Source organism: Bos indicus, chromosome 1 (genome assembly GCF_029378745.1).
Source record: "Bos indicus isolate NIAB-ARS_2022 breed Sahiwal x Tharparkar chromosome 1, NIAB-ARS_B.indTharparkar_mat_pri_1.0, whole genome shotgun sequence".
In the NCBI taxonomy this organism is placed as follows: Eukaryota; Metazoa; Chordata; class Mammalia; order Artiodactyla; family Bovidae; genus Bos; species Bos indicus.
The window spans coordinates 113,965,477-114,253,834 of record NC_091760.1 but is presented as its reverse complement, the minus strand read 5'-3'; the positions used below and the strand labels follow the sequence as shown (position 1 = coordinate 114,253,834).

At 38.5% G+C, this 288,358-nt stretch overlaps 1 long non-coding RNA gene and 2 pseudogenes across 1 annotated transcript; 2 read left to right on the top strand and 1 right to left on the bottom strand.

Annotated features, from left to right (window-relative positions):
• Positions 1 to 45,287: 45,287 nt before the first annotated feature.
• On the top strand, positions 45,288 to 59,731 carry LOC109563073 (14-3-3 protein eta-like; annotated as a pseudogene).
• A 54,821-nt stretch (positions 59,732 to 114,552) lies between these two features.
• On the bottom strand, positions 114,553 to 288,020 carry LOC139184082 (uncharacterized). The gene is made up of 4 exons (XR_011567532.1): positions 287,931 to 288,020; positions 139,355 to 139,494; positions 131,274 to 131,324; positions 114,553 to 126,636 (listed from the first exon to the last, which is right to left on the bottom strand). It is a non-coding gene; the product is annotated as an uncharacterized lncRNA (long non-coding RNA).
• LOC109563059 (gamma-secretase subunit APH-1B-like) lies at positions 172,576 to 186,341 on the top strand (annotated as a pseudogene).
• Positions 288,021 to 288,358: the final 338 nt, after the last annotated feature.

The window sequence follows — 288,358 nt, the reverse complement described above, 5'->3', positions numbered from 1 at the left end:
GGTTGACTATGGAAATTCAAATGCGCACCATAAGAGGCAGGCAGGCCCTGTTCTGTTAAGCATATCCCTCCAACCAAACATTTGTCCAAAAGAAGAAAGCTCCTTCAGTTAAAAAAAAAAAAATTAGTTGTAATTGAAGGATAATTGCTTTACAATATTATGCTGGCTTCTGCTGTACATTGATATGAATCAGCCATAGGTATACACAGGTCCTCTTCATCCTGAACCTCCCTACCATCCCCATCCCATCTCACCCTTCCAAGCCATCACAGAGCCCTGGTTTGAGTTTCCTGAGTCAGACAGCAAATTCCCACCAGCTATACGTATGGTAATGTACATGCTTCCCTGCTACTCTCTCCATTCATCCCACCCTCTCCTTCCCCTCATCTTCACCTTTTAAAATGGCCTTTTGTTATTGACAACTTTAGGGACTACTGCTTGACACAAACTCTTTATAGCAGAGGGAAACTAGAAAATCTAAAGAGGACTCTGTTTTCCAAAATTCACTTCAATCAGTAATAACAAAGAGGCTAGAGTTTAAAGCATCTCACTGGGCCTCCATAAAGACAGAGATATATAGAACTGACTCTTAAAACATAGACGTGATCAAAGGAACAACAGACTATTATGGCATCTTAATATGAATGTTTTAAGCCATGAGACATGTTTTTTACTTCATCACTAAGTTATGAAACACAGTTTTTGTCTGCTTTGAGTAATTAGAAGGGTGTTTTTCCTGTAAGTCTCCATGTGTCGATAGTAAAAACATCTGTCCCACATCTGCCAAGGGTAAGAATGCACACACTGAGGAAAATTGCTTTTGTTCATGAACAACAAAACTTCAATGACATTCAACAGAAAAAAAAAAAAATCTAAGCTTTTATTTTGTGGAAATTACGTTTCTGATTTCTGGCATTGTAAAGGCAGTGTTTAAAAATGTAAATTGATTCACAGTGGTCCTGTTAACTGAGGCCAGCTGTGCAAATGAGGACTACACAGCATTTGGCCTCACGTTACTCTTGTTTCCCTTCCCTGGTTTCCTCCATAGCCACCTTTCTCAGCAAGAAACACACTCTACCAACTGATCATGTTGTTAAAAAGTCAAAGTGAAGTCACTCAGTCATGTCCAACTGCTTGCGACCCCATGGACTGTAGCCTACCAGACTCCTCTGTCCATAGGATTTTCCAGACAAAAGTACTGGAGTGGGTTGCCATTTCCTTTTCCAAGGGATCTTCCCAACCCAGGGATCAAACCCAGGTCTCCCACACTGCAGGCAGAAGCTTTACCATCTGAGCCACCAGGGAAGCACTTTTTTCATGTTGTAAAGGTGCAAGTTTCATAATTTATAGATCCCTGGGAGAAAATGCTTCCAATGTTTCATAGATGAGAGATCCATCTTCTAATCTATTAAAATGAAAACCATCTAAAACCTAGAAAATTTGTTTTTCAATATCTACCTGCATCGATCAACATTTCAACAGAGAAGCAGGACCATTGGTATAGAAATACATGTATTTGGCTTGATCCTGTGCAACTGTGGGAGCTGGCTGCACAGTCAGTACACTGCTACTGTTTATATGTCTGGACCTGGAGCATGAAATCCAAAGGCTGATGGTCAGGAGGGGAAGATGGAAGTGACGTGGGAGAAGGAAGAATGAATTGAAACCTGGGAGGCTGAGGCTGAAGCCACGAGGAAGGATAAGAATCTGCATGAGACGCAGCCCTAACCAACCTCTCAGTTGAGTAATGGGGGTGTCCTACAGGAGGAGCCCATGCATGCCATCACAGAATAAACATGTGCCTTACCCAGGAGGTGGAGAAGCTGAAGGAGAAGGTGCGGCTGGGCTGGCCTAGTGCGGCTCAGTTTCTACCGCAGGGCTGTCATGGGAGCCGGTTGTTGAGTTTTCGGGTGCATGAGCAGAGGCAACACATGGTGCCCAGACCGATTTTTCAAGTATAAAAACAATATGGCTACTGATAACTTCCACCTTCAAATTTCGTGAAAAAATGCTTCTTAGAGATTTAGTATGTAGGAACTATATAAGAGAGGGAGTTCCAGGAAACACAGTTCCAGCTTGCTGCTGCTGCTGCTAACTCGCTTCATTTGTGTCCGACTCTGTGCGACCCCATAGATCGCAGCCCACCAGGCTCCCTGATCCCTGGGATTCTCCAGGCTAGAACACTGGAGTGGGTTGCCATTTCCTTCTCCAGTGAGTGAAAGTGAAAAGTAAAAGTGAAGTCATTCAGTCGTGTCTGACTCTTCACGACCCCATGGACTGAAGCCTACCAAGCTCCTCCGTCCATGGGATTTTCTAGGCAAGAGTACTGGAGTGGGGTGCCATTGCCTTCTCCAAGTTCCAGCTTAGCAAAGGTGAAAAAACACAAATCGGCTTACCCTAAAGAAATACAGTCTCATATGCTCAAGCAATCAGGTACAGAACATGCATGTTACAGTGTCTTTATTAAAAATTGGAAATAATTCAAACGTCCTTTAATTCCTGACCTATATCAGTTGAAAGTGAAAGTCACTCAGTCATGTCCAACTCCTTGCACCCCCATGGAGGTGCCATGCCAGGCTCCTCTGTCCATGGGATTCTCCAGGCAAGAATATTGGAGTGCGTAGCCTTCCCTTCTCCAGGAGATCTTCCCAACTCAGGGATTGAACCCAGGTTTCCTGCATTGCAGGTGGATTCTTTACCAACTAAGCCACCAGGGAAGCTCATATCCATATAAGGCATACTGCAATTCCAACAGATGAGGCTGAGCCACATCCTAATGTGGAAAGAGTTCTATGCCAAATTATTGGATATGAAAAGAAAGTGTATACAGTATGGTAGCATGTTTTCAGCTCAGTTTAGTTTAGTCATTCAGTCATGTCTGACTCTTTGCGACCCCACAGACTGCAGCACACCAGGCCTCCCTACCCATCACCAACTCCCGGAGCTTGCTTGAACTCTCGTCCATCGAGTCAGAAATGCTATCCAACCATCTCATCCTCTGTCATCCCCTTCTCCTCCTGCCTTCAATCTTTCCCAACATCAGGGTCTTTTCAAATGAGTCAGTACTTTGCATCAGGTGAACAAAGTATTGGAGCTTCAACTTTAGCATCAATCCTTCCAATGAATATCCAGGACTGATTTCCTTTAGGATTGACTAGTTTGATCTCTTTGCAGTCCAAGGGACTCTCAAGAGTCTTCTCCAACACTGCAGTTCAAAAGCATCAATTCTTCAGTGCTCAGTTTTCTTTATGGTCCAACTCTCTAACAATCCTGCAAGCTCTACCTTTAAAATGTAAAAAATGTGGCAAGAGTTCTATGCCAAATTGTTGGATGTGAAAAGAAAATGTTATAAAGTATGGCAGCATGTTTTAAAAAATATATAATGCAAAATACGGCTAAACAGCTCCGTGGGTACCTTTGTTCATATATGTCAGATCCTGGAGGAGGAAATGGCAACCCACTTCAGTATTCTTGCCTAAAAAATCCCATGGACAGAGGAGCCTTGTGGGCTACAGTCCACAGAGTCACAAAGAGTCAGACACAACTGAGGGACTGAGTGCGCACGAGACACTCTTGTTATCACAAGAGATGTAGCAATTTTAAAAAGCCGTCTGCCTCAGAGAGCTTATAATGTAGTTGAGGAGATAGACAATAAAGGTATGTATATAAACAAAATAAGTCATGGCTTAGGTGGTGAAAAATGCTACCTGGAAAAGAAAGCTGGGGAAAAGAAGAATGAACATTGCAGGAGATTGCAAGTTTAAATGAGGAGGCCTGGGAAGGCCTCACCAAGAAGATATTTAAGTAAAACTTTGAAGGAGATGAGACAGCCAGCAGTGTGGCTATCCTGGGGGAGGGAGGGATGTTCTTGACAGAGAGAGTAACAAGTACAAAATTCCTGGAACATGGTGTGTCTAGTGTGCTGAAGGATAAATGAACGAGGGGGAGCAAAGTAACCTGAAAATCAGATCAAGTGGAGCCTCATAGGTCATAACACAGACTTCGGACTTTACTTGGGCATTGGAAGTCTTTGGACGGTTTCAAGTAGGGAACCTAAAAATTAGAACAAAGCATCCTGGCTGCTGTGTTGAGGCAAGACTACAGAGGGACCAGAGGGAAAATGGACACTAATTAAGCAGCTACTACAATAATCCAGAGGAGACATGTAGTGACTTGGACCCAGGTGGTGATGAAGTGATTGAGTTCTGAATATGTTTTAAAGGTAGAGCTTGCAGGATTCTCTGAACCCTGGACATGGGCTGTGAGAGAAAAAAGACTCAAAGCTAGTCTAAGTAGAGCTTCTTAGCCTGAGCTGTTGAGGCAGGGGGAGTCTTGATAGGACATGAGTTTGGGGAGATGAGTATGAGACAGCTATTAAACGTCCTAATGGGGATGTCAAGTGGCTTCTTGTCTTTTTGATGCCAAAATCATCTTGCAATCATATCAAAGCTAGGCCTGGTTGCTTGTTGCTGAAACTTATGAAGGACACGGCTGCAGAGTTAACTGGCTTATGTGTAACCCCCGGAATTTCAAAGAGTATTTCTAAGCCACCACATTTATACTCAGAAATATGGCAATATGGCTGACCTTCATTTTCCAGTCATCTTATGCCCTCCACCCTTAGCACACATGCCAAGATTGCTAAGAGAATCCTCTTGCCAATGCGGGGTATGTGAGTTCAGTCCCTGGCCCCAGAGGGTTCCACATGCACCACAGCGACCAAGTCCATGTGCCACAACTACTGAGCCCATGTGTCAACTAACGAAGCCCACGCACCCGAGAGCCCGTTCTCCACAACGAGAGAAGCCATTGCAATGAGAAGCCCAAGCACTATAGCAAAGAATAGCTCCTGCTCACCACAACCAGAGAAAGCCCACAAAAAGCAGTGAAGACCCAGAGCATCCAAAGAAATAAAATAAATAAATAAATAAATTTTCTAAAATCTGGATGGATGCTATGAATAGCAAAAACACTTTAAAAATCAGATTCTTATGTCACTATTTTTAATTTTGTACTGTCAGTTATTTAATTCACAGACAGTTGTTTCTATTAATAAGAGAGAATCAGCTTGTCTTCCTTTTCTTTTCTTGGTTCCCACGTATGAGGGGCTGCAAGACTAAATAAATCATTATATATTCTACATGCAATTCTCCTGTGACAGCCTTTCAAAAAAAGAATGAGGAAGCTTGAATATTAAACGCCACCAATCCATGACTAGGATAAAGTCAGTTTCAAGGATAAAGACATTTTCAACTTGAGTAGTTGTACAAAAACAATTTCAACAATAAGGCTTTGTTATTCTAATTTATGAAGAAAGTATTACTTTCCAATAACTTCACTTAAAAAGAGTGTATATATATATACACACACATATATACATATTCTGCCACACATACACACACACATCACTGAATTGAATGTCAATGGCTTTTTAATTAAGGTAAAATACAAGCTTTTACAGAGAATACAAGGAAAGCTAGCCTGCTGGTAATGTTCTGAAGCCTTCCCTGTGGCTTCTACTTTTGCATTAGTATTGATTTGTCACATTTAAACTGTCATCACCATCAATGGCACAAGTCTTTGTGTGAATATTATTAACTCACACTAAACCCTGTATTTCAAATTATAAGCCAATCTAACTGAACAGCTGTTTTTGTGGGGACTATTAAGATTATGCATATATTTAGAAATGATAGATTATTTTTTGTCCATCAATTTCTGTGCATTTATTAATGAAGCCCCTATAATATGAATGGAGCTTCCCAGGTGGCGCTGGTGGTAAAGAAACTGCCTGCCAATGCAGGAGACTTAAGAGACATGGGTTCAATCCCTGGGTCAAGAAGATCCCCCTGGAGGAGAGCATGGCAACCCACTCCAGTATTCTTGCCTGAAGAATTCTATGGACAGAGGAGCCTGGAGGGCTGCAGTCCATAGTGTCGCAGAGAGTCAGACATGACTGAAATAACTTAGTACATAATGTGAATAGTTTGAAAAGCACACAGAACTATCGCTATTGTTGAGAACACATGAATATTTACTTAGTGTTGTTAGGTGTGATAATGCATTTTAATTATGCAGCAATATACCCATACTTTTAGGGTACACTATGGTGTGTGTGACGTGTGGTGCTTGAAATACTTCACAGAAAGCCATCAATAAAGCACGTATGCAAAAATTTTGATAGTCTGTGATGTGTAAATAAAAGTTCATGAACTATACTCTCTCCTGTGCATGTTTGAAATTTTTTATAATAAAACACAAAGCAGTCCACTTGCTTCTATCAGTCAACTCTCTTTTTTATAAATAATAAAATGAAATTCCAAACACAGAAATATAATTTCTTAATACTGTTTCCTTTACTGATGAAAATATGCTCTGATGTAGGCAGCAAATCTAGGTTGACTGTGTCCACAGAGAGGGTAGGAGAACTAACATCTGGGGAAAGGTACTTTTTTCCAGTTATTTTAGTCGTGATAGCATTTGATCCACAGGACTCTGTGCAGTTTCTCTAATTACTGATGGAAGAACTGAGACTTAGAAAGAGGTTAAGTAACTTGACAAATTCACAACAATAGTAAGTGCTGAAGTTGGGGATGAGAATCTAGAGTGCCTCTAAATATTGCCGTGTTTTAACCAGACTTCTGGGTCTTTTGTGTGAATTTCTGAAAAAATTTATATCACCACCATCAATATTAATAAGAAATTAAAACACAGTTCTGATCATACATCCTTGCTGCTAAAATACTTTTAAATGGTTCCTTATTAGCAAAGAGAGAACAAAAAGCCTTAGAAGGCTCACCACGTAGGCTCTTAAATGGCTCCAGCCCTGCCCATCCAACTTCAATCCCCAGGAGCTATTCCATTCACACTGTGATGATTAATTTTATGTGTCAGATGGTCTGGGTCATGGGGTGCCCAGATATTTGGTTAAACATTATTCTGGGTGTGTCTGTGAGGGTATTCTTAGATGGGATTAACATTTGAATAAGTAGAATAAAGCAGAGTGCTCTTCTTGGTGGTCTGCAGCCAATCCTTGAAGGCTTGCGTAGAAAGGAAAGACAGAATGAGAGAGAGTGTGCTCTCTCTTCCTAAATGTTTTTGAGTTAGGACATTGGTCTTCTTCTGCCATGGATTTGGACTTGAACTGGAATTAAATCATTGGCTGTCTTTGTTCTTAGGTTTGGACTCAGACTACAGCCATACCATTGGTTCTCCTTGGTCTTCAGCTTGCTGATGGCAGATCCTGGGACTTCTCAGCCTTGAAATCTGTGTGAGTCAACTCCTTATAGTAAATCTCTTCATATATTACCGGTTCCCACAGTAAGACAGATCTTGGTACTGAGAAGTGGGGTGCTGCTATAAGAAATGCCTACAAATGGGGTGGTAGATTTGGAACTGGTAATGAGTAGAGTCTGGAAGAGTTTTGAGATGCATACTAGAAGAACCCAACATTGCTATGAAGGGAGTTTTAAAGTTTAATTTTTGAGGACTCATAACAAGAAGAGAAGAGACCTGGAGGGAAAGTTTCCATCTTCTTAGAGAATATACAAATAATTATTAACAGAATGGTATAAAAATATGGACATTAGGGGCCATTTCTGGTGACGTTGTGATAGGAAAGAAACTTTAAAGGGACATTGCCAAAATTATAAGTGTAAATTATACATAATGGCCCATCTCTGGGAACCCTGACTCCCAGGTGATAAACCTTAAGCTAAGATATCTTTGTTTAGCTCACAGAAAAAAAATGTCCTGACCTGGCCTGGAGGCAGGAAGGAAGAAATTAGCACATCGCCTTCTGAGTCTGGTCAGAACCAGGGCTTTACTCTCTCCCTTTTTAGTATTAAAAAAGAAAGGTCTTCCCTGGTGTCTCAGAAGGTAGAGAATCTGCCTACAATGCAGGAGACCCAGGTTTGATCCCTGGGTCAGGAAGATCCCCTGATGTAGGGAATGGCTACCCACTCCAATATTCTTGCCTGGAGAATTCCATGGACAGAGGAGCCTGGCAGGCTACAGTCGGTGGGGTCACAAAGAGTCAGACATGACTGAGCAACTAACACTTTCAATTATTAGTATAAAAGAAGCCTGAATTCTAACTTGGAGAAGACAGTTCTTTGGGACACCAGTTCACCATTTTCTTGGTCTGCTGGCTTTCTAAGTAAAGTCACTAGTCCTTGCTCCAGTAACCTGTCTCTCAATTTACTGTCCTGCGGTGCAGTGAGCAGTACAAACTTGGACTCAGTAACAAGGTCTCAAATGGAAACACATTATTGAAAATTGGAGGGAGGGCAATTCTAAGAATTTGGCTGAACTGTGTTCATATTACAGTTTTGTGCAGAAGGCAGAACTTTCAAATGATGAAATTGGATATTTAGCTAAGGAGATTTCTAAGCAAAGTTTTAAGGTTGATTCCTCCTGAGTGATTGTAAAAATCAGGAAAAGAGAAGAAGTAAGTAATGAACTGTTCATCAAAAATGAACCAAAACTTTAAGATTTAGATAGTATTCATCCTGGCCAAATTGCAAAAAAATAAAATAAAATAAGAAACCATTTCAGAAGAGAACACCAAGGGCTCTCTCACAATAAAGAAATTTCTCACACAATAAAGAAATTATTATAAAACTCATTGGAAAAGACCCTGATGCTGGGAAAGATTGAAGACAGGAGGAGAAGGGGACTACAGAGGATGAGATGGTTGGATGGCATCATTGATTCTATGGGCATGAGTTTGAGCAAGCTCTGGGGAGTTGGTGATGGACAGGGAAGCCTGGCATGCTGCAGTCCATGGGGTCGAAAAGAGTTGGACAAGATTGAGGGACTGAACTGAAAGAGATTATGGGATTATCTGAGAATTGACATTGCCAGGTTTGATTAAAGAGGATAAAGAGAGGGAATTCTAATCAGTGCTATGAGGGTGGGGTCTTCCAGAGCCAAGAGGACAGAGCTACCAGGAGCCTTTGGGATAACATTCCTGCCCAGCAAAGCTTTTAGCGGTGCAACCCTCGGGCAGCAGTGCCATGAGAGCTGGACTCCTGCTCCAATGGATCTGGAAGGTGGGTCATTAAATCAAAGGGGCTTAATCCTGAGTCTTGGGATCTAATGCAATTTACCTTGCTGGGTACTAGATTGCTTGGGACCCATCCCTGTTACTTCTTCCTGATTTCTCCCTTTTGGACTGAAAATGTTTACCCAGTGCTGTCTCACCGTCGTACTTTGGGAACACAAAATCTGTTAGGTTCCACAGTGTGATGTTGTGATTTATACTAGGATATATATATGTATATGAAGAAAGCTGAGTGCTGAAGAATTGATGCTTTTGAACTGTGGTGTTGGAGAAGACTCTTGAGAGTCCCTTGGACTGAAAGGGGATCCAACCAGTCCATTCTAAGGGAGATCAGTCCTGGGTGTTCATTGGAAGGACTGATGCTAAAGCTGAAACTCTAATACTTTGGCCACCTGATGCGAAGAGTTGACTCATTGGAAAAAAAACCCTGATGCTAGGAAGGATTGGGGACAGGAAGAGAAGGGGATGACAGAGGATGAGATGGCTGGATGGCATCACCGACTCGATGGACATGAGTTTGAGTAAACTCTGGGAGTTGGTGATGGACAGGGAGGCCTGTCGTGCTGCGATTCATGGGGTTGCAAAGAGTCAGACATGACTGAGTGACTGAACTGAACTGAAATTATCCCCATTTCTAGCACAGAGCTACTAAAATTCTCAGAATTGTCTGTGTAAAAGTGATAGAGTTATCTCTTGTTACCTTAGTGAGGTGACTTTTAGATCACACTCACACCTAAAGATTGTGGTTGGTTACCAGTGAAACCAATGCCAGGGTACAGGGTAGAACTTTGAGTCTCACCCCATGGTTTTCCAGGGAGAGAAGAGGAGCTGGAGGTTAAATCAATCACCAATGATCAGTCATGCCCATGTAAGTTCAGTTCAGTCGTTCAGTCATGTCCGACTCTTTGTGACCCCATGAACCACAGCATGCCAGGCCTCCCTGTCAATCACCAACTCCCAGAGCTTATCCAAACTCATATCCATTGAGTCGGTGATGCCCTCCAACCATCTCATTCTCTGTTGTCCCCTTCTCCTCCTGCCCTCAATCTTTCCCAGGATCAGGGTCTTTTCAAAAGAGTCAGCTCTTTGTATCAGATGCCCAAAGTATTGGAGTTTCAGCTTCAACATCAGTCCTTCCAATGAAGATCCAGGGCTGATCTCCTTTAGGATGGACTGATTGGATCTCCTTGCAGTCCAAGGGACTCTCAAGAGTCTTCTCCAACACCACAGTTCAAAAGCATCGTTTCTTTCACATTCAGCTTTCTTTATGGTCCAACTCTTACATCCATACATGACTACTGGAAAAACCATAGCCTTGACTAGATGGACCTTTGTTGACAAAGTAACGTCTCTTTGTCATTACATGATGCCCATGTAATGAAGCCATCAAAACCCAAAAGGACAGAGTTCAGAGAGTTCCTGGGTTGGTGATCACATGGAGACTTGGGGAAAATGACACACCTGGAGGCTCTTTCCTTTTCTCATATACTTTGCCCTACACATCTCCCCCATCTGGATGTTCCTAAATTACATCCTTTTATAATAAACTGGGGCTCCCCAAGTGGCGTGAGTGGTAAAGAAACTGTCTGCTAATGCAGGAGACATAAGAGATGGGGTTTAATCCCTGGGTTGGGAAATCCCCTGGAGGAGGGCACGGCAACCCACTCCAGCATTATTGGCTGGAGAATCCCCATGGACAGAGGAACCTGGGGGCTACAGTCCATGGGGTCACACACAGGCACAACTGAAGCAACTTAGCATGCATGCTCGCACCCTTGATATAATAAACTAGCAATCTAGTAAGTAAAATGTTCTTTTTGAGTTTCATAAGCCCCACTAGCAAATTAATTAAACCAAAAGAGAGGGGACTGTGGAAACCTCTGATTTATAGTCAGTCAGTCATAAGTACCCACGTTCAAGTCCTGAGTTGGGAAGATTCCCTGGAGAAGGGAATGGCAACCCACTCCAGTATTCTTGCCTGAAGAATCCCATGGACAGAGGAGACTGGTGAGGGTTCATGGGGTTGCAAAGAGTTGGACATGACTAAGTGACTAACACTTTAGTTGCTTTCACTTTAGTCATAAGTACAGGTGACAACCTGAACTTGTAAACTTCATCTGAAGTCTAGGAAGGGGGTCATGAAACTTCTAGTCTGTAGCCAGTGAGCAGGATAAAATTACAGTTAACAATCTGGGCTTGTCACTAGCATCTGAAGGTGTAGTGGGGGGCAGCCTTGTGGCACTCTACCCTTAAACTACCCAACACACACACACACACACACACACACACACACTGGAAATTGGATTTCAAAACACATTTTGCACAGGTTTACAGCTGGAGAGAATTTTACCTCAGGATGAACTTTGCATTGAGTTTCACCCGTGCCTGCTTTAGATCTTATTTAAATGAGACTTTAGGCCTTAGACTTTAGAGTTGATGATCTAGGACTCTGGGAGCTGTTGGAGTTGAATGAATGCACTTTGCATCCAAGGAAAGACATGAATTTTAGGGGGAGGCAGAGTGTTGTAGACCAAAATGTGTCCCTCCAAGAGTCATGTATTGAAGCCCTAACCCTTGATATGATGATTGGAGATGGGGCTTTGGCGAGATAATTGGGTTTTGATGATGTCATGAGGGTGGTGCCCTCATGATGGAGGTAGTGTTCTAATGAGAAGTAAAGAGCTCTATCTCTCTTTCCACCTAGTGGGGACACAGCAAGAGGGCAGCCATCTGCAAGGCAGGAAAAGAAAACTCACCAGAGTCTGATTCTGCTGGTATCCTGACCTTGGATTCCCATCCCCCAGAACTCTGACAAATAGATTTCTCCTGTTTGAGCCACCCAGTCTGTTGTGGCAGCCCAAGTAGACTAAGACACCCACCTACCTTCTGGCCATGTGCTCTGTTGTTCCTCTTGTACATGCCTTCCTACTACTTCAAATGTCCTGATCCTCTGAGAAAAACCCACTCATTCTTCAAGATTCAGTTCAAATGACACATTCTCTGGGAAGTTTTTTAAACCTCCCAGAAAAGGTTAAATGTTGCTGCTACCATGTTACCATCAGCTCTGTGTCATAGTAGGCAGAATACTTGTCACTTAACTGCTGTAAAGGTAACTCATATATTGTTTTCATTCTACTTGTCACAATTCTTGCTGCTGCTGCTGCTGCTAAGTCGCTTCAGTCATGTCCAACTCTGTGCGACCCCATAGATGGAAGCCCACCAGGCTCCCCTGTTCCTGGGATTCTCTAGGCAAGAACACTGGAGTGGGTTGCCATTTCCTTCTCCAACGCATGAAAGTGGAAAGTGAAAAGTGAAAGTGAAGTCGCTCAGTCATGCCTGACTCTTAGCGACCCCATGGACTGCAGCCTACCAGGCTCCGCCGTCCATGGGATTTTCCAGGCAAGAGTACTGGAGTGGGGTCACAATTCTTCTGTGACCTTCTGTGGTCACAATTCTTATGATTCTTTAAATCACAAGGTCTGTACAGCAAGCAGAGTGGAACTAGCAGACCAGGCAAGAGGCAGTGGAGGCCTGAATTATGCTAATGAAGAAGCAATGAATAGAATGAGCTCATGCCCTGGAGAAGGGAAAGGCTACCCACTCCAGTATTCTGGCCTAGAAATTCCATGGACTATATAGTCTGAGAGATCGCAAAGAGTCCGTCAGAACTCAGTGGCTTTCACTTTCACTTTCATGCAAGGGAGGTTGGGGAAGATACTTACCTTTTAATTTCATCCAGACATCCTTTCTTTTTCTACTAATTTAACTACCACCTGCTCCTTCCCCCACCCCTGCACTGATATAAATGATTCCCTACCTATCTAAAGAATATTTTTAGTTTCCTGGATCTCTCTGCTTCACTTGACACTATTAAACCCAGCCTCCTTCCCTTGATTTCTGGTACACTGCAGGATCTGGCCTTCTTCCCTGGGCATCATTCTAACCTCTTTTTATTTTGACTACTCAAGGGTTTCCCCAGTATTTAAAAGTTCTTTTCTTAGGCCCATTTTTCTCCCTTTATAGTCTCTTTACATATCTACCTTCTTGATTTCAATTACCACTGAATGACGCTCACATCTGTTTCTCCAGCTTCAAACTCGTTTATCTAGCTAGTTATTTGAATGTCCTGCAGACAGCACAGTCTTGCCATGCTCCAAACTAAATTAATTAGTAAAACCTCCAATACAGATGTTGCTCTTATCCCTACATTATTTATCCCTGTTTGTGGCTATGCCATTCAAACAAGATAGAACTCTATATCATCCTTGATGTCTTTTTTTAAAATTGGAATATAGTTGCTTTACAGTGTGTTAGTTTCTGCTATACGACAAAGTGAATCAGCCATGTGTATATATATATATATATATATATATATATATATCCCCTCCCTCATGGACCTCCCTCCCCACTCCATCCCACTCATCTAGGTCACTACGGAGCACTGAGCAGAGCCCCCTGTGCTATACAGCAGGTTCCCACTAGCTATCTGTTTTGCACATGGCGGTGCACATACATCAATCCCAGGCGCCCTAGTCATCCCACTACCCACCGCCCAGTGTCCACACATCCATTCCCTATGCCTTTGTCTCGATTCCTGCCCTGCAAATAGGCTCATCTGTACCATTTTTTCCAGATTCTTGTATGCCTTTCCTAGCATTATTTCCCATATATCTGTCAGAACCTGCAAATTCCTTGATTCCTTCCTTCCCTACACCACCATATCCAATTAACCTCAGATTTTTTCTGATTTAAATTCTTAAACACTTCTCAAATCTACTCCTTTCTCTCCAAATGTAGTAAATCCTTGTTAAAAGAAACTCTCTCTGCTTACCTCTGTTTCAGCCTAGACTTCTAATTTTTCTACTTCTGTCATTCCTCCTTCAAACAGATCTGTCACACAGCCTCCAGCACAATCAGTCTAAAGCTCATACATAAACCTGCCTGAATCTCTTCAATGACACTGCAGACTATTGGGAAAAAATCAAAGCTTTTAGGATACTGTGTGATGCTTTCCATGATCTTGTCCAGTGGCTTTTAAACTTTTTTTTAATAAGGTAAAAGAAACATTCATACTGTGACTCAGTATACACATATGTTTTAATAACTGAAACCATACTTACCTTTACTATGTGTAATATTGTTATCTATTCTATTTTATTTTTAACTGTAAGCCCATACTGAATTGAAAACCATCTAGTGTCCACCTACCTCTAAAGTCTCAACTTGCTACTTCCTAATACATATATGATACTTGAAGAACACCAACGTGAGTATGAATGAATGAACAAATTAATGATCTTTCAGAGGTATATAACACTTAAAGATATTGAAATTATATTGTTTTTAAAAACCTAAAAAAGTTGGAAAGTGGAAAGAATTAAGACTGCCCTGTAGACTAAAAAAAATTGAAATTCACAATCAAGCTGTGCATCAGTTATCTTTAGTCACGTAACAAAATCTTCCCAAAGCTAAGTGACTCAAAACAACATGATTTGTAATTTCTCACTAATCTGTGAGTTGGCGAGGTGGTTCCTCTGCTGGTTTCACCTGCACTCACTCACACAGCTGCCTTCAGTCAAAACAAAAGGTCTGTCTAAGTTGACTTCTCTAATATGCAGAGAGTCAACCAATCACGTGACCTCTCACCTTCCAGTAAACTAGGCTGGCTTCTTACATGGAAGTTTCAGGGCAGCAGCTAGGAGGGCAAAGGCAGAAGTTGTAAGACCTCTTGAACCCTGGACTCTGAATTACACACAGTGTCACTTTCCTCAAAGCAAATCTCAAGACCAGTGCATATTCAAGAAGTGAAAAGTACAATCTGCCCCAGGCTTGTTAGTAATTAACTTTCCAGACCTCCTAGTCCTATTGCTCAATTCCTTTTGTAATCATGTATCCTTCTCTTTTTCCTTTTGTCTTTTCCATTGTGGCATCCATAATCTAAGAATGAAGAGCATGGATTATGTTCCTGAATATGAAGAGGGATACTGGGAGTAGAAAGGCAAGGAAACTTCTTTAAAACAAACAACCAACCATCAGTTGAAATCCTATTTACCTAGGGATTTTGATGTTGGAATTTGACACCTTCAGTTTGAGGAGTGCATATGTGAGTTCAGATACCGCAACCTTCTGCAGCCTGTGTTTGGGTCACATTTGCTTGGAGAAGAGTTACTCCTTGAACATTGAAGCCAAGCTTATTTTTTCTTTGAACTTCAAGTTTTTACTCTTATCATTTCATTTTTAATTTTTATTATAGTATAGTTGATTTACAATGTTGTGTTAGTTTCAGGTGTACAACAAATTTAATCAGTTATACATATACCTATTTTCACTCTTTTTCAGGTTCTTCTCCCGTATAGGTCATTATAGAGTTCTATACGGTAGGTTCTTATTATTAATATCTGTTTTATATATGTTAGTGTGTATATGTCATTCCCAATCTCCCAATTTAGAGGCCAGACTTTGGAAGTATTCATTCTTGATTTCTCCTTCCTCATTAGACCTCCCTCACTCAGACTGGCCCACCTGATACCATTAAGTGTTCACAATACCAGTAATTGAGATCACTCCTTGTCTTACAACCTGTCTTAGGTCGGCCTCCAGTGAATGCTGTACATACAAGTACGGCCAAGGGGAGTTTGTGCACGATCTGACGAAGCCAGCCTCTCAGCATCTGCTAATTTTGCCTACAGCTGTGATAAAAAGAACAGATTTAGCATAAATCTCTGAAAACAGGGCCAAAGCAAAATGTCTGTGCTTGCCAAGTACCTTCTCAGTGATCACAGGTTATTTAACACTCCCTGTTTCAATCAAAATCTATCTAAATTTCTGAAAATGCTAGATTCTCTGTATAGAACCATATCTGAGATGCCCAGTTGTGAATATTTGGTTCAGTATTGATTTTTCCTTTTAAATTAGCTCAACTGCCAACTTAACCAGTTGAAATGCTAAACTCTCAATAAAATCTGCCTTTTCCTTTTACTTACGCAGTGCATAATGAAGCAATATAAGAATCTAATAGAAGTTTGAGTCAGAGAGGCTTTATGAATTTTACTTTTATTTATTCACTAAATATTGTCTATTATTTATTTACAAAATAGTATATAGTGAACACTGTTCCAAGTGTTAAGGAAAAAGAATGAGCAAAACAAAATTCCTGCCCTCTTAGAACAGATATCTTTTGAGAAAGTGCAGAAGATACAAAAATCAATCCGTCTCTTCGATTCCAGTCTTTAGGCACTTTCAGAGACCAGCTAGAAAATGACAAGTGCTATCAGAGCAAACCAAATATGCTTTGGGGCTTTAGAAGAAGCAGTGATTTCTTCCAAGAGGCACAACCAGGAAAAGGTTCCAGCCTCTAGCTGAGCTTGAAGAATAGATAAGACATATACCTGCAAATGAGGTGGGAAAGATGTCCAGAAAAAGAGAAGAGCAAGAGCAAAGATCCAGAGTTAGTGAGCTGACCCATGATTCCGTACGGCCAGCACTTGGTTCCAGGAAGGAAAATGGTAGAAACAATGGTTAGAAGGGAAAGCGGTGGCCCAGGGTTAATCATAACCTGTGAGGCCTTAAAGACCCAAAAGGAAATGATTTCTTGATTTCTTCCAAGAAATAGATCATTTAAAATGATCCAAAGATGAAAATCGACACTCCCAAATTCTGATTTTGCTTTCCCATAATGGCTTTTGTAATAAAGACCCTGGTTCTACTTTTGATGTTTGATCACAGACATCTTTTAAGTTTCACCAATCCTTTATTCCTCTTGTCCCCCACCCCCAATCTGGGCAAGTTAAGAAAGGCCAGGTGTTCTTTCCTTGGGAACCAATGGGAAGATTCAAACCACACAGGAATGAACCCTCATCCTGACCCCACCTCCTAACATCCATTAAGACTCTAAGACTCCTTTCCCTGCTCTCTGAGTCATTTCAGACCTGCCTGGGAGCTTAGTAATAAATCATTTCATAAACTTTGGGTGTGTGTGACATCATCTGTCTTGACATCAAACCAGATGTTGGATGGGGCCCATCCTGCTATCTATGGAGTCTCTACAATAACCATACTGATGCTCTTTTAAAAAGGGTTAAATAGTTTTATTTTATTTTATTTTATTTTATTTTTAAACTTTACATAATTGTATTAGTTTTGCCAAATATCAAAATGAATCCGCCACAGGTATACATGTCTTCCCCATTCTGAACCCTCCTCCCTCCTCCCTCCCCATACCATCCCTCTGGGTCGTCCCAGTGCACTAGCCCCAAGCATCCAGTATCGTGCATCAAACCTGGACTGGCATCTCGTTTCTTACATGATATTTTACATGTTTCAATGTCATTCTCCCAAATCTTCCCACCCTCACCCTCTCCCACAGAGTCCATAAGACTGTTCTGTACATCAGTGTCTCTTTTGCTGTCTCGTACACTGGGTTATTGTTACCATCTTTCTAAATTCCATATATATGCGTTAGTATACTGTATTTGTTTTTCCTTCTGGCTTACTTCACTCTGTGTAATAGGCTCCAGTTTCATCCACCTCATTAGAACTGATTCAAATGTATTCTTTTTAATGGCTGAGTAATACTCCATTGTGTATATGTACCACAGATTGCTTATCCATCCATCTGCTGATGGACATCTAGGTTGCTTCCATGTCCTGGCTATTATAAACAGTGCTACGATAAACATTGGGGTACACGTGTCTCTTTCCCTTCTGGTTTCCTCAGTGTGTATGCCCAGCAGTGGGATTGCTGGATCATAAGGCAGTTCTATTTCCAGTTTTATAAGGAATCTCCACACTGTTCTCCATAGTGGCTGTACTAGTTTGCATTCCCACCAACAGTGTAAGAGGGTTCCCTTTTCTCCACACCCTCTCCAGCATTTATTATTTGTAGACTTTGGGATCACAGCCATTCTGACTGGTGTGAAATGGTACCTCATAGTGGTTTTGATTTGCATTTCTCTGATAATGAGTGATGTTGAGCATCTTTTCATGTGTTTGTTAGCCATCTGTATGTCTTCTTTGGAGAAATGTCTATTTAGTTCTTTGGCCCATTTTTTGATTGGGTCGTTTATTTTTCTGGAGTTGAGCTGTAGGAGTTGCTTGTATATTTTTGAGATTAGTTGTTTGTCAGTTGCTTCATTTCCTATTATTTTCTCCCATTCTGAAGGCTGTCTTTTCACCTTGCTAATAGTTTCCTTTGATGTGCAGAAGCTTTTAAGGTTAATTAGGTCCCATTTGTTTATTTTTGATTTTATTTCCAATATTCTGGGAGGTGGGTCATAGAGGATCCTGCTGTGATGTATGTCAGAGAGTGTTTTGCCTATGTTCTCCTCTAGGAGTTTTATAGTTTCTGGTCTTACATTGAGATCTTTAATCCATTTTGAGTTTATTTTTGTGTATGGTGTTAAAAAGTGGTCTAGTTTCATTCTTTTACAAATGGTTGACCAGATTTCCCAGCACCACTTGTTAAAGAGATTGTCTTTAATCCATTGTATATTCTTGCCTCCTTTGTCAAAAATAAGGTGTCCATATGTGCGTGGATTTATCTCTGGGCTTTCTATTTTATTCCATTGATCTATATTTCTGTCTTTGTGCCAGTACCATACTGTCTTGATAACTGTGGCTTTGTAGTAGAGCCTGAAGTCAGGTAGGTTGATTCCTCCAGTTCCATTCTTCTTTCTCAAGATCGCTTTGGCTATTCGAGGTTTTTTGTATTTCCATACAAATTGTGAAATTATTTGTTCTAGCTCTGTGAAGAACACTGTTGGTAGCTTGATAGGGATTGCGTTGAATCTATAAATTGCTTTGGGTAGTATACTCATTTTCACTATATTGATTCTTCCAATCCATGAACATGGTATATTTCTCCATCTATTAGTGTCCTCTTTGATTTCTTTCACCAGTGTTTTATAGTTTTCTATATATAGGTCTTTAGTTTCTTTAGGTAGATATATTCCTAAGTATTTTATTCTTTTCATTGCAATGGTGAGTGGAATTGTTTCCTTAATTTCTCTGTTTTCTCATTATTAGTGTATAGGAATGCAAGGGATTTCTGTGTGTTGATTTTATATCCTGCAACTTTACTCTAGTCATTGATTATTTCTAGTAATTTTCTGGTGGAATCTTTAGGGTTTTCTATGTAGAGGATCATGTCATCTGCAAATAGTGAGAGTTTTACTTCTTCTTTTCCAATTTGGATTCCTTTTATTTCTTTTTCTGCTCTTATTGCTGTGGCCAAAACTTCCAAAACTGTGTTGAATAGTAATGGTGAAAGTGGGCACCCTTGTCTTGTTCCTGACTTGAGAGGAAATGCTTTCAATTTTTCACCATTGAGGATAATGTTTGCTGTGGGTTTGTCATATATAGCTTTTATTATGTTGAGGTATGTTCCTTCTATTCCTGCTTTCTGGAGAGTTTTTATCATAAATGGATGTTGAATTTTGTCAAAGGCTTTCTCTGCATCTATTGAGATAATCATATGGTTTTTATTTTTCAATTTGTTAATGTGGTGTATTACATTGATTGATTTGCGGATATTGAAGAATCCTTGCATCCCTGGGATAAAGCCCACTTGATCATGGTCTATGATCTTTTTAATGTGTTGTTGGATTTTGATTGCTAGAATTTTGTTAAGGATTTTTGCATCTATGTTCATCAGTGATATTGGCCTGTAGTTTTCTTTTTTTGTGGGATCTTTGTCAGGTTTTGGTATTAGGGTGATGGTGGCCTCATAGAATGAGTTTGGAAGTTTACCTTCCTCTGCAATTTTCTGGAAGAGTTTGAGCAGGATAGGTGTTAGCTCTTCTCTAAATTTTTGGTAGAATTCAGCTGTGAAGCCATCTGGACCTGGGCTTTTGTTTGCTCGAAGATTTTTGATTACAGTTTCAATTTCCGTGCTTGTGATTGGTCTGTTAAGATTTTCTATTTCTTCCTGGTCCAGTTTTGGAAAGTTGTACTTTTCTAAGAATTTGTCCATTTCTTCCACGTTGTCCATTTTATTGGCATATAATTGTTGATAGTAGTCTCTTATGATCCTTTGTATTTCTGTGTTGTCTGTTGTGATCTCTCCATTTTCGTTTCTAATTTTGTTGATTTGATTTTTCTCCCTTTGTTTCTTGATGAGTCTGGCTAATGGTTTGTCAATTTTATTTATCCTTTCAAAGAACCAGCTTTTGGTTTTGTTGATTTTTGCTATGGTCTCTTTTGTTTCTTTTGCATTTATTTCTGCTCTAATTTTTAAAATTTCTTTCCTTCTACTAACCCTGGGGTTCTTCATTTCTTCCTTTTCTAGTTGCTTTAGGTGTAGAGTTAGGTTATTTATTTGACTTTTTTCTTGTTTCTTGAGGTGTGCCTGTATTGCTATCAACTTTCCCCTCAAGACTGCTTTTACCGTGTCCCACAGGTTTTCGGTTGTTGTGTTTTCATTTTCATTCGTTTCTATGCAAATTTTGATTTCTTTTTTGATTTCTTCTGTGATTTGTTGGTTATTCAGCAGCGTGTTGTTCAGCCTCCATATGTTGGAATTTTTAATAGTTTTTCTCCTGTAATTGAGATCTAATCTTACTGCATTGTTGTCAGAAAAAATGCTTGGAATGATTTCTATTTTTTTGAAATTACCAAGGCTAGATTTATGGCCCAGGATGTGATCTATCCTGGAGAAGGTTCCATGTGCGCTTGAGAAAAAGGTGAAATTCATTATTTTGGGGTGAAATGTCCTATAGATATCAATTAGGTCTAACTGGTCTATTGTATCATTTAAAGTTTGTGTTTCCTTGTTAATTTTCTGTTTAGTTGATCTACCCATAGGTGTAAGTGGGGTATTAAAGTCTCCCACTATTATTGTGTTATTGTTAATTTCTCCTTTCATACTTGTTAGCATTTGTCTTACATACTGCGGTGCTCCCGTGTTGGGTGCATATATATTTATAATTGTTATATCTTCTTCTTGGATTGATCCTTTGATCATTATGTAGTGACCTTCTTTGTCTCTTTTCACAGCCTTTGTTTTAAAGTCTATTTTATCTGCTATGAGTATTGCTACTCCTGCTTTCTTTTGGTCCCTATTTGCATGGAAAATCTTTTTCCAGCCCTTCACTTTCAGTCTGTATGTGTCCCCTGTTTTGAGGTGGGTCTCTTGTAGACTACATATGTAGGGGTCTTGTTTTTGTATCCATTCAGCCAGTCTTTGTCTTTTGGTTGGGGCATTCAACCCATTTACGTTTAAGGTAATTACTGATAAGTATGATCCCATTGCCATTTACTTTATTGTTTTGGGTTCGAGTTTATACACCGTTTTTGTGTTTTCTGTCTAGAGAATATCCTTTAGTATTTGTTGGAGAGCTGGTTTGGTGGTGCAGAATTCTCTCAGCTTTTGCTTGTCTGAAAAGCTTTTGATTTCTCCTTCATACTTGAATGAGATCCTTGCTGGGTACAATAATCTGGGCTGTAGGTTATTTTCTTTCATCATTTAAGTATGTCTTGCCATTCCCTCCTGGCTTGAAGAGTTTCTATTGAAAGATCAGCTGTTATCCTTATGGGAATTCCCTTGTGTGTTATTTGTTGTTTTTCCCTTGCTGCTTTTAATATTTGTTCTTTGTGTTTGATCTTTGTTAATTTGATTAATATGTGTCTTGGGGTGTTTCTCCTTGGGTTTATCCTGTTTGGGACTCTCTGGGTTTCTTGGACTTGGGTGATTATTTCCTTCCCCATTTTAGGGAAGTTTTCCACTATTATCTCAAGTATTTTCTCATGGTCTTTCTTTTTGTCTTCTTCTTCTGGGACCCCTATGATTCGAATGTTGTAGCGTTTAATATTGTCCTGGAGGTCTCTGAGATTGTCCTCATTTCTTTTAATTCGTTTTTCTTTTATCCTCTCTGATTCATTTATTTCTACCATTCTATCTTCTAATTCACTAATCCTATCTTCTGCCTCTGTTATTCTACTATTTGTTGCCTCCAGAGTGTTTTTAATTTCATTTATTGCATTATTCATTATATATTGACTCTTTTTTATTTGTTCTAGGTCCTTGTTAAACCTTTCTTGCATCTTCTCAATCCTTGTCTCCAGGCTATTTATCTGTGATTCCATTTTAGTTTCAAGATTTTGGATCAATTTCATTATCATTATTTGGAATTCTTTATCAGGTAGATTCCCTATCTCTTCCTCTTTTGTTTGGTTTGGTGCGCATTTATCCTGTTCCTTTATTTGCTGAGTATTCCTCTGTCTCTTCATCTTGTTTAAATTGCTGAGTTTGGGGTGTCCTTTCTGTATTCTGGCACTTTGTGGAGTTCTCTTTATTGTGGCATTTCCTCACTGTGTGTGGGTTTGTACAGGTGGCTTGTCAAGGTTTCCTGGTTAGGGAAGCTTGTGTCAGTGTTCTGGTGGGTGGAGCTGTATTTCTTCTCTCTGGAGGGCAATGAAATGTCCAGTAATGAATTATGAGATGTCTATAGTTTTGGGGTGACTTTGGGCAGCCTGTATCTTGAAGCTCAGGACTGTGTTCCTTTGTTGCTGGAGAATTTGCTTGGTATGTCTTGCCCTGGAACTTATTGGCCCTTGTGTGGTGCTTGGTTTCAGTGTCGGTATGGAGGCATTTGATGAGCTCCTGTCAATTAATGTTCCTTGGAGTCAGGAGTTCCCTGGAGTCAGGGTTTGGACTTAAGTCTCCTGCTTCCAGTTATCGGTCTTATTTTTACAGTAGTTTCAAAACTTCTCCTTCTATACAGCACCATTGATAAAACATCTACATTAAAGATGAAAAGTTTCTCTACGGTGAGGATCACTCAGAGAGGTTCACAGGGTTACATGGAGAAGAGAAGAGGGAGGAGGGAGTTAGAGGTGACCCAAATGAGATGAGGTGAATCAATAGTGGAGAGTGGGCTAGCCAGTAGTCACTTCCTTATGTGCACTCCACAAATGGACCACTCAGAGATGTTCACGGAGTTATACAGAGAAGAGAAGAAGGAGGAAGGTGACAGAGGTGGCCAGAAGGATAAAAGGGGGGAATGAAAAGGAGGGAGAGAGATCCAGCCAGTAATCAGTTCCCTAAGTGTTCTCCACCGTCTGGAACACACAGAAATTCACAGAGTTGGGTAGAGTAGAGAGGGGTTAGGGAGGAGACACAGGCGACCTGGTGGAGAAAAAGGAGAGTCCAAAGGGAGAGAGAGCAGTCAAGCCAGTAATCTCGCTCCCTAGTGAAAAATGGGTCCTGAAGATTGGGTTCTTAAAGGTACAAAATTGGTAACAAATACATAAAAGCAAAAATTAAAAATCTAGAGTAGAGTTTGGAATTTAACCCTCTTACACTGTTGGTGGGAATGCAAACTAGTACAGCCACTATGGAGAACAGTGTGGAGATTCCTTAAAAAACTGGAAATAGAACTGCCTTATGATACAGCAATCCCACTGCTGGGCATACACACTGAGGAAACCAGAAGGGAAAGAGACACGTGTACCCCAATGTTCATCGCAGCACTGTTTATAATAGCCAGGACATGGAAGCAACCTAGATGTCCATCAGCAGATGGATGGATAAGCAAGCTGTGGTACATATACACAATGGAGTATTACTCAGCCATTAAAAAGAATACATTTGAATCAGTTCTAATGAGGTGGATGAAACTGGAGCCTATTATACAGAGTGAAGTAAGCCAGAAGGAAAAACACCAATACAGTATACTAACGCATATATATGGAATTTAGAAAGATGGTAACGATAACCCTGTATACGAGACAGCAAAAGAGACACTGACGTATAGAACAGTCTTACGGACTCTGTGGGAGAGGGAGAGGGTGGGAAGATTTGGGAGAATGGCATTGAAACATGTAAAATATCATGTAAGAAACGAGATGCCAGTCCAGGTTCAATGCACGATACTGGATGCTTGGGGCTGGTGCACTGGGACGACCCAGAGGGATGGTGTGGGGAGGGAGGAGGGAGGGGGGTTCAGGATAGGGAACACATGTATACCCGTGGTGGATTCATTCTGATGTTTGGCAGAACTAATACAATTATGTAAAGATTGAGAATAGAATAAAATTAATTTAAAAAAAATACAATGTTAAAGAAAAGAAGAAGGAAAAGAAAGAGAGAAAAAACGAACAAACAAAAACAAACAAGGTTGCAAAAATTATAAAGAAAGTACAGGTACAAAATTGATAACTAATACCAAAAAGCAAAAATTAAAAATCTAAAGTAGAGTTTAGAATTTCAAAAATACAATGTTAAAAAAAAAAAAGAAAAATAAAGAGAGAAAACAAACAAACAAAAACAAACAATGTCACAAAAATTATAAAGAAAATACAGGTACAAAATTGATATCAAATACCAAAAAGCATAAATTAAAAATCTAGAGTAGAGTTTGGAATTTCAGATATACAATGTTATATAAAAGAAGAAGAGAAAGAAACAGAGAAGAAGAAAAAAAAAGTCACAGAAATTATATAAAAAAAAAAACTATAGGTACAAAATTGATAACATATACCAAAAAGCAAAAATTAAAAATCTAGAGTAGAGTTTGGAATTTCAAAAATACAATGTTAAAGAAAAGAAGAAAAAAAAAAAAAACAAGATCAAAAAATTATAAAATATATATATATGAAGTTTGCTGAAGAAGAAAAAAATAGGGTCTTTTTTTTTTTTTGCAAAGTAATAGGTTATAAAAGTGAAAATTAAAGGAACAATAGAGGACTTAACATTTTTTTTTAATTAAAAAAAAAAGAAAGAATGATCGTAAAAATAATAAAAATATATCTAGGACTTTCTTGGTTTTGTTGTGGGTGCTGTGGGTTCAGTTCATTTTTGGCTAGTTCCTTGGTCAGACTTATATTTCTCAAGATCTATAGGCCCCTTCCTATGTAGTCCGTAGTAACCACAGGGTTTTGATCTATTGCCTGTAGCTTCCAAGGCGTTTCCCTCTGTTATATCTTCTTCTGTTTGCTGGTCTCTTCAGTATCTGGTTTCTGCCCTGACACAAAGGGGACGGTGGAGGACACTTTTTTTTTTTTTTTTTTTTTTAGGCTTACTTGTTCAGTCGCGCTGTGGGGAGGGAGGGAGGGATGCTGCAAACAAATAACACTGGCGTGGGCTCGCAGTGCCTCAGCCACCCTGGGTCTGCCCCGGCTCACGGCGCGTGTAACCACCCTGCCCACACTGCTCGGGCTCTAGGTTGTTCCGCCGGGAACAATCCGAGGCCGGCCCTGGGCTGCATGTACCTCCCAGGTCCAAGCTGCTCAGGTTCAGGCACTCGGGTAGTCCTCAGAGGCGCAGACTCAGTTGGGCCTGCGTTTTGTGCTCTTCCCAGGTCGGAGCAGCTCAGGTGATGAGGTGTTTGGCGAGCGCCAATGCTGTGACTTATCACCTCCCCACCACTCCGTTATCTGGGTGTAAAACCGGTGCACCTTCTCAGGCAGATGTTGACCGTCCAGACCCCCAAGAAGTTTTAGTTAGCAAAGAAGCCTGCTTACAGTTCTATAGATAATGTCTCTCTGGGGCTGCGATTGCCCCCTTCCGGCTCTGGCTGCCTGTCACTGGAGGGGGAAGGCCTGCAGCCGGCTATCTCTGTTCAGTCCTTTGTTCCGTGCGCGGGCCTGGCAGTCTTAGGTTAGGGCTGGCTTTTCGCGTGGTAGATATCCCACAGTCTGGTTTGCTAGCCCAAATTATTTCGCTCAGATAGCGCTCAGGGTATTCAGGCCAGATTCTTACTCTGAGCGATGCAGCCCGCGCCGCGCCTCCCTGCCCAGCCCCCGCTTGCTAATGGCGGATGCAGGCGTCTGCGCTGCTTCTCCCCTGGGGGAGTTACCATAGGGCTCGCAATCTGCGAGTTTTAATTGTTTATTTATTTTTTCTCCCTGTTATGTTGCCCTCTGTGCTTCCAAAGCTCGGCACAGATTCGGCAGTGAGAAGGTTTCCTGGTGTTTGGAAACTTCTCTCTTTTTAAGATTCCCTTCCCGGGACAGAACTCCGTCCCTCCCTCTTTTGTCTCTTTTTTTTGTCTTTAATATTTTTTCCTACCTCCTTTCGAAGAGTTGGGTTGCTTTTCTGGGTGCCTGATGTCCTCTGCCGGCATTCAGAAGTTGTTTTGTGGAATTTACTCGACGTTTAAATGCTCTTTTGATGAATTTGTGGGGGAGAAAGTGTTCTCCCCGCCCTACTCCTCCGCCATCTTGGCTCCTCTCCCTACATAGTTTTTTAAAACAGTTCAAGGCTCTGTTTTGACCATTAGGAGTCACAGCAGTTTGAGGATAGATCATAGCAAGTCTTAGGCGCTAAAGTCATTGTAATTTTACAACTCCTTTCTCTGTAGCTATAGGTTCCACACTTCTTACAGTTAGATGAGCTATTTGAATACTACACCTACTCTAAATACACATTAGATGCTTAATGGAAGAATATCTCAGCAATAGTTGCTGTAGACCTTTTGATAGCAGAAAAGTAAATGGTAAAATAATACATGGTAGAAATATGCACTTCACTTCAAATTCCACTGAGTAATAGTGGAATTTGAGCAAATTTTAATTTTTTTGGTAACTGTTTATCAAGCACTTATCACTTGCAATGCACTCTACTTGTCCCTGAGGATATAGAAACAGGTTTTGGGGGGGGGGTGGTGTTTGTTTTTTTCTGTAGTTACTTTATATGCAAGCCTAACACATGCATTCAAACAGGTGCACCTCAGGTGGTTAATTTGCCTAACCAAAGTTGAAATGAATCGATGAATGATGAAAATGAATTAATTGTCACTTAGCCCATAATGAGTCACTTATACTCAAGCCATTCAGAGGGAATTAAGCTCTATTCTGAAATGCATTTCATGTACAAGTTATTCCTTGCAGAAAACAAACTGCATTGAAAAAAAATTTTTTTAAGCTGTTGATTCTGGATGAGGAATAGCATTTTTCTAAACTACCAAATAAAAGCTATTATGAGGTTACTAACATGGTTCTTGTAATTAAATATATTTGACAGCCTTACTCAGAGTGTTTTATCACTGATGGTATGTTACATCTTTTTGAGAATTTACTGGTTTTGTGTGATGAGCCCTTTTAAAATATAAAATACTTTAAATTTTATTTTCAATACTGCAATCTGGAAAAGAAAGTGCTATCATTTATAAATATATTGTCAAAGGATGGGTCTCAATTGTTATTAGAAAGAGGGACACAGGCAAACTGGAAAAAGGGACAGAGAGAATTAATTAAGTGCAGGAATTAATCAAGATATCACACATCTTCACATACATGCTCCCGGGACAATTTTAGTAGGTTTGCTCTCTGTGAATCCAAAGTTATTAAATCATTATCAAGAATGAAAATTACTATATGATTATGCTAACTTTAATTCCAAAATAAAATATAAGCATTGAAAGAGAAGCCTACGTAATACCACCAGGATGTGTGGCAATACAAGGATATTTACTTCAGAATTGAGAGTTGAGTTGCTTAACACTAAAAAATTGATATCGTCAAGTCACTTACCAAGTTTCCATCAGAAGTGGCAAAAGCTGTCAAAACTGACTCAAGCCATTTGTTGCACAGACTAAAGTGACATATGGAAAGCATGGAAGTAACATGCCATTCCCACTTCCAATACTAATTCTAAACACAGAATAATTGCCACTCATTTTATGACAGATCTCTCTCAGGTGCACGCATTTCTTAACAAGAAGTGGTAATCCTTTGACAAAAGCTTCCTCAAAGTGCATGTGTTCTTGTCAAAGACGCCTTAAAGCAAAGAAGAAATTGAAAGAGAGCAAGAACTTGGATAAGTGAACAAAACTAGGCTGAAAATGTATGTAATCTTTTCTTATAGATATAAATTGTAGTACAGAATAGGCTACCTTTCTTCACACCATTTCAAATTCCTACAGCCAGAAGTCCCTTTTAAGTCTGCTAAGAACTGTCTTCAACTTGTGTAAAGGGACTCAAGGTCAAATATAAACAAAGACAGAACTCTGTTCCTGTGTTCTGGCCTTTAGGTAATGGTCACCTTGCAACCTCAAATTCATAAAACATTCTTTCAACAAGGTGCAAATTGTGGGCTATGCACCAGTCCCATTCTAGACATTTGAAATACATCTGGAAAACAGAATGACAAAGATTTCTGAACCAACATGCTTTCAAACTTGGATTTCTATGACTGCCTTCCATCTCTGCAATGACTACTTCAGTCTCCACAAACTGGCACGTCTGTCTTCTTTACATTCGGGGCAGGTTACTTCACCTCTTATCCCTCAAAACAACTGGGATCCATGAAATATAAACTTTCAATTTCCTGGGCCCAAATCTGCTCCCTCACCCTTCCACCTGTTATGAATCCCGCCACCTTTAACCTTCCTAGAATCTTAGGCTGGTGATGTCTCTCTTTATCTAAATAACTCTCTCTTCACTGAATCCTTACCATGAGTATTTATGCTTGATCTAAACCAAAACTATCTGTTTAAATAGGTGCACATGTATACACACACAGACACACACACACACCAAGATTCCACTTTACCTTTAGCCACTACCTTCACTTCTCCCAAAGTCAAACTTCTTGAAGTAGGTACAAAATTCTTACTTTTCAGCTTCCTTATTTCACCAGTTCATTCATTCAATACACGCATTGCCCTCTCCACATCACTAAGATTATTTTTGATAAAAGCTTTGATAACTTTTACACTATGAAGTATAATTGCTGCTGCTGCTGCTAAGTCCCTTCAGTCGTGTCTGACTCTGTGCGACCCCATAGACGGCAGCCCACCAGGCTCCCCCATCCCTGGGATTCTCCAGGCAAGAGTACTGGAGTGGGGTGCCATTGCCTTCTCCGAAGTATAATTAACCCTACTCAATTGTCATCTTACTTGAAGTCTTAGACATGTTTACTGCCTTGAAATCCTCTCTTCCCTTGGCTTCTGTCACATTATGGCACATCTTCTAATTTACCTCCTCCTCACTTTTCCAATTTCGTTTTCCTTTCTTACTTGCTCTTTAAGTACTGGAGAGCCTTGGAACCCAGTAAAGCCCTCATCCTCCTCATACGCTTTTCTCTCTACCCATCAAACTCACTCACTTCCACAGTTTAAAATGCTACCACTATAATGGAGACCTCAGAAATCATAGTTCTACTCTCAGATTCAGAGTGTCCAAATCAAAGTCACAATTTTCCCTCCAAAACCTGCTGTCCACCATTCAATGTCCATCATTATTTTCTATTATTGTTGCTACTATTACCATACTTATCTTGCTTTTCAAAGACCTTTTTTTGATTTTCCTAACTACATCAAATCCTCTCAGTATATGCTCTCCTAGCATCCCAAACTTTCCCTTCACTAGATCTAACTCAACTATGATTAACTGAATATTATTTATATTGAATAACTGAATATTATCCAATATACAAAACTCCAAGCTCCATTGTTGTGTTCATCACTGTGTTGGCATGCCCAGTGTGTGTCTGGCAGAGAGGACATTCATAAATTCCTATAATGCTAAATGAGTGATGACTCACACTCCATTAATTTATTTTTTGTCTTAAATATTTTAGAGCACTCATGTGCTCAGTCACTTAGTCGTGTCCGACTCTTTAAAACCCTGTAGACTGCAGCCAGAGAGGTTTCTCAGTCCATGGGATTTCTCAGGCAAGGATACTGGAGTGGGTTGCCATTTCCTTCTCCAGGGGATCTTCCTGACCCAAAACTCAAACCTGTGTCTCCTGCATTGGCAGGTGGGTTTTTTACCTCTGAGCCACCTGGGAAGCCCATAGAGTACTCCTAGCCTATTACTCTAACTGACTTAACTCTCTTGTTTAGAACGTAAAAGTAATCTGTTTCCTAGTCTCCTGTGAATTGAACTGTGTCCCCTAAATATAAATGTTAGATCCTGGTCCCTGAGAATATGAATTTATTTGGAAATATAATCTCGACAGTTATAATCAAATTTAAGATGAGATCATCAGAGTGAGCCTAATCCAACAGGACACAGCTGGTATCCTTACAGAAGGGAAAATTGGACAAACACATAAACACACGCAGGAGAACACTCTGTAAAGACACAGACACAAAGGGAAAATGGCCATGTGAAGACAGAAGCAGCAAGTAGAGTTCCATCACCATGAGCTAAAGTTCACCTGGGGCTACTCAAAGCTGGAAGAGGCGAGGAGGCATCCTCCCCGGAAGACTTCACAGGGAACATAGCCTTTGCAACACTTTGACTTCTCGCTTCCCCAAAACCATGAAAAAATAAACCGAAGTTGTTTTAAGCCACCCAGCGTGTAATACTTTCTTACTGCAGCCCTAGGAAACAGATACATGCTAAGGTGTGAAGTTGCCTCAGTCATGTCCGACTCTTTGTGACCCTATGAACTGTAACCTGCCAGACTCTTCTGTCCATGAGATTCTCTAGGCAAGAATACCAGAGTGAGCTGCCATCCCCTCTTCAGGAAACAAATACAGGCCCTTAAAAAAAAAGTCATTTAGAGGCAGGTAAACTGAGACCTTGGGCACCTGGACAGACAGCAGAATCATCTTTGCCCCTCAGTTTTCTTTCTTGCCTTTTTGCCTCCATTATATTGGGTTGGCCAAAAAGTTCATTTGAGTTTTTGTCCAATCTTAACCCAAAAGAACTTTCTGGCCAACCCAATATATGAGGCTCACTGGTGAGTGATCCAGCTATGGAGCCCTCCAGGTCCTGCCCCCAGCTCACCAAGTGATCAGAACTTTCCAAACAGGGAAACAGTCCTCATGGCTCCTTGGATAATGCCCAATCAATGGAGAAAGTTAGACTGGCTCCAAAAAATGTTGTTTTTAGTAGGATATTTTGTGTATTGTTTGCTCCTTTGCTGAAAAAGAAATGTGTCCTTATAATGCATTCAACACAGCTGATTATGGAATAACTAATTCAATATTAAACAGCATTCTTTCTTTCTGCCAGTCAGCAAATCATGATGAGTCTGAATATGCTTTAAAGTCCAGCTCAGAAAATGGTGTTTTGCCACCTGTGCTTTTTAAAACATGCAGCAATAATATATATTCAGTCAATTGGTAGGAAAGTGCTTGTCCTGTCAGCTTTTGTATGCTTGGTGATTACAGAACTGCCAACATTATTATTCTTGCCAGTTCCCACGACTGCTTGACAACCTCTTATCCATTTGCATTTTTCAGTGATTTTCCAACAGTGTAATTGGGAAGCTTTATGATTACACAAAAGTGGAAAGCTAGAGAAATCTATGGATGCTGTCTGTATTACTCTGAATTATTGTAGCTGCAGTCTTATTACCTCTGATAGGCTTGAATTCAAATATAATCATAGCCATTTGTTAAATATGAATTACACTGTAATATATGTATTTTGATAGGCTTGGCACAGTAGCATCAAAATAAAAAGGTGATCTTGTTATTTCTACCCCCAAAAAGAGCTCTAGAAATACTCTCATGCTACCCTTTGAAATACATTTATAAAATTTTCATGATATTTTCATTGTTAAAGGAGCAAAACATTAACTGAGAGTTAAAAATTCAGTGTTCTTTGGATTGAGCCTTAAATGAACAAAATATCTAACAATAATAATAGAGTGAACTTCAAAATGCAAAAGCTCTTGAAGGATTCTGATAAAAAGACATTTCTACTCTAAGAAATCTACTATATGAGCCACTTTCATCAGTATTTTTTTAATAGATAAAAATATATTGATATTTTCCTCAGAAGAATAAGGTTCTGAAAAACAGAAGTAAAAGTACTGTTCCTCATGAAACATTATACACTCTTAGAAAAATAAATTCAGTTCCGTCCAATTTACCTAAAATTGAGTCTTACTTGAAATTCCATCATCAAGTACAGAAAAGTGCTTAGATGTTTGGATTAGAAAACTGCATTTGTGAATATGCAGTAATAACTCCAGGGACCTGTATCAACTCATTTGTTCACTCATCTCTGCAGGTGATGACTCGTTTGCCTCACTCAACCTTTCACTGCAAAATTATTAGTATAGTGGTTACAAAATTATGAATCTTTGACCCTTAGGAAACAATTAATTTATCAAAACATATCTAAAACCCATATGCATCCCAGCATTTTCTGTAGTAAGAATAAATACAAATAATGTTTCAAATGTAGGTAAGATAAGCCTGCTATATCTATTCACTTTATAATGAAAATATTTTTGCCAAAATTACAGAATTCATAATAGGTATTTTATTTTCTCAATCCTCAGATTAAAAAAGCAGTTACTCTTCTGTAACTGCATTGTAATATCTCAAAACTCCATATAGTCAATAATAGCTACCAACTATTGAATGCTTATTATGTTTCAGGAATTGTATTGAGCACTCAATCATTACCTCATTCAATTTGCACAACAACCCTTTGTAGTATTAATAAATCACAAATTATTGGATACAGCCAGAAAGGTTATTCTCCCAAGGTCATACTTCACAAAAAATGGGGCCAGAATTCTAAACTAAGATCATCACAACCTCTCTTGCACTGTACCATATCATATAGCTATTGGTGTGCTGAAGCTGCCCATAGGTCTTATAAAAGTGTCAGCAAGTTTTAAGCCAGTTGTTAAAATCTGGGAAATATAAACTTGATCATGGTAAGAATATTTGCACCCCCAAAATCAACAAGCACCACAAATAAAGGCTTCCTTTTGCCGTCTCAGACAGTTGGTTTACCAGCTCTGAATATAGCAAGATTTCAACTGTTACTCCACTTTCACTTTGGTTCAAAATAATCAGTCCCCTCAAGAGTTTGTTAAAATGGGGACTTGACAGAGTCATAGACACATTTGAAAGTAAAAAAAAAGTTTGCTCACGGTATGAATTCCAATATTCAACCTCTGCATTCTGCTATGCAGAGGGCTTTGAAAGCACATATTTCCCTTTTCATAGTGTCCACCATTCACCCTCCAAAGCCCATTGAGTAAGACCAACACTTTATTCCTCTAAGCCTTCTAAACTTTAAGTAACTTCAGGCCATAAAACCTACTCTATACATTACATTTATATTTCCAAAACTTACTACTACTCCATATTTTTCCCCAGATTCAAAAAAAGTGTTTTTCTTTTCTTCAGCCTCAATTATAAAACACTTGATCAGAGTCACAGTCTAGAGTAGCTATTTCAAGTCATTCATTTTCTTTGGGTTTCATGGCTATCTTCTGCTCAGTTCTTCATGAGAGGCAACAAAGCTGAAAACAACCTGCTAGTAGAGACAATGTCATTGCAACATTTTGAAATCTTTGCCAAAGATCCTTCCTTAGTCAACTCAAGCTCTTTCTTATAGACATGCTTATTGTCAAAAGACGTTACTAAACTATGACTTCATGCTACTATAAATTTCTGAGAACTGTTTTGGTTTTTAAATGAGACATACCATGTGCTCACTCACCCAGATAAAGGAAGATGCTCATCACAGCTCAGTGGACTAGATGAGTTTAGTAAGATGCATCCTGTCCATCATATACCCTGAATATACCATCTTTGGTAGTATTTTTTTTTTTGCACAAGCTATTTTTTATGAATAATGAGGAATAGCTTTAGCGCAAATAAAATTTGCAGAGAGCCACTGACTCACCATTGAGCAATAGCCTTTGACAGTTTTGTTGTCAAATAATAACACAATCAAAAGAAAGACATCATAGAAGTCAAAATGTTTATTTGGTGAGATTATAGAAAAAATAACTACTGTAGAAGTCCTTTTAAGAATAAGAATAAGAATGAAGTGATCAATATATCCTTTAAATGTGCTTTAAAATGTAATACTTTGATTCTCTATCCTGCCACAAATATCACTGAGCCTATAAAGTTATAACATTAGCAGCTACTTTTTCTAATGTAATCTAATTTTAATGACTCCCAATTTTAGCCATAGTGGAGTTAACTGATCCTGGATTATAGCTCCTGCTATAATAACTACAGAACTGGTTAAAATATGTAATTTTTTCATATACCAGAAAACAGGCATTACAGGATTCTGATCTATGAGAAAAGGGAAACCAATAAGAAGAACCCCACAAATGACCCAGATTGCTTCATGAAGGCACTTCTGGAACAGAAGCGGACAAGGCAGAAATAAAGCAAAGTGGTTCCACTGAGATTAAGAGACAGAGATCAGAGGTGAGAGAGGCACTTGTAGCTGAGGGACAACAAGAGAGACACACAGAGAAAGAGCTCCAGAAATCAACCTGAGCCCTTGTAGATCTTTAGCTTAATTCTAGGTTGCATACATCCAGGATGAGATTATATGAAAATGGCAAAGAAGTGCTAGTAAGAGTGAACAAATACCTGGAGCTCTAACCAGACTCACCACCAAAACTGGCATAGGGCCAGTTGTCTCTCAAATGAGAGACATTTGAATACTGACCAACCAGAGTAAAGAATCTTTTTTAAACACTCAAGAGATTCTGAAGAGACTCCAGAAAGACAACTGCTAAAGAGTAAGGCTAGTTCAGCAAAATTGACTTTCAACTTGTTGGAGAAGAGCTTGAGAAAGCCTCAGCAGAATCAAACTGATCTTCAAAGATGTTAAATGTCTGACATAAAACTCAACACACTTCAAGGAAGGAAAGAACATCTAGACCTTCACAAATACTGCATTTGCAATATCTAGGATCCAGCAAAAACTTTGTAGACATGAAAAGATGCAGAACAACATGACCTATACTCAGGAGAAAAATCAGTAAATAAAAACAGAACCATAGAACCATAACTTACATAGGTGATTCAAATGTGTTAACAGACAAGGACAGTGAAAAATAGTGTTATAACTATGTTCATGTTGAAAGACTGAAAATAAAACATAACTATATGGAGGAATGAGCCAACTCATTGGAAAAAACCCTGATGCTGGGAAAAATTGAGGGCAGGAGGAAAAGGGGGCAACAGAGGATGAGACAGTTGGATGACATCATCGATACAATGAACATGAGTTTGAGCAAACTGTAAAAGATAGTGAAGGACAGGGAAGCCTGGTGTGCTACAGTCCATGGTTGCAGAGTGGGACATGACATAGTAACTGAACAACAGCAATAACATAGGGAGGGAAAGGATAGAGACTGTAAATAAATAAATAGAAACCATATAGAAGAACCAAATGAAATTCTATAGCTAAAAATACAATAAAATAAAAATTCACTGGATGGGCTTAACGAAGATTAGAAACAACACAAGGAAAAAATAGTGAATTTCAAGATCAGGTGATAGAAACAACACAAAAAACACATAAAGAAAAAAGACTTAAAATGAACAGAACCTCAGTGATCAATGAGACAATATCAAACGGTCTAACAAATATGTAATTGGCGTCTAAGAAAAGGTCAAGAGATAGGGTGCGGCACAAAAATATTTGAAGGGACAGTGGCTAAGAATTTTCAAAATTTGATTTGCAATATAAACACAGACCCAAGAAAACTCACAAACTACAAGCAGATGAAACATAACAAAAATCACACTAAGACATATCGTAATTAAATTGCTGACAATGAATAAAAAAGAGAAAATCCTTAAAACAGCCAAGGGGGAAAATGGGTGTTCCATGTTGGATGGGACACTAGTTGATTTGAAAGAGGAATTTAAAAAACTCTTGGGGTTGATTAAAATGTTCTATATTTTGATGGGGTAAGTGCCTGCATTTGTCATCATTCCTTATAACACTTAAGATCTATACAACTCTATGTATGTAAATTATATTATACTTTGATAATCTAATTCTAATCTAATTCTGGAAAGACCATTTGGAAGATATGTGGACAAATAATCTGAAATACATATATTCTCTGACCCTAAGTTTATGGTCATAAGAAGCACAAACACTTGAACGACTCACAGTAATGAAACTCAAATTACTATTATAAAAATTAAAAACAAATGCTTTTGGAGCACAGAAATCTTTGTGTAAGGAATATTTAATTCAACTCAGAAGATAAGAATCATCTTTTATTTCAAAGAAAGAAGCATTTATTGAACACTTACAGTAACTTATATACTAAATATATAAAAATGAATAATATGCATTTGGTTAATAATTAAATTACATTGAGTATATACCATATGTAGACACTGAACTCACTATATCATCATCTTACTATAGAATAATAGTTAAAACTCAAGCAGATCTGGGCTTAAGTTCAGGCTCTGTTACTTGCTAGCTTAGGAAAGTCACTAAACTGTAAACTTCAAATTCTCACAGGTAAAGTGATGATAATAATTAAAACACCTATTTTATTGTATGTTTGTGAAGATTAAATGAATTAGATAGAATCAAAACAAGGTCCAAGTCCTATGAATGCACCAGAATTGGCCTATAAAAAATAATGTCATTGGTGGTGGTTTAGTTGCTAAGTTGTGTCCAACTCTTGCAACCCCATGGACTGTAGTCTGCCAGGCTCCTCTGTCCATGGGATTCTCCAGGCAAGAATACTGGAGTGGGTTGCCATTTCCTTCTCCTGAAATAATGTTATTACGTTATGTTCAATAGTACATCCCTGCTATGAGAATACAAAGAGGAATTCATCTTATCCCAGAAGTCTCCCTTAGAAAGATGCTTAATGGACTTTTAAAGAATAACAGAGTTATTCAGAAGACTTGGGGAATAAATAAACTCCAGGCAAAGGAAACATAAACATAATCTCAAAGGCAAAAAAAAAATCATAAGTGCTGAAATGCAAAACACAAGGCACATGATATAGCACGGATTCAGAGAGACCAGGTTTTATAGAAGGTTTTATGTTGCATGTTGAAGAGGCTTATCTGTACTTTGTAGGCTTTTAAGAGCCACCCATCACTTCATGGGAAATAGATGGTGAAACAATGGAAACAGTGTCAGACTTTATTTTGGGGGGCTCCAAAATCACTGCAGATGGTGACTGCAGCCATGAAATTAAAAGACGCTTACTCCTTGGAAGAAAAGTTATGACCAACCTAGATAGCCTATTGAAAAGCAGAGACATTACTTTGCCAACAAAGGTCCATCTAGTCAAGACTATGGTTTTTCCAGTGGTCATGTATGGATGTGAGAGTTGGACTGTGAAGAAAGCTGAGCGCCGAAGAATTGATGCTTTTGAACTGTGGTGTTGGAGAAGACTCTTGAGAGTCCCTTGGACTGCAAGGAGATCCAACCAGTCCATTCTAAGGGAAATCAGCCCTAGGATTTCTTTGGAAGGAACGATGCTAAAGCTGAAACTGCAGTACTTTGGCCACCTCATGAGAAGAGTTGACTCATTGGAAAAGACTCTGATGCTAGGAGGGATTGGGGGCAAAAGGGAATGACAGAGGATGAGATGGCTGGATGGCATCACCGACTTGATGTACGTGAGTTTGACTGAACGCGGGGAGTTGGTGATGGACAGGGAGTCTTGAGGGGGTCCTGGAGTGCTGCAATTCATGGGGTTGCAAAGAGTCGGACACAACTGAGTGACTGAACTGAACTGAACTGGACTGAAGAGCCACTGAAAACTTTCAAGGGACAGCAATTTTACATTTTAGAAACACAGGTGGCTCAGTGGAAGGCAATGGCACCCCACTCCAGTACTCTTGCCTGGAAAATCCCGTGGACAGAGGAGCCTGTTAGGCTGCAATCCATGGGGTCGCTAAGAGTCGGACACAACTGAGCGACTTCACTTTCACTTTTCACTTTCATGCATTGGAGAAGGAAATGGCAACCCACTCCAGTGTTCTTTGCCTCGAGAATCCCAGGGACGGGGGAGCCTGGTGGGCTGCCGTCTGTGGGGTCGCACAGTCGGACATGACTGAAGCGACTTAGCATAGCATAGCATATGAAAATGACAAGGTATCAGAGAAGCAGTTAGGCAGTCGTCACCAAATCTCAGGCAAGAGTTGTGAGTCATGAACTGGAGCAACTGTAGAGGGACAGAGACGAGCTCCAGGGATGGGAAAGACCTGAAAAACTCTAAGGAAGTAAATTTGGCAAAGCAAGGTCAGTGATGGGATGTGAGAGGTGAGGGAACTAGCACCTAGGTTTGTTCTCTGGGTTATGATACTGTGATAAGAGTTATAGGAGAAAGGATGCATTTGGTCTCAAGCATGTTGAATCTGAGATGCCTGTAGGAATCCCAAGGGGCTGTGAGTAGCACAGTGAATTTGCATCTGGAGCTTAGAAGATAGTTAAGGAAGATTGATGTGGATTGGAGAACCACCAAATATGAGGAGACAGATGCATTAAAATAGCTGAGAGCATTTGAAAAAAAGACAAACAAACTGTGGTGAGGCAAGGACATAACCCTGGGACACTAATCAAATCAGTTGGTAATTAAGGAGACTAGTAGGAAGATAGAGAGCAATAGGAAGGAAACAGAGAGTTGTAACACTGAATAAAGGACCTTTGAGTGGAGAAAAGGGAGAGAGTGTATCAGGTAGGACAAAGCCCTGAAAACTCTATGTTGTGTTAAGGAAACTATTTACACACAAAAAGCATCATATGAAGTGAATTAAGAGGTTGAGACCAGCTCAGGGAGGGTCTTGAAGTCAATGCTATTAAGTTCAGGTTTTATTTTTTAGTATTGGGAAACTTTTTGTCCAGTTTAATTCAGATGCAATTGATTAATGAAACCATCATGTATACATCTATATATACACATAGATGTGTATGGGCTATATATGGACCTCCTAGGTGGCTCAGTGGTAAAGAACCTACCTGCCAATGGAGGAAACGCACAAGACGTGGGTTTGATCCCTGGGTCAGGAAGGTCTCTTGGAGAAGGAAATGACAATCCATTCCAGTATTCTTGCCTGGAAATTCCCATGAATACAGGAACCTGGTGGGCTACAGTCCATAGGGTCACAAAGAGTCATACACGACTGAGCGCACGCACACACACACACACACACACACACACATATATAAAGTATGAAACTATTGTAAATCATTTAGGAGAGAAGTTACACATGCAGTTATTTATTTTAGAAATGTAACTTTAACCTTTGTGTGAAAGAAAGTGTGGAGACAGGAGAGATGCTGGAAGAGCATTTGGTAAACATTTGGGAAGTATGGGAGCTGAGAGTGACAGCCTGCATCAGAGGATGGGGAAGTGAACATGACGTCAAGCTCGTTCCCCGGGAGAGCAGCAGGGTGGTGGGTGTTACCAGTGACTCAGGCAGGAAACATCTGAGAAGGACCTGGTTTAGGGAGGTGAGAACTGAGACCATCTGTGTCCACATGACTTAGACAAGCCTGCAGACCACCTATGTCAACATGATAGAGTTCTTTGTTCCGGGAAAACTTTTCCAGAGAAAGATAAGGCTGTAAAGCAAAAAACAGCTCCATCAATTGTGTTAGGAAATTCCTGCAGATAGATTTATTAAAGATAAAAAGCTGTTCACCTGAGCAGCAGCCCACTTACCAAATAAAAGTTTGCTTATCAAGACTTGACTTATCAAGTTCTTAGGGAGATTTTGTGCAGCCCCAATTAGTTCTGTCTTGGGGGAACCAACTTATGCCACCTAAGCCTAGAAGCCAAAATTCTGTAAATATTCCTCTTCTAAGACACGGTTAAGACTCTATTAGATTCATGGTTTTTTCTTGCTTCAAGAAGCACAAGCTAGGTTTTGCTTTACTAACAGACTCTATTGTGGTAATTTGGGGCATTCAATAGAGGGGCTATGATGAATGCAGTGTGGGGCACATTTGATTTGAAAGATATGTGGGATGTGAGCAGGCACTTGATATTTCCATAGAGAGCTAGAGAGATGATGAAGATGATATTTGATAAGGCTTCCAATAAATCAAAATCATTCATTCAGATGGTTTCAAGTCAAAATGTTGTAATTTAATAATGGATACTTCTTTTGTCACTTCCCACATCAAATTTTCACTACCACCTTTTCCCACTGTGTAAAGGCCTGTCACACCGAGATCATTATCAGTTTCATGCGTTGGCTCATGTTGCTTCCTCTGCCTGAAATTATTTTCCCTTCCTTCCTTCCTTCCTAAGGTTTAAGTCTCTCAGGGTCAACAGCCTCCTTCTAGCCCTTGAAGCCTTCTCAGAGGTGTCTTTAATTCTCAGGGTTTGTTCCTTCACTGTCTCTCTTCCATATTGCATCAGCTGCTCTCCAATCTATTCCCAATGTTTGTTTTGTATCCTTGGGCACACTGAAATCACTTTTAAATGGTGAGATCAGTTATTATATTTTGTTATTGCTTCTAGCCCTTATATTATTCCTGGACGTGTTACAAACCTTCAATGAATATACTTAAATGTACTGATTTAAACTCAGAAACGTTAAGAGGAAACATATCTGACTCTCAAAAAAAAATGTTTAATTGGCAATTAGCTGGTTAATAATCATTAGCTTGATTGTACATTTATTTGCTACAAGCTTAAATTATAAGCAATTAGGAAAGAACCAGAAGGAAATCAGAAATTTTATTCGAGTAAAGATCTAAAAGATGCAACTTTTTCAATTTGTTTCTAAAATGAAGATATTGAATATTTTGCATCAGAAATATATGAATATATGTGGAAACACTGTGTGTGCATGCATGCTCAGTCACTCAGTTATGTGTGTGCTAAGTCCCTTCAGTCGTGTCTGACTCTTTACGACCCTATTGATTGTAGCCTGCCAGGTTCCTCTGTCCATGGTATTCTCCATGCAAGAATACTGGAGTGGGTTGCCATGCCCTTCTCCAGGGGATCTTCCCGACCCATGGACTGAATCCACATCTCTTACGTCTCCTGCATTGGCCCGCAGGTCCTTTACCACACCATTGTATATGTCTGGGAGGACGTGGACCCATATGTTTCGGTGGTTAGCCTAGGTATAATGACAGCAGGAGAAAGGATTAGAGGAAATTTTTTTTCTTTACTTTGATCTTAATTATTTATTTAATTGATTCTAGAGCAAACTTGTATTTTTTGGACACTAAAACAAAGTTGAACAAAATTTTAAAATATCAGTGTGCACGTTTTCATATGAAGTGTTAAAAAGAAACTGGCACAAAAATTCATCCTCGAAAGAATGCAGTGAGAGACATGCACTTACTGTTTTGAACAAGACTGTGTAGTTGGTTCCCTGTTCTAGTATACCAGAATTTTTATAGCTGAAGCTATCAACCCAGATGTTAATTATAACAATGAACTGAACCTACTGACCCTCCTCAAATGTCTGTTCTACTGAAACAAACCAGGAAATCTTTTTTATTGCGGGTTGTGATGATCAAACAAGGACAAGATTTGATTTAAACTTGAAAACTTCGTATTTGCAATTTAATAGTCTTGCTCATTATTTTAATATCCAGTATCATCCAATACCCAAGGTATGTCAGTAAAACAGAATTGTTTGAGGACCTGAGATTAATGTGCACACACTTCTCATTCAGTGCTTGTCTGATTGGCATATCTATCCAAATTTTTATGGGTCAGAAGCCAATATGAACAGCAATTACTAAATATGAACTTGGACACACCATTAAAATATGGACTTTTCCCCCTGAATGTCCCTCTCACCATCTTCCTTCTCCACTCACTTTTTTTTAATTTTATTTTGAGCTCCTTTACAAGCTAATTTTTTTTTTCCTCTGACTAATAGGAAGTGTCTTGGATGAGCCTAACTAATTCCAAAGCGGTATCTCTAATCCTTTAGTCACTTTAAGAGGTAAAAGAATAGAGAGGCATTTTGAAAAAAATTAAAGAAAAAAAGAAAAAAGGTCTGGTGACAGAATGTATTAAGCTAGTGTCCTGCAGTTAGAAAAGCTTTCTACCATCCTCACACCCCAGTGATATGTAAGAGCAAAATCATTATTCTGAAATAGCCATATCAGATGGCACATTGGTTTATCTATTTTTTGACCGACCTGACCATTAATGTCATGTCAATAGGGAAAAGTTCATGTGTACATATAGATGGTGTCATATTGGCTACTGATCCTGTATTTCTTATGATCTATTTCTTTGTTTTTAACAATTTTTAAAAATTTTTTTATTTTAGGAACACAATTGTGTATATTCATAAAGGTCTGTGCCTAAAGTCATAAATAATATAGAAAAGCAACTAACAGAAAATTAGAAATAGATATATATACAACACTGTAAATTTTCATTCTCTGCTTTATGTCAGTCTAGTTTGCCTTATGGTGAAATAATCCACAATTAAACTTTACTGCAATATAAATGTTAGCAAAATGGACTGTCATAGTCAATCAGTGTTTAGAAAAAATTAATCAAATCCAATTCCTTTCTGTAATGAACTTCTTCATGCACTGCTAGCTCATGCATCAACTCTACGTGAGGTTGGGCAGGTAATTTGGAGAAGCCCATGGCTAGTTAGAGGAATCTTCTCACTCTGTGCTGGAAAGATTTGAAGTTAAGAATCAGGTACAATATTAACTAAGGGAGAAATCCATACATTTGGTAATTTCTGGAAAAGTTCATATATGTAGTATCTGATCTGATTTTAATGGCATTACAGCATAAAATACTTGTATGTCAATGAAAATTAGCATACTAAAAATCACCTTTAAGGACCTTTTGAAAGCTCCGTGTAAACATTTTGTACACCAGAACAAGGCTTGGTCAGCCCAATCCCTTCAATTATCCATTGGGAAAGTGTTAAGAAACAAGCTTTATATGCTAAGCCTGAATCTGCTCCTTACAAAGTATGTAACCTTAGGCAAGCCTTTAACATCTCAGTGCCTCAAGTTCCATCATTTCTAAAGTGTGGAGTAACACTGCACACAGTAGGCTTTTTTTGAGAAGATCAAACAACTACTCACACATAGACATACAAATAGGCAAAGTACACATTGACAGATATATACTGCATTCATATAAGAGGTAAAATTCATGTGTTTAATATAAGAAAGCAATGAATTCTAAGTTGTTCTCAAGGAATTCCCTTAGGCCTTCTGTCTATTTACCTTGCTGGACCAATTTTCCAAGTTTCCTTCCTTGTCTGCTGCAGATTCCAGGCTCTGAGCTTGTTTTCCTATCCTTTTTGAAAGCTTTTCTGCTTTGAAGCTGCCACCATTCTGAACTGGAGGACTGACTCTCTTGACAGCCAAGGGTATCAATAAAGTACAAAAATAATCTCCTTCAGTTCGCCCAAGCACCCTTGGGGGGCCTTTACTTTACTGCTTAACAGTTTGGAGGAAACAGACTGAGAATAACAAAGGGAGGTAAAGTCGGAGAAATTGCAAACTGTAAGTCATTTCTCAAAATCCATTTAGATAGCCACCTGTTAAAAGAGGGTAGTTTTTGCATTTCTGAAACCAATTTATGTAGAATTCAGTCTTTGGCCAACATCATCCACTCCCTGGACACATACACACACATTATATCTCAATTTTCACAAACCTTTAAGTGAAATTTAACAAACCCTATATTTAGAAGACAAGAAGCAAATTGCTTCTTGGCAGGAAAGCTATGGCAAACCTGCTGCTACTAAGTCGCTTCAGTCGTGTCCGACTCTGTGCGACCCCATAGACAGCAGCCCACCAGGCTCCTCTGTCCCTGGGATTCTCCAGGCAAGAATACTGGAGTGGGTTGCCATTTCCTTCTCCAATGGCAAACCTAGACAGCATATTAAAAAGTAGAGACATCCCTTTTCTGACAAAGGTCTGTATAGTCAAGGCTATGATTTTTCCAGTAGTCACGTACAGCTGTGAGAACTGGACCATAAAGAAGGGTGAGTGCCAAAGAATTGATGCTTTCAAACTGTGGTGCTGGAGAAGAGTTGAGAGTCCCTTGGACAGCAGGGAGATAAAACCAGTCAGCCTTAAAGGAAATCAACCATGAATACTCATTGGAAGGACTGATGCTGAAGCTGAAGTTCCAATACTTTGACCACCTGATGCAAAGAGACAACACATTGGAAAAGACTCTGATGCTGGGAAAGATTGAGGTCAGAAGGAGATAAGGGTGACAGAGGATGAGATGGTTGAATGGCATCACCAATGTGATGGACAGGAACTTGGGCAAACTCCGGGAGATGCTGAGGGACAGGGAAGCTTGACGTGCTCAGTCGGCAGTCGGACACGACTTGGCGACTGACCAACAGCAATAATTTATTACCATAGTAGTTATAATAGAATTACTTGAGCCTTTGTTACTACTATATAATTGTTGCAGATATTATTTAATGCTTATTGTGTGTGTGTGTGTTCTGTCTCTTGTCTGAGTCTTTACAAACCCACGGACTGTAGCCCATCAGGCTCCTCTGTCCACAGAATTTTCCAGGCAGGAATACTGGAGCTGGCTGCCATTTCCTACTCCAGGGGATCTTCACAACCCAGGAATCGAACTTGCGTCTTTTGTATCTCCTGAATTGGCAAGTGGATTCTTTACCACTGCGCCACGTGGGAAGCCCATTGCTCACTGCTACATAGAAATTAAGGCAACTACTAGACCACTGTAGATTTTACTATTGATGTTCTAATAGAATATATGTGCATTTGTATACCAACTCTGGGTTTTTGATGTCTCTATTACCATGTGGGCTTCGCTAGTGGTGCAGCGTAAAGAATCCACTTGCAATGAGGGAGACCTGGGTTCAGTCCTCGGTTGAGAAGATTCCCTGGAGAAGGGAAAAGTTACCCACTTTAGTATTCTGGCCTGGAGAATTCCATGGACTGTACAGTCCATGGGATCACAAAGAGTTGGACATTACTGAGTGACTTTCACTTTCATATTACCATATAATTGGCCTCCTTTGTAATTCTAAGGATTTTCTTTATGATTATAAAACAGTATATATTTAGTTATTATTTCATCTAAATCCCACATTATTTTGGCTGAAATTCTGACTTTGTTTGCTTCAGATGTGATATGCTGATATGTTAGCTATGATATGATGGTGACAGTAAATTCCACATGTAAAAATGATACTGAACTCCAGTTTAACAATGGGATTTGAAGCTAGGAATTTTAAAAATAAATGATAAAAAGATAACTTCATTAAAACCTCACATTTAATCTTTGGAAACTATTTTCTAGGGAAAAGGAGAGGTATATGCAAATCTGTGAAGTAATGAGCTCTGCTACAATTAATTTCTGGAGTCTAAGAGGCTGAGTACATAATCTATGGCCTGAACACAAAGACACAGCTCGTGGAATTTGCTACCTTAACTTCCCACTTTTGGAGGCATCCTGCTGTACTATTGACAAGAAATATGAGTTTTGTCAGACAGCCATCTGGGCTGGACTTGCCTTACCGTGTGCTTAGGTGTCCTGCTTCCCAAATCCACACAAATAAAGTGATTTCCTTTTGTTTTGAGCCCATAATGACAGCTGTATGTTGTCACCATGCTTTTTAGAAACAAATCTCGAAGCTTTTTAAAGAAATCAGAGGATCCCAAAATGATGATTTCCTATTATGTTGCAAAATTGCTTCAAAGCATTATTAATACTCTTTATGTCCAAACCATGGCTGGTAAGTAAGCTTTAGAAGGAATTTGCTCACAGTTACTGCAACAAGATGAAAATTTACTGTTTCTCTCTTAAAGTGAAAGAAAGAAAGTGAAGTCATTCAGTTGTGTCTGACGCTTTGTGACTCCATGGACTGTAGCCTGCCAGGCGCCTTTGGCCACGAGATTTTCCAGGCAAGAACACTGGAGTGGGTTGCCATTTCCTTCTACAGGGGATCTTCCTGACTCAGGGATCAAACTCAGGTCTCCTGCATCTTAGTCACCAGGGAATTCCCATTTCTCTCGTAAGGAGCTTGCTAATGTAACATCAAAATTATGCATATAAAACAGTATATGCCACTTTGCAGAATACAAAATGTTTGTTTATTCATTTTACTTAGGAAACCTTTCACCTGTAGATCTCAAGGTTCTCATTTAAAAACCAATCTGACTACCTGTAAATTTGGCCCAAATCCAGAAAGTTCTAAGAAGACAAAGCCAACAATATAGTCATCTCAGTGAACAACACGGAGTGCCTCAGATGGCCACAACTCCAGAACTCATGCCAGGTGAAAAACTAAAGGGAAACATAATCTCAGTTCACTGGGATAGTAATTACCTTCCACAGAAAGCATCTTTCAAACCCATACGATTTATAATCACTTAGAAACACTTAGGAAAATCAGATAGAGGAATATACTTCAGCACTGTGTACTGATGAATTAATCCTACACAAATAAAGTCTGTCTTGTGGAAGGTGAGCTCTACCCCCTGGCATGCCCAGCCTGGTATCAATAAAACTATCTGTTTGTTGGGGCCTTTGACCACCAGAGAACCTAACACTGATTTCTTATGGTGGCTCTGAGTCATGCTAATCAGTTTTGACCTCCAGACTAACTAGAAAATAAAGGCATTAGCCTGACATCAGGAAGGTTTGGAGACAAAAGATTAGACCAAAGTGGGCAGTCTGCGGTTGAGCCCCAGTAAAAGCTCTGGACACCAGCAGCTGGAGTGAGCCTCTCTGGTTGGCAGTGCTCCCTGCATGTTGTTACACATCACAGCCAGGAGGAGGCAGTGCTGTGCAGAACTTCACAAGGAGGGGATGACCAGAAGCTCTGTGTGGAGGCCTCCTGTGTGTGTGTGTGCTTAGATGCTCAGTCGCATGCAGCTCCTTGTGACCCCATGGACTATAGCCTGCCAGGTTCCTCTGTCAATGGGGGGTTCTCTAGGCGAGAATACTGGAGTGGGTTGCCATGCCCTCCTCCAGGGGATATTCCCAACCCAGAGATCGAACCTAGGTCTCCCAACATTGCAGGCAGGTTCTTTAACATCTGAGCCACCAGGGAAGCCCTCCTAGACTCTGTTTAATGTAACATTCTTTGGATAATTTTGTCCTGTACACTGTCCCTGTATAATCTTTGTGAGTACAGTGGCTTTCAATGATTCCTGTGACTCCTTGTAGCAAATTATCAAACCTGAGTGTGGCCATGGGAATCCTGGAATTTGCAGCCAGCTGGTCCTAAGTGAAGGTGGCACTGGAGACCCTGAATTTGCAGCTAGTGTCTGAAGTAAAGGTTCTTGTGAGGACTATTTCCTATAACTGTACAGTTTGCTTAACTCTGCATAGTGATTAAGAAAGAATCTGTGAAAATTTAGGATTTTATACAGTTGTTAACATTTAGCTTACTAGAGCCACAGCTTGTAATTCCAATTTAAAAGCAGCACTTGAGTTGACTGTTGACTTACGATAACACCTTACTAAATTTATTAGTTACTGACTCAGTTCAGTTCAGTCACTCAGTCGTGTCCAACTCTTTGCGACCCCATGAACCGCAGCACGCCAGGCCTCCCTGTCCATCACCATCTCCCAGAGTCCACCCAAACCCATGTCCATCGAGTCAGTGATGCCATCCAGCCATCTCATCCTGTGTTGTCCCCTTCGCCTCCTGCCCTCGATCTTTCCCAGTATCAAGGTCTTTTCAAATGAGTCAGCTCTTTGCATCAGGTGGCCAAAATATTGGAGTTTCAGTTTCAACATCAGTCCTTCCAGTGAACACCCAGGACTGATCTCCTTTAGAATGGATTGGTTGTATCTCCTTACACTCCAAGGGACTCTCAAGGGTCTTCTCCAACACCACAGTTCAAAAGCATCAATTCTTTGGCGCTCAGCTTTCTTCACAGTCCAACTCTCACATCCATACATGACCACTGGAAAACCATAGCCTTGACTAGATGGACCTTTGTTGGCAAAGTAATGTCTCTGCTTTTGAATATGCTATCCAGGTTGGTCATAACTTTCCTTCCAAGGAGTAAGCGTCTTTTAATTTCATGGCTGCAGTCACCATCTGTAGTGATTTTGGAGCCCAGAAAAATAAAGTCTGACACTGTTTCCCCATCTATTTGCCATCAAGTGATGGGACCGGATGCCATGATCTTCATTTTCTGAATGTTGAGCTTTAAGCCAACTTTTTCAACTTCCTCTTTCACTTTCATCAAGAGGCTTTTTAGTTCTTCTTCACTTTCTGCCATAAGGGTGGTGTCATCTGCATATCTGAGGTTATTGATATTTCTCCCAGCAATCTTGATTCCAGCTTGTGCTTCTTCCAGCCCAGCGTTTCTCATGATGTACTCTGCATAGAAGTTAAATAAGCAGGGTGGCAATATACAGCCTTGACGTACTCCTTTTCCTATTTGGAACCAGTCTGTTGTTCCATGTCCAGTTCTAACTGTTGCTTCCTGACCTGCATACAGGTTTCTCAAGAAGCAGGTCAGATGGTCTGGTACTTCCATCTCTTGAAGAATTTTCCACAGTTTATTGTGATCCACACAGTCAAAGTCTTTGGCATAGTCAATAAAGCAGAAATAGAGTTTTCTGAAACTCTTGCTTTTTCTATGATCCAGCAGATGTTGGCAATTTGATCTCTGGTTCCTCTGCCTTTTCTAAAACCAGCTTGAAGATCTGGAAGTTCACGGTTCACATATTGCTAAAGCCTGGCTTGGAGAATTTTAAGCATTACTTTACCAGCATGTGAGATGAGTGAAATTGTGAGGTAATTTGAGCATTCTCTGGCATTGCCTTTCTTTGGGATTGGAATGAAAACTGACCTTTTCCAGTCCTGTGGCCACTGCTGAGTTTTCCAAATTTGCTGGCATATTGAGTGCAGCACTTTCACAGCATCATCTTTCAGGATTTGAAATAGCTCAACTGGAATTTCATCACTTCCACTAGCTTTGTTCGTAGTGATGCTTCCTAAGGCCCACTTGACTTCACATTCCAGGATGTCTGGCTCTAGGTGAGTGATCACACCATCATGATTATCTGGGTCATGAAGATCTTTTTTGTACAGTTCTTCTGTGTACTCTTGCCACTTCTTTTAATATCTTCTGCTTCTATTAGGTCCCTAACATTTCTGTCCTATATTGAGCCCATCTTTGCATGAAGTTATTGACTACTTAACATTAAATCTGCCACATTTTTAACTTTAATATATTAGTTATGAAAGTTATTTAAATACTAAGAAGATTTTGTGTGAGTCAGATATTAAAGTACTTAAAAATTACAGAAAATGATTAAGTTTATGAATGCAGTTTAAATTATTTCAGAATATGGGTATACAGTTTGTAAAAGGCACCCAAATTCACTTAAATATGCCTTAAAATTGGCTACAAAAATTTTGCAGAAGTACAATAAATTTCTGAACTGAACTTAAAATCTCAAGGACCTAGGTTTTGAATATGCAAATTTAATAAATTGCTTAGAATGTAAAAAACATTACGAGTATTTTCTGTTCTTTTAAGTCTATTAATGGATATTATAAGGCAATTTCTAAATTTAGAAAGGGACTAGCTAAGTGGTTATTGACTACTAATAAAGTAGGGACAGGACTAATGCAGGAAATATTGAGAAAGTTATACATTCCTAAGTCTAATCTATTGCTATCCTCTTAAATCTTTATCTACATTTGGGAAAACAATATTTGGGGTCCTTTCCTGAAAAAATAGTAACTAAGTTGTGAAAGAAAATTAGATTTCTAGTTGGTTGACTTATCTCTTGGCCTGACTACTGCTCTGTTGAATTATGCAGAACTGGTGAAGCCCAAGAAAGTTAGAAGGGCACAGATTATCAACTAAAATTATTTTGGCTACAAAAAATCCAATCCAACTGGACTAAGCATGAAAGTAATTTAGGGGCTCATGTAACTGAAACTCCCAGGCACAGCTGGAATCAAAGGCTCACACAATGACATCAGGACCCATCTCTCAGTTCTTTTCTCTGGGTCAACTTTACCTATACATTATGAAGGTTGGGCCTGCATCCTTCCATGTTTAAAACCAGCAGAGGATAACGTGCCTCTCCAGGATTATCCAAATGGCATCTCATTGGATCATGTCCCCGTTCCTCCCTCAACCAATCACTCTGCTGCTCTTGCTGCTAAGTTGCTTCAGTCGTGTCCGACTCTGTGAGACCCTATAGACAGCAGCCCACCAGGCTCTGCCGTCCCTGGGATCCTCCAGGCAAGAACGCTGGAGTGGGTTGCCATTGCTTTCTCAAATGTGTGAAAGTGAAAAGTGGAAGTGAAGTCGCTCAGTCGTGTCCAACTCTTCAGGACCCCATGGACTGCAGCCCACCAGGCTCCTCCGTCCATAGGATTTTCCAGACAAGAGTACTGGAGTGGGTTGCTATTGCCTTCTGAACCAATCACTCTACATGGGTATAAATCTTACCCTCATCTTTGGAGCCAGAGGAGAGTGAGATCAGGAACTGTGCAGGAAATAAGTAACTGCCCCCGCCACTAGAGAACATTCACCTAGGAGAAAGATGAGTAGATGCTGGATGCAAGTCACTTGTAACACAGAATGTTTACAAATCCAATAATTCTACTTGCAAAATGTTTCTCTGGTGGAATCTTTTTTTATTATTATTAAGCATGTAAGAAATCAAGGAGCTTGAGCAAGGGTTAGGGGAAAAGTTCATTTCTTTATGGGATTAAATAATGGTGAAGCCAATAGAATCAAAACAAAAATAATGTTAATTTCTACTTCTGTCTCCACCAGGAAGCTCTGTGACAAGACAAGCTACTTAGCCTTGCTGTTTTATGGCTTCCTTACATGTCAGATGAAACTACCACATCCCAGGTTTTAAAGGTGATATGAGAATTGAAAGAGATCATCTGAAAGTCAAGACACAAAAGATGTTATTTTATTTTTATTTTTGGCTACACTGGGTATTTGTTGCTATATGAGGGCTTTCTCTAGTTGTGGCAAGTGGAGGCTACTCTTTGTTGAGGTGCATGGGCTTCTCATTGTGGAGGCTTCTCCTATTGCAGAACACAGGCTCCAGGCACATGAGCTCAGTAGTTGTGGCACAAGGGGTCGGCTGCCCTGTGGCATGTGAGATCTTTCCAAACCAGGGATCAAATCCATGTCCTCTGCATTGGCAGGTGGATTCTTTACCACTGGACCAGCAGGGAAGTCAGATGTTATTTTAAAATTACAAAAGTTCTATACAAATATAAACTATTAGTAGTAGCAATAGTATTGATAGTACCATTGTTTTAGGTACTGTACTAATTGAAGTTGTGAGATGCAGACAAAAGAAGCTCTTCTGAACCATTCAAGTAGAAAAGAAATTTAATAGAGGGGTTCAGATAGCTTACAGACTTCTGAAGAATCAGGCTTAAAGGCTATATAACTAGGAGTGGGACAAAATGACTCTAGAGGACACTAGGCCTGCATGCAGGGCACAGGCTCTGTATCTTGTCTTTCCAACATCAGGTGCTGGAACCTAGGCCACATGCTGCTGCTGCTTCTGAAACTGAGCATCTACCTGCAATCAAATTCATCATCAGACTTGAATCCCCCTTGCACTACCTTCTTCACACCACTCTCTACCAATCAGAGACCTCATATTTTAATGTGTGTCTGGCAGAGTCAAGGTCACACATCTGTACCTTAGCTGCAAGGGAGCCTGGAAAAACATGTTTATGGCCTTCATCTTAGGAAGCAGGATTCATAATGTAAGAAATTCACTATAGGAAAGGGGCTCAGGACATTCCAAAGGCACATAAATATCTACTATATGCATAACATTGTTTTAAGTCTTAAAAAACATTAAAACATTTAATGTCAGTGTGCAGATGCAACCTACAGAACTATAGTCATAGCAGAACATATACATCCTTGAACTACAAGTCTTGTTACATTTAGCTTTCTGCATCTTCTTTATGGAAACTTTGAAGCCAAATTTTTGCCTCATTGTGTTTTTTAAAATCATTTTTTGCTCAAATGAAAATCTCTAGAGTTTATAAATATATCAATCAACTTGAATGTTTTTCAGAAACTCAAACTCAACTGCCAATGAACTGGTAGAAGTTACTCATTCAACTATATCCAAGATAGAGACTCATCTTGCAGACCAAATGTCAGAGATTTTTTTTCCAGGAGTCTCCCAAAACATCACTATATGGAAATCCTGCAGAGATGTTTTGGAGTTTGAACAATATTTGACTTACAGTTCCATGACAAGTAGAATTTATTCCTGCTTTTCCAAACTGTGTTCTTGTAAATCTTATTTTTCTAACTTTTAAAATTCTACTGGAGTAGAGTTGCTTGACAAGGTGTGTCAGTTTCTGTTGTACAGCAAAGCGAATCAGTTATATGTATGCATATGTCCCCTCTGCTTTAGATTTCCTTCCTGTTTATACCACCACAGAGCCTTGAGTAGAGCTCTCTGCTATACAGAAGGTTCTCATCAGTTATCTGTTATATACATAGTAGTTTACATATGTCAGTACCAATCTCTCAGTTCATCCCACCCCTCCCTACCCTCCTTAGGAACCATAAGTTTGTTTTCTTCACAAATCTTTAAACTTTCTACTCACAATAGACACATGAAAAACAGAATGGGAATTCTGAACATCTATTATCTCTTCTGTCGTGACATGTGATACCTTTAGTTGTTGAGGAGTTTTCTTGCACAGCTGACAATGACGACTAAGTTTAAGAGAGCAGTAATTTAACTTTTGTTGTCCATTCCCCTGAAATACTGAGAGAAGATAGGAAAAGAAAAAAATCAAAAATACTTGTGTAGAATGTCTTAGGTGAATTTTTCTTGATCCGGGTGATAGCGTGAGTGTTATAACTCAATTTTGTCTCAGCTATTACGTTCTGATCAAATTTTTGTATGCATAACAAAAATGTAGATACTACATAAAAATTTCAGGTTTTTGCATCTGAGTGTGTATGTATGTGTGTGAGCGCACATGTGTGTGAACAAAGGGAGTGGTAAATGAGAGTTTGCTTAGGCTGAGCTTCAAGGAATGTCTGTGCCTTGCCAGGAAGAGTGCAATGTATAAAATTTTAATTTCAAATCTGTTAATTTATTTTTACTCCCATTTGTTATCATTAATCCCATTTTGGCATTATTAATACCAAAACAGTCTCTTGGAGGAAACATTTAAAGAAAAACTGGCTTATATCTATAAATTATTTATATCTTTGGCCCATTGTTTGATTGGGTCATTTATTTTTCTGGAGTTGAGCTGTAGGAGTTGCTTGTATATTTTTGAGATTAGTTTTAAAACTTTTATATGATAAATATAAAAAGTGAAAATACTAGCAATATATTTCTTTTTAAATAATATGATTTTTAGTAGAGTTTTATATAACATGTCTACATTTCCTGTGTTTCATAATCACTTAATTTTACTAACTGACTAAATGCAAAAACCCTGCCATCCAGCATGCTCTGTTAGCCAGCATTTCCAGCCCAGCCTTGCGGCAGATGTTGCAGGAGAGGTTACTGAAGCAAAAATACGGTTTGGGGGGTTTAGGCGGAAAAAGGTAAAAAGCACAAAGGGATACAATTTTCCCTTTAAGATTGATCATCAGTAAATCAAGAAAAAGATGAACAGTGCTGAATGTGAGAATAAGAGTGACAGGAGTGTGTAAGACTGCAGAGATCCCAGAAGGAGTGTGTAAGACTGCAGAGATCCCAACACAGAGGTGAGAACTAGGAACTAGGGCTAAAGGAGACGAGGACAATGTGAAGGAGGGTGGAATGCAAAAATAGCAATAACAGTTTAAGTTACATTTATTAAGCACTTACTATTGTAAATACTATGTTGAAAAGTGAAAGTGATAGTCACTCAGTTGTGTCCGACTCTTTGTGACCCCATGGACTGTAGCCTGCCGGGGTCCTCTGTCCATGGGATTCTCCAAGTAAGAATACTAAAGTGGGCAGAAGATCTTCCTGACCCAAGGATCAAATTCAGGTCACCTGCATCACAGGCAGATTCTTCACTGTCTGAGCTACCAGGGAAGTACTATTAAATACTATGGATGCTTTAATTTACTCTCAACAACAATGAAAGGATGATAACACTCCTAGAATGACTATTATTCCTAGGAAGACGATATTACTCCCAGAGGAAGAAATTGGGAGGAAGGCAGGAGCACAGGTAACTCTCTCATAAAAAATATCATGAAGAGTGACAGCATCAAGATTTATATTCAGGGCTTTTTATTTATGCTCAAGACCTTTCCATATTTGGCTTCTTTTGACTCAATCACTTTGAAAATTGATTCCTCACTAAGTGTGTTTAATAATTCTTTATTAGCTTGAATATGCACTTAGCAATAATTACCTATAAGTCAAATTTTAATATTCTAGCTCTAAAAGGGGAATAAAAGGATATTAGCAAGCAGGAAGTACAGTACCAGCTCATATTCCATCAATCTTCCTTTTACTTATGATGGTTTTCACATGCAGATGCAATGCCTTGATCAATAACTACAAAAGTTGACTAACTGTTGTTTACTAAATCAAATCCTGCTTTAAGCTAATGTCTAAAACCAAAGCAGGAATTACGTGAGTTGGGTTATATAAAAACTGGTATACATCAGGTTATTTCCAGGAAGAGCTTTCCTGGGCCAAAAGGATGTTTTCCCCTTAGCCAGAAAGTATGACGTATGAGGGCTTCTCTGGTGGCTCAGACGATAAACAATCTGCGTGCAATGCAGGAGATTCAGGTTCAATCCCTGGGTGGGGAAGATCCCCTGGAGAAGAAAATGGCAACCCACTCCAGTATTCTTGCCTGGGAAACCCCACAGACAGAGGAGCCTGTCAGGCTACAGTCCATGGGATCGAAAAGGGTTAGACATGACTTAATGACTAAATGATGATAATACGAACAACTGAATCAATTTTAATATTGTAACCTGTTAAGAAAAAAATGGATACCAGTTCATTGGAGGGGCCCAATGTACACCCTGAACATAAAGTGTTTTAAACTGTCAAGAATATATACCTATGTCTTTGGTTAAAGATGGCTAAGTTGACTAATCTCACATGCTTCTCTTTCCTTCCAAACTCTAATTGAAATAAAAATAAATAGACATTAGGTAGAAACAAGAAGAGATTATTTTGATAGGCAAAAAATTTTTTATGAAATTGTTGGAAATTGGAATCAATAAGAGAGTGAGTGTTTAAAATACATGCATATGTTTGTGCACACACACACACACACGCAAAACCCAAAACAGGTAGAGAGGACTACTACAAAGGTGAAAGCCATGTATTCCAAGAATCTCATGCAAAACCCCAGAGAAGTTCCCCAGTATTCCATAGGAAGTCATCCAACAGCAGGGGCTGTCCAAAGACAAAATAATCAAGGTAATTAATTCAAAGACTACAGAAATGCTGAACCGGTGTGCCCTACTGCCCCTCATTATTGCCCATAAAGCCATATACCTGAGTAATTCACCCCTATCCCCCAAACAGAAGGCCCTTTTTCAAGAAGTGTTGGTGAGATGGGAGAACAGAGCAGAGCCCAAGATAACTCCAGATGTCTGCCATGGAGAAAAATAAAAAGCAGTATCTCTTTCCAAAACTGAAATAAATAAACATGAAATAAGTCCATTTACAGAACAAAATCCAACTGATGAAATCTTAAGTAGCTGTCCTTCCAAGATTCAGTTGAACTAACCCGAGACCAGAACTCAGCCTTTGTTACAGTCCTGAAATGCCTGCTATCTCACAAAGAATTAGTGAGAAACATCAGCTTTTATCAATTATTTTATGGGGAGGTTGAGAAAACATACATTACCTATCACATAGGAAAAATTTATTAAGTATCACACATTATAATCACATACATTTAACTGTTCTTCCTAAAGACATCTACCCTTCATTTCGTTTCTCTCTTTTCTGACTGCAAGAATATCAAATTTTCTCTTCCTCTTCATTATGTCTGTGCCCTCCAGGGCCCTTGCTGATTCCAACACATACTTCCTGCTTTCTGCTGAAGTAATTGTACTGGTGAAATATGTTTTAGTTCAAGCACCAACCACACAAAGTGTTTCCAAGTTTGCATAACCGTATAATTAGTTATATTTCTACCTACCAATCCTTTTCTAATACTTTTTGTCCTATATATTATTTAATTGAATCATTTCCCTTAGGATCACTACTAACTGTCACTCTTATGTAAGTCTTCCCATTATTTATTTAGTTCCCCATAAAATGAGTCCACATTTGCCTTTCCAACATCTGTCTCTTCCCATTACCACATAGGCTAATTTTTTTCAAATGTTCCATGCATTCTTTATCCTATAAGACTCTTGTACAAAAGGAAATGTAATTCAAATCGGGTCCCCATATGGAAAGAATAAAGTGAATCTTTGGGGATCTGTATGATTAAATCTGTAAATCTTCTCTATGGTCCAATTGACATGTACCATCGTAAGATGCCTTCCATCTCACCTATCATGCAGTTGTACATTAAGAAGAAAAGCATTTGAAAGATTTTCCAGAATTTCAAGAAAGTTGCCTATATGACATCCAATGTAACAAATAAGTCAATAATAACAATATAGCTTAATTAGAACTTTTCAGAATGGCAGCTAGAAAAGTTAATTTCCTTGAGAGGTCAAATGGCATATTCAATGGCTTGAAATTTCCAAACCAGCCTCTGCAATTCCTCTATCCTGATAAAGCACGAAACCTAATTTATTTGTCTTGGCTAATTAAATTCTACCTAGAGTGCCACCACTGCTGCTTTTCTGTAAGTTAGAGGTGTTAATTACATGAGAATATTCAGTGTTATCATGGTGCTGCTGCTGCTAAGTCACTTCAGTCGTGTCCAACTCTGTGCAACCCCATAGATGGCAGCCCACCAGGCTCCCCTGTCCCTGGGATTCTCCAGGCAAGAACACTGGAGTGGGTTGCCATTTCCTTCTCCAATGCATGAAAGTGAAAAGTGAAAGTGAAGTAGCTCAGTCGTGTTGGACTCTTAGCGACCTCATGGACTGCAGCCTACCAGGCTCCTCCGTCCATGGAATTTTCCAGGCAAGAGTATTGGAGTGGGTTGCCATTGCCTTCTCCGGTTATCATGCTAGGAAAGTTGATTACCACAGCCATGTTTTTAAAGGCTTGGCCCAAAGTACTTTCTAACTGTTCTGCTGGAATGTCAATGATTCCTGTATATTCAAACACAGAACAGTTACCTAATCACCTTCCATCCCCTAGTTTGTATCTGATAGCTCTAGTTTTCATATACTGTATATCATTTTGAAAAACATGTTAAGTCTAAAACATCAGAATTATACATTTTAAAAAAAGTACAGAAAAACCATGAGCAAGAGGAAAATAAATTTTAATTGATAATGAGATTAAGACATAAAAGTAGAACAAAGGGCCATAAAGTAGAATGGCCATAAAGATACATGTATGGCTTATAAATTTAATCTGTTTTCTATTTTTAAATGAAAAGGAGCCCCTGGAAGGGTTTCGAATAGACACTATGTTTCCTACTCAAGATCTCTTCCTGTCTCTTTCTTATTAAAAAAAAAAAAACACATTTTTATTATGGTAGTTATGTAGATTGGGGGTAAATTACAGTTAACCTAAGCCAGCCATGGTCATTTCATCTCCTCTGCAATAGTTGTTCTGCTAGTATTTGTTGTAGCTCGGCACCTAACCTGGTTCTGGCCAATGAAATTGTAGGAGATAACTGGGGGTTCTCTGGAGATGTTCCTTTGCATTTAGCTAGATTTCTCTGAGAAAATTTGGCATATGTTACTCTTTAGGATGTTACTCTTAAGAGGATTTGACTCCCAGTGCTACTACAAACACCTAACAGCAATGACATAGGCTAGCCTGATAACAAGCTTGACACTGAAAGTGCACAGCTGAAAAAAAGGAAGTTGTAATTGCTGTGAATATCACTAAGTTGCTAAATAATCACTCTTAAACCAAACTGTCTCCTGACATCTTGTAAACTGAGGTTATATATTTATTGATGCTTTAATTTGGAAGAAGCAAATTTTCACTAGCAATTAACAGAAATTTTTCTAAAAAACATTTTCATGTGCAGTGAACATTGGGATGGACAATATTTCCAAATAGCATTCCTGTATCAAATATAAAGGTAGATTTGATAGTACTTTTAAGTGAATATAGCATCAAAAAGAAACTCCATGAGAGTAAATTATCAGATCTATGCAATCTAGACTATGCTATAGTTTTCTCCTAGCCTGATTTTATTTCACAATAAATTCTAACCTATCTAGAGGTCTTCCAAAAGAACACATCAGAGGTTAAAATATAGTATTAATATTAGATATTCTGTCAAAGTAGAAGACGGAGGAAGAGTGATAGGGAAGGGAAGAAGGAGAAAGAAAATGCAAAATGGTCAAATACACATAGAAAATTTTAGGATAACAATGTTAAACAACTTCTCAAAGGTTCTTGATGTGCTAATGGGTGTTAAGAATATCTAAGTGATGCATGTAGCATTTCCGATGTTATTCAGACCCTAGACCTCAGAGCATATAGAGGGAATATTTTCCTGTATTCTTATCATACATAATATAAAGAAAATCACATTCTATATAGTCTTTATATATTCTTCCATGTAGATGAAACAATAGGAAACTGAGTAATGAATATACTAAAAATTGCCAAAAATCACCCCAGGCATCACTCCCTTATGCTAGGTTTTTGACCAGTGCACAACCAGCTGTGGGCTTCACTGGTGGCTCAGGGGTAAGGAATCCGCCTGCCAGGCAAGAGACTCAGAGATCGGGGTTCGATCCCTGGGAGGGGACGATCCCTTGGTGGAAGAAATGGCAACCCACTCCAATAATCTTGCCCAGAAAATTCCATGGACAGAGGAGTCTGGCAGGCTACAGTCCATAGGTCACAAAAGAGTCGCACTTGACTGAGGGACTGAACAACAACAGCCAGCTGTACCAGACTCTAGTTTCCCACACGCTCCCTCACATGCTGTCTCCTATAGTTCAGTCAGACACTATTTAAGTGAATAGTACAGATACTATCCATTTTATGGATCAGCTCATGAAGTGGATAAAAAAGATCTCAATCATGTTAGAAAGGAGGAAAAAGGAATTATAAACTTTTTTCGACACTCCAGACAAATATGAAAATGAAACAACCCAGCCCAGAGGTCTAGGCAGCCGAGAAGGCGAGCAGAGCTGCGGGCCAGCAGAGCTGCCTGCCACCTGCAGCCTGGACCACAAGGCAAGCCACTGTGCGCGTGCGCAGTGGCAGTGGCCTCTGCGGTGGCCAAGAGCGCTCGCGTCTTGGGCGAGCGAGGGAGCCCGGCGCCAGGAGAGGCCCAGCCACAACGACAAGGGGCACCACAAGCAGCTGCGACTGCAGCTGGCCAAAGCCTCTGCGATGAAGGAAGCGACCAGCCTCAATGAACCTGTCTTCACTGAAGACCGAGACCTCTTCTCTGTGGCTTACAAGAACGTGGGCATTGCCTGACTGTCTTCCTGGAGGATCATCAACCAGAAAACCATGGCGGACAGGGAATGAGAAGAAACTAAAGAAGGTTAAGGTTTAGCGAGCGAAGATCAACAAGGAGCTGGAAACGGTGTGCAACGCCATGCTGGCTTTTCTGGACAAGTTCCTCATCAGGAACCACAGTGATTTCCAGTGTGAGAGTAAAGTCTTCTCCCTGGAGATGAAAGGCGACTCCTGTCGCTACCTGGCAGGGGGGCGTTCCGGTGAGAAGAAAAACGATGTAGTCCCAAACTCTTCACTCTGTGGAAAGGAAGCCTCCGCAATCAGCCAAGAGCACTTGCAGCCCACGCACCCCCATCCGGCTAGGCCAGGCCTCAGCTTCCTGATGTCCAGCTTCTCTGGACACAGAGATCCAGAAGGACTACATGCTCGTCATGCTGCTGCTGCAAGACAACCTCACCCTCTGGAGGAGCAACCAACAGGACAAGGAAGCTGGAGAAAACAACGCAGGCACCTCGGTCCTGACCCCACCCTGTCCCGCCAGTCCTTCCTCATCACAATCACTGAGTATCTAGTGCTAAACTCGTCTGTGTGGCAGTATAGCTACTCAGACTACTCACATCTACTCTCTGCTCTCCCAGGAAGCAGTTCTGGACAAATTCACTGTCTGGCATTGCTTTGAGCCTGTGGTAGCTTCCTTTTCCAATTGTGCAGACAGGTGCATTCCCAAGGAGGCCTTTTCAGTACTATGCCTGCTGATCTAAGTGAAATGAAGGTGAAAGCAATGGGGAAGTTAGAAGGGAGAATTAGCGGACACAGGCTATTTAACAGTCAGTTATTTAAATGATTCATTTAAAACAAGCTGGTAATGTTTGTTAAAGCAGTATGTCTGTACATGCAAAAATGAATTCACTGCTCTCGCCTGTTTCTTAAACTGATGGAAAACTGTGCAGGAAGCTGAGACGGAGAGATCCTTTCTTCTTTCCATCTGGTTAATAATAAGCTGCCTCACATGACGATTAAGTTGCACCTTGTTTTCCCTCTTTAAATAATGAGGTGCACAAACCTTCTTTTCAATGCAATACATCTAAAGTTTTGATACCTGTAACTTTTAGGGGTGGGGGGAGGTTATGATTATTTAAGAGTCATGGATTTATTTTTTGTAACTCTTTGGCTGTCGTCCTTATGTGTCAGCCCATGTCAATCGAAATGGATGATTATAAAATACTAGACTTTCAAAGTATATCTTTTGGAGTTCAATGGGTAAATAAATGCTGTTTGGGGGATATTTTTAAAAATAAGAAAAAAATGAGATAATTTTCAGTTCAGTTGCTCAGTCATGTCCGACTCTCTGCGACCCTGTGGACTACAGCACGCCAGGCTTCCCTGTCCATCACCAACTCCCAGAGCTTACTCAAACTCATATCCATGGAGTCAGTGATGCCATCCAACCATCTCATTCTCTGTCAGCCCCTTCACCTCCCGCCTTCAATCTTTCCCAGCACCAGGGTCTTTTCAAATGAGTCAGTTCTTCGCATCAGGTGGCCAAAGTATTGGAGTTTCAGCTTCAGCATCAGTCCTTCCAGTGAATATTCAGGACTGAGATAACCTTAGATGATTCAGTTTAGAATATTAAATAATTCCTTTTGTATCTCATGATCTCACACTCACTGTCTCACATCCCTTGATACAAGTTTATTAAAAAGTATACATTGTTGAAATGAGACTACAGTTGACCCTTAATATGGGTTTGAACTGTGAAGGTCTACTTATATGCAAATTTAGTTTAGTAAATACATGCTATGCTGCTAAGTCGCTTCAGTCGTGTCCGACTCTGTGCGACCCCATAGACTGCAGCCCATTTGGCTCCTCTGTCTCTGGGATTCTCTAGGCAAGAATACTGGAGTGGGTTGCCATTTCCTTCTCCAGTGCATGAAAGTAAAAAGTGAAAGTGAAGTTGCTCCATCGTGTCCGACTCTTAGAGACCCCATGGACTGCAGCCTACCAGGCTCCTCCATCCATGGATTTTCCAGGCAAGAATACATGCTATACTACTACATGATTGGTTGAGTCCACCGATCAGAACCCCCAGATGAAGAGGGCAGACTGAATTTACATGTGGGTTTAGGACTGTTCAGGGGTCAGTGCCCTAAACACTTCCCCACCCTGAATTACTCCGGGGTCAACAACAGTTAGTTAAAGACTAGTCACTCTGAAAATATTGCAAATAGTGTGGCTCACTGGGAGCTGCAATCCTTTGTTTACGTTCTTGGAAGTCTCTTTTGAATTCATCCAAGAAAAAAACTAATCTATTGTTTTCTCCCCAAGCTCCCCGTCTAATCCTAACCCAGGTCCCTAGGTCAGGATTGTTCCATGCAGTAAGCCTTAATAGAGCAGATACTTAGTGCCAGATGTCATGACCAATGCCGGCAGCGCAGAACTGGACAAGACATGATCCCTGACTTCAAGAAGCTCAGTCAGGTAAATCTTAACATTTGTCTGCCAGAAATTGATGAGTACTTAACTGTCTACAATCATAATGAGAACAGAGAGTGGAAAATACATGTCATTAATCAATAGCAAATGCAGTAAAGAGGAGTTAATTCTTTTTTATTGATGTGAGATTATTTACTTTTTGAGTAATGAGGCTAATACTTAGAAATTGCATCTAGTGATCACCAAGACAACTGGCCAGTTTAATCATTTTGTTGTAGGAAGCAGGGCCTGAGAGTGAGCTCTTGTCTAATGCTTGGGAGTGAATTATCTGAGGAGACACAACATGCTGACAAAGCAAGAGTCTTTATTGGAAAGGGGTGCCTTGGTGAAGAGTAGCAGGGTAAGGGAACCCAGGAGAACTGCTGTGCCACGTGGCTGAGTCTTGGGTTTTATGGTGATGGGATTCGTTTCCAGGTTGTCTGTAGTCAATCATTCTGACTCAGGATCCTTCTTGGTGGTATGCACATCACTCAGTGGAGGTAAGATTCCAGCAAGGAGGATCCTGGAAGGTTGATAGACCATATTAACTGGCATCGCCTCTCTCCTTTTGAACTTTCCCAAATTCTTTCAGTTGGTAGTAGCTTATTCGTTTCACATTTTTTACCAAGACCTCTGATTGTAAGAAAGTAAAAAGAATGAACACAAAAGCAAAAGAGAAGTGTCAGGCTCAAGAAATTTACAAAACAGTGGGAGAAATTGACATGTGAATAGTTAATTTTAATAGAAGACCGCACTGAAGGGAAGATAGAACAAAATGGAAAGGAAACTGAATGGAAAATAGGGCTGGTGAGGGGCAATCGGGACGTTTTTATAGGGTAAGTAGCTTTTTGACTAGGCTTTGAAGGAAGAGTATGATTTTTATTACAGGTTAAATAGGAGAAGTTCATCCATCACCACAGACATTCTCTCCACTTTAAGCTTTAATCTTCCATTCTTCTAAAACTCTGCTTTGCCATCATTCTTGGCAGACATCATTCTTGTTCCACTGACTGGGTCTTGAATTTATGACACTTAAGTGCTTATAAGTTTATCGGGAGGAAAGTTGCTTTTAATACCAAATTTTCTGGGTCATAATGGGATTTGGGGAAAATCCACCTGTCATGGGGGTTATTTGACTCTGAATTTATATCAGTTCAAAGATGCTTAGATCACAAACTCATTCTACACAGCTTGAAAAATAAAATCCATATATCAAATGTTATAGCTGAAAGGTACACAGCCAGCATGTAACCCAAACATCTTGATGGGAAAACAGAAACCAAAAGCTGTTAAGGGAATTGCTGAAGGTCACACTGGAATTTCTGTAGAAGAAATGGTGCAAGAAATTGGGACACAGATGACCTCATTGTTTTCTCTCAATCACACCTATCTTCTGTGATTTGCTTGGATTCATCCTGGTTCAAATATCTCAGTTGCCAAGCTCACCGGGCTCCATGGGAAGAGATTTGTGTGGGTGGCTTTACTGACACTCTATATCTAGGAATTATTAGTGATGTGATAAAGCAGGAGATCATGTCTTTAACTGAAAACTTTCCATACAAATCAAAAAATGCTTTTAGCACTACCCTTGTCTTTTTTCAACCACAATGTATATATATTTTCCTGTCAAAAGGAATGTGCTTTATGCACAAATTAGCATCTGTCTTGCTCATGCTGAATCTGTATAATCAGTATAATAACAAGAGAAATGGCTCATAATTTTTGCCTTATGTTTTTTTCAATTTGATAAATTAAAAAGCAGTGCCAAATTGCAGTTGCGAAGATGCAGCTGAGAAGTATGTTTAACTGCTGCAGCCTCATACAGTCTTTATGGGAAGAAAAGCCACATCTGTTTCTTCTGTAAGCTTGAGGGATGATGACACTCATGAGAGAAACACCAATTCAGGAATCTCTGTGATTTTATGAACCAAACCAAAAAGAAAAAACCCGTGTCCTTGAAAAGAAGTGTCCTTGTGAAAAGAAATAAAGAAGTGATTTTTAGTTTCTCTAGGCTTTGTTGTTTTCTCTGGGGGGGAAAAAAAAAGGTGAGCCAGATAATCCTAATTTCAAACCATTTAGAACATTTTCTGATAATTAATATGCTTAAATGTTAACAGTATCTCTATCAAGGGTTTTCTGCAGAGAAGTATTACATCGCAATTGTACCATGTTATTCCTATATTTAGTGTTTATAATTCTTATTTAATGTTACCGTGTAATAAAAAACACTTGTGCCCTAACATGTTAACATATAATGCTGATGTGTGGAAAATCATTGGCAAATGACTTTGTAGCTATGGGTAGAATTACAATCATTTTCAGCAATATTATGTGATCATTTTTATTGCTAAGCATGTATCTACAGTTCAGTGACAGACAGTAGATAAAAATACATTGTCAGTAGAGAGCTTTGAAAAAGTAAAAATTAACTAAGTCAGGATGCTAAAGAAATAGGAATATCCCCTATGAATTACGTAGGACATATCTAATTAATTCTTACACTTTAATGCTCTAATATATGCTGAATTGTTTAAAACTCTAGATGCTCAAATGGAACTGCAATTTGTTCTTTGAGTGACCATTGTGACCCAATTATGAGAAATAATTTACTGCAATCTTAGGCTCCTTTGGTGGGAGTATAATATTCAGAACAAAGGAGATGAAAAGCACACAAAGCACATCAGGAAAGGCAAAGCTCTTCTTTATATTAGAATGCCAGCTAGTAAAGTTTAAAGAGATAAAATTAGAACTGCTGCACCAGCCAGTGTAATAATTGATGAAGGCAAGAGTCATCAATAGATGCTAAAACTGTAGGTATAAATCTTAGAGAACAAGATGCTCATATAGTCTTAAAGTAATATTACCCCCTATATGTGGATTAATTACAAAAGAGAATACTGACCTCTATAAAGGAGAGTCTGGGAACACCATGTTAAATGATGGTGATCAAATGACAAAAATGTTTACCACCAGAAATGGAACCAGCTGACACCATGCTCCACTTAATGCAGTAGAGTGATATGACGCGACTTTACCTATGTAGTATTATTTTGAAAATGTTTAACCTGAATCTAATAATGAAAAAGCAATCAGACCAATTCCAATTGTGGAATATTCTGTAAGACATCAGCCCCAAAGTCTTTTTAAACAGAAAATAATCAAAGAAAAGTGAGAGAATTTGAAGAATATTAAAGAGACACAACTGCCAAATGTAAACCATGATCCTTGATTGGATCCTGGGACAGGGAAAAAAGAAGTACCTATAAATAACAATTGGACAGTTAGGTATATTTGAATGTTGACTGTTTATTGTCATAGCAATGTTACATTCTTGGATGTGTTAATGATACAGTGATAATGTGAGAAAATGTCTTTGTTCTCATAAAATACATGCTATTTTTTAGGGACAAATATATTTAGGGGCAATTTTTTTTTTAATGTCAGCAACTTAGCAAAGCTTCAGGCAAAAAATGTTATATTTTTATATGGACAAAGAAAAACTCAAAGAGAATATTAAATATTTGTTAATACAGGCGAATAATACAATGTTCCTTTAAGTTTTCTCTAGATTTATTATATTTTTAACTGGGATTAAAAAAAGAGTGAATCAGGAGTACTGAGTTCAATTCATGATACCACATATTAAAGGAGATTTCCATGTCCCAGAGAAAGGTGAAAGGATTAAATATCAAGATGATGAGAGTCAAGAAGCAATGTCATAAAAAAATTGGGGATGTGCATGTGCAGAAAGACAACTATTCTTCTGGATCGGAAAATACAGTCATATAGAAGATGGAGTAATTTTTTTCTTTCTTTTAAAAGAATGCCTAAGACAAATGATTGGATGTAGCAAGCAAACTAAAACCAAAAAGAGCAGAAACAAACTGCAGTTTTGCTAAAGTGGGTAAGAGGTTGAAAAGACCTCTTCACTTACCTTCAAATCTAAGAGTCCGTGGTCGAAATCAGAAATAGGTCATAGTCTTCCGGAAGCACAGTGACACTCACTGCATAACAGCACCCTCACAGTCTGCTTCAGTGTTTTCAGACCATCAGGTACTCAGTTCAGTTCAGTTCAGTCACTCAGTCATGTCCGACTCTTTGCGACCCCATGAACCACAGCACGCCAGGCCTCCCTGTCCATCATCAACTTCCAGAGTCCACCCAAACCCACATCCATCGAGTTGGTGATGCCATCCAACCGTCTCATCCTCTGTAGTCCCCTTCTCCTCCTGCCCTCAGTCTTTCCCAGCATCAGGGTCTTTTTAAATGAGTCAGCTCTTCATATCAGGTGGCCAAAGTATTGGAGTTTCAGCTTCAACATCAGTCCTTCCAATGAACACCCAGGACTGATCTCCTTTAGGATCAGTCCTCCTTTAGGATGGACTGGTTGGATCTCCTTGCAGTCCAAGGGACTCTCAAGAGTCTTCTCCAACACCACAGTTCAAAAGAATCAATTCTTTAGCACTCAGCTTTCTTTATAGTCCAACTCTCACATCCATACATAACCACTGGAAAAGCCATAGCCTTGACTAGAAGGACCTTTGTGGACAAAGTAATGTCTCTGCTTTTTAATATGCTATCTAGGTTGGTCATAACTTTCCTTCCAAGGAGTAAGCGTTTTTTAATTTCATGGCTGCAGTCACCATCTGCAGTGATTTTAAAGCCCAGAAAAATAAAGTCAGCCACTGTTTGTACTGTTTCATCTATTTGCCATGAAGTGATGGGACCAGATGCCATGATCTTAGTTTTCTGAACGTTGAGCTTTAAGCCAACTTTTTCACTCTCCTCTTTCACTTTCATCAAGAGGCTCTTTAGTTCTTCTTCACTTTCTGCCATAAGGGTGGTATTATCTGTATATCTGAGGTTATTGATATTCCTCCTGGCAATCTTGATTCCAGCTTGTGCTTCTTCCAGCCCAGCATTTCTCATGATGTACTCTGCATAGAAGTTAAATAAGCAGGGTGACAATATACAGCCTTGACGTACTCCTTTTCCTATTTGGAACCAGTCTGTTGTTCCATGTCCAGTTCTAACTGTTGCTTCCTGACCTGCATACAGGTTTCTCAAGAGGCAGGTCAGGTGGTCTGGTATTCCCATCTCTTTCAGAATTTTCCACAGTTTATTGTGATGCACACAGTCAAAGGCTTTGGCATAGTCAATAAAGGAGAAATGGATGTTTTTCTGGAACTCTCTTGCTTTTTTGATGATCCAGCAGATGTTGGCAATTTGATCTCTGGTTCCTCTGCCTTTTCTAAAACCAGCTTGAACATCTGGAAGTTCACAGTTCACATATTACTCAAAAGCAATACTCAGGGATTTCCTTGGGGGAGCAGTGGATAAGAATCTGCCTGCCAGTGCAGGAGACCCGGGTTCAATCCCTAGTCTGGGAAGATTCCACATGCCACAGAGCAACCTAGCAAGCCACAAATGCTGAGCCCATGCACCTGGAGCCTGTGCTCCACAACAAGAGAAGCCATCCCAAGGAGAAGCCCATGCGCTACAACTAGAGAGTAGCCATCACTCGCCCTACTAGAGAAAGCCTGCGAGCAACAACAAAGACCCAGAACAGCCAAAAATAAATAAATAAAAAATTTATTTTAGAAAAGCAGTACTCAGACTTCTGATTCCAAATATATATATATATATATATTTAAAGAGAAGCACACCCATTATATGTGAGGCATTTTTTTAAGCACTAGAATTTCAGAACAAACAAGAGTGATAGGTTTCTGTTCCTACAGCTTCCAGTCTGGCTCATAGTTTTGGAAAACAGTGAGAATTAAGAAAATAGGGTTTTGTCCATTTTATAGAAATGTTCTCTTGTGCTTAAGAAAGAATTATAAAGCCTATCCTAAAAAGCTAGATCTTCTTTAATAAAAATATTTCTGAGACAGGGTTTTGTCCTGTTAATATCTAAGCACTTTTCTGAAGCATCTGCTCCAATGTACCTATTTTAGGAAAATAAACACCATGACTATTTACTTTTATTATACCTATTTTTTATTATTTGGTACATGTACATATTCTAAATTTATGTCAATATGAATTGATGTGGGTTCAACAATTATACTGTAATACTGATGTCGAGATAACTGAATGTTCTCTGCAAAAGTAAGGTTGATAATTTTTTGCTATTATATGTTCAAAAAACCAAGTACATGTTTCTTGGCTTAGTTACTCAGTCGTGTCCAATTCTTTGTGACCCCATGAACTGTAGCCCACCAGGCTCCTCTGTCCATGAACTTCTCCAGGCAAGAATGCTGGAGTGGGAAGCCATTCCCTTCTCTAGGGGTCTTCTCAACCCAGCGAATTCTTCACCATCTGAATTCTTCACGGATTCTTCACCATCTGAGCCACCAGGGAAGCCTAAGTACATGTTGAATATCAGTAAATTAAAAGAATGGGGCTTTTTTCAAATAACTTGGTCAGTTTTCTATCTCTGTAAGAAGATACTTTGGTGGATCTTGTTTAGAATCTTCATAAAGCTGGAGCAGATCTTGTTCAGAGTGGTCTGTGCCAGAGGAGATGATTCTAGTTGACCAAAAATGGTAGGATGTTTTTTTTGAGGAAGCCCCAGATGTTGATGGAGTGTCAAATTGAGTGTTGGGGAAGAGTGGAGGGAAAAACAGTGAAGAAGCCCTGAGCATATTAGACCAAAGATCATGGTGAAACCATAAACTGAAAATGATTCTCTTGGTGAAACAAAATCAGTACAAGTGGTTCATGATTAAAGCTTTGACGGTTTAAGGGCAGGCTTTTATAGGAGTGAGTCTACTTGGTGAGCCTGCCAACTTAAAGGAACTAAAGTCAGAGAGACCAATCTATTGTTTCCTGCCAGACTCACTTGCTCTATACCCTTCCAGAGATTAGCAAAATTTACCTTTGGCATTCATATTTAGGCTAGGGCATCTTGCATTTTCCCATAGAATCAAACTAGTTTCTTCTTTATTTATTGGTGTCTCAAGCTTGTGAGAGTTGGCCCTGGTGTTTCATCCATAGCCTCAGGGAAATTGCTGCTTTTTCATCCTTAACTACTCAGTTCAGTACAATAAGGATTCCAGAAACATTAGCCAAGCCCTTCATGTAAGTATGAGGATTATGGAACTATGATAATTTATTGTCCCTAAAGCCTTTGTTATTATTTATCCATTAATTCAAAATTACTTATGAAATAAAGTGATTTATTATGAGACACAACAAGAAATCAGAGTTAGTTCCAGTTAGTGGTTCCAGGATTGTTGTTTTTTTGCCCCCCCCCTTTTTTTTTTATCAAATTTGTCTCTTGTGGTGACAAGTGTATCTGTTAGTTTCAAACATCATATCCTGACTTTGCAGCATATAAAAACCAGAAAAGACCACCCCATCCTCACATGAGATGTCCCAGAATCCCCATAAAAAATCATCTCTCAAATCAGTCTCATGGACCAGGATGGAATGAAGTCATCTTTTCTAAACCAACCATGAAAAGGGTAATAGAACTGTTCCTATTGACTTAGACTAACCAAGATTTAATCTCTAAGGCTTACTCAAGCCTTAAGTGATTCATGAGGCTACTAGAAATACAAACAAAGTTGGGATTTCGATGGCAAGGAATAACTGAAGAGGAAATGGTGCTTAAAGGGGCAGCCAGTGGGGTCAGGGACATATTCCCTTTGTTTGAAACCTCTTTCTTGACTTCCTTTAGAAGTCTCACTCTTTTCTTAAGATTTCTCCTTTGGGCAGCTTGCTCAACATCAAACTTAGTTACTCTCCTGTGTGCTCACGCAGCATCTCATACATACCCATCTCCCTATAGAACTTAACACACAGGATCACGTTGATCCAAAAATCTGTCGTCTCCTTGAGTACCTTGAGTACCTTGCTGCTGCTGCTGCTAAGTCGATTCAGTCGTGTCTGACTCTGTGTGACGCCATAGACGGCAGCCCACCAGGCTCCCCCATCCCTGGGATTCTCCAGACAAGAACACTGGAGTGGGTTGCCATTTCCTTCTCAGAGTACTTCTTGAGTACTCCAAGTACTTCCTGAGTACCTTGTAATTCTATTCTGTAAGCCAGCATCTATCAGTACTATAGATATTGTATGTTCTTTGTGAATATTTACAAAAGAGCAGGAAAAAAACAGAGAGCAAGAAGAAATAAAAGATAAAGAAGGGAAGCATTGAAGATTAAAATGATAATCTTTACTGATGATTTACTGATGATTACATAAACAGGAGTATCAATGTTTAGCATGAGCATTGAAGATTATTAGATGGCTTCCCAGGTGGCACAGTGATAAAGAATCTACCTGCCAATGCAGAAAAAGCAAGAACTCAGTTTCAATCCCTGAGTTGGGAAGATCCCCTGGAGAAGGAAATGGCAACCCACTTCAGTATTCTTGCCTGGAAAATTCCATGGACTGAGGAACCTGGTGGGCTACGGTCCATGGGGTCACAAAGAGTCAGACATGACTGATTTAGCACCACCACATTAAAGATTATTAAGCAGACAATTTTATAAATATGTTCAGCAATTGACAAATACATCAATGTTCGATGCTGTTTTTCTGTACTCTGATTTAACCATCCCTTTAATAATGCTCCCTTTAGCAAAGTCACAGCAGTAGTCTCCTCCCTGAAATAGCTCCTCACAGAGCTGTGGCTCAGGTGAGTGTAGGTGACAGGGAGAGTGGTCTCCTCAGCCGAATATATTTTTAAAAGTGGTACTTATGAAAAAACGTTTAAAATACTAAGTTAATACAGTAGTTGTTAGCATTGTGTGATAAAAAAAAAAAATTTTAGGAAAAAAAACAGTATGAAAGCAAGACCATGAGATACTTGGAAAGGGCAACCAAAGCACAAAACCATTCTTATGTTTGCTCTCCCAGGAACCGATAGTGCAGACTTCTGACCCACCTTACTCCCCTCACCCTTCCCCCCCACCCCGGACACAGGGTTAACCCTTGCTATGCTTCCTGTTCCCCAAGAGCAACTTGGCACTAAATATCCACATGCCTCCCATGTACCAGCACTATCCTAGACAGATAGGATGCATCCATGAGTGAAACAGAGGAAGATGGCCTCTTGAAGGATTTTAGTAGGGAGCATCTGAGTTGGGGAAGCAGAGAGAGCTGCAGCACACTCAAACTGCAGTTGTATCTTTGGAGATAGATGACAAAAACAGCATTAATTTCCAAGAAGAGATACACCTATTCTCATTACCTGGGCTCAGGTAAAAGACATTCAGCAGGACATTCAGCAGACCCATCAGCACTCAATCAGTGAAGTCTGCTGGCTAAGAATGTAGGGAACACATATGTTATAAGTGAATTTCCTAAATTCCTATTAGGCTTCCCTGGACATGTATAACAGATGAGATCATGAGCGCTAACAAATTTCCCAGTATACATCTAGGAAAGAAAAGGACAAAGGAAGAAATAATGTAGTTAAAAAAAAATAAAACAAACATATAGAGCAAGCCTGCTTGGTACTGTGGAAGATAGTATTTAGATAAACTTAGTGTGAGATTTAAACTATTATGTGGGTCATCCCAGTGAATCCCAGAGGGATGGTATTAGGAGGGAGGTGGGAGGAGGGTTCAGGATGCGGAACACGTGCACACCCGTGGCGGATGCCTGTAAAAAAAATAAATAAAAAATAAAACCAAAAAAAAAAAAGAATAAACTATTATATGTAGCTACCTGGAGGAATGCCTAAAAAGAGCCTTTTTATTTTATTTTTGGTTGCACTGCATGGTTTGTGGGATCTTAGTTCCCATCCAAGCATCGAATCATGCCCCCTACAGTGGAAGCACGGAGTCCTAACCACTGGACCGCCAGAGAATTCCCAAAAGAGGCTTTAACTAATGGCTTCATGAAGATCATAAAAGGAATCCACTGAAATGGATAACAGCTACTAGTTCTTTACATGATGACTATACATTGAAAGCCATATACTTGATATTTGCACATAACTTCAGCATGGTTATGTATAAAGACATTAGAAATATTGTAAGCTTCACTTTGGACAGTGAATTTCTAAATCCTCCTCACTAGCTCACTAGCTATGTGATTTGGTCTTCTCTGGCCAGAACATATATTTTTTCTTGTTGTGTTCAGGTTCTGCTTCTTGGCTTCCCATTGTCTCACGCTTCCAAGCAACCTGGGGCTACTACATTCACTCCCTTGATCTCACCATCTACAGTTGGACTTGCTTCCAGATTACTTTACAGATGATAATTCTCAACTCTATTGCTAGGAAAGCTCTGCCCAGTGCCCCAGTTCTGGTTGCTTACCCCTAGGGACCAACTTTTCTTTTGATTTCTGTGGCCCTGAAGCTCTCTTTGTCTATATCATGTTCATGACCAGATGCGTTTCATCTGGCTTATGCTCAGCTAGTCTTTTTGACTAGAAGGGTGATTGAGACCAAGCCCAGCCTGAAATCTGTCTCTTCCTTAAAAATAGGTTCCATTACACTCCGTATGTTCCTCTATCATATATCTCTTCTTGCTGCCTCTTCCTTGTTTCGTACGTGTTGTGTGCTATGCTTAGTCACTCAGTCATGTCCTACTCTTTGAGACCCCATGGACTGTATCCCATGAGGTTCTTCTGTCCATGAGAGAGGAGCAGTATTCTCCAGGCAAGAATACTGGAGTGGGTTGCCATGCCCTTCTCCAGGGTATCTTCCCAACCCAGGGATCGAACCCAGGTCTCCCGCATTGCTAGTGGATTCTTTACCATCTGAGCCACCAGGGAAGCCTGGTTTAGCATGACCATTATCATGTAACTAGGTAGATTCTGAGTGGGTTGCCATTCCCTCCTCCAGGGGATCTTTCTGACCCAGGGATATAACCTGTGTCTCTTATGTCTCCTGCGTTGGCAGGTGGGCTCTCTACCACTGGCGCCTCCTGGGAAGCCCCATTAGAAACACAGTAACAGGGAATTTAAATGTGAGAGACCCAAAAGTAAAGAGGTAAGGAAACAAGGCAGAAATAAATCTACATTTGCAAATAATAGAATTTGCAAAATAATAAGGAATTTCATCTCATGTTGCTGGAAAGTCATATAAACTAAAATTTTCATTTTCACTTAATTGATTTAATATTTTGTTCAATTACAGTGTTACAGAATGAACTATTTTAACAAATAGTATATCAATGTAATAATAATTCAGTAGCTTGTTACTATGGGTAAAAGCTATATTTTTATATTCTCCCTAATATTTTGGCTGCAATTTAAAGCAGTAAAGTCTAACAGATTAAAAAGAGAAAAAGAAGTGCCATCCATCGAGGGCTTACAGTGTGCCAAGCACTATGCTAAAATTAATATATTACCTCACTTTTCCTTATAATCATCCAGTATGGTAACAATCATTAATTTTACAGATGCAAAAACTAAGACCTAGAAAGTGAAATGCCCAAGTTGACGAATCTCTTAAGGGAAAGATCTGGGCTTTGCACCTGGCTGTCTTATATAAAGGCCATGTTACTACTAATAACCAGCTATACCAGAGAAGTCTAAAAAGTCAGCTTCCACATGAAGCAAACCTCCACATTCAGACTGTAGCTCATTTGTGACACTAGCACTCTGACATCTGTAGCTGAACTTGAGGTGCTCTCTGTCTGTCATAAATTTTCCTCTGCAGTCAACTTGTCCGTCAGTGGAAACCATCCAATGCGAATGATGTCTTTCCATTGAGTCCAGCATGTTGCCACGCACACAGTGGGAAGCGGACTTAGCTGGAGGAGGCTGAATTATGCATCAAAATGCTCAGCCTGTGGACTTTTAGATAAAGTGTGTCTGCCAGGAGGGCTTTGTGTTCTGTCACGTATCTGTCCATGCGGGAATCAAGGTGGGTGCCCTACGTGGCGGACTGCAAAACAACAGATGATGCTGTATTGGTCACTGTGGAAACCAGACTTCTGAGATGAAAGAATCTCTTGGCATTTCTATGTGAGCATGTTTCCAAAAATGAACTATCTCTTCCTTCTAGAAGTCTAATTCTCTCAAATTACTTAAAGAACTCCAATTTTATTTTATTTTTAAATTAACTTTTATTGGATATAGTTGCTTTACAATGTGTTGGTTTCTACTGTAAAATGAAGTCAGCTATATGTATACATGTATGCCCTCATTTTTGAATTTCCTTCCCATTCAGGTCACCACAGAGCACTTGTAGGGCTCCCTGAGCTGTACAGTAGGTTCTCATTAGTTATCAAAGAACTCCAGTTTTAAAATGTCAGTTTTCCAGTGTGCTAACCTGGATATGTTTAAAGGATGTTAAACCTATTTTTGAACAACTCGTGGTAGACAGAACAATGAACTCTTAAAGATGGCTGTGTCCTACCTCCTGGAACCTGGGAATCTATGTCACCTCACGTGGCAAAGGGGTATTAAGCTCGAAGATGGAAGCAAGATTGCTAATTAACTGACCTCAAAATAGAGAAATTATTCTGGATTATCTGGGTGGGCCCAATGTCATCACAAAGGTCCTTAAATGTGGGAGGAGGAGGAGGCAAAAGAAAAATCAGAGTAATGGGATAGGAGAAGAACTCAACTTGTCTTTTGTCAAGCCTGCAGAAGAAATGCGGCCCTGCCAATACCTTGTCTGAGCCCAGGGAGACCTCTGTCACACTTTTTACCTGTAGAACTGTAAGAGAAGAAATCTGTGCTGTTTCCAGTCACTGACTGTGTGGTCCTACAGCAACAGTAGGTAACCAATATGCTGCTCAAAGATTATATTCGTGAATACTTGAGGACCTGTGATTTTGTGAATTTTAGAAGTTGTGTCTGGGCCAAGACAGCACAATGGATAGAAGCAGACATAAGTGTACCAAGGTGAGGCCAGAACACAGCGCAACCATGGAGCACAGCACAGTCAGCACTTGGAAAGCTGATTGAAGGTAGAAGTGCTCTTACACTTAGGCCTTCCTGATCCATGTTATCAGTCTCAGTTACCTGGGGAAGTTTCTAAAATTCATATGGATGAGTTACATTTGAAGTGTGGAAATAATGGATCTGGGTTCTAGTGGGTTATGAGCTTACAAGAGAAAAAAAAGTGGCAAATCATCAAAGGGAAAATGTAAATTTTAAGTATTTTTGCAAACTTTTATTCTACTTCTGCTATGTGTATGGTATAGAAAGTATTACTGTATTAATTTCCCAGGTTCCTAGTGAGTTCTTTCATAATGTAAAGCCAAGGAGACTCACAGAATTTAGTGTATGCCAAAGTACTAAAATTAAACTAATATTAATTTTTCTCAGTTGATAATTTTTTAGTATCCACTATATTTAAGATACTGACCTATGTGCTATGGAGTATAAATACATATTGCTTCCATTTCTCAGGGAATTAATAATGTAAAATGTATGTGTGTGTGTGTGTGTGTGTGTGTGTGTGTATAGAGAGAGAGAGAGGAATAAAAAGACAGGCAAGCAGTTAAAAAGTGGAAGGTGGGAAAAGAGATTGATATAGATTAAAAAACCATGAGAGGTTACAATACAGTGAGCAACTATATTTGCTGCTGGTGTGCTGTGCTGTGCTTAGTCATGTCCAACTATTTGCAGCATTCAGCCATGTTTTCAAAGACAATCTTTAGCCCTCACTCTGCAGCTGAGTATTACCGTATATATTCCCTGTTTTAAGATTAAGAAAATCAGAATCAGAAAAGTGACTTACTCAAGGCCAAGTGGCTAGGTGGTAACTCTGACAAATTGCTTTTTCTAAAATGTTGGTTTTAATAGTGCCAGTTATGTTTCTGGTGTCTGTATGTGTACCTGGTAATGTTCTCAAAGTTTTACATCCTTACCACAACCTATGAAGTAGGTCCTTCTTATCACTCCTGTTTTACATGTGACAAAACAGATGCACAAAAAGATTGTCTCTTCCCAAAGTCACAGATAGTAAGCAGCAGGGTTTATGACAGAAGCCCAGGCATCCTGGCTCTCCAGTCCTATGGTTCACTACTATCCACACAGACTCTCTGCAGTGATTCTTGCGTAATGAATACTGAGGGTTTCCCTATGAACCTGTTTTAAAGTGGAGCCTAAGGCACTGCCTGATAGGGAACCAAAAAATTTATCGTTTTTATGGGTGCTAATTAATATTATCATATTTTGTTTGAGGAGAGTGTTCAAACAGAAAAGAATCTCTAGCAAAATCATAAAGAGTAATTGCTGTATTTGTGACAAAAGCCTGAGGCTCATTGTGACTCCTGCTGTGACTTCCGTGGAAAGAAGCCAAGGCTCCAGTCATTAATTCTAAAATTCCTAAAGGTTACAGAACCCTCTCGTTAATTTTCTTGGTGTTATATAAATATTACATGAAACTATGGTTGCTTACTTTATTCATAACTTATCAAAACAAAGCACTTTTGCATGAGCTTCCTTCTCCTTTCATTTAGTTCTTAACATTTTCTTTGAATTGCCCTCCAGGTACATCTGTAGATTCTGACAATTGGACAGTTGACTAAACAACAATATATGTGAAAGAAATATTTGAGTGAGAAATTCTCTATATGTCTATTTCTTCACTTCAGACCACATTATTTTCATCTGTTTGCATTCCCCAGCCCGGTGACAAGGTCACAGTGTTTTGGCAAAGTAATAATAGGGTTTTTCTGGAAGAACTAGAGAGAAAGAACTCGTCTGTCTTCATCTGGCAATCTGTGGTTAATTAGCTGTTTTTCAGTGGAGTATGGCAGTCAGGGAGCCCTACATTTTTTAAAAGATTGGTTTTATATTGAACTTTTGGTGTGAGGTTATCTTATAATCATTTCTTTCCTCAGAATTGATAGAAATCCAAATCTTTATTCTCAATTTAACCTTAAGTTTTGATCTACACACTATGAGTTTTATTCTCAGTTCCAATTTACTATGAAATAATATGCACATGGTAAGCACTACAGTTAGGCATGAAGGAAGAAGATAAGTAGTCAGAGGGACCACCTGTTGGTTTGGTTCTTGACACTCATGTTCTCATTTGTTGTTATCATTGATGTTTAGTCACTAAGTTGGAGAAGGCAATGGCACCCCACTCCAGTACTCTTGCCTGGCAAATCCCATGGACGGAGGAGCCTGGTAGGCTGCAGTCCATGGGGTTGCTAGAGTCAGACATGACTGAGCGACTTCCCTTTCACTTTTCACTTTCATGCATTGGAGAAGGAAATGGCAACCCACTCCAGTATGCTTGCCTGGAGAATCCCAGGGAGGGGAGCCTGGTGGGCCGCCGTCTATGGGGTCGCACAGAGTCGGACACGACTGACGTGACTTAGCAGCAGCAGCAGCAGTCACTTAGTTGTATCCAACTCTTCTGCAACCCCATGGACTGTAGCCCACCAGGTACCTCTGTCCATGGGATTCTCCAGGCAAGAATTCTTGGGTGGGTAGCCATTCCCTTCTCTAGGGGATCTTCCCAACCCAGGGAATGAACACGTCTCCTGTCCTGGCAGGCGTATTCTTCACCACTGAGCCACCAGGGAAGCCCATGTTCTCATGTAAGCCTCAAATAGTCACATTTTGTAGGTGAAGAAACTTAAACTCACAGAAATGGAAACATTTGCCTAAGTTCATCTTGGCAGTAATCAAAGTTCTATTCATCTGCCTCCAGATGAATCTTTAAAGTTACTGTATATACTAGGTACTGTTTAACAAAATATTCAGTTAAAACAGAGCAAAAAGTAAAATTGGGGGTTGTATTTTTAACTCTTGAGTTTACTTCTGAATTAAAACTTGGATTCTACTCACTACTTGTAAGATATTCGACTGAACAATCTCAGACTCAATTTCTTTACTTGTAAGGTGGGAACAATAATACGTACTTGCAGTTTCTGTGAAAGTGTTAAAGATAATATATTTGAAATGTCCAAACATAGTGCCTGATATACAACAGCCTGAAAAAGATAATTGCTATTATTATTAATTTATAAACTGCTTTTCATTGTATTTCAAATACACATAAAATATTCAATAAGAAAAATGTTTGCCACCTTTACAAATATATCTGTGCGATGAAGAGCTGTCAGTGTATTACTAAATGCATCAAGTTGCAGACATTCACATAACTGGCAGCATGTCCAGATAATTTTAGGACACTGCAAAAAAAAGAAAGGAATCCTGTGTGCCCTGCCCATGCCCATGGGCCGTGCCAGGATCATACACAGCTAACCTACTGGTCAGGAGAGTCTTCCTGAGTTCATATTGGCTCAGAAATGTGGACAGAAGTAAACCTGTCTGAGAGATTCACGTCTCCTCACAGCATAGTTGGGGACAGTACTGGGGAAATAAGTCTGACTCGTGACCCTGCCATGAAACCCAGCGTGATCTTCTTAGGTTTCCCAAGATGAAAGGGCCATATTCCCACCAAAATGTACCAGTTTATATCCCAAGTAGTAGTCCATGGACTGCCTATTTTGCTAAATTTTAACAAACCTAAAAAAAAAAATTTCTCAAAGAATTAGTTATCATGGTTCTTTATCAAGCTAATGCCAAAGTTAAAAGACAAGAGTGACACTTCCCTCTGGTGAATTAAGAAATTAATTGGTCTGGGACCTCAAAGACTTGAGCTAGCAGGGAAGTAAAAAAATAAGTAAATAATGAGGCACATCTTGATAGCAACCAGATCACTGCAGACAAAAAGTAAAGCTGCAGCTGTTGATACTGCTGTTTGTGCTTTGGAAGGCTTGTGAAAGTAAGAAAGGGGAAAAATCAGGATTCATTATGACAGTTTTTTCTTTTACTGACCTATAGTTGATTTACAATGATTTACAATGTTGACATTATTACAACGTTGATTTACAATGTTGTATCAGTTTTAGGTGTATAGCAAAGTGATTCAGTTATATATATATATTCTTTCCAGATTCTTTTCCATTAAAAGTTATTACTCGATGTTGAATATAGTTTCCTGCGTTACACAGTAGGTCCTTGTTTTTTACTTTATATATTGTAGTGTGTATTCGTTAATCCCAAATTCCTAATCTATTTCTCCCGCTGCTCCCCCCTCCCTGCTTTCTGCTTTGGTAACTATAAGTTTGTCTTCTATGTCTGTGAGTCTATTTCTGTTTTGTAAGAAAGTTCATTTATATGATTTTTCAATTTCACATATAAATGATATATTTGTCTTTCTCTGTGAGACTTAGTTAATTTGATAGAGTCTAGGTCCGTCAATGTTGCTGCAAATGGCATTATTTGATTCATTTTTATGGCTGAGTAATGCTCCATTGTGTATGTGTACCACATCTTCTTTATCCATTCCTCTGTCAAAGGACATTTGCATCCCTGTCCTGGCTATTGTAAATAATGCTGCTATAACATTGGGGTGTATGTATGTTTCTGAATTAAAGTTTTCTCTCTCCATCTCCGTATCTATATCAGTATCTATCTATATATATGGAGAGGAATTGCTGGATCATATGGTAACCATATTTTTAGTTTTTTAAGGAGCCTCCATTCTGCTCTACAAAGTGACTGCACCAATTTACATTCCCACCAAGAGTATTAGCGGTTTCCTTTTTCTCCATACCGTCTCCAGCATTTATTATCTGTAGATGTTTTAATGATGGTTGTTTTGACAGAGGTGAAGTGATAACTCACTGTAGAAAAAAGTCAGGACTCGTTACATTTCTGTTGATACTTAGCCTTGAAGTGATCCTGAGTGCAATTAAGGTGCCCTCTTAAAAACATAGATTTCAAGGCCCAATGCTAAAGATTCTGGCAGGCATTTTTAACAAGATCCTGGGTGGCTCTGAGGCACGTCAATTTTCAGAGGAACTTTGAGAAATGTGGACTCCTGGCCTCAACTGTGGCTTCACACTGAACTAACTAAGACAGGAACTTTTAAAACCTCAGATGGTCTTAAGGACACCAGTGGAAGAACTGGCAGAGCGATGAAAGGATTGTAATTTTTCAACAGACTTTAAAACCTTATGAAATGCTTTAGCGTATTCAGGACCTTGCTGTGAATTTCATGGTATTTATGTTTTTGGTACTCATGGTACTTAACGTTGGAAGGTGTAATTAACATAAAATTGGAGATACCCAAATTTTATGATTTTCTCTACTTTTTATTTTACTAAATCAAGGAATGGAACAGAGTAAACTTCCCAGACTATTTGTGAAAAATCTGATAAATATCAAGTTTTATGGGAAGGTCCTCACTAAAATATCAGAGAAGGCAATGACACCCTACTCCAGTACTCTTGCCTGGAAAATTCCATGGACGGAGGAGCCTGGTAGGCTGCAGTCCATGAGGTCGCTAAGGGTCCAACATGACTGAGCTACTTCACTTTCACTTTTCACTTTCATGCATTGGAGAAGGAAATGGCAACCCACTCCAGTGTTCTTGCCTGGAGAATCCCAGGGACAGAGGAGTCTGGTGGGAGGCCGTCTATGGGGTTGCACAGAATCGGACACGACTGAAGCGACTTAGCAGCAGCAGCACTAAAATATAAATAAATAAGTTTTATTGCTTTTCTGATAGAGTCTCTTTGCACAGTTAGGATAAAATTTTATTGTTATTGTGGAGTTGTGTTCACAATATGTCCCTGAGTTTGGACCCGGGAAAAACTTTTGAATTCTGATAGCATGTATTTAGGGCTTCCCCAGTGGCTCAGAGGTATCTGCCTGCAATGCAGGAGATGCAGGAGATGTGGGTTCAAGCCCTGGGTCAGGAAGATCCCCTGGAGGAGGGCATGGCAACTCACTCCAGTATTCTTCCCTGGAGAATCCCATGGGCAAGAAGCCTAGCAGGTTACAGTCCACAGGGTCACAAACAGTCAGACACAACTGAAGCGACTGAGCACACGCAGGCAGCATATATTTACGCCTCTTTTCTAGTATTAGAATTAGTAATTGTTCACTTAGTTAAACAGCTTACTTATAGAAGTCTTAATGCTTCAAGGTTTGAACTTCCTTCATTAATAGTTAGCTCTTAGATAAATGATCCATAAAACATTGACAAGTAATTTTTATTAATGATAAATTTTGGCTCTGTCGCTGTCATTTGTTCTAAAGGTTAATGGCAGGCTTGTCATTTCTCCCAGTTTCATTAGGCGGATATTGTCAGAAAGGTATTTACCAGCACTGACATGTTTACAGAATCAATAGTGGTGATGAGGAGCTGCTTTCTTCTGGAAGTGGAAGCAAAATATGTGTGTCGTTTTGTTTGTCATATGCCTTGAATCAGTGATCTGGGTCTTCCTGAACTAGCCAGCTGTGTAACTCACAGGCAGGCAGAGACTTCGGTAAATGACAGCAAACAGCGTAGATGAAGGTGACGGACAAGCAGGTAAGACTTTTGGTATATTTCTAGAAAATAATAAAGTCTGTGGCCACAGAATAGGAAAAGGACTAGTTTAAGTAGAGCATGAACAGTGGTAAAAATAAAGTTTGAGGACCACATGTCACCTTATCCTTATTTTCAACGATAAATAAAAAATAGCACGTTTAATTATGTAAGACAGTAACTTCACTAAGAGGATTTGAGATTAGAACTAATTATTCCTATATTTAATTGCTCTGTAAAGCAATTGACTTGGGTTAGATTTGCACTAATTTAGGGCCCTCTAGTTCTGCTCAGTGGCTTTAAGAATGTGACTCATTAAACAAAAACTTGGAAGCTTAAAAGAGATAATAAACCTCAGCTGGATAAACATTTTTACTTACATATTTATGAGCTCAATACAGATAAGCATATATTTTCATATTAGATGATATTAAATTTGTTTCTTTTTAAAAGTAAAAACACAACAAAAAAAGCGCTGCATTTAGAAGCAGTTGTCACCATTGAAGCTTACAATATCTGAGTTCCCCTGGGATGCAAGGTGGGGACATTGTTTTATTCACAGCTTTCTCCCCAGGACATAATACTGTGCCTACCTCTGAGTAGGCACTTAGTAAATATCTCTGGATGATGAACATCTATCCACCGATAAACAGACTATAATACTAAGAATTTACCACGTTAGCAATATGCTACCCTTTAAGTCAAAAGGGAAGAAAATAATAATGCATGTTTGTAAAAATATAGAAAATAGAAAGGCAGGTATTGCAAGCATAAAGAAAAGTACGTGTAAACAGGCTGTGATAGAAAAAATTTTTAAATCTCCAGGGGAAGGAAAAGTTGGGCACAAAAATGAAAACCATTTTGATAATATAGTTGAGCTGTTAATAGTGACAACAATGTAAACACGACATACTAATCTATCCCAAATTATAATATGACAGAAGAGTGGTTAGTGAGAGTGATATCTGCTTATGATATGGGAAGACCCTGATCAAAAATCTTGCTTTATATAATAGGAAATCAAGTGGTAAAGCCTCAAACTGAGTCAGGAAGTAGCAATACAAGCATGAAATTTTAAAGCGTGAAAAGAAATTCCAAAATAATTAGCTAAAAGAAGTGAAAGTGGTTGCCAGTGAGGAAAGGAGAATAGTGGGAATGCTTGTTTTATGTGTATTTGTTTGTTGAATGGTTTTATTATAAAAGATGCAGAAGTTCTTTAGAAAGCCGTAATTATGAGAAATGTCACATTAAAGCTAGTGGATTGGCAACATCATCCTAGGACCATGTTGTTGGTTATCAGGCATTCATATGACTAAGTTTTTTTAATCTCTATTTTACTTATTCATTTTTTCATTTTTATTTTATATTAGTAGTTAATTTTCAGTCTTGTATTAGTTTCAGGTGTACAGCAAAGTGAATCAGTTATACATATATCTATTCTTTTTCAGAGTCTTTTTTTCATATAGGTTTTTACAGAATGTTGAGTAGAGTTCCTTATGCTATACAGTAGGGTCCTTGTTGATTATTTTACATATAGTATTGTGTATCCTGAAGGAGGGCATGGCAACCCACTTCACAATTCTTGCCTGGAGAATCCCATGGACAGGGGAGCCTGGTGGGCCACAGTCCATGGGTTACAGAGTTGGACATGACTGAGTGACTAAGCACAGCACACATTGTGTATATGTTAATTACAACATCCTAATATATGCAGAGTATGTCATGAGAAACACTGGGCTGGAGGAAGCATAAGCTGGAATCAAGATTGCCAGGAGGAATATCAACAACCTCAGATATACAGATGACACCACCCTTATGGCAGAAAGGGAAGAAGAACAAAAGAGCTTCTTGATGAAAGTGAAAGAGGAGAGTGAAAAAATTGGCTTAAAGCTCAACATTCAGAAAACTAAGATCATGGCATTGGTCCCATCACTTCATCGGAAATAGATGGGGAAACAGTGGACACAGTGGCTGACTTTATTTTTCTGGGCTCCAAAATTACTGCAGATGGTGATTGCAGCCATGAAATTAAAAGACACTTACTCCTTAGAAGGAAAGTTATGACCAACCTAGACAGCATATTAAAAAGCAGAGACATTACTTTGCCAACAAAGGTCCATCTAGTCAAGGCTTTGGTTTTTCCAGTGGTCATGTATGGATGTGAGAGTTGGACTATAAAGAAAGCTGAGCGCTGAAGAATTGATGCTTTTGAACTGTGGTGTTGGAGAAGACTCTTAAGAGTCCCTTGGACTGCAAGGAGATCCAACCAGTCCATCCTAAAGGAGATCAGTCCTGGGTGTTCATTGGAAGGACTGATGCTAAAGCTGAAACTCCAATACTTTGCAAAGAGCTGAGTCATTTGAAAAGACCCTGATTCTGGGAAAGATTGAGGGCAGGAGGAGAAGGGGACGATGGAGGATGAGATGGTTGGATGGCATCACCAACTCAATGGACATGGGTTTGGGTGGACTCCACGAGTTGGTGATGGACACGGAGGCCTGGCGTGCTGCAGTTCATGGGGTCACAAAGAGTCGGACACAACTGAGTGACTGAACTGAACTGAACTGAATTTTTCCATTCCCTCCCCCAACTTTTCACTTTTGGTGACCATAAATTTGTTTTCTAAGTCTGTGAGTCTGTTTCTGTTTTGTAAAGAAGTTCACTTGTATCATTTTTCACATTCCATATGTAAGTGACATACAATATTTGTCTTTCTCTGTCTGATTTATTCCACTTAGTATGATAATCTCTAGGTCCATCCATGTTGCTGAAAATGGTGTTTTTTCATTCTAATTTATGAATGACTAATATTCCATTGTATATATGTACCACAGCTTCTTTATCCATTTCTCTGTTGATGGACATTTAGGTTGTGTCCATGTCTTGGCTGTTGTAAACAGTGCTGCGGTGAACATTGAGGTACATGTGTCTTTTTGAATTATGGTGTTCTCCAGATACACTCTCAGAAGTGGGATTAATGAATCATATGGTAACTCTGTTTTCAGTATTTTAAGGAACCTCCCTACTGTTCTCCCTAGTGGTTTACATTCTCACTAACAGTGTAAGAGGGTTCTCTTTTCTCTATAGCCTCTCCAGAATTCATTGTTTGTAGCCTTTTAATTATTAAATTAAATTCTTTAATTAAAAGAACATCTTTTCTTGTGCCTTTTAGCCATCCATACGTCTTCTTTGGAAAAGTGTCTGTTTAGATCATTTTTTGATTGAGTTGTTTGTTTTTCTGACATTGAGCTACATGAGCTATTTTGGAGATTAATCCCTAGTCAGTCATTTCATTTGCAAATATTTTCTCCCATTCTGTGGGTTGTCTTTTCATTTTGTTTACGGTTTCCTTTGCTGTGCAAAAACTTGGTCCTTAATGAGGACCAATTTGTTTATTTTTACTTTCATTAGTCTGGGAGACAGATCCAAAAAGATCTTGCTGTGATTTATGTCAGAGTAATCTACTTCTGTTTTCATCTTAAGAGTTTTATAGTATCCTGTCTTATATTTAGGTCTTTAATCCATTTTAAGTTTATTCTTGTGTACGGTGTTAGGGAATGTTCTAATTTCATTCTTTTACAAGTAGCTGTCCAGTTTTCCCAGCACCACTCATTGAAGAGACTGTCTTTCCTCCATTGGGTTTTCTTGCCTCCTTTGTTGTAGATTCATTGGCCATAAGTGTGCAGGTTTATTTCTGGGCTTTCTATCCTATTCCATTGATCCAGAAGTCTGTCCTTGTGCCAGTACTATACTTTCTTTTTTACCATAGGTTTATAATATAGTCTAAAGTCAGGGAGCCCGATTGACTGTTTTTGTCTTCTCAAGATTGCTTTCAGGATCTTCTGTGTTTCGATATAAATTTTTGTTTTTTGTTCTAGATCTAAAAAAAATGCTATTGGTAATTTGGTAAGGTCTGCATTGAATGTGCAGATTGCCTTGGGTAGTATAGACATTTTGACAATATTTTTCTTCCAATCCAAGAACATGGTATATCATTCTGTCTGTCTGTGTCATCTTCTGTTTCTTTCATCAGCATCTTACAGTGTTCAGAGTACAGGTTTTTGCCTTCTTACATTGGTTAATTCCTGGGTATATTATTCTTTTTGATGTGATGTGATTTGATGTGATGCTAAATGGGATTGTTTCCTTAATTTCTCTTTCTGATCTTTCATTGTTAGTATATAGAAATGCAACATATTTCTGTGTATGAGTTTTGTATCTTGCAACTATACTGAATATATTAATAAGCTCTAGTAGTTTTCTGGTACCATCTTTACATCCATCTTTCAGTGGATAGTATGTCATCTGAATAAATAATGACAGTTTTACTTCTTTTCCAATTTGTGTTCCTTTTATTTCTTTTTCTTCTCAGATTGCTGTGGCTCAGCCATCCAAAACTATGATGAATAATAGTGGTGAGAGTGAACATCTTTGTCTTGTTCCTGATTTTAGAGGAAATGCTTTCAGCTTTTACTACTGAGTATGATATTAGCTATGGGTTTGTCATACATGGCTTTTGTTATGTTGAGGTATGTCCCCTCTGTGCCAATTTTCTGAAGAGCTTTTATCATAAATGAATGTGTGCTGAATTTTTGTCAAAAATTTTTCTTCATCTATTGAGATGATTATATGGTTTTTATTCTTTAATATGTTAATGTGGTATATCACACTGGTTGATTTGCATATATTCAAAAATCCTTGCATCCCTGGGATTAATCTCACTTGATCATGGTATGTAAGATCCTTTTAATGTCTTGTTGGATTTGGTTTCCTAGTATTTTGTTGAGAATTTTTATGTCTATGTTCATCAGCGATATTGGCCCATAATTTTATTTTTTGTGTGTCTTTGTCTGGTTTTGGTATCAGTATGATAGAGAGAGTGAGTTTGGGAGTGTTCCTTTCTCTTCAGTTTTTTTTTGGAACAGTTTCTGAAGGATAGGTATTAACTCATCTCTAGATGTTTGATAGACTTCACCTGTGAAGCCATCTGGTCCCGGACTTTTGCTTGCTGGGAGCTTTTCAGTCACAGTGTCAATTTCAGTACTTGTGACTGGTTTGTTCATATTTTCTGTTTCTTCCTGATTAAGTCTTGAATGATTGTACATTTCTACAAATTAGTCTGTTTCTTCTAGTTAGTCCATTTTATTGACATATAGATGCTTGTGGTAGTCTCTGTGATCCTTTGCATTTTGTAGTGCCTGTTGTAACTTCTCCTTTTTCATTTCTAATCTATTCATCTGAACACTCTCCCTTTTTTTCTTGATGAGTCTGGCTGAAGGTTTATCAATTTTGTTTATCCGTTCAAATAACCTGTTTTTAGTTTTATTTATTTTCTATTGTTTTCTTAGTCTCTGTTTCATTTGTTTCTGTTCTTATCCTTTTTTTTCTTTTTTTTCTTTTTTTTAATTTTATTTTATTTTTAAACTTTACAATATTGTATTGGTTTTGCCAAATATCGAAATGAATCCACCACAGGTATACATGTGTTCCTTTTTTCCTTCTAACTTTGGATTTTGTTTCTTCTTTCTCTAGTTGCTTTAGGTGTAAGGTTAGATTGTTTATTTGAGATTTTTCTTATTTCCTGAGATAAGTTTGTATTGCTATAAATGCTTTTTAGAACTGCTTTTGCTGCATCTCATAGATTTTAGATCATTGTGTTTTCATTTTCATTTGTCTCTAGATTTTTTTTTCTCTTTGATATCTTCAGTGATCCAATGGCTGTTTGTTAGCATATTATTTAGCCTCCAGATGTTTGTGATTTTTGCAGGTTTTTTTGTAGTTGATTTCTTTTTTTTTTAATTTTATTTTATTTTTAAACTTTACAATATTGTATTGGTTTTGCCAAATATTGAAATGAATCCGCCACAGGTATACATGTGTTCCCCATCCGGAACCCTCCTCTGTCCTCCCTCCCCATACCCTCCCTCTGGGTCGTCCCAGTGCACCAGCCCCCAGCATCCAGTATCATGCATCGAACCTGGACTGGCAACTCATTTCATACATGGTATTATACATGTTTCAATGTCATTCTCCCAAATCTTCCCACCCTCTCCCTCTCCCACAGAGTCCATAAGACTGTTCTATACATCAGTGTCTCTTTTGCTGTCTCGTATACAGGGTTATTGTTACCATTTTTCTAAATTCCATATATATGCGTTAGTATACTGTATTGGTGTTTTTCTTTCTGGCTTACTTCACTCTGTATAACAGGCTCCAGTTTCATCCACCTCATTAGAACTGATTCAAATGTATTCTTTTTAATGGCTGAGTAATACTCCATTGTGTATATGTACCACTGCTTTATTATCCATTCATCTGCTGATGGACATCTAGGTTGCTTCCATGTCCTGGCTATTATAAACAGTGCTGTGATGAACATTGGGGTACACGTGTCTCTTTCCCTTCTGGTTTCCTCGGTGTGTATGCCCAGCAGTGGGATTGCTGGGTTATATGCAGTTGTATTTCCAGTTTTATAAGGAATCTCCACACTGTTCTCCATAGTGGCTGTACTAGTTTGAATTCCCACCAACAGTGTAAGAGGATTCCCTTTTCTCCATACCCTCTCCAGCATTTATTGCTTGTAGACTTTTGGATCGCAGCCATTCTGACTGGCGTGAAATGGTACCTCCTAGTGGTTTTGATTTGCATTTCTCTGATAATGAATGATGTTGAGCATCTTTTCATGTGTTTGTTAGCCATCTGTATGTCTTCTTTGGAGAAATGTCTATTGAGTTCTTTGGCCCATTTTTTGATTGGGTCGTTTATTTTTCTGGAGTTGAGCTGTAGGAGTTGCTTGTATATTTTTGAGATTAGTTGTTTGTCAGTTGCTTCATTTGCTATTATTTTCTCCCATTCTGAAGGCTGTCTTTTCACCTTGCTAATAGTTTCCTTTGTTGTGCAGAAGCTTTTAAGTTTAATTAAGTCCCATTTGTTTATTTTTGGTTTTATTTCCAATATTCTGGGAGGTGGGTCACAGAGGATCCTGCTGTGATGTATGTCAGAGTGTTTTGCCTATGTTCTCCTCTAGGAGTTTTATAATTTCTGGTCTTACGTTTAGATCTTTAATCCATTTTGAGTTTATTTTTGTGTATGGTGTTAGAAAGTGGTCTAGTTTCATTCTTTTACAAGTGGTTGACCAGTTTTCCCAGCACCACTTGTTAAAGAGATTGTCTTTAATCCATTGTATATTCTTGCCTCCTTTGTCATGATAAGGTGTCCATATGTGTGTGGGTTTATCTCTGGGCTTTCTATTTTGTTCCATTGATCTATATTTCTGTCTTTGTGCCAGTACCATACTGTCTTGATGACTGTGGCTTTGTAGTAGAGCCTGAAGTCAGGTAGGTTGATTCCTCCAGTTCCATTCTTCTTTCTCAAGATAGCTTTGGCTATTCGAGGTTTTTTTGTATTTCCATACAAATTGTGAAATTATTTGTTCTAGCTCTGTGAAGAATACCGTTGGTAGCTTGATAGGGATTGCATTGAATCTATAAATTGCTTTGGGTAGTATACTCATTTTCACTATATTGATTCTTCCAATCCATGAACATGGTATATTTCTCCATCTATTAGTGTTCTCTTTGATTTCTTTCATGAGTGTTTTATAGTTTTCTATATATAGGTCTTTAGTTTCTTTAGGTAGATATATTCCTAAGTATTTTATTCTTTCCGTTGCAATGGTGAGTGGAATTGTTTCCTTAATTTCTCTTTCTGTTTTCTCATTATTAGTGTATAGGAATGCAAGGGATTTCTGTGTGTTGATTTTATATCCTGCAACTTTACTATAATCATTGATTAGTTCTAGTAATTTTCTGGTGGAGTCTTTAGGGTTTTCTATGTAGAGGATCATGTCATCTGCAAATAGTGAGAGTTTTACTTCTTCTTTTCCAATTTGGATTCCTTTTATTTCTTTTTCTGCTCTGATTGCTGTGGCCAAAACTTCCAAAACTGTGTTGAATAGTAATAGTGAAAGTGGGCACCTTGTCTTGTTCCTGACTTTAGAGGAAATGCTTTCAATGTTTCACCATTGAGGATAATGTTTGCTGTGGGTTTGTCATATATAGCTTTTATTATGTTGAGGTATGTTCCTTCTATTCCTGCTTTCTAGAGAGTTTTTATCATAAATTGATGTTGAATTTTTTCAAAGGCTTTCTCTGCATCTATTGAGATAATCATATGGTTTTTATTTTTCAATTTGTTAATGTGGTGTATTACATTGATTGATTTGCAGATATTGAAGAATCCTTGTATCCCTGGGATAAAGCCCCACTTGGTCATGGTGTATGATCTTTTTAATGTATTGTTGGATTCTGATTGCTAGAATTTTGTTAAGGATTTTTGCATCTATGTTCATCAGTGATATTGGCCTGTAGTTTTCTTTTTTTGTGGCATCTTTGTCAGGTTTTAGTATTAGGGTGATGGTGGCCTCATAGAATGAGTTTGGAAGTTTACCTTCCTCTGCAATTTTCTGGAAGAGTTTGAGCAGGATAGGTGTTAGCTCTTCCCTAAATTTTTGGTAGAATTCAGCTGTGAAGCCGTCTGGACCTGGGCTTTTGTTTGCTGGAAGATTTTTGATTACAGTTTCAATTTCCGTGCTTGTGATTGGTCTGTTAAGATTTTCTATTTCTTCCTGGTCCAGTTTTGGAAAGTTGTACTTTTCTAAGAATTTGTCCATTTCTTCCACGTTGTCCATTTTATTGGCATATAATTGTTGATAGTAGTCTCTTATGATCCTTTGTATTTCTGTGTTGTCTGTTGCGATCTCTCCATTTTCGTTTCTAATTTTATTGATTTGATTTTTCTCCCTTTGTTTCTTGATGAGTCTGGCTAATGGTTTGTCAATTTTATTTATCCTTTCAAAGAACCAGCTTTTGGCTTTGTTGATTTTTGCTATGGTCTCTTTTGTTTCTTTTGCATTTATTTCTGCTCTAATTTTTAAGATTTTTTTCCTTCTACTAACCCTGGGGTTCTTCATTTCTTCCTTTTCTAGTTGCTTTAGGTGTGGAGTTAGGTTATTTATTTGACTGTTTTCTTGTTTATTGAGGTATGCCTGTATTGCTATGAACTTTCCCCTTAGGACTGTTTTACAGTGTCCCACAGGTTTTGGGTTGTTGTGTTTTCATTTTCATTCATTTCTATGAAAATTTTGATTTCTTTTTTGATTTCTTCTGTGATTTGTTGGTTATTCAGCAGGGTGTTGTTCAGCCTCCATATGTTGGAATTTTTAATAGTTTTTCTCCTGTAATTGAGATCTAATCTTACTGCATTGTGGTCAGAGAAGATGCTTGGAATGATTTCTATTTTTTTGAATTTACCAAGGCTAGATTTATGGCCCAGGATGTGATCTATCCTGGAGAAGTTTCTATGTGCACTTGAGAAAAAGGTGAAATTCATTGTTTTGGGATGAAATGGCCTATAGATATCAATTAGGTCTAACTGGTCTATTGTATCATTTAAAGTTTGTGTTTCCTTGTTAATTTTCTGTTTAGTTGATCTATCCATAGGTGTGAGTGGGGTATTAAAGTCTCCCACTATTATTGTGTTATTGTTACTTTCTCCTTTCATACTTGTTAGCATTTGTCTTACATATTGCGGTGCTCCCGTGTTGGGTACATATATATTTATAATTGTTATATCTTCTTCTTGGATTGATCCTTTGATCATTATGTAGTGACCGTCTTTGTCTCTTTTCACAGGCTTTGTTTTAAAGTCTATTTTATCTGATATGAGTATTGCTACTCCTGCTTTCTTTTGGTCCCTATTTGCATGGAAAATCTTTTTCCAGCCCTTCACTTTCAGTCTGTATGTGTCCCCTGTTTTGAGGTGGGTCTCTTGTAGACAACATATGTAGGGGTCTTGTTTTTGTATCCATTCAGCCAGTCTTTGTCTTTTGGTTGGGGCATTCAACCCATTTACGTTTAAGGTAATTACTGATAAGTATGATCCCGTTGCCATTTATTGTTTGGGGTTCGAATTTATACACCGTTTTTGTGTTTCCTGTCTAGAGAATATCCCTTAGTATTTGTTGGAGAGCTGGTTTGGTGGTGCTGAATTCTCTCAGCTTTTCTTGTCTGTAAAGCTTTTGATTTCTCCTTCATACTTGAATGAGATCCTTGCTGGGTACAATAATCTGGGCTATAGGTTATTTTCTTTCATCACTTTAAGTATGTCTTGCCATTCCCTCCTGGCTTGAAGAGTTTCTATTGAAAGATCAGCTGTTATCCTTATGGGAATTCCCTTGTGTGTTATTTGTTGTTTTTCCCTTGCTGCTTTTAATATTTGTTCTTTGTGTTTGATCTTTGTTAATTTGATTAATATGTGTCTTGGGGTGTTTTGCCTTGAGTTTATCCTATTTGGGACTCTCTAGGTTTCTTGGACTTGAGTGATTATTTCCTTCCCCATTTTAAGGAAGTTTTCAACTATTATCTCCTCAAGTATTTTCTCATGGTCTTTCTTTTTGTCTTCTTCTTCTGGGACCCCTATGATTCTAATGTTGTAGCGTTTAATATTGTCCTGGAGGTCTCTGAGATTGTCCTCATTTCTTTTAATTCATTTTTCTTTTATCCTCTCTGATTCATTTATTTCTACCATTCTATCTTCTAATTCACTAATCCTATCTTCTGCCTCTCTTATTCTACTATTTGTTGCCTCCAGAGTGTTTTTAATTTCATTTATTGCATTATTCATTTTATATTGACTCTCTTTTATTTCTTCTAGGTCCTTGTTAAACCTTTCTTGCATCTTCTCAATCCTTGTCTCCAGGCTATTTATCTGTGATTTCCATTTTGATTTCAAGATTTTGGATCAATTTCACTATCCTTATTCGGAATTCTTTATCAGGTAGATTCCCTATCTCTTCCTCTTTTGTTTGGTTTGGTGGGCATTTATCCTGTTCCTTTATCTGCTGGGTATTCCTCTGTCTCTTCATCTTGTTTAAATTGCTGAGTTTGGGGTATCCTTTCTATATTCTGGCAGTTTGTGGAGTTCTCTTTATTGTGGTGTTTCCTCGCTGTGTGTGGGTTTGTACATGTGGCTTGTCAAGGTTTCCTAGTTAGGGAAGCTTGTGTCAGTGTTCTGGTGGGTGGAGCTGGATTTCTTCTCTCTAGAGGACAATGAAGTGTCCAGTAATAAGTTATGAGATGTCTATGGTTTTGGAGTGACTTGATATAGTGTTGTGGTTAGAAAAGATGTTTGATATGCTTTCAGTTGTCTTAAAGTTAATGAGGCTTGTTTGTGGCCCAGCATGTATCTGTCATGGAGACTGTTCCATGTCTACTTGAAAAGAAAGTGTAGTTTGCTTTTGGATGGAATGCTCTATAGGTATAAATTAAAACCTTCCCATGCTGTCACATTGCACTTACAATATGTCCCTAAACTACCATTCTACCTCTTCTCGCATTGTTACTTTCCTCATCAGTCATTACCCTCCAGCCACACAGGTTTCTGTACTACTTCTCCAATAGCAACATGTCTTGTTTGGGGGTACATTGTAAGAAATATCCCTGAAAGTCTCAATAATATATCTAGTACAAGGGTATTGCTGCTGCTGCTGCTGCTAAGTCACTTCAGTTGTGTCCAACTCTGTGTGACCCCATAGATGGCAGCCACCAGGCTCCCCGTCCCTGGGATTCTCCAGGCAAGAACACTGGAGTGGGTTGCCATTTCCTTCTCCAATGCATGAAAGTGAAAAGTGAAAGTGAAGTCACTCAGTCGAGTCCAACTCTTAGCGACCCCATGGACTGCAGCCTACCAGGCTCCTCCATCCATGGGGTTTTCCAGGCAAAGTACTGGAGTGGGGTGCCATTGCCTTCTCTGAGGATATTGTCAAATGCATGAATTTTAGGGGCCAATAAATAACCTTCTTCTTCAAATCCAAAGTCTGACCAATTGCAAGAGAATCAGTGACACCTAATGGAAGAAGGTCACTATTTCAGCTCTTTATTGAGAGGGCTGATGGAGGAGGGTCTGTCTTTGTGGCATAATGGACTCCTTGAATCTTCACCCATGATTGAGAGAGATTTACCAGCTGAGTCACAGGCAAAGGTAAACAGTAGCAATTTACCCCCACCTCTCTGAGGCTGAGCTGCACCCTGAAATTTGCCCTGGAGCTAGAGAGTATTCAGACTCCCAGAAGACAGGCTGGTTTCAAGAATTATTAGGGAGGAAGGAGATTAGCTATACATTCTCTTTCTCTCAAACTTCTCAACCAGCTGTATCATTCCTCCCTATGTAGAGAGGGGGTGAAAGAGAAGCTTCTAGTGTAGGTCTCTGACCTTCCTTCCTGAAGAGGGGAGTGGACATTCCTTTCTCCATGGAAACTTGGAAGAAGGGAGGGAGAATCCCCTCCCACTAAAGTGTAGGATCCTGTTCACTAGGTTCACACAGTGTCTTCTTTGCAGAGACTCAAAAGCAAAAATATCTCTTAGATTTCATGCTGAAAATAGCTGTTTAATAGCTAGTGTGCTCTTAAAGTTTTTTAGACCATGTGGATTTTATTTCAGATTAACTGTCAGAAATCAGGGCTTTTGAGCATCTTTTCTTGTGCCAAATCAATGACCCACCCCCAATAAATCAAACAAGACAATGGGTAGGTATGTTGGATACTAACCATGGCCTAGGATCTATTTTTTCCTACCTTAATTTTCATTTCACCTGACACTCACATACATTTTAAACAGAATCTTATTTTTATAGTAATATATGTATCTTTCTGTGTACCTAAAATTATAGGTGCCTATATTTACCTAAAATTTGTAGGAACAAAGCTTGATTATAAGGAATATCCTTTAAATTATCACCACAATTATGATTTTAGTGGATGCATAATACTCATTTGACTAGGTTCCTAAACCATTTCTGTATTATTTATTTCTTAGGCTGTTTCCACTGTTCACTGTTATATATAAAACTGCAGTCTTCTTTATGCAGATAGCTTTTTTTTCCTCTTTAGCATTATTTCCCTAAGAAGAGTTCCTATATGTTAAGATGACTGGGGTCAAGGGATATAAACAGTTCTCCAACTTTTATATATTTTTCTGCATTACTATCATAAAGAGTTGTGACAAATTATCACTTACAGTAATGGATTGTTTTAGCAGTTTCAACAAAACCTTTCCAGACTTGAGTATAAATGTCAAAATTTTAAACTATTTTAATAAGTATAAAGTGACACTTTTTTGTTGGGTAGGAAGATCGTTACTCTAAAATTTTGCTCATTAATTATATTTCCAGTTATATCATTGCATCTTGTTATCTGAGTTCATTACCTAACATAGTGTGTTAGTCAGGGTTCTCAAAAGAAGCAGAACAAATTGAATATTTGTTTGTCTGTTGGCTTACTTATTAATTTATTGTGAAAAATTGGCTCATGCAGTCAAAGAGGCTGACAAGTCCCAAGATCTGCAGTTGGTAAGTTGGAGACCCTGGAGAGTCAATGGGATGGTTCCCATCCCAAGATTTGTAGACTTGAGATGCAGGAAGAGCCAATGTTTCCGTTCAAGCCCAAAGGCAGAACAAATCTGATGTCCCAGCTTGAAGGCAGTCAGGCAGGAGGAATTCCCTCTTACTTGTGGGAGGATCAGTCTTTTGTCCCTACTTAGACTTTCAGCTGAAAGGATGGGGCTCACCCCCATTAGGGAGAGCAGTCTGCTTTACTCAGTCTACTAACTCAATTGTTAATCTCATCCAGCAAGAACCCCACAAACACCCAGAATAATGTTTAGTCAAATGTCTGGTCACCTCATGATCTGGTCAACTTGACACATAAAGTTAACTTTGACATAGATATTACACTCTTGATTACACTCTTGCCTTTTACACTTGCTAAAAAAGAGAGTGTTTTTAATGAAATTTATTAATTTTTCTCTTCTAATAGTTCTTTCATGTCATATTATATTAAGATTTAATTTCTTATAAGAAGTGGCATTTAATCAATCATTTTTTGGCAGGTTTGCAATTACACACACATTGTATAGCTATTTATATATACATACATATATATATTTATACACATACTTGTGGCTTAGTGGTAAAAACATCTTCCTGCCAATGTAGGTGACCCAGGTTCAATCCCTGTGTCAGGAAGATCCCCTGGAGAAGGAAATGGCAACCCCCTCCAGTATTCTTGCCTGGAAAATCCCATGAACAAAGGAGGCTGGTGGGCCACAGTCCATGGGGTCACAAAAGAGTTAGACACGACTAGTGACTAAAACAAAAAGAGCAACAATAGCATATGACTTCTTATTCTATGAATCTTGTTGGTAGTAGAAACAAATACATTGGAATTAAGTATTTTCTGGATTCTGATTAGAGAAGTGAGAAAGGGCAAGGCAGACAGAAGGATAGGAATGTCCTAAAAGGCTTTTGTAAAGAAACTGGCTCAGCAGTTGTCACATCAAACCATTAGTGTTTAGGGCAGAGAATTGACCCACTTAGTGGGTTTTATGTGCATACAAGCGACAGAATACCTTTTCCTGTGACCTGTCATGTGTGTGAACTCTTGATTAACAGTTTTAAATAATAACTCATACCTGGGAGGCGTTAACATGGCCATGCCACCAGCCTTCACTCACTCACTCACTCACTCAAGAGTAATACTTTTTATACTAGGTGATTAAGAAAACATTGACTATGTATGTTTTGTAGATGTATTTCTATAGGGATACAAAAGCTATTAGTGAATTGGCAGTTTTTTATACTTATTGGAAGATCTTTATTAAAAGAAAGATACCACTGTCTTGTTGAATCTAATTTGGAATTGAGTGCTGTCCATTAACATTCCTTCAGGATTCACATTATCCTTGGGACGGTAAAGCAGAACTGAAGAAAGGGTTTATGAATTAAACGTTTGGGCCCTCTATAGCTCTAACTTTATACTCTGTACAGTTTCAGTATGTACAGTTCATTTGTTATGATGAAGCTTAACTTGCTGAATCTGGGGCACATGGCTATAACATTAATAGCCATATCAGTCTTTCTATGTCATGAAGATCTCACAGGAGAATAATTTATGTGACTTCTCTCACTCATATTGAAATATCACAAGGTTCTTCAATCAATTGCAAAATATTTATTGAATGCCTTTAGCTGTAGTCAGAATTGGCTTCAAAGAGTCTGAGTAACCTGAAGTTTAGTATCATTCCTGATCCTCCCCACCCACCCATTACTGGAATTGGCAGTCTTCACTGGGGCTTACATTCTAAAACTGAGGACTTAGCTATCCAGACACACCAAAGTGGGCTGGAAATGTAATCCTCAACTGGGCAACCATATGCAGCTACAATTCTAAAATTATGTAAGAACTGGGAAACAGATCTTGTTAACAACTGGCAGCTTCAGTGAGATCACCTAACAAAGCCAGACTTCATTTACAAAAACAGGCAGTGGGATAGATTTGGCTTATTGACCATAATTTACCGACCACTATGAAGGTAGACTGTGGTAAGTTAAAGAGCTATACCATAAACCCTAAAGCTACCACTGAAAAAAGTTATAGCTAATAAATAAATTAAAAAGGCAAATATAATTATAAAAAATGCAGTTAATCCTAGATAAGGCAGAAAAGGAAGTAACAAAGAAAACAGGGAAATGGGAGAACACAAGTAACAACAAAATAAGTGTAAATGTAACCATATTAATAATCATATTAATGGAAATGATCTAAACACCCAAGTCAAAAGGCAGAGATTTTCATATTGAACATAAAAGCAAGAACCAAATATGCTCTTATAAGAAATGCACTTTTAATATAAGCTCAAATGGACTGAAAGTAAAAGGATAAAATACAATGCTAAAACTAATATTTAGAAGAGGAAACTACAGCCCAAATAGTCATAAACAGGTGAATGAATACACAGATTGTGCTGCTGCTGCTAAGTCGCTTCTTTCGTGTCTGACCCTGTGCGACCCCATAGACGGCAGCCCACCAGGCTCCCCCGTCCCTGGGATTCTCCAGGCAAGAACACTGGAGTGGATTGCCATTTCCTCTTCCAATGCATGAAAGTGAAAAGTGAAAGTGAAGTCGCTCAGTCGTGTCTGAGTCTTCACGACCCCATGGACTGCAGCCTACCAGGCTCCTCTGTCCATGGGATTTTCCAGGCAAGAGTACTGGAGTGGGGTGCCATTGCCTTCTCCACAGATTGTGCTAGATCCATACAATTAAAAGGAATAAAATATTGACACATGCTGCAACATGAATGAATCTCAATAGTAATTAATACTATGTGAAAAAAATTTAGATGTCTTTTAAAAAGAGTAAATACTTCATGATTCTATTTGAATAAAAATAATCCAGAGAATCTAAAACAAATGCAAACTAATTTAGAGTAACAGAAAGCAGATCAATGATCAGGGACAAGGATGGAGGTAGTATGGTGGGGGGGTGCGGGCAAGAGAGAAAAACTACAACTGGAACAAGGATACTTTTGGGGGTGATCGATATGTTCACTGTTTGATTGTGGTGATTATTTCATGGTTGCATACATATGTCAAAAAACACCAAACTATACAATTTAACTATGTGAAGTATATTGTACTGCAGTTATACCTCAATTAGATTCTTTTTAAAAAATCCACAGAGAGAGTTCACAGCAGGAGTGTAGTTTCCCACCACTGTCAATCTGTCTCACCAGTGTGGTTCATTTCAGCTTTCTTTTTCTTCTCACATCAACCACTGATTTATCTTAAAATATGGCTGAAGTCCAAATTCATCCAAAAAATGTTTTACCACCCACTCATACTCCAAAACTGTGTTCTCAGGAAAATAAATATTCAGAAAAGAAATGCAAAAAAGCAAAATGGCTGTCTGAGGAGACCTTACAAATAGCTGTGAAGAGAAGAGAAGTGAAAAGCAAAGGAGAAAAGAAAAGATATAAGCATCTGAATGCAGAGTTCCAAAGAATAACAAGGAGAGATAAGAAAGCCTTCCTCAGAGATCAATGCAAAGAAATAGAGGGAAACAACAGAATGGGAAAGACTAGAGATCTCTTCAAGAAAATTAGAGATGCCAAAGGAATATTTCATGTAAAGATGGGCTCGATAAAGGACAGAAATGGTATGGACCTAACAAAAACAGAAGATATTAAGAAGAGGTGGCAAGAATACACAGAAGAACTGTACAAAAAAGATCTTCACATCCCATATAATCATGATGGTGTGATCACTCACCTAGAGCCAGACATCCTGGAATGTGAAGTCAAGTGGGCCTTGGAAAGCATTGATTCATGGGGTCGCAAAGAGTCAGACACGACTGAGCGACTGAACTAACTGACTGAAGTTTGCCTTACTTGTCTACAGCTTTGTCTTACTGAGGTCAGTCACCTTGTGTCTATATGCTCAAGGTCAAATCATACGTACATAAAAATATGATCAGTCTTATCGGCCTTCTTTATTAAAATAGCTCATTAAATATGACACTCAGAATATGAAGTACTTGGTTTGACCAAGGCAAGACAAAACAACTAAATTGGACATTAACACATAATTCTCCTAAGGGCACAACTGAACAATTAAAATCACATTAAGTATTATTTTATGGGGTTAAATGGGACCATTTTGTTGGCATTAACTTTATAAAGATAAGAATTATCTAACCTATAGAAACTTTGTTTAACAACCAATATGTTATTGAGATCTAAGAAATAATAATAAAAGGAATCATATGGTAATACTAATTATGGTATACATTTTATAGTTTGATTATTTACAACACACTTTGATAAGTTTTATCACATTAAAAAGCGAATGATGACTCTAAAAATGCTTTGGGCTTTGTGGTAGGGGGCAAGATAATTTGAAACATAATTTATTTCTCTGTCAGATATTCATATAAACTGTCTACATTAAGCAAGTCTTCTATTGCTTAGTTATTCTGAACTTTTTTTGCAAAAAGACTTAAATAGAAACTTCCAGTCAAAGCTTGCCACATACCTTGTGAAAACCTTAAGAGGACAAAATATCAAATTTCTTTGTTTTTAACTAAAATTTTTATTTTAGAATAGTTTTAGATTTACAGAAAAGTTGCAAATATAATATGGATAGTTATTACATATCCCACGCCCAGTTTCCCTGTTGTTAGTATGTTAGTATCATACATTTGTCATAGCTAATAAACCAATACCATTATGTTAGTATTCACTCAACTCCATACCTAGTTTAGATTTCATTCATTCTCTGCATCCTTTTCCTTTTTCTGTTACAGGATCCAATCCAGGGTACATAGTGTATTTAGTTATCATGCTTCTTAGTCGCCTCTGGTTTTAAAAGTTTCTCAGGCTTTTCTTGTTTTTTGTCTTGTTTTGGTAGTTTTAAGGAATACTGGTCATGCATTTTGGAGAAGTTGCTTTAGGTGTGTATCATGTTTTCTTTCAGGCTGAGACTGAGGGTTTGTGGGAAGAAGACCATAGAGGTGACATGCATTTCTTGTCACATCAGGAATGCATGCTATCAGTACATGCTACCATTATCACTGATAAGGTTGACACTGGTCATTTGACTGAGATAGCATTTGCTTCTCACTATAAAGTGTTTTTTTTTTTTTTTGTTTTTTTTGCTGTTGTTGTTTCTCTACCCTTTGGGAGTAAGTTGTTAAGCACAGCTCACATTTAAGGGACAGAGTTAAGATTCACCTTCTTGAGGGATTAGTAGCTACATAAATTATTTGAAATTCTTCTGTGCAAGAAATTCATCTCTTCCTCATTTACTTAATCACTTATTTATATTGGTATATGTTCATGGATGTTTTATACTTTGTGTTATAAGCCAATACTATGTTATTCATTTTGTGGCTCAGATTGATCCAACTCTGCCCACTGGGAATTCTTTCAGTTTGGCTCCTGTATCTTTGCAGTATACCCCACCCATGTGGTTTTCAGTTTTTGAGCTTTTTTTTTCTTTCTAGAACTACAAGATGTTTTAGACTCTCCTTTCTCCAGCCCCAGAATCAGCCATTTTGACAAAACTTGAAGTGGATAATGACTTTCCTAAAATTTAATGATAGATATTTACATAATTACTGACTAGTCTTTAATAATCATTTGTCTTTACCCTTTGAGGTCCTTGAGTAGTTTACAATCAAATCAAAATTGAATAACAGAAACACTCCTTAATAAATCAGTTGTTAGCTTTAAGTTTCTAAGCTCAATTTTTTACTCAGCTTTGTAACTGAAACTTCTGTTAGCCATGACTGTCCCTCTCGCTTTCTTACCTGTCCTCCTGATGCTCTGATATCTGGGATTGGTTTTACTCATGGAGTTTGAATAGGAAAATATAGAGGCAAAAAGTCTAATGCAATCTTGATGAGAACAGTTTAATTTCAAATGCTTTTAAAAATACATTGCACTCACACACACACAAAAAAAGTTTGAAAATTCTGCACAGATGCAAATAGTCTCAATGGCCTCTTATTTCATACACTTAAGTGTGAGTTACAGAAAAACTCCAATGGATAATGGGCCTATCAATAGAAGGTAGAAATTTCTGAACATTTATCTTGAGAATGATGTTCTAAAATATCTAGGTATAATTTGAAGTTATAAAGCTATCTTAAAATAAATAAATAAATAAAGCTATCTTAAACAAAAATATAACTTTAACCAACACTGTAGAGTGATGGCTTTTTTAAATCAGCAAAAGTTAAATTACCTTGAGTGCTTTGATCACAGCTTCAAAAGTCAAGCTTCCCTGTGAACAGGGTACACTACAACCATAATCTGCTGGAGTGGAGAAGGACCTTTTAGACCACAGCAATGCATTTTACAGAAGAGGACATCATCGTCAAAACATACACCATTTTTAATTTGTTTAGAGAAAACAATTGGTGAAATGACTATGAAATTGATACCAAATTTTTTTGATGCATAGAGTGATTAGGGCAACTCACTAATTCAGCTAACAGGTAAAATCATTTTAAAGAGGTATTCAACTTTTTCCTCAAAATATAGATTGTATTTGTTAGAAATATATTGTTTTTAATCATGAAGTCCCGGGTTTGCTTACCTATTGTACACCAAACAGTTTCTCAATCAATCATCATAAATTAATTATTTGAAATCGTATTATCCTTAACTCTATAAACATATAATATACAGATTTTGGAGTAGCACTAGACTGGAAGTCAGTAGGCCTAAATGATAGACTCATTTCTGTCAATAACTCTCATGTGCTCTTGGACGGGTGGTTTAACACAATTCTGCCTCAGTTTCCTTTTCTGTAAAGCAATGGGGTGCATCTGAAGAGCACTGGGATCGCTTCCAGCTTTAACATTCTATGATTACATTATTTTTATCTTTACTTTCAAGAAATCACTTCACATCATATGTGTTTGCCTATATGCATATTTCTAAATAGCTTGTCATCCCTTTTTATGTTTTTCTTCCTGGAACTCTGCTGTTTCTATAGAGAGAGAAGCTGTCATTTAAAGAAGGAAATTGTCCAAAGTAAAGAACTTACATTCCAGGATATGTGATTTTTGTAATCATGCTCTTTGCTTGTTTTCACATTCACATTAAATGGCTGAAGAGCAGCCAGCAACAATGCCACGATGGGAAGAGGAATTTAAAGGAATTAAGGAAATGTGCAATAAATTGCATGTCTTAACCTATCAAACTCTTTTAAATCTTGAGAAAACTGCTATTTTTTTTAAATTTGATGTTGCCTTGTTGCCATATGGTCTGTATCTGGTACTTAGTGATAGCAGGCAGCCCATCTCTTGTCATTATTATTGTGAACAGCAGGATGTAAATGGCATGACCTAAACCACCTAGGCACGAAGGTGTTAACTCCCTCAGTACTTAACTAGAATGCACACCATATGCATGTGTGTAATTAGCCTTATGCTTTTTATGTTCCAACCTTGAGTCTTTTTTTTTTTAAAAAAGTTATTATAATTTAATTTTGTGTTTTTGTAATGATACCATTTTTTTTCAATTAAGAAATGTTAGTTACTTTTTTTCCCCCAATAATCACCCTCTTATCTGCGTTCATCACTAGGAGAGAAAAATTGCTTCACATTATCTTGAGTAACATTTGGATGAGCTATCAGTCATCAGCGGAAATTAACCTGAACATGTCTCCAATGAGATGAAGAACATTTAGGCATGCCAGCTGGAAGACATTTACAGTTTCATTTTTCCAACTTCCTCAGAAAAATCTTTCCCGTGCACATCTGTGAAGGTTTCATAATGATTCGAGTGATGTGAGCTTTGTGTGGCATTCAGGCACTCAGAGACATTTAAACCACCCTGCAGTATCAGAAATGTACCTAAAATTTAAGAGCGAGAAGCTTTTCAGTTCTTACATTGCAGCTCTGCCCTCTGGTTCATGATTGATTAAAGGCTACTGCCAACTTTCTAAAAGGCAGCTCAGAGCACAAAAAACCTCTTCAATATAGTGTTTTTCCCCTCTGATCCCTTCATTCTGAGGATTATTAACCTTAAAACTGGAAGGAACCTGCAGATCATCTGGTCCAACCCAATAAATTTGATAGCTGAAGAGACTGGCTCCAGAGAGACCAAGCCATTACCCAAACCTCTACACCCACCTTGTGACAATATGAGAACAAAGCCCAGGGCTATGTTGTTTCTAATACATTAGGGTGATTCTCTTGTTATTTCAAAATTATAAATATATTCATTATGTGTCTAGATTATAGTCACATGTCAAGGCTTTCATGAATCATGGTTATAAACCAAAGCTGATGTGCAAAGCAGTATAAATATATTTTTAACAACATAGGAAAATTACCCTCGCTCACTATGAAAACTCCATTTATCCTTATGGTAGATAGACTTTATGGTTCACATATAGCGAGATTATTGTAAGCAATGATCCAAGATGTCTAATATCTTATAAAGAAAATAAGAAAATTACCTGATAGCTTTAATTATGTCAATACTCCAAATCAGATCTTTTTTGAAGTTAGCTTCTGTTAAGATAAAGAGAGTTTTGCACCACCTGTTAAAATCAGATTGTGAAGATTTCAAAGAGCCTCAAAGACTTTCCCCTGCTTCTAGAAATTCCCGTGTTTAAACAGTTTCGGATGTATAAAAATCTACTAGTTTTAAAGAATTTACTAAGTAGATTTTTTTTTTTTGAAATCTTTAGAATCTAATGAAGCTTTATTACATGGTGGAACTGTCCCTGGATTCAAATCCAACCGCTTTATTTACTGGCCATGTGATTTTGGGAAAAGCTCTCTAAGCTTCAATTTTCCTTAGAGAATAGGAAAATATAAAGAGCCAGCTCATTGAATCATAACATGAATTAACTGATAACCCCCTAGCTTAGCTCCTCATACAGGAGGCACTCAAAAAATGGTTCCTCACTTTCCAAAAGCTTATGAACCACTCCCATAAACCTTGAAATGTTCAAGGTTCCCATATGTCACCTCTAAGACAGCTCATCACAGGTAGAAGTAAAATCTTTATCAAGTCATAATTACTCACATTTGTTTGGATAATATGGTCACCCTACCTAGAAGAAAAGAGGCTATTGACAGATATTTTTAGAGCCTTTCAAAAGTGATGTTCCCACAAAGTCACTAAGAACAAGAATAAATCAAAAGATGGGCAGTGAAGGTCTCCTAAAGACCTTGACCTTTGACTTACACCAACCTAGCATCTAATTTTATTTTTTTTGGCCTGAGAATTGCCTAACATTTTTTTGTGTGCTAATACTGAAATATATACAGGGCTTCCCTTATGGCTCAGAGGTTAAAGCGTCTGCCTACAATGCGGGAGACTCGGGTTTGATCCCTGGGCTGGGAAGATTCCCCTGGAGAAGGAAATGGCAACCCACTCCCAAGATTCTTGCCTGGAGAATCCCAGGGACAGTGGAGCCTGGTAGGCTACAGTCCACAGGGTTGCAAAGAGTTGGACACGACTGAGCGACTTCACTTTCACTTTCAATACTGAAATAAACTATAAATATCTGTACACTCATGAACTCTTGCCTGGAAAATCCCATGGGTGGAGGAGCCTGGTAGGCTGTGGTCCACGGGGTTGCTAAGAATCAAACATGACTGAGCGACTTCACTTCCACTTTTCACTTTCATGCATTGGAGGAGGAAATGGCAGCCCACTCCAGTGTTCTTACCTGGAGAATCCCAGGGACGGGGGAGCCTGGTGGGCTGCGGTCTATGGGGTTGCACAGAGTCGGACACGACTGAAGCAACTTAGCAGCAGCAGCAGCGGCATAAACTCAGTGAAACAAAATGAAGTACAGTTTTGAGGAAAGTCAAGCATAGAAAACTTGGCAGGCGGGCAGTTTGGGGTGCATCTACAAGTTTAGGGGTTCTGTCACACAAACCGAGAACAAAGAACAAGGGGACCTAAGCCCATGGAAAACCCCTTTCCTTGTTCAAATATAAAGTACTTCTTACCTTCATAATCTAATTGTAGTGTGGTATGTTCGCAAATGAATATATACTTTCAGCCACAAAAGTATAATTCTTTTTCTTTTTTTTTTTTTCCTTCTTAAATTTTCTAATTCTTGTTAATTGTAGTGGTTTTGCCATACATCAACATGAATCCGCCACGGGTGTACATGTGTTCCCAATCCTGAACACCCCTTCCACCTCCCTCCCCATCCCGTTCCTCTGGGTCATCCCAGTGCACCAGCCCTGAGCACCCTGTCTCATGCATCAAACCTGGACTGGCGATTCGTTTCACATATGATAATATACATATTTCAATGCCATTCTCCCAAATCATCCCACCCTCACCCTCTCCCACAGATTCCGAAAGACTGCTATATACATCTGTGTCTCTTTTGCTGTCTTGCATATAGGGTTATCGTTACCATCTTTCTAAATTCCATATATATGCTTTAGTATACTGTATTGGTGTTTTTCTTCCTGGCTTACTTCATTCTGTATAATAGGCTCCAGTTTCATCCACCTCATTAGAACTGATTCAAATGTATTCTTTTTAATGGCTGAGTAATACTCCATTGTGTATATGTACCACTGCTTTCTTATCCATTCGTCTGCTGATGGACATCTAGGTTGCTTCCATGTCCTGGCTATTGTAAACAGTGCTGCGATGAACATTGGGGTACACGTGTCTCTTTCAATTCTGGTTTCCTCGGTGTGTATGCCCAGCAGTGGGATTGCTGGGTTATATGGCAGTTGTATTTCCAGTTTTTTAAGGAATCTCCACACTGTTTTCCATAGTGGCTGTACTAGTTTGCATTCCCACCAACGGTGTAAGAAGGTTCCCTTTTCTCCACACCCTCTCCAGCATTTATTGCTTGTAGACTGTTGGATCGCAGCCATTCTGACTGGCGTGAAATGGTACCTCATTGTGGTTTTGATTTGCATTTCTCTGATAATGAGTGATGTTGAGCATCTTTTCATGTGTTTGTTAGCCATCTGTATGTCTTCTTTGAAGAAATGTCTGTTTAGTTCTTTGGCCCATTTTTTGATTGGGTCATTTATTTTTCTGGAATTGAGCTGCAGGAATTGCTTGTATATTTTTGAGATTAATTCTTTGTCAGTTGCTTCGTTTGCTATTCTTTTCTCCCACAAATGAATATATACTTTCACAGTATATATACAGCCACAAAAGTATAATTTTATATTAGTATTTGTAAGTATAATTACAATGCAGACATTTAATGTGGCATGTGGAATTGAAGGTATGAATCATACCTAAGGACATATGATTATAAAGATACTAGCTCCCAAAAAGTAATATGGTAGAGTTTTTATGTTGTTTTTCTTTGTTTTGTTGTTATTGCATTTATGTGACTCTCAGAATAACAATTTTTGCTTCTGTTGTATGTATGTGTGTGTGTGTATCACATTAAGTAGGCTAACAGTGCCATTAGTATTTATTCATACTTACAAAACTCCTATAGCTTTGTATAGGAGCAAGTATTTTTCCTTACTATAATGGAGGAGATTTCATTGTGACTTCTGGGCACACATTACCCTTCCCAGACCTGGAAAGACCTGCTTTCTATATCAGTCAATATGGAAGATGCAAATAAGTAATTAACACATGCTCTGTACAAACTAGTACTCTGCTTAGCACTTTTCTTGCATTATCTAATTTAATGCCCACAACCCTATAAGTTTTATTCTCAGTACCATTTTATAGATAAGGAAAGTACAGTATAGAAAACTGAGTGTATAAAAGTTAAATAGCATGTTCATGCGGTAATTATCAGAGCCATCCAAGTGTAATCTGATTTCAAAGTCAGTGACAATTAAACTCCTTTATTACACAAAGTATGCTCCACAGATTTTTTTTAAAAAATTCTTTTTTACACATGTTCTTCTAAAACAGGACAAGGTGGGCATAACAGAGTATCTGAAGTGTGATGACTGTATTTTTGGCCATTTTAATAGCATGATAATGGAGAAGGAAGTGGCAACCCACTCCAGTATTCCTGCCAGGATAGTCGAATGGACAGAGGAACCTGGTGGGCTACAGTGCATGAGGTCACAGAGAGTCAGACACAACTTAGCCACTGAACAACATCACAGAGAGCATGATGGTAAAATTCAGAGGCAGGAAAGAACAGATACTACCAAAATTTGTCAGAAGTTTAAAAAAAAATGGAAATGTATATACATCAGTAATAATGAGTGGGCAACGAGAAATAAAAGATCCATCAAGATGCAAGTTGTTAGGATATTTGGGAAGTTCCCATGTAAAATGGTTCTTATTTGGAAAGAAGGTTCATTGTCTTTGAAAATGCATTGTCAGAGAAGGGAGTAGGATGTGTGGGCTGATCTATCAACCCTAAACAGTTTACCATCATTCATAGCTTTTTCAGAGGGAAAATAGAAAAAGCATTTGTTTGCTACCACCTGAGACTCTTAGTGAAGATACGAAGGAGATTTGTCCAGCCTGCTTGAAGATAGGGATGCTCTGTAAGGAAGCCAAAAAGTGCTACTGGCCCAAATACATCTGGAGAGTAATTAGCTTTAGCAAACCACCAACAGTATCAGCTTGATCACAAGCAAGACCCAGTCACAATAATGAAGCTATCTGTGTTTACTCTAGTATGATCATGGCAGGCACGACGTCAGTATGTTTAAAGCATTCTAGCAATTTAACATTCCTATAAATTAACTCAAGAGATCAACACCAAGCATCAACAAAGTGAAAAATGGAATGGACCTGTGACCATGGGTGGGAATTTCTACCACTTACTCTAATGCCTTAGTCAAGGTCTTCATGTCCCAGGGCCTCAATTTTATCAGTAAAGTTAGAATCACTCAGAAAGTCTTTGTGGAACAACTACTAAGCACTTGGTTCTGCATTGTAGGATATTAAAAGTAGAAGAAGACAGAGCCCACCCCTCTCCCAGGATTTAGAATAATATATATTCCTACTCAAGGAAATAGAAACACTGGCTATCAGTAATGTTAGCACTTCACCATTCTTTTCTTTTTTTAGGGCATATATGGAATTCCATATATTTTTAGGGAATATATGGAACATTTAAGAGGTACGCATGCTCAGCTGACTCTGAGACCCCATGGACTGTAGCCTGCCAGGCTCCCAGGTTCAACCGAGGGATAAAACCCCAGTCTCCTGCATCTCCTGTATTGCAAGTGGATTCTTTACTGCTGAGCCACCTGAGAAGCCAGCGGATACGAGATTCCTTTAACAAAAGAGACAAGGTCTCACTGTGTTGCCCAGGTTGAACTGCAGTGGCTCTTCACAGGCATCATCCCACTACTAATCAGCATAGGAATTCTGACCTGCTCTGTTTTTGACATGGACCAGTTCACCCTTCTTTAGGTAACCTGCTGGTCCCCTGTGGCCAGGAGGTCATCATATGAATGCTGAACTTAATTTAGATACCCATCGGCATAGCGCACCACAGCCTGGAACTCCTGGGCTCAATCCATCCTCCTGCCTCTGCCTCCAGAGTAACTGGGGCTCTAGGCACCAGGCACCAAGCCCGGCAGCACTTTACTATTCCCAATCAAGACATCAGACCTCATCAGCTCTGCTCAGGTGAGTGGAAGAATCTCTATCTGTTCCTCTTATATTTGTAAAGTTTTGTAAGAATTCAGTTCACTGGTCACATTGCTGCTGGAAAACCCATGGAAAGGCTCTAGAAATGCAGAATTAGAGTTGTATGGAATAATCTAAGTATCACTCCCATAGTTCCATTTTCAGTGGTTATTAACAACCTCTGGAATCAGACTACTTGTATGTTCATATTCTAGCTCTGCCACTTACTAACTGTTGCTCCGGGGTGAATAAGCCTTGGTTTTGTCATCTCTAAAATGAAATTGTGAACACTTTATTGTGAGAATTAAATAATATCCATACATGTAATACACTTTAGAAGCATGACTGACATAGGAATTCACTATTACTAAAATGATCCTGTCCACACAGATCAATAAGGATGTAGGGCCCAGTAGGTGACAATATAGCTGCAGGAAGCTATGGATTTGTCTTTGCAACAAGTATCTAAACCCAGATTAAATTAAGTATTCAACTTACAATTTATCATTGATGCTAAGCCATAAAAATATATTTCTGACATGAGACAAAATGAAGAACAGAGGCCATTGTTATACATGGTTAAATGTTTATAATTAATAGAAATGCATTATGTGTGTGTGTGTGTCTTCAGGAAAAGACAGATGGCACACGTGCTTAAACCAGATATTAGTGTGTTCCTCTCAACAAAGTGTACAGTCCTTTCCTTCAATAGTTAGTAGTAATAACTTCCAAACTAATGACAAAATAATATCAAACATTAATTAAAAGCAATAATATTCACCTAAAATATATTATATATATTTTATATTATATATATATTTCTAAGGGCACAGAGAGAAACAAGTTGCAGTTCAGGAAGAAAAAGAAGCCAGGATTATTTGACATTTTTGGCAGTTTCTCTTGGAAGCATTAAATTCTATTTAACCTTTAGTTTTAGCTTCTCATTGAACTTGTCCATAGAGCAGGAAGGAGTTCTATTAGTATACTTTATGGGTTCTAAACCCTAACACGTTGTTTTTAATACATGAGCATTCAGAAACTCAACCCTTTACTTCTAAATAAGAAATTTGTCCTCCAGTTAACGTCCTGACCTGAAGATTTGTACATTTGCTGTTACTTTCAAAGAACTGTCTCCAGCGCATAATTAGTTGAATCCATAAAGGATATTAATTCATCCCATTATAAATCATTCCACTATTTCATTCCTTTTTCTTAAGTTTTTAGAATGGAACTTACATCATCCTTAAGGTTTTTACTTCTGTATACAACTAAAATTATGAGTGATGACAAGATGTTACAATGTGTCCAGTATGATTTTTCACCAAAAGAGATTATAAAATCAAAATATGCCACACAACACTTTAAACACCTGGGGCTTTATAATCCCTGTTAACATAATGAAAATCTCTTTAGAGGCAGCTTTAAATTTTTACAGGTTTAACTTTTTACAGGTTCACTGTCTCTCAAACTCCTCAACTATTAAAGTTTTTTTTGAGGCATCTATTAACATTTTTAGAAAACTTGTGTCCAGTAAAACACCTTTTGGAAAGTAATAATGACACAAACACAGAGCAGCCCTTCACATATGCAAAAAAGGTCACCTGTCAGGAACAAAACTAGACCTCGAGGTGCAAGCAGGCCTCTGAAGTAGCTGCAAAAAAATCACAGCTGGCCCATAGCAAATGCATGTGCTGCGTTCTAAATCACTGCAGTCATGTCCAACTCTTCGCGACCCCATGGACTGTAGCCTGTTAGGCTCCTCTATCCATGGGATAATTGCTGGAGTGGGTTGCCATGTGCTCCTCCAGGGGATCTTCCTGACCTAGGGATTGAATCTGAGTCTCCAATGTCTCCTGCATGGGCAGGTGGATTCTTTACCACTAGCCACCTAGAAAGCCCCCTGAGTCTGTAAATGAACTTCCCCTAGGTTCTTCATTCACACACCCATCTCCTGGAGATGGAGAGAGAGGAAAGCAAACAGCATCATGCAACCATAAAAGCACAGCAGAGTGAGACCATTTACAGACAGAAAAACAGTCCTGTATGTGCCTATAGACTGTGGGGTGTATTATTGTATTAAGGACTCAAAGAATTTATGTTAGTAATAATAACACTGATTTTTCCAGAGGAAGTCATGTTCAATAATCACCCCCAAGTAGAGAAAGCAGAGTGAAGTACCCCTCAGAAAAATTTCTAGGGGAAATTAAAATTGAAAAGTTTTGGTGTTTAAGAAAATTCATCTTTCTGGAACCCTTAATCACATGTGATAGGAGGAAAGTTCCTGAAAATTGTTGCAGTGCTTATCTTAGCCTGGAAGAATGAATGGTGGGAATCATACTAAATATGTTTAGATTTAGAGCCTGAATGTAATTAATTTATAATATACAGTTTAAAATAAGAGAATTTTACATCCATCTGTACAGAAAATACTTTTGCTTCTAGTGTTATTAAGCTAATCTACATTCAATAAGATGACTTGCTCAATGAAAAGTGGCTTGCCCCTCCCCTCACTTCTAATGAGTTAGCTATAGAATACAGTTGCCAGCTTTAGCATACAAAAGTACTTGATGCCCAGTTAAACTTGAATTTCTCTGCAAGCCAAACTTAACTGGGTATCAGGTGGTTTTTACCTGGTAACTCTACATATAGAATATAATATGGATTTTAAAAAAAACCATAGGGAAGTGAGTCTCCAAGTTCCATCTGGGAAAGATGGACAACTAAGTGGTTGAACATTTTAACACAGAAATAGAGGAAATAGATTCTAAAATTGCTAAACCCTGGTCACCAGCAAAGGCTAGGCAAAAATCTTTTCAGGTGATACCCTAAAGCCGAAATTCACTCTATCATTTCCTCTGTCGTTTCTTTGCCAGAGATCCAGTATGGCCAAGCTGTGGTCCTGAAGGAATTACTACCCAGCTCCACTTTCCCTTGACAGCCAACTTGGGAGAAGGTATTTAGTTCGGAAAAATCCCTATCCTGGGTCCTCAGGTGGGGACAAGATGCTGTTTTCTTCCTTATTACAATAAATATCCTTCTACTTTGAAAGACTGGGTGTGTGACCACTTAGTTTATCTACATAGGTGCGTGGAGTTGAATTGAAACAGCTAGATATTCCTGTGAGCTTGGGTATTTAAACTGAGTAAAATACCCTAGAGAAACCAAAGCCACAGTGTCTAGAATCGATGTGAGAACAAGTGATGGTGGTAGATCCCTATAACACCCCAAACACCAGAATTCATGCCTAAAACTAGGCACTTGGATAGAATAGTATTCTTGGGCAAATTACCTCTTGTACCTCAGAATCCTTATCTGTAAAATGGGTATAATAATGGCATTTACTTCATAAAGTTGTCATGAAGGTTTAAAGCGGTCATAGAACAGCACAAGTTCATAACTGGCTTTCAGTAAATGCCACTTGTCTTCACAAGCTGATTTTCCTCTTATTCTCTATCCAACCTGGAGATTTCCCTAGTAAGGAGGCCAAAGCCCAAGCTTCTTTCTTAAAGCAACTGAGTTATTTGTAGTATTGTCCCCACTGATATGTTTCTTTATTCTCATGGCCTGAGATATTTAGTAGCTTCAGAAGCATCTTCACAATGATTTAGGTTTTTCAAATATTTGAAAAAACTCCGAGATTTACAATTCAGAGTCCTGAGTCAATGATGATTTGGTCTCACCTTCAAGCTGGAAGGACCCGCAGTCCAGAAGAGAGTTGTCAAATTAGTCAAGTTAGAATCAGGAGAATTGCCTGATGAAAGGTTTCTGGCTTGGACTGCCCTGGACAGTCAGGTGACTGAGATGCACAGGCTGTATAGGAGTCAAAGGTGACTGTCTTTGGGTTGACGGTGGACCTCTACTTCCCACAGTGCCTCACTCTCGGCACACCCACCTCCCCACCCACTGAGGAGCTGAGAAGGCTGAATTAACTCGGCCTGTGTCGTATCCTGAAGAAGACAGGACAGTTTTACATACTGCTGCTTAAAGCGGGGCATTTAGGAAGGGCCATTATGAAGTGTCTGTTCTCACTTTGTATTTAGTTGGCACTCTTTGGGTTGAAGAAATCATACATACACACAGTGACCTTTATTCATTTCTTATTTCTGAAAAGCCTTTCATTAAACACTTCCTAGCATTTTTTACAAACTGAATGAGTTTTTACAAAACTGAATGAGTTAATGGAGATCCCACTCTCTGTTTCTTTCCCTCCCATTTTCTCATTATTCTGTAGTCATAATTCCAAAATTGAGACTTCAGCATTGGAACTCATCTTTGATGTGGAAGGTCAGGCCCTCACCCGTGCAGTTTCCAGTGGTCCATTATTCATTTGGATTGGCAGTTCTCTTAATTAACACCTTGTCTGTATTTACTGCAAAGGTTCAGAGTTTGGAGCTAAAGCCAAGAATGTTTAATGCAAATTTGCCACATTCAAAACAGAAATGATTTCATCTGAGGCATCAGCCCAATAATGTCTTGAAAATGCACTGTAAACTTATATTTTCTGATTATTAATTATTGATCATCCATATTATACTAGGCAGAATGAGTTGATCATTTCTCATTTCTAGTAATTTAGATAGAAAAAAAGGCAAATAAACTAACACACATTCTCTGTTGCTAAAATGAGGAGCTACAAAGGTAAAGTGGATGCTAGTTTTGTTTATAGTTATAAGCTCCCTCAATGAATATTCATCAGAGCAGAAATTGCATTGATGTATTCTTTCAGTTTTAAAGGATACCACTGAGTAATTGTATTATATGCATAGGTGCTTTATCTGAATAACACATTGTTTAAAAGAGATGCAAATAGCAGCCAGGGAGGAAACAATTGGAGAAGCATTTTCTTCTTTGCTACTGGATTCTGCCCTTGGGATAGCCACACTTCAATACAGCCTCTTCAACTCTAGTATTCATGACATGCTGCTGGTCTCACAGGCGTTAGGATATTAATTGCTGTCTGAACCTCCTAACTAGCTTGATTGATTTGTGGGGGCCAGACAACATTAGGAACCTGACAAGGTTACTTGCAAGCTGACATTTTATTTTTTTGTTTATCACCTATTAATTACTGTTAACTACCATGTTACAGCAATCTATTTCAAGAAAGTAGAATTACCAATAGTACACTCTGCCTGTTAACACAATTTTTGTTTTCTTTTGTATTTTTTTATTGACCCATATTTAACAAACATATTTTCAAATCCAATGACAAAAATGTAACATTCGAGGACATTTAAACATTGTAGAAGAGAAGTATTTCTGATTTGCAAAAATACTGGTAATGCTGAGTCAAAACAAAATGATGAAAAGTGTTACAGAATGGGCTTTGCTTGGTTCTATTTATAAGAATAGAAACTTTTTTGTAAGTGATTCAAAGTGTGCTGTGTTTACAAACATTGAAATAGATGAGAGAAAGTGTCATCTTCATTCTTTCTCAAGAATAAGGAAAAGTCTTTTATGATTAAGTCTTTTTACTGATTCATGATTTTACTGAATCAGAAATTGATTTCTACTCTGTAATTACTTGAGATAGTTGTCACGGATCCTCCTTAACTGGAAAAAAAAGGAGCAAATTAACCATGTTTTACTTCACTAATAAGAAGAATAAAAATATGATGATTGAATGATATGATAATCTGAAAAATTAGCCTGATTTTTGAAGTTCTTATGAATTGTTGTTAACTTTTCATATGATGACAGATATTTCTGGTTCCTTGTGGGAAATTAAGTATTTAGACACACAATACCTGGATCAGATATTAAAATATAACTCTGACCCATAACCTTCAGAGGCTAGTCCAGCAAGCCAGACCACAACCTGCTAGCCATCAGCCCCAAATGGTTAGGACTTGTTGAAAAACTGAGAGCTTTCCTAATTTTTACTCCTGATTCTAAAGGGATAAAGTCAATGGAACGGGACCAATGGAATAAAGCCAAATATATGACCCTAACATACCTCATAGGAGGTCCCTCTTCTAGTTTCCTGGCCCCCAGATTCTCCACATCAATTGTCTTCCTTCAGGGCATATCTGGAGCCCTGCTTTTTTCCACTATAAAGCTGTCCCACTTCGTTGCCAGTCTTTGAGTTTCTGTCAAATGCAAATTATGATGGCTGACTCTCTTGCTGTAGCAGGTTCTGAATAAATAACCCTTAATGGTTCTTGCTTGAATGGTCTTCATTTATTTCCATATGTAGGAATAGACTACATTTTTCTAAGCCATATTGTTTAAGTTTATAACTCTTTTTTATCAATATATTCTTATATGACTCTGGACAACCTCCATAAGTCAACTGGACATTCTTAAAAAACATGATCCCATTTTTTCCATAATTTTCCAAATATGAGAGTGATATTTTACCCAAAAGTAATTAAGACTCTTATTTTTTTAAAGAGTACCTCTAATTTACTGGGTAAGATATATAATATAACATTCTAAAATAGAGCCAAGGAGTTATATTACTTATATCTAAAAGAAGAATAGGATTAAAAATAATTTCTCTATCATACCTTATAATAAACCATATTGGAAAAGAATATGAAAAAGAATATATATGTTCTATATAATATATATAAGAATATATATATAAATGAATCACTCTGCTGTATACCAGAAACTAACACAGCATTGTAAATCAACTATACTTCAATAAAAGAATTAATTACATTAAATAAATAATTTTTTCAGAGAAGTTTATCAAAGGTAGAATCCCATTCTGTACAGTGAGACATATTCTGCAGTGAGGCTTTTATGAGCTTCATAGCTTTCTTAATCAGGAAGAGAATAGCAAGATCAATATTAAGTCTAGTTTTAAACCATATGATGTTGTTTGTTGATGTTTTTCAATCACTAAGTCATGTCTTACCCTTTGCAACCCCATGGAGTGTAGCACTCCAGGCTCTTCTGTCTATGGGATTTTCCAGGCAAAAATACTGGAGTGGGTTGCCATTACCTTCTCTGGGGGATCTTCTCAACCAAGGGATCAAACTTGCAACTCCTGTGTCAGTAGGCAGATTCTTTACCGCTGAGCCACTAGGGAAGCCCTTTTTAAACCATGTAGAAAATCCCTAGTGAGAGATAGGTCTAATTTACAGGCACAACTGCTTTGGGGTTTGTTTGGTAATTTACTATTATGCTGAGCAATTACCACAGTAAAGCTGTGATCACATGACACATTTATACCCATGAAAGTGTGAAAGTGTTAGTTGCTTAGTTGTGTCCAACTCTTTGTGACCCCATGGACTGTAACTGGCCAGGCTCCTCTGTCCGTGGAATTTTCCAGGAAGGAATACTGGAGAGGGTAGCCATTCTCTTCTCCACAGGATCTTCCCAACCCAGTGATCAAACCCAGACCTCCTGCATTGAAGGCAGATTCTTTACCATCTGAGCCACCAGGGAAGCAATTACACCCATACTACACCCAAAACTAAAGATCATAAAACTAACATTATGGAAATCTACCAAGGAAGGCCACAAAGGTCAAAGTTGAAGCCATGTATCAGCCTCAGAAATTCTTTGTTTCTACTTGGTCTGTGTTTAAATAAACCATCAAGTATATTAGCATAGAATAGTGGAGTTCAGAAATATACCTAGTTCCTGTCTCACGCATTCATGCTGTGAACATGTTCTGGGAACACCAACATTCTCTTAGCACAATACAAACTAGGATTCATTGCCATCAAATATACTATAAAATTTCCAGTTGATTTTCCAATTGAATTGCCACAGAATTATTTCTTGATTTAATATATTTTAGTTTAATATATTTTTTGTATTTGATTTTCTTATTTGTAGGAAACCAAATGCTTAAAATATATTCAGTACTATATTCGAGAATTAACTCAAAGTGCTGAACAAATTTCAATTTGATAAAGTTATTTCTTTCTTAAAAAAGACCCCAAAGTACATATCCAATCTCATCTGCTCCTGACAAATGTTTGTACAAGGCATCATTGTTAATTCTCTGAAACTTTTTAGTAAAATTATACAATAGACCATTTTGTCCACCATTATAATGGACTCACAATGAAGGTCATTCTGGAACTATCAGAAGGTTAAGGGAAGAATAAATCTCCAGTATGCTACTGGAGAAGAGCAGAGAAATAGCTCCAGAAGGAATAAAGAGATGGAGCCAAAGTAAAAACAATGCCCAGTTGTGGGTGTGACTGGTGATGGAAGTAAAGTCCGATGCTGTAAAGAACAATATTGCATGGGAACCCGGAATGTTAGGTCCATGAATCAAGGTAAATTGGAAAATTCTTAAAGAGATAGGAATACCAGACCACCTTACCTACCTCCTGTGAAATCTGTATGGAGGTCAAGAAGCAACAGTTAAAACTGTACATGGGACAACAGACTGATTCCAAATTGGGAAAGGAGTACGTCAAGGCTATATGTTGTCACCCTGCTTATTTAACTTCTATGCAAAGTACATCATGCAAAATGCCAGCTGGATGAAGCACAAGCTGGAATCAAGACTGCCAGAAGAAATATCAATAACCTCAGATATGCAGATGACATCACCCTTATGGCAGAAAGTGAAGAGGAGGTGAAGAGTCTCTTGATGAAGGTAAAAGAGGAGAGTGAAAAAGCTGGCTTAAAACTCAATGTTCAAAAATTGAAGATCATGGCATCTGGTCCCATCACTTCATGGCAAATAGATGGGGAAACAATGGAAACAGTGACAGACTATTTTCTTGGGCTTCAAAATCACTGCAGAAGGTGACTGCAGCCATGAAATTAAAAGATGCTTGCTTCTTGGAAGAGAAGCTATGACAAACCTAGACAACATATTAAAAAGCAGAGATATTACTTTACCAACAAAGGTCCATCTAGTCAAAGCTATTTTTCCAGTAGTCATGTATGGATATGAGAGTTGACCATAAAGAAAGCTGAGAGCCAAAGAATTGATGCTTTTGAACTGTGGTGTTGAAGAAGACTCTGGAGAGTTCCTTTGACAGCAAGGAGATCAAACCAGTCAATCCTAAAGGAAATCAATCCTGAATATTCATTGGAAGGATTGATGCTGAAGCTGAAGCTCCCAATACTTTGGGCACCTGATGCAAAGAGCCAACTCATTGGAAAAGACCCTGATTCTGGGAAAGATTGAAGGCAGGAGGAGAAGGGGATGACAGAGGACGAGATGGTTTGATGGCACCACCAACTCAATGGACATGAGTTTGAGCAAACTCTGGGAGATGGTGAAGGACAGGGAAGCCTAGCTTGCTGCAGTCCATGGGGTTGCGAAGAGTCGGACACAGCTGAGCGAATGAACAACAGCAATTTAATTCCATTCCAATGTTCTATTATTGAAGTATAGTTCATTTACAGTGTTGTGTTATTAATAGTTTCAGGTGTACAGGATAGTGATTCAGTATATTTGCAGATTATAATTCCATTATAGGTTATTATATGATAATGGGTAGAATTCCATTTGCTATACCGTGTATCCTCTTTGCTTATCTATTTTATCTATAGTAATTTGTACTTCTTAATTCCATACTCCTGATTTCTTCCTCTCCCCTTCCTTCTGTTTGGTAATTACAAGTTTGTTTTCTATATCTGTGAGTCTCTTTCTTTTTGCATATACTTTGATTTGTATAATTTTTAAATTCTACATATAAGTGATATATATAATATAGTACTTTTCTTTGTCTGACATTTCACCAAGCATAATATTCTCTAGGTCCATCCACTTTGCTGCAAATGGCAGTATTTCATTTTTTGTGGCTGAGTACTACCCCATTGTATGCCACGTCTTCCAAACCCAGTTGTCTGTTGATGGACATGTGGATTGCGTCTGTGTCTTGGCTATTGTAAATAATGCTTCTAGAAAATAAGTACATTATCTTTTTTATTTAATTATAGTTTTCATTTTTTTTTTCCCAGAAATATATCCAGGAGTGGAATTGCTGGATCATATGGTATTTCTATTATTAATTTTTTAGGGAACCTTCATGCTGTTTCCACAGTGGCTTCACCAATTTCCATCCCCACCAATGGTGTACAAAGGTTCCCTTTTCTCCATGTCCTCTTCATTATTTGTCATTTGTAAGCTTTTGTATGAGAGCCACTCTCACAGCTGTGAGGTGATACCTCATGTAGCTTAGATTTGTGTTTCTTTAATAATTAGTGATGTTGAGTATCTTTTCATGAGCCTGTTAGCCACCTGTATGTCTTCTTTGGTAAAATATCCAAGTTTTCTACTGAGTTTTGCTTGGATTTTTGGATATCGATTTGTATGAGTTATTGATAAAAGCAAAATCTTTTTAGTTTAATTAGGCTCCATTTGTTTATTTTTGCTTTCATTTCTTTTGCCTTAGGAGACCAATTCAAGAAAATACTTCTAAGATTTAAATCAAGAAGTGTTCTTATATTCTCTTCTAGGAGTTTTATGGTTTCAGGTTTTACATTTGTCTTTAAACCATTTTGAGTTTATTTTTGTATATAGTGTGAGGGAATGCTCTAATTTCATTCTTTTATATTTGGCTATCTGGTTTCCCCAGTACCACTTATTGAACAGATCTTTTCTCCATTATATATTCTTGTCTCCTTTGTAGTAGTAACCATCAGTGGGTGGGTTATGTCTGGACTCTCTATTCTGTTCCATTAATTTACGTGTCTCTTTTTGTACCAGTACCATACTATTTTGATTACTGCGGCTTTGTACTTAAGTCTGGAAGAGTTATACCTCTGGCTGTGTTCTTTTTTTCTCAGAACTGCTTTGGCAATTTGGCATATTTTGTCATTTCATATGAGTTTTAGGATGGTTTGTTCTAGTTCTGTGAAAAACATCATGAGTATTTTAATAGGGATTGCATTAAATCTAAATACTAATTTTGGGATTATGGCCATATGAAATGAAAGGCAAAGGAAGAAAGGAAAGATATACCCATTGGAATGCAGAGTTCCAAAGAATAGCAAGGAGAGATAAGAAAGCCTTTCTCAGTGATCAGTGCAAAGAAATAGAGGAAAACAATAGAATGGGAAAGGCTAGACATCCCTTCAAAGAAATTAGTGAAACCAAGGGAATATTTCATGCAAAGATGGGCACAATAAAGGACAGAAATGGTAAGGACCTAACAGAAGCAGAAGATATTAAGAAGAGGTGGCAAGAATACACAGAAGAACTATACAAAACAGATTTTCATGACCCAGATAATCACGATGGTGTGATCACTCACCTAGAGCCAGACTTCCTGGAATGTGAAGTCAAGTGGGCCTTAGGAAGTATCACTACAAACAAAGCTAGTGGAGGTGATAGAATTCCAGTTGAGCTATTTCAAATCCTGAAAGATGATGCTGTGAAAGTGCTGCACTCAATATGCCAGCAAATTTGGAAAACTCAACAGTGGCCACAGGACTGGAAAAGGTCAGTTTTCATTCCAATCCCAAAGAAAGGCAAAGCCAAAGAATGCTCAAACTACCGCAAAATTGCTCTCATCTCACACACTAATAAAGTAATGCTCAAAATTTTCCAAGCCAGGTTTCACAGTATGTGAACCGTGAACTTCTGGATGTTCAAGCTGGATTTAGAAAGGGCAGAGGAACCAGAGATCAAATTGCCAGCATGCATTGAATCATAGAAAAAGCAAGAGAGTTCCAGAAGGACATCTACTTCTGCATTATTGACTATGCCAAAACCTTTGACTGTATGGATCACAACCAACTGGAAAATTCTTAAAGATGTGGGAATACCAGACCACTTTACCTACCTCCTGAGAAATCTATATGCAGGTCAAGAAGCAACAGTTAGAACTGGACACGCAGCAACAGACTGGTTCCAAATCAGGAAAGGAGTACGTCAAGGCTGTATATTGTCACCTTGCTTATTTAACTTGATGCACAGTACATCATGAGAAACACTGGACTGGACAAAGCACAAGCTGGAACCAAGATTGTCGGGAGAAATATCAATAACCTCAGATATGCACATGAACCCACCTTTATGGCAGAAAGCAAAGAAGAACTAAACAGCATCTTGATGAAAGTGAAAGATGAGAGTGAAAAAGTTGGCTTAAAATTCAACATTCAGAAAATGAAGATCATGGCATCCCTTCATGGGAAATAGATGGGGAAACAATGGAAACAGTGACAGACTTCATTTTGGGGGGCTCCAAAATCACTGCAGATGATGATTGTAGCCATGAAATTAAAAGACACTTGTCCCTTGGAAGAAAAGCTATGACCAACCTTGACAGCATATTAAAAAGCAGAGACATTACTTTGCCAACAAAGGCCCATCTAGTCAAAGCTATGGTTTTTCCAGTAGTCATGTATGGATGTGAGAGTTGGACCACAAAGAAAGCTGAGTGACAAATAATTGATTCTTTTGAACTGTGGTGTTGGAGAAGACTCTTCAGAGTCCCTTGTACTGCAAAGATATCCAACCAGTCCATCCTAAAGGAAATCAGTCCTGAATATTCATTGGAAGGACTGATGCTGAAGCTGAAGCTCCCAATACTTTGGCTACCTGATGCAAAGAATTGACTTATTTGAAAAGACCTTGATTCTGGGAAAGATTGAAGGCAGGAAGAGAAGGGGATGACAGAGGACAAGATGGTTGGATGGCCTCACTGACTCGATGGACATGAGTTTGAGCAAGCTCCGGAAGTTAGTGATGGACAGGGAAGCCTGGCATGCTGCAGTCTATGTGGTCACAAAGACTCAGACATGACTTGGGGACTGGACTGAACTGAATTTTTGGGTTATGGCCATTTTAATAATATTAATTCTTCCAGTCCAAGAACAGAGCATATCCTTCCATTTCTTGGAATCATCTTCAATTTTCTTTCTCAGTGTTTTGTAGCTTTCAGAATATGTGTAAGTCTTTCTCTTTACTGGTTAAGTTTATTTCTAGGTATTTTTTTTATGTGACTTCAAACAGGATTGCTTTTTTACTTTCATAACGATGCCTACTCTTCCTGCTTCTATTTTACATAGTATTGAAAGTCCTAGCCACAGCAATCAGGTAAGAAAATTGAGCCCAAATTGAAAGGGAAGAGATAAAGCTGTCACTATTTGCAGATGATTTGATAAATACTGTGTAGAGAACACTTGGACTTCCTCAGTGGTTCAGCAGGTAAAGAATCTACCTGCAATGCAGGAGACACTGGAGATGAGGGTTCCATCCCTGGGTTGTGATGATCAACTAAGCACACACATAGAGAATCCTGAAGTTTCTACCCAAAAACTATTGGAACTAACAAGTGAATTCAGCAAGGTTGCAGGATCTAAGATTGATATACAGAAATCTGTTGCATTGCATCCCAAATTTTACTCATTGTCTTTCTCACATTCCTTTCTAGCATTTCCTTTCCACCTCCAAGAAGGTTTTACTTGAAGAAGTAACTACAATGTCAGTGGAACATTGTAGTTAACTAGTCTCAGACATTTGTTTAACTCTGTTTCCTGATTTTATCTTAAAGTAAGAAAAATGGAATAAAAGGTTTTACATAAGTTAATTTAGCTTTTATTAGCCTTTTTTAGTCACATTCTGATGGATCCAGTTAAAAGTGTGGCTAAAAGCAAACAAAAGTTTCTCACATCATAGTGAACTCTTGGAACTATGTGTTAAGGAAGAATTTGCATTATCTGCTATGCACCCTTTCTCTAAAAGCTTCTGGAAATGGGTTTTTATTTATGTAAGGAGTTAGCCAAGAAAGATAAAAGTCATGGGATACAAATAACAGGAGATCCAACTAAAGAAAAGAAGCAAAGGAAATCCCCAGAATCATGCTGAAGGAGACACCAGAATGGCATCTGTGATCAGGTGTAGAGAGGAACCTAGGAGTCCCAGTGAGCAACTTTTCTGGAGGGGAAGAAAGAAGATTGATAGAAATCTGAAGCAACTAAAATCTTGAAGTATGGTTTAGACCAGAGGTCAGCAAACTGCAGCGTGAGGGTCAAATCTACAACGACAGTATGGAGTGTTGTGACAGGAGACCACAAAGTCTAAAGCACTAAAAGTCTAAAAGATTTAAGGGTCTTTATAGAAAAACTTTACCAAAAAGGTTTTAGGGTGAATTAGCAATGAATTCATTAGGAAACTAAGAGAAAGAAGATAAAGAGTGACAGTTGACTCCAGAGAAAACAGTTGTATAGAAAAAGGAAATAACAGTTTCCTACGTTTGAATTGCATTTTGTACCTTTAATGATGGTCCGACTTCCTGGTGGCTCAGAGGGTAAAGCGTCTGCCTGCAGTGCAGGAGACCGGAGTTCAATTCCTGGGTCCGGAAGATCCCCTGGAGAAGGAAATGGCAATCCTCTCCAGTACTGTTGCCTGGAAAATCCCATGGACGGAGAAGCCTGGTAGACTACAGTCCATGGGGTTGCAAAGAGTCGGACACGACTGCAAATATAAATATTGAATATTCATCTAAGCAAAAATTACAGTACTTGAGGAGGGTAGCTAGAGCTAGGGGAGAAGGGAGAGCTTAATCCTCGTCATGCATAGTGCAAATTCAATATAAAATGGCTAAATCTGAAAAATCAAGGAGTAACAATTTTAAAAAGCATGTTGTTTAAACACATGACACAAAGAAAGTCAACTAAAGGAGGTAAAAGTGGTTGCTTCTGGGGAAGAGGAAAGAAAAAGAGTTGATACTGTTTTGTAAACAATCTAGTGCAATCCTTGCCTCTTAAATTATGTGCATATATCATTTCAAAAAGTTAAAATTGAAAGTAAAGTAATTTGAGCCTGGCATAATATAAAATCCTCTCATAAAACAACAGTCATTTCAGAAAGTTTTTCGCCCTGGTCGGTGTGCTATCCATGTGCATTCAATTCTCCCACTAATCCCAAGTAAGAACAATTATCCAAAATGACTAATTCACATGATCTTTGCATCCTAATGACAAACTTAGTATTATATAACAATAGTTAAGTCCCACTGATTCTGTGAGACATTCAATATAATAGATATTCTGGGAATCATTTCCCCAAGAAGTCTCAGATAATGCCAGAAGTTATTTGTTTGTGTTGACATTATAAGCTAGTATTTCTGAACTTCTCTTCCCACAAAATGAAAAAATAAAGAAAGCAAAGTCAGAAACACTCTAAGGTTATTATTGGGATAAAAGATAAAATTGTTTCATGCTATGTAACAAGAAATTATAAAATACTGTATAAAAATGATACATACATTATAGACCAAGAAAGTACTTGCTGCAGCTGTTCTTATTCTCTTCTGACATTTAACAGGTTCATACAGTATTCTACACAACTAGACTGAATGCCAAGCTATAACCAAAGCGTTCTTGTTTTTCTGAAAAAATAGTTTGTAAGTTAGAATACTTTTTCCTGTAATTACTGCAGCTATTTTGCTTATACTTAGTACTTTTAGTTTTTACTTTGATAAGTTAATAATATGTACGCTATTAAGACTGCCTTCAAGGAAAAGGGAAGACATTCCTATGTATGAGCATGGATATTGCACAAAATCAAGCTTCTCTTTTGTTTGTGCATGTATAATTCAAACTACCAGTGTGTTTCATGTTCTCCAATTGTTCTAGCAATAATCTGGCCTTTTCATATTGCATCTAAGACTTGATTCATCAACTATGAGATCATTACTATTTGGGTGCCTGCATTCTAGAATGTTAGAGTGATAGAATACAAAGACAATGAGTCTTGTGTTGAGAAACTTTTACAAGCACCAAGGAATGCATATAATATGAAAGAAGAGATGAGCTCATGCATAAAATGTATTAGTGTGAACTGAGGTATTGAAAATTGGTATGCCTTGATGTCAAATAAAGATCTTTATCTCCCTTGACTCTGAATATAAGGACTACAGGATTGAATGATGTGGTTACAGTCATATGAAATCTAAATTTTTCAACTTTCAATACCTTTTGTTCAAAGTGACTACTGTAATCAAAAGAAAACATAGAAGAATCAGTGAGTGCTTGTTAAAGATGTATTTTATATTGTTTTCAGTGGATTTTTTGAACTGCACCTACATAATATCAGAACATCAGGATGAAAATTGAATTCAGTCAACCAGAAATTTTTGATTACATTACCAAAAATACAGATGGAGGGTAGCAAAATTAAATCCTAAAGCTTCACAGAAAACGTCTATGTTTTATTTTTTGTCGCTGCGCTGTCTACCGCCCTAGGATCTCATTTAATAGCACTCCACTGAATCTTTTTAACTTTGTACCCTCTCTTTCTTTGGAACTTCAAAGTTTTGGAGTGAGAGATTGCATTCCCTTTGTATTCCTTGAGAAAGTTGTCAGAATTCTTGGTCTGCTTGTGTTTAGGCTATCTTTCTACTTCCCAAGATTGGTTTCACTTCTGAAATGTCTCCTCATATCTTTCCAGTCATAGGACACACCATTTTCTTCCTCCAACTCTAGATTAAAAAAGGAAAACCACTTAAAATAATATAAGTATTTAAACCAACCAGCACCCTTCTTTCAAACAGGGAGGTTCCATAACATGAGTCACCTAACTTGTCCCTGACTTTGGAATTTCTACAATTTCAACTACTTCAACTGAATCATCTAATGTCGAACTTTATTCTCAATATCCTCCTTTCCTTGTTCCTTTCTCTTGACACCTTTGTTTTTTTGTCCCTTACTTTATTTATTTAATCATTTATTTCTTTAATCCCTGGCTCCTGTGTGGTCCTTGTTTCCTCACTGATCAAAATCTTTTTTTTTTTTTAAGCTTTATTTGAAGTTACAATGCACTTTGTTTCATATGTATGTGTGTGTGTGTATATATATATATATAATTTTATTTAGTTAGTTATTTTTGGCTGTGCTGGGTCTTTGTTGCTGCACCTGGGCCTCCTTTAGTTGCAGCAAGCGGGGGCCACTCTCTAGCTGCAGTGTGAGGTTGTCTCATTGTGGTTGCTTCTCGTGTTGGGGAGCACAGCTCTGGGGCACACAGGCTTCAGTAGTTGTGGCTTACAGGCTTAGTTGCCCTGGGCCATTTGGGATCTTCCAGAACCAGCGGTGGAGCAGGCATCCTCTGTATCAAAAGGAAAAGTCTTAACCACTGGACCATCAAGGAAGCCCTGATCATCAGAATCCTTTGTTCATTAAATTGAATTATTTATTCAATACGTATTGATTGACTTGCTTTGTTGAGTAAGGTACTGTGCCGAGTACAATGAGGAATTTAGAAAATATAAAACATAGCTCCCAGGATCTCACATGTAATAAAGACAAAGCTTATATACATAAGACTAAAACACAGAGTTGAATATAAGAGAGATACAGAAAATGTGAGTTCTGAAGTAAGAGGGATTACTGGGATAGGAGGAAGCTTAGGTCATAGATGAGAAAAAATTTTCCAAGGAGAAAGTGAAGCTGGATAGGTCTTGAAAATCCAAGATACGTGCAAGTTGGAGGTGAGTGGGGGAGCACAGGAAAGGAGAGCATCCCAAGGAGGAGACATGAATTGTATCAGGCACAGAAATCTAATAGGAAATGTTTGTTTGATTAGAGCTTAGTCTGAATGAAAAAAACAGTTTGTTTTTTTTTAAAGAGTAGCTCCTTCCATTTTATTGAAAACCATTTTGTTAAAGCCATTTTACTGGTTTAAAGAGCTAGTAAGAATGTTTATCCATGTAAGATTCAGGGACTTCTGTCATGTGAAATAAATGAATAGCAAGAACAGGTATATGACTAGCACTTGAGGACTTCTGTTTTCTCTGTGAGGAAGGTGACAAGGTCATCTACTAAGAGTGAGGGGATAGGTACACCATTAGGTGTTTGGGGACAAGATCATTATCACTTAATATAATTCTTATAATAATAATGACTCATTAGATGATAGCTATTACTATCATATATACTCTTGACCATTCATAATCAGACCATAGTTCTTAAAAAGCATCTAATTCTTGCTACGGGCTTCCCAGGTGGCATAGTGGTGGTTAAGAATCTGCCTGCCAAGCAGGAGGTATGGGTTTAATCCCTGGGTCAGGAAGATCCCCTGGAGAAGAAAATGGCAACCCATTCCAGTATCCCTGAGAAATCCCATGGACAGAGGAGCCTGACAGGCTATAGTCCATGGGGTTGCAAAGAGTAGGACTCAACTGAGCATACACACAGTTCTTGTTACAAAGTGTGAATTTAGTTTTCTCAACAAATTTTTCAAACAATTTTCTTTAACAAGTCTAGAATTAAGTAACTCTTTCAATTACTATTAAGCATGATTTCCTTAACCAGATTGATCTTATTGGATTGATTATTAGATCTAAGGTTTTTGCACTCAAAATTGCACAATATAAGCCACCTTCCTTTGGAATTTTGTCTAGGCTTGTCTTTGCCCAGGTGTTCTGCCAGTTAACTTTCTCGTATTTTATCTCAGTGACTCTGAGAAAAGTGTGTGTGTGTGTGTGTGTGTGTGTGTATTGTGTGACTTTTTGTTGTTGTCCCCTATCTCTTTGCTTTTAAAATTAGCTTTAAGATCCTTGAAATGAAGGTAATCCTCTGCATTGTACAGAGTGGTAAAAAAAAAAGAAACAGAAAAGAAAGTAAGAAATTTAAGGATTCTGACTTCCTAACAAGCATATTAGGATGGAGGAAAAGCCCCAGGGCAGACTTAAAAAATAATTAAGCTGAAATTTAACCCCTGCGATTTGCAGGTCATTGGAAAGAGCAGAGATGCCACAAGCTAAGAAGTTGTCTGAGGGCTCGGTGAGCAGTAGCCAACGAGTGAAGCCTTCCAACAGCTGTGGTGTGCCTCACCTACGTCAGGCTCTATTCCAGGTCACCAAACATCCACTGGCATCTTTGACTCTCTCTTTGGATTTTACAGGCTCTGAAATAATCATATGAAATATACGACTTGTCAGAAAGAGTGAAAATAAAATGAAAATTTGCTGATCTATTATGTCATCTATCATCACTTTAGAAAAGAGTTCAATGTTTAAGTTATATGTTAGACACATTTGGGTGAAAAATAATTTTTACTTAAGAATAGATACCATTTCTACTAGTTGGAGAGAGAGCAGCAGTGCTTGGGAAAGGAAAATCTTTATAGAGTTCTTAATCCTGTAACATTTTATCAGTGCATTCTGTAATCTTGTAAGCTCTTATTTTTTCCACAAAATAATGGCTTAGTTTTATGAAATCCCATGGACAGAGGAGCCTGGCGGGCTACAGTCCCTGGGGTCACAGAGTCAGACACAACTCAGTGACTAAACCACCACCACCTTTATCTTCATAATTATAATTCAGAGTAAAATTTAACATTAAGCAGCATAAATAAGCCTTGTCCTCATAGAACTGAATTATCCATAATGTCCCCTCCAGTTACACCTGTAGGATAAATCTGAGTGCCTTGTTATTTTTTCAGAAAGTTATTATTCATCTCACACACTAGTGAAGTGATGCTTAAAATTCTCCAAGCCAGGCCTCAGCAATACTTGAACCATGAACTTCCAGATATTCAGGCTGGTTTTAGAAAAGGCAGAGGAACCAGAGATCAAATTGCCAACATCTGCTGGATCATCGAAAAAGCAAGAAAGTTCCAGAAAAACATCTATTTCTGTTATTGATTATGCCAAAGCCCTTGACTGTGTGGGTCACAATAAACTGTGGAAAATTCTGAAAGAGATGGGAATACCAGACCACCTGATCTGCCTCTTGAGAAATCCGTATGCAGGTCAGGAAGCAACAGTTAGAACTGGACATGGAACAACAGACTGGTTCCAAATAGGAAAAGGAGTATGTCAAGGCTGCATATTGTCACCCTGCTTATTTAACTTATATGCAGAGTACATCATGAGAAATGCTGGGCTGGAAGAAGCACAAGCTGGAATCAAGATTGCTGGGAGAAACATCAATAACCTCAGATATGCAGATGACACCACCCTTATGTCAGAAAGTGAAGAGGAACTAAAAAGCCTCTTGATGAAAGTGAAAGAGGAGAGTGAAAAAGTTGGCTTAAAGCTCAACATTCAGAAAACAAAGATCATGTATCCTGTCCCATCACTTCATGGCAAATATATGGGGAAACAGTGGCTGACTTTATTTTGCTGGAGTACAAAATCGCTGTAGATGGTGATTTCTGCCATGAAATTAAAAAAGACGCTTACTCCTTGGAAGGAAAGTTATGACCAACCTAGACAGCATATTCAAAAGCAGAGACATTACTTTGCCAAACAGGTCCGTCTAGTCAAGGTTTTTTCCAGTGGTCATGTATGGATGTGAGAGTTGAACTATAAAGAAAGCTGAGTGCAGAAGAATTGAGGCTTTTGAACTGTGGTGTTGGAGAAGACTCTTGAGAGTCCCTTGGACTGCAAGGAGATCCAACCAGTCCATCCTAAAGGAGATCAGTCCTGGGTGTTCTTTGGAAGGACTGATGCTGAAGCTGAAACTCCAGTACTTTGGCCACCTGATGTGAAGAGCTGACTCATTTGAAAAGACCCTGATTCTGGGAAAGATTGAGGGCAGGAGGAGAAGGGGACAACAGAGGATTAGATGGTTGGATGACAACACCAACTCAATGGACATGGGTTTGGGTGGACTCCGGGAGTTGGTGATGAACAGGGAGGCCTGGCATGCTGCAGTTCATGGGGTCGCAAAGAGTCAGACACAACTGAGCGACTGAACCGAACTGACTGAAGTGGAAGAAAAGCCATGCTTTAATGGTTCTGGTAGCTATTTTTATGGTTTTCTAAATAATTAATCTGATTTACAAATAGAACATATTCTGAAAAGTCAGCTTTCATCCCCATGGTATTACTGCTGCATTTTATAATTGTTCACAATACCAAATTTACAAACATTTGCTGGTGCAATGATGCAGCAGAAGCTAGGGCATAGATTTAGTGGAAAGAAATGTCAAGCATGTAAGAGAAATCAAGAGACGAAGAGAACTCAAAGCAAATAATCCTAACAGGTGAATGATACAAATTTACCTAGACAGCTGATGGGTCAAGCCATTTGTATTACCAAACATTTCATTTTGTCACACTTTACAGTAATTTTTCATGTAGCTACATCTTAATATAATTATATTCTTTCATTCAGTAAGGGTTTATTAGGCCCCTTCCTTGTGGCTGCACAAATGGGAGACTAGTCAGATCAATATATAACTACAAAACAGTGTAGAAGCACAGTGTTCCACCTCAATACCATTCAGCTCTGATCATTGATAGGGCATGAAGTCAAAGAACCTGCCTTGGTGTGTCTCATAATCTCCTCTGGAAATGGGGATAATGACTCAAACATGGCCCCTATAATTCACCTCAAATGCATAACTCATAAGTCTTCAAGCACAATAGTAGGAGGTAGTGTATAGCTTAATGCTATCTATAATATAGCTAAAAAATAAATAGAGAAAGGTGGAATCAACTTGATCTGATGCACCAATGCAGTCCAGAAGAGCAGAGGAGCCACAGCAGAAAGAATCCTGCTCAGGGGCACATGGACAAAGCTGCTGCTGCTAAGTCGCTTCAGTCGTGTCCGACTCTGTGCGACCCCATAGACGGCAGCCCACCAGGATCCCCCGTCCCTGGGATTCTCCAGGCAAGCACACTGGAGTGGGTTGCCATTTCCTTCTCCAGTGCATGAAAGTGAAAAGTGAAAATGAAGTGGCTCAGTTATGTCCAACCCTCAGCGACCCCAAGGACTGCGGCCTTCCAGGCTCCTCCATCCATGGGATTTTCCAGGCAAGAGTACTGGAGTGGGGTGCCATCGCCTACCCCACATGGACAAAGCTAGGAGCACTGAAATGTGTGTGGCTTGTTTGTGGGACCTTTTGATTTGCTGAACCAACTCCTTTCTCCTTCCTACCCCTTCCTCTCTACGTTTCCTGCCCTTCACTCCAGAAACTCATCTGATCTTGTTAAGGCATAGGTGGGATAAACTTGCATCAGCTGACCTGTGTTTAGATTGCTCTCAGCTGATTGTGTAACCTGTCTGATATAAGTTCTCAGGAAAAGAAGCTCAGTTTGCACAACATACAAATGAATCATCCAGCCACTAAGGTTTGGCCTCATGGAGTCTGAGATGTACTAATTTTAACGTTTTAACTTTAATTTTAACTAACTTTTTAACTTTAATTTTAACTAATTTTAACTTTAATCAATCAGTTGGTTCACACAGCTCACAACCTGTTGAAACTCTAGAAGTTCAAGACAATATTTGTGGGCGTGCTTTGTCATTCAGTTGTGTCCGATTTTTTGCCACTGTAGCCCACCAGGCTCCTCTGTCCATGGGATTCTCCAGGCAAGAATACTGGAGTGGGTTGCTATTTCCTTCTCCAGGGAATCTTCCCAACCCAGTGATTAAACCCAGGTCTCCTGCACTGCAGGCACACTCTTGACAATCTGAGCCACCAGCGATACTCTAGTTCAAGACAATATGTCTCTCTTTAACCTTGCCCACACTGAACTTAAAATCTCTTGCCTGAAGTTCCACAGACTTTTCCTCCCTCCCTCCCACAGCTTTCTTATATGTGCCTCCTCCACCCTCAGCTTCCTGCATTCCTACTGCTTCCTTCTCATCTGGACATGCCTTGGGTATTTCTGCATCCCCATGTTTGTTTGAAAATGAAGCATGACTCAGAAAACCTTCCAGATCCTTCCACATCAAGGTAAAGCCCACCTCATCAGGGAACTCTACTGAGGATCCCTACACCTGTTTCTCTCTTCCACAGCTTCCTGGTTAGTGAGAATGGGCTCCACATGGTATCAGATCCGGTCTTGGACTCTATATGACCTTGGGAAGTTTGCCAACCAATCTGTCTCTATTTTTTCATCTGTAAAATAGAGATGTTTTCACTTACCTTATGAGGTCATTGTAAGTACTAATAAGATAAATCAAGTGAAGTGCCAGGAGTCATGCCCAGCATACCTAGTGTATGATAACTGTTCTCTTTCATTAGCAGAAAAAGCAGTGACAACAGTCACGATTAATTAAGCGCTTACTATCTGCCAGATGCTATGCCCTGCATAACCTTGTGAAGCAGATATTATGATCAGTTTACTCGTGAGAAAAATAAAGACCTGAATGGTTAGGAAACATACCTAAGGCCACACACTGAGACACTGAGCTAAGACTTGAAGGCAGTTCAACCTAATTTCAAAGCCGATGTCTTTTGTTTGCTTGTTTTTAATTTCAGCATATTCCCCTCAGTTGTTAAAGTAAAAGAGGAGGAAAATACATTTTCAGAATGTTTTATTGTAAGCAAGCCCTAAACTGGTCTCATTTTTTCCAGTTAATTGTGTACTCCTGCCTAAAATTCTGATGGCAGCTGAGGTTGCTCTACCCTTTGAGAAATAAAATTTTATAAAGCTATGTATTTTGTACTTTACCAAAAGGCTAGTCTTGCTCCAGGACTGTTTTCTCTTCTGGAAAGTTCTAGCTTGGAGCTTCAGTGCCATGACTTGGTTTCAACTTTTGGTTCCTTCTAAAACTTCAGTCTCATTCTTCTCTTTCTATCCTTACCTGTAGGTTCTGTTTCATAGTCGCTCACACATGGGGCTCCTTGGAGTCCTCCTAAACAAGTACAAAAGAAGACTGTACTTCAGATTTGGAGCAGTAAAGGGCATTTAAATTATAGAAGCAGTGAATGTTCAATTTCCTTCATCTCAAAGCAGACTCCCTTCCCTGTGAAGGAAGTGAGAAATCACTCACTTTCCCATTTTCTCCCCAAGGTCCATGATCTTGCCATATGGCTGAACTCCCTTCTTCCCCTCAAAACTCTCAATATCCCCTTTTCTGTGGAATACTCTTTGAATTTTCTGTTTCTTTTTTTAATTCCTAAGAGGTTCTCCAGGTAGCACTAGTGGTAAAGAACCTGCCTACCAATGCAGGAGACATAAGAGATGTGGATTTGATCTCTGGGTTGGGAAGATCCTCTGGATGAAGGTATGGTGACCCACTCCAGCATTCTTGCCTGGAGAATCTCATGGACAGAGGAATGTGGTGGGCTACAGTCCATAGGGTCACAAAAAGTCGGACATGACTGAAGCAACTTAGCATGCGTGCACAATTTAGAGCCAGATTTATTGTCCCACTGATAAAAATTTGCCATGATATTCACTGCCAGTATTATTATGATCAGTTTACATGTGAGGAAAATAAAGACCTGAATGTTTAGTAAATGTAATAAGGGCACATATTGAGTAATAGAGCCAAGGCCTGAATGTAGTTCAGACAAAGCCAGTGCTTTTTTTGTTGTTTGTTTGTTTCTAAATTCAGTATATTTCCCTCAGTTGTTAAAGTAAAAGGGGAGGAAAGTACATTTACAAATGGGAGACATTGCTATAGTCCATATGGATTTCATGTGTTTCAGTATTTTCCCACTATTGATAGATACTTAAATGTACTCTCCGTTCACACTTTTCGTATAGCATTTGCCCACCTCAGTCTTAAACTCTTTGAAAGAGCCTTGTCACACTCCTCTTTCTTTCCCTTACAGTATATAAAGTTTTGCAGTGTAAGGATGACAATGATAATATTGTATTGGCTAATCTATTGGATATGACAAACATATTGTAGAAAGAAATCGCCCTCTCTGACACTCTTTTAGTAAATCAGAAGCTTCTTCACTGAATGTCACTAATGATGCATTATTAAGAACAGACTAAAGAAAAAGAAAATTAAAATGAGAAAGAAAGAGAAAAACAATAGAGACGATGGGGGAAAAGAGAAGGGAAAGGAGGAGAGAAAGAAAAGGAATCATATGAACGTGGCAGTTCAAACTCGTTAGTTTCCTGTCCAACAACCAGTATACTCTTCTTCCTTGTTAATAAAGACTCTAAGTTTGTACAAGGATGCAGCTCATAAAAATCTGGGGATAATTCCTGATTATTTTAAACCCATCATTGTAATCTCATTGCCTTTGCCAGTTAAATATTTTTTGTTATTTTAGTTGCTAAGTCATGACCAACTCTTTTGAGACTCCATGGACTATAGCCCACCAGGCTTCTCTGATAGATTTCCCAGGCAAGGATACTGGAGTGAGTTGCTGTGTCCTTCCCCAGGAGATCTTCCCAACCCAGGCATCAAACCCACATCTCCTGCATTACAGGTGGGTTCTTTACCACTGAGCCACCTGGGAAGCCAATTAAATATTTAGGCAATCACATTTTATGACATTCTGACAGCAAAATGTGAGAAATATTATGCAGGGGATAAAGCTTGGAAAGGTTTCATCCGACTTTAAAAAAAATAAAGATGCACAATGAAATGTTCAGATGTTGTTATATCTAGAAAACATAGCTGGACTGTCCAACTTGAGGACAGTGAAGTGAAAGATGAAAAATAAATAGGTTCCCAGATCCATCACAAAACAATCAACTGATCAGCCTTGGAACTACTCTATCTCCTCCAATTTCTGATTATTTAAGATAAACTTTATTATTTTAAGCAATTATGTCAGGTTTCTATTATTTAAGTAAGACTAGATTAACTAAAACATAGGAATTTTAAGCAAGGTAAAGATATTAAAACTTCTGTGTTTTAATGCAGTTACATTGGCTGAACTGTCAGAAGAGGCAAGATCCATTAAGAAATATATCCATTTAGTGAAGTAAAATCAGTGAGGGTGAACATGACCATTCAGTGGAAATGATCTGGATACAAAGTGGAAATGAAGAGGGAAATAAGTGATACTGAAGAAGAGAAATCCACAGGACTTTGACAAGTGGCTAAACATGGGAAAACAAAGAGAGAGGAGATAGAATAAGTTAGAATTTCTGAAAATAGAATGCTCCCAAATACGGAAGTCAAAATAAAAAACTTATTTGCAGGGTCAAAAGATTTGTTTCAGACGTAGGACAGGGATACTTGCATGGCATTTTGAGTGGAGAAATACACCAGGCAGCTGGAAATACTAAAATGGAGATGCTAGGAGCGATCAGAACTGATGTTGATGTACACACAGAGGTGATAGTTGAAGACAACAGGGTGAAATTTGCTAATAGGGAGTGGGGACAGGGAGCAGTGGATATAAAAGATGAGATAGAGGATTAGGAGGAACACTTATGTTTAAGAAAAAATACAGGAGAAAAACATCACTTAAAGATGTGGGGAAAGAGGGAAACTAGGATAAAAAAAGTAACCGAAAGTGAGAGAAGAGAGGTTTTCATGCAGGAGGGGAAGGATAAAGGGTCAAACACTCCTGGAAGGTAAAGAAGATCAGCGCATGATCTGGCAAAGGATTCTGGGATTAGGAGCTGTTGGTTCTTCAGTGAAGATGGTTAAAGTTCCTCAGCGATGAGGTGATAAAGAGTTGAGGAGCAAGAGGTATAGAAACTGAAAACAAATCCTATTTTGAGATGTTTGAATTTTAAAAGGAGAAAATTAGAAAATCAAGATAGATGAAAAGTTTATTTATGTATAAAGAGAATCTGAACATTTTGGAAGTCAAAGGGTGAGTAGTCAGTGGAGTGGGAAAGATGAAAGATGACACTTGCTTATGCTATTCTACTAATGTTATAATGCTATTTGTCTCTGAAATAATTTACCTAAAATTTATATGTGTGTGAATGTGTATAAACTTGCTATATATATTAATATATCTTAAAGCTACATATATTAATATGCTATATATATTAATATGTATACACATTATAACACACACATGAGCAATTTATTACAGAAGAATGGTAAGCATAGATCTTTCCAGCTCTGAGAGCTACTGTAGACTCTCAGCCAACAAGTTTTAGTGTATAAAAATCTAAGCTGTTTCAGCCACCACACCATAAAGAATTGTGGTTTTTTAAAGTCTACCACAATCTGTGTCCCTCACATTTATTTTATTACAAAGGACACCAAAGGGCTGATCCATAGTTTTGACTAATAATGGCTGACAAAATGTCCTGAACGGTATGAAAAGGCAAAAAGATAGGACACTGAAAGATGAACTCCCCATGTCGGTAGGTGCCTAATATGCTGCTGGAGATCAGTGGAGAAATAACTCCAGAAAGAATGAACAGATGGAGCCAAAGCAAAAACAACATTCAGTTGTAGATGTGACTGGTCATGGAAGTAAAGTTGATGCTGTAAAGAGCAAATTGTATAGGAACAAGAAACATTAGATCCACAAATCAAGACAAATTGGAAGTAGTCAAACAGGAGATGGCAAGAGTGACCAACGATATTCTAGGAATCAGCCAACTAAAATGGACTGCAATAGGTGAATTTAACTCAGAAGACCATTATATATCTACTATTGTGGGCAAGAATCCCTTAGAAGAAATGGAGTAGCCATCATAGTCAACAAAAGAGTTCAAAATGCAGCCATTGGATGCAATCTCAAAAATGACAGAATGATCGCTGTTCATTTCCAAGGCAAACATTCAATATCACAGTAATCCAGGTCTCTGCCCCGACCAGTAATGTTGAAGAAGCTGAAGCTGAATGGTTCTATGAAGACCTACAAGACATTCTAGAACTAACACCCCAAAAGATGTCCTTTTCATTATAGGGGACTAGAATGCAAAAGTAGGAAGTCAAGAGATTCCTGGAGTAAAGGGCAAATTTGGCCTTGGAGTACAAAACAAAGTTGGTCAAAGGCTTATAGAGTTTTGCCAAGAGAGCTCACTGATCATACAAAAACCCTCTTCCAACAACACAAGAGAAGACTCTACACATGGACATCACCAGACGGTCAATACTGAAATCAGATTAATTCTATTCTTTGCAGCCAACGATGGAGAAGCTCTATGCAGTCAGCAAAAACAAGACCAGGAACTGACTGTGGCTCAGATCGTAAATTCCTTATTGCCAAATTCAGACTTAAATTGAAGAAAGTAGGGAAAACCACTAGACCATTCAGGTATGACCTAAATCAAGTGACAAATAGATTTAAGGGATTAGATATGATAGAGTACCTGAAAAACTATGGACAAAGGTTCATGACATTGTACAGGAGGCAATGATCAAGACCATCCCCAAGAAAAAGAAATGCACAAAGGCAAAATGGTTGTCTGAGGGAGCCTTACAAATAGCTGAGAGAAAAAGAAAAGCTAAAGGCAAAGGAGAAAAGGAAAGATATTCCCATTGGAATGCAGAGTTCCAAAGAATAGCACGGAGAGATAAGAAAGCCTTCCTCAGTGATGAATGCAAAGAAATAAAGGAAAACAACAGAATGGGAAAGACTAGAGATCTCTTCAAGAAAATTAGAGATACCAAGGGAACATTTTATGCAAAGATGGGCTCCAAAAAGGACAGAAATGGTATGTACCTAACAGAAGCAGAAGATATTAAGAAGAGGTGGCAAGAATACACAGAAGAACTATAGAAAAAAGATCTTCATGACCCAGATAAGCACAACGGTGTGATCACTCACCTAGAGCCAGATATCATGAAATGCAAAGTCAAGTGGGCCTTAGGAAGCATCACTACAAAGCTAGTGGAGGTGATGGAATTCCAGTTGAGCTATTTCAAATCCTAAACAATGATGCTGTGAAAGTGCTTCACTCAATATGCCAGCAAATTTGGAAAACTCAGCAGTGGCCACAGGACTAAAAAAGGTCGGTTTTCATTCCAATCCAAAAGAAAGGCAGTGCCAAAGAATGCTCAAGCTACCACACAATTGCACTCATCTCACACGTTAGCAAAGTAATAATCAAAATTCTCCAAGCCAGGCTTTAACAGTACATGAACAGTGAACTTCCAGATGTTCAAGCTAGATTTAGAAAGGGCAGAGGAACCAGAGATCAAATTGTCAATATCATTGGATTATTGAAAAAGCAAGAGAGTTCAAAAAAAACATCTACCTCTGCTTTTTGACTACACCAAAGCCTTTGACTGTGTGGATCACAACAAGCTGTGGGAAATTCTTCAAGAGATGGGAATACCAGACCACCTGACCTGCCTCCTGAGAAATCTGTATGCAGGTCAAGAAGCAACAGTTAGAACTAGACATCGAACAACAGACTGGTTCCAAATCAGGAAAGGAGTACGTCAATGCTGTATTGTCACCCAGTTTATTTAACTTATATGCAGAGTACATTATGAGAAATGCTGGACTGGAGGAAGTGCAAGCTGGAATCAAGATTGCTGGGAGAAATATCAGTAACCTCAGATATGCAGATGACACCACGTTTATGGCAGAAAGTAAAGAAGAACTAAAGAGCCTCTTGATGAAAATGAAAGAGGAGAGTGACTTGGCTTAAAGTTGGCTTAAAGCTCAACATTCAAAAAATTAAGGTCATGGCATCCAGTCCCATCACTTCATTGCAAATAGATGGGGAAACAATGGAAACAGTGACTCCAGGAGCTGATGATGGACAGGGAGGCCTGGCGTGCTGCAATTCATGGGTTCACAAAAAGTCGGACACAACTCATCGACTGAACTGAACTGAAGGGAATTGACATGAAGCTGAAATTCTAGAAGCTGATAAAAACTTGTTTTTTTTAAATAAACCTTATTTCTGAACTTTGCTCTCTCAATTCCTTCCTCAGGTTTCTCACTCCTTACTACTTCATTTTTATATAAATGTAAATATGAGGGAGAAAGGAAGAAGGGAGAATTAGAAATTCCTTTGCAATGAAGGTAACATGGTCAGGAAAGAGGCATGTTTGACTACTTACTACCATTGGTTGAGTCTTCATTTTAGGTTTAAGTCTTTCCTCAGAATCAGTGTTTAATATGTTCGTAAATTGCTTTCATGTTGGGTTAGACAAAGTGCCAATAAGCTGAGCTTTCATATACTGCCTTGGGTGCTTCCCAGCCTTTTGGAATTATCTCTCCCTAAAAAGTATGATGAATGGTCTCAGTCCTACAGGTCATGAAGAGGCCACTATTTGAGCCTACAAACATCAGGAAATCATTTTGTCTAGTGATAATTCATTAAAATTGCTGAGTAAAACTGATGTATTTTCCTGTCTTTGAAATAAATTCCGTTCTCTCTGTGTACTTTAGTATCCTCCATGAACAAAAAAGCATTGCTCCATGACACACCTCTATTTCACATACTTATGTTGAGATTTGTTTTTATGGTCATTACAGTAAGATTTTTATTTTTATTATTCTTGACTGCTTTTAGGAAAGAAACAGAAAATATAATACTAAGGAATCAAGCAGTTATGTTTTATTTTTGCTCTTGTGTTCTAAGTAAACACAAGAGCAAAAACAGGGAAACACCCTTGGAAATGGAGCCTGAATACTTAGTCAGTTGGACCCTCCATGACTTCATAAGTGGAGATCTTTGAGAATGACTCACATTTTCAGGCAGAGATTTCTTGCTAAAAGTCCAATATTTTGAAGGCATCTCCATCAACTAGAAACATCCTGAGATACAGAAATTACTAGAGTGCCACGTTGTGGTGAATTCAGAAAAAGATGCTATAATAACCTCTGCCTCTTCCTACAAATAGCAAATAAAAAGAGACCCCTCCCCCTTTATTAGAGCAACTGGGTTCTGACACTTAACATGTATTTCTGGATATAAAATAGAATGATTACATGTGAGTCTTTTTGCAAATGCTCAGAGCTTTTTTAAACTACGTAAGAATTGCATCGTTGGATGACACCTAGGACCCTAATCAGGCTTCACCGATGAGCACTGATGGGTATGAAAAGGAACATTCAGCTGTTTGATTTTTTGATACAACTTACCACAAAATTTCTCCAGTTAGTCGTTTTAGTGATAGCAAATTCCATACCAAGTTTCCCCCACCATTGAAAACTTACGAAAAGTATCAGGTTGGCCAAAAGATTCATTCAGGTTTTTCTGTAACATTGTCCAGAAAAATGCAAATGAACCTTTGACCAACCCAATATTTGCCTTTTCTAATCCAGTGTTCTTGCCTGGAGAATCCCAGGGATGGGGGAGCCTGGTAGGCTGCTGTCTGTGGGGTCGCACAGAGTTGGACGTGACTGAAACAACTTAGCAGCAGCAGCAGCAATCCATTTCATAGAAGGTGAAGACAGGAAAATCCCAGGGGAGTAATTAAATTGACTATTTTTTGAATTGGCAGTTATATAAACTGCTGGAAACGACCTAAGGTCATTCCTAGTACCTGTGTTAGTTCCACACTTGAACATAGGGTTTATTTCCAGGGACTGCAGAAAGAAGAACCAGAAAGAGTGCTGGGAGTCTCCAAGGCCAGCAATACAGAGAGCAGCATCCGGGTTGTGTTATCCCAGTCTCAGCTGTTAAGGCTCTGTGTTGCGAAGATGCCCTTTAACTGCCCAAATTCACTGCTTCATATTAAACTTCAGATTTTTCGGAAAGCTACATTCAACTTAACTAAAGGAAAATTTTGATATATTTTATTACTAGCACTTATTCAAATTCCTTCAGGGCAGAAACTTTCTCTCTTATCATTTTATATCTTTAGTACCCAGCAGAGACTATAGCACAAAAAAAAGGTGCTTGATCATGTTTTGTTGATAAAATTGTTGAAAGTTACTAAAGGCATTTTACCAGGTTCCTAAATTTGATATTTTGCCCAATACCACTGTCCCGTTTTTTTTTTTTTTTTTTTTCTTTTACTGTTAGGTATTAACACATATATGGTTTAGCAAAAATATAATAAACTTTATTTTAGAATTATTGGACCACTGTTACCTGGAAAAATGGCAGTTCCAAGTGGTTCAACTTCATAACTCATTTTGGCTTTATAACATTTATATTTTTCAAGGCATCTTCTTAGCAGGAAAAAATTCTCTACCACCTCTTAGAGTCTCCAGCTGAGCCTAAGAAATAAACTGACAGAAAACAAATTAACAGGAGAAAAGCATACAAATTTTATTAAATTTTTACATATACATGGGAAACTTCACAAGAGAATAAAGCAAAAAGAAGTAACCAGAGCAGGAAGCTTTTTTATACCTTAGACAAAGAAATGATAAATTTGTGAAGAATTTGCAAGATAGAGGGATTTGGGCTGGGGCAGCAACGATGAGGGCTTCCCAGCTGGCTCAGCAGTAAAGAAGTCACCTGCAGCGCAGAAGACATGGGTTCAGTCCCTGGGTCGGGAAGATTCCCTGCAGAAGGAAATGGCGACTCACTCCAGTATCCTTACCTAGGAAATCTCACAGACAGAGGAACCTGGTGGGCTACAGTCCATGGGGTCACAAGAGTTGCACATGACTTAGTGACTAAACAACAGCAGCAAGTGATGAAGAAGTAACTAGGAAGACAAGAGTGAATTTAACAAGATTTGTTTATATGGATTTTTCAGCCCCCAATTCCCCATCTCTGGTGATAAGAATGTCTTCTTTCCTCCCGGGACAGGGAGGGTACCTTTCATTTGATAGTTTTTTCTCCTGCTTTCAGGAAGAAAAAGGAAAGTCAGAGTGTCTTTCTTGCCCCTGCTGGTTTTTAAGTGCCTTTATATCAAGATAATCAGTACACCAGAGCAGCACATTTTGGGTAATGTATTCTGGTTTCCTTCACCATGTATAGTGCTTAGTTTTTATTTTTACTATGAGGTGGGTTAAAATAGGAGCATCCCATTTTGCAGATGAAGCCCAGAGAGGTTAAGTGCCTTCCCAAGGTTTCCCTACATTGCAGACCAGCCCAAGGTTAAAATCAACTGTTTTGTCTCAGCTCATTCAAACATCTCTGCAAAAAGTCCGGAAAGTTTTAAAACTTTATTTTTGCTTTCTTTTCATATATGATGTTCCCCTAAAGACCATCAGATTTTGGTTGTCCATCAAGTTAAAAATGATATTTGTTACTTTAAGAGCTGATAGACCAAAATGCAGTTTGAACACTAAAAATGCACATTTTAGTACAGAGCGATGGGTAATGAAGCATTATAGCCAAATCATTATTCAAACCATTTAACAGGCTGCTGCTGCTAAGTCACTTCAGTGGTGTCCGACTCTGTGCGACCCCATAGATGGCAGCCCACCAGGCTCCCCCATCCCTGGAATCCTCGAGGCAAGAACACTGGAGTGGGGTGCCATTGCCTTCTCCATTTAACAGGCTAAAAGTCCCAAATCCCAACAAGCCCTAAATCACCCCTACCAAAAGTTAGAGTCATTTTTAAAGAGGTTACCAAGACATGTTTTGTTGTTATCCATCTATATACTTATTAGGTTTCAAAATATCATTAGAAAATATTTTCTACCCCTATCCTCTGGGAAATTTTCTACTGCCCAATTTTATTCTTTGGCCATAGGCAAGTAGATTTAATTTACATAAAATATTCCTCCTAGCTGTAAACACCATTTAAGCATTTTTTTCCCAGAAATAATATATATGCACATATTCATATGAAACAATCTCAATCATGTCTAGGTTTTTTTTAGGAAGAAATTTAGTTCTTGAATAAGGATAAATATTATTTTCTGATTAAAAATCTGATGAAAGCTTGTTAAAGTCTGACATAGTGAATAACAAAACTTAATTTCTTAGGATCAAAAGTTCAGATAAACTTAGAACTAATGAGCATTTTTCCATATTTTACTTAAATTCTGAGCTATTCTTACCACCCCCCCAAAGATTTAATAATTACTCAAACTAAATTTCCCCAAGCCTCAATTTCAGATTTTAACTTATGTCCAAATACTGTCAAATTCTCAAATGACTTAGGTTTTGTTAAAAACTTCAGTCAATTGTAAATTGACTTGCCCTATGGATATTCAAAATCAATTTTTATATTGTATTTTTAGAAGCAAATGTAAAATAGTTCCTAAAAAAACCAACACTCATTATAGTTTTCTTCCCATCTTCTGCGAAGGCTGTCTCTGCTTAGTAATACCATTTCCAGAAGATAATTCTAGAGGTGAATATTCTGGGTCTGTAAGTGAATGAGGAAGTCAGGGTTGAAGCAAGGACAGGCTGGGCCATCTGGAGGCTTGATTCAGTGGACATACTTGAATAAAAGATTTGGTTCTGAACAAGGGCTTGAAACAAATGTTATGTTAGCTCTGAAGAAAGAGCAGCTGAGGAAAAAAACATGGGACATGAGAAAGCCAAGAGGTTGCTGTCTGGGCAAAGGGTTAGGTAGTCAAACAACGAGGCACTTCTGTGCATTGTGACAGTACCCTGAAGTTCAGCCACCCTCCCAGGATCTGCCTTGTTGCTGTAAAAGTGACTGTTTCCCCAGTTAAAAAACAAACAAACAAAAAAAACAATCCAGTGCTCCAAATAGCATATGCTTCACAGTTCACTCTGTCTGTTATGCGATGAAATCTTGCTGTTTATGCATTGCCGGGAGTGGACCCATTTACATACTAATCCACATGGCGTCACCAAATTTTCAGAATTACTCTAGATGGTGCAGCACACGATTAACTGTGTGCATTGGGAAACTGTGGGATTAACACGACATCCCAACTGCGGGTTCCAGGGACAACTTTATTTTCTTTTCCATTGTATTACTATTCTCTCCAGGGTTATCCTGCCCTCAGACAAGCCAATTCACTTACCACCTGCTCTAAGTAGAAATATACTACCTCCTAGGTATAGGGTTGGAGAAGGAAATGGCAACCCACTCCAGTACTCTTGCCTGGAAAATCCCATGGATGGAGGAGCCTGGTGGGCTACAGTCTATGGGGACGCTAAGAGTTGGACATGACTGAGCGACTTCACTTTCACTTTTCACTTTCATGCATTGGAGAAGGAAATGGCAACCCACTCCAGTGTTCTTGCTTGGAGAATCCCAGGGACAGAGGAGCCTGGTGGGCTGCCGTCTATGGGGTCACACAGAGTCGGGCACGACTGAAGTGACTTAGCAGCAGCAACAGCAGGTAAAGAGTATCACATAGTAACTAATCTTGTGTATATGTCTTTGTGTGTGTGTGTGTGGGTGTGTGTTTCATTCATCAACAAATACTTACTGAGTATATCATAAATACACTAGACCCAGCCCAGACAATGGAGATAAAAAAAAATTAAAAAGAGAGCCTAGGTCCCTGTTCCTGTAGAGCTGGTATTCTAGTAGAAGAAGATAATAAGCAAGGGAAAAAATAAACAAGATAGTTTCAGAGACAGTCATCATCATGTTAGTTGCTCAGTCATGTCCAACCCTTTGTGATCCCATGGAGTGTACACTGGGCTCCCCTGTCCATGGAGTTCTCCAGGCAAGAATACTGGAGTGGGTTGCCATTCCCTTCTTCAGAGGATCTTCCCAACTCAGGGATCGAACCCAGATCTCCTCCATTGCAGGCAAATATTTTACCATATAAACTACAGGGAAGTCCCTCAGAGACAGTAATTAAGTCGTTTAATTTACAGTGAGCTGTGATTTCTAAACAGTCATTTTACACACTAAGAAATAAATCTAACTCATAAATTGTTTTCATATGCAGTGAAAATATGAAATACGAAGGCTGAGACCGTCGCTGTGTTTAGACACTCACTTAAATGTATTTTTTTTCATTTTGCAGTTTCCTTTTCATATTTTGGGGCCATTAGTTGTTTTTCTAGTTCCAAACATTTTTGTAAGGCTCTAAAAATTGCTGAGAACCGTGGCACTGTGTCCATTGACCCTGGTGAATAAGCACGTTCTCCTTCTAGACTATGTGAAGGTCTGTATTTCATGCTGATGGTGATGGGAAGATTTGCTACATATCAGGGGAGCTCCACCTTCTTCTGCCCCAACACACAGGATGCACACTCCCATTAGTTACAGGGCTCAACCCAGAAGGTATTTCCAACTCAGGGGCTTATCAGAAACTATAGGACATTTGAAGGTTAGTAAATCAAAAAGAGGCATACATATGGAAAGCCCCTGGTGGGATGTACTTCAACTTTGAAAATGACTACAATATACATATATAGTACTTTTATGCTTGCATGTTGATTGGTGTTGAAAGGTTAAATAGTAGCTGTTGCTTCAGGAAGGGAAGACAGTTATGACGTTGCACAGGATCACCAATGGGGGAATTTATTTTCAGTTGTTCCCCTAATCAGAAAGTTAGTGTTGTTGTTTAGTCACTAAGTCGTATCCAACTCTTTGCGACCCTATAGACTATAGCCTGACAGGCTCCTCTGTCCATGGGATTCTCCAGGCAAGAATACTGGAGTGGGTTGCCATTTCCTTCTCCAATTCAGAAAGTTATACTTCTCACACACATAAGAAAAAAAGTAGTTTTAACTCCTTGCTTATCAAAACATCACTCAGAAAGTAAAGAGAGTAGAACCCAGGAAGAAACACAGAAAGCTCAAAAGGCCACAGGTTAGTTCAGGAAAATAGTTCAGCTTTTTGGTCCTAGAATCAGACTTGTTAGTCATATCCTAGCTATGAGACCCTGGACGAGTCAGTGAACATCTCTGAGCCTCAGTTTGCATATCTGTAAAGTGGAATAATTATTATCCCGACTTCATGGAGTTGTGATCATTAAGTGAAGTGACCCAGGTTCGCACCAGCAGTTCAGCAAATATTAGCTGTTAGCAGGAAGAGTGGCTGCACTGAGCAGAAAATGAAGTTTTTGGAAGACTGATCAACAACATGGGTAGCTGGTATTTTACAGAATTTATTATTTAGAAATTCCCATGTCAGAATTTCATATATGGGGAACATTTTGACTAATAATATTGGCCTGACAATTTTTTTCAAAATTAGTAGTCAGAATTATAGCAAAAGAAAGCAAATTTCCAAATGTGCTACTTCATTTCAGAATAGCTTTGAATAACACATGTTAGAAACTCAAAAGTGGCCTAAGTTTGAGAAAAACAGGAAGAGGTAGAGTCTAGTTTCTTTTACATCAAGTTCTTTACAGAGGAGAAACTGAAATCCAGACACCATGGTGTCAGAAAACCCATGTGTATATATTAATGCATAGAATTGTAATCCATGTAGTTCTCATTCATCCTCAACTAATCATTGTGATATATTCTTAAAACTTTGATTGAAAGATTCCTTCAAGTGATTGGAACTGATAGAAACTTGGCCTGAATAAAGTCTTCCTGGTGCCCAGATGGCCATGGCATCAACCAGGCAGGTCTTTAATGGAGACCCACTCCAGTATTCTTGCTGGGAACATCCCATGGACAGAGGAACCTGGCAGGCTACAGTCCCTGGGGGTCACAAAGAGTTGGACATGGCTGAGCAACTGAGCACAATGCTTGACAACTGTGTTATACTTCTACATTTGTCATCTGTATGTTCATCTGTTCATTTTACGATGAGGAAATGCATTTAATAAAAGACCATCATTAAACACCAACTTAGCAGAATCATGATAGAATCCTGGACTCTTGATGGCTCCCAAGGACTCAACCCACCTTCCCTGACTAACTCTAGGATGGGGAAGTAATCCTGACCGCATAGATGATGGATTTTCCTGTGGACATTCCTGAATCCAGGACCATGAGTCAGGCTACAGCACAGCTTCAAGCTACATGGGAATATCAGGATTCTTGGGAAACAGACTGCAGAGCATCATAAACCAAACCTACCTGAAAATAGGGCTGTGTGCTTTCAGAAAGGTTCTGGGAAGCCAGCCAGACATCCATGTACATTTTTTTATGTGTCAGATGCTGCACGGGTATTTTGAGAAACACTTTGGGAAGTCACAGCAGGAACTTGGCTTTTGTGTTTTGAAAGTGCCAGCTTTATTGCAGCTCAAACAGAAATAAAAGGGAAACAGCATCATTACCTGGCGGGTTTTTCAGTGCAATTCCAGCAGAGATTCTCACTTTCCTAGTTTTAACACGCTTGCCTCCCCAGCTTTATGAAAAAAGAACAGTATCTGGGAGGGACCTGAACCAAATATGAAACATGGTTTCAACAATTTCATACCATTTTTACCAGGAAGTGCTTTCACTGGAACATTTTGGTTTACTGAGAACCTCTTCTTTTGAGAGACAGAACATTCTTTCATTTGATGACCTGAAGAGCCTTTTTACCTTTAGCTGGAAAGAGGGAAGAAAAAAATGGAACTCCAGTGGAAAAGTAATTGTACATCTCTGTCATGCACTTTCTTGCTGAGCTACATAATGGTTCATAAGCTCCTAACTGAAACTTATAAAAGTGTTCCCAATTGTTAATTCAGGATTTGTAGCCAGCTTAGAAATTGTTGAAATGTACAAAATAAATGGAAGAAAAAAAAAAAAAAAAGCCCAGCAGGGAAAGAAATTCTAGGTCACGCTTTTAAAAGCTGCTTGACCAAGAAAAAGTTTCTTTTAGAGAATAGGAACAATTTCAGTGTTCAGTTTTCCATGTCGTTGGTTTTGTTGGGCACAATATGTGCATCTCTGGGGCAAATGACTCAGGGTTTAAAGAGGGTTTGTTTCTAGCTCCTGTGAAATGCATACCTTGAATGGTATGGAGTCCGTTCTACCACCAGTAATCTTACATTGTGTAGCTTAGTTAAACCTCCATTGCACTCTGTTGTTAACAGTGGTTAGAAAGAAGAATTTTAAGTTGAGGTCAGATACAGGAGACAAAATTTTTGCACAGCAAGAATATATTAAATTTTCAAGACAGTCCTAAAATTTCTGAAAGAAACCTGAGGAAAAGACTGCAATGCACATAGGAAATGATATGCATGAGTGAGCTGATGATGCCAAGTCAGGATATTTTCCTGTGTCAGGGCACATAGTCATCATCTGTGGGTAGAATGCACTGTGGTTTTCCCATTCAGCAACACAGAGGCTGAGGTTTCCCAAAAGAAAACATTCATCACTTTACACCTCTTCCCTCCCTTCCCTGTGATCACCCAACTTTGATTAATTTCTAGTCAACTCTCAGATCTCACTCAAACATCACTTCCTCAGAGAAGCCTTCCCTGAATAGGTCTCCATGGATTTGAATGTCTCCATAATATACTCTCTTTCTAGCCCCACGTAGTACATGTCATAGTTGGTTTTGCATTTGCATGAGTATGAGGTTAATGGCTGTCTCCCAAAGTATCCTTAGAGCTCAGTCAAGGACCAGTTTGGTAGTAGGTCTTCAAGAGATGTTGGCTAATGAATGATTAAGTGTGGGGGTAAATACACAAGTCAGTCAAAAGATGGATAGAATGGAGGCACTGGAGTAAATGTATTTCCTGCTGGAGGGGAAAAGAACTCAACAGTCTTGACTATATTATTAGAACCAAAACAGACCACTCTATCTTAACTTTCATAACTTATACATAAGATTCATCAAAATTATCTTCTTTTTATATAACTTCTGAGGCTGCCCATCTAAACATTTCACACAATGTCCAGCACTAAAACACAACTCATGTTATATTAAAAAATTTAAACCATATCTGATATGGTAGAATAATATGGAATAATTATTCTGCAGCTGAGATTGGAGGATCCCTGAGAGGGAAACTTCAGAGAAGGGAGACTGCTAAGGCAGACACAAGGCTTCCGCATTTTCTCCTGGTGTCTCTGCCATAAACAATAATTGCACAGTTCCCTGTACACTGATCACCCTGGTGAAACACCACAGACCGTCTCCTGAACCTGAATTCGCCCAGTTTTACCGTGCACTTTAAAAATAACCTAAACTATAGAAAAGTAATTCTGTATCTCTATGGTAATGGATTAAAGCAAAAGGTAAACATCTCCAAGGATTTAAAATTAGATGCTAAAAGTAGTCTGTGAAATGTAGTTCTTTCTATGCTCACTTCTCCCCTTTCCCTAGAAGCAGAGGGCTTTCCACCCACTACACAGCTGCCTAGAAGAGGCTGCATTCTAGATTCAACTTCAGTGACAGTTAAGGAGAAAAGTCTAGGATGAAATCTCAGTGACACTAGTGGAAACAAACGTGGCTGAGGCCATAAGTCAGGAACGATAAGTCTAGATAACATTCTAGCTCTTGAAATGGCAAATACTGGCATATCACTTGTAATGGGGGTCTGATTTAGTGCTAATTTAAGTTAACCACCTAGTCCTTATTTCTTTTTGCTCTCTTTTAAAAATTTTTTGTAAAATAATGATGTAATATTATGACTTTCGACATTTTCAGATATATGCAGTCATTTTTCATGTATGAACATACAATTTGTAGTATTCCTTTAAATTATTATATACTAGCTTCCCTTCTGCTCCTCCCCACCAACACAGACACTGTAACTGTCATATGTGTTCCAAAGCCCTGTCTAAACTGTTCATAATTATGACAGTCTAAAATACTTTTAGAATCTCACCCATTCCAGAAAACCTGATTAATTCCCTACATTCTATAATTATCATTAGACCTAGAATTAATTTGAATATTATCTGTAAGTGAAACTAAAAGTTACTCAGTCATGTCCGACTCTTTGCAATGCCATGCACTATACAGTCCGTGGAATTCTCCAGGCCAGAATACTGGAGTGGGCAGCCTTCCCTTCTCCAGGGGATCTTTCCAACCCAGGGATCAAACCCAGGTCTCCCTCATTGCAGGTGGATTCTTTACCAGCTGAGCCACAAGGGAAGCCCAGGAATACTGGAGTGGGTAGCGTATCCCTTCTCTATCAGATCTTCCCCACCCAGGAATCAAGCTGGGGTCTCCTGCATTGCAGGCAGATTCTTTACCAACTGAGTTATCAGTTCAGTTTAGTCACTCAGTCCTGTCCAACTCTTTGCGACCCCATGGACTGTGGCAGGCCAAGCCTCCCTATCACCAACTCCTGGAGTTAACTCAAACTCGTGTCCATTGAGTCGGTGATGCAATCCAACCATCTCATCCTCTGTCATCCCTTCTCCTCCTGCCTTCAACCTTTCCCAGCATCAGGGTCTTTTTCAATGAGTCAGCTCTTCGCATCAGGTGGCCAAAGTATTGGAGTTTCAGCTTCAACATCAGTGCTTCCAGTGAATATTCAGGACTGATTTCCTTTAGGATGGGCTGGTTGGACCTCCTTGCTGTCCAAGGGACTCTCAAGAGTCTTCTCCAACATCACAGTTCAAAAGCATCAATTCTTTGGTGCTCAGCTTTCTTTATAGTCCAACTCTCACATCCATACATGACCACCGGAAAAACCATAGCTTTGACTAGACAGACCTTTGTTGGTAAAGTAATGTCTCTGCTTTTTAATATGTTGTCTAGGTTTGTCATAACTTTTCTTCCAAGGACCAAGTGTCTTTTAATTTCATGCCTGCAGTCACTATCTACAGTGATTTTGGGGCCCCCCAAATTAAAATTTGTCACTGTTTCCATTGTTTCCCCATCTATTTGCCATGCAGTGATGGAACCAGATGCCATGATATTAGTTTTCTGAATGTTGAGCTTTAAGCCAACTTTGTCACTCTCCTCTTTCACTTTCCTCAAGAGGCTCTTCAGTTCCTCTTCACTTTCTGCCATAAGGGTGGTATCATGTGCATATCTGCAGTTGTTGATATTTCTCCCAGCAATCTTGATCCCAGCTTGTGCTTCATCCAGCCCAGTGTTTCTCATGATGTACTCTGCATAGAAGTTAAATAAGTAGGGTGACAATGTATTTTGACATACTCCTTTCCCAATTTGGAACCACTCTGTTGTTGCATGTCCAGTTCTAACTGTGGCTTCTTGACTTGCATACAGATTTCTCAGGAGGCAGATCAGTTGGTCTGGTATTCTCATCTCTTGAAGATTTTTCACAGTTTATTGTGATCCACAAAGTCAAAGGCTTTGGCACAGTCAAAAAAGGAGAAATAGATGTTTTTCTGGAACTTTCTTGCTTTTTCAATGCTCCAATGGATGTTGGCAATTTGATCTCTGGTTCCTCTGCCTTTTCTAAATCCAGCTTGAACATCTGGAAGTACATAGTTCATGTACTGTTGAAGCCTGGCTTGGAGAATTTTGAGCAACTTTGTTAGTGTGTGACATGAATGAAATTGTGCAGTAGTTTGAGCATTCTTTGGCATTGCCTTTCTTTGGGATTGGAATGAAAACTGACCTTTTCCAGTCCTGTGGCCAATGCCACATTTTCCAAATTTGCTGGCATATTGAGTGCAGCACTTTCACAGCATCATCTTTCAGGATTTGAAATAGCTCAACTGGAATTCCGTCACCTCCACTAGCTTTGTTTGTAGTAATGCTTCCTAAGGCCCACTTGACTTCGCATTACAGGTTGTTTGACTCTAGGTGAGTGATCACACCATCATGAATACCTGAATAGTGAAGATGTTTTTTGTATAGTTCTTCTGTGTATTCTTGCCACCTCTTCTTAATATCTTCTGCTTCTGTTAGGTCCATGCCATTTGTCCTTTATTGTGCCCATTTTTGCATGAAATGTTCCCTTGGTATCTCTAATTTTCTTGAGATCTCTAGTCTTTCACATTTTATTGTTTTCCTCTATTTCTTTTCGTTCATCACTGAGGAAGGCCTTCTTATCTCTCCTTACTATTCTTTGGAACTCTGCATTCCAACGGGTATATTTTTCCTTTTCTCCTTTGACTTTTGCTTCCCTTCTTTTCTCAGCTATTTGTAAGGCCTCCTCAGACAAACATTTTGCCTTTGTGCATTTTTTTTTCTTGGGAATGGTCTTGATCCTTGCCTTCTGTACAATATCACAAACCTCCATCCATAGTTCTTCAGCACTCTGTCTATTAGATCTAGGCCCTTGAATCTATTTGTCACTTCCACTGTGACAAATAGATAAGGGATTTGATTTAGGTCATACCTGAATGGTCTAGTGGTTTTCCCTACTTTCTTCAATTTAAGTCTGGATTTGGCAATAAGGAGTTCATGATCTGAGCCACAGTCAGCACCCAGTCTTGTTTTTGCTGACTGTATAGAGCTTCTCCATCATTGGCTGCAAAGAATATAATCAATCTGATTTTGGTATTGACCATCTAAGTGTAGAGTCTTCTCTTGTGTTGTTGGAAGAGGGTTTTTGTATAACCAGTGTGCTCTCTTGGCAAAACTCTATTATCCTTTGACCAGCTTTGTTTTTTATTCCAAGGCCAAATTTCCTGTTACTCCAAGTATCTCTTGACTTCCTACTTTCGCATTCCAGTCCCCTATAATGAAAAGGACATCTTTTTGGATGTTAGTTCTAGAAGGTCTTGTAGGTCTTCATAGAACCATTCAGCTTCAGCTTCTTCAGCATTACTGGTCAGGACAGAGACCTGGATTACTGTGATGTTGAATGGTTTGCCTTGGAAATGAAGAGATCATTCTGTCGTTTTTGAGATTGCATCCAAGTGCTGCATTTCAAACTCTTGTTGACTATGATGGCTACTCCATTTCTCCTAAGGGATTCTTGCCCACAGTAGTAGATACAATGGTCTTCTGAATTAAATTCACCCATTCCAGTCCATTTTAGTTGACTGATTCCTAAAATGTTGATGTTCACTCTTGCCATCTCCTGTTTGACCACTTCCTATTTGCCTTGTTTCATGGACCTAACATTCCAGGTTCCTATACAATATTTCTGTTTATAGCATCAGACTTTACTTCCATCACCTGTCACATCTACAACTGGGTGGTATAGATGGAGCATTGGCTCCATCTCTTCATTCTTTCTGAAGTTATTTCTCCACTGATCTCCAGTAGCATGTTGGGCACCTACTGACCTGGGGAGTTCATCTTTCAGTGTTCTATTTTTTTGCCTTTCATACTGTTCTTGGGTTCTCATGGCAAGAATGCTGAAGTGATTTGCCATTCCCTTTTCCAGTGCACCACATTTTGTCAGAACTCTCCACCATGACCTGTCCCTCTTGGGTGGTCATAGGGCATGGCTCATAGTTTCTTTGAGTTAGACAATGCTGTGTCCATGTGATCAGATTGTTTAGTTTTCTGTGATTGTGGTTTTCAGTCTGTCTGCCCTCTAACGAGGAAGGATAAAAAGCTTATGGAAGCTTCCTGATGGGAGAGATTGACTGAGGGGAAACTGGGTCTTCTTCTGATGGGCAGGGCCATGCTCAGTAAGGCTGGGAGGACCAACACCACGTCCAAGGAGCCATGGCTGCACGGGTGCAGGAGGGCCTAGAGGAGCTATCCCACGTTGAAGTGCAGGAAGGGCGGCGGTGAGGAGATACCCCTCATCCAAGGTAACGAGCAATGGCTGCGCTTTGCTTGAGCAGCAGTGAAGAGTGAACCCCACACGCAAGGTAAGAGAAACCCAAGTAAGACGGTAGGTGTTGCAAAAGGGCATCAGAGGGCAAACACACTGAAACCATACTCACAGAAAACTAGTCAATCTAATCACGCTAGGACCACAGATAGAGTTTTGCCAAGAAAATGCACTGGTCATAACAAACACCCACTTCCAACAGCACAAGAGAAGACTCTACACATGGACATCACCAGATGGTCAACACCAAAATCAGATTCATTATATTCTTTGCAGCCAAAGATGGAGAAGCAAAAATAAGACCAGGAGCTGACTGTGGCTCAGACCATGAACTCCTTATTGCCAAATTCAGACTTAAATTGAAGAAAGTAGGGAAAACCACTAGACCATTCAGGTATGACCTAAATCAAATCCCTTATGATTATACAGTGGAAGTGAGAAACAGATTTAAGGGACTAGATCTGATAGAGTGCCTGATAAACTATGGAATGAGGTTCGTTACATTGTACAGGAGACAGGGATCAAGACCATCCCCATGGAAAAGAAATGCAAAAAAGCAAAATGGCTGTCTGGGGAGGCCTTACAAATAGCTGTGAAAAGAAGAGAAGTGAAAAGCAAAGGAGAAAAGGAAAGATATAAACATCTGAATGCAGAGTTCCAAAGAATAGCAAGAAGAGATAAGAAAGCCTTCTTCAGCGATCAATGCAAAGAAATAGAGGAAAACAACTCAATGGGAAAGACTAGAGACCTCTTCAAGAAAATCAGAGATACCAAAGGAACACTTCATGCAAAGATGAGCTCAATAAAGGACAGAAATGATATGGACCTAACAGAAGCAGAAGATATTAAGAAGAGATGGCAAGAATACACAGAAGAACTGTACAAAAAAGATCTTCATGACCCAGATAATCACGATTGTGTGATCACTGACCTAGAGCCAGACATCCTGGAATGTGAAGTCAAGTGGGCCTTAGAAAGCATCACTATGAACAAAGCTAGTGAAGGTGATAGAAATTCCAGTTGAGCTATTCCAAACCCTGAAAGATGATGCTGTGAAAGTGCTGTACTCAATATGCCAGCAAATTTGGAAAACTCAGCAGTGGCCACAGGACTGGAAAAGGTCAGTGTTCATTCCAATCCCAAAGAAAGGCAATGCCACAGAATGCTCAAACTACTGCACAATTGCACTCATCTCACACCCTAGTATAGTAATGCTCAAAATTCTCCAAGCCAGGCTTCAGCAATATGTGAACCATGAAGTTCCTGATGTTCAAGCTGGTTTTAGAAAAGGCAGAGGAACCAGAGATCAAATTGCCAACATCCGGTGGATCATAGAAAAAGCAAGAGAGTTCCAGAAAAACATTTATTTCCTCTTTATTGACTATGCCAAAGCCTTTGAATGTGTGGATCACAATCAACTGTGGAAAATTCTGAAAGAAATGGGAATACCAGACCACCTGATCTGCCTCTTGAGAAATTTGTATGCAGGTCAGGAAACAACAGTTAGAACTGGACATGCGACAACAGACTGGTTCCAAATAGGAAAAGGAGTACGTCAAGGCTGTATATTGTCACCCTGTTTATTTAACTTCTATGCAGAGTACATCATGAGAAATGCTGGACTGGAAGAAACACAAGCTGGAATGAAGATTGCTGGGAGAAATATCAATAACCTCAGATATGCAGATGACACCCCCCTTGTGGCAGAAAGTGAAGGGGAACTAAAAAGCCTCTTGATAAAAGTGAAAGTGGAGAGTGAAAAAGTTGGCTTAAAGCTCAACATTCAGAAAACGAAGATCATGGCATCCGGTCCCACCACTTCATGGGAAATAGATGGGGAAACAGTGGACACAGTGGCCGACTTTATTTTTCTGGGCTCCAAAATCACTGCAGATGGTGACTGCAGCCATGAAATTAAAAGACGCTTACTCCTTGGAAGGAAAGTTATGACCAACCTAGATAGCATATTCAAAAGCAAAGACATTACTTTGCCAACAAAGGTTCATCTAGTCAAGGCTATGGTTTTTCCTGTGGTCATGTATGGATGTGAGAGTTGGACTGTGAAGAAGGCTGAGCGCTGAAGAATTGATGCTTTTAAACTGTGGTGTTGGAGAAGACTCTTGTGAGTCCCTTGGACTGCAAGGAGATCCAACCAGTCCATTCTGAAGGAGATCAGCCCTGGGATTTCTTTGGAAGGAATGATGCTAAAGCTGAAAGTCCAGTACTTTGGCCACCTCATGCAAAGAGTTGACTCATTGGAAAAGACTCTGATGCTGGGAGGGATTGGGGGCAAGAGGAGAAGGGGACGACAGAGGATGAGATGGCTGGATGGCATCACTGACTCGATGGACATGAGTCTGAGTGAACTCCGGGAGCTGGTCATGGACAGGGAGGCCTGGCGTGCTGGGATTCATGGGGTCGCAAAAAGTCGGACATGACTGAGCAACTGATCTGGGATCTGGAATGCTCAGTAAATCTTTAATCCAATTTTCTGTTGATGGGTGGGGCTGTGTTCCCTCCCTGTTATTTACTGGGGCCAAACTATTATCTGTATTATCTTTATAATCTGTATTATCTATTATCTGTAAAGTTTATTTAAAACATTAACTTTCTTATGTATTCATTTATATAATAATTTTTGCATATAGAAGATATAGTCACTTCTAGGAGTCAGTTGCCCCAAGTTTGAATTCTACTCTGAATGGTATAAAACCTTTGAAATAGAACTTAGTACCTCAGTAACTAAGATTTTTACTCTTTAGAACCAAGGGGTTAGACCAGTGCATTGTAAAGCATCTAACGTATATTATTTCATTCAGTTTTGCCAACCATTCCATGTGCTATGTGCTATTATTATTGACATTTTACAAATGAGAAAAGGAGACACAAAAGGGTAATAAAACTTTCCTAGAATCATTCAGCAGGAACCAGTGGAGCTGGGATGAAAATCCAGGTCTGACTTAAACTATTCTGTACAATATCTAAATCAGAGGTCAAGAGAGTGGAGATAAATTTACCCAAATGTTAAATTCGATCACTTCAGAAAATGTCAGTGGTACCTCTGGTTATGAATTGTTTTGATTACTATGAATTATTGAGTCACAGAGAAACAAGAATATTTTATGCCTCCAATTCTCCATGGACCCTAAACTATACTCTATCCACACATCTCCCCTTGGCATCTGCCCTCACCAGATGCTACCACATAAACATACAGGCTCATGTGTGCACACGAGTGTGTGAACACACAGAGAGTTCTAGATGAGTGATATCTACCTGTCATACATCTATATTAAACCTCAATGATTTTTTGTAACTCGACCCTTATGTAATAAGATTAATGTGTTTGAAGTTGGAGTTTTATCAAAATAATGGTACTTTTCATTTCATTTCCAAAAAATACCTACAGAGATAGCCACAAGTACACAAAGCTAATGCCTAAAACTATTTGACCTGCTTTCTTATTTCCAAAAACTTTTTTCTCTCATTATTTTTGCTTAAGGCAGCAACAGAGGAGAATCAAAAATATATTCAATTTGATAAAAATCAATTAAACAGGATCCTGAACTAAACTCTTGGTTATCCTTACTTTTAATCTTGGTTCATCAATCTTGAAAGCAGTCTCCATAGTCTGTAGAAGTGTTGCAATACATCACATTCTAATATAAAACTAAAAAAATGTGGGCAAAAAAATGTGTATAAATTTCTAGTCATTAGCTTAAGCAACTAACTTATCTATTAGAGAGCATGTTTTCATTATATTCTGGTAGTAATTCCTTGGTTAGCCTTACATATTCTCATTTTATTTAAGTAATTTCAGATTTAACTAAAGAAAAAATCAGTAATAGAATGATAAATTTAGTTTCCCTCAGGTGTATATATGAGTAATAAACAAAGAATTACATACCCAAATATTGATTGGAAATAGAATGTAGAAATAATACATATAGAGACAGATTGATATAGATATATAAATTAAATAAAACATGTAAAAGCAACATTTTTAAAAAGTTGAATATTTGTCATCTCCAAAGGAAAAACTTCCTGAGTTGAAAATCTCATAAGATAAATAAAAATGCAAAAGTCTCATAAAATAAAAATTGTGGAATTTTACTTTCAAAAACAGTGTATTAGGTAATTTGGATCAGCCTCTTATTGAGAATTAGAAAAGGTGACTACAATTAAAAACATATACTTGAAAGCATGGAAAAGCTAAAAATAGTAAAGAATTGGTGACCCAGCACCTCGGGAAGCAGTGAAACTGAGAGATATGAGCCCATCATTTGAGATCACTTTGGCCTTTGCTGATGCAGCTGAAAGGCTAAGTCGCACCTTTGAAAGCTTGATAAAGTTAGGGAGCAAGGGTTGAAGTATAATAGCTGAGTATGAAAGTCCAGATCTCTTTAGGTAGGAATCCTGAAGGGCTATACCCTAATAATCAGGAAGAGCCAGAGGTGAACAACAGTTGGCAGAGACTACAGACCAGCTTTGCATCATGTTGAATTGAAAAATATCTGAAATTGCTATTGAACTGAGGCTAGAAGAATCAGAAGAAACATTTCTCTTGTATGAAGAAAATATTACCCTAGAATTCAAATGATTTCCACAAACAAGTTTTAAATATCGTATCAAGTGTACCATCAGTGACGATGCACCATGAATGAGGAGATACATGAGATGAGAAAACATCATGAATGAAAAACAGTGAAAACAGATCTCCAGGGGCTCCATAAAGTAGAATTATCAGGCACAGACTTTAAAGTGACTGCATTCAAGAACTAAGAAAAGTTGTGACAAAAGATTTAAAACTATAAAAAATTACACATCCAGTATGAAAAAGAACCAAATGGGAGTCCACAACCAAAACTTGTAATAACAGAAATTAAGAACTCAATGTTTGGTTTCAATAAATGACTGAAGAAACAATTCATGGACTGGAAAATAGCTCAGAGTAAAATATCCAGAATGAAGACAAAGATTAGAAAACACAGAAAAGTGCTGAGAGACAAAAGGGATATAATGAAAGTATGTTATACACGAAATTTGGAGTTTCGAAAGGAAAGCAAAAAAGTGAATGGATCAGGAACTATATTAGAAGATAATGCCTCAGAATTTTTCAAAATTAGACAAACTGTATAATTCATAGATTAAAGACTGATGATCTCTAAGTTGGATAAATAAAAAGAAATTCATATCTAGATATATCATAATGAGACCAATGAAAATAAAAGACAAGAAATCTTAAAAGTTGCTGTGGTAGGCAGAATTCTCAGATGACTCCCAAGACTCCTACCCACTGAGATACACATCCTGTATAATCTGTCCACCCCCCACCCCTCATCGAAAGAGATCTGTGAATATGATGGAATAGTCCTCCCTTGATTAGCTTTATATCCCATAACAATGGTGGTGGGATAGCCATACCAGTGATTATGATATATTATATGACTCACTAGTAGCAGAGTGTGGAGAGTGAATCTTCTGGCCTTCAGTAAGTAAGCTGCTGCCATGTTTTGAGATGGCCACATGGCAAGAACCTGATGGCCTCTAGCAACTGAGAGCAGTCCCAATGAGAAGAAAAATCTGGCTCAACTTTGTTTGACCCTAACCCACAAGAACTGTGAGATAATAAATGTTTCTTGTTTTAAGGTACTAAGTTTGCAGTAACTTGTTACGCAGCAATTGCAAACTAACTGATCTCCTTGGACTTCAAGGAGATCAAATGAGACAGTCCTTAAGGAAATCAACCCTGAATAATCATTGGAAGGAGTGATGCTAAAGCTGAAGCTCCAATATTTTGTCTACCTGATGCAAAGAACCAACTCATTGGAAAAGACCCTACTCATAGGAAGAGACCCTGATCTTGGGAAAAAGGTTGAAGGCAAAAAAGAGAAGAGGGCAGCAGAGGATGAGATGGTTAGATAGAATCAGTGACTCAATGGACATGAATCTGAGTAAACTCTGGGAGATAATAGAGGACAGGGAAGCCTGGTGTGCTACAGTCCATGGAGTCACAAACAGTCAAACACGACTTAGCGACTGAACAACAACAATTGCAACTAATACAGAAGTATTTGGAAGATATTGCAGGTTCGGTTCCTGGTGATCTTAATAAAGCAAATATTTCAATAAAGCGAGTCACAAATTTTTTGGTTTCCCAGTGCATTTAAAAGTTATGATTACACTATACTATAATATAGTAAGTGTGCAATAGCATTATGTCTTTTAAAATGTACAGACCTGTGGACTCTTTACTGTTTGAGCCACCAGGGAAGCCCTAATTTAAAAATACTTTATGCTAAAAAGTGCTAACCATTATCTGAGGCTTAAGCAAGTCATACTAGTAACATCAAAATTTACTGGTCAAAGGTCACCAAAAAAGTATAACTATAGTGAAAAAGTTTAAAATATTGCAAGAACTACCAAAATGTGACACAGAGACACTAAATGAGCAAATGTTATTTCAAAAATGACTTGATGCAGAGTGGCTACAAACCTTTAACTTTTTAAAAATGCAATATCTGCAAAGTGCAATAAAGTGAAATATTGATATAATAAAACAAGTTATGGCTGTATAGATTATTTTCAAAGGAACAATAGATTTGATAGCCATCTTATGAGACATGAAAGGAGCCAGAAGACAATAAATGTACAAAAAGAAACTACAAAACTAGAACTCTATATACAGTAAAAATATCTTTAAAGAATGAATTTGAAGTAAAAATATTTCCAGACACACAAAAACAAAAATGTGTTACCAAAAGACCCACATTAAATAAAATTCTAAAAAATGTTAGTTAAGCAGTTAACGATTGATCCTAGATGAAAATTGAAAGCTACAAGAAGGAATACTGATCAAAAGATTAAGTATGTGTGTAAAAATAAATGACTGATAAGGATGCATGTTAATATCTCTAGATTTCAACTCTGAAATGGCTGTAAACTATGTTTGTATACTTTTCCATATTATAGCTCACAATTTAAAAGTTTTAAAATGCAAAATGAGCAAAATTTAAAAGGATAAAATTTGTTACTTTTGACTACATATGCTTTTTAAAACAATTTTATGTATTTTCTTACGGCATTTACTCTTATGGTTTCAATTTATTTTTACAGTTAACTTTTGACCCACATGGAATTTGGTGGAAAAAATTAGCAAAGATCCACCTTTATTTTTTTCTAATTTTCTTAACACAATTTATTGGATAATCTATCACTTCCCCTTGCTTAAAATGTGTACTTCATTATAGACTAAATTTTCGTATGTATACATGTCTGTTTCTTCACAGTTTCATTTCCTCTATTTTTATGTTTATTCTCGAGCTCATACCAAAATTTTTACTTATTGTAGCACAGTGCCCGGGTTAAGAGCATAGAATCTGGAGCCAGATTACCTGGGTGTGAAGTCTGGTTCTTTCAATTTACAAGCTGTGAGATCTTGAGGAAATTACCGGACCTCTCTGTGCCTGTTTTCTTGTCTATAAAATGGGGAAAGTAATCACTTCCTCTTTGAAGGATTATTACATGATAATATTTAATATATATAAGGCACTTAATACATATATGGCACACAGTAAATACTATCAAATATCTATTAAATAAAATAAGCACATTTTAGTGTCCGGTATAACTAGTCCTGCTTTATGTTACATTTTCTAATTTTCCTGGCTATTTTACATTTTTTTTTCCCATATGAACTTTAAGTTAGACCAAAGATCAATATGTTACATTTTTATTGGGTCCATATTAAACTTATAATTTATGCAGTATTGGTATTTTTACAATAATATCTTTCTCTTTAAGAACAAAGTATATATCGTTACATATGGTCAGATTGTCTTGGGCACTCAGAAGCAATTTATTTTTACATAGATTTTATAAATTTTGGTAAGGTTTATTTATAGATATTTTATATTATTGGTTGTTATTATAAATGTAATCCTTCCACTAAGTTTCGGGGGTTTTATATATTGTACAACTATTGCCTTTTGCATTTAATATTGTAGTCAGCTACTTTAGAAAGTTCTTACCTATTGCTTCTATTCTTTGATCATCTGATTATTTGGAATTTCCCTATATACAATAGTTATGGACTGAATTGTATTCCCCTCAGATTCATATGTTGAAACCCTCACTACCGATGTGATGCTATGTGGAGGTGGGCCCTTTGGGAGGTAATTAGGTTTAGATGAGGTCATGACTAATCTCGTGACGAGATTAGTGTCCTTATAGGAAGAGATACTGCAGAGATTCCTTAGTCTCTCAGCCTTGTGAGGACACAGCAGGAAAGTGGCCATTTACCAGCCAGGCCATCTGCAAGTTCTCACCAGAACTCCACCACACTAGAACCCTGATCTCTTACTTTCAACCTCCAGAATCATCAGAAAAGTAATTTCTATTGCTAAGGCACCCCATCTATGGTAGTTTGTTATGACAGCCTGAGCTGAAAAAGACAGTAGTCAAATCATCTACAAATAATTGTCATTCGCTTCTTTCCTTCTCATTTTTATATTTCATCTTCTTCCTATTTAATTGCATTTGCAAGTACTCCCAGAAAAATATTAAATAATAATAATGGTAGAATAACTAATATTTCACCATTAAGCATTATGTTTAAGGCTTAGTTTGCAGTTTCTGTATGATGTAACTAATAATAATAATCACAATAGCTAATACTTACTGAATGCTTAGTGTGGTCTGTGCCCTTCATATACAGTGCCTGAATTAATCTTCACATTCAGTCTCTGAGAAGGTTCTATTGGCTCCATTTTACAGATAAACTGAGACACAGACAGGTCATGCAGAGTGTCCAAGATCACACATCCCATCCTGTAACTAACTTTGCATTACCAATAACATTATAGTTATCATTTTGTGTATTATTTTCCTCACTATTCTGTACCTCTGGATGGTTGGCGCTCTTAAGACAAAGCCTGGAATACATTAAATATTCAGTAAATGCTTGCTTGGGGAAGGAATGAAAGAGCTAGTTTCTGGAAAAAAAAATTGTAAGTTCTGTTTGGGACATGACAAAAATGAATTGCTTGCAGGAATTCTGGAGAAGTGTCCTATGAACAGTTGAGTAAATGCATCTTGAGCTGGGGAAACATCTTGGCTAAACCTAAGATTTGAAGTCATGAATTCCAGCTTGATTGTGATTTAGCTCCCGCTTCCTAACATTAATTATACATTTCACTAATAATGATATAGAAATGCTAGTCAATAGAGAATGTCATCGAATAGAGGCTCTGAAGTCATGAGAATGGCCAAGAGTATACAGAGGGCACATGTAAAGGAAGCAAAACAGGTGAGGAAGGGGCTGGTGGTCCTTCCTTCCAGGGCAGAGGATATGGCTAAACAATGCAGTAGGAAGCAGGCAGTGTAATTCATGCCCATACATTTTCTTAGTAGATTTTCTTAAGAAAAATTGTATATACTTTTAAACTATACTAGTCTGAACAAGAATAAATTGTCTGGAAAGGAAGCTATTTCTCAGCTCCACAGGTACACCTTATTATCTTATTCATCCCTTCAGTGATTCTTATTGTTTTCCCCACTGTTGATATTACTTAAGCTACAGCAAATGTATCTACCTATTGCTTTATTTCCTACTGCATTATCTAAAATTGCCCCCAGTCTTATTGACAACAGAGAGCCAATTCATATCTTAAAACCCCTGAGTCATCGAATAAATTAAAACATAAAAAACTTTGGCATGCAATAGAGTTGTGTGCTCACTGATGGGACCAGTGTTAATCAGAGCAAACAATGCAAGGTGCAAGCCGGATGTCAGGGACTGGACAGTCAAGTGGAATAAAGACAGAAGGAACCAGGCAAGAGGACAGAATAGGTAGAAGCAGGGCTCCAGGGTCCCACTCGTATGAGTCTCCGCTTCTTCCTGACAACACTAAATTCCAGCACAATGGTCTCCCCAGAATTCCCAGAAAACATGTTTGCTCAGAGCTGAGTTTAAACCCAAAATAGGATTAAAAGAATTCCCGTGTAAAATCTAGGATTTTAAAAAATATAATGAACTGCCTTCTATATTTATACCCGTAATGCCATTTTGTTTGTTTGGTGGGGTTTTGAGGGGACATGCTTTGGGAGGTTTTGCTGAAAATAACAGGAACCTCAATTAAGACGGAGGAGCCTGATAGGCTGCAGTCCATGGGGTCGCTAAGAGTCGGACACGACTGAGCGACTTCACTTTCACTTTTCACTTTCATGCATTGGAGGAGGAAATGGCAACTCCATTTCCACTCCAGTGTCCTTGCCTGGAGAATCCCAGGGACGGCGGGGCCTGGTGGGCTGCCGTCTGTGGGGTTGCACAGAGTCGGACACAACTGAAGTGACTTAGAAGCAGCAGCAAACAATAAGAAAATTTGTTATGTTGCATAAGCCAAGTCTAGAGATCAATTCAGCAGTCTGGTGATGCTAACAAGTGTACAAGCTCTTTCCATTTTCTGTTCTGCTGGCCTTGGTTTTCTCTTCCCTTGGAGACTGGTGTAGTTTTTGTTTGTGGCTGGCAGGGAACAGGAACTGGAGCAAGGGGCTTCCTTAATTACTGGGGGTGAAGAAAACATCCCCCCCAGTTGGAAAACATAAGATACTCATTCTGTTGAACTGGGCAAACCTGCACTGCATGTACCAATGAGAGTCATTAGGTGTGTCCCGAGTGCTCATCCTCATTTAGACGAATCAGGATTCAGAACTAGGGTTTTGGATGGGAAATTTACATGAAAAAGAGGTTTTTTAAGAAAAGGTAAAAGTGGCAAATTAAAGCTAAATAGGAAACAGATCAGGTCCTCTACATCCAGCAGAAAATCTGAGCTAATGATAATAGGCACAGAGTTTGCTATGTTTTCTAATCCAGTATACTCTGTCATTTCATTCTATATAAAGTACTTGAATTGTACTTTAATATCAATGTACTAAAATCCTTTAACATTAATTGTACTAAAATATCATAGTTTATTGAGATATTTTTATGAAAATACTGATTTTCCTTTAATATACAATTGAGTATGATTGCACTGCACCATATTCACAGAACCATTTTGACCAGAGAAAAAGGGACTATTAATTTTCTAATAAGGCTCAAGGTGAAATTCAACAGAGTTCCAGCAAACATGAGATATACATGCATTTTTGCAGTACAGAAGGTAGAAAGATAGAAAATCTTTTAAACCTTCAATATTTTCTGAGTCAATCAATGGTTCAGTTCAGTTCAGTTCAGTTGCTCAGTCGTGTCCGACTCTTTGCGACCCCATGAATCGCAGCACGCCAGGCCTCCCTGTCCATCACCGACTCCCGGAGTTCACTCATACTCATGTCCATCGAGTCAGTGATGCCATCCAGCCATCTCACCCTCTGTTGTCCCCTTCTCCTGCCCCCAATCCCTCCCAGCATCAGGGTCTTTTCCAATGAGTCAACTCTTCGCATGAGGTGGCCAAAGTACTGGAGTTTCAGCTTCAGCATCATTCCTTCCAAAGAAATCCCAGGGCTGATCTCCTTCAGAATGGACTGGTTGGATCTCCTTGCAGTCCAAGGGACTCTCAAGAGTCTTCTCCAACACCACAGTTCAAAAGCATCAATTCTTCGGTGCTCAGCTTTCTTCACAGTCCAACTCTCACATCCATACAATTGTATGTTTTGTTTATTTAAATATGTCTTATAGTGCCTATACCCTTTATTAATAGTTTTCACAATGATGTTAGCACAGGAACATTTTTTAAAATGAAAGCTTGAGTGAAATGCTCATATATAAACAAGTAAAAAGTGGAACTGCTCTGACTGAAGCAGAAGTGCCACCTATTTTTGTCTGTTTCTTGTTTTGTCCTACTTCTCACCATGGTAGAAATTGGTACAGTTGGAGGGGTGGATGAACCCGGTCTATGAAGGACTTTAGAAACAATTGCCCTATATTATTGCCAATTATAATGGAAGGACAAAAAAGTAGGGGGCTCTTGGAATTAAAATGACATTGCCAATAATGCTAACTTGTCTATGAAGACTCAAATTCACATCCTTCCTAACATTAATTTTACATTTATTATTAAAAATATAGATATGCTTGTAAATAGAGAATTCCACCTAGTAGAATGCCATATTATTATCAAAAGAGTGCTGCACTAAACCAAATATAACATAATAAACAATATTCATATTTATGATAAAGAAATACAAATAAACAGTGTTGAAAGGAGTGATTCTTTTGTACATGCATCATTATACACTCCTTCATATGTAAGATTACTTTCTTATTACTTTATCTTATCAATTATGTACTACAGATCACTTTCCTTCCAGTTTAATTATGATTTAGCTCATGCACTTGTTATTACCAAATCAATACAACAGAGCATAATGCATTGTAAGCAAACATTCTATTGTGTGATTAGTACTATAGGAAATTTCAAATAAGCCATTTGTTGGAATCACCATAACTCTTCTTCAACATGATAAAAAGTTTAGTTTATCCTTGTGTTTAGGTATTTTGTGTGGGAGCTGGAATGGTCTTTTAGATTTGTCATAATTTAGGGAGAATAGGTCAAGACATTGCTCACTCCCCAAACCAGTGACCAGTCATTGAGTCTGGCTGTCCCCAGCAAGGCCTTGAGTAAGACAAGTCCTCCACTGAGGATATTACTAAGACGGGTTCAACTGTGATCTGGCAGCATCCAAACTCCCCCACAGCTGGGTTAGTGAGTGTCTCGGTCCTGCAGGGAGATTGGTGTTGCATCACAGAATCACCTTCTGACTCCAGCTTTTACCTCTGAAGAGTGATCATTAAAAATAATCAGGCCTTTTTGAAATGAACTAGCAGAATAACAACAAAGCATTGATGGATGAGGGGAAATTTTCTGTAAGGAAAATCCTAGCTAACAACTACAAAAGGAATCAGATCAGATCAGATCAGATCAGTCGCTCAGTCATGTCCGACTCTTTGCAACCCCATGAATTGCAGCACGCCAGGCCTCCCTGTCCATCACCAACTCCCGAAGTTCACTCAGACTCACGTCCATCAAGTCAGTGATGCCATCCAGCCATCTCATCCTCTGTCGTCCCCTTCTCCTCCTGCCCCCAATCCCTCCCAGCATCAGAGTCTTTTCCAATGAGTCAACTCTTCGCATGAGGTGGCCAAAGTACTGGAGTTTCAGTAGAATCACATTTTATAAAAATTTGATTCAGAGAATGGTCATCAATAGATGCCAAACTTATTAAGGGATATGCTGAAAAGATCAGAGTGTCATCACGTGAAAGTCATGAATTAATTTTAGTATCATAAAAGTGGCACATTATGGGCAAATGAAGTACACATGCCACTTAAGAAGAGTTTTGGTCAAAAAAAATTGGAATCTGACTTTAGATCTAAATTTAAGTCTACAGAATATGACAAAGAAGTTAAACTGCACCACAAAGAAGCAATAGTCAAATCCAGGAAGTGGGTCATATTTCTTCAGTATGCCGATGGCCTGAAAAAAATAAGATGAATGCGAGGGAGATGGGGGGAAGGAGGCTTAAGATAAATAATAGCCATAAACAACAAATGAACTGTCTTGTTTAGATCCTAATTTAAACAAACTATAAAAAGACATTTTGAAGAAAATCAGTGAAAGTTGAATATGGGGTGGGTATTAAATAATATTAGGGAATTACTTATTAATTTTAAGCATAAAATTGCCATTGTGGCAATATTAGAAAATATCCAAAATTTTTGCAAATTAATATTAAAATATTGAGAAGTAAAATGACATCATATTTCATATTTATTATAAACTACTCCAGCCAAAAAGAAGAAAAGGCAGGGTAAGGTGGCCAGGATGGGGAAAAGAGATGAAACAAATACCACTGACTATTGGCAATCACAAAAGCTGTGTAATCAATACAAGGGCACACAGGACCGTTGACTCTACTTATTTGTACATTTTGAAATTTTCACAACAAATTTTTAAAGACAGAAAATCATTTTCCAAGTTTCATGAGGTTCTTCTTTACTATTCTGGGAGATAATGAGAATATTAAGAGACTTTAGTTTATAATATGTGTGAGAACATGAATGCAGAATGGATTTAATTATAAATATAGCACACATCTCTGAATTTATTCATAATTAAACAAGAAGTATGTGGCAACTGAGAACTTTCATTATGTGAAAAGAAAGGAATGCTCATTATTCCTTTCCTGATTTATATGTTGACTATTCAGTGACATTCTATAAACATAGAGCAAGTGATGGAAGAATATATTTGCTTTAATAAAACCCCATTATTCTGTTCGTAAAGAAGGGATTGTATATTGGACTTTTAGCCCCAAGATAAAACTATCCAGCATCATTAAAATTCTAGCACAATCTTCGTTTCACTGAACTCCCATTAAAATATGCAGAGGAAAATTGTACTTTCATAATCCACTTATTTCATATCAATTTCCAAGAGTTAATCTATATATTTGTATTGATTTCTACAAGTCTGTAGGCTGAGATTAATATATGAATCTTTGATTTTGATCTTTGAATTCAAAGTATATTTGAATACTTTGAATTTTTAGATAGGATGTCATAGTATTGACTGGAAACATTGCTGATCAACTCTGGGGAGAGAAAGTGGATGATAGAGAATGCTGAGTGTCACTGGATTCACGTATTTGGGCAGAAGGCATGTACCAGACTCCTGGCATTATAAGCCTTTAGATAGAATAGGTTCTTTCATAACTAAGGTCTTCACCATAATGGAGATCATTTGGAAGTTTGGTATTCTCCTTTACAAATTAAAGGCATATAGGCAAGCCTTACCACTGTTCTTTTTTTCTGTCAACATTTTAATGCAGTTTATATTCTTGAAAAAATGGTAGCTGTCATTGAAAGAATACACCTTTTCTCCAGCTCTGGATTTTTGTGATTCTGTCTTCATTGTATCATTTGTGGTGGTCAATAATAAATGCAGTTTTATGAGATAATCCTTAATCGTTTTAGGGTTACAGACCCTTTTGAGTATCTGTATCAGTTGGAGTCTAGTTACAAGTAACAAAAGTCTATTCTGCCAACTTTAAGTGTTTTTAAGTGAAATATTGATTCAGTAATTGGATATTGGGTAGCTCACAGAATTTCTGGGTTTAGCTTTGGGATTAGACAAACAGAAACTCCATCCAAAATCTTTCTGCAGTATCCATGCCAGTAAGGACAGCCCTGGGGCCTCTCTGACATCCTCCATGACGTCAGGACTGACTCTTGCTATGCCTGCCACCACCAGCAGAGTGCTCCCCACGTACCCCTCCCCTCATGTTTTCATCTCCAATCCAGTGATAAAGGGACCAGTGTTCACAACTCCAGCTCTGCATCTGTCTGGTATTTTTAGGTTCAGCAATGAAAAGTGAACAATGCTGTCATTTCCCAGGAATATGAGGGAAATTTAAAAGGATAAATATCTAATACAAAATGAATATAGATTCTTCACCCCCAAAACACACACACACAATATTATGCATTTATGAAGGTTCATGAGCTTTCAAGACTCATCCGTTGGGCTCCTAGAGATAAAATGGTCCTGGAAGTGCTGGCAGTTGTCATCATCATTTGAGAAAACAAATCCTGCTACATAATAGGAAGTCCATAGATAATTAGCTCTAATTTTCTATATCAAATATTTAGACTTATTTATATAACAGTTTGAGTTCTAGATGAGAAGTATGGGTATGGCTGTGTATTCAAAATAAAAAAAGTTTATATAAATAACCTCTTTCCTTATGAGCTTTACATCTATAAAAACCCTCAGTTATCATGTTAATGAAAGGAAATTTTTATTACTACCCATATGTAGCCATGTAGTCAGGGCCCCATGTGTCCTATCCTCTGCTGTGAGTCATAGCTATATATCTATATCTCTATCTATATTTATGTGTAATCTGGCTCTCAGAACTACTTTCAAATGAATTTTCAATTTTTTGGTTACATCTCTCAAGAAATACTAAGGATCTGATTCGCAATTCATGACAATACTTGTTAAAACCTGCTCTCCTTACCTTTCTTTCCTCAGTCTCTCATATCCCCTAGAGTTTCTGGCATTGTGCTGTCCAATAAAGTAGCCACTAGCCATATATGGCTATTTAAATTTAAATGAATTAAATTAAATGAGATATAGAAGTTCCTCAGTTCACACAATCCACATTCGTGTACTCAACAGTCACATGTTGCTATTGGTGAAGTTGTTTGACATTTCAAGTAGAGAACAATTCCGTAACTGCAGAAAGTTCTGCTGGACAGCACTGCGCTAGGGCCCCACCTCAACAAACACCAAACTCTTTCTGACACTCACCCAAGTTGCCATCTGCACCTCCAACATTCTCAGCAATTTGAAATAAAACGGCAACTCTCTATTTCAGCCCTTTATCCTTACATGTCAGATCACTTCCTTCTCTAGTATATTTTTTGATTTTACAACACCAATATATCCAGAGACTGAGCTGACAAAGACTGAAAGCTGTCTAAGAGAGATGCAAGCCTGGAGTCAGGCAGGAAATGCATGTTAAGATGCCTTTTCACAATCACATCAGTATAATAATACTATTACATAGTAAACATCTTCTGATGCACTCGTCACTTTTAATTCTTAGAATAACCCTTCAGAATAAAAATTAATTTCATTTAAAAAACAAAAACCTGAGGCTTGGAGAGCTTGAATCATTTACCTACAGTGGTACAGCTCATAAGGAGTTAAGGCCAGGGTAGAACACACTGTTTCCTAAATATAAGGCCCACTTTCTCTCTGCTCTACCGCACTGAAAAACAGTATCTCTCTGAAGATATAAAAATGGACATTCCCATGGCAACACAAGAAAACAATGGTAAAATTCCCAAAGAGCTCCCTTAGATATGCTAAATGAGAAGCCTCTGCCACATACATTTTTAAATAAAGTCCTTGAGGAAAGAAAAGCCTACTTGATCATATATCCCAACACGGTCTGGCCATTGCATTTTAAAGATTCAGAATTCACTATGAACATGACTAGGAAAGGTTTTCCATTGTGGACTTCAGTAACACTTTCCAACTCCTCTAGTTTAGCCTTTAAAAATAAGTACAAATGTATAATCAAATAAGCAGATGGAAAAATGCCAGTTTTACCGTCATTACTGATAGTCTATGCAGAACCATCTGATTTTAATCTTCCCACTTGATTTACCTCATGTTTTAAAAATCTGTCCATCCAGTGAGGAATAAAAGCAAAACAAGTATAGTGTTATGTTCTAAGGTTTGCCAGAAATTCAAATGTGGGCATTACCAGTTTGCTATAAAAATCGAGGTAGGAAGTATTTTAATCCCACAAGCAGAAGCACAAAATGCACCTATTTTCCCTTCAAAAATCATGCTTTCGAAAAAATGTTCTTCTCTTCTGGAATTTAGGAAGAGCTTAGTTTAGAAAAATAAAATGATACATTTAGAAGAGAAAGGGGGGAGCTGGACCTTACTAATCTCTCCCTTTTCCTTTTCCCAGTTCTTCAGAACATTTCCATTTTGTTAACAGCAAAATTGTTTTTTTGGAGTGAAATTGGACCAAATTCTAGCGCAGAATATTGGTATTTGTCTCTTCCTGGCTTAGGAAGCATTTGTATCTCCAGACAGAATTTCACAGACATTATTTAATCAAACTATACAACAGTTTTGCATGTAAAGTGAATTTGGGGAATTACATTCAGTAGTGTCTGAGAGCTCTTTACAAGCACCATATCTGGTTTCAAATATTAACAACAATTGTTGAATGAGAGAGAATACGATTTTTCAAATACTCTGTTCAGTGAAGAAAGTATAGATTAGATTTTACTGAATCTTGATAAGCTACAGAATGAATTTATTCTCTTAGATGTGGATTATCATAGAAGCAAAATAAGAAACAGAGACTTACACATAGTGAGAAGAGACCACTACAGTGATTCTGAGAGTAGAAATAAACCTCATCTCAATTGTATTACAATAGTGACACCTGTAACCCAGTCTTTTCCATTTTTTAACCTAACCAGTCCTGAAGTATTTTCCAACTCTACTGCCCTGGGTTTGCACTTAGCAAAGCATTGAATTCTCAAGATTTGTGAACAGCTTTCTAATTAGTTCACAAACTACAGAAATTGCTCTGATAGTGGTCTAGAATTAGAAATAATAGGGTGTCCCCAAACTGAAAATCCTTACTTACTTACCCCCACCCCTTTTCTAGGTCCCACTCAAATATCACCTTCTCTTTTCCCTGACACATATATGCAAAGTGGCAACTCCTTTCCCTTCAAGCTGCCATTACCATATACACCAAATCTAGTGAACCCATGAAGAAAAGGAGTTTAATCCCAGCTAACCCATGAGAATTGACTAGAAGGCTGGAGATTCATGGCTCAGCAGAGATCAGCAATTGTCAGCCAAAGAGGAAAACAATTTTATCCACAATTTCAATCCTTGAGTCACTCTAGAAGACAGGCTGGTGGGTATGACCTGGTTCACAAGATCACATCTGGGCTAGAGAAATGCAGAGCTCCTGTAGTTACAGAGCCCCAAGATTGCAAGGGAAAGATGAATCCTAGACCAGAATCAGGCAGTGTCCTGAAAGAAGGGGGAAAGCAAAATGAACAAACATCCCCTGCACCATTCATTTGGTAATTCGTCAGGCTCTGCCTACCAATGCCCTCCAGTGTTCATCTTCAAATGTTATTTGATTTGCATTTTATTATGTAACTTTTGATTAATTTACTTACATGCTATTTTTCCTACTAAATTGTTAGTACCTCAAAGGCAAAAAAATAACATGTCTTTAAATTACCTACAGTACTTCATACAAAAGGATGTGCTGAATAAAATTTTTAAGACTAAAAGTTAAAATTGCTTAAAGGATTGTTTTACATCCCTGTAAAATCACTTTCTAGGTTCTTCAACCATTTATTTTGGAAAGCCCCTCAAAAAGCCAGGTTTTTTTATATTTGCAGCTGTTTTTTTCTTTCAACAATATCTGGTATTTCCTTGGCAAGAGAAGCTGCTGGAATAGTTGCTGGGTATGGGAAGAATCTGTCAACAAATGAGGAGCGTAGCATTCACATAGGGCTTATTTAAATCTTAAATATTTACTTCACACTCTAAAGACATCAGTTATTGCCAAGTAATGAGACTGTGCCCAATAAACTAAAAGATCTGAGCTCCAGGAGTCAAATTATGTCAGACTGCTTTCAATTCTCCTCTGAAAATGCTGCAAATTAGACCAGGTTCTAACCATCTAGAGTGAACAAAAGACTGTACAAGTGGCTATCAACCAGAGGCCCAGAGGCTTGTCTCCCACAGTTGTCCTTCACAGGCACATGTTGGCTGCAAGGCAAGCCATGGAAACGTGATGCCTGCCTTTTCCACTAACTGGTGTTTTCACCCTGGGTATTACTTGCCCTCTTTAAGAATCTGCCTGCAACGCAGGAGACCTAGGTACGATCCCTGGGTTGGGAAGATCCCCTGGAGAAGGGAAAGGGTATCCACTCCAGTATTCTTGCCTGGAGCAAAGAGTGGGACACGACTGAGCGACTTTCACTTCACTTCACTTCACTTTGGTCTTCAGCTTCCTCTCCCGTAAAATAAAGATGCCCAATCAGAACACCTCTATGGTCTGTCTGGACTCTACTACTCTTTGATTCTAGGTTTCTATGCTTCTCATCTTCAAATGAACACCAAAGTACACTTTATACTTAGTAAAGTAATAATTATATCTAACATTTACTGAGTCCACATTGTGAACTAGGCTGACAGTTTTACATAACTGCTACTATTGTTTACCATAATTATTTCCAGTGGCTACAAAAGATCACCATTGTCTATGTGAAAAAAAATGAAGCTAATATCTATATATGGGAAATTAAGGCTGCAACTAAGTTGTTCAGTCGTGTCAGACTCTTTACAATCCCATGGACTGCAGCATACTGGCTTCCAGAGTTTGCTCAAACTCACGTTCATTGAGTCAGTGATCCCACCCAACAATCTCATCCTCTATTCTCCCCTTCTCCTCCTGCCTTCAGTCTTTCTCAGCATGAGAGTCTTTTCCAGTGAGTTAGCTCTTCACATCTAAGTAGCAACTTAAGATCATAAAACTAAAAGGTTTTTAGGGTAAGGATTTATATCCAATTCCATCTCATTCCAGACCTTGAATTAATTGATATCGTCTGCTGCTGCTGCTGCTAAGTCGCTTCAGTCATGTCCGACTCTGTGCGACCCCATAGACGGCAGCCCACCAGGCTCTGCAGTCTCTGGGATTCTCCAGGCAAGAACACTGGGGTGGGTTGCCATTTCCTTCTCCAATGTAGCAAAGTGAAAAGTGAAAGGGAAGTCGCTGAGTCCTGTCCAACTCTCAGTGACCCCATGGACTGAAGGCTACCAGGCTCTTCCATCCATGGGATTTTCCAGGCAAGAGTACTGGAGTGGGCTGCCATTGCCTTCTCCAGGTGTATACTTATAACTTACCTAATATTGTACATCTACTATACCTCAATTTAAAACATCAAAAAGAAAAAGCGGTGCTTGATTTTTACAAGTGATTCTCTGGGAGGGAAGATCAAACCTGTGTTTCACTAAGTATTCTGTTGGCTGAAGCAAGAACTTTACCTCAAGCAAAACTGTACAAAGGTAAGTTGATTTTTGTTACCCTCATTTTCTCAACGCTGCCCATACTTCCGTCTTTCAATCGTCAGGCTTTATAAAACTGCATCCTCTCTCCTTTCTGGAACCTGTCCTTGGAAACTACTGGGACACATAAACGTCCCAAAGTATTTAAGAGTGAGAGCAATTAAAAGGTATGAGTGCTGAGACCATCTGTGTTAATATGGCTTAATTAAGAATACGGATCAGCTGAGCCACCCATCCCCCACACACACACCTCCCCCGCCGCCCGCAGGCTTCTACGGTTGCCATGACGGCGGCCTTGTTCTGGGCTGCACTTGGCTTTGCACCTGTGCTCGAGTTCTACGTCTTCACCATGGCCACCACTGCGCATCAACTTTCTCCTCATCGCAGAGTTCTTCTGGTTGGTGTCTCTGCTGCTTTCCTCCCTTGTTTGGTTTATGACAGCAGTCATTGCTGACATCAAAGATGGACCAGTGCGGAAATGTCTGCTGATTTTTGGAGTGTTAGTCTGTCCTTAGGCAAGAAATGTGCCGGTTTGCATGTTATAAACCTTTTTTTTTTTTAAGCCAGTGAGGGCTTGAAGAGGATAAACCCAGGTGAGAGCACCCTCTACGGACTGCTGGCTTATGTCTCTGGCGTGGGCTTTGAAATCATGAGTGGAGCATTTTCCTCTGTAAATACTCTGTCTGATTCTCTGGGGCCAGGCACAGTAGGCATTCTTTGAGACCCTCTCCAGTGCTTCGGAAATTCAGCTTTCATGACACTGGTGAACACATTGCTGCACATGTTCTAGAGCGTCGTGTTTTTGGAAGTGCCTGTGAGAAGAAAAAGTGGTACACCCTTCTTGTCATTCTCACCTATCTGCTGGTGTCAGCCCCAAGCTTCATGAATACTCACTGTGGATTAAATCTGGTGTCAGTGTGCATCATGCTGGTACTCACGGGCATCTGGCCATTCTCCATTTCTGCCAAAGCCTGAAATGTTGCCTGCTCTGCCAAGACTAGGACTTGCTCCTCTTCAACCAGTGCTCCAGACAACCTCCAAGGACCAGCACTTTTGAAATGGTAAGTTGCATCTTTAGAAGAAGCACAACTGTGTCTTTTTCTATAAATATCTTTTACTGGTGAAATTTGGAAAAAACAAAAAAACTGTCTAGATATGATATAGCCTTCATGCTACAACTTTCTGAAAAGGATACATCAGTGGAATGTAGTCTGGCTGCAAGTCAAAATCACCTAGTAAAACGCAGAGTACTGATTTCTGGGCTCTACCTCCAGGTTTAATTGATCTGGTATTTGATAATTTTTTTAAGCTTCTCAGATAATGCTGATGTGCATCCAGGTGGAAAACCACTGATGTCCAAGTAGGAACTTTCTGAGAATTCTGTAAGTAAATAAAAATGAGATGTTTAGCTGTCTTCTGACTGAGTTTGTCTCCAGTCTGCATTGAGCAAGTAACTATCTTGAGTATCAAATCCTGGTTAACCTTCATCTTTCTGAGTTCTGAAGTCACAGAAGGCTAAAGGGCTATCACCTCTGTGAACAGTTTCACTTCACAGTACTCTGATTTCTAAGAATGTGAAAGGATGTGCTTCTAACTACAAAATTGCACTGACTTACTATGCCAATTTAACCAAAGTAAGCTATTGATTGTTAAACTGTATTTTTTTTGTAGTTTTTCCCTTATAGATTTTGCTTTTTTGAGGCATTACATTATTTTGAGCATAGATTCATTTTCTTTAACTAAAAAACCAATTATTCCTGACTTCCTGGGAAGATATTATAAAACCAGGAATTTATGTGCATATGAAGAAAGTAGGAAAAACCACTAGACCATTCAGGTATGACCTAAATAAAATCCCTTAAGATTATACAGTGGAAGTGAGAAACAGATTCAGGGGATTAGATCTGATAGAGTGGCTGATGAGCTATGGACAGAGGTTCATGACATTGTACAGGAGATGGAGATCAAGACCTTCCCCAAGAAAAAGAAATGCAAAAAAGCAAAATGGTTGTCTGAGGAGGCATTACAAATAACTGTGAAAAGAAAAGAAGCTAAAGGTAAAGGAGAAAAGTAAAGATATACCCATTTGAATGCAGAGTTCCAAAGAATAGCAAGGAGAGATAAGAAAGCCTTCTTTAGTGATCAGTGCAAAGAAATAGAGGAAAATAATAGAATGGGAAAGACTAGAGATCTCTTCAAGAAAATTAGAGATACCAAGGGAACATTTCTTGCTAAGATGGGTTCAATAAAGGACAGAAATAGTAGGGACCTAACAGAAGCAGAAGGTACTAAGAAGAGGTGGCAAGAATACACAGAACTATATAAAAAAGATCTTCATGATCCATATAATCATGATGATGTGATCACTCACCTAGAGCCAGACATCCTGGAATGTGAAGTCAAGTGGGCCTTAGGAAGCATCACTACGAACAAAGCTAGTAGAGGTGATGGAATTCCAGTTGAGCTATTCCAAACCCGGAAAGATGATGCTGTGAAAATGCTGCACTCAATATGCCAGCAAATTTGAAAAACACAGCAGTGGCCACAGGATGGGAAAAGGTCAGTTTTCATCCAATCCCAAAGAAAGGCAATGCCAAAGAATGTTCAAACTACCACACAATTGCACTTATCTGACATGCTAGCAAAGTAATGCTCAAAATTCTCCAAGCCAGGCTTCAGCAGTACATGGACAGTGAACTTCTAGATGTTCAAGCTAGATTTAGAAAAGACAGAGGAACCAGAGATCAAATTGCCAACATCTGTTGGATTATCAAAAAGGCAAGAGAGTTCCAGAAAAACATCTATCTCTGCTTTACTGACTATGCCAAAACCTTTGACTGCGTGGATCACCACAAACTGGAAAATTTTTCAAGAGATGGGAATATCAGACCACCTGACCTGCTTCCTAAGAAATATGTATGCAGGTCAGGAAGCAACAGTTAGAACTGGATATGGAACAACAGACTGGTTCCAAATCAGGAAAGAAGTACGTCAAGGCTGTATATTGTTACCCTGTTTATTTAACTTATATGCAGAGTAAATCATGAGAAACCCTGGGCTGGATGAAGCACAAGCTGGAATCAGGATTGCTGGGAGAAATATCAATAACCTCAGATATGCAGATGACACCACCCTTATGGCACAAAGCAAAGAAGAACTGAAGAGCCTCTTGATGAAAGTGAAAGAGGAAAGTGAAAAAGTTGGCTTAAAGCTCAACATTCAGAAAACGAACATCATGGCATCTGGTCCCATCACTTCATGGCAAATAGATGGGGAAAGAGTGGAAACATGGCTGACTTTATTTTGGGGTGTCCAAAATCATTGCAGATGGTGACTGCAGCCATAAAATTAAAAGACGCTTACTCCTTGGAAGAAAAGTTATGACCAACATAGACAGCATATTCAAAAGCAGAGATATGACTTTGCCAAAAAGGCCCATCTGGTCAAGGTTATGGTTTTTCCAGTAGTCATGTGTGAATGTGAGAGTTGGACTATAAGGAAAACTGAGTGCCAAAGAATTGATGCTTTTGAACTGTGGTGTTGGAGAAGACTCTTGAGAGTCCCTTGGACTGCAAGGAGATCCAACCAGTCCATCCTAAAGGAAATCAGTCCTGAATATTCATTAGAAGGACTGAAGTTGAATCTGAAACTCCAATACTTTGGCCACCTGATGCAAAGAACTGACTCATTGGAAAAGACCCTGATGCTGGGAAAGATTAAAGGCTGGAGGAAGAGGGGATGACAGAGGATGAGATGGTTGGATAGCACCACTGACTAAATGGACATGAATTTGGGTAAACTCTAGGAGTTGGTGATGGACAAAGAGGCCTGGTGTGCTGCAGTCCATGGGGTCAAAAAGAGTCAGACACAACTGAGCGACTGAACTGAACTGCTGTTAAGTCTTTTCTGGGTGCATCCCTGAAAGGTTGTTGTTAAATCACGCGAACACACCAGGATTCTTGGCCCCCGGAGGAGAAGAATTCAATCCGGGGCCAGAGACGAGGCTTGATCGCTCAGAGCTTTTGTGTAATAAAGTTTTATTGAAATATAAGGAGATAGAGAAAGCTTCTGACATAGGCATCAGAAGGGGGCAGAAAGAGTACCCCCCTGCTAGTCTTTAGCTGGATGTTATATAGTCACTAGCAGTCTGTTAATGAAAGAAAGGAATGTCTTAAAATTCAGATGGGCCATAAAATGATTAACTTGAATCTTGAAGAAGGGCAGACCACCATACAAATAGTTTCATTTACATAGATTAGGGGAACAATATCCATACTGGTTTGTCAAGTAGGTTCTGGGCCAAGAGGCGGAACCCACTTGGAGACAGAGTTTGGGGTAAAGGCATAGTACATTAGCATAGCTTAAGACAAACATTTCCATAAGAAAAAGGCATTGGTTATCTCTAGACTCGAGAATAGCTAACTTCAGGCGAAGCCGGGTGTCATTATGGCAACACAATATTTTAAGAGAAACCTCCCTTTAAATTTGTATAGAGAAGGAAAAAATATTGCTGGTTTGTTTCCTCCTGCCGCTTAAGAGAGATAAAAATGTCTGACACTTGCAGGCTATTTCCTCTATTTGGAGACCCCTGGCCTTCCTGCCTGTTACCCTCTCATCCCCACACAGCATTTACCTGCTGAATGCTGGCTGCTGGATTCATGGAGGTGAAGCCCACTGTTCTATCTCTGAGCAGCTCTGCAGGTTTGCTGAGTGATTACCCTGGGACAGGATTCACTGGAAGCTAGTGGAAGTTTGGGCGGAAAACAAGCCAGGAGGGTGGTGTTCACACTTTTAGCTTGTCCTGTGTTACTGACTAACACTTCCATCCAAATTGTATAGTGGAAAATTGGAAATATGTCCTAAAATACCAGATTCATGCTTGTACATAATCCATATACTCTTTAGACAGGGTAAACGCCCTTAGGTTTTGGTAGCACGTACAGCATTCACTTTTTAGGAGTACCAAAGATGCTTGTTTGGGCTTCCAAGGTGGCATTAGTGATAAAGAACCCGCCTGCCAATGCTGGAGATGAGAGAAGCACACTCCATCCCTGGGGCAGGCAGGGCAACCCTCTCCAGTATCCTTCCCTGGAGAATCCCATGGACAGAGGAGCCTGAGGGCTACAGTCCACAGGGTCATAAATACTTGGACACAACTGAAGTGACTTAGCACACAAGATGTTTGTTCAACTTCCAAACATCACTTTTGGTTTCCTTTATAAAGGAGAATTGTGCCTTTACTAATTAGAAATGGTTCCAAGTTGATGGTTTCTAGGGAGCTGATGTTCTGTGAGAAATGGAAATTCCCTACATATTCAAGTGGGAATATGATGAAGCTTGTATGTGCAGTAGAACAGCCAAAAGAAATAGAAGCAGCAATGAGAGGGCTCACCAGTGACATGAAGGATGGAAGAATTTGGTAATATTATGGTGGGGGAAGAATAATGGACATGTTTAAAATGGAAACATGGCCAGTTAATTTGGGCTAGCTGCACATCTGTCCAGGGACCAGAACCTTACACATAAACTAGACCTTTATCCATGAAATCCCCTCTTATGTTTACATAATTCAAATTTTTTCATCTAGGGTTTCAAGAGGACTAAGGTTTCTAGGAAGGCTGTAAACAGTCCCATAAGCAATTACAGTTATTCCCATAAAGTCTACTTGAGCACTAATACCACTGCTCCTGCTGGGGTTTGCTGTTTTCCACTTTTATACAAGATTTTCTTTAGGTGGGTCATACAAGAGTCAAAGACAGAGACTAAACAGTGACATTTATTATGCAGAGTTGAAGGGAATAAGATACCCATTGAACTAGGCTTCATTCCTATTGGAGCACGGTGTTCTTTGATAAACAGGGTAAGAAAAATGTAGAGTTGGTTTATTACTGTTGACTTACGATTCCTTAAATGGATAGTCTGATAAAACACTTGTGGATCTGTGAAGTCTAGACTGCAAGGAGATCCAACCAGTCCTTTCTGAAGGAGATCAGCCCTGGGATTTCTTTGGAAGGAATGATGCTAAAGCTGAAACTCCAGTACTTTGGCCACCTCATGCAAAGAGTTGATTCATTGGAAAAGACTCTGATGCTGGGAGGGATTGGGGGCAGGAGGAGAAGGGGACGACAGAGGATGAGATGGCTGGATGGCATCACTGACTCGATGGACGTGAGTCTGAGTGAACTCCAGGAGTTGGTGATGGACAGGGAGGCCTGGCGTGCTGCGATTCATGGGATCACAAAGAGTCAAATAAGACTGAGCAACTGAACTGAACTGAACTGAAGTCTAGAAAAATCTGAGAATATTAGTATTACTCATACTTGAGCTCAGAGGATGTCCTCTGTGCATTAGTAGTTTAATCTTAAGTAAGCAATCTGGACCACTGTGAAATATCATTTAGAAAAACATCTTGGACAAGAAAATTTTCTTTGATGTTGAGACTAATGTCTTAGGTTAGGAAATTGTTGGCTAATCCTTGATTGAGTGAGAGCCAAGGAAACCCAGAAGGAGAGTAGTCTTCCTTTGTTGCTGTGTATATATTAAGATGTGCTTTATTTTTATTTTTTTGCATTTGTTATTTGTGATGAGTTTTCTGATCCCTGACAGTGTTTGGAGAGGAGGTGACGGTGTTAATCTTGTGTTCTTCTCCACACAGAGCTTTCTCAGTTTGGAGGAAAATGTGGCTATGTTCCAAGTTGACCTTGGAAAGTGAATATTGTTGCAGCACTTGACTATGTTGCCATGTACATCATAGAGACTGATTTTGACTCTCTAATAAATTTGTATTTTTTTAACTCATTTGAACTAGGAGTTGAAGCTGGAGTTTTGTTACCTTCGATCCTGGCCTGCCTGCCTGGCAGTATAATAGGAGCAGCCTCTTTTAGAGCATCTTTGTGAACACATAGCTGAAAGGAATAAATGGTGTCTCTATACTGTATAGAAAAGAAAATGGCTTTTGTTCCCAATATTGTGTTTTTGTTGTCAACCACTTTTCAGTGTTTGCTGAGAGTGACAGATACACATCAAAAATGCTAGGTGTTCTTATCTATTGAGTTGGTGCAGTACAAGGGGTCTTCACAGAAGCTTCCTCCTACATGATCTTCTTCCTGGTCGCCTCAAACTAGCCCCAGAACAGGGACTAATGGTCAGAGTGGGCCTGAGGGCTCCAGGGAAGCCAGGGCGCCAGGCTGTCTCGGGCACCAGCAGCATGCTTCCTGGGAAGAGGTCCTGAGAGTGCTGGCTTTTTGTTGGCTAAGTTTTCTCTGGGCCCCACCATTCCTAACAAGAGAGACAAACTAGATGTCACAACTAAAGAATTTTAAAGGTCTTTGCTGAGAACGCTTTATTTTATGATTGTAGCTTTTAAATTCTCATTTAATAAGAGACTTCATTCCATTAAATGTAGTGTTCAGAGGAGTGGGCACTGTCTTTATGTACAATATTTATCATTTCATTTACGTTATACTCTTATGTCATATATAGCACTAATCAGTACATTCAATAGTATTTTCCAGCAAACAATGAAAAGACTGTTTGTCACCAAAAAAAAAAAAAAGAAGAATATAGATCAGCTCTGTCAACATGAATTAGTTGTTTTTTCCAGGAAACTTTGCCTGGGAAAGATAAAGCTATAAACCAATTAAAAAAAAATGCACTGTTTGCTTCAGGAAATTTCCCACAGATAATTAATGGAAACAAGAGTCTTCTCACCTTGGCAAATACTTGCTTATCATACAAAGTTTCCTCATGAAGGCTTATTTCAAGACCCTTGTGTCATAGGGTCTACTAATTCCAAACTAGTACATTACAAACGCTGCCCAGTCCAGATCAGGTCTTCGTCTTGAAAGACCTACCTCAAAACTACTTTGAGCTCAGACCCCAAAGCCCTAAAATTAGACAACTTCTGACTTCCATATTCTGAGACACTGCTGGGATTGGTAAGGTGGTGGTCTCCCTTGCTACAGCAAGTTTTAATACATTTAGCTTTCCTTTTTTTAGGTTGATGATTTGCTGGGGAGTCCAACGGTACTATAAGATGGTAACCTATGTTTCTCTAGGTCACAGCAGGCTGAGAATAAAACTTTTGAGTTCCAACAAGTTAATGGCAAAGACAGAAATCATGCATGCCCATCTAGTAATAACTGAGGAATCTCAAGTTCTCCAAAACTGCCCACCTATTGCTAGAAGATCTAAGGGTCTTCTAGATGTACTCATGAACAAATCTCAGTATCCACTCAATGCTGAGGCTTCTGCTGAATTCAAACTTAAAAAAAAAAAAGGAAATGGCACTATAGTTGGAACCCATTATCAAGCTTCTTCTTTGTGTGTGGAAACTATCAGCCTCCCCTAAAGTCACTGTTTCTGCTGCCCACCACTTAGGTCATTGCTGTTTGAGTCTTCTGAAGTTGATCACATGTCCAAAGGTGGCCAGAATCAGTGCTGCTCATATCAGTGCCTCCAGGGCTGAGGTCGGGAAGGATTCCTGGTGAGGACTGCTTGCAAAACCACCAGGTTACACTGTGTGAGCCATTACCTGCTCCATATATGTATATGACCAGTGGGAGCCCACACAACATATTACTGAGGCGCATTTGGACAATGGTGGAAATAAGAAGAACACAAAGGATCGAGAAAGGTCTTTCATTCATTTATTCCTTCTTTCATGCATACAACAAATATTTGAGTCTCTCTTGGCTATAACAAAAAGGAGTTTATTAATGGCCTTAAAATGTTCTCATCCATCAGGAAGTTTTGGCATCCATTCTCCATTCACCTCTGATTTTCTGTATGTCACAAACAGTGCACCGGAGATAAAATGAGCAAGACAGAGAGTCCTCACCAAGCCACAGGGCAGAATGGGGAAAGAGATAATGAAACAATGGGAATATGGAATGGCAAATTCAGTGGAAGGAAAGTAGAGGGTGATGTAAGAGCAAAAACCCAAGGTAAACCAATCCAAATTTTAAAATCAGGGAAGTCTCTGTGTAATAACAATCTGTGAAGTTTCAGAAACAGGAGAACATCATGTTGTCAAGGAACGAAGTTTATATGGGCAGTTTATAAACGAAGTTTATATGTGTATCCTATGAAGGAGACAAGAGGATACATGAAGCTAGAGATTGGGAAACAGACCATGGAAAGTCATGTTGAGTTTAGAATTTATTTACAGGAGAAACAAGGCTATTGACAGCTTTAACAACAGGCGTAAATCAATGAAATTTTCAGAGGTTACTCTGGATACATTGTGGAGAATGAATTTGAGGGAAGAAAACAGAGGCAAGAAATCTAAGAAGCTATTGAGATGATTCAAGTAGGAAATTAAGGCTTCCTGGACTAGTGTGCTGACAGTGATGATGGGGGGGAAAAAAGATAGGACAGATTTGAGAAATAGAGAGGAAATAGACTTGATTGTCAATGGCAGTTGGCTGGGGCAGTGAAAGAGATAGGAATTCATCTCTTTCAACAGATGAGTCAGGTCATGTCACTCCTCAGCTCAGAACCCTGCAGTGGCTTCCATCTCATGCAGAATGAAAGCTAAAATCTTCACAGTGGGCCACAAGGATGAAAAAGTCTATACACCACATCCCTACCCTAGCCCTGTTGCCTCAATGGATTCACCCCTCCTGCCTTCCTGCCAGCTCACTCTACCTCACCCACTCCAATATCCTGATCTTCTCAAACATTCTCTCCTGGAGGAGGAAATGGCAACCCACTCCAGTACTCTTACCTGGAAAATTCCATGGACAGAGGAGCCTTGTAAGCTATAGTCCATGGGGTCGCAAAGAGTCGGACACGACTGAGCAACTTCACTTCACTTCACTTCTCAAACATTCCAGGCATGAACTTACCTTAAAATTTTTGTTTTCGCTCTGCCCAGATACCAGTATGGCTCATACCCCTGCCTTCTTCAAGTCTTTTTTTAAATATCACCTTTTCAATGAGGTTTCTCATCGTCATCCTACTAAACATTCCAACCTCTGTGACAGTATCCCAAGTTTTCTTATTACCCATCACTTTTTGATTTATGGTATAGAGTAATTTACTTATTGTTTTGTTACTAGAAATAATATTTTGGTTATCACTTAGAATGTAAGCTCCGTGAAGGAAGGAGTTTTTGTCTTGTTTTGTTCATTATTGTATCCCCAGTTCCTAGAATACCCAGGATGTAGTAAGCACTCAATTTTTATTGAATGAATTAGTGGGCAGTCCCCATGTCTGTAGCCTGACCAACCAGTCAGATGGTGGTTCTAATTACTAGTCTGGAAGTATGAGAGATGGGGAAGGTTTGCACAGAAAAGCTTATGAATTCAGTTTGGGATCATTTGCTCAGTACCACAACTATATTAACAGCATGATATTATTATATAAGTCAAAACTGTTAGCAAAATTTCAACTTTCTTAGATAAACGGAGCCAAACTCTTCTGTAAGAGAACAACCTACAGAATTCCAAAGCTGCTCTCACTGATGAGGCATGTGCCTGGTTCCCTGCAAGTCAGCCAATAAGACGGTCAATCAATATACCTCAAGAAGAGGTCAGCAACCCTGGACTGTTCAAAGTGGCGTAAGTCATACAGTGGTGTGGATACTCAGAATAATTACATTAGGGATTCTGTTTGAGGTCTTGTATATCTTGTATATCTAGACAAAGGATTGACAAATAATCATTAGATAATCTCGAGGCAATGTACTCAATTTTTCACCTAGCAAAGGTTAACATTTACTCCCCAAATTATAAATCAGATATCAAATAAGAAGTAGACTAATGGAGAATAAGATGAGCTAACTTGCAGAGAAAACGCTAGTAAAGTGGAATCAAGTTCTTGGTACCTAAATTTGTTTTCTTTTGTTTCCTTAACAATTTAGAAACCCTGATCAACTCTAAACAGTGTTTTGCAGCCCCAGATGAGAACGAGTTTTCACAAGTCTGTATTTTTCAAACTTTAGCATGTATCAGAATCCCCTACAAGACTTTTTATTCCTGGGCACCCAAGCCTGGAAGTTCTGATTCAGTAGATCTTGAATGGGCCCCCATATTTGCATCTCTAGCAAGTTTCCAGATGGTGTAAGTGCTTCTGGTGCAGGGACCACCCTCTAAGAGTCACTGTAATCCTGGGCCTATTTGAGACCTTTTGTCCATTTCAACTAGGTTCTTTACTGACTCCCAACTGAAGTTGGTTGAGTTCAATATCTGAATATGGAACCACTGAATGGTATAAAATTAATGCAAATTATTTTTTAAACCTTTTTTTACTTAATTTCATTTAATTCTAATGTTTTTCATCATATAGTCTGTCAGTTTCTTTTTTCTTCTCTTTTTTTGGTAATTTGTGGTTAAAATGGAAGTGAGCATTTACATGTGTATGATGGAACAAATACTGTTCATTCCTGAGCTAACCACAATACCATGTGCGTTATGTTTTCTCTCTTATATTAACTTCCTGTTTTCTCCTAAAGTTAGTAATAGCTTCATTTTTAATCTGCTTAGTTTTCAATATGATCTATCACTAATGTGATAGATCTTTCCAATGCTTCTTGATATTTTCCAGATGATCAAATAATACAATTTTTTTTTCCTTAGAAACCCCACTCCAACTTTCTGTTCTAGTCTGACAGGTCCTTTTCCAGGCTGGCTGCATAGTTATTATCCTAGAATATCCTTAGTCATTTTCCTGTTGGATCCACTATTTCCTAATCCCATATTTTCCTATTTCTTGATTTATTTGCTTACTTTGTTGGAGCGTTTAGTTCAGCTGCATCACAAGAAAGAAAACAGGGTGAGATTAATTTTGTCAGCTGTCACATGCCTGAAAAATTGCACATTCTTAACTAGATGGGTACAGTATTTTGACTAAAATTTATTTTCATTTCAACTTTTTAAGATTTTGCTCTATTTAGTTTTCTAACTCCAGTGTTGCTTGTGCAAATTCAGATGCTATTCTGATTTTCTTTTTCTTTCTATGTGACTTTTGACTTTTCTCTCAAACTCTTAGGATCTTCTTTTTCACCAGGTGTTATAAACTTTCATATTAATGTGCCTTATTGTGGGTTTTTCTTATGGGCTACACACCGTGTGGGCTTTTTCAATTGAGGAACTCACACATTTCAACTCTGAGAAATTTTCCATATGTGTCTGCAGAACTCCTATAAGTAGATTCTAAGGGTCTTTTATTATCCTTTAAATTTTGTATCTACTCTTTCCAATTTTTCATCTCATGTTTTTTAAAGCTTTATAGATACTTTTTGCAACTTTATTTTCAAAGCCTTCTTTGAATTTTTATTTTAATTAAACTTTATTTTATTTTGTATATAATCTATTTTAATAAATTTAATTATTTGTATTAAATATTTATCATGTATTTAATTTCTAGAATCTATCTTTCAGAACATCCTCTTATATCTTGAGATCATTTATTACAGCTTCTTGGGTGTTTTTTGCTGCTTCATATGTTATTTCTTTTTCACCAAATTTATTTTTTAGTAATTGGATTTCTCTCTTTCATTTGAAAGCTATTTCTCTATATCAACAGATCTCAAATATTAACTTACATCAGAATCACCTGAAAGTCTTATTAAAACACAGACTACAGGGTCTCTTCCCTAGAATGTTTGATTCAGTATGGCTGAGATGGGGCTAGAGAATCTGCATTTCTAACAAATGTAACTTGTGACAGAGATCACATTTGAGAATTTTTGTTTGGGGTCACATGGGGTTGTATACTTCACAAAGTAAAAAGTACTGACATGTATACAGATTAAGTGGAGTAGGGAATGGCAATCCACTTCAGTATTCTTGCCTGGAGAATTCCATGGACAGAGAAGCCTAGCGGACTACAGTCCATGGGGTGGCAAAGAGTCAGACAAGACTGAGCAACTAACACACACACACCCATACAGGTTAAGGGCCTGCTTCTGGGTTCTCTGTTTAGGGCCTTCCTCAGCAGAACCCCTTGACGCTGTAATTCTAACCAAACCCCAGAATTCAGTGCTTTGTGAATTGGGCTCAGTGCTTTGTGAATGGCAGGATTTTCAATTCTTCAATATATTTTATGTGAGTAAAATTGATAATATGTACAATAATATGAACCATTATAATTCTAAAATGTATGCTTATAAAATAATAAACAGTTTTCATAGGAAAGAGCAGAGAATAAATTCCCAAGAAGTTTCCAGAAAAAGTTCAGGATTTAGGATGTCACTGTGACTTTAGCCACTGTACTATAAAAGAAGGAACAAATTGCATAATACATGCTGATTATTCTTTATTAGCTATTGAAATCTTCCTGGTGATGAGTGGAAGTTTGAAAACTGAGTTGCGGCCTCCTGAATGATAATGACAGAACAATCTGGAAATTATGTACTACCAGCAGAGAAAAGGGCACTAAGTGTGTGCTTGAGTACCTGCCTCATAAAACATATTAATTATTATTTATAGTTTTCTCTTTTCATTGCTTCTACTTCTCTTGAAAATGCTACTCTGTAGTGTTCAAAATTAAGACAAACAGCTCTGTCTAGTGGCCAATGTGATCATTGCAGTCAAAGTCAAAACAGTATTCAAGTCAGACCTTTTTAAATAATCTGTCTAAAACTTGGCAAAGGACTTTGACAGGAGGTGGCTCTTTTGTCCCAACTCAGGAGATGCAATGGATAAAAGCCATCAGTCATGTCATCTCCATTTGTGTCTTTTTCAGCAATTAAGAGAGACAGGTGCAAAACCCAGCTCAGTAATTTAGCTTAAAAAGAAAGGATTTTTATTTGTGAAACTGTGTTTGGTAGATAACTTTGTTCAAAACAGAAGTATACACCGTAGCCTGTTTTTAGCTTCACTCTTCTTTGTTTCCCCCCATTCTCCCCTCTCCTGCCTTTAAGAAAAATCTGGAACTGAACTGTAAGTCAGAATCTTGTCATTCTTCTTATGGCCAGATGAACTGCCCCCTGGCAGCTGGGGTGCCCTGCCTTTGACAGTTGTTTCCACAGCGCTGCAGAGTATGAACAGGACACCATGTGGAAAAAATGAAGAGCAGCAGCTACTGGCTCCTAATTCGCCATAAAGCATTCGGAACAACAGTGGCCTTTTTCTTGCAAGAACTGGTATATTGAGGCAAAATCTTGCTGTTTCCCATACATTTCCACTTCCCCAAATAATGTGAAGTATGTTAGAATAAATCGAAAAGGATAAGTAAAATCAAGTATAAAAAAGATGAAGAATCCAGTGGTGGAGTAAATCTGGGCCCACGATACGTCTGGGCGTGGGGTAGAGATGGAATTGGCTGAATTGAATTACAATTTATTGGACATAGAGGACGAGAATTTGGTTGCTTTTTAATACATAAGTTACAAGATATTAAGCATATGGTTGTACCCCCAAAGTAAAATGACCTAAGGGTTAAAATATCACATGTTTGCTAAAGATAATCTTCAAGTACATAATTAATACTAAAACAAATCAATTAGAAAATTACAGCTTAACATATACCCAAGAAACATTCCAGTTTTAAATGAATGTTTACTTTCTGAAGATAAATTTGACAACATGCTTGTTGTTAAAAATTATAGTACCCAAAAATATTAACTTAAAGAAGGTAAAAGATAACCATAATATGAGATTTAAAGATACGCACTGTTAATATTTAGTATAAATCTTTTATGGAGAAGGCAACAGCAACCCACTCCAGTACTCTAGCCTGGAAAATCCCATGGACGGAGGACCCTGGTGGGCTGCAGTCCATGGGGTCGCTAAGAGTAGGACATGACTGAGCGACTTCACTTTCACTTTTCACTTTCATGCATTGGAGGAGGAAATGGCAACCCACTCCAGTGTTCTTGCCTGGAGAATCCCAGGGACAGGGGAACCTGGTGGGCTGCCGTCTATGGGGTCGCACAGAGTCGGACACGACTGAAGCGACTAGCAGCAGCAGCAGCAGCAGCATAAATCTTTTAAGGTATAATTCCTATGATAAAAGTAATTATTTATATCCTGAGGAGAAAAATTATTATTTTGTATGTATTAATATTATGCATATTTGGGTAAAGACTTATGGCGAACTTAGAAAAACCTGATCCAATAGGAAAAGTAAGTGAGCCTTGTTTTTAAAGTGTAATTTAAAAGATTATTTCTGAAATATTTCAAAAGGATGAATTTGTGGAGTCAGTTAACATGGTGCGGGCAAATGGTAGATTTAGAAACCCCCAAAATGGCAATGATGCACATGCTGTCAATTTTGACATTACATTGAGTCTGGAAGGAGAAGAAATATGTTCCCTCAAAGTTTCCCTCAGTGGCAACATTCAAATTTTTAAGATATGAAATGATGACAATATTGTGAAAGCAACAGCCCATGAAGTCTAGAAATCCTGGGCATGATTTAGTGTTATAATCAAATAAAAGCCACCACAAGGCTAGTGACACATATTTAATGATATGCGTATCACTGTAGTATTACACAGCAATTTGGCATAAATGGCAAATGATTGCATAAATGACTAAAATTAGCATGACTTTCACATAGTCAAATTAAGCATTTCTGGGGTCAGCTGGGGAGAGAGAGAACAAGACAGACTAAAAAGCTGCTTCAAGAACCTGCCAAAGAAAACCAGGCAGCTGGGTCTCCCTTATTCTCTGATGACAGCACAGGGTTGAAGAGGGGGAAAAAAGAAAAAAAGTAGGAAGTTCAACAAAGGAACCAAGAAAGTACTGTTTTGGCTCCTTGCTACTTGTTTGGTCTCATCTGGAAGTTTCTAGAAAATTCAAGATACTTTTATCTTCCCTGCCAGGCAAATGGTAAGACTCTCCAATCTCCAGTCTTTTGGGCTCACAAAGAAATCTTCAGAGCTGATATGTACACTTTCTGTCACTCCCATCATCACCACCAAGTAGAGCCCCTGTACATGGTCTGAAGTATCAGCCATTTTTCCAGTTAACAAAAACAGCCCTGGAATGGTTAACAAGTGCACAACTAGATGTTCATACTTGGATACAGCAAGAACACTGGATGTTTGGGTTTCTGGGAAGGAGATTACAAGGAGAAAGTAAAGGCAGCACAGAAACAAGACAAAATTTCAGCTCTTTCAAAAAATGTCCCAGAGCTAACTCTGCCTATTAGCAACTAAATAATAACAATAACGCTGCTATTAAGAATAGGCAGAAAATTAAGGAGTCAAAAATAATATCAAGACTATAAAATCTGAGGTAATACTTTAGAAAGTTCAAATCTCAATTGCACAACATCTGTGTGAGCTTGGATAAGTTACTTAACCTCCATGAGTTTTCATTTCTTTATGTTAAAAAATGAACAAATAAGAGGAATATGAGCGTGTACTCAGTTGCATCCAATTCTTGACTCAGGAAGACACACATGCCCATAGCTTGTCAGAGAATTTAAATAATGCTCTTTACTCTCAGACACAAAGTGGAATGTGACATTTCACAATATGGTTGCTGAAGAATAAGCATGTGAGTGTGTCTGCCCTCCCCATCCCCCTTTTTTGTCAGCTTGGCATTCACAATCAGTACACTGACATAATTTCCATGCTGTGCAGTGTTCAGAAGCCCCAGTATCAACCAGGCCTGAGCTGAGAAGCACTCAGATGATATCTTCAGAGAGGGAAGAGAGGTGAGCACTAATTGGAGCCACAAAGTCTCAATGGAAATTAATCAGTATTTGCCTGTTGAAAATAAAAAAATATTCAGTTATATAACATATCTTTGTACTATACTAATGTGTGCTGCCACTTAAGCTCCATATGCAGCTGAATGCAGACAATTTCATTTATCAAAAGACTGGCCGACTTATCAATGCTTGGTTCCATCTCATCACTGTAGATGACAAGCATTCGACTGATGGTCAGCAGATGGAAACCAAGAAAGCCTTTGGAACCCAATGTAAGCTAAAGATGCCCGGAAAACTTGAATCAACAAATGAAATATCAAATAAGAGATAAACCAATGGAGAATAAGATGGGTTAAATTTCAGAGAGAATACTAGCAAGGTACAGTTAAATTCTTGGTACCTAAATTTGTTTTCCCTTGTTTCCTTAACAATTTTAAAAACCCTAAAAAAAACTCGAAGTAGTGTTTTGCAGCCTCAGCTGAGAACAAGTTTTCATAAATCTGTACTTCTCAAACTTCAGCATGCATCAGAATCACATGGAAGACTTGTTATTGCTGAGCACCAAAGTTTCTGATTAGTTAGGTCTTGGATGGGCCCCAAGAATTTGCCTCTCTAACACGTATCCAGGCATTGTAAATTCTGCTGGTTCACAGAGATTTGCTCTAATAGGAACTGTTTTTCCCATCTCAGGGATAAGAACTCCTGGCTTAATTTTACAAGATTCAGAAAGAGAAGTAGCTTAGACCTGGGCAAGAGGGCACCTCTTCTGATCCTCACATTCTGGAGATGTCAGGAACCTGTCTCTGGCCCTCCCTGCTCTGACGATGAGGGAGGCAACAGAGCCAGGCCTGCCCACCTGCCCTCAGGCCATGCTATAGATGGTCAGTACCTGGAATTCCTTGCCAAGCAGGCCAAATACACTTCTAAGGATGCTGTTATCCTTTCCACAAGTCTATTCTTTCTTCCCCAGAAACACCTAGACCTCAGGAATGAGCAAAATGTAGTTATTTTACATGATGAGATGATGTTATTTTACATTTGAGATGATGATGGGGATTGGGGTTTGGAGATGCAACCAAGGATTTCCACACTTAGCCAGCCAGGCCCTCATGGAACAGGACAAAACAAAGGATGGGAGAGAAGGATGGATGGCTGGGTGAGAAAGATGTAGATCAAGGCCCTGGGCCTTTGGTCGGCTCTCCAAATACTGCCATCTTCTGGCTAACTCCAGAAGTCCAAGAATTCTAAATGTGAACCTGGCCTTTCTGTATCTTTATGAAGGTATTTTGTCAAGATAGGCAGATAGAACATTTTCATTAACAGTTTAATAATTTGATTTGCAACTTTTAAAATACTTATGCATGTGGTACATGGGCTTCCATTTGATCTCAGAGCCCAGTTCCCACATATAAAACAAGGGGAAAGTGATTTCACTGACTGCTCACCCGATCCCACCTGCCATCATGTGTGTGCACTAATTCACTTCAGTTGTGTCCAACTCTATGCAACCATATGGACTGTAGCCTGCCAGGCTCCTCTGTCCATGGGATTCTCTAGGCAAAAGTACTAGAGTGGGTTGTCATGCCCTCTTCCAGGGGATCTTAGCCCTCCAGGGATTTAACCCGCATCTCCTGTGTCTCCTGCATTGTCTGATAGGTTCTTTACCACTAGCGCCACTTGGGAAGCCTTTACCCTTATGTAGCCTTTGCCTAATCTGGTTCAGTGCAGGGGGCATTGCTCTCAACCCCTTTATACCTCAACTACGTTTCCTCTGCCTTGCAGAGTTTAGATGATATCATGTATTCCAGTGTACTGGGCATTCCCAGTCTGTTCTCAGAAAAGTCTGCAAAGCAGATCTTGGTCTCTAGGCAACTTCTCCAAGGAGCTTTTTATCTTTGAAGCTGCTGCGTTTTGACCCTTGCCTTGCTCTTCTCAACCTCCTCTGTCCCGGGCGCCCACACACACGCTTTCGTGCTCCTTCGCTGGAACTCCTTTTATAGAGTCTGACTCATTTCAGTCCCTGTGTGTTCCTTTCTGGCTTTGTCTCTCTCGTGACTCCCTGCCAACTTCTCGATCTTTGTCTGCTCCTCCGCTCAGCATCTTTTCTGGCGGCTTCTCCTTTCTGCCTCTGGGAATTTTAATCACTTTCCCCATGAGCATATACTCTTCCTCCCTTTGCTTCTTGTATCTCTATAGGTCATCGAGAATTGTGGTTTTATTTCCAGTTTGGTTCTTCTCCCAACTTCTATGTCCCAGATACTGAGTCTCCACCCATTGGAGGGGGAAATTATAATAATAATAAACTTGCTTTCATGCCAAACTGACCAGATTGCAACTGGCTTTTGAAACTGGGGTATTGCCATATTCACCAATGATTTTCCAATCATTGTTCAACTTTCATTTCCTCTCAACTTCATATTTTTTCCTTTAGTAAAAGTTGCCAAACAGCTTTATAAAGTAACTGGAAACATACCAAAGTTAAGATCATTTTTTTTGGCCTCAGGCTACTTTACAAAGCTAAATGTGAATTACTCAGTTGATGCAGGGGCTTCCTTGCTCTTTGGGCTTATGTGTTTTATTCCACAGGTAGGATTGCTGTTTATTTAGGTTGATGAAATGACTTGAGACCTTTTCAAAATTAATCATGGAATTTTAAGACTGTGCTGGAAAGAAGCTTAGAGATTTTCCAGGTCCAATTTTTTTATTTATTAAGTAAGGAGATTCAGAGTAAAGAATTTAAATGGTTTGACAAATAATAAATAATAGCTATTTTTCATAGCTTATGAGCTGATGAAGTCATTTGATACTCAAAACAAATCTGTCCTCCAGTAAATATTTAATTTTTGGTGAAACTTTAGAAACGTTCTAGTCAAAGATAGGAATAAGACAATAATGTTTGTTATCACTGCCATTCTTTTTCATCATTCTAGAGGGCCTAGAGGCCCTCTTAGGGCCACTTAGACAAGAAAAAGTTTTTTATGTAGAAGAAAGGTATACTGAGAAAATAGTTTTTAAGATCCATAAAGTGAAAGACTAACAGATTTGGACCACATGAAAAAACAAAACTTTTAGTTTAAAAAAAAATGACAACATAAAGTTAGGAAACAAGTAGGGGATGGGGGAAATATTTGGAGCCTATGTAGAGATAAAACATATATCCATAACATACAGATCCATGAAAAAGAATGAATACCCAAGAGAAAAATGAGCAAAGAGTATAAATAGCTAATGTACAAGGACTGCTCTGGTGGTCTAGTGGCTAAGAATCTGCTCTCTCAATGCAGGAGGCCTAGGTTCTGTTCCTGGTCAGGGAACTAGATTCCGCATGCGCAACCGAGAGTTCACATTCCACAATTAAAGATTTCACTTGCCACAACCAAAAAAAAAAAAAAAACCCTAATATACAAAAGAAGAAATTCAAATGATCAGCAAATGTAAAGACTTGCTCAACTTTAGTTCTTTTTGATATCTCACCAATATTTGTTTTCTCTCATGTGAGGTGGCTTCTTTGGTTTTCATCTGTTGGATTTTGACTTAGTGACTGCCACCTTGAAGTCTCTGGCTTACATGGGAAGACCATACTCTTTTGTTTTTAAATGCTTTTTCTTTCTCCACTATGGTGTATTACAGGATATCTCAATATCCTATAATATTGGATATTGACAGTTCCCTGTGCTGTGCAGTAAGGGTCAGTTGTTTATCTGTCCTTTATGTAACGGTTGGCATCTACCAATCCCAAACACTCAGCCCACCCCTCGTGCACCAGCCCCTCCCCTTTGGCAACTTCAGGTGTGTTCTCCATGTCTGTGAGTCTGATTTTGTTTCATAGATAAGTTCACTTGTGGTCATATTTATGATATAAGCAATATCATATGATATTTGCCATTCTTTGTCTGACTTACTTCACTCAGTAAAACAGCTCTAGGTCCTTCCATGTTGCTGCAGATGGCATTATTTTATTCCTTTTGTGGTTGAGTAATATTCCGTTGTATGTGTGTGTCACACACATACATATATACCACAACTTCTTTATCCATTTCTCTGTTGATTGACATCTAGGTTGCATCCATGTTCTGGCTAAATAGTCCTGCAGTGAACATTGGGAGGCCTATATCTTTTCAAATTATGATTATCCAGATATATGCCCATGAGTGGGATTGTTGGATCATACGGTAACTCTGTTTTTAGATTCTTTTAAGGAGCCTCTATACGTTTTCCATTGGAGAAGGCAATGGCACCCCACTCCAGTACTCTTGCCTGGAGAATCCCATTGACGGAGGAGCCTGGTAGGCTGCAGTCCATGGGGTCTCGAAGAGGCGGACACGACTGAGCAACTTCACTTTCACTTTTCACTTTCATGCATTGGAGAAGGAAATGGCAACCCACTCCAGTGTTCTTGCCTGGAGAATCCCAGGGACAGGGGAGCCTGGTGGGCTGCCGTCTCTGGGGTCGCACAAAGTCGGACACGACTGAAGCGACTTAGCAGCAGCAGCAGCATGTGTTTTCCATAGTACCGATTTACATTCCCACCACATGTAGGAGAATTCTCTTTTCTCCACACACTCTCTAGCATTTTTTATTTGTAGACTTTTTAATGATGGCCATTCTGATTGTGAGAATGGTGTGTGAGGTGGTACCTCATTTTTAATTTGCATTTCTCTAATAGAGATGTTGAGCATCTTTTCATGTCCCTATTGGCCATCTCTCTCTTCTTTGGGGAAATGTCTGTTTAGATCTTCTGCCTATTTTTTGATTGGGTCTTTTTTGTTATTAAGTTGTATGAACTATTGTATATTTTGGAAATTAGGCTCTTTTTGATCACATCATTTGCAAATATTTTCTCCCAGTCCATAGGCTGTCTTTGCTTTGTTTATGGGTTTCTTTGCTATGCAAAATTTATGTTTGATTAGGTCCCTTTTGTTTATTTTTGCTTAAGAAAACATTGCCACTGGTTATATTAGAGAATGCTTTGTCTATGTTCTTTTCTGGGAGTTTTAGGGTGTCATGCTTTGCATTTAAGTGGAAAATCATACACTTAAACTTACCTTTCCCTTAAAGCTATTTAGTTACTTGAGAGATTTTTAAAGCATTTATTTCTGAATGCCTTGGTAAAGTCTCTCTTACAGTTAGGATCTAAAAGCAGTTGACTTTTCCAATAATGCAAGGCCATAGATCCTGTTTGCCAGAATGCTTTACTCAGGTCATCTGTCTTTTTTTATAATAATACCTTGCTAAATGAAACCAATAGCACACACAATTAACATTGAGTTTCCCAACTATTTCTTTATGCTTGCTAGTCTTCAGTATTATGAAAGATTTTGATACTATATACACAGATCTTCATCTTCTCATCCTATAATAAAAATTTCCTTGTCACCTACTACATACGAGTGCAGTCAATGATACATATGTTAGGTTTAGAAAGCAACATCCTTCTTACAGTACCAAATTTTATACAGTCTGGGTAACAGCAAATTATACTGTCTTAACAGGTTAACCCTGGGAACCTGAGAAGGGGTTTCTGGTTCTCACCATTGTGAGTTTCACATCTCTCAAGAGCAGCTATCTCAGAGCTACAGCTCTTTGTATTCTATCAGCTAAACACTGACAAAACCAGAGCCCTGCTGGTTGTTGCAATAGATAAAGAGGTGGAGCTGGAAGGTCACACACCAGGACTCATCTATGGCTCATCTCAGAAGTAACAGAAGTCATTTCTGCTCACAGTCCATGTTGGAACTGACCCCACCTAGCTGTGTAGGGGGCAGAAAATATGGGGAAGCATGTGGCTATTTCTGACTCTGCCAAACCCCTTTTACAACAAATGTTTTGTAGTACCTGTTAAATAACTTGAAGGAGGTAACCATAGACAATTTCACCTGTCTACATACCTAATATTTGTATTAGTTTATTAGAGCTAGCATAACAAACACCACAGCCTGGGTGGCCTAATCAATAGAATCTTATTTGCATAGATCTGGAGGCTGGAAGTCTGAGATCATGGTGTCAGCAGGTTTGGTTTCCCCCGAGGCCTCTGTCCTTGGCTTACGGGCAGTCATCAACGTGCTGTGTCCTCACGTAACCTTTTCTCCGTGTGCCCATCCCCTGTGTCTCTTCCTCATCTTATAAAGATACCAGTCCTATTCGATCAGAGCCCTACTTTTCTGATCTCATTTTACCTTAATTACCATTTTAAAGGCCTCATCTCCAAATATAGTCACATTGGGGGTTGTATTGTGGGTTAGGACTTCATCATATGAATTTTAAGGGAACACAATTCAGTACATACTTATATTAAGCAGTATAATATCATACCTATAATATGAAAGTGAATAAAAGCAACTAAATTATCATGGAATCATGTATATATATATATATATATATATATATATATTTCAATGTATAAATTCTTAGGCATTGCTACAATAGATGATATATTGAAGTAGTCAGATGTTTGCATCTACATATAATAAAAACACTGAGATTTAAGAAAAGTAAGATGATGAAGAACTCTACAGAGTAATTGGAGGGGAAAAAAAAGTAGCAGCATGAATAGCAAAAGAATAAAACCTATTGAGATAAGGAACAATAGACTGGAATTGTTTGTATAAGAATAGAGAAAGAAGAGAGTAACATTGGATGAAGGAGGGATAAATGCCAAGGTTAATTACACACTCAATAAGGAAAGAATGAGTAAAATATTCTCACAAATGAGCTAGACCATATTTATAAACACAGCATTAAAATGATCCTTTTGTTATGACATGAGATAGAGTAGTATTAAAACATCTCTCTTGAAATCTCTTTCCACATGTTGAAGCATACATTTAATCTCATAATTTACAAAGACTCTAGAAAGCATAGATTTTGTTGGATGATGGAAAATAAGGTATGATTTCCACAAGGGAACTGAATGCAAAAGACTCAAAAGAACTGTGGGCTTCCGGGGTGAGGATAGTGGTAAACAACCCGCCTGCCAATGCAGGAGACGCAAGAGATGATGGTTCAGTTCCTGGGTTGGGAAGATCCCCTGAAGGAGGGCACAGCAACCCACCCCAGTATTCTTGCCTGAAGAATCTCATGGACAGAGGAGCATGGTGGGCTACAGACTATGGGGCTACAAAGAGCTGGATATGACTGAAGCAATTTAGCACAAGAAAACTAGTATGTTAGACCTCTGGAGACAGGATCAGAGTAATGTTGAAAGGCAAAAGCCCCAAACAATAATTAATTCCATTATGTAATTTTTGAAATATGTATTTATCACATTGTGCCACACATAAATAAAAATATATCAATGATATAATATGAAATGATGTATAATTATATATATTCAGTGTATAATGATATAATATGAAACTTTCAACAGCTTATTAACAAAATTCAGTTAGATCCTCATGTTCATATGATCTCATTAGTTACATGAGATTTGATTCTAAGTCTCTTCAAAATGATCTCTTATTTTCTCTATTGCCTATGAAAGTCACAGATGAAAAAAATATTTCAGATCACCAGTTTTGGAGATTGATATACCATGAGCACTGCTGCTGTCAACAAATTGATTTTCTGTAATGATGAATAATTTTGGTTAGCTTTCAAACAAAACAAAGTCTTCACTGAATTAACATGGTAGTTGTACTGTTGAAAAATTCAGTGTGAAATAAAATTCTGTGGAATAAAATTAATATGTAAATTACCTAATTTTAAATAGGTGTTTCACCCACATAAATGTCTGGGATATTTGAAAGTCATATAAGACATTAGATAGTCCTTCAAAGTGTAAGAGCATTCTGCACATGCTAGGAAATTAACCATGGCTGGCTCCCACCTATTAAATATCAGAAAAATGTTAGTCTCTTAGTTGTGTCTGACCCTATGTGATCCCATGGACTGTGTAGCTCCCCAGGCTCCTCTGTTCATAGGATTCTCCAGGCAAGAATACTGGAGTGGGTAGCCATTCTCTTCTCCTGGACATCTTCCAACTTGGGGAATCTTCCCAACCCAGGGGTTGAAGCCAGCTCTCCTGCATTGCAGGCAGATTCTTTACCTTTTGAGCCACCAGGGAAGCCCCAAATATCAGAAACGCTCCCCCGTAATGACGACAACCAAAAATACTACCACCCATTTCCAAAACACCCTCTAGGGAGCAGTATAGCCCTGTTGAGAACCAGGGCTTTAAAGTAAATCCAGCTTTACTTGAATAATGTTTCCAACTCTCTGTAATTTACCTCTCTTTTCTCTATTCTTATCACAAACTATCCTTTATCTCTTTTCCTGGAATTCTTTGGAACAAAACTCATGTCTCAAACCTCAGTGTCTTCGAATTCACTACATAGTCATTCCAGATTTACATTTCTAAAACACAAATCTGGACTTCTGGTCAACATGGTGTGGGGTTTCTTGGAAGACCACTTCCACTGCCCACTTCCATCCCAAAATAGCAAAGATATAATACAAGAAAATATGAAAACCCATAGTCATTCTCATAAATGGTTCCACTGGGAGGGAAAAAAAAGAACAAAAATACAAGGTTATAAGCAGTGGCTCTGAGATCCAAAACAAGCAGAGAATTTTCACCTCTACTGTGGTAGCCGGGATGGAAGTCCCCAGTCATTGTGGGGAAAGAAAGCAGACAGACCTCCTGTGTCAAGCCTGATTGTTCTGCCATGGGGACTTTCCCATTCATTAACCAGAGTCAGTGCTATTGCCTCTGTAGAGGCCTAGAAGGAGTCATTGTTTAGAGTGACCAGAAAGAAGTAGCAAGAGCTCGGCCAAATGATTACTGCCCAGAAATTGATCTGTGATATCTCTTCAAACAAAAGTCCTGGTCCAACAGCATACGTAATTTTTTTAACGGTGGGCCCTGCAGAGACTGGTGGAAGCAGTTGTAAAGCTACCAAAGACACCAGTATGTGGGAAAATGGTAAGAAGTTGGAGGGAAAGACATAAGAAATTTCTTCACAAGATGAACTTGCAAACGAAAGTTCAGGAGCACATAAAGATAATATGATAAAAAAAAAAGATAACAAAATGAAAATAACAAAAACAATTTAAAACCACTTAGCAAATGAGAAGACCCAATTCCAACTAAATGCAAAAATAAAGATGTCTCCTAGAAAAAAAAAATTTTATGTCCTTAAAGCACTCAAAAAAATTTAAAAAGGAATAACTTCTTCCCAAAAGGTAAATTAATGACTATATAACAAAATAAGTAGCTATGCATTAGGGACAGTAGAGATTTTGAAAAAGCAGTAAGGGAGGAAGAAAAGGAGGACAGAACATGAATGAGAGGAGAAATAGTACTTAGAAATCTTAGAAATTAAATTTTAATCATTCTTATTGGAAAATTAATAGATGATATCAATCCTAGCCAAAGAGAGTACTAATAAATTGGAAGAGAGTGCAGAAAAGGCAGAGCCTGAACAAAGATATAAAGAAATTTTTTGAGATATGAAAATGAGTTAAGAGTCTTGGGGGGATAGATGTAAATGTTCCAACCTTAGACTAATCAGAGCTCCAGACATGAAGAACAGTGAGAATGAATAGGAAGCAATAACTGAAAACACAATACAGATAATTTCCCTGACGAATCCTCACCTATAATGTGCACACTGACTGTTGTCAAGTATGGTGGTGGTGGTTTAGTCACTAAGTTGTGTCTGACTCTTGCAACCCCATGTACTGTAGCCTGCCAGACTCCTCTGTCCATGGAATTTCCCAGGCCAGAATACTGGAGTGGGTTGCCATTTCCTTCTCCAGTGGATCTTCCAGACCCAGGGATCAAACCTGCATCTCCTACATTGCAGGCAGATCCTTTAATGCTGAGCCACCAGGGAAGCCCATTGAGTAGTACAGACAAAAGTAAATCCACACCTGAATTCAGCTGTTATAGAGAAATAGGGCTTCCCTTGTGGCTCAGTGGAAAAGAATCTGCCTGCCAAGGTAAGAGACCATGGATTCAATCCCTTATCTGGGAGGTTCCCACATGCTGTGGAGCATCTAAGCCCATGAACCACAACTGTTGAGCCTGTGCTCTAGAGCCTGGTAGCCACAAGAGAAGCCACGCCAATGAGAAGCTGCACGCTGCAACTAGAGAAAAGACTGTGCAACTTCAAAAACCTAAAACAGCCAAAATAAATAAATAAATACACTTTTTAAGAAAGACAGAGAAATAGAGCCGTGAAATAGAGAGGGTCCCCTAACAGTTCCATTCTTACATGGCACTTGATATGTGACTCAGTTCAGTTCAGTTCAGTCACTCACTCATGTCCAACTCTGCGACCCCATGGACTGCACCACGCCAAGCCTCCCTGTCCATCACCAACTCCCAGAGTTTGCTCAAACTCATGTCCACTGAGTCGATGATACCATCCAACCATCTCATCTTCTGTCATCCCCTTCTCCTCCTGCCTTCAATCTTTGCCAGCATCAGGGTCTTTTCCAATCAGTCAGCTCTTCGCATCAGGTGTCCAAAGTATTGGAGTTTCAGCTTCAACATAAGTGCTTCCAATGAATATTCAGGACTTATTTGCTTAAGGATGGACTGGTTGCATCTCCCTGCAGTCCAAGGGACTCTCAAGAGTCTTCTCCAACACCACAGTTCAAAAGCATCAATTCTTTGGCACTCAGCTTTCTTTATAGTCTAACTCTCACATCCATACATGACTACTGGAAAAACCATAGCTTTGATTAGACAGACCTTTGTTGGCAAAGTAATGTCTCTGCTTTTTAATATGCTGTCTAGGTTGGTCATAACTTTTCTTCCAAAGAGTAAGTGTCTTTTAATTTCATGGCTGCAGTCACCATCTGCAGTGATTTTGGAACCCCCAAAAAATTAAGTCTGCCACTGTTTTCCCATCTATTTTCCATGAAGTGATGGGACCAGATGCCATGATCTTAGTTTTCTGAATGTTGAGCTTTAAGCCAACTTTTTCACTCTCCACTTTCACTTTCATCAAGAGGCTCTTTAGTTCTTCTTCACTTTCTGCCCTTAAGTGTGGTGTCATCTGCATATCTGAGGTTATTGATATTTCTCCCAGCAATCTTGATTCCAGCTTGTGGTTCCCCCAGCCCAGCATTTCTCATGACGTACTCTGCATATAAGTTAAATAAGCAGGGTGACAATATGCAGCCTTGACATACTCCTTTTCCTATTTGGAACCAGTCTGTTGTTCCATGTCCAGTTATAACTGTTGCTTCCTGACCTGAATACAGATTTCTCAGGAGGCAGGTCAGGTGGTCTGGTCTTTCCATCTCTTGAAGAATTTCCCACAGTTTGTGGTGATCCACACAGTCAAAGGCTTTGGCATAGTCAATAAAGCAGAAATAGATATTTTTCTGGAACTCTCTTGGTTTTTCAATGATCAAAACGATATATGCCTAGAAGGAGTTATACAAATCAGCAATTATTTTCAGTTTTGATAGTTTAGCAACAGTTCAGTGAAGAGAAGAACTCACACCCCGTATTTTAATACATGTGTGTTCAGAGATTTGAAGAGATTAGAATAAGTGAAAGTAAATTGCACACTTTCCTCCAGCCTCCTTGTAATTCTCACTATAAGAGTCTTTTAAATACTTAATGAAATAACCATTCTAAAGTGTTTCACATCAACAAAACTCTCTGGACCATTTAAGGAAATATTTCCCACTTTTCTAAATGATAATAAAAGTCATGTTATCTGGACACAATTGAGAGATTGGCAAAAGAATATCTTAATTCTATGTAAAAAGAATAAAGTTCACTTATTAAAAAGTCATTATAATTTCTGAAAAAGAGAAAAAGACAATCTACATGAGAAAATTTAAGCCCCAATTAAAATATATAGCATATTTTAATATAGCATCAAACCATTCAACATTTATTTGTTGTTCAGTGAAAGAAATTTCAGCCAAACTCATTCTTAGGAGAACAGAGACCACAGTAATTTCCATACCTTGGGATGGGTACCTGGTTTACATACTGGAGGAAAAAGTAACAGCCTTTCTATAGATAGAGACATTTTACAGTGAAGAGGTGAAATTAGTCAAGCTTATGGAAAACAGGGTGGGCCAGAAAGACAGGTTGAAAACTGGAAGAGATGCAATTCCAAAAAAAATTTTTTTTCATTAGGCCCCAAATTCACCTTCTGTCACTCAATTAGAGGAAGAGTAGAGGAAGCTAGAACTGCAGTCCTGTGTGATTTCACAGTGACTGGATTCCTAGAACATAGTCTGAGTGACTCTAAAGCAAAAAATATCAAAACTACCGCTCAGTCCCTTCTGAACTCAAACACAGAAAAGATTAAAAAGATTTAAAATTTTAAAAAAGGCAACTGTCCTAGATATGAAAGGTTAGGTTAATCACAAGTGAACTCAGTTTAATTAAAGCTGTAGCCCAGTTTGGAACAACTTAAGTTTAACAGCAATCTGCATGATCAGCTCACTTTCTGTAAAAGACCAATAAAAAAAAAAGCTTCTACTCTTTCTTTGTTTTGTACACAATGTCTGGCGTACAATAAAAAATTCTAAGACACACATGGAAATTGTTCTCCTTAATCAAAAGAAAACATTCAATGGAAGACAAACTGTGGTGACCCAGTTAATTAAAAATCAGATAGGACTTTAAAACAAATATTGTAAATACATTTTAGAATAACAAATTAGGTGAGAACCTAGCATATTTTAAGAAAGAAGAACCAATAGAGTTCTACAACCAAGTGAAAATACTGTAATTTAGAAATTCACTGGATGAGATTAACAACAAATTGTATACTGCAGATGAAAAGCTTAGTGAATTTGAAGACAGATGAGCAGAAATTATCTAAACTGAAATAGAAAATGAAAATAGTTTGAAAAAAATAAGACATCTGTAGTTTGTGAGAGATTTAAGTGGTGTTGCACATGTATAATTGATGTTACAAAAGAGTAAAGAGTAGAGCAGAAAATACTGGAAATTACAGCTAAATATTTTTCAAATTTGGTGGTAAAGCATCAAGTACAGGTGTAGGAAACTCAACAAATTCCAAGCACAGTAAGTATTTTTTAAAAAACCACATCTTTAAAATCACAGTTTAAAAGAAACTAAATGTCATTGTCAACTTGCTAAAAGATCAAGTTTTAAAAGTAGCTAGAGAAAGTCTTAGTGTATAAAGAGGAACAATGATAAGTATAATATCAGACTTTTGAAAGACAGCCAGAAGAAAATGAAATGACATCTTTAAAGTACTGAAAAAAACCTGCCTAAAATGTCATATTCATAAAAAGTCTCTGTTAAAAATTAAAGTGAAATAGAGGCATTATGAAGGCTGAGAGAATTTTTTCCAATAGATCCATTCAATAAGAAGCACTTAATAAAGTCTTCAACTTGAAGAGAAAGTATACTGTATGGAAGCTTGGGGAAAAAGTGGAAATGGTAAATATGTAGGAAAATTCAAAATATTGTTCTTTTAAAATCTTTCAAAATAATTATTTAAAGTGAAAAGACTGCATTGTGGGGTTTATAACACATGTGGAGGTATAATATATGACAAAACAAAGGAGAGGAGGGGCGAATGTAGTTTCCTACATCATGTGTGAAGTGGTATAACATTAATTAAAGATAGACTGAGTGAAAATGTATATTATAATTTCTAAAGAAAATGTTTAATAAGGAGAGTATAGCTAAAAAGCTAATAGAAGAAATAAAATAGAAAATTTTAATTACTTGATTAAAATGATACCAATTTCCAACTTTAGATATATCTTATAATTGGTATTAATTTTCCATCATTGCTGTAACAAATTGCTACAAACATAATGGCCTGCTGCTGCTACTGCTGCTAAGTCACTTCAGTCGTGTCCAACTCTGTGCGACCCCATAGACGGCAGCCCACCAGGCTCCCCCGTCCCTGGGATTCTCCAGGCAAGAACACTGGAGTGGGTTGCCATTTCCTTCTCCAATGCATGAAAGTGAAGATTGAAAGTGAAGTCGTTCAGTCGTGCCCGACTCTTAGCGACCCCATGGACTGCAGCCCACCAGGGTCCTCCGTCCATGGGATTTTCCAGGCAAGAGTACTGGAGTGGGGTGCCATTGCCTTCTCTGATAATGGCCTAAAACAACTGAAATTTATTATCTTACAATTCTCATGGGGCTTAAACCAGATGTCAGCATGCCCTTCTGGAAGCTGTAAAGAAGACTCTGTTTCCTTATTTTTTCAGCTCCTACACACTGTTCATCCATCATTCCTTAACTCTTGGTCTCCCTCCTCTATCTTCAAAGCCAGCAACTCTCTGACCCTTCTCCCAGTCATCACACTTCTCTCTCACTGAGTGCAGATGGTAAAGCTTCTCTGATTTTAAAGGTTTATGTGATTATGATTATATTGGGTCCACATGAATAACCTCCCCAAATCAAGGTCCTTAGCCTTTATCACATCTGCAGTTTCTTTTACTATACAGTATAAAGTAGCATACTCACAAGTTCTAAGGCTTAGGATCTAGGCATCATTAGGGGCCACTTTTCTGTCTGATACAGTTGTCATATCAGTAAGACATAAACACAGGCTCAAGTTTACAAACTAAACCAACTTAGTAATAGGCTTAATGATAGGATCTGCAAAATCACTAAACTTGCCTCAGTACAGAGGCATCAATATATGTTAGAATATCTAGTCCTCAGTGTGGGTCTGCAGCCTACCTGAAGACAACAGCAATATACTCATCAGAGAAGACTAATCTAGAAGAAGAGAGAAGGGGCCAAAAAAAAAAAATACCATTCAAAATGAGACTGAAAATCTAAATATTACAACAAAATATAATGCTCAGAAAGACAACCAGCAAAATATACAATCAGAATGTTAATTTACTAAGGACAAAATTAATTTTGTTGAGCAAACTGACAAAGAATTTTTAATCATATATTATGGTATTGAACCAACAAAGGTCCATTTAGTCAAGGCTATGGTTTTTCTCGTAGTCATGTATGAATGTGAGAGTTGGACTGTGAAGAAAGCTGAGCGCCAAAGAATTGATGCTTTTGAACTGTGGTGTTGGAGAAGACTCTTGAGAGTCCCATGGGCTGCAAGGAGATCCAACCAGTTCATTCTAAAAGAGATCAGTCCTGGGTGTTCTTTGGAAGGAATGATGCTAAAGCTGAAACTCCAGTACTTTGGCCACCTCATGCGAAGAGTTGACTCATTGGAAAAGACCCTGATGCTGGGAGGGATTGGGGGCAGGAGGAGAAGGGGACGACAGAGGATGAGATGGCTGGATGGCATCACTGATTCGATGGACATGAGTCTGAGTGAACTCCAGGAGTTGGTGATGGACAGGGAGGCCTGGCATGCTGCGATTCATAGGGTCGCAAAGAGTCGGACACGACTGAGCAACTGAACTGAACTGAACTGATGATATTGAAATTGAAAAAGGAATCTTACCCATGGAAAAAATTAATTTAAAAGTTTAGAGAAAAAGGGATAAGTATGAAGTGGAAAATATGACATCAAAAACAAAATGTGAGGGAGGGGAGTAAAAAATGTGTTTCTTTTAGAATATGTTTGAACTTAAATTACTAACAGTTCAAATCTAGTGGATATAATTATGGGTCAACATGTGTGAACTCCACGGTAACCACAAATCAAAAACCCAAAATATATACACAAAACCAGAAAGAAATCCTTTCTTACACAAGCATACTACAAAAGAAAATCATCAAACCACAATAGGAAAAGCAAAAAGAAGAAATGAACAGAGAAGAACTTCAAAAACAACTGAAAAATCCTTAGTGAAATAAGTCAGACAAACCCAAATGCTAAATGATATCACTTATATTTGGAACATAAAAAGTAATACAAATTAATGTCTATGTAAACATTCATTTACATAGATATATAAGCGAATATATCTGAGTCTAACTCAGATATGGAAAATGAACTTTTGGTTACTAAAGGGGAAGGGATAGTAGGGAATGAACAAATTAAGGGTATTAACAGATTAATAGATACAAACTATATATAAAATAGATAAACAGCAAAGGTATACTGAATAGCACAGGGAATTATACTCATTATCCTGTAATAACCTATATTGGAGTATAATTGGCAAAAAATATTACATCACTAGCTATATTCCTGAAACTAGTATAATATTGTAAATCAATTCTGCTTCAGTTTTAAGAGTGAGAAAATGTAAAAATTTTAAAAATAAAGACTTTAGAAATCCAAACTTGCAAAAATTAAATAAAAACATGTTATAAACACTTAAGTTTTAAAAAGCATAGAGGTGAGAGTGTGTCCAATGTAAATCTCATAGGAATACAAGAAAAGGATAGATAAAACAATGTGAAAGTAAGAAGTAAATTTTTAAAAGATAAATATCTCAAAATATAAAATCATGGTAAAACTGTAATCATCAAAAGTGAAGACTTAATTCTAAAAGCAAAAACAAATAGCAAACTATTTTTTTCTATTTGTTTTATATAGAACGAAAATGGGGCAGAAATTAAGCTGTGAATATAGAAATTGCACTACTACACTAACAGAAGTATTAAAACAGAAAATTATAGAACAATTATGCTTCTGAATATAAATGCAAATCTTTTGAAATATAGCAAACAATTCAGCATACTGTTTTTAAACAACAGTATAATAACAAACAGGGTCTACTCAAGGAGTGCAAAGATGGTTTGTATTGAGGAAGTCTATTAAATTTAATATACCATATTAACAGAAGAAAATAGAAATAACATATAAAGCTCTCCAAAGTTGCTAACATATAGCAACTCAACACTAAACGTATTTGGTAAAATATAATATTAAACTTTTTTATTAAAACAAAGAAAAACAAATAAAGCCATAAACAAATGAAGAATGGTTTAGAACTTTTCCAATCTAATGTTTTAGTTGGGATCCAGTCAGGAATATAGGGCCCATGCCAAAAGTCCCATAAAGGAAATTACCTTAGGGAACAAGTTCAAGACGTGGGGACAGCTGGAAGCCAGAGGGGTGACAGACATTAGTAAAGCTCAAGAAGCTCTAACATCCTTAGTGAAGAGACAGAGGGAGGAAGCAGGGTAAGTAGAGTCCAAGATCTGAAGCCTCCAGGCAGCTAGAGCTACAGGGAGGCTATCATGTATAAGCTGTGACCACAAAGTAAGGGATTGTCTAGCAGGAGGTAACACCATGGAGAAGATAGAGCTCTGCTGAGTCAAGAGAGGGGGAGAAACTCTGTGACTTCTCCCTTCCTGCCACTCTAGTCTCCTAGCTGTGCATTCTATTAGCCAAGAATAGCCAAAATCCAGTTGAGAGTGTCTGGGAGATATAGATGACAGGAAAAGGGCAGAGATTTGAGAACAAATACACAAATGATCAGCATGCTGGATATCTATCAGCAACCCAAAGAAACATTAAAGGCTTTCCCCTCGATATCAAAAACAAGAACACACCCATCACCACTTTTATTCAGCATCCTATTGAAATATCCAGAAAAACAATGAAAAGATGATGTGGCTCATTCCCAGTTCCCCATCTGCCTCTCAACACAGCCTTCCCGTTGTCCCTCGTTGCTGTCCTGCTCTCACCTCACTCTTCTGTAATAGCACCCCTGGGTTACTTTATGATCACCAGAACTGACATGGCAGAGAACCTGTGAAAGGAAAGAGGAACCAGGTGGGTAGGGAGCCAAAGCCCAGAACCCAAAGGATGCTCATTTCCTAGGTGATCCAAGCACCCCATCAGACAAAGCAGAGTCTTTGTTACTCTTTGTGCTCACACCCCATGCTCTGGAATAATCCATGGGAGAGTTTTTGCATCCCTTGAAGAAAGATGAGATTATATGCCCATTTTATGAGTGAGGAAGCTGAGGTTCAAGTTGTTGTAAGGAATTTTGCAAAGCTGTATGGCTAAAGCTGAAATTTGAACTCAAACCTCTCTAATTCTAAAGATGGGTTTCACCCTCCATAGGGCCCTCCTGCCCAAATTGGGGAAATCTTTGCAAGTATTAGACTTGATATCATAATTGAGCAAAGCAGAAAAATGAACTCTTTCCCTCATGAAACAACCTGGGTTCAAATTCTGGCTCAGCCACTTACTAGTTGTGTGACCTTTGTGAAATCATTTTACCTCTCTGTGCCTCAGTTTTCTTATCTGTAGGTAGGAATGTTCATACATAATTCACAAGATAAAGGTAAAACAAATAAATTTATGTCAAATTTTAGAAGAGTGAATACTGCAGAAGCCTATAGTCTCATCCTAACTCTGCCATTAACTTATTATCATTTGAAAAATATAATTTTTGTTGAAGATTTGGCACAATATTTTCCAAAGGAATAAATTTATGAAAGGACATTTCCAGCTGTGTAATTTATGGTTCTATTTTTCCTGCCTCTCTCTTTAGTCCAGAGGCATGAAAACAAAATTCTCAAAGCCACATTGCTTCCCTTCATCATTAGGGAGAAACTAGGCCATAGAAAGAAGATAATAATAGGAAAGGAATATACAAAACAGTCCTCTGCTGACAATATGACTGTCTACATGGAAAATCTAGAAGAGCTTTCAGACCTTTCATTCAGATTAATGAGAGAGTTCAGAAGGGTTGCTGAATAGAAATCAGCAAATTAAAATAGCCTTTTATTGACATTAATAAGTAGTTTAAAAGGTAATAGGAAAAAATACCATTCTCTACAGCAATAACATTTAAAAATGTTTTTAAAATCCAAAAATAAAAACTAACAAAAACTGTGGAGAAATTTGGAAGACATCATTGAAGATCTAAAGAAAAGAGTAGCAGTACTGTAGTTATGAATGACAAGGCTTAAAACCAGTTAAATGTAACAAGTCCCCAAATCAATATATAAACATAATTCCAACCTAGAGCTCAACAGAGTTTTTCATCCTAAAAATCATGTGAAAAATAAATGGGAAAGAATAATAACCAAAAAACATAAAGAACAAAAGCTAAACAGATATTAAGATATTTAATTTTTAAAGTTTTATCATTTAAGCTAGGAGAGCATTGACACAGGGGAACACTAACAGGCCAGGAACAGAATAGAGTTCAGAAGCAGAGGAATATATGGACTTCATCCATAACAGAGGTGGCATTGCAAATAATTCAGTAAATAGGGCTAGGACAATTGGTTATTCAAAATGAAAAGTCACTCATATTTCTACCCTATACCATATATATCAAATAAATGTCAAAGAATTAAAAGCTAAAATGTTAAAAACAAAATTTTAAAACTTTTGAACAGAATATAGAATTTTTATGGCATGGCATAAGAAAAAATTCCCTAAACAAGACATAAACTGCACAAATCATAGAAGAAGTAAAAAAAAATTGACATGATTAAAAGCTTTAGATCAAAAGCTAAGGGTAGGAGAAGATATTTGCAGCACATTACTGAAAAAGCACTGGTACCCAGAATAAACACATGAATTCCTAAAATTAATAAAAGTAATATTCATGGGACTTCCCTGCTGGTCCAGTGGCTCAGACTCTGTGCTGCCAATGCAGGAGACCGGGGTTCGATCCCTGGTCAGAGAACCTAGGTCCCAAGGGCCACAGCTAAGACCAGGTACAGTCAAACAAAAAAGTATTAAAGAAAATATATAAAAAATAATTTTCATAATAAAGTTTTAAAATACATAAAGAATTAGAACAGATACTAGTCACAGAATAGGAAATCTAAATGACCAAAAAAGGAAACATGGGAAAAGACAATTACACTGACCAACAATCAGGAGAGTGCAATTTAAAGCAATGAGATACCATTTCCCACTCATCAAATTAACACAAATGTAACAATATATAGCAATCAAGTTTTGGCAAATATGTTGAGAAGCTGTCATAGGACTACAAAAGGTACAAACAGCTGGAATAGCAATTTTTCAGTATTTAGTGAAATTGGTGTACATATCTTGTGTATCAGTTAGCTATTGCCAAAATAAAGCTGCATAACAAACCACTCAACAGCCAGTGGTGTGAAGCTATAATTATCCTCATGCTCGTAGCTCAAGGGGAGAATGGATGACATTTTAACGTATTCATATAATGGCATACTACACATCAGTTTAAAGAACTAAAGCCAAATGTATCAGAATAAATGAATGTCTAACATAATGTGAAGGACAATAAGTTACAAAAGAATAATGTTTAGCAGCTAACCATTTATATTTAATGAAATTTTAAATTCAAACCGAATATGCAAAAGCATTTTCATGACCCTGTGCATTTATTACAGTGGCCTGTCAGACAGATGGATTAGCTGACACAGAAACATCACTTCCAGAACAGTTATTTTGAGACAGCCCAAGGATATTTTGATGGTTTCAAATTCCACATGTAGTCCCTCTAGACGGTTAATCTGCTGCATATTTTATGTCACTCCTCTAGGCATCTGTACCAGAACGTGTAGGCAGCCAACCGTCTGTTTGCTTTTATAAAGACCTAAGTGATAGTTTGAGGTCATGCTGGGAAAACTCAGAGCCAATAAACTGCAGCCCCACTGTACTTATGTCATAGCCTCCAGATGATTGTGCTGGCCTGGGTTGCCCATTTATGGTCCAACTGTACAGCAGACACATGAAAAAATACCACAGACCTAAAAATACCCATACTGTTATGTGTCTTCTTATGGCACAGCCACCATGCTTGGAAGAGTTAACAAGATTGCAGGGGAGATGGCTTAGATGAAAACAAGTACTGGGTGTGCCCAGTGGTGCCATGCTGCTACCAGATGGGAAGCCGTTCTTGGCTCAGAAAAATTTTTTCAGGAGTTAGCAGAGTCCCAGCCATAGACTGAGCTTCATGGGCAGACCTCAAAGGCCCAGCAGTGAAGGAGATGCAAAAAAAAAAAAAAAAAAGGCAGGACAAGGAAGGAGGAGAAATTGAGTGCCACCCCATTTATAAGGCAGGACCTGGGGCACAAGGATGAAGGCATTCGGGCATCCATCAGTCATTCTCAAGTCCTTTACTGAGACCCAACCATGGGCCAGTCTGGGAACTAGGATCTGATCTCTTTTTCCATCTGGGCCTAAGAATTTCTCCATTTGGATATGCAGGTAAAATTACTGAAAGTCTGCAAGTTTCTAGTAAGAGGGATTATTGTGCTGTGTTTAGTCACTCAGTCACGTCCGACTCTTTGCCACCCCATGGACTGTAGCCTGCCAGGCTTCTCTGTCCACGAGGATTCTCCAGGCAAGAATACTGCAGTGGGTTGCCTTGCCCCCCTCCAGGGGATCTACCAAACCCAGGGATCGAACCCAGGCCTCCTACATTGCAGGCAGATTCTTTGCCATCTGAGCCACCAAGGAGGCCCAAAAATACTGGAGTGGGCAGCTTATTCCTTCTCCAGGGGGTCTTCCTGACCCAGGAATTGAACTGGGGTTACCTCATTGCAGGCAGATTCTTTACCAGCTGAGGTACCAGGGAAGCCCAAGGAGATTATTACTGGTGAATAAAAAGTAAGAATTGATTTATAGATTCAACGCAATCCCTATCAAGCTACCAACAGTATTCTTCACAGAGCTAGAACAAATAATTTCACAATTTGTATGGAAATACAAAAAACCTCGAATAGCCAAAGCGATCTTGAGAAAGAAGAATGGAACTGGAGGAATCAACTTACCTGACTTCAGGCTCTACTACAAAGCCACAGTTATCAAGACAGTATGGTACTGGCACAAAGACAGAAATATTGATCAATGGAATAAAATAGAAAGCCCAGAGATAAATCCACGCACATATGGACACCTTATCTTCGACAAAGGAGGCAAGAATATACAATGGATTAAAGACAATCTCTTTAACAAGTGGTGCTGGGAAATCTGGTCAACCACTTGTAAAAGAATGAAACTGGACCACTTTCTAACACCATACACAAAAATAAACTCAAAATGGATTAAAGATCTAAACGTAAGACCAGAAACTATAAAACTCCTAGAGGAGAACATAGGCAAAACACTCTCCGACATACATCACAGCAGTATCCTCTATGACCCACCTCCCAGAATATTGGAAATAAAAGCAAAAATAAACAAATGGGACCTAATTAACCTTAAAAGCTTCTGCACATCAAAGGAAACTATTAGCAAGGTGAAAAGACAGTCTTCAGAATGGGAGAAAATAATAGCAAATGAAGCAACCGACAAACAACTAATCTCAAAAATATACAAGCAACTCCTACAGCTCAACTCCAGAAAAATAAACGACCCAATCAAAAAATGGGCCAAAGAACTAAATAGACATTTCTCCAAAAAAGACATACAGATGGCTAACAAACACATGAAAAGATGCTCAACATCACTCATTATCAGAGAAATGCAAATCAAAACCACTATGAGGTACCATTTCACACCAGTCAGAATGGCTGCGATCCAAAAGTCTACAAATAATAAATGCTGGAGAGGGTGTGGAGAAAAGGGAACCCTCTTACACTGTTGGTGGGAATGCAAACTAGTACAGCCACTATGGAGAACAGTGTGGAGATTCCTTAAAAAACTGGAAATAGAACTGCCTTATGATCCAGCAATCCCACTGCTGGGCATACACACTGAGGAAACCAGAAGGGAAAGAGACACGTGTACCCCAATGTTCATCGCAGCACTGTTTGTAATAGCCAAGACGTGGAAGCAACCTAGATGTCCATCAGCAGATGAATGGATAAGAAAGCTGTGGTACATATACACAATGGAGTATTACTCAGCCATTAAAAAGAATACATTTGAATCAGTTCTAATGAGGTGGATGAAACTGGAGCCTATTATACAGAGTGAAGTAAGCCAGAAGGAAAAACATAAATACAGTATACTAACGCATATATATGGAATTTAGAAAGATGGTAACAATAACCCGGTGTACGAGACAGCAAAAGAGACACTGATGTATAGAACAGTCTTATGGACTCTGTGGGAGAGGGAGAGGGTGGGAAGATGTGGGAGAATGGCAGTGAAACATGTAAAATATCATGTAGGAAACGAGTTGCCAGTCCAGGTTCGATGCATGATGCTGGATGCTTGGGGCTGGTGCACTGGGACGGCCCAGAGGGATGGTATGGGGAGGGAGGAGGGAGGAGGGTTCGGGATGGGGAACACATGTATACCTGTGGCGGATTCATTTTGATATTTGGCAAAACTAATACAATTATGTAAAGTTTAAAAATAAAATAAAATTGGAAGAATAAAAAAAAAAAAAAAGTAAGAATTGAGGATCTGATGAAGGAATCAAATATTTTACTTTTGCCATTTTGATACTATTTGACCTTTTTACTGTGAGCTTCTGTCACTTTAGTATTAGTTTATAAGCATATCTTTTCTTAAAAATAAAGTAATAGTATGATTGTTCCACAATCAGCTTTACAGATACATAAGCTGAGGCTCGGGGATATTAATTAACTTACACAAATTGAGGAGTCAAATTAGTACTAGAGCCAATGGTAGAATTTAGGTCTTCCATGATCTAATTCATGCTTTTTTATTTTATGCTCTACCTTCTGATCGAGATACATACTGTAAACACAAACATACTCATTTTATATGTGACCTAGATTCCAAGAAACTTTATCTTAAATTTGAGAGTTCATAGAAAAAAAGACTTGATCTATAAGTTTGATAAATTGCCTTTAAGGCATGTTTTCATGATGTTCTGTTTGAGAGCCAAAAATCTGCCTTGTTTTTAATAATCACATTTATATTTGAGGTCTATAAATACTCCAAAGTGATGGGAAGAGTATGGAGCCAATGTTACTAAAATGTATTATTTAAGATTTGATGGACAGCTTGGATTTTAGAAGAAAAACATAAACAACAACATCAAAGCCTAGTTTACTAAAAATAATTTCTAAGTTGCTTCAAAAATGCTCTAAAAAACATCAGAAACAAGCCCGACTTTCCAATTCTTGATATGTACCTGGGACTTCACGCCAGTTTTTCCCGTCTCATCCTTCCTGGGCCACATCAACCTTGCATATTCTCCCATGTGCTTTGTGCTCCAATTCCTCTGCTGATTTTGGTCAGTAACTATTGCTTCAAGGGACTCTGCCCACAATAGGCTCTCATAATGCCTATTAATTTAAGATTCTTATTTCTGGTTTAGTTTTACATCTTCAGTCTTAATTCATTTACTCTTTTTAAAAATTAATTTTATTGGGAATTGGTTGCTTTACAATGTTGTGTTAGTTTCTACTGTTCAGCAAAATGAATCAGCCATGTTGTTGTTCAGTCACTCAGTTGTGTCCAGCTGTTTGGACCCCATGGACTGCAGCATGCCAGACTTCCCTGTCTTTCACCATCTCCCAGAGTTTGCTCAAACTCATGTCCATTGAGTTGGCGATGCCATCCAACCATCTCATCCTCTGTCGTCCCCTTCTTTTCCTGCCATACATATACATAGATCCCCTCCCTTTGTACTTCCTTCTCATTCAGGTCACCACAGTGCATTAAGCAGAGTTCCCTGTGCTATGAAGTATGTCCTCATTAGTTGCTTATTTTATAGATAGTATCAATAGTGTATATATGTCAATTAAAATCTCACAATTCTTCCTAACACCTCCCTCCACCTTGGTTTCCAAACGTTAGTTCTCCACATCTGTATCTCTTTCTCTGCTTTGCAAATAAGATAATCTATACTGGCACCTCACTCCAGTACTCTTGCCTGGAAAATCCCACAGATGGAGGAGCCTGGTAGGCTGCGGTCCATGGGGTTGCTTAGGGTTGGACACGACTGAGCAACTTCACTTTCACTTTTCACTTTCATGCATTGGAGAAGAAAATGGCAACCCACTCCAATTTTCTTGTTTGGAGAATCCCAGGGACAGGGGAACCTGATCGGCTGCCGTCTATGGGGTCACACAGAGTTGTACACAACTGAAGTGACTTAGCAGCAGCATACCCTTTTTCCACATATATACATTAATATATGATTATTTGTTTTTCTTTCTGACTTCACTAGGTATGATTTACTCTTTAACCTTTTTGATTATTACATTTAGTAGCTGAGATGTAACCTTGACACTCTATATTTAGCACCCACAAAAATGCCATTACTTTTTCTTTTTCTTTTACTTAATATCAGTTAAAATTAAATGAGGATGCTGGAAATCACTAGAACGTACAATGGTGATCAGGGGAATACCCAGCAGAGAGCCAGAGATAGCATCAGGAGAGGGTGGCAGGAGGCAACAAGTACCTGCCCCCTTTGCCTTTCTACTTTCTAGATCTGGCTTGCCATGGGCTACTGACCAAGTTTCTCAGACTCCCAGAAACTACCCTCATTCTTCAGCCTGTCAGATGATTTCCTACTATCTCCTCCAAATATGGGCTTCCCCTGTGGCTCAGTGGCAAAGAATTCACCTGCAAGAAGGAGACACAGGAAATGTGGGTCCAATCCCTGGGTTGGGAAGATCCCCTGGAGAAGGACATGGCAACTCACTCCAGTATTCTTGTCTGGGAAATCCCATGGACAGAGGAGCCTGGTGGGCTACAGTCCATAGGGTTGCAAAGAGTTGGACACGACTGAAGCAACTGAGCACACACCTCCAAACAAAGGTAATGTTCCCCCAAAATGTAGAATTGATCTCTATGTCCTTTTGTTGTTATCCAGACTTAGTGTTTAGGATTTCAGCAGCACAAAAAGAAAATTTGAGTAGTCCCTATGTGTTAACATTTGAGTCTCTCATCAATTAAAACAGCAGTGGGGAAAAATCTTGGCCAAGTTCAGTTGAATTCTTACTGCCTTGGGATATTGGGGCCTTTGAGGATAGTAACATGATGATTATATGATAAGTTTAGTGAATATGGAATTGAATTTCATTTCATACACCTTAGTGAATGTATCAATTAGATTTCCTTGGCTGCAGGAAAAGGAATGTAACTCTTGCTAACTTGAGGGGAGGAGGGAAGGAAATATACTGAAAGTCTATAGACATGGTTCAAAGAATTGAAAGAAAAGGTATAGAAGGCTTTAGGAACGATAAAAATCTGAAAAACTCCAGGGATCTAGTAGCAGTAATTAGGCTACTTCTAGTAGCAGTAAATAGGTTGTTTCTTGAGAGTATTAATACTGGGAATGTATCAGTCTCAACTGTTTTCATCCAGGAAGAAAGCATCTGATGGCTAGGGGAAAACTAAGGCAAAGGCATAAGGGAATTTCCTAAAGGAAATGTAGTGGCTGTTATGAAAGGAACAGCCCATGAATGTTGAGTGAAGTCAAGAAATGCTCACCATAATGATAAAATTACAAAATCCCAGGCTCAGTTTAAGCATCAACTAGCGTGTGAGATGAGTGCAATTGTGCAGTAGTTTGAGCATCTTTGGCATTGCCTTTCTTTGGGATTGGAATGAAAACTGACCTTTTCCAGTCCTGTGGCCCCTACTGAGTTTTCCAAATTTGATGGCATGTTGAGTGCAACACTTTCACAGCATCATCTTTCAGAATTTGAAATAGCTCAACTGGAATTCCATCACCTCCACTAGCTTTGTTCGTAGTGATGCTTCCGAAGGCCCACTTGACTTCACATTCCAGGATGTCTGGCTCTAGGTTAGTGATCATACCATTGTGATTATCTGGGTCATGAAGATCTTTTTTGTACAGTTCTTCTGTGTATTCTTGCCACATCTTCTTAATACCTTCTGCTTCTGTTAGGTCCATATCATTTCTGTCCTTTATCGAGCCCATCTTTGCATGAAATGTTCCCTTGGTATCTCTAATTTTCTTGAAGAGATCTCTAGTCTTTCCCATTCTATTGTTTTCCTCTATTTCTTTGCACTGATCATGGAGGAAGGCTTTCTTATCTCTCCTTGCTATTCTTTGGAACTCTGCCTTCAAATGGGAATATCTTTCCTTTTCTCCTTTGCTTTTTGCTTCCCTTCTTTTCACAGCTATTTGTAAGGCCTCCTCAGACAGCCATTTTGCTTTTTTGCATTTCTTTTTCTTGGGGATGGTCTTGATCCCTGTCTCCTATACAATGTCATGAACCTCCATCCATAGTTCATCAGGCACTCTGTCTACCAGATCTAGTCCCTTAAATCTATTTCTCACTTCCACTGTATAGTCATAAGGGATTTGATTTAGGTCATACCTGAGTGGTCTAGTGGTTTTCTCCACTTTCTTCAATTTAAGTCTGAATTTGGCAATAAGGAGTTCATGATCTGAGCCACAGTCAGCTCCTGGTCTTGTTTTTGCTGACTGTATAGAGCTTCTCCATCTTTGGCTGCAAAGAAAATAATCAGTTTGATTTCGGTGTTGACCATCTGGTGATGTCCATGTGTAGAGTCTTCTCTTGTGTTGTTGGAAGAGGGTGTTTGCTATGACCAGTGCGTTCTCTTGGCAGAACTCTATTAGCCTTTGCCCTGATTCATTCTGTACTCCAAGGCCAAATTCGCCTGTTACTCCAGGTGTTTCTTGACTTCCTACTTTTGCATTCCAGTCCCTTATAATGAAAAGGACATCTTTTTTGGGTGTTAGTTCTAGAAGGTCTTGCAGGTCTTCATAGAAGTGTTCAACTTCAGCTACTTCAGCATTACTGGTTGGGGCATAGACTTGGATTACCATGATATTGAATGGTTTGCCTTGGAAATGAACAGAGATCAAATTGCCAATATCTGCTGGATCATTGAATAAGCAAGAGAGTTCCAGAAAAACATATATCTCTGCTTTATTGACTATTCCAAAGCCTTTGACTGTGTGGATCAAAATAAACTGTGGAAAATTCTGAAAGAGATCAGAATATCAGACCACCTGACCTGCCTCTTGGGAAATCTGTATGCAGGTCAGGAAGCAACAGGTAGAACTGGACATGGAACAACAGACTGGTTCCAAATAGGAAAAGTAGTACATCAAGGCTGTATATTGTCACCCTACTTATTTAACTTATATGCAGAGTACATAAAGAGAAACGCTGGGCTGGAGGAAGCACAAGCTGGAGTCAAGATTGCTGGGAGAAATATCAATAACCTCAGGTATGCAGATGACACCACCCTTATGGCAGAAAGTGGAGAGGAATTAAAAAGCCTCTTGATGAAAGTGAAAGAGGAGAGTGGAAAAGTTGGCTTAAAGCTCAACATTCAGAAAACTAAGATCATGGCATCCAGTCCCATCACTTCATGGGAAATAGATAGGGAAAGAGTGGAAACAGTGGGTAACTTTATTTTTCTGGGCTCCAAAATCACTGCAGATGGTGACTGCAGCCATGAAATTAAAAGATGCTTACTCCTTGGAAAGAAAGTTATGACCAACCTAGACATCATATTAAAAAGTAGAGACATTACTTTGCCAACAAAGTCTAGTCAAGGCTATGGTTTTTCCAGTGGTCATGTATGGATGTGAGAGTTGGACTATAAAGAAAGCTGAGCACAGAAGAACTGATGCTTTTGAACTGTGGTGTTGGAGAAGACTCTTGAGAGTCCATTGGACTGCAAGAAGATCCAACCAGTCCATCCTAAAAGAGATCAGTTCTGGATGTTCATTGGAAGGACTGATGTTGAAGCTGAAACTCCGATACTTTGACCACCTGATGCAAAGAGCTGACTCATTTGAAAAGACTCTGATGCTGGGAAAGACTGAGGGCAGGAGGAGAAGGGGACGACAGAGGAAGAGATATTTGGATGGTATCACTGACTCAATGGACAGGGGTTTGGGTGGACTCCAGGAGTTGGTGATGGACAGGGAGGCCTGGCATTCTGTGGTTCATGGAGTCGGACAAAGAGATGGACACGACTGAGTGACTGAACTGAACTGAACTCAATTTCCCTGGGGAGGACAACGTACCAATCTTATTGGGAGTTAAGTTTTGCAAAGAGATTCTGGGTCAAAACAGAGCTTGCATTCTATTCAATAGACTCATCTACATTATTCTTCCTAATGTAAAGGATAGGAACTAAAATAGATTATAAGAGAATTTCCACTTTCTAAATTAGCATGAATCATCTCTAGATGGCAAAAAAACTCAAAGTTCTTTCTGCAGTTGTTTTTCCTTGAAAATAAAATACTGTTTTTTAAAGCCTTTGTCCTTTGAACACAAATGGTCATATAACTTTCACATTGGAAATAGTCAGTATCATGGTCATGTCTTTATTATGAGACTTTCTATACATTTAATTTTCATAAGCATAAACTAAAATCCAAACCAGGTTCATTTTATAAGAGCAAATTTTTTTTTCATTTCATTAAAATAACAGGACAGAATTAATTGCAGGAATTAGCACAATAAGAATCAACTAATGATTGTTTAATATTCTTCTGGATTCAAATCAGTATTTCCATATAATAACAGTAGAATACAAGTACAATCATGTATTAAATGCCACATCAATTAATCATGTTAAAGGTGCTGATTTAAATGCCAAAAGAATTAACATGACCTTTCATTTATCAGAAAGTGTTGGCATTTTGAAAGGATTTAGAAAATAGTTTTCTGTGCTTACTGCAACACTCTCAATAGTTATATTTGAGCATGTTTTTTTCAATGATAGTCTTCTTCTCAAAAGTAACATTATAAAAGGAACTAAACATTTTTATGGAGGAAAATTTAAGCATTCCTCCAAATGAGAGACTAATATTAACAGTCAAAAATTCTTTTGAATATGTACTTATCCTTTGAATATATGAAGTGTGCATGTTTCAACTACAGCATCATTTGAAATTCTGATACAAACTTTCAAGCTAGGGGTGGGGATCCATCAGAAGCCTATTTTTCAGAAGGTTTTTGGAAGCTAAATCATCCTTAAAGGATGAAGAGGGAAGTAAAAATGAGCAGTTCTGCAGTAGGCGTGACTCCAAAATCACTCCTGAAGACTTTCTTCCCTAATACTCTGATTTGTTAATATAATGAACTAGCACACCTGTGATATATCATCTTACATGGGAAAGGGATTTCCAGAAGGATTTAAAGTTTCTAATCACTTGATTTTGAAATAACCAAGTTCAGTTCAGTTGCTCAGTCGTGTCCGACACTTTTCGACCCCGTGGACAGCAGTACGCCAGGCCTACCTGTCCATCACCAACTCCCAGAGTTTACTCAAATTCATGTCCATTGAGTCAGTGATACCATCCAACCATCTCATCCTCTGTCATCCCCTTCTCCTCCCACCTTCAATCTTTCCCAGCATCAGGACCTTTTCAAATGAGTCAGTTCTTCACATCAGGTGTCCAAAATATTGGAGTTTCAGCTTCAGCATCAGTCCTTCCAATGAATATTCAGGACTGATTTCCTTTAGGATGGACTAGTTGGATCTCCTTGCAGTCCAAGGGACTCTCAAGAGTCTTCAACACCACAGTTCAAAAGCATCAATATTTTGATGCTCAGCGTAAGCCAAGTTTATTTCCATGCACCTGATCTAATCACGCAAGCCCTTCAAAGACAGAGAAGTTTGTCTGGTTGGTGGTAGAAGAAGAAGTCAGAGGACTCGCAGCACAGGACCTGGAGCTCCACTGATGGCTGTGAAGATGGAGAGGACCTGTGTACATTGTTTGGAGAGAGACCTCTAGGAGTGAGAGTGACTCCTAGCAGACAGCCACTGAGGAAATGTGGATCTCAGTCCTACCGTCACAAGGAACTACATTCTGCCAGGTACCTGAATTTTCTTAGAAACAGATTCTTTCTGGGACACTTCTTGTGAGTTTCCTCACATCTTCCAGATAAGCACCTATTCAGGCTGACACTTTGTTTCAGCCTTGTGAGGCTTAGGTGGAGGACCTGAAGACTGCCTGAACTTCTCATCTCCAGAACTGTGAGATAATAAATGAGTGCTGTTTTTAATTTACTTAATTTGAGATTATTTGTTGTCCAGCATAGACATTTAAATGTGGATCCAAGATGAAATTGTTTTTTGTTAGAGAGGATCATAACCCAACTGCCCCTGGACTCATTTTTTAGTCCTGAGGAAAGTATTTTGGGTAAGATAATTTAGGATCCCGCTGCTGCTGCTGAGTCGTGTTAGTCGTGTCCGACTCTGTGCGACCCCATAGATGGCAGCCTACCAGGCTCCGCTGTCCCTGGGATTCTCCAGGCAAGAACACTGGAGTGGGTTGCCATTTCCTTCTCCAATGATCCCATTACATAGCCTAAATACATATATTTAGACAAAAAGATGACTTGCATACAATTTGTATAAAATAATCTAGAAAAAAAAGTTGAGGTTGGGTCTGAAGCAAGGCTACCACAGTTGTGATGACTGCTGAACATGTGTTTAAATTTTCTATATGACAATGAATGATTTATTTCCTTATGAGAGCATATTATGTATTTCTGTATGATAGCATATGTTTCCATATGATAACAGATATATTTGAATAGTTATTATATGTTCAGCTTGCATACGTGCTAAATCGCTTCAGTTGTGTTCAACTCTTTGCAGCCCTGGGACTGTAGTCCTCTAGGCTCCTCTGTCCACGGGATTCTCCAGGCAAGAATACTGGAGTGGGTTTCCATGCAGTCCTACAGGGGATCTTCCCAACCCAGGGATCAAACCCATGTCTCGTATGTCTCCTGCATCGGCAGGCGGGTTCTGACCACTAGTGCCACCTGAGAAGCCCTTGTTAAACTTATTATATGCTTTAAAATTTTCAAAGGAAAAACAGTGAGGGGATTTCCTGGTGGTCCAGTGGTTAGAACTATGCTCTTTCACTGCTAAAGACCTGGATTCAATCCCTAGTCTGGGAACTAACATCTCTCAAGCCATACAACTTGGCCCCCCCCGGCCCCCACATACACACACACTAAAGAAACAGAAAAAAGCAAAAAAAAAAAAAATAAGAAGTGAGAACACTGGATGACCAGAAATAAGTTTCTGAAAGACGAAACAGGTAGATATGATTGAACTGAAAGGCAAAAGCACACCCAAAACACAAGAGAGCCCTATTGCCAATAAAGTAGGAAACAGTAAGAACTGGGCCAAACTTCTCAATTGTGAGCTAGCTCTAGGACAGTGATCAGGGCAATCGATTGGGAGATTGCAGAGGTGGCAGGTGGCCAGTTTGCTCCAAACCACTGAGACCCTCATGCCTCTTCCTTGATGTGCCAAATGGACTACAGAACAGAGGTGGTAACAGTGCTGGGAGGTGCTTATGGTGGAATGGGAGAAACCAAGGTGGCTCCCAAGACCCAGGAGGAAGAAGGAAATCTTTCTAGCTCCTGGCATATCGAACCCTGCCTCTATCCCATAATTACTCAATATAGGCTGAAGTAAGCTGTACTTACTTAAGTACTGAAGTAAGCAGAAAAACATCTATTTCTGCTTTATTGACTATGCCAAAGCCTTTGACTGTGTGGATCATCACAAACTGTGGAAAATGCTGAAAAGATGAGAATACCACACCACCTGACTTGCCTCTTGAAAAACTTGTATGCAGGTCAGGAAGCAACAGGTAGAACTGGACATGGAACAACAGACTGGTTCCAAATAGGAAAAGGAGTACGTCAAGGCTGTATATTGTCACCCTGCTTATTTATCTTCTATGCAGAATACATCATGAGAAACGCTGGGCTGGAAGAAGCACAAGCTGGAATCAAGATTGCCAGGAGAAATATCAATAACCTCAGATATGCAGATGACACCACCCTTATGGCAGAAAGTAAAGAGGAACTAAAGAGCCTCCTGATGAAAGTGAAAGAGGAGAGTGAAAAAGTTGGCTTAAAGCTCAACATTCAGAAAACTAAGATCATGGCATCCAGTCCCATCACTTCGTGGCAAATAGATGGGAAAACAGTGGGTGACTTTTTTTTCTGGGCTCCAAAATCACTGCAGATGGTGATTGCAGCCATGAAATTAAAAGACACTTTCTCCTTGGAAGGAAAGTTATGACCAACATAGACAGCATATTCAAAAGCAGAGACATTATTTTGCCAACAAAGGTCCATCTAGTCAAGGCTATTGTTTTTCCAGTGGTCATGTATGGATATGAGAGTTGGACTATAAAGAAAGCTGAGCACAGAAGAACTGATGCTTTTGAACTGTGGTGTTGGAGAAGACTCTTGAGAGTCCCTTAGACTGCAAGGAGATCCAACCAGTCCATTCTAAAGTAAATCAGTCCTGGGTGTTCATTGGAAGGACTGATGCTAAAGCTGAAACTCCAATATTTTGGCCACCTGATGCAAAGAGCTGACTCATTTGAAAAGACCCTGATTCTGGGAAAGATTGAAGGCAGGAGGAGAAGGGAATGACAGAGGATGAGATGGTTAGATGACATCACCAACTCAATAGACATTGGGTAAACTCTGGGAGTTGGTGAAGGACAAGGAGGCCTGGCGTGCTGCGGTCCATGGCGTCGCAAAGTGTCGGACATGACTGAGTGACTGAAATGAACTGAACTGAACGGAAGCGGTACTACATGTACATTCACCAGGGTAAAAGGAATCTGAAATTCAAGGATAAGCAATTTTTCAAGAAAAACCAAACTGTTAAAGTGAGGCCTCAAAAAAGGTAGAATAAATAGAGTCTGATGCAGAAAAGTCAACAGAACAAAAGAAAGAAAACTATAAATGAAGTATAACATTCTGAGATAAATACAAGATATTACCACATCCATGAAAAAAAATGACAGAATTGACTATAAAATGTAATTATTCCATAATAACAGTAAAACATACTTATTTTAATAATATTTTTAGTTTAGAATGCTTAAATATATAATAGAAAAAATGAATAAAAATTATGCTATCATTAACAATCAAGATTCTAGTGAAATAGAAAATAAAATCAAAGAAATTTAAAACTCTGTAATATTCTTTTTAAAATTCCAGAAAAAATCTCTTTGAGTTGAAGATATCAATAGATAACACATTTCTTAGCTCTGTCTGCTTAAAGGGCATAGGACAGTGAAAACCCAATAGCGATGGATGTGCCTAATACCAGATTATGATCTCCAAATATCTTTTATCAGTGAAAAAGACCAAGATTCCCCTAAGAATGCTCAGTCTGAGCCTGGCAGAAAATGTACTGGATAAGTCTGAAACATCTTATTGTGCTAAAAAGCAAGGAAGCTATCAAGGACTATTGGTATCATTTCAAAAAAGATCCAAAGCCAAGTTTGACTCCCACTGGCTAAAGAATAGACATTTGAACATTAGAAAATAATCATAACTATAATGGATAGAAACACATAATATATATAAAAATCCATGAGTTCATAACAAAACTCCAAAATCTCTATGCCTAACAATCTTGAGAGGTTGTTAGAGCCATCAAATCTCATTCTGAAAACTATAAAATAAAGTGAAATTATCAGTATTTATCTTATCTTTTCTGCACAAACTATTGCAGGGTAACTAAGAAGTTGATAAGGGAATCTTCTGCTTTGTAGAATAATTATTTCTATTACTAGAAAAATCAACATTTTCTGGGGCTAATAATGGTTAGTACAAGGTTATTAATGGTTGCAAAAAATACTAGATAAAAGGTTGATAAGGATCTTTCTAATGGCTGGATCAAGTAGACAATACCTGAATCCAGTGAATGATTTAGCATCACTAAGAATGAGCTGTTTTTGTATTACACACCTGCTGCTGCTGCTGCTGCTGCTGCTAAGTCACTTCAGTCGTGTCCGACTCTGTGCGACCCCATAGACGGCAGCCCACCAGGCTCCCCTGTCCCTGGGATTCTCCAGGCAAGAACACTGGAGTGGGTTGCCATTTCCTTCTCCAATGCATGAAAGTAAAAAGTGAAAGCAAAGTCGCTCAGTTGTGCCCGACTCCTAGCAACCCCATGGACTGCAGCCCACCAGGCTCCTCCGTCCATGGGATTTTCCAGGCAAGAGCACTGGAGTGGGTGCCATTGCCTTCTCCAATGCATGAAAGTGAAAAGTGAAAGTGAAGTCGCTCAGTTGTGTCCGACCCTCAGCGACCCCATGGACTGCAGCCTACCAGGCTCCTCCATCCATGGGATTTTCCAGGCAAGAGCACTGGAGTGGGGCGCCATCGCCTTCTCCAATTACACACCTAGCATCACCTATATAACCTAATACATAGGTGTCAAAAACTGAATCTGAATCTCATCAAGTAATTGAATCAAAATGTTAGTTTACAGAAAAATCAGATGACAGAAAATGGTGTTAAATGATACCACAAAATATAATGAACAAAATCCAAAATATGAGAAGTTCTACAGAACAAATAATTCATTCAATTAACAGGTAGCATTTTTTTAAATGAGTGGGGACTATTATAGATTAAATGGACTTAAGAGACAAATTAACCAAATGTGCTATGTAAACTTACTCTTATTTGAACAATCCAACTGATATATGTACTCAGAGAAAATTGTTTACTAGATGGGTTTTAAATGATATTAAGGAATTAGATTATAATTCTCTTAAGAATGATAATGGTACTGTAGTTAAATTGAAAATCTTTCTCTGTGAGAAATGTTTAAGAACTTATAAATGGAGTGCTATATCTTGTTGTCACTGTTGTTTAGTCACAAAGTCTTGTCCAACTTTGTGACCCCATGGACTGTAGCCCACCTGGCTCTTCCATTCATGGGATTTCCCAGGCGAAAATACTGGACCAGGTTGCCCTTTCCTTCTCCAGGGGATCTTCCTGACCCAGGGATTGAACTCACATCTACTGTGTCTCCTGCAATAGCAGGTGGATTTTTTTACTACTGTGCCAACTGGGAAGCCTGTGTCAAATATACTTAGTTATACTTTAATTTTTTAAATTAGAGTGATTAATAATACCCTAAATCCCATTAGCTGAATTCAAGTTTAATCCCTAAAGAATACTTATTTATAAAATAAATAAATTCAACCTAAATTACTTATTACTTTCTTTTGTTACTTATTTAAAACTATAAATTTCATGTACAAGGTTGCAATATAAGATATGTCTTGTATTTGCTTTAAAAATACCTCAGCAAATAATTATATGTGTAATATATAATATTTTCTTTCTACACATGTACCATATGTGTCCATAGGTATATATGTATATGGTACATGTGTAGAAATAGATTCAAACACAGTGGAAAATGTTGACAATTTTGAGATTGATAGATGTATGGGGTTTCAATATATACAGGCAGAAAACATATACACACATATAGGCTTAATATTTCACTGAAAGGGCAGCATAAAAAGGCCAGGGAAGTACATCTAAAGCTTTCAAAAATGTCACTGAAAATACAAATGGAGAGACCAAAGGAAATAGAAAGGGGAAATAGTTATAATTTTTGTTTTAATTTCATAATTTTTAGAAGGCAGGAAATTTAAAAATGCTTAGTGAGTAGAATACATGAAAAATAACCATTTCCTGGACACATTATGGTAAAATTTCAGGACACCAAAAAAAAATTCTCAAAATCCTTCAGAGAGGAGAAAAGAATTGAAATGACATATAACAAACGTCTCTGGTAAAAATGAGTACATAGCAACATAAAAAATATCTCCAGTGGTCTAAGAGAGAAATAGGTTTTTTTCAGCTTTATTGAGTTATAATTGACAGATAAAATTGTAAGTTATTTAAAGTATACAACATGATGATTTGGTATCCTATATATTGTGAATGTATCCTCTCCATCTAATTAACACATCTATCATCGCACATATTTATTCCTTTTGTGTGTGTGAGAACTTTTATAGTCTACTTTTTTATCAAGTTTCAATTATATAATACAGTGTTATCTACTATAGTCACCGTGTCATACATTTAGATCTTCAACTTTATTCATCTTATAACTAAAAGTTTGTGCCCTTTTACAAAACTCTTCATAGATAAATAATTTTGCAGCCAGGATTTCATATCATTTACATGAAAAGGCAAAGACATTCTCAGTTAATATAATATTCATAAACTCTCCCTGAAAGATTAAGAAATTTGCTTAAGAAAAAATCAGATATAAAACAAAAAGAAGTAATGTTAAATGTTAAATATTGTTTATACAGAGTAATAATAAAAATTGCAAGCAAAATCCCAGATGATCACAATATGGACAGAAAGAGGAAGTAAGAAAAAAAGACAGGCTTTTTGGATAGGATTGTTGTTGTTCAGTCACCAAATTGTGTCCAATTCTGGAATCCCATGGACTGCAGCACGCCAGATTTCCCTGTCCTTCACCATATCCTAGAGTTTGCCCAAGTTCATGTCCATTAAACTGATGATGCCATCCAACCTTCTCATCCTCTATTGCCCTCTTCTCCTTCTGCCTTCAATCTTTCCCAGCATCAGAGTTTTTACCAATGAGTTGGCCGTTCACATCTACTTCTACTACCTTCCACAGTAGTAGATATAATGGTCATCTGAATTAAATTCTCCCATTCCCATCCATATTAGTTCACTGATTCCGAAGATGTCAGTGTTTATTCTTGCTGTCTCCTGGTTGACCATGTCCAATTTACTTTGATTTATGGATCGAACATTCCAGGTTCCTATGCAATACTGTTCTTTATAGGACTGGATTTTACTTTCATCACCAGATGGATCCACGACTGAGTGTCATTTCAGCTTGGGCCCACCCACTTCATTCTTGCTGGAGCTATTAGGAGTTGTCCTCCACTCTTACCCAAAACATATTGGACACGTTCTGACCTGGGGCCTCATCTTTTGGTGTCATATCTTTTTGCCTTTTTATACAGTTTGTGGGGTTCTCACAGCAAGTATACTGGGGTAGTTTGCCATTCTCTCCTCCAGTGGATCACATTTTATCAGCACTCTCCACTATGACCCATCCATCTTGCGTGACCCTGCATGGCATCTTCATAGCTTCATTGAATTACCCTAGCCCCTTCACCATGACGAGGCACTGATCCATGAAGAGGATGGCTAGTATTAACCCAGCGTTACTTTAAAAGTATATTTAAATATGTGGTAAATTTTTAAAATATAAAATATATATGCTAAAATGAAAAAGACATGCAGTATCAAGTGTTGACAAGAATATGGAGCAAATAGAACTTTCCTACACCGTGGTGAAAGCTCAGATTGGTGCAATCACTTTAGCAAACTGGTCCTGTCTATAAAAGCTAAACTTACACAAAAGCTGTATGACTCCGTAATTTTGTTTATAGAAATACAATATCAGAAATGGTACAAATGTACATCAAAAGACTTGTACTACTATTTACAAATAGCCATACTATTCATGGCTTCCCTGGTGGCTCAGAGGTTAAAGCATCTGCCTCCAATGCGGGAGACCCAGGTTCCATCCCTGGGTCAGGAAGATCCTCCGGAGAAGGAAATGGCAACCCACTTTAGTATTCTTGCCTGGAGAATCCCATGGACAGAAGAGCCTGGTAGGCTACAGTCCACGGGGTCACAAACAGTCGGACACGACTGAGCAACTTCACTTTCACATACTATTCATGGCTGCATTATATGTAACTGCCAAACACTAGAAATGATCCAAGTGTCCATTAACAGTAGAATGGATTTTGGCATAGTGATATGATACTGTGCGATAATGAGAATGAGCAAACTAAAACTACATGTAACAGAATCTCACAAACATAATGTTAACAGCAACAACAAAAAAAGATACTACATGACTCCATTTGTATAAAGTTCAAAAGTCTGTATGGTAGAAGTCAGAAAAGTGGTTATTCTTGGGAAGAGGATTAGAACTGAAGGGGGCTCAGGGTAAAGGACAGGGAAGCCTGGCGTGCTGCAGTCCATAGGGTCGCAAAGAGTCAGACACAACTTAGCAACTGAACAACAACAGGGAATCTCAGGACTTCCCTGGTGGGCTCAGACAGTAAAGAATCTGCCTGCAATGTGGGAGACCTGGGTTTGATTCCTGGGTTGGGAAGATCCCCTGGAGAAGGACATGGCAACCTCCTCAAATATTCTTGCCTGTTTAATCCCATGGACAGAGGAGACTGGCAGGCTACAGTCTATAGGGTCGGAAAGAGCTGGACATGACTGAAGTGACTTAGCATGCATGCAGGTACAGGGAACCTCTGGACGCTACTAAAGATCTCTGGTCTTCATCTGAGTATGAAAAATCATGAAGTTAAAGAACTCTTAAAATTCAACAATAAGAAACAATATAATTTAAAAATGAGCCAAAGACCTTAATAGACACCTTTTCCAAAGAAGATAAACAGATGGCAAATAAGCATGTGGTCATCCTATGTCATCAGGATTTATTACAAATTAAAAAAACAACAACAACAGTGAGATACCACTATATACCTATTAGAGTGGCCAAAACTTTGCACCACAACTATGTTGGAAGACAGTTTGGAGGTTTCTTACAAAACTAAACACATTGTTAACATATGATTCAGCCATTACACTTCTTCCTGTTTACCCAAAGGAGTTGGAAATTTATGTCCACACAAAACCCTGCACATGCATGTTTATAGCAACTTTATTTGTAATTGCCAAAGCTCGGAAGCAGTCAAGCTGTACTTCAGTAGGTGAATGGATAAATAAACTGTGGTACATCCAGATAATGTAATATTCAGTGCTAGAAAGAAATGAGCTATCAAGCCAAGAAAAGAAATAGGAGAATCTTAAATGCATATTACTAAGCGAAAGAAGCCAATCTGAAAAGGCTACATACTGTATGATTCCAACTATATGACATTCTGCAAAAGGCAGAACTATGGAAACAAAAAGATCTGTGGTTAGGTTGCTAGGAAAAAGAGAGTGATGGGGGAGTGAACAGGCCAAGCACAGAAGAGTTTAGGGCAGTGAAAATACTTTGTATGATACTACAATGCTGGATATATGTCATTATACTTTTGTCCAAAAGTGTAGAAGGTACATCAACAGTGAAGCTTACAGTTGTATGGACTTTAGATAACTAAGATGTGTCAATGTAGGTTCATCCTTGGCAATAAATGTACCATTCTGATGAGTGCCTATGTGAGAGTAGTGGGCATAAGGGAAAGCTCTGTACCTTTCTCTCATTTTTTTAAAACCCAAAACTTCTGTTAAAGATACATTCTTTTAAAAAAATCAAGTTGTATGTTTGTGATTTCTTGCCTTTAAATCAGTAAATTTTCAAAAGTTTAGAGAACCCTTAAAAATAGAATGTATTTAAATTTAGAACTTTCAAACTATGAATGCAAATAAAAACAAATAAAAACAGAATGATTGACCAACCCAAAAATAAATAGAAAAGGGAACACCAAGAAATAAAAAACATGGTAAGTGGAGTACAAAGTATGACATGGTAAAAATAAGTCCAAACTTATCAGTAATTCTTTTTAAATGCAAGTGGCTTAAATTTACTTCTTAAAAGACAGAAATTCTGAGATATAGTTCAGTTCTAAATCTATTTTGTAGGATTTCTAAAAGGCCCATTTAAGGAGACTGATACAAAAGATTTAAGATAGTTGATGAAAAAATCTATATAAATAACATAACAGGTGAATATTAACAAAGACAAATCTTATGTATTAATATTAGTGTTTAATATTTTTAAAGTAGATTTTAAGATACTTAATAAGGACACAGTTATTTCAAATTTATCAAAGAAATAATTTTACCAAGAAGGAAAAACAGCCAAGTATGTCTTCAAAGTATAGAAATCAGTTGAGAAATTGGCAAGACCTTATCATGTGAAGAAACTTTCATGAGTTCTCTCACACAGAAAATATACATTCTGTTCAAAAATAAATGGGATATTTACAAAATGTAATTACATGCTACATAATTTTATTTCAAATTATGTAAAAATAAAATTTTAAAACCCTTTACTGAAGATAAGAAGCCAAATTATCATATAATTATAGGTGCCTGTCAATAATGAGTGAACAATTGATTTCTACAATAATTACACTGCACTCTGATTTATTAAAGATAAAATTATACAAGACTGTAATAAAGCTCTAATTGTTGCTTAGGAGCTGTCATTGTGAAAACAAAAATTTGAAAGAATAGAAATGTGAACTAAAGTCTCAGAAGTTTTCTTAAAAGCAGCCTGGAGAGAATCTTGGATTTCACTGGTCTGCGTATCAATCTCACAAGCCTCTAAAATCAACAACTGTTAACATGTGAACTCTAGGGTAGAAGAGAGCAATTTCAGTATTACATTTGGAAGGCTATTTAGGCACAATGGATACTAATGTCAGCTAATTCACACATTGCCCAGTCTTGCTGCACATAACTGCCTAGGAAGCAAATGTGTGCAATTCATAAGACCACCACCAGTACTGACTCTTTCCTTTCCCTGTGTGTGTATTCCATTAGTTACAATGAAGGCCCTTGTAACTGGGAACAATATAAGCAATAGTACTGGGGACAGGGTGCCTTGAGGCTAATGCCATGTTGGCAGAATAGCTTTATAATTCTCTTGCTTTGCCAAGAAACATTGTCTCAGATTAAATGGGAAGTGAATCTAAGTTTGGGCTCCTTTTTGAGGACAGAAGAATCTTATAAGAAGTTTCCCCTAAAAAAGACAGTGGCTTAGTTGTAAATAGAGCCCTTGTTTCTTAAGCTGATAAACCAGTTATTCATTTTCACTGAACATGTTTTCAGTTGAAGAGAAAATCTACAACTGTATGTTCTAAAATCAATTTATAAATTTTCTGTAAGATATTCATCTTTTGTACAGCCTTTATCTTCCAAAAATATTTGATTCATAATTTAACAGAGAAATAGACAATTGGATAATAATCGTTCTTTTTTTTTTTAACCCCAAACCATACAAACTTCACTGTGTGTGTGTGTGTGTGTGTGTGTGTGTGTGTACACATAGATATGCTGGTTAATGTTTAAGAACTGGCTTCTCTGGAAAAGAAAAGTGCTGATTTATAATGTTTGCTGGTTTTCATACTCCCTTCATGACAGATATCAAGCTGCCTACATGAGTCCTGAAAATTTCACAATCTGTTCTCAAAAGCCAGTGCAAACCAATTCCAGCACACCAGTTGTTTGTGTGTTGGGGGAATAGTGGGGGATACTCTTGTACCATCAAAATTGAATTGATAGTCCTATCTGTATCTTGCTAATCTAAATATGTAGTTCAGGGTGTGATTTATGGTAAATGTAACCTTTTATGATCTACTCATTATATTTTTACCTAGGTAAAAATTTTGTAGCACAAGTATCATCTTTTTATACTATCAGACCTCATCTGGAGATGAGTGAATATAATAGCACAAGAGAAAAATCAACACCATAGTCATAGGTAACTCTAAAGAATAAAAGCAGATTTTAAAGAAATATTTTATCGGGCTCCTTAAAGCAGAGCCTAAAGACAATAAGCAGATCTTTGAGTCAGTGGGTTTTTTTTTTTTTTAATACGAAGTAGATAATAATCATTACCTTCATGGTTCTGCTCAGCCCTGAGAAGAGCCTCAAGCTGTATTTCAGAAATGCAACTTTTAAGTCATGCTGAGAGCTTTTCCTTTTAAAGCAGACAACAGCTTTTATAGATGTGAAGGGACGTCATTCATCTGTACTCCCAGTCTGTGTGACTCTGAAAAGTTTTGTATGATTTTCAAATAGGAGGAATGATCTAACCAGCATTTTCTCCCAGCCTAGAAATGAGCTCCTTTTAATTGGGAAGCTAGAGGGCATGAAACCTGGTTTTTCCTTAAGTTATTCTATCATCTAATTGCTATTCAAAGTTTTGAAACAAGACATCATTTTCTAAACATTGGCAAATTTGTTCTATTCGATTTTATTAATTATACCAGTTCTTAAATACAGAATTTTCAAAAAGAAAGAAATTTAGATGATATGTCAAACATTAATCAATACTGCCAGTTTAACTAGCACAGCCAGGAAATTTGATAAGTAGGATGGCATCCCACCTATGAAAAGAACAAAGCAAGTTAGTGGATGATAACCACAGTAATGGTAACTAACACTTACACATATTAATCCACTTAAGGATTTTTAGATTATATTTTATGAAATTAATTAAGATTACATTTCACTAGTAAGATTATTCCACAGTACTGGTACATTAATTATCTAAGGGAAATGAAATAGCTTACAGGTAATAAGTGTCAAACTTTTGCTATCTGTTGGCCCTTTGTATTTTTTTTTAATTTAAAAAACTTTATTTATTTTTGACTGTGTTAGGTCTTTGCTGCTGCATGGGCTTTTCTCAAGTTGTGGTAAGTAGGGGCCACTCTCTCGTTGTGGTGTGCTGGCTTCTCATTGTGCTGGCTTCCCTTGTTGCCAAGCACAGGCTCCAGGGCAGGCAAGCTTCAGTAGCTGCAACACATGGACTCAGTAGTTGCAGTTTCCATGCCCTAGAGCACAGACTGAGTAGTTGTGGTCCAAGGGCTTAGTTGTTCTGCAGCGTGTGGGATCTTCCTGGATTAGGGATCAAACCCGTGTCTCCTACATTGGCAGGCGGATTCTTTACCACTGAGCCACCAGGGAAGCCCCTGTTGTCCCTTTTTAAAAAGACAGTTTATTATTTTAACATCATGTCAATTATAAAAGGAGTTATTATCCTGAAAGTGATTTCTTACTTTCAGATACAGCCATAATTCTGAGTACTTAATACTGAAGAATCTGACTTTTGTACTTTCATTTAATCATCAAATGTTTATGAAGCCCCTACTTCATGTTAGGTCTAGGAGAAACCATGGGCTATTGCCTCAAAAATTCTTGAGTTAGATGTCCTAAAATGTTGTTTATATCCTTTTCCTGATGAATGACTTAAAAGAGAGTTTTAGATATATTGTAGTAAACAATAATTCCAAAGCATAACTTAAATGTGTGCTCTTGGTAGTAAAATAAGTGATGAACATCAATTACTCAGTTGAGTTTGGTATATTTAACTAGAAATGTGTAAAAATTTATTATTAAGTACAAATGTACCAGAAGGAATTTGGTCAAAGTACTCTAGTGTTGAAATACATTTAACTGAATATCAATAATATCATTAATATTACTAAAATATCACTACTTCCAAATAAATGATCGTCATTGGATTTTTTCTTATTTCTAAGCTTAGTCATTCTTAGTATGTTTAATTTCTACCACAGCTGAAATGCTGTTCACAAATATATAATAGAAGACATATTTAAGAATGACACTTAGGTAGCAAGTAGAATGATACTTAGGTAGGTAGCAAGATGGTTGATATCAGCTGTTTTCCAACTAGAATATAGTAATCCTGAGGCTACCATAGATTTCCCATAGAGTATTGGGACAAAGATTGTTTTACAAAAATAAATCTGCTTAAAGTAGTTCTCTTTCATGATTGTCCTTCTGCTTCACAGGAGAAAGGGCATTGCTTTAGAGATATAAAAACCTCTGGAGCACCAAAGACACTAATCTGACATATTGGTGTAGGTGTTGAGAAAGTTAAACACTGGGTAAGAAATCTTTTTCTTTTTTTTTAATCAGGGAGTATTCAGTTCCTTGTCTTAAAAAATTTTAAAAGGACCTAAATCAGATGTCATATGATAGATCATTAAACATATTTTTAAGATTGTCAGGGTTCTCCAGAGAAACAGAACCAGTAGGAAATACATATTTTACATTATAGCATTTAAGCAAATGCCAGAAAAAAATGGTCTTTCCACATATTTTCATAACCTGGCTACACTGTCACCTTAAAGCTTAAGGAGTCAAAAATAATTATGGAGATGGATATGTCTCTTTCTTAAGGAAAGATTTACAGAGTATCTTGACTAGATTTATTCTTCTTGGGCAGCATGTTATCTAACTTTAGCAACTGAGCCTAAACTCTGCAGGGCAGACCAGCATGCTAAAAATTCGGGCAGAATTTCTATGCTGCAATCTTGAAGCAGAACTGCTTCTTTAGAAAACTTCAGTCTTTGCTCTTAAAGCCTTCAGCTGATTGGATGAGACCCATTATGTTAAAGTCAGATGATGATAAATGTTAATCATTTTCACAAGTGCCTTCACAGAAACATCTACATAGGATTATTTGTCTATGTCTACATAGGATTATTTGTAAAAAAAAATGTCCATCTATCTCCCTAAAAGGGCTTCCCCAGTGGCTCAGCAGTAAAGAATCTGTCTGCCAGTGCAGGAGACAGAGGAAACGTGGGTTTGATTCCTGGGTCAGGAAGATCTCCTGAAGGAGGAGACGGCAGCTCACTCCAGTATTCTTGTCTGGAAAATTCCATGGACAGAGGAGCCTGGCAGGTTACAGTCCATGGGGTCACAAAGAGTCAGACACTTCTGAATGACTGAGCATGCATGCATGTACTTCCTAAGGAATGCGTTTCCTGAATAATAATGTATCAACTTTTATAATATATATTTCTGCTGCTTAGTTCAATTGTGTACTAATAACCGTAACAAGGGCTTCTGTTGTGGCTCAGCAATAAAGAATCCGCCTGAAATATGGGATCCAAAGGAGATATGGGTTCGATCCCTGGGTCAGAAAGAACCCCTGGAGGAGGACATGGCAACCCACTCCAGGATTCTTTCCTGAAGAATCTCATGGACAGAGGAGCCTGGCAGGCTACAGCCCATGGGGATGCAAAGAGTTGGACATGACTGAAGCAACTTAGCATGCACGCACAACTGTAACAAAACTCACTTCAAAGAATCGTTAGACCCTCACGGACACAAATCTTTAAAAACGTACTTCCAAATTGGTACACTTAACTTTATTACAGAGTAATCTAATAATTAATAAAAGATTTTTAAGCATACAATATATTACATTTGGATGAAATTCTGTGGGCGGTGTGGAATGGAAACATAAGCACAAAGCAAACTAAAAGTGGAATTTCTAGTTTGAAAGGTTTTATTCAGTGATTTTTTTTTTTTTTAATGGATTATGGTTAGCAGCACACTGGTATGATTTTAAGTTATACCGAGTGCTTTTTAAATAGCTTTATTTTAAAAAGGCAATATTTACATTGTACTGGAAATTGTATCCTTTGTTTATAATTATGTTGAGAAATTTTAAATGTACATTTAGATGGGCAAGAGAATGTATATTTTTTCAAAATTCTTTTAACAGATATTTAAGGGGAAAATGTTAGAAGCCTAGTCTCATGTGTCTTGAGAACACAAAAGCCATTTCTGTCTAAAAATAATCCTGTACTAAACCAAAGAAACTCTTCAAGTTCTCAACTCTACAGCCTATATTGCTGAAATAGGACAGAACCTTAGAGATCATCTAATTCTTACAAAATGTGGAAATTATTACAAAATGTGGAAATTGGACCCCCCCAAAGGGTAAAACAAGTGTCTCTGCACCTACTCCAGTATCTTTGACTACATCATGATGTAGCAACATCCTGACAAGATGCTTTGGCACATCATCTTGCTATCCGGACAAGAATGTAAGAGGCAAATATACAGTCTCATAATGTTAGGTATATCAAAAATATGGGCATTATAATGATGTCTCATTAAGAAATTTTATTTTTTTGGCATTATCAGGATTGCCATTTTTTTCTAAGGATAAATGTAGACTTTGTCCCAGGACTTTCAGAATTGAATAGACCTTAACATGAACCTATTGAACAACCTGATTCTGACATATAAACTCCTGATGTGTATAAAATAGTGGGCTTTGCAGGTGGTACTAGTGGTAAAGAACCTGCCTGCCAATGCAGGAGACATAAGGGATTTGGGTCCAATCCCTGAGTTGGGAAGAGCCTCTGGAGGAGGGCATGGCAACCCACTCCAGTATTCTTGCCTGGAGAATGCCCATGGACAGAGGAGCCTGGCGGGCTACAGTCCATAGGGTCCCACAGAGTTGGACATGACTGAAGTCACTTAGCACAGCATAGCACACATGTATAAAATAGCTATTAACAATCATCCTCCTTAGATCCCAAATTCCTGAGACTCATTGTATTACTCTGTAAGGTGAACCTGAATGCTTTGTCTAAGGTAAAGTATTTAATATAATAATTAATAGGATTTTATTAAGCAAAAAATGAGAGATAAAATAGACAAAATAGTATCATATTCATTTGTGGCAGTTTACATCATGATAATACTATTGTAGGTGGTATTTTTCTTTTTTCCCCCAAATTTTCTATAAATTGATTATATTACTTTTATAATGAAAGATTGTTTTCAGGAATGTTCAGAGAATATATACTTCTCTGGATTCATATTTTTGAATTTTAGACAAAAGCTCAGTATTGGTGGAGGGGAAGGAAAAATTTCAGAGCTTTAGAGGTGTACTAAGGGATATAAGGTATAAAAATGAGTATTAAATGTATTTGTCTTCACTTTTTTATGTAATACAATTATTTCATGTATTCAATTGAAGAAGAAATGGAGTCTAACCCTTTCTGATTGTAACCCATGAGATTTAGCCCCAGAGTAGCATCTAACAAAGATATCCATCCAGACTTGCAAATTCCATTCTTAGTTAAATCTCTGTAAAGACAGCAAAGGGGCTCCATTTCTGAGGGCTTGGCCAACTTTGCTGTTGACATGTCTCACTTCCTTCCTCCTTTCTAGTCCTCTCAAATTACATACCCATTGCTGCTACTGCGGCTAAGTCGCTTCAGTCGTGTCCAACTCTGCGCGACCCCATAGACGGCAGCCCACCAGGCTCCCACGTCCCTGGGATTCTCCAGGCAAGAACACTGCAGTGGGTTGCCATTGCCTTCTCCAATGCATGAAAGTGAAAAGTGAAAGTGAAGGAACTCAGTCGTACCCATTAGAGCCTCTCATTTGCCAAAACAAAGGGAAGGGAAAAACAAAACAAAATGAAAAAAAGAAATTATTTTCTCTTTAAGCCCTGGTCCAGAACTGTTTCTTTCTTTGTCCCTTCTCTTTTATGTAAGGATTCAAACCCTTTCCTTGGGTCCTCCGGCCTCTTGCCCTTTTTAGCTGTATTGATGAATATAGGTAGAGGGGGAGAACACTAGTGGATTAGGAGTTGATTCTTGAATAGTTTTGCTTCACTTGAAATTATCCCAGGTTCACCTCTAGAAAAAAAAACAAAACTAAGTGGTTACCCACAAAACCTTAGCGAGTACATTTTACTTATTTTTGCAACAAAAATCAGAAGTCAAAATGAATATTTACCTCCTTAAAAAAGTGGCACTAACAAAAACATTTCACAATCACTGAAGCTCTTTGTAATGTGTACTTTAGGGGAAGTTTGTGCTGATGTGCATGTGCAATGTGTCAGAATCACTGACTACGTGTATGTAGATGCAGCACACACACAAGACTGTGGAAAAAATGACGTAGCAGTACTTGGAAAGACCAAGCCATGTGATCTTCCTCATCTTTGCTTAGCAAATTTTTCCTTTGGCTTCTATAACTTGGATACCTCCTGCTCAGTGATAAATGATTTTTATTTCATAAAATGGCCTCTGAGAGTATCTTTGGTCTCCCCATGATAATCTACTTGGTCACACCCATTCTGGCAACAGTAGCACCCATGCTGTGGTTCAGCACCCACTGCCTCCTGCCCCAGGTTCTCAGCCTCCTGGATCACACCATTACCTGGTACTAATGCACTGATGCCTAAGAGCAAATAGACAATTATTCTTGCATGGATTTAAAAAAATGAAAATGATGAATAAATTTTAAAATATTTGAAAAATTCATTCTATTGTCCAGATCAATGAGCTATGTAGACAAATTCCATAATTTACTATTTTAAAGGAAAGACGAAAAGATATGAAAGGGGAGGTAGCTCTGGAGAGAGAGATATAGGCAGGACTCTAGGTAGGTTAGCCCCTTGACCAAAATATAGTCCCTCACACTGCCTGGACTGGGTGATTTAATTAGGCAGGCTGTGTAAAATGCCTCTACTAGGCACATTTTGGGGTTACATATATGTTCTTTTAAAGTACAAACAATCTTGGAGTCTTATATTTAAATCAAATTACTTTCTAATCCCAAAATTTATAAGAACCGTAAAAAGACCAAAAATTGCTAAAGCAATCTTGGGGAAAAAGAATAACACAGGAAGCATAACCCTCCCAGACTTCAGAAAATACTATTAAGGTACAGTAATCAAAACAGTGTGAAATTGGCACAAAAGAGACATATAGATCAACGGAACAAAATAGACAGCCCAGAAATAAACCCACACACCTACCAGCAAGCTTCGGTAAAGGAGGCAAGAATATACAATGGAAAAAAGACAGTCTCTTCAGCAAATGGTGTTGAGAAGGTTGGACAGTCACATGAAAATAAATGAAGTTAGAGCCCACCCTCACACCATACACAAAATTAAACTTGAAGTGGTTTAAAGACTTAAATATAAAACATGCACCATAAAACTCCTAGAAGAGAACATAGAATATTCTCTGATGTAAATTGTAGCAACATTTTCTTAGATTAGTGTACCAAGGCAATAGAAAGAAAAGCAAAAATAAACAAATAGAAGCTAACTGAACTGTCCATGGGATCGCAAAGAGTTGGATATGACTGAGTGACTAACACTTCGAGAAGAAATAGGCAATACTAGAGCAAAGAGGCCTTCTGTGAGCAAGGCTGTAGTGATGAATGTAGGATGTAATGGAAAGAAGTCTTGCCTAGCTTCTATTCAGTTTTTCACTTACGCAACACTTACTAATAGTTCTGTTTATACTTTACAAGAAGCATTAAGTGGATTTCGGGGGAACTGATGAATAGCTTCACTTTTTGGGGAAATACGCACCAAGTGCCCCCAAATGCAAACTCAGCTTGTTCTGAGAAATGCATATGAGGGGAAAGCTTAGAATTGTTATAGAGAACATGTGGAAAAAGAACAAAGGATTATAAGTAGCTAAATAGAATGCATAGAATTGGTTATCCTATTTAAAGAGTAATGCACATTAATTAAGTCTGATTGTTTTCCCTTAATTCTTAGCTGATACTATTGCCAGGAAAGGGGGTGGTTCTTTGAAGTTTTTAGACCTAGAAGAATAGTGTTTTGCAGCATGGATTACTTTGTGGGGTCTTATAGGCCTTGATACAGAGATACATTTAAAAAAAAAATCTTGGGGCAATACTAAACTTAAAGGTCTAGTATGAACTCAAGCATGTGTTTGGACAAATAAGCTATATATGGTTAACTCAGGAGTTAAATGTTAAGTAGTGAGGTGGTCCCGTCATTTTTATTTATTAGGGATTATTCTATAGAAGAATGGAAAAGGATATTTAAGGAAAAGGAGAATTGCTAGTTAGTGAGTTTGAAAAAGACTTCCATAGAGTGGGACAGAAAAGGGCAGGTTTAACATGTCTTACCTGGTACATTGGGCTTCCCAGGGTACAATGGCAAAGAATCCATCTGCCAAAGCAGGAAACTCAGGAGCCATGGGTTCAATCCCATGGGTTCAATGGGTCAGGAAGATCTCCTGAAGAAGGAAATGGCAACTCACTCCGGTGTTGTTGCCTGGAAAATCCAGGGACAGAAGAGCCTAGCAAGCTATAGTCCATGGGGTCACAAGAATCAGATATGACTGAGCAACTGAGCATGCACACACCTGATACGTTCACCCAGACAGGGCAAAAGGAGCAGACGGGTGAGAGGGGTTTTATGGGATTATGGTTCTTAAAGTAATTCAGTACTAGTGTTAAGGCCTTAAAGAATCTTGTTTTTAAAGAGAATGAGAAACTGAGTCATAAAATGACTTAACAAAATACATTTCACACCCTGAACTATGCCTTCTGTTCTAAACAAGCTGTGTATCCCTCAGTTTGTCTCTATTTGTAGACAGAAGAACACACAGAATTAGACCATTAACAAGACACCCAGTGCGGTGCCTCTATTATGTAAAACTATAAACATTCTTTCTGGGGAAAGTAACCCCATCCTTGGACATTTTAGTTGTTGAATGTTGTGCAGATTAGATTGCAAAAATTACATAATCTCTCTGAGGGCTGCAGTCCTTTCATCCTCTTAGCTGGCATAAAAACAGCTAAGCACTGTCAAACAGCCCTGGAACAAATGTGCGGGTATGTTCTATCACTTCACTTATACCACAAATCCAATCCTTGGCTTTTAAAAAATCAACTTCATTTATCCTTCCTCCAAGTAATGTTCCATTGTGATCCAAGATTGGAGGAAGTAGATTCTGATTTCAAGAGTTTTTAATCCCTTGAAAGAAGAATTCTTTAACAGGATCAGAATTGTAGAGTTCAATGGGTCTTAGAGTTTTTCTAGTGTAAGTCCCTCATTTAATAGATGAAGCCACTAAACCCAGAAAATTATTTGTCCAAGATCACCTATGTAGTTAACGGAAGAAGAGGGACCAGGTCCTAACCTTTTGAGTCTCAGGTTTATATACTTATATACTGTAGTTAAAATAGTTAAACTCAACCAGAGATGTTATATTTCTCAAATCTGGCTGTACAATAAAATCAGCAGAGGAATTACTGTTTTAAAGTGAAATTCTCAGAGTTCACCCTAGGTAATTCAATCAAAAATCTCAGGTAGAGAGATCTGGCTTCTTTTTATTTTTTTATTTTCCCAGGCAAATATGATGCAAAGCCAGTTTGAAAACTACTATTTTGGGCTAGAATGACCATATACCCCCTCTTTCCCCAGCATGTTCTTGATGTGACTCTATTGTCCCACATCTAATTTTTTAACAAAGGCCTCTTTCATTAAAAGTGTCCCAGCATGTATGATAAACTACACTCTGTCTTTAATCCATCTGATTTGTAAGCACTGAAATAACATCTTCAGTGGCAAATGTAAAATTCCCCTTAAAGTGTTAAAAAGGTGGAGCCAGGAATCATGATTCCCAAAGAGAACAAACCTGTTCAGCTACTCTGGAATTCTCCCCTCAGGAAAGAGACTCTTTTATCTCCATTATTTTTGGCTTCCTAAGATTAGGGTGACAGTGTAGCCAGATTATGAAAGAGTTTGCGAAGACTAATTTTCTGAGATCTACCTAAACTTAATATTGTAAAAGTTTCCTGTTTCCCTCACTGAAAAATAGAAAATTATTAATGTTGGATACATGAGGAGTAAAGGAATTCTGACACAAAACTAAGGTACAAATGAAAATGGCAAGGTCTGTGATGTATCCAAAAAATTCATTTATACAATTCAAGAGATTATTAAGTAGTTTCATTTTTTTTAAAAATTTCCATTTCTGTTTATTGCTTTTTGTCATTGCTTAGTCTGGACATTTTCATTTATGAGTAACAAAAACCCAATTCAACTAGCTTAAGTTTAAAAAAAAAAAAAAGGAAATTATTGACCATGTCACTGGGAAGTGAAAGCCTGGCCACAGCATCAAGCATAAACATGTTCCAGACCATGTCATGAGGATCCTTTCATTTGGGTATTGGCTCTTCCATCTGAGGCTTCCCGGGTGGCTCAGATGGTAAAGCATCTTCCTGCAATGCAGGAGACCTGGGGTTCAATCCCTGGGTTGGGAAGATTCCCCTGGAGAAGGAAATGGCAGCCCACTCCAGTACTCTTGCCTGGAACATTCCATAGATGAAGGAGCCTGGTAGGCTACAGTGCATGGGGTCACAAAGAGTTGGACACAACTGAGTGACTTCACTTTCACTTTCTTCCATCTGAGGCTGGGCCTCATTTTCTCTGTTGTTGGCAGATTCCATCCACATGCTGAGGAGGGTAGTTGCTAGCAATCTTAGATTTATATTCTTCTAGCAAAGGGATCACAAAACAGGAAAGAATTTTCTACCTTTGTACAGTAGAAATATCCCAAAGAATTTGGTTGGCTGATGTCATTTAACTCAACTCTGAACATATTTATATGGCCAGGGGAATAGGTTCACCTATTGGATAAGATTGGATCTCCTTCCTATTCATGAATGTTGGGGTGGATAAAGAAAGTACCCATTTTATGAAGTTGGGCGGAGCACATAGAAAAACTTACTGTATGTCTAAAAACAATAACTGTCACATATTTATGCCACTATCCTCATAGACCCTCAAAAAATGTTTCAATTCAATAGATTAGTAGAAGAATTCTCACAATAGTTTTGGGATAAGGGGAAGACTCACTTGTTTTATTTATTTTTTTATTTTTTTTAAATTTTATTTTTAAACTTTACATAATTGTATTCGTTTTGCCAAATATCAAAATGAATCTGCCACAGGTATACATGTATTCCCCATCCTGAACCCTCCTCCCGCCTCCCTCCCCATACCATCCCTCTGGGTCGTCCCAGTGCACTAGCCCCAAGCATCCAGTATCGTGCATCGAACCTGGACTGGCAACTCGTTTCATACATGATATTTTACATGTTTCAATGCCATTCTCCCAAATCTTCCCACCCTCTCCCTCTCCCACAGAGTCCATAAGACTGTTCTATACATCAGTGTCTCTTTTGCTGTCTCGTACACAGGGTTATTGTTATCATCTTTCTAAATTCCATATATATGCGTTAGTATGCTGTATTGGTATTTTTCTTTCTGGCTTACTTCGCTCTGTATAATAGGCTCCAGTTTCATCCACCTCATTAGAACTGATTCAAATGTATTCTTTTTAATGGCTGAGTAATACTCCATTGTGTATATGTACCACTGCTTTCTTATCCATTCATCTGCTGATGGACATCTAGGTTGCTTCCATGTCCTGGCTATTATAAACAGTGCTGCGATGAACATTGGGGTACACGTGTCTCTTTCCCTTCTAGTTTCCTCAGTGTGTATGCCCAGCAGTGGGATTGCTGGATCATCAGGCAGTTCTATTTCCAGTTTTTTAAGGAATCTCCACACTGTTCTCCATAGTGGCTGTAAGGGCAGGCAGGGCGGAAAGCAGAAAGCTTCTCCTAAATGTATTTTAAATTCAAGATGTTGTAAGAATGGCCTTTCTTTACATGAGCACCTGCACCTCTGTTGGAAAGTTGTTATTAGAAATGCAGTTACAACCCAATGAAAGAAAGTGACTGAAATCTCTCTTTTATTCTATTAGAACACTTAGTGCAATATTATGGAAAGGGTATAATATTACACAGGAAGTCTAGAAAAGAATAAAATCCAGTCCCAGGATGTTGTAACCCTTCCCTGACCCCTAAAAACAAAGACTTTGCGATCAACACTTTAATACTTGGTATTCGGGTATCAGATTTGTGGATTACTGAAATGGAGCCTGAAAAAAATAGGTCAGTGGAGAAGAGGTATGAGGTTAGGTGGTTAATTCTCTTTCTGATCAAATTTAGAATATATTTCTTAGCTCTTTGTCTCCAAGTTGGGAATTACATTCAAATGTGAAAGAAATAAATATTGATTGAACACAGATGGTAAGCATTTAAATATTACTAGTCCAAAAGAATGAAGTACTGCCCCATGAACTTCTCCACAATGCAATCTCTATTTATTATCAGATATTTTAATGTATTCAGTTCCACTCCAGGAATGCACTTTCACCACTTTGTAAATATCAGATAGTAGGTGTGAGTCCATAATTAATTCACAGAAAAGAAAACTAGAATGTGAAGAAGTTGGCCTTTTCCTGGGAATTCCAGCAAAGTATTGTGGAGATTATAAACTGGACACTGAAACAGGATATGCACTAGTCGTATAATCACAATGGTCAGAGAAAGAAATATTTTATCAAATTCAGCTACTAATGACTCATCTCCATGCTTCAAGGAACAAATTGTGATTCTTCATACCGAAGTTTTCTAAGTTTGAGATGTTAGTGTAAAATGGCCATTTCTCCCTCCTAGCTGACTTAGAATCTCTGCTAAAGGAACTTTCCAGGAACCTTTATTTTATTAAGAATCCTTATCTTTTTAAACAAGCTAAACTTTAATAACTATTTCTTTACTGTTTATTAATTACTAGTATATTAGTCACCAGCTCCCATAGATCATTGTTTTTTCATTTTACATTTTAATCTTAATAAAAATAATACTTGACCAGTATTAAGTTTCTTAAGGAACTTAGAGAAACTTTCCTTAAATAGACTACAACTCATGGCTAGCCCACCTTAAGGACAAAGCTTCTCCTATGATTCCTTCAACAAATGTTTACCAAATACTTATCATATGGCATCCTCTATTTTCTTGGGGGTAAAGCAATGAACAAAATAGGAAAAAATTCTGCTTCCATAGACCACATTTTAGGTGAAAGAGAGGCATCCAATAAGATTTATAAAAAATATGAAAACATGCAGTAGGTTAGATGGTAATACCTGCTAAGGAAAGAGATAAAACAATACAGCAATAGGCAGTATATCAGGTGAGAGGGAAACAGTATTTGAAATTTAAGCTAACATCTGACTCCACAAGAGCAACAATGGAAGCTTAAAGAGTAAAATATCTTAACATACTGAGAGAAAAATAACTGACAATGTAAAATTTTATACACAGCAATATTATTCTTCAAATATAGAGTGGAAAAGTACATTTTTAGGTTATAAAAAACTGAGACTATTCAAAGTTAATTCAAGATTAACTTCTAGTAATGGTAGAGGAAAGAGAGGAAAAGGTGGTCTCATGAACCTGCAACAGATAACAATTATAAAACATAGGGGAAATTTTTAAATAAAATTATTTAAATTCACTAAGAAATATCTAAAAGCATAAATAAACTCAAGAAAACTACAAGCACTAAAAGGACTAAGAGTTTTGAACTCACAGCATGAAAACAACAGACCCAAATTTAGAAACTAAACTTCCCAGATCCCTGACTCAAAGCTAAACTATTCATGTGTTGTGGGGAAACCACAGAAAAGCAGATAGAAAACAGAGAGAAATCTATTCTTGTAAATAGAGTGATGCTGAGCTGGATATGTGAATTTAATCCCCTTCTTAAAGGAACGCATTCCAAATTTTGGGACGATCAAGTAGCAGAAATCTCAAGGTCAGAATATAGATTCCAAAGCAAACAGAATGTAGATTCCAAAGCAAACAAATTACTTGTATCCTTAGAATCTTCCCTTGCTTTTTTGCCCTGTTCTTGTTTTTTTGCCCTCCTTTTTAACCTAGTCCTCTGTGGATTTCTCCTATGTCCTTTTGGTCGTGATCCAAGTATTTAGGCATTTATGGAGGCTTCACCACAGAGAGAATTATCATATCTATAAATATGTTCAAAGAACTAAAGGAAAATATGGTATCAATGATTAAGAAGATAGGCTATCTCAATAAACTTGTAAATACTATTTTAAATGATAATTATCAAGCTGCAAAGTACAAATATTAAAGTTATAAAATCTCTGGATGAACACTACAGCAGCCTGGAGATGGTAGAAAAACAAGGAGAACTTAAGGACTGCAACTGTAGTTAGAAAAATAGAAAAAAGAATAAGACTAAAGAAAAGTAAATAGAACCATAGGGTCCAACGAGACAGTAAAAAATAGTGTAACACATGAGTAGCTGGAATCACAGGAAAAGAGAGAGAAAAAAGAGCAGAAAAAAACATTTGAAGAAACAATGGCTGAAAACTTTGAACAAAATTGATGAAAAATTTTACATATCTAAGAAACTCAACAACTCAAGCAAGAAAAGCACAAAGACATCCCCCCCTAGACATGTTGTAGTCAGATTGCTGAAAGTCAAAGACAAAGGGAAAACCTCAAAATCAATTATAGAAAAATTACACCTATATAGAATAATAAGATTAAGAGCTGACTTCTCAGAAACTGTGAAAGCCAGAAGACATTGGAACAACATTAAAACGGCTGCAGAAAATAAAAATGCTATCAGCCAACAATTTTAAGTTCAATGAAGTTTATCTTTAAAACCACAGTTTAAAAATCATACAAAAATTTCAATCATTACAAAAATAAATATATAACTAATGAAATTCAAATTGTAATCCTTTTTTTTTATTTTAAGTCTTCTTGCCTGGAGAATCCCAGGGATGGGGGAGCCTGGTAGGCTGCCGCCTATGGGATCGCACAGAGTCAGACACGACTGACGTGACTTAGCAGCAGCAGCAGCAGCAGGTAAGAATAGAGATGATGACTTCAATCTCAAACAGAAAACATTTGTACACTATGATAAAATAATGTAAGTTTTCCTTTTCCTATAGCATTTTTAGGTTCACTGCAAAATTGAAAGTTTCTTTTCCCTTCCTCCTGCTAGAAACATGAGGGGAAATTTCTCTGATATTTACTGTGAAAATCTGTTTGAGCACCTGGAGATAAAGCTGCAAAAGAATGGGGCTCCTCCATTAGTGGGACCTCCTGGAGTTTTTAATTCTCAATTTTGTCCACACTGAGCTTCCAGCAATTCATTAATTGTAGTTCAGGTTTTCCTACCACAGCACTGCTTCCAACAGAAATTTCTGTTCCAATATACTGTGATTCTCTGTATCCTCCCGTCTGTCTTTTCAACTTGGGAGGCAATCATCTTCCTTATGAATTCACTTTTCTTACATGTCTAAGAAGAGTTGATTTTTCAATTTGTTTGGCTTTTTACTTATCAGGACAGAGTGATGACTTCTGGACTCCTTACATACAGAATTGAAAGTGTACTTTCCTTTTGAGATTGAGAACCAGACAAAGATACCTGCTGTCCCTGCTTCTATTCAACATTATATTGGTTGACCAAGCCAGTTAAATAATGAAAAGGGAATAAATAAAAAGGATAAAACTGATAAATTGGACTACATTAAAATGAAGAACTTCTGATAATCCAAAATACCATTAAAGAGTGAAAATACAAGTTATTGAATGACAGAAAAGACATAATCTAACCAAGGGTTCATATCAGGAATATGCTAAGTATTTCTGCAAACCAGTAAGAAAGAGAGATGACCACAGAAAAAATGGACAAGAAACTTGAATAAGAAATTTTTTTAAAAAGACTTTCAAATGACTAACAAACAGAAAAACACAGGTTCAACCTCATTAGTAATCAAGGAATTGCAAATTAAAGTCACAGTGAGTTCTCACTGTGTACTTATCGAATGACTAAAATGAAAACAGTGAAAATTCTTACACTCCACTGCTAAGAATACAAATTGGTCAACAAATTGGAAAATCATTTGGCATTAACTACAAGGTTGAACATACACATATCCTGTTACTCAGCAATTCCACTCTTAGGTATGGCCCCTCATATGCTTAGGAGACTTGTGCCAAATGTTCATAATAGCAGTCGTAACAGCCAAGTACTGAAAACAACTCATGTCCATAAAAAGTAAATGGATAAAGAAGTTGTCATATATTCATTCAGTTGAATACCAAAAAGCAATGACAAGGAAGAACTGTAGAAATAATTAGGATTGTGTTGTTTTGTCGCTAAGTCATGTCAGACTCTTGCTTCCAATGACACCCTTTTTCTTTGGCTTGCCTATTTATTATGGACATTTCCAAACATACACAACACAAAAGCAGAGAGATTAGGGCAAATCAAAATGTAGTCACCGTATAACTGGTTCTGTCTTTTCATTTTGACTTTCCTTAAAATTTTACATCTGTTTACTTTTTTAATTGGAGAATGACTGCTTTATAATATTGTTAGTTTCTGACATACATCAACATGAATCAGCCATAGGTATGTATATGTCCCCTCCCTCTTGAACCTCCCTCTCACCTCTCATCCCATCCCACTTCTCTACCCTGTCTTCTCTACCCTGTCACAAAGCACCGGGTTTGAGCTCCCTTCATCATACAGCAAATTCTCACTGGTTGTCTTTTACATATTACTCTTTCAAGTCGTCCCTCCCTCTCCTTCCCCAGCTGTGTCCACAAGTCTGTACTCTATGCCTGTGTCTCCATTGCTGGTCTGCAGATAGTTTCATCAGTACCATCTTTCTAGATTTCATATATATGTGTTAATACACAATATTTGTTTCTCTCTTTCTGACTTACTTCATTCTGTATAATAGGTCCTAGGTTCATCCGCCTCATTAGAACTGACTCAAACACATTCCTTTTTATGGGTGAGTAATATCCTGTTGTATATATGTACCACAGTTTCTTTATCCATTCATCTGATGATGGACATCTAGGTTGCTTTTGTGTGTATGTCTTTTTTTCGTTTTAGATACTTCTTGGTGACTGCATATCTTAAACCCTGTTTTAATTTAACTTAACAACATCTGTCTTCTAGTTGTGAGTTTAGCCTCTTTTCTCACTTTCTTCGTTTGTAAGTTTAATTTTTTTCTTTATATAGTTTTGAAAGTTGAACATACTATTTATACTCAATTGTTAGCCTTAAGATTTCAACATGCAAACTTATTTTAACATCTAAAATTTCTCACTATTTCAAACCTCTTCCCAAGCACAAATATTTTACCTTTAATTCCTATTATCTCTCCTTCTTTTTACATGTTAATTATGCTCCATATTTATGTTCTATCTTGATTTAATTATCCAACTCAAATATTAGTATTTTTACAATCAAATCATTTTTTCCAGATTTACCTCTAAATTTCCCAATTTCCTTGCTCATCAGTCCTTCTTGCCTCTCATAAATCTTGGAAATTTTACTTTCTTCTTCAAGAACATCATGTGTATCAGCTTTAGTGCCATATAATTCACATATTGTATTAATTTCCTGGGGTTGCATAACAAATTACCACTTAAATCAATATAAATTTATTCTTTCACAGTACAAAGGCTAGAAGTCTGAAATCAAGGTGTTGACAGGTCTTTGCTTCCTCCAGAGGTTTTAGGGCAAAAACCAATTTTTTCCTCTTCCAACTTCTGATAGCTTCCAGTATTCCTTGGCTTGTGGAAGCATAATTCATTCTCTGACTCCATTCATCTTGAGAACTTTATCTAATTACATCTGCAAATACTCTATTTCCAAATAAGGTCACATTATCAGGTTCCAGGTAGACATGAATTTGGGATGGGGGGACCGCATTCAAACCTGTACACATATCATGCAATTCAACCATTCGTACACAATTAAGTGAACCTGGGCTTCTCAGGGGGTACTAGTGGTAAAGAACGCACCAGCCAATGCAGGAGACATAAACAGACAGGAGTTCAATCCCTGAGTTGGGAAGATTCCCTGGAGGAGGGCATAGCAACCCTCTCCAGTGTTCTTGCCTGAAGCAACTGTTCAACTGAAGCAACTTAGCTTGCACACAAATGTACAATACAATGGGGATTTTTTTGATATTCAGAGATTTGCAGCCATCACCACAATCAATTCTAGAACACTTTTCTCACTCCTTAAAAGAAACACTATCTTCAAGCACATTTCCTAAGTTTTCCTTTGCTATTGTGGTGTGCTGAGTCACTCAATTGTGTCCGACTCTTTGTGACCCCAAGGGTCGGACTGTAGCCCACCAGGCTCCTCTGTCCATGGGATTCTCCAGGCGAGAATACTAGAGGGGGTTGCCATCCCTTCCTCCAGGGGATCTTCTCAGCCCAGGGATTAAACTCAGGTCTCCCACATTGTGGGCAGATTCTTTACTGTCTGAGCCACCAGGGAAGCCCGCGTTTTCCTTTAGCGGATACCTAGTGGTTGCAATTTTTTTATTCTTTATGTCTGAAAATGTCTTTATTTTTGTTCTTAAAAATTTACCATAGATTATAGTTCTAGATTAATGTTTATTTTGCATCAACAGTTTAAATAAATATCCCCACCACATTCTGGATCTGTTATTGTTCCTAAAAAGTTTGCTGTTAATCTAATTTTTAAAAAAATTGCATCTGATCTCTTATTTTTAAAATCTCCTCTTTACTTTTAGATTTCTGTCATTCTACCAAGGTTTATCCAAGTATGATTAGAATTTGTTGTGATTATCAAAATTTCTAAATTTGTGTATTTCATCACATTTAAGAAATCTTTTCACACATTGTCTGTTTCCATTCTTCCTACTCTGGCCTTAGTAGGGGTAGGTGGGAATTAACTTCTGGTTAGCCCAGCAGATTGCTGTGTTCTGGTCCCTCTTATAGTGGAGGGACTTTCTGGGACAGCACTCTGATGGACAGTCAGCCAACTACAGATATGTGAAATTAGTTGCAGTGGAAACTGGAGAAACATGAATTCTTCAATATAAATCCATTCCATGCCACTAAGGGAAAACTCAAAATCTACCGCTTACTGAGAATGGTGGGTACAGTAAGCCATAATTTCCTGTGAAAGACTATGTTGCTGTATCATAAATGAAGAGAATTATGTTACTTATAAGAGGAATTAGAAATAATTGCTTAGTCTGTATATAAATATTAGAGTTTGACAACTGATCTCTATTGATTATTTTCCTAAATGTTCCGAGTAAAGGTGCTTCAGAAATCTCATCAATCAAAGTGATGTTTTCAAAGAAAGCATGACATTAATTGAGCAATTATTGTAGCCAATATCCCTGTATATAATTCTAGTTAATTACTTGCCAGTTAATTATGGTTTTGACAATATTTCTCTTTCAATGAGCAACACTCAGGCTCAAAATAAAACATTATCTTACTCATTATGCAAGAAATGAATTCCTAAAATAGATGATTAAAATAAACTGCTACAAATCCAACTGTCTAAATGGAAGTTATGTCTTTGTCATAAACCTTACTCAGGATATTTGGAAGCTGTAATTTGAAAAACAGAAATCAAACATGTTCAAGGGCAGCAATCCATTTATCTGAACATTTTTACATACATACTTTAATTTTCTCCCCCTACATAATAAAAGATATTTACATATGTCTGGCAGAAGTTATTGGTGGATTAATCTGTTTTTTCCTTCTGTATTTTCCCTTCTTTCTTTCCAAGAAGGTAGACAGGCTCTCTCTAATATCCTTCCTTCAGTGTGGTGGCTGCTGCCAGGGCTGCCCACAGACATCCCTAAGCAGACTTAAATGGGAAACTCAGATAAGGAGAGTCTATGTGCTGGCAGAACAACCATTCCAAGGCCTGGAACCCATATTTCTGAACTGGTTTGCCAAGGAGGCTGAAGAATTACCTTTTATGGTAACTTCTTGTTTCTGGGTGCTGATGTGGCTAGAAATATAGAAGGCAGTGACGCTCCAACCTGGTGGATATTTCCCTTTTCAGGGCCTGCTAAGATCCCAGAGATTGGATATATGTCTGTCAGATACAAGGTAGGCAGTGGAGAGCTGCATCTTCACACTTGTGACATTGCCCGTGCATTTATGCTCTGCTTTTACTCTGCTTCAGAAGTAAACAGGGTCTGGATTATAGTTTTTACCTATCCTCAGACCCAAACCTGCCTCCACAGGGATATTTGTAGGGTGGCTGGGAGGCAGTCTTTTGTGAAAGTCTATACTCAGCAGATATACCACACTAGTTCTCCTGGAGTCCCTTTGAGGGTGTGTGTGTATGTGTTCATCTGTGTTTGCACTGGAGGTAGGACATGGATTTTGGTGGGGGAAGCAGTTTGGGGAAGGAGAGAGAGTTCTGGAAAGTCTACATCCTGCTCCCTGGCAAAGGTCCAGGGCACATGGCAAGCCCAGACAGGAGGTTTGTTCAACAGATGGCACCAAAAATAAAATTGCTGCATTCAAGGGTTCATGGGTGCTTGCGCTATAAGGATATCAGTAGCAACCACAATAGACAAGAGATCTGAGACCCAGCCTTTATTTGCTAAGTACCACAGAAACCTCTGAATCTCTGCCTTGTCCTAGAGAGAGGAGAGAGTCAAGATCAGAACTGACTCTTCATTTCTCAGCCAGGTCTCAGAATGGAGAAACCAGGGTATGGTTTAAGTTGATTTGAAGGAAGTAAAGTAATGCACTTGTCTTGCAAAGTTGGCCATGTGGCTTAAGATGAATACTTACTTATGGTATATATTTATAATTTATCTTTCAAACTGACAAAATTTCAAAAATATTCTCTATCACTTATAAAACACCACAAACACTCAAAGACATATCCACACAGGCACACGTGTCCTTCTGTTTCTTTTTCATGCGTGTGTGTGTGTGTTGCATGCCTGCATGCTCAGTCGTGTCTGACTCTTTGCGACCTCATGCACTGTAGCACACCAGGCTCCTCTTTCTTTGGAATTTTCCAGGCAAGAATACTGGAGTGGGTTGCTATTTCTTCTCCAGGGGATCTTTCCTACCCAGGGATCAAATTCATGTCTCCTGCATCTCCTGCATTGGCAGGCGGATCTTTTACCACAGAGCCACCTAGGAGTATGTGCGTTACTTTCTATATATTTCTCATTTTCCATGGAATTAGGTTTAGTGTGGTCTTTATCCTCATGATTATGACTCTCCTGTCTACCTTGTTCTCTTTCTTCAGAATAGACTGCAGACGTAGTGTATAGTACGCAGTCTGACAAAATCCTTCCTCTCACTTCCTTCATCCACCAAGAACCATTGGGAACTGGCTCCACTGTCTTCATCTTTGGCTGAGATGTAGTAGGGTGGAAGAGTAGACTGCAGTTTTCCTTCTGCATGACTTTCTTTTCTTTAGCAATGGTACACTTTTTCTTTCCCATTTTAAAACTAAATATTTAACCTGTGGATTGAAAATATATAACCTTTCTTTTACAAGAAGCTATTAGTGAAATGAAATAAATAAAAATGTATAGTTCATGGTTATAGAAAATAAAGGAACAAGATATTTTCAGCCCAGGAGAGACAGGAAAATGCTTCTCCCCAGAAAGAAGGAAGGTGTTGTATACGTGGGGAAAAAAATGGATAATTAAAGAGCTCCTACAACAGATTGGAGGGAGTGGCACCAAGGTACCTTGAAAAAGAAGGGACATTTAAAAATTATTAAAAAAAGAAAAGATGATTACTAGATACATTGACAATTTGATGTAAACTTGACGGAAGTTGGTGGAGTTCATATCATTGCCTCACCCTTCTCAATAGAATAGGCATTACTGTTACTGGCTGAGAATAAAATTAGAGTTAAAAAAAAAAGATTATAGTTTAAAGAGCGGAAACCATTTGAAATGGTTTCAAACTCCTCTAGGTTTGAAATGGTTTCCTGAAATGGTTTCCTAACTCCTCTAGGAAATTACGAAGAAATAACAACAATACCAGTAACCACATTGATAAAGACAACCATAGTGGCATTGACAATAATTGCAGTCTTCTCTTTAACCCTCTCATTCACCTCAGCTGTCAGATTCTTCCACCTCCTCCAACTGTTCCTACTTCGTGTTCCTACTTCTAGGGCTTTGCTCTGTCAGCCTTGGGTCTCTTGGTGTCATTTGTTCTGGTCTTTCCATCTGTGAGCTCTTCTACACTTTTTTCCCATCTTCCTGTTCTCTTCTATTCACAAAGCCACGTTCCACTGTTTCCCTTTGACTGCAAGAGCTCCCTTCTGAGTTTCTTGCTACATTACACTCAATTCTACCTTCACGTTTCCCCATATGCTTTCCAAAATCCACAACTTGTTTGTATTAATTCCTGAAATGAAATCCACTATTTTTCCTCTTCCTTTCAAGCTTCAGGTAGTTTCTCTCCATTCGTTTAATAGCTGTTACCATCTCATTTGTTCTATTTGACCTTCTTCCACTTTACATTCTTTCTACCCTCTCCTTTCTTCCCGTGCCAATCATGAGTATTTACATAACCAGTCATCTTTTCTCATAGGTTACCACAGCCCCATCTCTTAAAGAAGACACTTAAAGATAGTATCCCTTTCCTCTATCCCAAGAGCTCCATATTTGACAATGAAGTCATTTCTTGAGCTGCAGTAAAAGAACATTTAACCTTAAACCTTTTCCATCTGAGCAATATCTTCTTCTGCCTTTGCCATAGTTACCTTATTCACAGTGGCCCCCCACTTTTCCTGAGACCACTGACTTCCTCAAACAGGCCGTGGCAGTCCTATATTGAGCCTTTCCTTCCCCAAGATAAAGAACTAACTTCACACTTGGTTGACTAAGTGAATTGCTTCATAAATCCTCTAGCATACTGTAATTTCCACACCCCTGAAAGCAAAGGGGGAAAATATAAATCCAGACTGCGGTCCATCTGTGCTTTGCTGCCTGTGCACTGATGGACTTCTTCCTCAGCTGAGTCTCTGGCAGATTAAAGATGGCTTCAACTCTCTGGTACTCTGCTCATCAAAAGATTATATCTGTGGTCCCATCCCTTGAATATGGCTGCTTCTGTGAATGTGCAGACAAGTAGCATATGGCGAGAGTGATGCTGTGTTAGTCTCTGGGCCCAGCCCTTAAGAGACTGAAAGCTTCCACTTTCTCTCTCTTAGAATTATTCACTCTTGGCACCCACAGCCGTTAGATAAAAGAGGAGAGACCATCAAGGAAGATCCTAAGGGTAGTCTGCATCATGTGGAGTCAAAACTTGCCTAAATTCCCAAACTCATGTAAGAAATAAAATTAGTATTGTCCAAAGCCACAGAATTCAGGGGCTATTTGTTATGCAGTGATGCACAATGTCTTTATGGGCATACCCAAACACCACTAATGCACAGATGAAACTCATGTGTTCAATGGCCTTAGAATATAGTGTTATCCCCATTTTACATATCAAAGAAATACCAGTAATACTATTGGAGTCAGTATAATATCAGGTTAAAAGTGCAAATGTTGGAATCAGGGTATCTGCTAGCCTTTGTCACTTACCAGTTATATAAATTTCTGAAGCTGAGTTGAGCTTTGGATAGTGTCCAGATGAACTTGTCACACTGCATTATAGAGTATTACAAGTAGGAGGGATCTTGGTATCATCTAGTCCAGTGGCTTTCAAACTACATTCCTGGGAGCCCCCTCAAGGGGAGAAGTGGAGGGAAATGAATAGAGCTCAACCCCACCCCCACCTTCTTGATAAAAGCAACTACCCATTTATATGTGTTATGTATTAGGATTACAGATAGAATTTCCTTTCAAAAATTTGCTGCCAACACAAAATAAAGAACTAAAATAATACATATATCCTAATCCCCCTAAACTCCCAAATTCAAAGATGAGGAAAATGTCATGGAAAGTAATTTCTGCCTGGAACCCTCTTTCCCACTTTCTTCACAACTTCCCCCTCATCCTTCACATCTCAGACTAGACCTTACTTCCTTCAGAAAAGACTTCTTCCACTGTGGATGTCCACCTTCCTGACCATTTCTGTGTCTTTCCCAATGAATTTCAAGATGGAATTCATATTTTTACATTTCTGAAATGAGGAGTTGTCATATAATTGATAACATCTTGCAGTTGTTGTCAGCCAGGTGGCAATCATGGCATAGTTGTATCAAAGCTTTCTGCTGGGAGCTTCTGATATACAGTAATTGAAAAAGCATCAAAGTACCTGCGATTCTTTGAAACACAAGTTCTTTATAATGTAATTGCTTGTTTAGTTTGTCTCTTCCACTGGATTGAAAGCTACAAAAATACAAACCATGTCTTTCTCTGTCATTACTAAGGCTCCAATCCCTAGCTAACATGCTCAGTGAATATTTGTGGAATTGTCCAAGAAGAATTTACTTCTTTAAAAAGTTGATAAAATGTTTAAATAGAAACAGCAACATTTTAATCTTCTCACAATTTAAGCTTATATTTCCAGTAGGTGAAAATATTTTTAAAGGTAGATATAATTATTTTATGATGGGTTTAGTATTTAACAGAGAAACATATAATACTGTACAGATAAACTGTATTTTCAAACACTGCTAGTGGTTTTGAAAATTGGTGCCAACTTTAAAAATTGACTGATCAACTTAAATAAAAAGAAAGATTGGAAGGATTATTATTAAAAGGGTAGCTGAACTACTGAAGGACTATTCTTTGTGGAATACAGGACTGAGGATGTATGCCAGGGTCACCTGGAGCCAGTGCTCCTCACAGTGTCAAGGAAGAAAGAACTCTCTGTGATTCTCAAAAAAGAATCTTCTTTAGCAAATGCCAGCCAAGAGAAAGAATGATAGCATTAGAAAATCATCATTTTATAATCCACAATTTATACGTTCTTTCAGCAAAGACCACCAGTTGTTACAAAAATCATTTCTTATAATCCTGTTGTGCATGCATGCTAAGCCACTTCAGTCATATCCAACTCTTTGTGACCATAGCCTGCTTGGCTCCTCTGTCCATGGGATTCTCCAGACAAGAACACTGGAGTGGGTTGTCGTGCCCTCCTCTAGGGGATCTTCCCAACCCAGTGATCAAACTCACGTCTCCTACATTGCAGGCAGATGCTTTGCTGCTGAGCCAATGGGGAAGCCCTTATAATTCTGTTAGACAAGACTATACCCATAAATCTCATATCCTCCCACAAATTTCTTAATAACAAAGAAATATTTTTTTTTTACAATAGAGATATCTGGCTGACATCACTTTAAGCAGGTTATCAAACTTGATTCACTATAATAGGACACTTGATGTTTGCCTCTAGATATATCAAATAAGTATAAAGCATGACCTACGGAGAAGGAAATAGCAACCCACTCCAGTATTCTTGCCTGGAGAATCCCAGGGACAGAGGAGCCTGGTGGACTACCATCTATGGGGTTGCACAGAGTTGGACACGAGTGAAGTGTCATAGCAGCAGCATATAATACACTTGACAAGAATTTTATCTTGCTTTTATAGTGGAAAAAATTAAGTAGAAATGAAATTTTTAAATGCATATTTCTTTCTTTAAAATTCCATGGGACAGTCACAAAATATAAAGTATTTCAGTAATTTTGCATTATCCCTCCCTGAAAATACATTAACATCTGAAAATATGTTTATAGTGCATTTCCTCTAAATTACTTTATTCATCATCAGCTGCATGTATGCGTTTTTTTTAATTTAAATTTATTTATTTTAATTGGAGGTTAATTACTTTACAATATTGTATTGGTTTTGCCGTACATCAACATGAATCTGCCACAGGTGTACATGTGCTCCCCATCCTGAACCCCCCTCCCACCTCCCTCCCCGTATCATCCCTCTGGGTCATCCCACTGCACCAGCCGCAAGCATCCTGTATCCTGCATCGAACCTGGACTGGCAATTCATTTCTTATATGATATTATACATGTTTCAATGCCATTCTCCCAAATCATCCCACCCTTTCCCTCTCCCAGAGTCCAAAAGACTGTTCTATATATCTGTGTCTCTTTTGCTGTCTCGCATACAGGGTTATCATTACCATCTTTCTGAATTCCATATATATGTGTTAGTATACTGTATTGGTGTTTTTCTTTCTGGCTTACTTCACTCTGTATAATAGGCTCCAGTTTCATCCACCTCATTAGAATTGATTCAAATGTATTCTTTTTAATGGCTGAGTAATACTCCATTGTGTATATGTACCACTGCTTTCTTATCCATTCATCTGCTGATGGACATCTAGGTTGCTTCCATGTCCTGGCTATTATAAACAGTGCTGCGATGAACATTGGGGTACACGTGTCTCTTTCAATTCTGGTTTCCTCAGTGTGTATGCCCAGCAGTGAGATTGCTGGGTCATAAGGCAGTTCTGTTTCCAGTTTTTTAAGGAATCTCCACACTGTTCTCCATAGTGGCTGTACTAGTTTGCATTCCCACCAACAGTGTAAGAGGGTTCGTTTTCTCCATACCCTCTCCAGCATTTATTGCTTGTAGACTTTTGGATCACAGCCATTCTGACTGGCGTGAAATGGTACCTCATTGTGGTATTGATTTGCATTTCTCTGATAATGAGTGATGTTGAGCATCTTTTCATGTGTTTGTTAGCCATCTGTATGTCTTCTTTGGAGAACTGTCTGTTTAGTTCTTTGGCCCATTTTTTGATTGAGTCGTTTATTTTTCTGGAGTTGAGCTGTAGGAGTTGCTTGTATATTTTTGAGATTAGTTGTTTGTCAGTTGCTTCATTTGCTATTATTTTCTCCCATTCTGAAGGCTGTTCTTTTCACCTTGTTTATAGTTTCCTTTGTTATTCAGAAGCTTTAAATTTTAATTAGGTACCATTTGTTTATTTTTCCTTTTATTTCCAATATTCTGGGAGGTGAGTCATAGAGGATCCTGCTGTGATGTATGTCAGAGAGTGTTTTGCCTATGTTCTCCTCTAGCAGTTTTATAGTTTCTGGTCTTATGTTTAGATCTTTAATCCATTTTGAGTTTATTTTGGTGTATGGTGTTAGAAATACTTTGGAAAATGTTTGGAAAAGAATAAATCCAGTTGGCACTGAACACACCATGTTTATTTCAATAAAGAAGAAGCCACATAATTGATATCGAATATTTCTCTTGAATTACAGAATTTACTTTGGAATCATGTGTGTGTTTATTGCAAATTTAATGTCTGTGCAATACAAAAATGTATATTTTTAAAATTCTGTCATAGAGCAATGACTAAGTTGTTTTGTACAAATCTACTCATTGGGAACAGTTAGAAAAGATAAATTAAACATAAAGTATACTTTTGAGGCATCAAATAACTAATGACACAAAGAGAAGTTGAACAGCTAAGATCTGTGATTGGAAGAAACTGCCTGGATCAGAAAGATTGCCTGGAGAAGGGAATGGCAACTCACTCTAGTATTTTTGCCCAAAGAATCCTATGGACAGAGGAGCTACAGTCCATGGATTCGTAAAGAGTCAGATATAAGTTAGTGACTCAGCTCAGTTCAGTTGCTGAGTCATGTCCAACTCTTTGTGACCCCATGGATTGCAGCACACCAGGCTTCCCTGTCCATTACTAACTCCTGGAGCATGCTCAAACATATGTCCATTAAGTCAGTGATGCCATCCAACCATCTTATCCTCTGCCATCCCCTTCTCCTCCTGCCTTCAATCTTTTCCAGCATCAGGGTCTTTTCCAATGAGTCAGTTCTTTGCATCAGGTGGCCAAAGTATTGGAGCTTCGGATTCAGCCATCAGTCCTTCCGATGAATATTCAGGACTGATTTCCTTTAGGATTGACTGGTTGGATATCCTTGCAGTCCAAGGGACTCTCAAGAGTCTTCTCCAACACCATAGTTCAAAAGTCAATTCCTCAGTGCTCAGCCTTATTTATGGTTCAACTCTCACATCCATACATGATACTGGAAAAACCATAGCTTTTACTGGGTGGACCTTTGTTGGCAAAGTAATGTCTCTGCTTTTTAATATGTTGTCTAGGTTGGTCATAGCTTTTATTCCAAGGAGCAAGCTTGGCTGCAGTGATTTTGGAGCCCCCAAAAATAAAGTCTGCCACTGTTTCAACTGTTTCCCCATCTATTTGCCCTGAAGTGATGGGACCAGATTCTATGATCTTAATTTTCTGAATGATGAGGTTTTTTTTTAATTTTTATTATTATTTTTTGTTTTACTTTACAATATTGTATTGGGTTGCCAAACATCAACATGCATCCACCACGGGTGTACATGTGTTCCCCATTCTGAACCCCCCTCCCACCTCCCTCCGCATACCATCCCTCTGGGTCATCGCAGTGCACCAGCCCCAAGCTTCCTGTATCCTGCATCAAGAATGATGAATTTTAAGCCAACATTTTCACTCTCCTCTTTCATCTTCATCAAGAGGCTCTTTAGTTCTTCTCTTTCTGCCATAAGAGTGGTGTCATCTGCATATCTGAGGTTATTGATATTTCTCCAGCAATCCTGATTCCAGCTTGTGCTTCATCCAGTCTGGCATTTCACATAATGTACTCTCCATATGAGTTAAATAAGCTGGGTGAAAATATATAGCATTGTTCCCGATTTGGAACCAGTCTGTTGTTCCATGTCCAGTTCTAACTGTTGCTTCTTGACCTGCATACAGATTTCTCAGGAGGCAGGTCAGGTGACCTGGTATTCCCATCTCTTGAAGAATTTTCCACAGTTTGTTGTGATCCACACAGTCAAAGGCTTTGGCATAGTCAATATAGATGTTTTTCTGGAGCTCTCTTGCTTTTTCGATGATCCAACAGATTCTCTGGTCCCTTTGCCTTTTCTAAGTCCAGCTTGAACATCTGGAAGTTCACAGTTCACATACTGTTGAAGACTGACTTAGAGAATTTTGAGCATTACTTTGCTAGTGTGTGAGATGAGTGCAATTATGTGGTAGTTGAACATTCTTCAGCATTGCCTTTCTTTGGGATTGGTGACTAAACAACAACAATAAGAGAAGTGAGTCTTTGAAGAATTTGAAGCTGCTTTTTCCTTAGAGGACTGATAATTTTTGAAGTATCAATTAACCAATAAGAGATAATAATTCTAATTTGTATGCACCTAAAAAAGACATCAAAATATATAAAACCATTAAATTACAAAAGTTTTGAGAAAATTCAGTGTAATTAAAAGAGGTCAAAAATTCATACTTTCTACAGTTTATTACTTTAGTATTTATAAACTAAATGAGACAATCTCATTTAAATTATAAAGAGAAGAAAGCCAAACTTTGAGATTCTTTAAATTAAATGTGTAATTATACTGCAATAGAATACACAGAAGAACTGTACAAAAAAGATCTTCACGACCAAGATAATCACAATGGTATGATCACTTACCTAGAGCCAGGCATCCTGGAATGTGAAATCAAGTGGGCCTTAGAAAGCATCACTACGAACAAAGCTAGTGGAGGTGATGGAATTCCAGTTGAGCTATTCCAAATCCTGGAAGACAATGCTGTGAAAGTGTTGCACTCAATATGCCAGCAAATTTAGAAAACTCAACAGTGGCCACAGGACTGGAAAAGGTCAGTTTTTGTTCCAATCCCAAAGAAAGGCAATGCCAAAGAATGCTCAAACTACTGCACAATTGCATTCATCTCACACACTAGTAAAGTAATGCTCAAAATTCTCCAAGCCAGGCTTCAGCAATATGTGAACCATGAACTTCCAGATGTTCAAGCTGGTTTTAGAAAAGGCAGAGGAATCAGAGATCAAATTGCCAACATCTGCTGGATCATTGAAAAAGCAAGAGATTTCCAGAAAAGCATCTATTTCTGCTTTATTGACTATGCCAAAGCCTTTGACTGTGTGGATCACAACAAACTGAAAAATTCTTCAAGAGATGGGAATACCAGACTCCCTGACCTGCCTCCTGAGAAACCTATATGCAGGTCAGGAAGCAACAGTTAGAACTGGACATGGAACAACAGACTGGTTCCAAATAGGAAAAGGAGCATGTCAAGACTGTATACTGTCATCCTGCTTATTTAACTTCTATGCAGAGTACATCATGAGAAACTCTGGGCTGGAAGAAGCACAAGCTGGAATCAAGATTCCCGGGAGAAATATCAATAACCTCAGATGTGCAGATGACACCACCCTTATGGCAGAAAGTGAAGAGGAACTAAAAAGCTTCTTGATGAAAATGAAAGAGGAGAGTGAAAAGTTGGCTTAAAGCTCAACATTCAGAAAACGAAGATCATGGCATCCGGTCCCATCACTTCATGGCAAATAGATGGGGAAACAGTGGAAACAGTGTCAGACTTTATTTTGGGGGACTCCAAAATCACTGCAGATGGTGACTGCAGCCATGAAATTAAAAGACGCTTACTCCTTGGAAGGAAAGTTATGACACCTAGACAGCATATTGAAAAGCAGAGATATTACTTTGCCAACAAAGGTCCATCTAGTCAAGGCTATGGTTTTTCCAGTGGTCATGTATAGATGTGAGAGTTGGACTGTGAATAAAGCTGAGTGCCGAAGAATTGATGCTTTTGAACTGTGATGTTGGAGAAGACTCTTGAGAGTCCCTTGGACTGCAAGGAGATCCAACCAGTCCATCCTAAAGGAGATCAGCCCTGGGTGTTCTTTGGAAGGACTGATGCTGAAGCTGAAACTCCAGTACTTTGGCCACCTGATGCGAAGAGTTGACTCATTGGAAAAGACTCTGATGCTGGGAGGGATTGGGGGCAGGAGGAAAAGGGGACGACAGAGGATGAGATGGCTGGATGACATCACCAACTCGATGGACCTGAGTCTGAGTGAACTCTGGGAGTTGGTGATGGACAGGGAGGTCTGGCATGCTGCAGTTCATGGGGTCACAAAGAGTTGGACACGACTAAGCGACTGAACTGAACTGAACTGGACATTCCTATTACACAGGTGACTTGAAAGAAAAAAAAAAACTCCACCCTTTGTTCAAAATCCCCAAATGACTGCAAAGATCGTATTCACTTAGTTATAACAACACTCTTTAAGGAAATATATACTCTCTTTCTTCTTAACTTTAAGAATGAGCATGTTTGTAGCCCAGGATATTTATAGTGAAGTGTCCAAGTCTCCTCCTTGATATTTAAATCTTGGCTGAACATCTGCATCAAATGGCATGTGTTAATTTGTCTACATGCTGTATGCTTATACTATGTTCGTAAGTAAGGATAGTAGAACTGCATGTCAGTTTTTATTAACAATAATCATTTGCTCATCTGCTTTAATGTGCCAGTGCACCCTGTAATTTCATCCTAAATTCAGTGCCTTTTCATGATATCTTGTGGTCTCACTAGTGCCATACAGAATGTGGCAAGGGTCAGGAAGTCCCTTGGTTACGAAGGGCCCAGATTGGGAACTTGGACAAATCAGAAGGGTCATGATAGAGTTTGGGTAGACAAGTAGTAGAATCTAGGGAATCTCAGCTAATGTAAAGCAGTCAGGAAGCAGATACCTGGGCAGAGTCCAGGGTCCAGGTTATGGATGAGTATGAATAGAAGTGCTAAGCCAGAATGGCAAATTTGATCCAAATCCACAGACTTTTGTGTGTGTGTGTGCTTACTCCATAGAGGTGGCTATGGGCCCATTATAAGAAGCTCTGACAACATAAAATTTATGAGGACTATTTTATCCCCCAAGTATAAAATACCTAGCGAGCTAGAGAATTTGGAACTGGAATGTTTCATATTTGAAATTCAGTTTAGTTTAAAACTCCTTTTCTGTACCCTTACTTTTTAAAACTCCTTTGTCTATATCCAAATTTTGGTATCTAAATAGCCCACATGATATTGGCTGTAAAACAAACTCCCGAGCTCCTGCATCCAGAAAGGATACTTAACAGACTTAAACAGGAATGAGCATAGCATTACTGTTCTTGCCCAGCGGGAGGTCTTTTGCAGCTCAAACTCAAACTGCAAATTACTTTCCCATCACAAAATAAGTGAAATAAATCCCTTCACATTGCAACACACAGGTAGAATTCAGAGGCCATAGAGAGTTTTGTTTTTTTTTTTTAAGCCAAATGTTGCATTCCAGCAACTGAAAAAGAAACCATTTCCAGGGAATAATTGGACTTAGTGGAAGGCATTTTGCAGAAAGCCTGGGTAGAAGCCCCTTCCTTTAAAAATAAAGTGTTTCAATACTTAAAATGAACTCAGAACTATAATTAAAAATAATTTAAAACCCTCTGTTATTGGCAATTAAGGCACAGACTCAAGGATATCACCTTCCTAGCACAGATAAGCAGAAAGCAAGAGGCATATGTCAGAACAACACAGATAACCCAAGTAAAGAAAACAAGATCAGAGATAAATGTATAACTTCATTTGGACTTGCCCAGTAGCTCAGATGGTAAAGAATCTGCCTACAATGCAGTAAACCTGGGTTCAATTCCTGGATCAGGAAGATCCCCTGGAGAAGAAAATGGCAACCCACTCCAGTATTCTTCGCTGAAGAATCCCATGGACAGAAGAGCCTGGTGGGCTACAGTCCATGGGGTCATAAAGAGTCGGACACGACTGAGTGACTAACACTTCACTTCACTCGGCTCAAAGTTTTAGCAAGGACTTAAAAGGTAAGATATAAATATTAATTTCACAATTAGTTCATCATTCATGATTCATTATTAACTCTACAGAACAGTTTATATAGTTAGCCTTCCAAAATATAGGCTTAGCCATTTTAATTTCTTTTTGCTGCTCAGTTCAGTTCAGTTCAGTCACTCCATCGTGTCCGATTTTTGCTGCTAAAGCATTTCAAACTAAGAACCCTCCAGCCTTTAGGATTATTAGAACTAAATAGACCCACTTCTTTATTTTTGTCAAGACCAAATAAAGACCTCATTTGCCCCAGAGAGGCAAACAAGGTAAGCAAGCAGGGACCTGATCAGACACACTGGGACATCGGGGGGAGGAATGGAGAAAAGCAACACACGCCAGGTTGTTTGGATGTGTGTGCGAGGCTCTTCCGTTGCACACTAGACACTAGACCTACAGACTGCATTGGTTCCAGATCTCTACCGTATGTTGATCCTGAAGCTTAAATATACTTCTTGACCTGATTAAGGATTGTTGGTGGTGGTGTTTAACTGTCCTTTGGACCCATAGTCACCTCTAGGTATTTTCTTATGACTCTTCCCTTTTATGCAAGATGTTGGTGAGTTCACAGATTAGAGTAAGCTGAAGAGCAATATGCGAGATGTGGAAAAGGATAAAGACACAGGACAGGAAAATCTCAACAGATGCTTTTTATGTACAGGATCCTCAAACCCAGGCTGCTGTGCTGTGATCTGATTTGGCTGTATTCTTCTGCTTAAGGCCATATAGAATGTCTCTTAAGATTCATCAGTACATATTCTCTTTCACTCTTTTTTTTCCTTCAATATACTTTTTAACTCATGCCAAAATACAAACTGTTGATGTCAGAGAAATGAAACCACTGTAAAACTACAGCATAACAGGAAGGAACCGGGGACATATATCTGATCTCTCTCTTCTCTTGTTGGCTGAGCCCAGCATCAAACTGAGGCAAGGGAGCCTGGATGACACAGCTCATAGAAATGAGTTCCCAAGGGCACTGAACAGCATGGAGAAGGGAGGAAAGAGAAATGGAGAATAGCCAGCACACTCCTCTCCTGGTTTTCTCCTAATTTGTCTGACAACATTTCTCCATTCTCTTTGTTAGTTAGACGTTGGAATGTTCCAGTTCTAGGTCCTCTTGTCTTCTTACTCCACAGCATCTCCTTAGCAGAGCTCATCCATACTTACAGGTGTGATTAACACCTATGTATATACAGCAGTAATCTACAAGTGTGTCGTTCCAGCCCAGATCACTCCCCGGAACCTGAGACTTGAATGTCCAAATACCTACTGGACATCTCCAGTTAAGTGACTCAACTCAAAATGTCCCCAAGTGCTTTGATGGTTTTTCTCTTCCAGATGGACCCACCTCCAGTTCCCCTTCCATGAGTGATTGACCTAGTCAGAAAGTTCGATCCCAGAATCCTGTCCTTTATACTTCCTATGTAATACATAACTTGCCAGTGAAGTTGACTTGGAAAATCTCTGACATCCCTCTACCACTGTTTATATCCACAACCACCACGGTCCCAGGATCTTCATCTGTACCATGGTTATCATCACCCTTCTCATTCCTACCTCCACTCCAACTTATGTTTTCAACATAGTAGCCAAGATAATCTTAAAAATAAGCATAAGTCCAGGGACTTCCCTGGTGGTCCAGGGGGTAAGATCTGAGCTTCCAATGCAGGGAACATGGCTACGATCCCTGGTTGGGGAGCTAAGATCCTGCATGCCACATGGCCAAAATAAAATTACATTAAATTAAAAAAAAATATGCATAAGTCTGACCAGTCCACTGTCACAATTTAAAGTCTCCAGTCATTTCTCTTAGCCTACTCCTCAGAGTCTTTGTCCTGATCTACAAGCCCTCCTCTGGATCCTCTCCCATGCTACTTCCTCTCACTCTGCACTGTTGTCAGGCTGCTGTTACTTCAGTTCCTGGGAAGCCGAGCCTCTTCCTACGGAGGAGCTTTGTGGATGACTCCCTCTGTAGGAAGTACTCTCCCCACCCCCAACTCACTCCTTTGTCAGTATAACTCCAGCTCACCTCACACAAACTGGAAAACCTTTCTGCTTACCCCACCTCTCCCTGCTTCAACTTGATAAGCTCTTTCATAGCCAGATGTACCTTGTCTTCACAGAACCTACCTCATTTCTAGTTTTAAATGTTTTGCAGGAGTATGGTTATGCCCCACCCTCAGTGGACTGTAAGATCACTGTGTCTGCTTTTGCTTATCACTGTATTGCCATACTGTGTATGATACAAGATTGTCTTAGTGCAGGCTGCTCTAACAGAATACCCTAGAGACCAGGAGGCTTATAAAGCACAGACACTCATTCCTCACCGTCTAGAGTATGGAAAGTGCAAGATTAATGTGCCGGCTGATTTGGCGTCTGGTGAGAGCCCTCTTCCTGATTTACGGCCTACAGTCTTCTTGCTGTGTCCTCATGTGGTGAAGAAGTTAAGGAGCTCTCTAGAGTCTCTTTTTTTGAGGACACTAATTCCATTTATGAGGGCAGAGCCCTCCAAAAGTTCCCATTTCCAAATACCATCACTCTGGGGATTTAGGTTTCAATATACAGATTTGGGGGGGCATAAACATTCAGTCTATAGCAGTGATCCACAGACATATTTGTTTAGTGACAGCATGGAGAGATAACTGGATGAGTGAATATATAAATGAATGAATGGAAATTGTCAGTGCTAATCCTACAGCTGGGAAGCACTGTGATTCCAGCTGGGAGGTCTTGGGTGGAGGCTAATAGTACAAGACTGAGACATGAAATAGAATGTAGAAACAGCATTCTTAATGGTTTCAAGATTTGTGCAAATTAGTCTATTCAAGCCATCCCTTGGGTGGGTCCCACCTCAAGGCATTCTGGGACTTCAGTATCCCAGGCCAGAAGAAAAGCGGAGGAAGCGAGGGCCGGAGAAAATCTTGCCTCCTCTATAGCACATATGAGCGCGGGGCTTGCTGTGAGGTGAGGAGCTCAGGAAAACAGTCCAGACTGCTGAGACGAATGCTTGGGTGCTCAGAGTTTATGGAGAAGTTAACACGGAGCTTGGTTTCTATTACAAAGAGCAATCCTGCAAGGGTTTGTCAGACCTGTCAGTCAGTTCCAAAGACTGTTCCAGTCGGATAACATATGAGAGGCTGGAGAGTTGAGGGCAAGAGAAACCGGTCAAACCCACTGTCTTTCCATGGCTGAGCGCTCTCATTTCAAGGAATCCATTTTGTGCATCTTAATGGATTCCCACATGGATGCCAGCATTCACTTTTCTACTTCCAAAATATATTAGAGCTCTCCTATAAACTCAGCCTAGAAATCAAAATAGTCTGCAAAATTATTTTTACTAAGAAAATAGACTATTCATAATTTTGCTAGCCTCAAGTGAGTAAAAATTAATTAAGAAATGTGTTTGAGAAGTAGTGAATCTCTTCTGTGTCTGAATATAACATACTGCCAGGGTAAAAGACAAAACCTACAGCTGCAACTGTAATACATCAGGTTGAATTGGGAGCCTGAGGAGCTCCCATGAATGATGAAGTATGGAAATTTTTTTTTAATGCCAGGAAGACTGTTATTCCCCAACATCAGACAAATCGTATTCTACCTGTTTTCAGAAGATATCAAGTCTCAGACTCCCTGGCAGTCTTATTTGTTTGTTTGCTTATTTGTTTAACTTTTAGAGCTCTTCTTCGTTTTTTAAGCATATATGGTAGTCCCATCTCAATGCAGTTGTTTCTGGTTATTTGTAGAGGCCGACTGGACACACACAGCTCACAAACAAAGGGAAGAAAGAATACAGCCAGGTAATGCCTTCCCTCAGAGGCATTAGAATGCCAAGGCTCAGACTTGACTTGCAGTTTTCCAAACTTGTCTGTTTCCAATGGCAACTGTGAAATACAACTAGCAGAGTGTTTCACATTTAGATTGCTTTTGTCAGTGAGTTGCATAATTAGATTGAATGTGCTTAATCTCTCTGAGAGTTTAAAAAAAAACATGGAAAGATTTCATTTGATGAAAAGGGGAAAAAAACAGTGGAAAGTATTTGAAACTGAAGCATTTGTGGATTTCTAACATCAATACATAATGTCCTTTCCTGCTTTGGTTTCAGAACTTGCAGACTGGAACTGCTGCCTCTAAATGAGGAGGTTTATAGAAAAATTTGTTGTGGTTGCTTCTTACAACAAGAGCCAGAAAGAGCAGAATTGCATCATAGTGTCTTTCATTATAGGGTTAGGGAAAGAAAACAAAGCTTTCTCATTCAACAGACCTTTCTGAGGCATCATGTTTGGCCTGTTGGGGGAGATATGCACCAGACAAATCCCGCCTCTCTGAGTTTGCAACCAAGTAAGGAGAATTTGGCTCTTAAAAATAATAAATAACATAACAGTGACTATTGTGTGCATCTTAAGATTGTCAGATTCCTCTGTGCTGACAGGATTAGAGAGGACTTCTGGGAAGAAAATGTCAGTTGAACAGAGCCTGAAAAGAAAGGAGCAAATACATGGGAGCAAGAAGTACAAAATGCCATACTGTATCTGCCCTTGTCTAAAAAGTTCACTGAAACAGTGATTAAAATATTCCGTTTTGAAAATGGCCAACAGCTTTTCTGAGTGTTTTAAATTTTCAAGTTTATCTCCAACAAGGACTGACTGTCTTCATTCCCTCCTTTCTTCCTTCCTTGCTGCAAATAACTGAAAATCCAGCTCAAACTAGATTAAACAATACAGGGAATTTATTGTCTCACATAACTGAAAAGTCCAGAGTAGGTTTTGTTTCAGAAGTTTGATGAAATGATTAAAACAATGTGAGTGGAATGTAGTTGCTGCCCTCATTCCTCAGCAGTATTTCTTTGGTGGTTTCTCCATTCTCAAAAGGTATTCCTCTTGACATTTCAAGAAGGTCTCCAGGCTACATGTTTCCAACAGAAAAGGGCAAGTCACTTCCCACAATTGGAATCCAAGAACTTAGTCTCATGGGTCCTCCTAATCGGCCTAGCTTATTGGTACCCACTTGGGCTAATATGCTGTCTGGCTGACAGTGACCAAGAACCACAACAATCCACTGATGGTTTTGAAGTATTTTTGGAAAAGAGGAAGGAAAGAATGGATAGAGCAGAGCATCCAACAGGTGAACATATTATACTGTCTATTCGAAGGTATTGTATCTGAACCTGGAGAACCCAATAAGACAAAGAGAGATGTTAGTGTTAACATTCAAATATGAACACCAAAACAGTGGTAGTAGGGTTTCAAGTTATATCTTTGTTATAGGGTTACATATAAGTTATTTATAAAGTAATATATACATAATCAGAGCAAAAAATGTGATAATGTATGTTGGACTCTTACATGGAAAGGTAATTTGTTCTGGTTATGATGTAGGTAGCAAGTTAAAATTGTTGATTTATTCACAACCTTGCCTCAAGAGTAAAGCTTGATCTGTTTGTTCCTGCATACTGAATAACCACAAGCAAAATATGGTATTTTTTTAATTGAAGTTACAGTTGATTTACAAGATGTGTTCGTTTCAGGTGTACATGACAGTGATTAAGATATATATGTATGTATGTATATATATACATATACATAAAACATACTTTTTCAGATTCTTTTACCTTATAGGTTATTATAAAATATTGAGTCTATCTCCCTGTGATATACAGTAAGTTTTTTTTTGGCTCTCTATTTTATATATGCTGGTGCTATGCTCAGTTGCTAAGTTGTGTCCAACTCTTTGCAACCCCATGGACTGTTGCCTACCAGGTTCTCCTGTCCACAGAATTTTCCAGGCAAGAATACTGGAGTAGGTTGCCATTTCCTTCTCCAGGAGATCTTCCCAACCCAGGGGTCAAACCCTCATCTCCTGCCTTGGCAGGCAGATTCTATACACTGAGCCATCTGAAAGCCCCATTTTATATATAATATTGTGGATACGTTAATCCCAAACTCCTAACTTATTCCTCTCCCACCCCTTTCACCTTTGGTAACCATAAGTTTGTTTTCTGTCTGTGGGTCTATTTATGTTTTGTAAGTAAGTTCATCTGTGTGTGTAAATAAGTTCATATGATATACTACATTAACAAATTGGAAAGCTAAAACCATATGATCATCTCAATAGATGCAGAAAAAAGCTTTTGTTAAGATTTAACATCAATTTCTGATTAAAAACTCTCCAGAAAGAAGGCATAGAAGGAAAATACCTCAATATAATAAAAGCCATATATGACAAACCTATGGCTAACATCATACTCAACAATGAAAAGCTGAAAGCATATCTTTTAAAATCAGGAACCATACAAGGATGCCCACTCTAGCCACTTTTATTCAACATACTATTGGAAGTCCTAGCCACAACAATCTGAAAAGAAAAAAAAAATAAAGGGAACCCAAATTGGAAAAGAAGAAGTAAAACTGTCACTGTTTGCAGATGACATGATACTATAAATAGAAAATTCTAAAGCTGCCATCAGAAAACTACTAGATCTCATAAACGAATTTGATAAAGTAGCAGCATACAAAATTAATAACCCAGAAATCTGTTGCATTTCTATATACTAACAACAAAAGATCAGAAAATGAAATTAAAGAAACAATTTCATTTACCATCATGTTAAAAAAAAAAAAACAAAAAAAACTACAATACCTAGGAATAAACCTATCTAAGGAGTCAAAAGACCTGTACTCCAAAAACTTTAAGATGCTGATGTAACAAATTGAATACAACACAAACAGATGGAAAGATATACTGTGTTCTTGGATTGGAAGGATGAATATTATCAAAATGATTATACTACCCAAGGCAATCTACAGATTCAATCAGATTATTCAATTTGTTAAGTCTATCAAATTACCAATTAATTGGTATTTAACTGGTATTTTTCACAAAACTAGAAGAAAAAAATTTTAATTTGTATGGAAGCAGAAAAGACTTCAAATAGCCAAAGTAATCTTGAGAAACAAAACAGAGCTGGAGGAATTAGGTGCTGTGGTCTCAGACTATACTACAAAGCTATAAATAATCAAAACAGTATGGTACTGGCACAAAAACAGAAATAAAGATCAATGGAACAGGACAGAAAGCCCAGAAATAAATCCACAGACCCATGGTCAATTTCAAAAGGTGGTGCTGCGAAAACTGGACAGTCACATATAAAAGTAGGAAATTAGAACATTCTCTAACACTCTTTTCAAAAATAAACTCAAAATGGTTTAAAGACTAAAGTTAAGGCCAGATACTATAAAACTCCTAGAGAAAAACATAGGTATAAACTCTTTGATTTAAATTGCAGCAATATCTTTTTGAATCTGTCTCCTAGAGTAATGGAAATAAAAATGAGGATAAACAAATGGGACCAAATTAAACTTAAAAGCTTTTGCACCACACAGGAACCATAAACAGGAAAAGACAACCTACAGAATGGGAGAAAATATTTGCAAATGAAAGGTTTAATTTCCAAAACATACAAACAGCTCATACAGCTCAATATAAAAACAACCCAATGAAAAAGTAAGCAGAAGGTCCCAATAGACATTTCTCAACAAAAGAGAGATATATGGCCAATGGGCACAAGAAAAGATGCTCAGCATCGCTACTTATTAAAGAAATGCAATTCAAAACTACAATGAGGTATCACCTATTACCAGTCAGAATGGCCATCATAAAAAAGCTTACAAATAATAAGTGATGGAGAGGGTGTGGTGTAAGGGGAGCCCTCCTACACTGTTGATAGGAATGTGAATTGGGGCAGCAATGATCGAAAACAGTATAGAAGTTCCTTAAAAAACTGAAAATAGAGTTACCATATGATCCAACAATCCCACTCCTGGGCATATATCCAGAGAAAACTCTAATTTGAAAAGATACATGCACCCCAATATTTATAGCAGCACTATTTACAATGGTCAAGACAAGGAAGCAAACTAAATATACATTGACAGGCGAATGGATAAAGAAGATGGGGTACATGTAAGAAGTGATTTTCAAATGTCATTTTCTCCATTTTATTTTGAAGACTTTAAAATTTAAGACACATATCTCTTAAAACAATGGTTCAAATCTGAGAGAAAATGAATGTTTCTGGCTGTTCATAATTTTCATGAGTTTATATATAATAATGGAAATTATAAAGAACATAAATCTGTCCTCATTTTCCCTTGTCACCTATTCAACCATTTTTTCTCATCATGTATTTTTTTTTCTTGGTCTGTCATTATCAGATAATGACAAAAAACATGCCTTTTGTAACCTTCCTGCCTGATGAATGAGTGAGTGACTGCATAACCTATAGAAGGCAGGAGTGTTTGGGGAGGTCTCACATAACCTGTGGGAGAACGTACCAGGAATGTTTGTCTACTATTTGGTTGAAGGCAATGGCACCCGACTCCAGTACTCTTGCCTGGAAAATCCCATGGACGGAGGAGCCTGGTAGGCTGCAGTGCATGCTAAGGGTCGGACACGACTGAGCGACTTCACTTTCACTTTTCACTTTCATACATTGGAGGAGGAAATGGCAACCCACTCCAGTGTTCTTGCCTGGAGGATCCCAGGGACGGGGGAGCCTGGTGGGCTGCCGTCTATGGGATCGCATAGAGTCGGACACGACTGAAGTGACTTAGCAGCAGCATGGCAGATATAATAGCAATAGTTAAAACTGCAAACACATTGTGCTTTGCTTGTCTTTACACACTCAGATGCTCACAGCAACATTATGAAGTATTATCCTAATTTTATAAATGAGAATCGCTAAACATGAAGCAATCAAGTAATTTTCCCTCTGTCTATTCTAAATGTCAGTTTCTATTAAATATTCTTATCTATCTAGTATGATTCTCTCATATTATAGAAAACTTGTTCTCAACCTTGCTCCTCATGAGACATGTGAGGTCCTTTTCTTTTAATATTGATGATCCTAAAATAAAAAAGACTGACAATACCAACTGTTGGTGAGGATGTGGAGCAACTAAAATTTCCATACAGTTCAGGTGGGAATGTAAGTTGTTTCAATGACTTTGAGAGAAGCAATTTAATCTAGCAAGTCGTTTGGCATTTTGTAAGTAAACTGATAGACTGCTTCCGTTGTTTTTCAGTTCTTTGATTTGTGGATGATATCTGCTTGTGAATGGCTCCTTTGAGCTATCAGGTTCTTTCCTGTGGGCATACCAGAAAAGTGGATCTTCAATCCTCTGTTTACACAGTTAACACTCACTCTCTTGATCCAGTTTTTTCTCAGCACTCCCTCTTGTCATCTCAAAACTCATTTCCTGTTTACTGCCCTAACCTCCTCCAGACCTGATACTCAGTCCCACCACGACCTCCCTCCTTTTCTTCTTAACTGTTCCTTGTGCTCTCCCTGCAACTTGCTGGCTCCAGTTGTTCAGAGTAACATAACTATTCACGGGCAGGGGTCAATGTCCCCGTGGCAGTGGGATGGAAATATCAGGTTATCGATCCCATGGTTCTAGATTTGCTTTCTCAGAACTCCATTGCAGGGAAGATAACCAAACCTCACAGTAATCTCTTGATATTACTTCTCCAGTAACAAGAATTATCTGCCAGGCTTTATATGAAACCTAGACATGCAGCCTATTATTTTCAGTCTATCATAGTCCCAGCATCAGCTACTCAAAAGTTTTTTAAATGATATTAAGCACCATGGTTTCTCATCAGAATCATGCATTTGTCAATTTTTTATGCATTCTCAAAACCTGATTTCCTGTTTTTATGTGAAATTTCCTGGGTTGTGTACAATACAAATAATTGGAGCTATTTTTTCAATGTGAATAAATGCTATGAAAGTGTCAGAAAATCAAGTAACAGGGTTTTATAGCAACAGATTGAAAGAAGTATAGGAATTTTCTATTTAGCCAAAGAAAAATAATAATTTTTTAAAAGCCTTATAAGGTAGGTAACAATGTTGTTAAGCTATTTATTTCTCTATTTGTTTATAGTAGTTGAAGAGGCAAAAGCAGGAGTGTTTAAGATGTCATTGTGAAGTACTAATTTATAATTAAGATAATAAATACATAGTAAAACTTTTAAAAAGACCTTTAGAATAACATACAAAAGACAAGGACAATTGCTGACATAAAGCTTTTCTTGAAGGATTCCTCCCAACATGATCCCTCAGTGTTTTAGCATCTTAAAACAAACAAACAACAAAACGTGTATAAAACCCACCTTTATATGTACTTGACTCAGGATCTTCTACAGTGATTTGTTCTTCTGTAGATCACACAAGATTTGTGTCATTTTTCTCTCTCCCTGGAGCAGAGGTAAGTATTTTCTTCCCAGCTGCTTTTCTATTAGGATAGATGAGGTTTGTGTTGTACATTTTAGGATTCTCTGCCTCCTAGAAACTAATCCTTACTCTATTTCAACCACGTGGTTTCTTGCTTTAAGCAAGTATGTTGAAAGAAAGTTGAAAGTGTTAGTCGCTTAATCGTGTCTGACTCTTTGTGACCCCATGACTGTAGCCCCCCAGGCTCCTCTCTCCATGTGATTTCCCAGGCAAGAAATAATGAAGTGGGTGGCCATTGCCTTCTCCAGGGGATCTTCCCCACCCAGGAATCAAACCCAGGTCTCCCTCATTGCAGGCGATATCTTTACTGCCTGAGCCAACAGGAAAGAAAGTACATTGTGTAATACTATCTTGGTTGTTAGTTAGAAAAAGCTAATTCAGTTTAGAATATCCAAAGACAAAATCTGGGGGTGGAGTAGAGTGGAAAACTGATTTCCTCATGAGACTAGGTGAGTCAGGGGAACTTTCCTGACAGGAGTAGATCAGCCTTAAGGAATGACTTCACTTTAAGTAAATCAGAAAGAGAAAAATATCATATGTTAAAGCATATATATGAAATCTGGAAAGATGATACTGATGAACCTATTTGCAGGGCAGAATGGAGACACAGACAGAGAAAACAGATTTGTGGACACAAGGAGGGAAGGAGAGAGTGAGACGAATGGCGAGAGTAGCATGAAAACATATATATTACCACTTGTAAAATAGATAGCCAGTGGGAATATGCTGCATGTCTCAGGGAGCTCAAACTGGTACTCTGTGACAACCTAGAGAGGTGGGATGGGGTGGGAGAAAGGTTAAAGAGGGAGGAGACATATGTATACCTATGGCTGATGCATGTCAATGTATGGCAAATCTCAGTACAATATTGTAAAGCAATTTCAGTTCAGTTCAGTTCAGTCACTCAGTCGTGTCCAACTCTTTGCGACCCCATGAACCACAGCACGCCAGGCCTCCCTGTCCATCACCAACTCCCAGAGTCCACCCAAACCCATGTCCATTGAGTCAGTGATGCCATCCAACCATCTCATCCTCTGTTGTCCCCTTCTCCTCCTGCTCTCAATCTTTCCCAGCATCAGAGTCTTTTCAAATGAGTCAGCTCTTTGCATCAGGTGGCCAAGTATTGGAGTTTCAGTTTCAACATCAGTCCTTCTAATGAACACCCAGGACTGATCCCCTTTAGAATGGACTGGTTGGATCTCCTTGCAGTCCAAGGGACTCTCAAGCATCTTCTCGAACACCACAGTTCAAAAGCATCAATTCTTCGCTGCTCAGCTTTCTTAATAGTCCAACTCTCACATCCATATGTGACTACTGGAAAAACTATAGCCTTGACTAGATGGACCTTTGTTGACAAAGTAATGTCTCTTCTTTTTAATATGCTGTCTAGGTTAGTCATAACTTTCCTTCCAAGGAGTAAGCATCTTATAATTTCATGGCTAAAGTCAGCCACTGTTTCCCCATCTATTTGCCATGAAGTGATGGGACCAGATGCTATGATCTTAGTTTTCTGAATGTTGAGCTTTAAACCAATATTTTCACTCTCCTCTTTCACTTTCATCAAGAGGCCCTTTAGTTATTCTTCACTTTCTGCCATAAAGGTGGTGTCATCTGCATATCTGAGGTTATTGATATTTCTCCCGGCAATCTTGATTATCCTTCAATTAAAAATAAATTTTAAAAAAAGAAATAACTTCACTTTAGAACTCAACTTTGTCTATGTTATGGTTCTCTCCATTCTTTAATTTTGCTTCTCTCTGTAAATATTGGTTCCATCTCTCTATATATGGCTTCCCTCTTGCAGCATGGCTGCACATGTTATTGTTGTTCAGTCACTAAGTCATGTCCAACTCTTTGCAACCCCATGCATTGGAGCATACCAGGCTTCCCTGTCCTTCACTAATTCCTGAAGTTTGCTCAAATTCAGGTCCATTGAGTCAGTGATGCTATCTAACCATGTCATCCTCTGCTGGCCTCTTCTCCTTTTGCCTTCAGTCTTTCCCAGCATCAGGGGCTTTTCCAATGAGTCAGCTCTTTGCATCAGGTGGCCAAAATATTGGAGCTTGAGCTTCAGCTTCAGCATCAGTCCTTCCAATGAATTCTTAGGGTTGGTTTCCTTTAGGATTGACTGGTTTAGTCTCCTTGCTGTCTGAGGGACTCTCAAGAGTCTTCTCCAACACCACAATTCAAAAGCATCAATTCTTTGGCACTCAGCCTTCTTTATGGTCCAACTGTCACATCTGTACATGACTATTGGAAAAGCCATAGCTTTGACTAAATGGACTTTTGTCAGCAAAGTGATGTCTTTGCTTTTTAATACTTTGTCTAGATTTGTTATAGTTTTCCTTCCAAGGAGCAAGTGTCTTTTAATTTCATGAGTCCAGTTATGAATCATTTAAGTTTGTGAACTCAGAGGAAAGAGAGATCTTCTCATCTTCCCAAGTTCCACATACAAGAGTCTAAGGCAGTAAGAGGGAATCCAGAAATGCTTCATTGACAGACACAGAAATGCATGGTGGGGAGGAGTATCAGTCTACCAGGTAAAGGGGAAATGCCATGACCTAAAGTGGTGGGGAAGAGATATTGGCCAGATGAAAACAGATGTCCTGGTTACCAGTGTGGCAGATGCCATAGATGTCCTCTTGATCTGCCTCAAAGTTCACCTGTTGCTGTGATAGATTGTTTCTGGCAGAGACTCAGCTCCCCATCTCAAGTTCCTGGCTGTCTCCATTCCTCTGCCAGAGGGCTTTCTGTACACTGTAGTAGCTTAGGCCACCACAGACAGACGCAACACAAGTATGTCTAGAATGGAGTCAGCCCCACCTAGTGAGAAATGAGATGTGGAAGGCAAAGTAGTTGTAGTTTTCCCAATATCCACGGGAAAAAATTCTGAGGCATGTTCCACATGATTTCTTCAATATCCACTGTGTGATTGAAGTCCTGTTGCCTATAGTGGTGGCTGGCTTATTAACATGTCTTTTATTCATTCCTCTCCTTCCCCTATTTCAGTTCTCTACTTCCTTGCTTGGCCATCTGAATTCACATCTGAAATAAACCACCTCTGCCCAAGTCCTTATGTCAAAGTCAACTTTTGAGAGAGCCTATAAGAAGACAACCAAATTATCTATTCAATTTGGCAAACAATAATTTTTCTAGATACTATAAACATAATTAGAAGGGTCTTTCTGAGAGAGAATAGCAAGGAAATTTAACTTCTAATTAATTAAAATTGTCACCATATTAGTCTCATGTGCATTCTTCATACAAATTAAAATAAAGAGATTGATTATATAAGTCTGCCTCACTTTCTGATAAATTGGTCAGTCACTCAGTCCTGTCCAACTCTTTTCAACCCCATGGACTGCAGCACGCCAGGCTTCCCTGTCCTTCACCACCTCTTGGAACTTGCTCAAACTCAGGTCGATTGAGTCAGTGATGCCATCCAACCACCTTGCCCTCTGTTGTATCCTTTTCCTGCCTTCATTCTTTCCAGTATAAGGGTCTTTGCCAGTGAGTCACCTCCTCACATCAGGTAGCCAAAGTATTGGAGTTTCAGCTTCAGCATCAGAGTGTCCAATGAATATTCAGGGTTGATTTCCTTTAGGATCAACTGATTTGATCTCTTTGCTGTGAGGGACTCTCAGGAGTCTTCTCCAGCACCACAGTTCAAAAGCATCAATTTTTCAGTGCTCAGTCTTCTTTATGGTCCAACTCTCACATCTATATGTGACTACTGGAAAAGTTGGTGTATATATATATTTATATAGATATATATAAAATATTTTATTTCAAAACAATTAATGTATTTTTGTACATTTATGTCTTCCTTTGTCATACATTATGAATTAGACCCAGTTAAGTTCAGTTCAGTCGCTCAGTCGTGTCTGACTCTTTGCGACCCCATGAACCACAGCACGCCAGGCCTCCCTGTCCATCACCAACTCCCAGAGTCCACCCAAACCCATGTCCATTGAGTCAGTGATGCCATCCAACCATCTCATCCTCTGTTGTCCCCCTTCTCCTCCTGCCCTCAATCTTTCCCAGCAATCTTTTCAAATGAGTCAGCTCTTCGCAAAAGGTGGCCAAAGTATTGGAGTTTCAGTTTCAACATCAGTCCTTCCAATGAACACCCAGGATTGATCTCCTTTAGAATGGACTGGTTGGACCTCCTTGCAGTCCAAGGGACTCTCACGAGTCTTCTCCAACACCACAGTTCAAAAGCATCAATTCTTCTGTGCTCAGCTTTCTTTATAGTCCAACTCTCACATTCATACATGACCACTGGAAAAACCATAGCCTTGACTAGACGGACCTTTGTTGGCAAAGTAATGTCTCTGCTTTTCAATATGCTATCTAGGTTGGTCATAACTTTCTACCAAGGAATAAGTGTCTTTTAATTTCATGGCTGCAATCACCATCTGCAGTGATTTTGGAGCCCAAAAATATAAAATCTGACACTGTTTCCACTGTTTCCCCATCTATTTCCCATGAAGTGATGGGACCAGATGCCATGATCTTCGTTTTCTGAATGTTGAGCTCTAAGCCAACTTTTTCCTCTCCTCTTTCACTTTCATCAAGAGGCTCTTTAGTTCCTCTTCACTTTCTGCCATAAGGGTGGTGTCATCTGCATATCTGAGGTTATTGATATTTCTCCCAGCAATCTTGATTCCAGCTTGTGTTTCTTCCAGTCCAGCGTTTGTCATGATGTACTCTGCATAGAAGTTAAATAAGCAGGGTGACAATATACAGCCTTGACGAACTCCTTTTCCTATTTGGAACCAGTTTGTTGTTCCATGTCCAGTTCTAACTGTTGCTTCCTGACCTGCATACAGGTTTCTCAAGAGGCAGGTCAGATGGTCTGGTATTCCCATCTCTTGAATTTTCCACAGTTTGTTGTGATCCACACAGTCAAAGGCTTTGGCATAGTCAATAAAGCAGAAATAGATGTTTTCCTGAAACTCTCTTGCTTTTTTAATGATCTAGTGGATGTTGGCAATTTGATCTCTGGTTCCTCTGCATTTTCTAAAACCAGCTTGAATATCTGGAAGCTCATGGTTCATGTATTACTGAAGCCTGGCTTGGAGAATTTTAAGCATTACTTTACTAGCGTGTGAGATGAGTGCAATTGTGCGGTAGTTTGAGCATTCTTTGGCATTGCCTTTCTTTGGGATTTGGAATGAAAACTGACCTTTTCCAGTTCTGTGGCCACTGCTGAGTTTTCCAAATTTGCTGGCATATTGTGTGCAGCACTTTCACAGCATCATCTTTCAGGATTTGAAATAGCTCAACTGGAATTCCATCATCTCCATTAGCTTTGTTCATAGTGATGCTTCCTAAGGCCCACTTGACTTCACATTCCAGGATCCTAAGTGTCTCTCAAAATCTTTGCCCCCAGTTCCAAGAATAAATCAAGTTTGGCCACCTGATGCAGAGAACCAACTCATTGGAAAAGACCCTGATTCTGGGAAAGATTGAAGGCAGAAGAAGAAGGGGACAACAGAGGCTGAGATGGTTGGCTTGTATCACCGACACGATGGACATAGTTTGAGTAGGCTCCAGGAGTTGGTGACGGACAGGGAAGCCTGGTGTGCTGCAGTCCATGGGGTCACAAAGAGTTGGACATGACTGACAACTGAACTGACTAACTGAGGAATGCTGTAAGTGGACTCACGCAGCCTATTTCTTAGACCATCTTCCTCCTGGCAAATTTTTTGCCATCTTCAGGCTCAGTTTTCACTGTAAATTCAACCAATTAAGATGCAACCAATCCTAATCTTCAGCAAAAGAAATTTAAGTAGTTCTTGTTCAGTACTTTGGGATTTAACATCAGGACGTCTCTAACCTCAAGTCACTCAAATCATAACCAGACTGGTCTTATCCCTGAGACTTGGTCCCCACCATGAATCATCTTCTAACAACTGGGTTTCTTCTTTATTCTTGGCCAGCATCTAATGTACCAGGTGCTTTCAGTCACAAGTACCAGAAATCCCAACCCAAATGGCTGCAACAAAAAGGGAATTCATTGGTCCAGACAACTAACAGGTCTAGGGGAATAGTGCTATCTTTAGTCATCACAAGATACATGGGTTTGCTGTATCTTTAGGGATTTGTCTTCATTTCCTTGCCCTTTTTCCAGTCTTTCATGTCCATAAACCTTGTCAGTTTTTTCCTTAATATGGGTCCCCGCCATGAAACTAGAGTTGACTTCAGTAGTTCCAAAGAGAGGAGACTGTAACGCTAATAGTCTTAAAGTCCCATCAGTCACTATGATTAATCCAACTTAGCCATAGACTTTATGCTGCTCAGCTTAAGTCATCCAGGGCTCATCCCAGGAACTGGGTATGATCAATTCCATGCTCATTATCTGTCTGGCTTCTCAAAGCAGACCTATGGTAAGAAAAAAGGGAATGGACGCTGGGCACTGTGGACAGTTGTCCACCCCAACTACCTCAGTTCTTGGGTCAGTGTTTTTTGCCTTGACTCTGGACCTAGTCTTTTTTTTTTTTTTTCTTAGTTGCCTGCTTTCTTACCCATGCTATATAGTGATGGGTCTTTCCTTATTCTTTCCAACACTTCTGCTATAGATCTGAGTACTGAGATCTACTAACTAACTTCACTGAGGTTGAATATCTGGGCTTTGGATGATAGACCAGCACTTGATTTCTTTTTACTCTGCCCCATGAATCTCTGAGGATACTTTCTTGAAACCTCAACACTTAATTTTCCTTATCTATACCATTTGGACTACCCTAACCTGCTCATCAGATTGATCCACTGAGCATCTGTCACCAGGTCTATTCACAGGCCAAGTGAAGGGCTACCTCCAACTCTGCACTCCAGTCCACCTGTCATAGTTTGTTGAGGTGCTGCTGCACCAAACCCAAGATATGTTATTAAAAAATAAGTAAACAAATAGATTTTTTAAACCTTAAAGTTATATCTTTAGGAAGAGGGAAAATCTAAATAAAATTCAAAATAGTTTACAGATATTACTTTGAAAAAACACTGATTTAGACTCCTTTCTAAAAAGAATAGTGATCATTATAGAGTACTTTAAGAAAAGTAATTATATGATTAACTAGTGATATTTTAAGCAAAGTATTCTCAAATAAAGATATTTATGATTGTGAAACTAGAATGCCATGAAATAACCTTTCAAGGTTCCCTTCAAATATGACAGAGCTTAGGAAAAGTTGAAATAATTTGCACATGGCTCATCTGTTTGTTTAAGTCCATACTTCCAAAGTGTTTGAGAACAGCTTGTTCTTTTTTTCAAATCATCTTAAACATCTCATCTGCAGACTCATTTATAACCTTAAGCTGCTTTAAAATTCTTTTACCCTGTCTTACATGGTTCAAAAACAAGTTTTACCTCGTGACCCATCTGGTTTATTATAAATTATGAATTATCCAAAGCCAGAATTACTAACATTTTACAGAACCATTTTACAGGAACTAGCTCTTGGAGCCAGAATTCTAAGTAGGTAAGGTAAATTATGTAGTTTCTAGTTCTGAAGATTTCTGTCTTCCATTCTCTTCTAAAATGTCTCTCTTACATCCTTCATCAAAAAAAGAAAAGAAAAAGAATTAAAAATAATACACTATAGGAGTTGACTCAAAACAATGTGATCTTTCCATTTCAAAACCTTTGTGTTGCTCAGGTTAATGATTGTTAAAATGCTAATTAAACTAGTCCAGCAGGTTTTTTATTGCACATTTATTCAGGTTTCTTTTTTAATAGGATACATCTATATCAAGAACAAAATGTCTTTTTCATACAAAAAGAAAAAGAAAGCAGAATTTTAGATCTCAAAAAGATCATGAAGATCTTCAAAAGCAACCGTACATTTGACTGATTTTTCTAAAACATTTAATTATTCCACGACTGAAATATGCATATAAACATTCTGTATTATCTCCTGACAATAAAATCTGTTTCTCTTACTAAGGAAAAAGTAGTCTTATCTGATAATCAGATAAAGGTCTGACATATTTTCAGAGTCTGAGAAGTAAATGAAAGAATAACTATAACATCGGCCTCCTTTAATGTTGACTGAACAGCCACTCTTGTAATTTTGAAATAACTTTTCCTGTCAGATGATGTGATTATTTTCTAAGGAAATAAAATTTTTCACTATTTGGCAAACAACTTTCTCTTGCTTCCCCAAACATTTTCATTCCTGAGTTAAAATATTATGCACTGATTGTTTTCCACAGTGTGAAGCAGAATAAGGTATAGAATTACTAAATGATTCTTCAAATTTCAAAATTTGCTTTTACCACTCTAAATGATAATTAAAATAAATGTTGAAAAAAGATGTATATCTGACCTCTTAGGTTTTCTCATTACTGCCTAGCAATGCCCCATCACCTCCTCCAAGAAGACTTGCTAGATATAGCCTGCCTTGTTTTTTGCTCTACCTCTGTGCTCTCCTAATATCTTGACACAACTCTGTCATCACATTTATCACATTGTATTATGAATATATGCTTATGTGTCTATCTCCCACCTAAGTTTTAAGAGAAGGATCATTTTACTGATATTTGTACCTGAGAAGTGCTACTAACACTGAATACACAAATATCAGTAAGATACGGTAGGGACTTCCCTGGTGGTCCAGTGGTTGAGTCCATTTTCCAGTGCGGCAGGTACGGGTTCAATCCCTGGTTGGGGAATTAAGACCCCACAGGTCATGCAGTGCGGCCTAAATAAATAGAACTCTAAAAATAAATAAACAATAAGATATGGTAGCAGCACTCTGGGAAGTCACATCCTTATACTCTGGTTTCTGAGCCTCCCCGCTACTCACAGAAATTGCAAATTAACAATCATGGCCTACACGAGGCCTTTAGAAATGTATTCTTTGGCTCACATGATATTATAGAAAAATTGGAGCCAACATTTAAAATGTGAGTGATTTCATGCAATTCTCAGGATTTCAGCCATTCCAAAAATCCAAAGGTGTGCCAGCACTGGGCCCGATTTCTCACATGGAATTAATCAACTGCTTCTGAGCAATAGTAGTTTCTTTACAGTGTGTGTACACTCTCCAGTTTCCCTCGGTCCCTACTGCTTCCTATTATCTCTCTAATACCAAGACCAAGATTCAGTTGCCACTTATATTTGATCTTCTTTTGGTATAGAAATGTTTTTCTATATCCATGCTTTTTTAATCAAAAAAAGAAAACCAAAGACATCTAGAGAACCACAGGATTTTATAAAATGCACTAACCAGCTTTATTTACCTGCTTATCTGAGTTATTTCAATAGCCTTCAGATTAATTCATTTAATACACTCAAATATGCACCCCTGGTCTCTCCTCCTCCAATCTCTCTCCCATTCTAACCCATCTTATATACCCTTATGGCAACACTACTTTTTTTGAAGACCTTCAGTAGTAGCAGTACAAGTAATAAAGTAATCGTAATGAAACCATGCAACTCTAGTTGGAACTTGACCCCATGATCTTTTAACTGAGATCACATGCCTGGTTTCAAGACAATGAAACTCAGGTTCTTGATGTCTCATTGCTGAAAGAATTCAGTGAGAGACAGAGTGATAGGTAAGAAATGGATTTGTTTAGAGAGACATACTCCACAGGGAGAGTGTGGACCATCTCAGAAGATGAGAATACACTATTCTCCACAGTTCCTACACACAAGTGTGATTGCTTCTATTCCTTAAAATTCAGTCTAATTCTCAAGGGAGGACTCTAACTGACCTGGCTTAAAGTGGGACAGTGGAGGAAGGGACAAAAAGAAGGTCACAGAGCACTGATCAGAGGGGAAACCTTAGGGGACAGGAATCTGCTAAGGACAAGGTCTGTAAGGCCCAGCCCCCAAGTTACTTCCCGCATGTACCTTCTCTGCTCCTGAAAGGCCACATGTGTTAATTAAAAGAGCCCCATGCATCCTGCATTAAGTGACAGCTATGAATTCTTCACTTGCATACATTTCTGAGCCTCAGTCTCATCCTGTTACGTAGAAATCATAATGCCCATCTTTGCGAAAGAAATAATTTTTAAAGTGCCCAGCCTGTAATAGGTAATCAACCAATTCAATCAGCCAAAAGTAGTTGCTCTCTTGAACATGTACACAGCATAGCACACCTTTATACCACTATATCTTTGTTACCGTTTGATTGTGCATGTTTTTCTCCACTATTTGATTCACTATTCACTATCCCCTGAGGGCAAGGAGTGTCTTATTCCTCTTCTGAGCTGTGTCAGCCCTTGTACATTATCCAGCCCATTGGAATCAAAAAATAAACCTTTGGCAAAAGGGTAACTTCAACTGTATTCAATAAAATGATCTGGCTTTTATTTGTGAAGTTTTAAAAATCCACTTTTTGAAAATGATTAGTTCTTCCTCAGAGTCAAGCAAAAGTGAGCTCTTTCCTAACTGTTTTTCGGGGAAAAAGTTCTGCTTCCTCTCTCAAAATGTACCACATGCCTTTTGGTTAGCAAGTACTATTGGCCATACTAAGAATTAAAAACTGAATGAGGCCATTTCTGCCCACAAAGAATTGAATGTTGACTTGTTGGTGCAGTTATTTAGTTTTCAGATGAGTATTTCTATAGAGTTAACTCCACATGTTCCACATAAACTGAAAAAATAAACATCTTTAAAGCTGGCTCCTTCCTTATTTCATGTTGCCTTCAGATCCACACCCAAGATGCAAGTGGAAACTGTCCATGTGGATTTGATTACGTGAAAATAGCTTATGTATTTCCTTCTATTAATTACAGTGACTCGAAAATTTATTTTAAAATATATTTCCTTCTCCACCCCACTTGCCATATTCTTACAATATTAGTTACACATCCTTGTTTTAACATAGCACAGACATATCTGAGATGTATAAATATGGGGGTTTAGTCACATTAATTTTTAGGGTTTATGTATTAAATTTCTTGTTTCTCAAAAAAAGTTTTAAGAAGCTTTGTTTGTATGAACAGTGTAAAGAACTCAAGAATGGCAACGTTTAAGTCTTTCAGTCAGACTAAAAGAATCAGCTTATTCCTGTTATAGCCTGTTTCACTCTTGAAGGTTTAAATCACATTTTCTTTGACAATTGCAGTGGATTCACTGCAACTGCCCTGGTGGCTCAGTGGGTAAAGAATCGGCCTGCAATGCAGGAGAACTGAGTTTAATCTCTGGGTTGGGAAGATACCCTGGAGAAGGAAATGGCAACCCACTCCAGTATTCTTGCCTGGAGAATCCCATGGACGGAGGAGCCTCTTGGGCTGTAGTCCATGGAGTCACAAGAGCTGGACAAGACTTAGCGACTAAACCACCACCACCACACTGTAACTTAGCCAGTTCTCTGTAATTAGAGGCCCTGCATGAGATAAAGAAACCCATGCATTCTGAATACCCTAAACCAAATGAAACTCACTTCACTCACCAAAATGTAGATTCTGCTTGAAGCTCAGAATACCAAGCTAATCTCTTTTTTGTTTCCCCTTTCTTATATTAGGACAGCCCTTTATCATTTGTGATAAAGAGAACCATTCCAAACATCTGATATGGACATCATCGCATCCTTTGAACCTGTCAACTGCAAAGGATCCTAACTAGAAACAGGTGCCCAGAATTGGAAGAAGGCATGAATATTGAAAGTCCAGGGCCTTCACTTAGCAGATGAGGACAACACTCTGGTAAGTTGCATTGAGTGATCTGCCCAAGTGTACATACAAATCAATAAAGGAGCCTAAATGAAAGACCACGTGACCTATTTTAGGATGAGGACCTACTATGCTCTAAGGGTCAGCTCTCTTTGATTCACTGTTACTCACCATTCAAGACAGAATTCTGAAATGAAGGGAAAATATCTCAGGGTCTTGGTTCCATTCTGCAGGTTTTCATATAGCCCCACACCCAAGCAGGCCAGCTTTTCTGGATAGTGATAAAGATTCACATTGTTTTCCACCATCAGAACACTTTCCTTCTCTAGTCTTCCCAGATACATAAAACCCTAAAAATTAATTAATTGGTCAAACCAAAACTTCCTTCACTGTACATCATTATTTAGTCCTTGCAGGAGGGTTTGCTTGTTTAAAAAAAAAAAAAAAAAAACTTTGTTAGGCCTGATGAAGGACTCTATTGATAACACTGGACAAAGTCAGGGTCAGATCTTTGCAGCTGGTTTACAACTTCTGTAAAATGAATTTTAGCTGGTGGCTGCTCCAGAATTTTTTTGTAAGAGGCACTCAGAGGAGTCATTCTCTGAAAAGGGGGTACCGTGGGGCTTTCCTTCAACCTTCATTTGCCTAGCAAACCCAGTTCTTCCATAGATTGTACAGGAAATTTACTTGGAATGACTTTGGGGACAGTGATAAAAATCAGGCCAAGCCACCCCTTAGACACATCAACTGATTGTATGTGCGCTCACTCAGTCATGTCTGACTCTTTAGGCCGCCATGGACTGTTGCCCTCCAGGCTCCTCTGTCCATGTAATTTTCCAGGAAATACTGGAGTGGGTTGCCACTTCCTACTCCAGGGGATCTTCCCAACCTAAGGATCAAACTCATGTCTCTTGCGTCGTCTCCTGCATTGGCAGGCAGATTCTTTACCACTGCAGTCACCAGGGAAGCCACAGCTGATTATAGTACTTTTAGAAACTGGTAGGATTTGGTCACAGGAGCTGATCCAAAATCTTATTTCACTTTTTTCACAAATTCCTGGCTTGCCAATCCTGGTCATGGTTGTCTTAATCTTTTCCTGAAGTTAAAAAACAGCATAAGCCATGAGTACTGGCCTAAAAACACTCTGTATACTTTTAAAAGCAGTTTTAACAGACGTAGAGAACAGGGCCAGTTTATACAGAGCTGGCTTAACCATTTTTCACTTTATGAGTTGATTAGAAAAACAGAAATTACAACTTACACATATTTTTCACAATTTGGAAAAAAGGAAGTGAGTCATTGCTTATGTATCAGACTAGAGATCAGCTATTAGCTCAGGATGGTCCCTGATTCCATCCTAACATACAGCCCACAGTGTCAGGTAAATAGGGGAAGATTTTAGGGCAGTAGATCAATCCAAACCTTGGGGCAGATAATCCTTCACCTCAAAAGAGCCAAACTAAATATCAGTCACTGTCACCAGACCTCAGAGAACTGGAGCATATTATAGATTCTTTGAAGCCTGTGCTGAGTCTTCAGCATTATCTTCTTCCCTCTGCCTCACACCTAGATCCCAGCATAAAACAGGTGCTTAAGAAATATTTCCCAAGTAGAAAAATAAAAGTTATGAATTTAGTTTATTAGCAACTCTTTGAAAAATATATCATAGCAGATAAAATGGTTCTCTAATTTATATATCAGTGGGCCCAGTTATTATAAAAGGCTATTATTTCCATTTATGTATATGCTCCATTTGACTCTCATTAATTATATAACTTTAAAGTAATTTCTCATAACTGTTTTATCCCACAAAAGGAATACAAAATGAAACAGAAAAAGGAAAATTATGATAATCCAAGAAGGAAAATGCTCACATATACGATTGAGGGAAAATATGCCACCTGTGGTCTCATATTTAAGATTTTTCATAGTTTATAAGTTCCTGAAGACTTATGTACATTTTTCTATATGTTACTGAATTGTGTTATATTTTATTAATAGATATCATAGTTGATAAAGCAGCAAATTAAAACAGCCATTATACCCTCCCTGTAACTCTATTACCCAGCAGTACTTGGGATAGTTTTGGAAAAATAGCTCTCTCACCATAGTTTGCAAACTTGCTTTGATGGGTGTGCAGCCAGTAGCTCACCTGTTTGGCCTTGTCCAGACCTCAGGTTTGCACCTACAGCTTTTGGCAGAGTAAAAGGACGAGCATGCGTCCAGCTTTACCATGCCAGCTCCCCTCACTTCAAGCTGTCGCTTTGGCTCCCATTCCCCTCCAATTCTTAAATCCCTTCAAAGCCTTTCTCATCCCCCCAGCTCTTAACACTTCATTACCACCAGGACTACACGGAGTCTTTGTTCTAGCACTTGAACAGGTGGTGTGAAGAATTATAAGGGCTAAGGGTTTTCACTCTTCTGCCTAGGGTAGCAAGTATCTGGATCACTTCATCACCTTCACGGCCAGGGTACACAGACTATCAGCCTCTCATACACTGAGAACCAACTAGTCTTTTTCCAAAATTCACTGACCTTCAAATTTCAGAGCTTAATGATTATGAAGCATTAGATCTGGAGTCAGACAGTTGGGTTCAAATCCTGACTTAACAACACAACTATCGTATGACCTTAGGCAAATTAGCCTTCTGGGTGTTTTTTGGGTATGACAAAAAATAATAGTGATGAAGCCAAATGAAATTTGGATTAAATGAAATAATATATGTAAAGCACTTAAAATATAGTGCACTAGGTAAGCTCTTAAACCTATTACTGTTACCTCTTCCTCGCCCTGCTTTTAGGATACATATGAAAGTTACAGATTTGCAAGTCTCACAAATAAAAGAAACTGGAAAATCAACTAGTTCAGGGCTAAAAATATTTGAATACTTACAGAGCCCAGAGATGTATGATTGATACAGCTGAAGCAAACTTGAGGGATGGAAAGGCAGAAAGCAGGTGACCTGGCTAGAGGGATAGCTGCTTCTCAAGGTGAAGCACATGGCTATCATGTGAGATCAGGAGCCTGGTGTTACCAGATCTTCTGGTTTTTCATGAAAAGACAGAAATCCAGATTTGTGTGTAATCTCAATGTTCAAATGTTGACAGATATAATTTAAATTACTATAAAAATGGTTTATTGATTTCTTTAATGAAAACAGCAACAATAAAGTAGGGGAAAAGTGAAAGTCTCTCAATTATGGCTGAATCTTTGCAACCCCATGGACTTACTGTATGGACTGTAGCCCACTAGGCTTCTCTGTACATGGAATTCTCCAGGCAAGAATACTGGAGAGGGTAGCCATTCCCTTCTCCAGGGGA